The sequence below is a fragment of the Aulonocara stuartgranti genome, assembly GCF_965226115.1.
Source record: "Aulonocara stuartgranti genome assembly, chromosome: 3".
Taxonomy (NCBI): domain Eukaryota; kingdom Metazoa; phylum Chordata; class Actinopteri; order Cichliformes; family Cichlidae; genus Aulonocara; species Aulonocara stuartgranti.
In genome coordinates, this window is record NC_138941.1 from 64,905,103 (window position 1) to 65,193,460 (window position 288,358).

At 42.3% G+C, this 288,358-nt stretch overlaps 15 protein-coding genes and 3 long non-coding RNA genes across 28 annotated transcripts; 7 read left to right on the top strand and 11 right to left on the bottom strand.

Annotated features, from left to right (window-relative positions):
- The first annotated feature begins 671 nt into the window (after positions 1–671).
- Positions 672–158,805, top strand: LOC309694541 (uncharacterized protein). 6 transcript variants are annotated; one of them, XM_082514717.1, is made up of 4 exons: positions 672–877; positions 152,003–152,740; positions 152,924–153,087; positions 158,067–158,805. In XM_082514717.1, the coding sequence occupies exons 2-4, from the start codon at positions 152,030–152,032 to the stop codon at positions 158,152–158,154; spliced, it is 963 nt and encodes a 320-aa protein (XP_082370843.1). In that variant the 5' UTR covers positions 672–877; positions 152,003–152,029; the 3' UTR covers positions 158,155–158,805. The 6 variants fall into 6 exon arrangements, with proteins under 6 accessions (XP_082370843.1, XP_082370845.1, XP_082370846.1 ...); XM_082514719.1 differs by lacking the exon at positions 672–877 and adding an exon at positions 6,180–6,417; XM_082514720.1 differs by lacking the exon at positions 672–877 and adding an exon at positions 144,874–145,070.
- LOC309694845 (interferon-induced protein 44-like) lies at positions 1,446–5,542 on the top strand. Of its 2 annotated transcripts, none has more exons than XM_082515087.1 (8): positions 1,446–1,541; positions 1,617–1,658; positions 1,756–1,789; positions 1,922–2,117; positions 2,737–2,892; positions 3,025–3,196; positions 4,086–4,186; positions 4,282–5,542. In XM_082515087.1, the coding sequence occupies exons 2-8, from the start codon at positions 1,619–1,621 to the stop codon at positions 4,456–4,458; spliced, it is 876 nt and encodes a 291-aa protein (XP_082371213.1). In that variant the 5' UTR covers positions 1,446–1,541; positions 1,617–1,618; the 3' UTR covers positions 4,459–5,542. The 2 variants fall into 2 exon arrangements, with proteins under 2 accessions (XP_082371213.1, XP_082371214.1); XM_082515088.1 differs by having other exon boundaries at positions 1,925–2,117.
- Positions 21,329–31,603, bottom strand: LOC309693617 (polyunsaturated fatty acid lipoxygenase ALOX15B-like). The gene is made up of 15 exons (XM_082513017.1): positions 31,485–31,603; positions 31,153–31,315; positions 30,101–30,299; positions 29,877–29,955; positions 29,238–29,354; positions 29,045–29,148; positions 28,278–28,444; positions 27,965–28,105; positions 25,487–25,690; positions 25,204–25,290; positions 24,950–25,119; positions 24,355–24,476; positions 24,126–24,226; positions 22,603–22,773; positions 21,329–22,332 (listed from the first exon to the last, which is right to left on the bottom strand). The coding sequence occupies exons 2-15, from the start codon at positions 31,288–31,290 to the stop codon at positions 22,153–22,155; spliced, it is 1,980 nt and encodes a 659-aa protein (XP_082369143.1). The 5' UTR covers positions 31,291–31,315; positions 31,485–31,603; the 3' UTR covers positions 21,329–22,152.
- On the top strand, positions 82,260–84,468 carry LOC309694943 (uncharacterized protein; the record flags this gene model as incomplete). The annotated part of the gene is made up of 8 exons (XM_082515228.1): positions 82,260–83,068; positions 83,141–83,176; positions 83,254–83,433; positions 83,563–83,676; positions 83,837–83,899; positions 83,983–84,057; positions 84,142–84,249; positions 84,365–84,468. Exons 1-8 carry the CDS (start codon positions 82,903–82,905, stop codon positions 84,466–84,468), a joined length of 846 nt encoding a protein of 281 aa, XP_082371354.1. The 5' UTR covers positions 82,260–82,902.
- LOC309694348 (protein translocase subunit SecA-like) lies at positions 113,988–115,983 on the bottom strand. Its single transcript, XM_082514373.1, has 2 exons — positions 115,933–115,983; positions 113,988–115,668 (listed from the first exon to the last, which is right to left on the bottom strand). Exon 2 carries the CDS (start codon positions 115,131–115,133, stop codon positions 114,090–114,092), a length of 1,044 nt encoding a protein of 347 aa, XP_082370499.1. The 5' UTR covers positions 115,134–115,668; positions 115,933–115,983; the 3' UTR covers positions 113,988–114,089.
- LOC309698777 (uncharacterized protein) lies at positions 119,366–154,640 on the top strand (the record flags this gene model as incomplete). The annotated part of the gene is made up of 2 exons (XM_082521452.1): positions 119,366–119,376; positions 153,867–154,640. Exon 2 carries the CDS (start codon positions 154,038–154,040, stop codon positions 154,638–154,640), a length of 603 nt encoding a protein of 200 aa, XP_082377578.1. The 5' UTR covers positions 119,366–119,376; positions 153,867–154,037.
- On the bottom strand, positions 136,208–140,058 carry LOC309693458 (GTPase IMAP family member 8-like). Of its 2 annotated transcripts, XR_014272652.1 has the most exons (3): positions 139,997–140,058; positions 138,814–138,942; positions 138,484–138,584 (listed from the first exon to the last, which is right to left on the bottom strand). XR_014272652.1 is itself a non-coding variant. In XM_082512668.1 (2 exons), the coding sequence occupies exons 1-2, from the start codon at positions 140,019–140,021 to the stop codon at positions 136,354–136,356; spliced, it is 2,256 nt and encodes a 751-aa protein (XP_082368794.1). In that variant the 5' UTR covers positions 140,022–140,040; the 3' UTR covers positions 136,208–136,353. The 2 variants fall into 2 exon arrangements, 1 of the variants encoding a protein (XP_082368794.1); XM_082512668.1 differs by lacking the exon at positions 138,814–138,942 and having other exon boundaries at positions 136,208–138,584; positions 139,997–140,040.
- Positions 158,806–163,225: 4,420 nt separating the features above from the next.
- On the top strand, positions 163,226–164,979 carry LOC309696584. Its single transcript, XR_014273549.1, has 3 exons — positions 163,226–164,005; positions 164,091–164,197; positions 164,278–164,979. It is a non-coding gene; the product is annotated as an uncharacterized lncRNA (long non-coding RNA).
- Positions 164,980–174,593: 9,614 nt separating this feature from the next.
- Positions 174,594–185,335, bottom strand: LOC309693735 (sialoadhesin-like). 2 transcript variants are annotated; one of them, XM_082513231.1, is made up of 13 exons: positions 185,248–185,335; positions 184,328–184,402; positions 183,895–183,970; positions 182,749–182,856; positions 182,578–182,610; positions 181,540–181,821; positions 180,969–181,235; positions 179,872–180,177; positions 179,517–179,777; positions 178,770–179,018; positions 178,504–178,566; positions 177,367–177,418; positions 174,594–177,194 (listed from the first exon to the last, which is right to left on the bottom strand). In XM_082513231.1, the coding sequence occupies exons 3-13, from the start codon at positions 183,953–183,955 to the stop codon at positions 177,146–177,148; spliced, it is 1,731 nt and encodes a 576-aa protein (XP_082369357.1). In that variant the 5' UTR covers positions 183,956–183,970; positions 184,328–184,402; positions 185,248–185,335; the 3' UTR covers positions 174,594–177,145. The 2 variants fall into 2 exon arrangements, with proteins under 2 accessions (XP_082369357.1, XP_082369358.1); XM_082513232.1 differs by lacking the exon at positions 182,749–182,856.
- Positions 185,336–191,836: 6,501 nt separating this feature from the next.
- Positions 191,837–198,300, bottom strand: LOC309694904 (high affinity immunoglobulin gamma Fc receptor I-like). Of its 2 annotated transcripts, none has more exons than XM_082515151.1 (6): positions 198,080–198,300; positions 196,277–196,312; positions 195,798–196,061; positions 195,473–195,718; positions 195,225–195,314; positions 191,837–195,144 (listed from the first exon to the last, which is right to left on the bottom strand). In XM_082515151.1, exons 1-6 carry the CDS (start codon positions 198,108–198,110, stop codon positions 195,041–195,043), a joined length of 771 nt encoding a protein of 256 aa, XP_082371277.1. In that variant the 5' UTR covers positions 198,111–198,300; the 3' UTR covers positions 191,837–195,040. The 2 variants fall into 2 exon arrangements, with proteins under 2 accessions (XP_082371277.1, XP_082371276.1); XM_082515150.1 differs by having other exon boundaries at positions 195,225–195,404.
- A 7,256-nt stretch (positions 198,301–205,556) lies between these two features.
- LOC309703899 lies at positions 205,557–207,375 on the bottom strand. Its single transcript, XR_014276072.1, has 4 exons — positions 207,180–207,375; positions 206,925–207,015; positions 206,610–206,818; positions 205,557–206,522 (listed from the first exon to the last, which is right to left on the bottom strand). It is a non-coding gene; the product is annotated as an uncharacterized lncRNA (long non-coding RNA).
- An 11,566-nt stretch (positions 207,376–218,941) lies between these two features.
- LOC309703767 (nuclear factor 7, brain-like) lies at positions 218,942–220,860 on the bottom strand. The gene has a single exon (XM_082528660.1). It carries the CDS (start codon positions 220,690–220,692, stop codon positions 219,301–219,303), a length of 1,392 nt encoding a protein of 463 aa, XP_082384786.1. The 5' UTR covers positions 220,693–220,860; the 3' UTR covers positions 218,942–219,300.
- A 4,980-nt stretch (positions 220,861–225,840) lies between these two features.
- Positions 225,841–230,962, bottom strand: LOC309695293 (coxsackievirus and adenovirus receptor-like). Its single transcript, XM_082515820.1, has 3 exons — positions 229,792–230,962; positions 226,691–227,044; positions 225,841–226,454 (listed from the first exon to the last, which is right to left on the bottom strand). The coding sequence occupies exons 1-3, from the start codon at positions 229,856–229,858 to the stop codon at positions 226,210–226,212; spliced, it is 666 nt and encodes a 221-aa protein (XP_082371946.1). The 5' UTR covers positions 229,859–230,962; the 3' UTR covers positions 225,841–226,209.
- Positions 230,963–232,680: 1,718 nt separating this feature from the next.
- LOC309693464 (desmocollin 2-like protein) lies at positions 232,681–250,967 on the bottom strand. 2 transcript variants are annotated; one of them, XM_082512684.1, is made up of 16 exons: positions 250,823–250,967; positions 249,217–249,307; positions 248,902–249,110; positions 248,701–248,808; positions 248,393–248,545; positions 247,985–248,129; positions 247,742–247,896; positions 247,476–247,610; positions 247,136–247,321; positions 246,801–246,991; positions 244,623–244,706; positions 244,464–244,531; positions 244,181–244,296; positions 243,370–243,857; positions 235,531–235,552; positions 232,681–233,632 (listed from the first exon to the last, which is right to left on the bottom strand). In XM_082512684.1, the coding sequence occupies exons 1-16, from the start codon at positions 250,859–250,861 to the stop codon at positions 233,621–233,623; spliced, it is 2,202 nt and encodes a 733-aa protein (XP_082368810.1). In that variant the 5' UTR covers positions 250,862–250,967; the 3' UTR covers positions 232,681–233,620. The 2 variants fall into 2 exon arrangements, with proteins under 2 accessions (XP_082368810.1, XP_082368811.1); XM_082512685.1 differs by lacking the exons at positions 235,531–235,552; positions 243,370–243,857 and having other exon boundaries at positions 250,823–250,962.
- A 14,779-nt stretch (positions 250,968–265,746) lies between these two features.
- On the bottom strand, positions 265,747–269,960 carry LOC309693804 (E3 ubiquitin-protein ligase TRIM21-like). Its single transcript, XM_082513364.1, has 2 exons — positions 269,876–269,960; positions 265,747–268,022 (listed from the first exon to the last, which is right to left on the bottom strand). Exon 2 carries the CDS (start codon positions 268,013–268,015, stop codon positions 266,369–266,371), a length of 1,647 nt encoding a protein of 548 aa, XP_082369490.1. The 5' UTR covers positions 268,016–268,022; positions 269,876–269,960; the 3' UTR covers positions 265,747–266,368.
- Positions 269,961–272,018: 2,058 nt separating this feature from the next.
- On the top strand, positions 272,019–277,405 carry LOC309703181 (uncharacterized protein; the record flags this gene model as incomplete). The annotated part of the gene is made up of 3 exons (XM_082527889.1): positions 272,019–273,389; positions 273,507–273,626; positions 277,331–277,405. 3 exons carry the CDS (start codon positions 272,019–272,021, stop codon positions 277,403–277,405), a joined length of 1,566 nt encoding a protein of 521 aa, XP_082384015.1.
- LOC309693670 (uncharacterized protein) lies at positions 277,269–281,911 on the top strand. The gene is made up of 2 exons (XM_082513122.1): positions 277,269–277,490; positions 278,892–281,911. The coding sequence occupies exons 1-2, from the start codon at positions 277,416–277,418 to the stop codon at positions 280,665–280,667; spliced, it is 1,851 nt and encodes a 616-aa protein (XP_082369248.1). The 5' UTR covers positions 277,269–277,415; the 3' UTR covers positions 280,668–281,911.
- A 46-nt stretch (positions 281,912–281,957) lies between these two features.
- Positions 281,958–286,926, bottom strand: LOC309696299. Its single transcript, XR_014273413.1, has 3 exons — positions 286,700–286,926; positions 284,002–285,011; positions 281,958–283,325 (listed from the first exon to the last, which is right to left on the bottom strand). It is a non-coding gene; the product is annotated as an uncharacterized lncRNA (long non-coding RNA).
- Positions 286,927–288,358: the final 1,432 nt, after the last annotated feature.

Sequence of the window (288,358 nt, forward strand, 5' to 3'; positions counted from 1 at the left end):
AGAAAAAATTCAGATAAAACATTACGTGGCTCTGGTTCTACAGGGATTTAAAAATAGTTACGCAAAACGGAGCGTGCCCGCTCCGACCAGCTTTAACCCTTTAAGACCTACCATAGAACCAAGTCCGCCAGAGCTTATATTATATTTTTACATGTTGTAGTGCCATTTTTGGGAGAATTTCAAGTTGCTATACATCAATACAACCATTATAGCCCAGATTTTCATAATATGTATGCATTAAGTGCATAGTACTTACATAAATTGCAAAAAAGTGCAATAAACTACAAAAAAATTGAATATCGTTTTTGTTTTTTTAACATATATTTCTAGTTAGAGAAATTTAAGAGGCTTATCCCTCAAAACTGTAAATACAAAAAAGTTACACAAACTAGTTTCCCACCACAGGAAATTTATTTTGAGTGTCTTCATAGTTTTATTTTTGAAATACACCAATTTCTATACACTGCAGGAAAAACGAAAATAAATATTATAGTGCAAATTTGCAAAAAAGCAGCATCTGCATCAAAATAAACTATTTCCAGCAGTGCAATATGAGTCCTAAACATCCCAGAAACGACACAGAAAGTTATAAAGTCAAACATAACTTTTAAAAACACCAGTATAGGCTCATGAGGCCTTGATGGTAAAAAACTACATTTCCACGAAAATGACGTCACTTCCGGTTTCGGGCAGGTCATGGCGGACATGCGATAGTTCACGCTGATGGACGTAGGAAGTGTTACAAACAGCTGATCGGATCGGCAAAGCGTGTTTCTGGAATATTATGTTTTTGTTGCTGCAATTGCTTTTTATGCAGTTTTTGCAAAGCTATATGTGGAAGGAAACTGTGACCTAGGACAAGCTGATGGTATAAGATGTAAGTACAACTCCTCTGGTTTCATATGCAAAAAAAATTATTGCGCTAGCTTACGTGGTTGCAGAGCTACCGGGATTTAAAAATAATTACGCAAAACAGAGCGTGCCCGTTCCGACCGACTTTAAAGGGTTAAAGGGTTAAATCCAAACCCTGAATAAGCCTAGTCGCCCATGACAAGTTCACATAATAACAAAGTAATTATGCTTTGTTATCCTTGTGTGAAGCATTTTGTGATCTTTTATCTAGAAAGGTGCTATATAAAAAATTTTTTTACTTACTTATAAGTTTTAAAAAACTAATAATTTGCAGAACCCCTTGTGGGAATACATGACTTTATATGATAGAAGTATATCAAACTCAACCAAATGAAAAGCCACAGTTAAAATTTTATCATTTTCCAGAAATCATAAAGACACAGTGACACAGCACACTGTTAGGATGTAAGATTAAATATTTTCAGTAAACGTGACAGTGGAAACATCAATATGTTGCTGTTTTCATGTTATCTATAAACAAGATGAAAATGAAAGTAAACTGTGACAAAGGGGAAGTTCTAGAAGTCACATGTTCTGCTAAATTGAAAGAAAAAAACAGATTTGGAAGACTTTAAAACTGTAGATAGGTTCACATTCTGGCATTGGGTGGCAGGCTTTGTCAAGCAAAGGTAGGTTCATTTTAATCCAAAGCAAGAATGAAATCGTTTCTGTAAACTTTGAATTAAATAGAATAAATATTTCAGTTATGGGTTCTTCGTCTTCAAAAACAGTTGCTCCATCTCTATGTAAGTTTATTCAAAAGCTATAATGATACGAGTTGTCATCCAAAAAAAAAAGTACTATACATAAATATTATTTTCTCTTTAAACTGTTTCATGTCAGTTCTTGAAAACCCGTGGAGGCAAATTAACAATGGGTGAGTGAAGCTCACAGAAAAAAATACATTTGAATTATTTCCTCTGTTTAGTCAGTAAACTACCCAGTTGTTCCATGTCTATTCATTTTTTCCATGTAAGGTGTGAGATAATGTAATATTTCCTTTCCTAAGCAGAGAGAACCCAACTGATCAGCATTTTGTGGAGAACTACAAACCTGAGGTTGAAGAACAAAATCTTAGGATCCTTCTTCATGGTCCAGTTGGAGCTGGAAAATCTAGTTTCATCAATTCTGTAAACAGTGTCTTACAAAAGAGAGTATGTTGCGAGGCTTTGGTGACTAACGCTTGTGACTGTTCCACCAAAAAGGTATGGACAGAGTACAACTATGCCAGTAACAGTTAATATGTGACTCACTAAATAACTTGTAGGCAGAGCAGTGATCTGGCTTTATCCATGAATGTGCAAGTTGGTGAAGGCTTTTTACTGTCATGTATGCCAAGTTAACATGTGGTGAGAACTGGAATCGGATAGTCTTATGTTCCACCAAATGAATGCACCATGTTCCTATCCTATCAGTAGCATCAATGAGCTAACCCTGTAATACTTGGTGCTAATGAGCACTAGCTATTACTAGATGCAATAGCTATCATTGTCTGATTTTGTTAGCCCCTCCTGCCTCACAAGCTCGTGTTACAAATGCCGCTTTCTAGTAGTAGTGGCACTTTAGTTTCTCTATCAGATTCACCCCTTGCTCACCACCTCTGGTTTCAAAGGCCAAAATAATAACTTAAAAATTTTCACCTTGAAGTTTCGGTATGAAATTCCACTAACCCAGCGGTGATGCTGTGGCGGCAACAAATTATGAAAATAACAAGAGCTCAATAGATTCTAAAATTCTTCTGAATTTATAATCATTATAGGACCTGTTTCTGAGAGTGTTTGAATGTTAAAATAAATAAATGTATTCTCCATATGTGATCCACAGTATACAACCTACAGGATCAAAAAGGGAAATGCCTTTTACCCTTTTGTCCTAAATGACATGATGGGGTTGAAAAAGACAACCAGCAGAAGAAACAGAAGGATTCATGTGAAAGATGTCAAACAGGCGCTGAAGGGCCACATAAAAGATGGTTACGTGGTAGAGTTACTGCATTTTTAAAATTCTGACATTCAGTTAAAAGAATGAGATTTTTACATTATTATTATTTTTTTTTTTTTGGTAATTCATCATTTTACATTATTTGTTTTATATTTACACTTTATCTTTTAGTTCAACCCTGAAAACAAACTGTCAAAAGGCGATAGATACTACAACAGAACTCCAACTGAGAATGACAAAGTGCACGTTTTGGTTTGTGTTGTTGATACCAACACTGCATCTCTGATGAATGATGCCACTGTGGAAGCAATACAGGACGTCAGAGATGAAGCCACTGAGCTGGGTGAGCAAAAATCACTCCTTCTTTTTACAATGGGAACTAACTGCCTTAAAAAATCTAATGTAAGCCATCAGTACTTGTTATTGTTATTGCTATTTCAGTGTAAACACCCATCAATAAAGAATAACACTTATTCACATTGTTAAGCTATAAGTCAGCCCTTAATTCCTTATTAATGAAGCATTACTCTTAGTATATAATTTATAAATACAGATAGAAATGTATTAATTAGTAAGCTCACACGTAAAATATATAATTCAAAGTCAAAATATGTGATTTTTTTTAGTTAAATACCTCCTCAAAAAAGAGGATTATTTTTGTCTTATATAGCATTTATAAGTGAAAATTAAAGTAAATGAAGAATTGAACAAATAAGAGCTATCTTCACAAGAGCAAAATAGCACAAAGCACAAAGACATAAATAATATACAAACAGTATACAAACATAACCCACCTGAGATTTGCAGAATGTAGGTAGGATCAGAGTCTAAACCAGAGTTTGTAAAATGGGTTTAAGAGAGAGCTACACTGAGCAATTGGAGCCACAGCGCATCAGTTTCTTTGCTAAAACACCCACAGATTCCCCGTGTATATCCTGTACATTATCTCAGCTGTCAATACTATTCCACCAACATCAGACTCGTATGTGCCACGCAGCAGCTCCAAGTACCTGGTCTTTGGATTCACAGTTATAATCACAGTTCACAAATCACAGTCACAGTTGTAACCACAGTCACAGTTGTAACCACAGTCATTTGGAAGTTACCAAATTTTTCATGATTCTTCCAGATAGAAATTGGACCACCGTCTTTTATGTACAACTAGAAGTGTTAGGAAACACTTATCTCACATCACAATCCATTCACTCAATATTTGTATTTTATTTTGTCAGAGATTCCACAAGTGGCAATTTTCACCAAAATTGACGAGGCTTTTCCTGAGATAAAACGTGATGTGAAAAATGTCTACAGGAGCGAATGTCTGCAGAAAAGGGTACTATATTTTAATAGAACTGTATACAGGAATGCATTATAACTGTCAAAATAATTCTCATATTTTTTATATTTCTTGTTTGTTTTTTAATTTAGATTGAGGAGTTCAGCAAACGTGTGGGCATCCCTATTAACTTTATTTTTCCAGTGAAGAACTACCACTCAGAAACAGAACTGAATCCTGACATGGATGCTATAATAATGAACGCCATGAGACACATCATTGACATTGCAAATGACTCCCTCAACAGAAAGTTAAGATCCCAGACCTAGACATCCACTGTACTGAAAGTGTGGTTTTCGTTAAAACCATCACAATAATTGTATGTGTTACATTGTGTGTGAGTGGGAAGCATGGTTCCATCAAAATTCTGAAATCAAGAAATTTAAGGTCTATATTTCCCTGAAAAAAGATGTGTTTTAAGACTAGTAGAAAAATATGAATCCTCTAAATTTGTTTTGTAAATGTTTATTATTAAAATTTAGTTTCCTGTATTACCAGATGCTCTGCCAAAGGCCAAAGGGAGACTGAGCCTTTAAATACACACATGAGGCAATTAGGCAGATATGAAACCCCTGGGTGAACAAAAATTCATCTGACTATAATAAAGGAAACAAAACAGAAGGAAGAAAAGGAACAAAAATGCCAACAACAAAACCTGTAAATGTAATAAACTACATAAAAACGATAAATTTGTGAAGTAAATAACTGAGATCTCCATAACTACAATATTTGTCTTTGTCTAAGTCTGGAAAACACACAAAGCTTCCAAAAAGCTTGAGCTTGTCAAATAAAGGACACCTGGATTGGCTGGAGGACTGTTTACTTAGCCTGATAGGCCGAAGGACACTGTCTCAGCTAAACTATGGACACGCACACACACACACACTTACACTGATAAGCACTCACTCATCCCCCCGCCCTTTCCAACGCCTTCGATGCTTGTGCCCTACCGGGGAAGATAGCAGTCAACTGGACCAGCGCAGATATACTGCAGGACCGGATGCGCTGTCTACACCGGCTCTCTCTTACCCTTTACCCGCCCCTGTTGCTTGTCTTGTGTTTCTATGGTGTATTGATAGTCATGTGCTTTTGTGCTGAGGTGTTTTTTCTGTTATCAAACTGTTCTCCCACTAGGAGCTCAGTCTGAGTGGAGTTTTTTTTCTCCTCCTCTTACCTCATGTAGTGTATTTTCGTTGTTTTTTCCTATCAGCCTACCTTTCTGACATGTCTGCCCAATGTGATGTTTGTGTAAAGTTGGTCAGAAGGTTCCTTTGTAAGTGCGCATGCGCCATTAGCGTGCTGCCTGCTGTAACCCTAATTTCCCTCGGGATGAGTAAAGTATTCTGATTCTGATTCTGATTCTGATAAATTTAATTAGTTAAATAAAGTTAAATGAAGAGAGATCATTAGAAAGAATGAACATGATTTGTTGATGTACAGAATTTTTATAGACGTATTTGGCAGACTCCCATGGCCCGTCTCGGCAGTGATAGAGATTAGAGCAGGACCTGCAAAGAAAAGGAGAGTGATCCTACTGTGGTAGAAGTCCTGACCTACAGGGAATGGGACATAAGTACATTAGCAATAATGCACACACAGGAAAGCTGGGAAAGGTCTGGTTAGCAAGGGCTAGATCAGCAGAATAGAGAATGAGCCTGCTTACTGTTGTCACATAAGATGTGACAACAGCTGGAACGGAAATAGAGGAGAGTCAGTGATAGAGCTGAGAGTTAGCAAATAAGCCAGGAGAGAAGACGTTAATGCTTGAGGCTGCTGATGGCTGACAGAACAAAGAGAGAGAAGAGTGCTAGGTTCAGGGGCGTTGATGGGCAACACAGAGCAGAGGCCTGTGAAAAGGCAGAATGTTACAAGGGACAGGAAAGAGAAGACCCTGACTTTAAGCTCTGGCTGCTGTAGGCTGGAAGGAAGTGGAGAGACAGAATGAGGCTGAGAGTTGGCAGAGCAGGAATAAGGAGGAAGACTTTTAAACCACCACCAAATATATGCCAACTTGTCAGGAGTTAAATTAAAACGATTCTGTTTCAGTTCTGGTCATGTCAAATGACCAGTCGATAAACTCTCAGGTTAGTAATAAATGTATTACATGTATAATAAAAAGCGTCATGTAAACAAATGATGAACCACACGGCAGTGACATTGATGGTTTAACAGAGTGTATATCAGAGTATATAAAGTTCTGCACTGACAACTCTATTTCCACCAAACAGGTAAATGGACCGGTTCTTATATAGTGCTTTTCTACTCTACTTGAGCATTCAAAGCGCTTTATACAACTTTATACAACTAATTCATTCATCCAATCACACCCAGCACTTTTTCTAATGTGTTAGTGCCTATTTAACATTCATACACATTTACACTCGGATGGATGCATCAGAGAGCAACATGGGGTTAGTATCTTAACCAAAGACTGATGCACTGTGGCTTCATATCATGAAGGTTATTTTCAGCACGTTTAATGAATGAACCCATGGTGCTTTTCATGAGTACTAAAATTGAAGAGACTTGCAGTTTCTATACACCTAAAATTACCCAGTAAACTTTGCCTTCTCATACTGTGGGGATCTCAGCAAGTGTACAGGACTCACTCAACACTTAAATCTGTGCCCTGTTCCAACTCAAGATGCTGTAGGTCCGCAGAGTAACACTCTGGGTCCGCTGGCACAGTGTAGCTCTATTAACCTGTGCTCGATTTCTCTGTGGCTTTCTTGTTTGACCCAAAAACAAAATTGTAGAAGTGAAACTTAAAGTATTCGAGAGCTAAATTTTAAAAAGCATAAAATACATTATAGAAGCATACAAATACAAGCAAATACATTCATCTATAAAATATAAAATTCTGTTTCAATTTAGTGATGATCATTTCCAAACCAATACATTGGATTTCAAATTATGCAAATCCAAATTAATTTTTTAAAAACATTTATTCAAGTTGAGCAATTCAGACTCAATCTGAGCAATGCGAATTCAAATATAACTTATTTAAATTCATTTTCTGATCTGAAGTACTGACATCTGCTGGTGATTTGAGGCCTCCTGCGATAATCCATCACTATCGATAGGTAACATTATTTTACCTTGTTGTCACTTGGATCTGGAGTTTTATTGTAAACAAACACGGAAACTCAATTAAAACAGAATAGGAATAGAATTTAAACAAAGGAAAATAACAAAATACATAATAGTTTGCTCATTCAAACTGATCCAATTCCTTTTCTGCAACAAACATCAAATATTGGTTAATATGTTGATCTTTCAATATGACAAGTAAAAGTTTTTGTTGTACTGACCTTTCATTTGCACTTAACCTTCCTCTCGTGTTAGGGTCGGCACCGACCCATTTTAAATTTCAAATACATAAAAAATCACATACATTTGTTTATTGCAGTGGTTCTTAACCTTGTTGGAGGTACCGAACCCCACCAGTTTCATATGTGCATTCACTGAACCCCTCTTTAGTTAAAAATAAAATGTGATTTTTTTCAAATTCAAGACATAGATATGTTTTTTACTGGTGCACAAAATGAGCCGTGCATGTCACAGCGGAGGCTCTGCCGAACCCCTGAGACCAACTCACCAAACCCCTAAGGTTCGATCGAACCCAGGTTAAGAACCACTGGTTTATTATATCAAGGCTTTTTGACTTTGTTAGGAACCTCTATTTCTACCAAATAAAAAATATATATATATTTTCACTAAATTATAAAATGCCCTAGTTGAAATTATGACCTTTGTGTTGTTAGGGTCGGTTTCGACCCAGGTATAATATTATGAGTATAAAGCAATAATTAAAGCCAAAACTGAAATCATAAGTGCACTGTCAGCTAAAACACTTACAGCAAGCTCCTCTCCTAATCATATGAGCTTCAGGGGATTCTTATTTTGCATGGTTTTTGCAGTATACCTGCACAAAAACCAAACAAAATAAACACGGGCATATCAAGACGTGAGGGGAATTCACTATTTGAGTGGCCATTTGACTTCCAGATTGCACATTTACAATTTGCAGCATACAAAAACTGAGAAGAAGATTCACAGTGAGCTAAGTTCAGGATCATATTTTGGTGAAAATGAAGGAGAGGACACAGAGCAGCATAGCGATTCAGATGGCCAGGTTTCTAAGGAGGTGTAATGATAGCTGCTATTGTTGAAGCTACCCAAAGGGGGCGCTCTGGAATCAATAAGATATACAGAATAGAAGAAGTGATCGTTGTAGAAAAAACAATAGACAGCTAGCTGAAGCTAGCACCAGGAGCAATTCTTGATGTTTTATTCATAGAGGAATAAGAACATTACATGGTACCAGGAGTCGGGGTAAGAATAAGAAGCAACGCAACAAGATGGATGCAATAAAACCGCCAAGTCCGTTGAAACTGACTGGAAACGTGGATGCAAGTTGGTGGACTTTCAAACAGCAGTTCAAACTGTATATTGCAGCTGTTGGAGTGGATCGTCGGGCAGATGAAAGGAAAATAGCCATGCTGCTCACCATCGCCGGTGTTCCAGATCTACTGGCATTTAGATCAACTGGCGTTAGTCGAACAGATGTGTGGCAGACTTGCGTTTCAGGAGCTACTACTGACAAACCAGCAAAAAAAACTCGCAAATGTGTCATCTGTTTATCTCAAACACACTCCGTCAGTCTTGATGCTGTTGAACAACAAAATGTTTAAAAATGTGGCGAGTAGGTCTTTGTCATTACAGAGCAAACTATTCTTATCTCAGCAATGATCAATAGTGATTTATTTAATTTTATCTTAGACATGTTTATCTAAAAACATTGGTTGTGTTGATTGTGTTGCAGATTTGTGGAAATAACTTGCATCTTCCTGTAGCTGACCGCAGTTCAGCTGAGAGGAAGTGAGCTGGAACAAATGCTGTTTGACTGATTACATCTCTCTGCTTTAACCACTGATGTGCTGTCATGGCTGAAAGACTTCATGCAAGTTGACCATCACTGACTTCCTGAAGACACTACCCCCAAAAACTGCGAGCCACCAGTCAAAAAACGCACTCTTACCATCATAGATACCCATAATGCACTCAACGTATTTTTAAATTTGTCTGTGTTTTCTGACTTTGTCACGATTTCCCTATGTAGCATGTCTCTGCCTGTGAGTAAAAAAAAAACAAAAAACAAAGGGTGGAAAAATGTCTCATGTCAACCAATCAAAAAATGACATGGCACACCACATTTTGTTGTTTAGGAAGAGGGGGGAAGTTTTAACAGTGATGGCAGCGAGAGAGCAAAAGAGAGAGAGAACATTTTGAGATGTGCGAGATTTGTGACATTTAGTGTGTTTGAAGTATAAAGTTAGTGTAGGATGGTAAGAACTCGAGGTTATGTGTTCAATGCCTAATGTTTTCAGGGCTTGGGCAAATACTCTAGACTTAAAGTTAGTGCCTTGGTCTGTTTGCACAACCTTAGGCAGACCAAAGGTTGAAAAGAATCTCAACAGCACTTTGACAACAATCTGAGCTGTTATCCTCCGTAGTGGGATTGCCTCAGGAAACCTAGTTGAAACACACATGACCGTCAACAGAAACTGGTTTCCAGTTTTAGATTTAGGTAGAGGACCCACACAGTCAACAATCACTTTTTGAAATGGCTCCTCTACTACTGGGATAGGACAGAGAGGAGCTGGTGGGATTATTTGGTTTGGCTTGCCAGTCATTTGGCACACATGGCAAGTACGGCAGTATTGAACAACATCAGATTTCAGTCCTGGCCAGAAGAAATGTTTCAGAATTCTGCTGTATGTCTTGTTAACCCCCAAATGTCCTGACCATGGATGGTCATGTGCTAAGGACAATACCTGGGTACGATAGGCAGTAGGTACAACCACCTGATAAACTGCAGACCAATCTGCGTCTTCCGAGACCTCACTTGTCCATCTGCACATCAGAAGACCTTCATCTGGGAAGTAAGCCAGCTTTTTCTTCTTGGCATCCTGTTGATTGAGGGTAGAAGAATGACACTTGGACAGGGTTACATCATTTTTCTGTGCAGTAATGAACTCCTCACGGGAGACTGGCAAATCCAGGATTGGTTGTGTTTTGTCAGCAGGTGGAACTGTGGCCTGAACCTTAGATCCAGAGGTAAATTTGATCACATAACCAAAGGGATCTGACCTCATAAAGGAATCGGCCAAGTCAGGACCAAACTTTTTTGTCAGGGCCCTCGTAACTACACAAGCTGGAAAAATGGCAGGCTGGTCTTGGGCTGAGTCAGAGTCCAGGCTCAGCTCGGGTTGGTCTAACACTTCAGGAACGGGGATGACCTTGCCTCCAGCAAGGTCATTACCTAGGATGAAGTCAATCCCCGGGATAGGCAATGCAGAACGAATAGCCACTTTAACTATCCCACTGACTAAGGAAGACTGAATGTGAATAGTGTGCAAAGGGGCAGACACAAATCCGAGTTCTACTCCCTGGACAATGACACTAGACTGGCAAAATGACTCCTCTGAAAACGGTAAGACATTTTCCTCTAATGATGGACTGAGAGGCCCCTGTATCTCTCAGTATTTTTACTGGTTGATGATCTTTTGCATTCCCAGTCAGTGAAACCACTCCCTCTAGAATGAATGGTTTGAAACAGGGATCAGGGTGGTTATTGTTCGGTTGAAGTGCCCTCCTGTTCTCTGTAGCTTTAATCAGTCCCACCTCTTTTGGTTGCGAGGATAGTTGCTGTTTACACTTTAATGCCTGACAATCTGCAATAAGATGACCCTTTTTATGGCAATAAAAGCATTCACGCTCACCATGGGGAGGTGAAGGTAACCTCACTGGCCTCGCAGCAGAGCAACTATACTCAAGCCGTGCTGAGCGCAAGGCTGTGGGCCTATCTGGATGGGAAATAGGAGTAAAAACATTCTTATGTGTCAACACAAACTCATCAGCCAACACAGCTGCTTTTGACATTGACGTCACCTTCTGTTCATTTAAGAACATTATGACTCTCTCAGGTAATGAATTTTTAAAATCCTCCAGTAGCATTAACTCGCGCAGAGACTCATAATCATCCACAACTCCGTTAGCAGCATACCACTTATCAAAAAGAGCCCCTTTTTCATGTGCAAACTCCACATACGTTTGACTGCTGGACTTCTTGTGGTTCCTAAATTTCTGCCTGTAGGCCTCAGGTACCAGTTCATAGGCACGTACAATTGTTTCCTTCAATACTTCATATTTCATGCTCTGCTCTAACAGAAGTGAAGCTACTACCTCCTGAGCTTTGCCCACTAATTTACACTGAAGTAAAATGGGCGACATATCTCTTGGCCAGTTCAGAGCAGTAGCTACTTTTTCAAAAGCGTTGAAATATGAATCTACCTCAGTCTCACGAAAGGTAGGTACTAGAGCAATATTTTTGCTAACATCAAAATTTTTGGGGAGACTTTTGGGGTTTCTTTGGTGGCATCTGTTTTCTGCCCTGATGACAGCTTCAGTGCTTCTACTTCAAGCTGCTTTAACCTGATTTCCTTTTCAGCTTCCATCTCAAGCCTACGGACCTCCAGCCGGAGATCATAACCTGCTTTACGCACCTTATCCTTCTCTTGTGCCTCCAACTGTAAACGTAGTAAGCGAACCTTAAGCTTTGCATCACTGCTAGATATTTGGGATTCTGGAGTGAAAAGCTTAAAGCGAGGTAGAGTTTGGGGAGCCACATCCAAGTTAACTTGGGCACCCAGAGGTGTAGCAAGCAGAGCTTGCTCTTCAGTTCTCTCTGGAGAAGCTGGATTAGCAGAGGCTCCAGGGGAAGCTAAAGGGTCCTGAGAAGGTACCTCAGTTGTAACAGGGCTAATTAAAATACCCAACTCGATTAACCCCTCCAACAAAGCCTGCTTAATATCCTTCTTCACTCCATATTTTGGTACGGAAAGTTTATACTGGGCAGCAATACTTAACAAGTCGTCTTTGCGACACAAGTCAATTTTTTCAACGCTAGGTTGAGTAACAAAATCAAGCAGGTCAAAACTCATATTCGACAGCAACCATGAAACGTAGACACCCTAAAAAAAAAAAAAAAAAAAATCACGGCACACTTTCATTAATATAGGTTGTCCACAGCATAAAACGATCCCAGACGAGCCCCCACTTGTGTTACGTCCCCCCCCACCATGGTAGAGGCAAAGGTAGGTAGGAGACAGCAACACTGGACAACCACAATCAATGAAGGAGGAAGACCACAGAACAGTTAAGTATCAGGCAGGATTTATTGGTTGCTTGCCTGGATAGTCAAACTTAACAGAAAAGAGGTGGGGGAGGAGGACTGAGCAGTTGATCCAAATCAAAGAAATTAATAAAACAAAAAGAGGTCGATAGCTTCCAGGGCCTAACTGAAAGAAAACATGCAAAACAAAAGGCCTACCTAGCTACTCGACAAAAGGTCAGTGAAAACATACAAGAGTGGCATCAACCGCATAACCTAGTGTGACTAACAGTAAAACCTACAACTAGTGATGTGACGTTCTGTATCGAGGCTTCGAAGCGTGTGTCGAGTAATGGAGGGGGCGTTTCCGCGATGCGCGTATCGAGGCTTGCTTCATTTATGGGAGGAGCTGAAAATGATGACGTCCGAAGCCTCGCTGCCCGGCTGTACCACGTGACTGGTTCATGAAGTGGTTTGAACTTTGCCGCGAGATATGACAGCGATATAAACCCCTCAGACTTCATTCAAAATGTGGGTGTTTGATGGAGAGTTGGGGTTAGTGAGAGTTTGGAGACAGTTTGGAGGTTTATGAGAGTGAGGAGAGAAAGTCAGGAGAGAATGGAGCCAGCTAAGAAGAGGAGGATGTCCTCCCCTGTGTGGGAACATTTTGATCTTATTCCTCCCAACAAGGTATGTAAATTTCAACAGAAGATGTATTTTCATAATACTGATGGTGCAATACAATTCATGTTAAGCTGTCTGTACTTTTGTACAAGGTGAAGTGTTTGCTATGTGCCAGGGAGCTGGGATATAACAACAACACCTCATCCATGCTTAGGCACTACAGAGCTTTGCATGAGAATAGGGGGAACACCGATTGTGGAGCAAGACCAGGTGAGCCATCAAATGCAATGATAATATAGCATGCAGTAATGTTATTAAATGATATAACAATATTATACAACTGTAATAAGTTACGTGTGTGATATTTATATTTGTGCTTTGTCTTTATTGTCTTTCCTCAGGAGAACAATCTCAAATAGATGAAGACCTGGTTAGCATGGTGATTGAGGACTCCCAGCCATTTAGCATTGTGGAGGACAAAGGATTTAAGATTTGTTAAATCATTAAATCCTAGCTATGTTCTCCCCACTAAAAAGGTCATAAAAGCAGTGAAAATTTAGTTTTTACAGAATAAAATGTGAACAGGCAGGACTGAGGCTCAAAGCCTCAGTGTGTAGCTGTCCATACCTCAACGTTACAAAAGCACAACCACTGTCCACACCCCAGCCACACCTCACCTCACAGTAAATGATCGTTTCCATTTTAAGTATTTCCAAATGATCATTTTCCATACTGCCAGTGTAAATATACACAGTATACTGCCACCACTACAATATACATGTTTTACACACTCCTTTTGTTGTTGACATTTACAGGCTGTGTGCAAAAGGCCACACTCTTCAAATTCATGCCAACTAATATTTTTACGTCCAGTAGGTGTCCTACTAGAGCAAATGAAGCTTCAAGAAGCTTTGCGCTGGGATGAACCAATTGGATGAAAAGCTTCAGTGCTTCATGAAGCTTCATCTGCCCATCACTACCTACAACCAGTGTAGAGGGTACCCCAGCTTACCTGTCCAGCCTGCCACCACACACAATATAAATAAGTCTGTTCAAAAATGTTTGTCAAAGCAGAAGCCAGTAGCCACCAGCTGGCCAGGGAGCTGCTCATTTGTAGTAATCCTCGGCGTGTGATTGGCCAACTGGGCCCAGACCAGCCAATAGACACATGCCAATAAACTTCAAACTGGCCAATAGGTGGAGGCTTGACACCTGAATGTAATTTCTTTTCTACTTGAAAACACTTGAAATGTTTCATTTTGCACAAGTATGCACACCTTAATTCAGCCAACTTTTTTTTGTCACTGATGTGCATTAGTGGATACTATGCCTCACCTTATCTGCAGTAATGGCTGACACATTTATCTCTTGTGGACGCTAAGCTGTATAGGGATTGTGTACCAGTTCTATGCATTGCAATGCTGGAGTGAAACTATTGCTTAATTGCCATCCAGGGTGGGGTAGTGTTGCGGGAGTTGACAGGGTGCCATGTGAGGAGTATATGTGGTGTGTGTGAGCATGCGCGTAAAGAGACGCTGTGAGCGAAAAATGTTGAAGGTAGAGACGGCGACTGGGGGCAGTGTTCTAACGGGCTACAGCCGATGCAGTGTGTAACGAACCGCTGCTCTGTCCCATAAATTATCGTTATGGGGGTTGTTGGAGCTTTGTGCGCAGTAGCATTAATGACAGATGCGCTCAGAGGCGTGCCCCGTAACCTGTATAGAGCAGGCTGTCGTGCACAGGAATACGCTGTATAAAGTCCATGTAAGTTGCAATAATACTTTGATAATATGTGTTAAGTTTGTTCCTAATGTAAGGTATGTTACTGCGTTTGGATTGTGAGCTATCTGAAAACTTTCTTGTTCTGTAATTACGTTGCATACATCCATGTGCTATTTTTCAGCGACGAGTGTCACTCAAGCAAGCAGCCCCCCATGAGAAACAGGCCGAACGTTTAAGTGTTCACATGAGTTTGCACCCTAGTCAAGCAGACTGAGGTATGTGATGCGATGTGATCTGTTGTTATATTTTATTCAACTGAACTGTGAAACACTTTGATGCCATTTAAAGCAACCCTTTTTTGTTTTATTTAATCAGTGACTGTAAATCTCAGAATTTACTTGTTTTGAATTTACCTGATTTAATTTAAGCTTATTTTTTTGTTATTGCTTATTGTTATGGTTCAAAAGGACTGTATGGGTATCAATTTTTTCTTATTTTATAGTTTTCACGGTGGTCAACGATGTCCAGAGAATGAGCCATGTTTGGTGAGGAAATAAATGGCTGCACCCGTTAGAGACTCTTCTGTCGTTCTTGATGCCAAGGGTTGCTACACATTGTGTACTGAAATGTGCAGTACCATTAGTAAAGCCTCATCTCTTCAGTATTCCTGGGTGTCTTGGCTGATTTCTGCCTGCCTCACTACTCCACAAAAGTGAAAGGAGTTAACCCCGAAGGAGGACAAAACTTCGGCCCTGGAAGAAACATCTCCCCTTGCGTCTCCCGACCACGGTCAGGGGAAAGACGGCGAGGAATGGTTAACACAGGGCTCAGTGCTGGTTCTAATAGTCTTAGCTGCTTCAAGCTTTATTTGTGAAGAGCACAGCAGCTTACAAAACACGTAGCTAGCTTTTACAGCTGCGATGTAACATTTTCATAAGCTAAGATGACCTTAAAATAACGGGGCTACGTGCGGTGATGCTAGCCTTAGCCATGCTAGCACGTTACCTTCAAAAGGTAGTCAGACTAAGTAAACAGGCACACAGTCAGAGGTTCAGCTCTCCGTTTAACTGCAGGGTTCCTTCATTCATCACATATCCGGGTCGAGCTGAGTGTGAATCATGAGGCTGAACGGCCTTTGTACGAGCACACATGCAAGCTATGAGCACAAAAGGAAGCAGAGAAAAATCTAGGCAGACAGCCTGTGTGGCTAATTTGCATTGCAGCAGGATTTTTAAAATGAAGCTGCTAATCAGCTGCTAATCCAAATGTTAATCCCTGAGCGAACAGGAAAGGGAAATGGATTTTGAAATGAAGAGTGGGATCACCATTTTAAAAAGCATTTTAAAAATCAGTTTATTAATGTGCAGTGTTGGGTAAGTTACTTTAAATTAGTAACTTAGTTACATTACTAGTTACTTCTATCAAAAGTAACTCAGTTACTTCAAGTTACTCGTTACTTTCACAGTAGCTAGTTACTAGGGAAAGTAACTTTGGTTTTACTCATAATTCTCTTGTTAACGTGTTGCTTCCGTAACTGGATACCAGCCAGATTGCCAGTCTTCTAGCTTGCTTACTTGCCACAAGTGCACTGTGCCACCTACCAAGAGAAAGGAAAAAATAATGTGCACATTTCCACGAGAGAAATCCCACGCCTGGACCGTCGTTGACTGCCGCATGATTCTAGCCTGCTTTTTACATCCAACACAAAAACTGCAGTCATGGTGCTTTCGATTGTACTCAGAACTCGGAAATTCTGCCTTCTGAATAGGAAGATGTAGGTAACACCAGACTGCAGATGAGCTGCATACAGAGCTGGACTGGGACAAAAAAAAATCGTCCCGGGGAATTTGACTAGAGACCGGCCCACCATTATAGGAAAAAATCATAAAGCCTTTGAATGAAAATAAACACTGTTGTAACAGTGATGTACACTGTTTTGATGGTATATATGCATTAATCTGTCAATCGTTTGTTGTGATATTCAGATAATTATTTTTTTAAAAGCGAGACATTTTAAATGAGAATAAGAAAGAAAAGTATTTCCTTGTGCCCCCTCTCCCTGTTAATGCCCTACCTGGCCCCCTGGCAACACTTTGATAGACCCGCCCCTGCACAGTTACCAGCTGTCAGCTACCTAGAAAAGGATCCTGGTGTTATTTGTCTCTCAGAAACAGTTCATAACTTCCCTTCAACTCATTCATGTCACCTAAAAGGTAAACCTGTTTCTCCATCACAGCTCTGATGATCCAGTAAGGACATCTCCTGGTTTCATCTTCATGTTTCCCTCTCACCAGATAACCAAACCATATCATGACCAGCAGCTTTACAGCTGTGGCTCCAGCAAACATCAGCTGATAGTAGAAAGTAATATTAGATAAATTCTAACAACAGCTGATCAAGCTTAAACGTGCTGCTGTTGTTTAGCGCGACATCCGCTGGTTTACTTTCTGGCGCAAAGTGGGCGATAAATAAACAAGAGAGAAAAGCCGATCAGCTGATCATTGATCAGTTTCATGATTGAAGTAGAAACAGGAGAGGGAGGGGGGGAGAATGAGAGAAGAAGAGGCAGCTGTGCAGCGCAAACACAGAATAACTTCAGCTTTGTGTCTTTTTCATTGTAGCTGAAGTCCGGGACAAACTGTTCCTTTTCACCTCAATAAGAAACCCATAATATTTTCTCTGAATACGAGAGGATTCCGTTTTTTTACGGGACGATTGGCAACTCTAATAATTAACCTATGAACAAAATAAAGTTCAACATCAGTAACATAGCACCACCCAGCTGTATAGAAACCCCGTCATGCTAGCTAGCACGCAGTACGAAAAAGTCAGCATAACGAAAATAAACTCCACCTAAACTTGGTTTATATCTGACCCAGATGGACTGCAGGTCATAACTTCTTACCTGAAGTTCAGTTCACCTGATACTTGGACCGGCGGCCGCTTCGGGTCTCTCCTCTTGCCTCCCTTTTCCTTCATCCACCTGCTGGCTTCCACCACTTGCTAATGTTACTGAATCTGTGGAAGCTCCGCGATAGCCACCACACGAAGTAACGAATAACGAGCCTATCTAAATCCCAGTAACGAGTAACGTGTTCCTGGTTTTGGCATAATAACTAGTTACCGTGCTCGTTACCACAATAATAACGTAGTTACTGTAACGCGTTACTTAATAACGCGTTAGTCCCAACACTGTTAATGTGGAATTCAAAAATGAATATACAAATGCAGAATTTATTCTACAATGCGATATTTAAGCACATAATTCTTTATTTCGATGCACGTGGCTCTTGTGGTCCTCCATATATGTTCTCATGACTCAGTGGTAACTGATGGATGCACAATAGAGCAGCTCTGGTATCTATATCAACAAATTATTTAAATAGCAAGAGCATGTTGTGTTTTTTAGGCTCAAAGGCTTAATTTTCGTTATAGGCTCAGTTTGTTTGGAGTGAGGTCTAAGTTTAAGTATTCTTTTTATAATGCGCTGCTTGAAAGTTTGATTAGATTTGTGTTGGGAGCCTGGTTTGGCTTCCTTACACTAAAGTCAAAATCCATCAGGCTTATACAACTGTTGACGATCCAGCCCATATCCTTTTTCCAGAGTACAAGTTGTTACCCTGTGGGAGACATTATAGTGCAAGAGAGGATTTTCATCATTGTGCTGAATACAGGTGCTGGCAGCAAACTTCAGTGTGAACATGTCAAAGCTTTTTATAGAGTGCATTTTAAATGTATTGCAGGCCCTCTGTGCAAATTAGAAATACTAAAAACATCCCAAATGTTCAGGACCAGGATATATCGCCATGGAAACTGATGTTTGCAATGAAAAACGAGTACGTATGAGCTGTCGGTGTTAATGTCTCCATGTGTGTCAGTGCTGTAATCTGATGGATTCTCTTTCTCCTTTGAATGGCTGTGTTGCTCCAGGAGGAACTAAAGTGGAGAAATCCTTTGGCTCCAGGTTTATCCATGTGGCATTAGAGTTACATGGAAAATTTACATGTAATTAAATGAGTCAACCTTTTAGGTAGAAAATGTTTTTCAGGGTAGCTGCGCACACTCTCACAAATGTTTCTATGAATTACTAAATCACCCAGAATATCCTCAAAGGAGGATCGATCACACTCAGAGCAAACCTTCCCATTCCTCTCTCTCCACTTCTATCCTCCTCTTACATCTATGACAAAGCATGCATGGACTGTATGGGGAACCATACCTTAACTGTTGTGCTCACCTTTTTTTTTTAAACATATGATGTCTGTGTGCATTACTTACATAATATCAGTATGCCATGGATTTTATGACTCCTCTGTTGTTCTTTTCTCAAAGAAAAGACAGAAAACTTCACAATATGTGAAGTTACAGCACAGCTGTAAATGTGTACTTCTTTTTTCAGTCAGGGTGCTTTCAGAGCATCTACACTAGCTCATATTCTCAAGTACAATCAGTAAGTGTACTTTAACATTTGAGACTCCGATCGAGTCGTACTTAGATCATGTGAACTATTAATGGACCTTTTCTTGTATTATGCATAGAACTTATGCAGAGCAGTTGTAATTTATTTGAACAAATCTAGGGAGAAGCAACTCCTTTTTAGCTTCTGTGATGCATATACTTCGTACACCTTAAACTAGATGTTAGTGTTGTCAAAGTTAACATGTCTCATGTTACCATCTTCTATTTCTAAAACTCAGCTTTGGCCCTGTAGACTCTCAGATGGCAACACCAATGATCTAGATATTCACAAATTTCATCAGGCCTTCTTTAACGTCTTAAGTATTGTTGTTTTTATGTTTTTATGTTTTACATAAAAAACCTTCAAATTTATATATTTAAAATGAAAGCAAAGTGAATTTTTCTTTTCTGATGTTGCTGCAGCAATCTCAAATCCTAATTATTCTGGGATATTTATTGTCAAACTGCGATTTTCCAAATGTGCGTGGAGTAAAATGATCCTTTTCTTATGTAAATGTTGTGACCATGAATCATTCAGGATTAACAACACAAACTGTTTCACTAGCAGAAACAGTCTGTCTTATAGTTCTCACACATTACCATTTGTTTTACAAATACATTCTTCTTCATGTCTGTTTACGTGGTTTTAATGAAACTGAATTTCAATAGTACAAGTAGCGTCTAATTTTTCTTTGCTCTCCAGTACAAATGCAAGAATTTGCAGGCTTTATTGAAACTGTCACAATTTAACACTCAATGCCAAAAGCCAGGATATTCCAAGTTTCTAAGAACACTGCTTCATATATTATCAGCTCCTAAAATCCCCTTTTTAAAGTAATGTAGAACATGATCTCTCTCACTCTCTGTGTCTCTAAAAAAAACCCAACAAACTGGCAATCCCCATAAACAAGGGGAGTAGTTCATGGCTCTTTATCTGCAGCAACACCATGCAAAACATGTATGTTAGACTCTTTTACCAGACCGTGTTGTTAGCCCCAACCTCCATCCCGCAAGCTGTCAAATGTGAGTCCCTTGTGTTTTTACCACCAGACTAAGTTTGTAGTCCTATCTACTAATATTATTTTATTATAGCACAAGGTTCAGTTAGGTTACTACTTTGACTTTCTTACTTTGAGCACATGTCTGAGCCCATACTTTATCAAACTTTTACTCAAGTATTTTTGACACTAGCAGCTATACTTCTACTTAAGTAAAACATGCCTGCAGTTTTGCCACCTCAGTTGCCACTCTTCTGGAGTTTGTAGAACTTTTTACATGGACACTTTGCGGGTTTACGTGTTATCCCTGATCACAGTACTAAAGAAGTTAACTTTCTTGACATAGAAGTAACCAAAAAAGGCAAATCTTCTCTTTACTACAAAGCTGCTGATTGGAAAACATTGTGTCATGCTGGAAGTTTTCATCCTATCCACCTCTAGAAAAAAGTTCACCTGTAAGCCAACACATTAGACTTAAACAAATTTGTGAAATCCCTGAACAATATTCAATTCAATTCAATTCAATTCAATTCAATTCAATTCAGTCATTATGCAAATGTACTGTTTATAAGGTTGAGGAAACCTGCAGTCAGCTGAGACTGAAGAAGTCACCTGGATTAGTGACGAAACATTTCTCCCACTGAAAATGAGAAGAACAGAATCAACTTTTGGGAATTTACTTACCTGTATGATTGAGCATGCGTCAAGATACCATGGCCAATGTTTGCCAATGTTCAGATATTGTTACAATGGTCACTGTGTAGTTGTAGTACAACTGAGGAACAAAATTAATGGACATGAGATTCAGTCTTATTGTGCTTCAGTTGTCATGTAACGATACTCACTAAGGTCATTTATGCACTTTCTGAGAATGAGATGCTGGTTATGATGGGGAGAGACTGATGAGTTTGTTTCTTTGTTGAGGAAGGAGGATAAATCCTGCAATCAAAGCTGGAAAAAAGCTCATGATATGTGCCTCTTAATTTTATTACACAGATGCTGGATTTAGGATCGTACCTCTCCCTGAGAGGTGAAACCTGCCAGACCGGGGGGGACACAGACAGAGATGAAACTAGCACCTTTTATTGCTCGATAATCAACTATTAGAAAAAAAGAAGAACTGTCAGAAAGTGATTTATGAAGTCACACAGAATGAAAACAGTGCTTTAACCTTTGAGTTTAATGTTAAAATCATGTGATCATAATGTGGCAGTTACATAGTATTTTGTCCTCATCACATAATTTCAGAGATTATTAAATGAAACAATATATTTGAGGGGTATGCTATTGTCTCCATTTCGTTTTGTGAATCTTGTTTAAAAGTATGTCAATATTTGGTATGGATTCATTCCGCATCAAGGTAGATGAATTCATTTATCAGTGTAAACTAAACATGCAGCACAATGCCAAAAAAGTGGAAAATAATTCTAGTGGAAAGAAAAAAAATACAAATAAAAATTAGAAATCCAGAAGATCCAATACTAAAATAGCAGAAAAACACCCCCTTTTTATCCCAATAATGTGGAAGCTTCATAACAATTTGTATAGTTTCCCTGTTAGTTAATCTGAAGTTAAATATTACATAAAACAAAAGCTAAATATATAGAATCAGTTTCTCCCACTGAAAACAATACATCCAGATAAACAGAATGAACTTTTTGGGTTTTCCTTATCTGGATGATTGAGCATGCATCAAGACATATAGAATCAGTTACACACTTATCCCTCTGGCCCATTTCCTAAATATTAAACACACCCACAGCAATAGTATTTTTTTTTAAAAAGAATTAATTCATGTGTCAAAACAAAAGAAAAGAAAACATGACTGCAAAGACCCTGTTCATAAAAAACATCTTAGTCACATCTATTTTTAATTTCCCTGTTCATTGATAAGCTAAGAAATAGTTTTTCTTTTTCTTTCACTGTACCCTACTTTTCTTTTTTATTAATATGAAGCTGAAGGAGGGTAAGACGCCCTCTAATATTCAGATGGACACGCTGTTTTCAATGAACTTTGGATCCAGGTATGTGTACGGCAGGTCCAGTCTCTTGTTTCGGTGTTCAATGTCTGCACTCAGTTTTACCAGGTCATCTTGAAATTGTTTTATCTTCTTGAGAGGAACCTCCTCAGTGAAGTGATCTTCAGGGTAGTTGCCAAGAAAGACCTGATGAGATTGATAAGAGAAACATTTAGTTATTTTAATAGACTATAATAAACTAATTTACTACGTAGGAAATTTGTCTTGGACAAACAGTGCTCTACATAGCTGTTAATAGTGATCAAACATAGACTTTTAACATAAAATAGCATAATTTGACCACAGGGTGATCATTATAGGAGATAATTTATGCTGTACTGTCTAATCTATGTTTCACAAAATGGACATAGCTTATATTGTATGTTCTCAGTTTTGAAGTCTTATCAGAGCACTTACGCAGTCAGCTGATGACTTGCTCAGTAGCCACATCGTACCCATGCCATGAACTGTCGTGTTAACATCGGGGAATGCGTCCAGCATTGTGTTCCTGTTGGCGTTCCCCCTTGTGGTTGGTGGGGGACCCTGCATGGTGGTAGGATAGTTGGGCATCCAGGCACCAAAGTCAAACTGCATTGACAAAATATTGGATAGGTCATTCACAGACATTAATATGAGGAGTATTACAGTATGAGTTTAGTAACCTTGATTTTAACACAGCACATTTTTCTGTGTTTTTGATCTAGGGATGATAAAATCAGCCAGTCTTTCGTTTAGAGAGAAACATTTCAAATACTATGCTATAAAACATACAGACATTATACAGCGCCTCTGCGCTTAATGAACTAACTTCATAATCCACTGACTTCTCATTTTATGTTACCATTTCAATGTCAGTATCAGCTTTATTGAAACAGCATGTTACCAGCACATTACCAGCACATTTTTATAGTTTTGAACCTGTCTTGACCAGCAGCTTTGACAACCTGAATGCAAACACATATACTATGTTATTTTTTTAAACAAAATATGTATAGTTTGTAAGGGGGGAATTTTAGAAAACATAAAAAGATGAAGCACAAATAAAGCACAAAAGCCTCCTGCAGAGCCCCAAGCCACACCGGATCACAAACCCAAGGGAGCCACAACCACGCCAGAAGATCTGGCCATGTGCCCCAGAACCACCAAGTACAATACCCAGGAGGCAAAGGAGGAGCTACCTTCTATGACCCTGTCCTACAGAGACCAAGCTTCAGCAAGCCCCAGACTACACACACACACACACCCATCCATGTCAAATTACCCATAAACTTGATGTGCTTAACATAAACGATAACAATGTCAAAGCTTTTGCACATCTCAGAGTATACACATATCTAACGTATCTGAAGTTCTTTAGTTTGTTAATGTTTATTTCCATTTTATTTCTTTTCATGTCAGTTTATAAGGCCACTCTTAAACAGAGAGATGTTTAACAAAATACTCAAATGTAATAAAATGTCATTTTCCAAATATATGTTATGTTGTGCAGTAATCCAAAGAAAAAAACCACACTGGATTTTTGCCAAAGGAATCAGAGTGATACTATCTTTATGTAAAGGATGAGCAGGAATAAAACTTGAATGGAAGGACTTTGGAAAAATAGGCTAATATAAAAACTGACCTTCATTTGATCAGAAAGACAGACAGACACTTTGACAAGGGAGAGACTAAAGCTATAAAAACATACAAGAGGAAATCATGGAGCAAAACATAAATCATTGTCAGACAAAAGGAATTCATTAAAAAAAATCCTGAATAGTGAGATCATGGTCATAGACATTCAACATAACAACATAACAATCATTTGCTAATGGGCTTGTATAAACTACCTGACAAGCATCAAAGTTTAGTGGAATTTATCTGTCCAGGATTCAGCCAGGGAATTGTAGAATGTGATCAAACACCACCACTGATAATCATAGTAAATTAGAAGACTTCACCTGTCCAGTGTTGACAGCTGAGTGCTGGGCTGAGCAAGTGAAGATCACCATGGTGACAAACTTGACCATCTCTTCCACAGTGTTGAATTTCTGTGGAATTCCTGTTGATCATAGTGAAAAAACTCTATTACATCAACGTACACCCAGGGGAATACATTTCAGTTGCATTCTGATAAGATGCAGCATCTATATTATCATTATGAAGTGTGATACTTTATTGGAAGGTCACCTGTCTCTTCTTTGGAAAGGAATCCATGTTCATAAATATCATGAACCCATTTATTCACTTCAGAGTCTTTCTGGACCTCAGCATCAGACTTGTAGTAGTGGCCCAGCACTCCCAAGACAAACCTTTGATAAATGATAACATGCAGTCAGTCACGCTCATGGCTGCATTCTAGTTATGATTAGTTCTTTATTTTGTAGTTCTTTTTTTTAATGACTTTTTCTATACTTGACAGACATAGTGGAAAACAGGAAAAGGTAAGATTTAACAAAAAATATTCTCTCATTATTGAGGTTTACAGTTTGTGTGTAAACAATCAAACAACAGGGGCACCTCAGATCTACTGGATAATCAATAACCCATTGTAAAATTGTTTTTTTTCCACTATTACCTGTAGCAACAGCATAAAATTAACTTTGGAGTGACATAAGAGAATCAAATTCAGCAAATAATGTGATGGGTTTTCTAGAGTTGACCAAAATTGCAAAGACTTATTTATCAGTGTGTGTGTGTGTGTGTGTGTGTGTGTAGCATGGTGCAGGATTAAAGTTATTTTACAGTTTTTCATATGTTTTTTCAGACAGAGTGGTAATAGAACCTATATATGATTCTCCAAAGCCTGAGTCCATCATCCCTGTAGTAGAAGTTTGGCACATATTTCAGGCCACGCATTGAAATATCATCTGGGATGCAGAGTGAGCTGTAGGTCAGTGAGGCCAGCGATCTCTGCAGGATTGTGAAGGCACCCTCTCCACCTGAAGCTGCAAACTACACAACAGTCAAATCTCAGTGAGAAATAAATACTTTATGTCGCACTGAAAAACATGTTTAAGTTTGTTTGTTTTATCATACCTTAGTGAAAATTCCATCCTTATTTATAAGATGTGTCCGAGCTAAGGAGTTGATGTGAAGAGTGTAACGAGTGTGAGGCTTGAGAAGCTGACAAAAAGAGGGAAAGTCACGAGTAAAACCTTTTTTTCTTCCCTCATGTTTTATATTCACATGTTCTGATTTTGTGCAAACATTCTTTAAAGAGAAATAAGTTAAAACGATGATGTCAAGGTCACAAGTAAGGATACTTTCTACTTTCTTACCCCAAAGGAAATTGACATATGTCTGAAACATAAAGATTTACCTTGTAGAGAGGATGCACCATGGGCAGGTTGCGCAGTAGGGAGAGTGTAAAAACCTCAGCCAGCAGGTGAGTGCGGAGCAGGTGAACATTAAGTTCATACAGGTTAAAATCTGCACTTCTCACAAAGATCTTAGCCAACAACCAGTCGTACTGAGAATCAGTACGAAGAAAGATGGGGTTGTCGTCTGCTGGTTTCTGCTTCAGCTGCAGGAGAAGAAACAAATATGTATTCATGCATTTGATTTAGTACCAGTATTGATCAATAACCATCAAGCCTCCTTTGTAAATAGTGCTTATTTATTGTAGGCTTGTAACTGATGCATGTTTGTCTCTTGTCATGAGAGTATCAACAACAGTGACAAATAATGAGACATTACACCTTTACATCCAAAGCTGTATCTGATATGAACAGGGGAAAGTCGCCAAGAGAATAAGCCGGTTAATAAGTAGTGTTGAAGTGCATGACATGAGTGCTAGCATGGTGAGTAAAATGTTGTCTGGAAGAAAGAAAAGAAAAACATGCCTACAGTGCATTTTCTTTCTTTGAGGAAGCAAGTGGAATGTCCTTTTATAGTGGGAACAGAGGACCCTGTCACAGTTCCTCAGTCCCCTGAGCTGCTTGTTACAGGCTTTGTTTTATCTCTGTCTCTCTCTCTCCTTTCTCCATGCTTGTGTGTCTGTTTGTGGGTGGAACTCAACGAGAGCTCCTCCCTCTGGCTTCACGCACCTGTAGAAATCAACCCCCTGTCACAGATGATCTCATCAGGAAGTCACTACTTAAGGTGGTGGCTGAGAGTCAATACATGCTACCTATCACTAAGTGCATATACCACTCTAGTGTTTATGCTGTAAATAAAGGCACTAAACTTGAACGCTCTGAATCCTGACTTTGAGTCCACTCCACCCAGTTTTCTTGACAGACCCGGTAAGTTATCTGGCTGTTTCCAAATATCAAGAACTAACCATGGCGAAATGTGTGGCACAGACCTAACTTTACAATTCTAACTGCCGAATCATACTTTCCTTGCACAGTAACATTATTTTTATCAGGTCATATATGGGTGAAATTCTCATTTGTTGTTAGATTGCCAAATGTCTTCCCCAGCTAACTTGTGTATACTGTGAAATGGTACTGGTTTCTAATCCATCAGTAAATTATATAATGGGACAATGCAAATATGTATAACTAACATTTCCTTTCTCCAGTAACAACCATGATCTAGGCAGTTAACCAGATAACTGTAATTTAGTAACACAGCATGTTCCTGACCAGAGATGGGGAAAAACTGTAATCCAATTACTTTTTTCAAGTAACGCGTAATGTAAGGGATTAGAATTGCAAAAAAGTAATTTGATTACTGTTACTTTCCCGTAAGCATGCTGCGTTACTGCATTACTGCATTACTAAACCATGATATTGTTTGTGAGAGTGTCTCGCGACAATGACGTATAAGCGTGTGACGTCCGTGGCAGCAATGGACATGTGCAAATCAACAATGGATAATATGGAGTGCAGGAGAGACTACGACCATGCAGCGTTTAAAGCGTGGAAGTGCTCACTTCAAGTTTCAAGTTTCAAAAAGTGACACAAACATTAGCATCTGCTGTACATTCTGTGTGGGAAGAAAACTTCTTTCTACAGCGAAAAATTAAACTTCAAATCTGAGCGAGCAGCAAGCACGCTGCCACGGGAATGTGAAATTCACAGACAAACCCCCGGATCCCCCCGCTGACATAACCGCTGTGGCACCGGGCAAACCTCCACCCGCCCCACTCCTGCTAAACAGGTGAAAACAGATTTAAGAGTGACAGGAGTTAGCTTTGATTTTATTTATTTATTGCTGTGTTTTACTTGCATCTATTTGAAAGAGTGAGTGTAAACACAAAACATTATTTTATTTTTTATGCTGGAAATAGGTTTAAATTAAATTAAACTTTTCCATTTGAGTGCATTTTATATGATGGATTTTGCAGGAGAAATAGAATTGGGCTGAAAGGTCTATTGCTTTATTACGTATTCAGGTTGTGCATCATGTTTAAAAGCAACAAAGTAATAAGTAACTAATTACTTTTGAAAATAAGTAATCAGTAATGTAACAGGATTACTTTTTTGGAGACGTAATCAGTAATAAGTAACTAATTACTTTTTCCAAGTAACTTGAACAACACGGTTCATGACAATGACAACTTCATCACGACTAAGTGAAGCTTGTGTTCATTTCACTGGTACTAGGATATGCAGTACATGCCCTGCATTTTTAGCTGATAAACATACATGACACAGAGAACATACAACAGAACAACATTATGGAGGAGGGCAGCCTGTGGTTAATTTTGCTTCGAATAGAAAACTCAAGCTAGGTGTAAACACAAGCAATTAAAGTACCACAAGCATCATTGTGCTTATATTCAGAAGGGAGATGTTTTGTATCTTAATGTGAAGGAAAGTTCTGTAGATCAACTTGTAGCTAAACTCACCTGAATAGCAATCGGTTTCAATTTACCATCAGTTTCCCAGAATAGGATGAGGGGGGCCATCAAGTACTGTTTTTTCTCGTTGATGGTGTTTGTTTGGATTCCATCCAAAAGTTTGTAGTCACACAGGAAGATGTTGCCCTTCTGTTTGAAATTTTATAAACAAAATAAATTGTTTGGCCTCACACATGCATACTTTATGTGAAAATTTTAACATTAACATGTTAATACAATCACATGGCCATCCATGCAGGTAAGACAAACCAGATACATGATACACTTAGTCTGCTTTATTTCAGGAGAATCACACAGTTACCTCCATTTCATCTGTCAATTTATTCTGACCATCAGGGAAGACCATTTCATCAGTAACAGGAAAGTTCTTGGGCAGTTCTACACAACGTTGGATCATCATGGGGTTAATGCCATTCAGAAATTGGTAGCCAAAGAAAAGATCTTCCGCCCAGTGTCGAATGACATAATCTGTAAAAATAACATATTATTTTACTGTGGGGCCACACAAAAAGGAAAATATGCGTACTGAAAACTGGTACACATTTTTTACATTTGCAGAAAATCTACTTATGATTATTTATTTCATTTCTTTTTTGTTTCTTTAGGTGAAATAATGGAAACTTTCCATATAAGTCGGAAACCACTCTTTAGTGATTTTCAGCTGCTTCCCTCTGGTCGTTGGTATAAAGTGCCTGCAGTGAAGCCCAAGAGACGTAGATTTTCTTTTGTACCTGCTGCTATTATGATGGCTGCCATCAGTACTGCACATTGCACTTTGTTGATGATAAAGTTTGGGCTGTTCTCTCTGGCTTTTTGTTTGTTTGTTTGTTTGTTTGTTTTGTTTCTGTGTATGGACATACTGCAAATCATTTTCCCATTGGGGACAATAAAGTTACCGCTGACCAATAAACAATTCAACACTAAGTAAAATCTTGGAAAAAATTTGTAGTAAATTCTGTGATCTACTGATAGACTGGAAAGTTGAAGGCAATGTCATATCGGGATTTGAAAGCTTTTGGACATGCACTAAAAAAGAATTCTGAACTTACAACAATGAGATTTCTTTACCTGATGTCTTAGTGTGATGGGCGTAAAAAAGACGACGGATATCACCCATAGAAGTAAATCTTTTCTTACACTCAAGTAGTTCTGCAAGTTCCAGCTCTACTGGTCTAGAAAACACAGGCACAGTAACTTTTTTCAGATGCATGCTTAATCTTGTCAATAAATGTGTACACAGATGAATGAAAAATATCTTTACCCTGTCGTGTAATTGTAGGCCAACTCTGTTTTCTTGGTTACAGAGAAGCAGACATCATAGGGCAGTGAAGTGTCTGTCCTAATGCAATGGGGAATTTCGTCTTTATATATATCCCAGCTAAGACAGAAAATAACAGGGGTAAGGGACTTAGTGAGTATAGATTACTAATGCATCTGCAACCTGAGTAGAGAATAGAAACATAAATATAATTAAAATTATAGAGGTGCTCAGATCAACATTCAGAAAATTCCCATGACTCTCAGGTGATCTGCATATTTGCTTGGAGGTAGAAAGCAAGCAAAGGTTTGTTAAAATAGTGATAATTAGAGTATATCTTTTTGAATCTGAAAACAAAGACACCAAGGTTCTTGAAGAATAAATGTCACATCGTTTTGATATTTGTGAAAATTCATCTCAAGTATTTAGAAATCACTCCACAGGCTGTGAGAGAATAGGGAAAGGGTTCTCTTTTCAAGTTGAAGTACAACCTATTCAGAAGCTAATAATAAAATAACGGTCCAAAAAATTGCATAGCGCATATTTAACAGGTTACTAAATCCTGGCATTTGTGGGAGAGTATTTTGGGTTTCCTTATTCTTTGAGTAAAGAAATGTTATAACAAAACCTTGAACTTCTTACCGATACACACTCTGTTCCCACTCCAGGTCCTGCTGCCGACTGTACCCACCAGGAAGAGGGTTACCATCATCGATTTTTGCTTAAAAGATGAAAGAAAAATGGCATGTTCAAACTCATTTCAAATACTGTATTGGTTGGAATTTGCTCAATCCTAATTATAGTTTTGTATTATTATTTTATATCTTGAAATACATACATGATGTCAGACAAACATGTCTACAAACCTGTCCCCTCTCTAAAGTAGTGCACCTTGCTGTCAGTGATCCAGTGATAAATTGGAAAGCTGTAGGTTTTATCCATAGGGGAAATGACTTCCACCTTGGCAGGATACCATGAGAGTTGGACAAACAAATCCTTTTTCATTAGCTCTATGAGCACCAGATCTCCAAGGAGGGTTGGGCAGGAGACAGTTAACCATGTTTTCTGGAATATTAATGATAGAATGTCTCTGAAAAATCTACAGGAGATCAAGATCATCATAAAAAACTAAACAAAACAAAACAATCCTAGGCTGCATCCTCCAATCCAGTCTCCTGGCAGTTTGTGAAAAAGTCACAATTTACTTTAATCTATTGATTTGTGTTGCTGAGCATACATTTTATTTGTGTTTATTGTATTTTTTGCATGTCTATGACTAAGACTTTAAATCAGCTAGCTCTCATGAGTATTGATTCATGTCTATTTATAAAAAGCAAGAAAAGCAGCCCTTCAAAATTCAAAAAAAATTGGTTTTTCATGCCAGAGACCCAAGTTTGACGCATGAGTTTTCATATATTATTATTATTATTATTATTATTATTATTATTGTTATTATTGTTATTATTATTTTTTTGATTATATTAAAATATATATTAATGATCATAGTTTGTTTTAAAATACAATGGTTGCCATGTCTTTCAAAATTTTCCATTCATGGGACCTTTTTGCTTTTTCTACACCAAATACTTATGGCAGATACAAATTATACTTGCTACTGAAAAACATTACTTAAAAATGCTTGCTCCTGATAGCATTTTGTTTATACAGTTTGTCTTTTTAAACTCTTTCTTTGCATGAGAATGGTAAAACTGTAAGTATTGAAATTATAAAATGTCATAATGTCTGTCATAAAATTCTGAATTCATGTCATCAATTAAACAGTACACGTGTAAAAAAACACAAATACAACCATTCAAAAATGCCATATAAAATATAATGGGGTCACTAGCTCATATTAGTCACAAAAATAACTTTGTTATTTGGGGGTTAAACATGGAAAAAGATATTTCAGGCTTACTTGTCCTCTCTGGAAGTTTGATTTGAAGTTTACGAATTCACTCTTCCCTGCTGTGCCGACAAGCCTAATCAAGACTTTATTGTGAGTACCAGCACCTGCTAGATCTCCAGTGAACAAGACCACTTCGTAATCGCCCATTTTCACTCTTGAAAGTACACAATTCCTGATGAGAAGAGAATTTTAATAACTATTCACAGTACTGATTAAATAAAAATGATAATGGCAGAAAATATACTGTAAGAAATAATTATTAAATTATTAATTGCACTTGTTTTGAATGATTGAAAATTAACCCTTACCTTCTAAGCTCCTTTTTCGAAATAAGATCTTACCTTTGCTAGTGAGACCAAGATGGTGCTTTGAAGCTCTGCTCCGTGGGTATGAAAAATCAACACTTGATGTATCTCTTTATATACAGTTTTTGTGGGGGGTGTCATGTCCGTGTCGTGTGTGTGTGCATGTTTGAAAGAGCATTGGAACACAGCCAGGAAAACAAAGTGAAAGAGACATTCGAGCGTTACCGAAACTTCACATAATTCTAAAGAAACACTATACTTTAATCCAGGAGCTCTAAAATGGATGAGAATATCTGGCACAAAAAAACTGTGAGTTCTCAGGAACTGACTTAGTATTTGTTGTACCAGTCCCAAAACTGATAAACAAACTGTCAGTTATGTGGTGTTTTTTTTCTCACGTAAGATGATTTCAGGTCATGCACGTTAGGATGCACCAGTTCCAGATGTGAAGGCATTAAGCCACAAAGTTGGGTAGTTACAGTTTTTCAGTTTAACATGTAACATTTTAGGTTAAAAAAAATATAGAAATTGGATTCAAATCCAGGACCTCTTATAGCTTCTATTAAAATGTAGATTTTAAAGAGGACATGAGGCTTAGGGTCCAAACTTTTTTACACTGAGCATTTCAAACCACACCAAAGAAACATATGACCTCTTGTCATAGATAGATCATCTGAGATGCTCTTTTAGCAAATGTTTGGTCCATTTTCAGTGTCATCTTCCTGCCATGGCATTTGTCTCTCCCAACTTTTCCAGTTTACATTTTTTTTTCACTTATTTTTATAAAACTTTCAGTCACAACATGTTATATCATCTTTAGATAGGAACAAACTTAACAACTTGCTAGTAACTTTTAATTCAATGAAACCTCACAAATAATCTTAGATGGATATCATACATGTTGATGCTAATCTGTATTATAATACCTGGGAAAATGGCCACACTGATCGTTTTAATAGCACTGAAACGAATGTGCATGCATTTTACCTGTCAGCGGCACCTCAGTCTTCGTAAGTTTTAGAAAATAGATAATGATGTCACTTCCCTTTTGTCTCGTTTTGTCTTTGTGTCTTGTGTCAGCATCTCCTGTGGAAGTCAGTTTTGCCTCCATGTTTATTGACCTCTGTGTTTCCCCAGTAATGTTTGTCGTTTCCAAGTTTCCTAGTTCCTTCCTTGTCTGAGTTTTTGTGTTTTGTATAAGTGAGTTTCTAAGCATCAGCAATAAAGCTGCCTCCTTTAGTTCATCCCTTGTCTCAGAGTCTCGTATCGGGTTCTACTCTGTCTGACAAACATCTGTACCTCAAAAAAACTCGCAAACTCTTCAATTTAATGCAGCTTTCCCACATTAGTAAGTATAACACGGTAAATTAAGGTGTGGTATGTAACCATGGTCAGATATCGTAAGGTTAGTACTATGCTAACTACCCAGATGCTTACTCTGGATGGCATCTCGTTTAAATTACTGTAAATCTCTTCTCTATGGTCTACCTCATAAATCTCTCCATAAATTGCAATTAGTTCAAAATACAGCTGCTCGTATTATATCAAGAATTAGATCCACTGAACATATAACACCTGTTCTTAAACAGCTCCATTGGCTTCCAGTTCACCTCTGTGTTAATTTCAAGATCCTGCTTCTTACGCATTTACAGGATAGCTCTAAATGCGTCAGGTTTCCGAGGAAAGATGGCGCCGGTGTGTATGGCAGGCCGTCCTGGTCCTCGTCTGCGCCTTGGCGTAGTACTCTTATTGTTTTTGGTTTTATGCTCACTAGGTGGCTGTGCACTAATAACCTATGACAGACATATGCTTTTGAATCTCCGATTCTCTTACTCCCACCGTCCGGATCCATGTTGGACCCTGCATGACGCCACCCCTCTATGGCCAGACTCCTTCACCAGTATGTCCTGCCTGCCTCTCTCCAACTTGCACAGGAAACGTTACAGGAAACGGGGTAAAAGGAGTGGTTTTCGCGTCCGTTTTAAGGCTTACCTCAAAGCCAAGGTTACGGATTATCCATTTGCAAGCCGAGATATTCTACGCTTCATCCACTCCTTCAGAGGCCGCCCTGATGCTAAACTCCTGAGTCATCGGTGGATCTGCCCCGCTGGTTTTCAAACCTACCCTGCCCTTCCAGTGGCTTGCCTCCCTGTTCGGTCCTGGATAACGTCCTCCGGTCGTGGCGTCCATCACAACAACCTCAGCGTCCTGCGACGTGCCACCACTGGTGACCTAGCTCCTCGGACACGGATGGCTTTATTTAATGTCAGGTCGCTGACGAACAAGGCTTTTCTTTTAAATGACTTTTTCCTCGCCGCGGGACTGGACGTTTTACTCCTGACGGAGACGTGGACTTCTCCCGGTGAGTTCATCCCCTTCTCTGAGCTTCTCCCTCCAGACTGTGTCTTTTTTAGCTCGCCAAGGCTCACTGGCAGAGGTGGTGGCTTAGCTTCGGTTTTTAAAAACAAACAAAGTTCGGCTGCTACCCTCCCCAACCTACCCTAGCTTTGAAGCACAGCTATTGGAGATGACTGGCTCTTTGACTACTCTGTGTGTTGTGGTCTATCGTCCGCCTAAATACAACAAGACTTTCATCTCTGAATTCGCTGACTTTTTAGGATCTGTTCTTTTAAATATGGCTGTGTTCTTATTACTGGCAATTTTAATATACATGTCTGCTGTAAGAACGACCCATTGGCTAAAGATTTTCTTGCATTAACTGGGTTAATGAACCAACCCATGCTAAAGGCCATACCCTTGACCTGGTCTTTTCATATGGCTTGGACATTTGCATCAAGGATCTAAACAATGCCCGGTCATCTTTGACTTAGGTAATACTGAATTGCACTTTGAGGCCCTCCTTCGCCCTATGCGTACAGTTAATGCTGAAACTGTGTCAAATTTTTCTGCTTCTTTTTTGAATTCTGCATCCACTACATTTGATTGTTTTACCTCTCATATGGTTGAGGACTTTGCCAACACCTTGTTAACCATATGCTCCTCTATCCTTGACCAGTGTTGGGTAAGTTACTTTAAAATAGTAACTTAGTTACATTACTAGTTACTTCTCTCAAAAGTAACTCAGTTACTTCAAGTTACTTGTTACTTTCAAAGTAACTAGTTACTAGGGAAAGTAACTTTGGTTTTACTCAGAATTCTCTTGTTAATGTGTTGCTTCCATAACTTTGCCAGTCTTCTAGCTTGCTTACTTGCCACAAGTGCACTGTGCCACCTACCAATAGAAAGGAAAAGATAATGTGCACATTTCCACGAGAGAAATCCCACGCCTGAACCGTCACTGACTGCTGCCATGATTCTAGCCTACGTCACAACGTCATGTGCGCCTTTTACATCCAACACAAAAACTGCAGTCGTGGTGCTTTCGATTGTACTCAGAACTCGGAAATTCTGCCTTCTGAATAGGAAGATGTAGGTAACACCAGACTGCAGATGAGCTGCATACATGGCTGGACTGGGACAGAAAATCGTCCCGGGCATTTTGACTAGAGACCGGCCCACCATTATAGGAAAAATCATAAACCCTTTGAATGAAAATAAACACTGTTGTGACAGTGATGTACACTGTTTTGATGGTATATATGCATCAATCTATCAATCGTTTGTTGTAAGATTCAGATAATTATTTTTTAAAAGCTAGACATTTTAAATGAGAATAAGAAAGAAAAGTATTTCTTTGTGCCCCCCTCTCCCTGTTAAAAACTATTCATATGGCTGTCATTGAAAACAATGTTCCACATGTGATTATTGCTGATTTATAAGATAAAAACTGATAATGGTCAGATAGAAGCTCAATAAACCTCTCATTCAACCTCTGATAATAAAATATGGGAGATTAAAAAAAATAAGAAATGGTGTGAAAATGATTTACATCCACCCCTTTAAAACAAACTCACAAAGCTCCTTGTTAAGAAAATATGCGAGAAAGATCAAAATAAAATTATAGTAAATGTCCAGCGAATAAAAACTTTAGAAAAGCTGTCAGTGTTAGCAGGATGTTTTCTGTCAATGATCACATTGTTTAAGTGGATAATTTGAAGTTTCTCTTGGAATTAGGTGTGAGGAAGGTCTAAAGCTTTAGTGGAGCAGGTGCGGTCAGCTGTGGTCCTCCATGGTGGAGCTCAGTGTTCACACTGACAGAGCTCACTGTGTTCTCTGTGAGTGGGAGTTTCCAGGTTAATGAGTGACAGCTTCATGTTTGTGTTTGTTTCTTTGGTAAAAACCACAGGTTCAGGTGTTAATTTCACAGGAAACAACATGAGTGAAGGTCACCTCCCTCTGGGAGGAGCTTCTCTGGGACTTGGTGTCTGTGCATGTCTGAACATGAATGTGTTCACAGCCTGTTTTCCTTTGGAGGACTCTGTGAGTCTAACATCATCAGGTTAACCTGTCACCATCTTCTCAGTGACAGGCTACAGAGATTTCAGCAGGATATGATGGAACAAACTCAAAGCAAAGGAGAGCAGCTCCCTGCAGAGCAGAAACCGCTCTAACAGTGGTTGATTTATTGTTTGATCTGCAACCAGTATATTGATAATTCTATCAATATATCAATATATCAATTAGAGATGGCACGATACCACTTTTTTATGTCCGATACCGATATCATAAATTTGGATATCGGCCGATACCGATATGAATCCGATATAGTGTGTTTTTTAATCAATAAAACTGTTTTTTAATATCTTGCTGCATTTTCTATAAGTTCATACTCAAGTTTAAATAAACAACAACACTAAAGCTATTCTGTTATACCTGTACGTAAAAAATACACTACACCCAAAATATTTCATAGTTCAGCAACACTGATCAATCTAATAAACTTAAACCTACTCCATCCTCCCTATTCTGGTATTTTAAAGAGTACTTAGCAGAAATATTAAGCAACCTAACTAATAGTGTTGTAAACTCCCAGCAAAAAAATAAAGGCAACCACCCACCCTCCACCTCATTATGCTTAATCGATGTAATCAACTTTAATTTGATGCAGGGTGAAAATTAAATAGATTCAACATCTTTCTTCAACAGAATTGCAGAATTCACAAATGGTACTTTCCCAAAGGAAAAAGTAGTATAGCTTACTAGGGAGTATTAGACTTAACAGTTACTATATACAGGAATGACTTCTATACATTTTACATCAGATTAAACTTTGGGTGTAAGATTCAGATAATTATTTGTTAAAAGCTCGACATTTTAAATGAGAATAAGAAAGAAAAGTATGTCTTTGTGCCCCCCTTTTCCCTGTTCATGCCCTATCGGCCCCCCTGGCTAAACTTTGCTAGATCCGCCCCTGCACAGTTACCAGCCGTCAGCTACGTAGAAAAGGATCCTGGTGTAGAAAGTAATATTAAATAAATTCTAACAACAGCTTATCAAGGTTAAACGTGCTGCTGTTGTTTAGCCGCTGGTTTCCTCTTTCTGATGCAAAGTGGGCCAAAAACAAAGAAGAGAAACAGACTTGCGACAGAAAAGCCGATCAGCTGATCATTAAGCAGCTTCACGATTAAAGTAGCAGGAAGAAGAGGCAGTCGCTCCATATATCGGTTGTTAAGCTTAACGTGGGAATGCTCTACAAACATTCAGAGATGAATTTACACACTTGCTTTTAGGGATGGGTATTGATAAGATTTTAACGATTCCGATTCCATTTTCGATTCTGTTTAACGATTCGATTCCTTATCGATTCTCTTATCGATTCTTTTTTTTTAAAAAAGGAGAACACTAAAGTCGATTAGCTTAGAACTGTGTTTTATATCTTCTCTTTGAACAAGATAGAAATTTAGGAGTAACATGGCCTTACAAACCCAGCAGTGAGATCTTAAGAGATCCAGCCTCTTCAATGGGGTGTCACAGGGTCCCCAGGAAAAAAAATGTATATGTAAAATAATAAAATAAATATTCTTCTGTAGCAATAACAAATCCATCCATCCATCTTCTTCCGCTTTATCCTGGGCCGGGTCGCGGGGGCAGCAGCCTAAGCAAAGAGGCCCAGACCTCCCTCTCCCCAGCCACCTCCTCCAGCTTATCCGGGGGAACACCAAGGCGTTCCCAGGCCAGCCGAGAGATATAATCTCTCCAGCGTGTCCTGGGTCTGCCCCGGGGCCTCCTCCCGGTGGGACATGCATGGAACACCTCACCCAGGAGGCGCCCAGGGGGCATCCTTGTCAGATGCCCGAACCACCTCAGCTGGCTCCTTTCGATGTGGAGCAGCAGCTGCTCTACTCTGAGCCCCTCCCGGATGGCCGAACCTCTCACCCTATCTCTAAGGGAGAGGCCAGCCACCCTTCGGAGGAAGCTCATTTCTGCCGCTTGTATCCGCGATCTCGTTCTTTCGGTCACTACCCACAGCTCGTGGCCATAGGTGAGGGTAGGGACGTAGATCGACCGGTGAGAGAGCTTCGCTTTTACACTCAGCTCCCTCTTCACCACGACGGATCGGTGCAGCGTCCGCATTACTGCAACTGAAGCTCCAATCCGTCTGTCGATCTCCGGCTCCCTTCTCCCATCACTCGCGAACAAGACCCCGAGATACTTGAACTCCTCCACTTGGGGCAGGAACTCATCCCCGACCCAGAGTGGTCACTTCACCCTTTTCCGGCTGAGAACCATGGCCTCAGATTTGGAGGTGCTGATCCTCATTCCCGCTGCTTCACACTCGGCTGCGAACCGTTCCAGTGCGAGCTGGAGGCCCTCACCCGATGAAGCCAACAGAACCACATCATCCGCAAAAAGCAGAGATGAGATTCTGAGGCCACCAAAGCAAAAGCCCTCCGCCACTTGGCTGCGCCTAGAAATCCTGTCCATAAAAATTATGAACAGAACCAGTGACAAAGGGCAGCCCTGGCGGAGACCATCACCCACCGGGAACGAGTCCGACTTATTGCCGGCAATGCTAACCAAGCTCTTGCAATGGTTGTATAGGGATCGAATGGCCCGTAGCAATGGGCCAGACACCCCATACTCCCGCAACACCTCCCACAGGACACCCCGAGGGACATGGTCGAATGCCTTCTCCAAGTCCACAAAACACATGTAGACTGGTTGGGCAAACTCCCATGCACCCTCAAGTATCCTGGAGAGGATAAAGAGCTGGTCCAGTGTTCCGCGACCAGGACGAAAACCGCATTGTTCCTCCTGTATCCGAGGTTCGACTAGCGGACGAACTCTCCTTTCCAGCACCCTGGCATAGACTTTCCCAGGGAGGCTGAGGAGTGTGATCCCCCTGTAGTTGGAACACACCCTCCGGTCCCCCTTCTTAAAGATAGGGACCACCACCCCGGTCTGCCAGTCCACAGGTACTGCCCCTGATCTCCACGCAACATTGCAGAGGCGTGTCAACCAGGACAGCCCTACAACGTCCAGGGCCTTCAGGAACTCGGGGCGGACCTCATCAACACCAGGGGATCTGCCACCAAGGAGTTGTTTAACTGCCTCAGTGACCTCGCCCCCGGAAATTGGCGGGTCATTCCCCTCATCCCCAGACTCTGCTTCCTCCTCGGAAGACGTGTCAGTAGGATTAAGGAGGTCCTCGAAGTATTCCTTCCACCGCCTGACAATTTTCTCAGTCGACGTCAGTAGCGCTCTGCCAGCACTATACACAGTGCAGGTAGAGCACCGCTTTCCCCTCCTGAGACGCCTGACGGTTTGCCAGAATCTCTTCGAGGCAGTCCGAAAGTCTTTTTCCATGGCCTCTCCGAACTCCTCCCACACCCGAGTTTTTGCTTCAGCCACTGCCCGAGCCGCATTCCGCTTGGCCTGTCGATACCTGTCGGCTGCCTCCGGAGTCCCACAGGCTAACCAAGCCCGATAGGACTCCTTCTTCAGCCTGGTGGCTCCCTTCACCTCTGGTGTCCACCATTTGGTTCGGGGATTACCACCGCGGAAGGCACCAACCACCTTGCGGCCGCAGCTCAATGCAGCAGCTTCGGCAATGGAGACGCTGAACATGGTCTATTCGGACTCAATGTCCCCAGTCTCCCTCGGAATGCTGTTGAAGCTCTGCCGGAGGTGTGCGTTGAAGATCTCACGGACTGGGGCCTCTGCTAGACGTTCCCAGCACACCCTCACTACGCGTTTAGGTGCACCTAAACAGCTCAGCCCCTCTCTTTACCCGAGTGTCCAGAACATATGGTCGCAGGTCTGGTGATACGATTACAAAATCGATCATCGACCTACGGCCTAGAGCGTCCTGGTGCCACGTGCACTTATGGACACTCTTATGTTCGAACAAGGTGTTCGTTATGGCCAAACTGTGATTTGCACAGATGACAGTCAGGACCCGTTTCCCGACCCTAAGGAGCAGGGAACAAACCCTCTCATCCACCGGGAAAAACCCCAACGTACCGGCAGCAAGCCGAGGGGATATTAGAATATCCACCCCAGCCCGCCGCCTCTCACCAGGGGCAACTCCAGACTGAGTCCAGCCCCTCTCCAGGAGACTGGTTCCAGAGCCCAAGCCGTGCATAGAGGTGAGCCCGACTATATATAGCTGGTACCTCTCAACCTCACGCACTAACTCAGGCTCCTTCCCCACCAGAGAGGTGACATTCCATGTCCCTATTGCCAGTCTTGGCAAATATGACCCCAAGCAGTTCCTATGGAATCTTCTATGAAGCGTTAATTCTTAGCAACTCTGACTGTCCTAACTTACACTTCTGATGGATCAAGAATTACTTTTTACACAGTAACATACATGATTTATAGTCAGTGCTGCACATAAGTGGTCCGCAAATGTGTATTCGCTGTCAAAATAAAAGTATTCCCGGAAATTTAGAGAATACACGCTTCTTTTGCGGTGGAGGAACACCTAAGTAATTGCTTACGGAGCTTGCTTCTTCGACATCTTTAAGAGTTCTGAACAAATATCTGTCCTCTTCCAGAACATCTAATGTATGCAAACAAGCGTTCCAACTTCTTATCTGGTATGCATCTTTTATGTTGACAGCAAATGCGCACCTGAGGACTATTTATGTGCAGCCCTGTTTATAGTTTGCTATGCATTTCAAACATTGTCCTTTCTGATTTTTTTTTTAAATATTTAAAGTAACATGGCTGCTATGAGGCCAGCTAGGATCCCCCCCCCCCCCCCCACTGAACAAGGCCAGTCAGATACAGAGGAGTCCTCGGATGAGCCCTCTGAAGAGGAAATGGATATTAAGTCTAACAGAATGAGCCCCTCTTACTGCTCTAGCCACAATATTCTGAATTACTCAGCCAGGGCTCGCACCTGGGTCTAGTACTGTCTCCCCAATAGATGCATGGAAGATGTTCATGTTAGGATGCCTGGGTCGTTGACCCAGGGTTTTTGAGTTTATTATATTATTTATCATTTCTAGTCTTTGGGTTTTTGTTAGACTCATGTCTTATGGTTTGTCTCTGTGTAATTCTTAGTTGCTGTCTCCCCTGTCCGCTATATCCCCGTGTCCAGTCAGTGTCTGTGTCTGCCCTGGTCCCACGTCTCTGTTCCTTCTGTTGTAGTGCCTGCATGTGAGTCTGTGTCTTTGTTCAGTCTGTGTTATGTGTTTCCTGTTTTACTTTGAAGGTCTCTGTCTTATCTCAGTGTGTTCAATTTACGCTTCCTGGTCTCGTCAGTTCTGATTTGCCCCAGCTGTGTTTTCCTCCTGTTGTCCATTTCCTGATTGCTCCCTCTATGTATTTAAGCCCTGTGTTTCAGTTTGTCATTGTTGAGATCTACCGTTTATCTAGCTGTGTGTTCTGTCAGTCTTCCGGTGTAAGTTTATTTTGATATTTCCAGGTATGTTATATTTGAGTTTAACATTAAAGCTGTTTTGAGTTCAAGTTTTGCCTCCGAGTGTCTGCACCTTGGGTCCTATTCCTGTCTGCACGCAGCCGTTCCATAACAGAAGATTGCGACCATACTATGGACCCAGCAGACATTGAACTTCAGGAGCGACGCCGAGCAGCCTTTGCCCAGCTGGAGGAGGAACTCCGCTGGAAGCCATGGCTCACCCCTGACGTTGGGCGCATTTTCCATGGCACTTGGCTGACTCTCGGCGGTCCCTGGAGCTGCCAGAAGTCTCCACCTGTTGCTCCGCTGGCACTCAAGATGCGGCCGCTTCAGTTGGGAGTCCTCCATGTGCCTTCAGGTGCTCACGTTCCAGCCTCAGCGTCACGGTTCTCTGCACCAGAGGCTCAGTTGCTCACGCCGCCAGCTACCTCTGCCCAAAGGAAACGGCGCTCACTTCGCCGTCATATGGACACTTCTGAGCAACCTCCGTGGGCAGCAGTAGTACAGCCGTCTCGTACACCTGTATCTGTTCCTCGGGTGAGGGGGGCCAGGGCCCAGCCAGCTGAGGCTCCGCTAGTCTCTGCGCCCGTACCTACTCCGCGGGTGGGAGCGGCTACTGCCCAGCAGGCCCCCGCACCTGTTTTTGTCCTTGCTGGAGGCTCAGGTGAGCCCGTCCAGCAGTTTTCCTCAGGTTCGGTAGGCTCGGAAAACCTAGCTCAGCCGTCTGCTCATCCACCACCTCATCCACCATTACTTCCATCGTTACAACAGTCAATACATATTAAACTTCTCTCCATAGCTCAAACATTAGCTCGCCTATTGGCTCAGTCACCTGCTCAGTTACCTCCTCAGTCATTTACTCAGCCACCTGTTCCTGCTGGAGGGTCCGAGGGGCCCGTCCAGTCCCCTGTTCCAGCTGGGGGTTCTGGAGAACCGCACCAGCCTTTGTCTTTCTCTGCTGGAGGGTCCGAGGGGCCCGTCCAGCCTTCTGCCTCCGCTGGAGGGTCCGAGGGGCCCTTCCAGCCTTCTGCCTCCGCTGGAGGGTCCGAGGGGCCCGTCCAGCCTTTGTCGTCTACAGCGCCACGACCTGCGGCTCCCACGCCGTCGCCTGCTGCGCCTTCCTCCTCGTCTGGTCCAGCTACGGCTTCAGCTTCACCTGGTTCTGCCTTGGCTCGTCCTGCACGTCCTGTCCGACCTGCTCGTCCTGTCTGTCCTGCTCGTCCTGTTCGGCCGCTTTCCAGGCCGATGACTGGACATCATTGCCGTCATGGACGGCCCCCTGAACTACGTCGCTGCCGGTTCCTCCCGCCTGCGCCTGTCGTGAGCCTGTTTTTGTTCTGTTGCTTTCCGGGCTCCAGTGTTCGCACCTTTGTTTTTGTTTTTTTTTTTTGTTTTTTTGTTTCTGGCTCCTTGTGTTTGGTTTGGTTTGTTTCGAGCCCTCCGTCCTGTTTCCCCTACCATCCACCCTGGTTGGGTTGTTTTGGTTTTTTTTGGGGTTTTTTTGGCGTGTTGGTTTGGGCTGTCTGGGAGCCAGCCCTTTAGAGGGGGATACTGTTAGGACAGTGGTTTCTGGGTTCGATCGAACCCTAGGGGTTCGGTGAGTCGGTCTCAGGGGTTCGGCAGAGCCTCCGCCGTGACATGCATGGCTCCTTTTGTGCACCATTAAAAAACATATCTATGTCTTGAATTTCAAAAAAAAAATCATACTTTATTTTTCACTAAAGAGGGGTTCAGTGAATGCGCATATGAAACTGGTGGGGTTCGGTACCGCCAACAAGGTTAAGAACCACTGTGTTAGGATGTCTGGGTCGTTGACCCAGGGTTTTTGAGTTTATTACATTATTTATAATTTCTAGTCTTTGGGTTTTTGTTAGAGTCATGTCTTATGGTTTGTCTCTGTGTAATCCTTAGTTGCTGTCTCCCCTGTCTGCTATATCCCCGTGTCCAGTCAGTGTCTGTGTCTGCCCTGGTCCCACGTCTCTGTTCCCTCTGTTGTAGTGCTTGCATGTGAGTCTGTGTCTTTGTCCAGTCTGTGTTATGTGTTTCCTGTTTTACTTTGAAGGTCTCTGTCTTATCTCAGTGTGTTCAGTTTACGCTTCCTGGTCTCGTCAGTTCTGATTTGCCCCAGCTGTGTTTCCCTCCTGTTGTCCATTCCCTGATATGTATTTAAGCCCTGTGTTTCAGTTTGTCATTGTCGCGATCTACCGTTTATCTAGCTGTGTGTTCTGTCAGTCTTCCAGTGTAAGTTTATTTTGATATTTCCAGTTATGTTATATTTGAGTTTAACATTAAAGCTGTTTTGAGTTCAAGTTTTGTCTCCGAGTGTCTGCACCTTGGGTCCTATTCCTGTCTGCACGCAGCCGTTCCATAACAGTTCATGTCTGATAATATAATAGAAGAGGTGCTGACATGGAGGCACAAAGAGTAGCCATAGACAGGGGAAAAGAGTGGAAAAATGTAATCAAACATTAGCTCCTGGCCTTCATTTGATTGACCTCTCTTGCAGGAAGTGAGAAGAACTGGGATGTACCAGTCGGTGTGTTTTTTGGGAGTCCTCTGCATAACCCATTGTACAAGGTCACTATGTCAATTCAAAGATTTAAAGATATTCGCTGTTTCTTGCACTTTGATGACAAGAGGACCAGAGCCTACCGACTGAAAACAAACCACATAGCAGCTTTCTGCTACATATGGGGCCTGTTCCTGGTCAACTGCAGGCAGAAATTCATCCCTAGTGATTGTGTTACAGTGGATGAACAACTTGTGACTTTCAGAGGGAAGACCCAGCTTCTGCAGTATATGCAGAGCAAGCATACAAAAGTGATACAAGTGATACAAAAACTGCAATTTCTTAAAATTAATGAAAAAATAAATAAAAATGCAAAGGGCCACATGTCACAAACATGTTTTATGAGGAATACCTCAAATATGAAAATATAACAACTCTTCGTTTTAAAGATTTTGAAGAATAACAACCGAGTTTATAGCAAAATGCATTGTTTCTATTTGGGGTCATTTTTGACCCCACTTGTGGAAGAGTGTAGGTATTGGTAGGTTGTGCATCCAAGGGTTAAGTTGCTTGAAGACATTTCACCTCTCAACCGAGAAGAGTGTCCCCCCAAAAGGGACATGGACCCCCTAATGATCCTCTACCTAATCACAATAGCTAAGGTGTAAAAACAGGTGTAGGTCAACATCAGCCAAGGTTTCAGGTGAGCTCATTGTGAAATCTAGCCCCATAAGACCCTAGTCCTATTATGAGAGGTCAAAACGCTGTGGTCAGCAGCACAGGAGCACCACAGGGAACTGTGCTGTCCCCTTTTCTCTTCACCCTGTACACCTCTGACTTCTGCTACAACTCTGAATTATGCCACATTCAGAAGTTTGCAGATTACACAGCCATCATGGGGTGTATCTGGGATGATCAGGAAGAGGAGTACAGAAGTCTGGTGAGGAACTTTGTCACATGGAGTCACACAAACCACCTGCAACTCAACACCTCAAAGACTAAGGAACTGGTTGTGGACTTCGGGAGGTCCAGAGAAGGTCCACTGCCGGTTCAGATAGAGGGGGAGGAGGTGGAGGTGGTCAACAAGTACCTCGGGCTGTGGGTGGACAATAAACTGGACTGGTCATGCAACACAGAGCACCTGTATAAAAAAGCCCAAAGCCGACTGTACTTCCTCAGGAGGCTGAGGTCTTTTAACATCTGCAGGAGGCTCCTGAGGATGTTTTACCAGTCGGTGGTTGCTGGAGTACTTTTCTATGCTGTGGTGTGCTGGGGGAGCAGCACAGCAAAGAAGGACTCATCCAGGCTGGAGAAACTGATCAGGAAGGCTAGCTCTGTGGTCAGCATGAAGCTGGACACTCTGGTGACAGTGGCAGAGAAAAGGACACTAAAAAAACTGCTGGACATTATGGACAATGCTGGGCATCCTCTGCACACGGCCATTAACAACCAGAAGAGTCTGTTCAGTGACAGGTTGCTTCTCCCCAAGACAAGAACTAACAGACTTAAAAACTCCTTTGTCCCACATGCCATCAGACTGTTTAAATCCTCTCTGGAGGGGAGAGGGAGGGGAAACAGGAGGACAAAGGAGGGGGGAACAACTAAGCTGTAGTGCCTCTTCACCTCACTGTGCAATACCTTTTGTGCAATACTTTTGTTAATAGTCAATGGTGCAATAGACCTGTATTTTTATTTTTATTCCTATTTATTCTATTTATCCCCTTCGTATATTTTATTTATATTTGTCTCTGTATTTACAGGGAGTGCAGAATTATTAGGCAAATGAGTATTTTGTCCACATCATCCTCTTCATGCATGTTGTCTTACTCCAAGCTGTATAGGCTTGAAAGCCTACTACCAATTAAGCATATTAGGTGATGTTCATCTCTGTAATGAGAAGGGGTGTGGTCTAATGACATCAACACCCTACATCAGGTGTGCATAATTATTAGGCAACGTCCTTTCCTTTGGCAAAATGGGTCAAAAGAAGGACTTGACAGGCTCAGAAAAGTCAAAAATAGTGAGATATCTTGCAGAGGGATGCAGCAGTCTCAAAATTGCAAAGCTTCTGAAGCGTGATCATCGAACAATCAAGCGTTTCATTCAAAATAGTCAACAGGGTCGCAAGAAGCGACCTCTCAATTTTAAATACACGTAGACATTGAGGGCTAGCAGGAGGGCCTATGCGCTTACCTGCTGCTCTCTGGCAGGTAGCTCCATGCCCTCCTGGGTTTTAAATGCACCTTAGAACACACATGCATCAACACTACAATGAGCGGGTGGAGGGAGGTTTGGAGTCTTCTCTCACCCCCGTTCTCTGCGGCCTGCTGGAGCGGGGGGGCTAGGAGGAGGAGTTGGCCGTCCGACTGCGGTCTGGAGTGTGGGGCCTCCCTGCTGCTGCGGAGTCGGGGCGGTCTGCCTCTCCCCACCGCAGGGAAAAGGGTAACACCACCTGGGTCTGGGTGCAGTTCCCCCCTCCAGGGGTACCTAGACCCGGTTCGTAGAGTACACCTGGGGAGTGTGATCGTGTGTACAGCGTCTCTTTATGTTTGTCTCCACGTTGGTTGAGTGTGGAGTAAGTGTATATGAGAGTTTTTTTTCTGCACTGTAAAAAACCTGCACCGAAGCTTCTGTTCATCCATCTGAGTCATGCACAATGTTCCTTATATCATTAAAATGTCTAAAACGAGTAAAATCACAGAATAAATGTTGGAAACTTTCCACTGATAAACAAAATGCTAGTGGGTGTGGCCTTCTCTCTCACTTTAATTTCTTCTAAAACGAAGCTCAGTGCGTAACTTTCTTTTTCCCTCTTTTGGAATTTTATTTTTTAATACTTCAGAATAACTGATAATAACCAGTGAAATTCCCTGACTCCCAAACAACTTCACTTTAACTCATTTGTTTGTTTGATTTTTGCTCAGACTTCACAGAGCCATCACACTGAGGACAGAGTACAGCGATAACGTGAGAACAGAAACTTTGCACATTTGACATTCAAATCAGCCACAGCGCAGGGCCTGCTCTAAAAAGACATCTGTGCGCTGAGTCTGCTCTGGTGTCCGGTTTATGTCTGTGAATAGCTGCTGTTATAGCGCTGATATGACTCAGTTTCCTTTAACAGCAACAGCAGATTTCCCCCTGTATTGATTACAGAAGCTTTTACTTCCCTGTTCTAACAGGAATAAAGTTTCAAACTTACAGTATGATAAACTTCCTCCTCTATCTTTGGTTTATGTTTACTCTAATTTGAAGGAAAACATCACGAGGAGAAGGAATGATGTGAAGTTTTCTTACTGTCTCCCTTCATAAAGGATTCTCCAGTGTTCAGTCTGCTATTAGGAGTCATGAGGGAAGCACTCGTGGATGTTTCACCAGTATTTAAAGAATCAAATCAGCTCAACTAATCAACTGAAATGTGTGCTGTATTTCTACCTCATGGTTGCAGTTCAAGGTTCTTTACTTGTCACATGCATAGTTATACAAGTATAACACACAGTGAAATGTAACCTGACACGCTCCTCGACATGTGAAAAAATGGGGGGGGGGGGTAGAGGAAGAACATATATATATATATATATATATATATATATATATATATATATATATATATATATATATATATATAAAACACCCAGCACGCCCCTGCGGGCGGTTTATCCTTCAAGCTCGGGTCCTCTACCAGAGGCCTGGGAGCTTGAGGGTCCTGCGCAGTATCTTAGCTTTTCCCAGGACTGCGCTCTTCTGGACAGAGATCTCCGATGTTATTCCCGGGATCTGCTGGAGCCACTCGCCTAGCTTGGGAGTCACCGCACCTAGTGCTCCGATTACCACGGGGACCACCATTACCTTCACCCTCCACATCCTCTCGAGCTCTTCTCTGAGCCGTCATTGTGGATGTTGGGTATCGAAGAATCCATATATATATATATATATATATACACATATATATATATATACACATATATATATATATTAGGGGTGCAACGATACACAAAATTCACGGTTCGGTTCGGTTCGGTTCGGTATACAGAAAATCGTCCCGGGCATTTTGACTAGAGACCGGCCCACCATTATAGGAAAAATCATAAACCCTTTGAATGAAAATAAACACTGTTGTGACAGTGATGTACACTGTTTTGATGGTATATATGCATCAATCTATCAATCGTTTGTTGTAAGATTCAGATAATTATTTTTTAAAAGCTAGACATTTTAAATGAGAATAAGAAAGAAAAGTATTTCTTTGTGCCCCCCTCTCCCTGTTAAAAACTATTCATATGGCTGTCATTGAAAACAATGTTCCACATGTGATTATTGCTGATTTATAAGATAAAAACTGATAATGGTCAGATAGAAGCTCAATAAACCTCTCATTCAACCTCTGATAATAAAATATGGGAGATTAAAAAAAATAAGAAATGGTGTGAAAATGATTTACATCCACCCCTTTAAAACAAACTCACAAAGCTCCTTGTTAAGAAAATATGCGAGAAAGATCAAAATAAAATTATAGTAAATGTCCAGCGAATAAAAACTTTAGAAAAGCTGTCAGTGTTAGCAGGATGTTTTCTGTCAATGATCACATTGTTTAAGTGGATAATTTGAAGTTTCTCTTGGAATTAGGTGTGAGGAAGGTCTAAAGCTTTAGTGGAGCAGGTGCGGTCAGCTGTGGTCCTCCATGGTGGAGCTCAGTGTTCACACTGACAGAGCTCACTGTGTTCTCTGTGAGTGGGAGTTTCCAGGTTAATGAGTGACAGCTTCATGTTTGTGTTTGTTTCTTTGGTAAAAACCACAGGTTCAGGTGTTAATTTCACAGGAAACAACATGAGTGAAGGTCACCTCCCTCTGGGAGGAGCTTCTCTGGGACTTGGTGTCTGTGCATGTCTGAACATGAATGTGTTCACAGCCTGTTTTCCTTTGGAGGACTCTGTGAGTCTAACATCATCAGGTTAACCTGTCACCATCTTCTCAGTGACAGGCTACAGAGATTTCAGCAGGATATGATGGAACAAACTCAAAGCAAAGGAGAGCAGCTCCCTGCAGAGCAGAAACCGCTCTAACAGTGGTTGATTTATTGTTTGATCTGCAACCAGTATATTGATAATTCTATCAATATATCAATATATCAATTAGAGATGGCACGATACCACTTTTTTATGTCCGATACCGATATCATAAATTTGGATATCGGCCGATACCGATATGAATCCGATATAGTGTGTTTTTTAATCAATAAAACTGTTTTTTAATATCTTGCTGCATTTTCTATAAGTTCATACTCAAGTTTAAATAAACAACAACACTAAAGCTATTCTGTTATACCTGTACGTAAAAAATACACTACACCCAAAATATTTCATAGTTCAGCAACACTGATCAATCTAATAAACTTAAACCTACTCCATCCTCCCTATTCTGGTATTTTAAAGAGTACTTAGCAGAAATATTAAGCAACCTAACTAATAGTGTTGTAAACTCCCAGCAAAAAAATAAAGGCAACCACCCTCCACCTCATTATGCTTAATCGATGTAATCAACTTTAATTTGATGCAGGGTGAAAATTAAATAGATTCAACATCTTTCTTCAACAGAATTGCAGAATTCACAAATGGTACTTTCCCAAAGGAAAAAGTAGTATAGCTTACTAGGGAGTATTAGACTTAACAGTTACTATATACAGGAATGACTTCTATACATTTTACATCAGATTAAACTTTGGGTGTAAGATTCAGATAATTATTTGTTAAAAGCTCGACATTTTAAATGAGAATAAGAAAGAAAAGTATGTCTTTGTGCCCCCCTTTTCCCTGTTCATGCCCTATCGGCCCCCCTGGCTAAACTTTGCTAGATCCGCCCCTGCACAGTTACCAGCCGTCAGCTACGTAGAAAAGGATCCTGGTGTAGAAAGTAATATTAAATAAATTCTAACAACAGCTTATCAAGGTTAAACGTGCTGCTGTTGTTTAGCCGCTGGTTTCCTCTTTCTGATGCAAAGTGGGCCAAAAACAAAGAAGAGAAACAGACTTGCGACAGAAAAGCCGATCAGCTGATCATTAAGCAGCTTCACGATTAAAGTAGCAGGAAGAAGAGGCAGTCGCTCCATATATCGGTTGTTAAGCTTAACGTGGGAATGCTCTACAAACATTCAGAGATGAATTTACACACTTGCTTTTAGGGATGGGTATTGATAAGATTTTAACGATTCCGATTCCATTTTCGATTCTGTTTAACGATTCGATTCCTTATCGATTCTCTTATCGATTCTTTTTTTTTAAAAAAGGAGAACACTAAAGTCGATTAGCTTAGAACTGTGTTTTATATCTTCTCTTTGAACAAGATAGAAATTTAGGAGTAACATGGCCTTACAAACCCAGCAGTGAGATCTTAAGAGATCCAGCCTCTTCAATGGGGTGTCACAGGGTCCCCAGGAAAAAAAATGTATATGTAAAATAATAAAATAAATATTCTTCTGTAGCAATAACAAATCCATCCATCCATCTTCTTCCGCTTTATCCTGGGCCGGGTCGCGGGGGCAGCAGCCTAAGCAAAGAGGCCCAGACCTCCCTCTCCCCAGCCACCTCCTCCAGCTTATCCGGGGGAACACCAAGGCGTTCCCAGGCCAGCCGAGAGATATAATCTCTCCAGCGTGTCCTGGGTCTGCCCCGTGGCCTCCTCCCGGTGGGACACGCCTGGAACACCTCACCCAGGAGGCGCCCAGGGGGCATCCTTGTCAGATGCCCGAACCACCTCAGCTGGCTCCTTTCGATGTGGAGCAGCAGCTGCTCTACTCTGAGCCCCTCCCGGATGGCCGAACCTCTCACCCTATCTCTAAGGGAGAGGCCAGCCACCCTTCGGAGGAAGCTCATTTCTGCCGCTTGTATCCGCGATCTCGTTCTTTCGGTCACTACCCACAGCTCGTGGCCATAGGTGAGGGTAGGGACGTAGATCGACCGGTGAGAGAGCTTCGCTTTTACACTCAGCTCCCTCTTCACCACGACGGATCGGTGCAGCGTCCGCATTACTGCAACTGAAGCTCCAATCCGTCTGTCGATCTCCGGCTCCCTTCTCCCATCACTCGCGAACAAGACCCCGAGATACTTGAACTCCTCCACTTGGGGCAGGAACTCATCCCCGACCCAGAGTGGTCACTTCACCCTTTTCCGGCTGAGAACCATGGCCTCAGATTTGGAGGTGCTGATCCTCATTCCCGCTGCTTCACACTCGGCTGCGAACCGTTCCAGTGCGAGCTGGAGGCCCTCACCCGATGAAGCCAACAGAACCACATCATCCGCAAAAAGCAGAGATGAGATTCTGAGGCCACCAAAGCAAAAGCCCTCCGCCACTTGGCTGCGCCTAGAAATCCTGTCCATAAAAATTATGAACAGAACCAGTGACAAAGGGCAGCCCTGGCGGAGACCATCACCCACCGGGAACGAGTCCGACTTATTGCCGGCAATGCTAACCAAGCTCTTGCAATGGTTGTATAGGGATCGAATGGCCCGTAGCAATGGGCCAGACACCCCATACTCCCGCAACACCTCCCACAGGACACCCCGAGGGACATGGTCGAATGCCTTCTCCAAGTCCACAAAACACATGTAGACTGGTTGGGCAAACTCCCATGCACCCTCAAGTATCCTGGAGAGGATAAAGAGCTGGTCCAGTGTTCCGCGACCAGGACGAAAACCGCATTGTTCCTCCTGTATCCGAGGTTCGACTAGCAGACGAACTCTCCTTTCCAGCACCCTGGCATAGACTTTCCCAGGGAGGCTGAGGAGTGTGATCCCCCTGTAGTTGGAACACACCCTCCGGTCCCCCTTCTTAAAGATAGGGACCACCACCCCGGTCTGCCAGTCCACAGGTACTGCCCCTGATCTCCACGCAACATTGCAGAGGCGTGTCAACCAGGACAGCCCTACAACGTCCAGGGCCTTCAGGAACTCGGGGCGGACCTCATCAACACCAGGGGATCTGCCACCAAGGAGTTGTTTAACTGCCTCAGTGACCTCGCCCCCGGAAATTGGCGGGTCATTCCCCTCATCCCCAGACTCTGCTTCCTCCTCGGAAGACGTGTCAGTAGGATTAAGGAGGTCCTCGAAGTATTCCTTCCACCGCCTGACAATTTTCTCAGTCGACGTCAGTAGCGCTCTGCCAGCACTATACACAGTGCAGGTAGAGCACCGCTTTCCCCTCCTGAGACGCCTGACGGTTTGCCAGAATCTCTTCGAGGCAGTCCGAAAGTCTTTTTCCATGGCCTCTCCGAACTCCTCCCACACCCGAGTTTTTGCTTCAGCCACTGCCCGAGCCGCATTCCGCTTGGCCTGTCGATACCTGTCGGCTGCCTCCGGAGTCCCACAGGCTAACCAAGCCCGATAGGACTCCTTCTTCAGCCTGGTGGCTCCCTTCACCTCTGGTGTCCACCATTTGGTTCGGGGATTACCACCGCGGAAGGCACCAACCACCTTGCGGCCGCAGCTCAATGCAGCAGCTTCGGCAATGGAGACGCTGAACATGGTCTATTCGGACTCAATGTCCCCAGTCTCCCTCGGAATGCTGTTGAAGCTCTGCCGGAGGTGTGCGTTGAAGATCTCACGGACTGGGGCCTCTGCTAGACGTTCCCAGCACACCCTCACTACGCGTTTAGGTGCACCTAAACAGCTCAGCCCCTCTCTTTACCCGAGTGTCCAGAACATATGGTCGCAGGTCTGGTGATACGATTACAAAATCGATCATCGACCTACGGCCTAGAGCGTCCTGGTGCCACGTGCACTTATGGACACTCTTATGTTCGAACAAGGTGTTCGTTATGGCCAAACTGTGATTTGCACAGATGACAGTCAGGACCCGTTTCCCGACCCTAAGGAGCAGGGAACAAACCCTCTCATCCACCGGGAAAAACCCCAACGTACCGGCAGCAAGCCGAGGGGATATTAGAATATCCACCCCAGCCCGCCGCCTCTCACCAGGGGCAACTCCAGACTGAGTCCAGCCCCTCTCCAGGAGACTGGTTCCAGAGCCCAAGCCGTGCATAGAGGTGAGCCCGACTATATATAGCTGGTACCTCTCAACCTCACGCACTAACTCAGGCTCCTTCCCCACCAGAGAGGTGACATTCCATGTCCCTATTGCCAGTCTTGGCAAATATGACCCCAAGCAGTTCCTATGGAATCTTCTATGAAGCGTTAATTCTTAGCAACTCTGACTGTCCTAACTTACACTTCTGATGGATCAAGAATTACTTTTTACACAGTAACATACATGATTTATAGTCAGTGCTGCACATAAGTGGTCCGCAAATGTGTATTCGCTGTCAAAATAAAAGTATTCCCGGAAATTTAGAGAATACACGCTTCTTTTGCGGTGGAGGAACACCTAAGTAATTGCTTACGGAGCTTGCTTCTTCGACATCTTTAAGAGTTCTGAACAAATATCTGTCCTCTTCCAGAACATCTAATGTATGCAAACAAGCGTTCCAACTTCTTATCTGGTATGCATCTTTTATGTTGACAGCAAATGCGCACCTGAGGACTATTTATGTGCAGCCCTGTTTATAGTTTGCTATGCATTTCAAACATTGTCCTTTCTGATTTTTTTTTTAAATATTTAAAGTAACATGGCTGCTATGAGGCCAGCTAGGATCCCCCCCCCCCCCCCACTGAACAAGGCCAGTCAGATACAGAGGAGTCCTCGGATGAGCCCTCTGAAGAGGAAATGGATATTAAGTCTAACAGAATGAGCCCCTCTTACTGCTCTAGCCACAATATTCTGAATTACTCAGCCAGGGCTCGCACCTGGGTCTAGTACTGTCTCCCCAATAGATGCATGGAAGATGTTCATGTTAGGATGCCTGGGTCGTTGACCCAGGGTTTTTGAGTTTATTATATTATTTATCATTTCTAGTCTTTGGGTTTTTGTTAGACTCATGTCTTATGGTTTGTCTCTGTGTAATTCTTAGTTGCTGTCTCCCCTGTCCGCTATATCCCCGTGTCCAGTCAGTGTCTGTGTCTGCCCTGGTCCCACGTCTCTGTTCCTTCTGTTGTAGTGCCTGCATGTGAGTCTGTGTCTTTGTTCAGTCTGTGTTATGTGTTTCCTGTTTTACTTTGAAGGTCTCTGTCTTATCTCAGTGTGTTCAATTTACGCTTCCTGGTCTCGTCAGTTCTGATTTGCCCCAGCTGTGTTTTCCTCCTGTTGTCCATTTCCTGATTGCTCCCTCTATGTATTTAAGCCCTGTGTTTCAGTTTGTCATTGTTGAGATCTACCGTTTATCTAGCTGTGTGTTCTGTCAGTCTTCCGGTGTAAGTTTATTTTGATATTTCCAGGTATGTTATATTTGAGTTTAACATTAAAGCTGTTTTGAGTTCAAGTTTTGCCTCCGAGTGTCTGCACCTTGGGTCCTATTCCTGTCTGCACGCAGCCGTTCCATAACAGAAGATTGCGACCATACTATGGACCCAGCAGACATTGAACTTCAGGAGCGACGCCGAGCAGCCTTTGCCCAGCTGGAGGAGGAACTCCGCTGGAAGCCATGGCTCACCCCTGACGTTGGGCGCATTTTCCATGGCACTTGGCTGACTCTCGGCGGTCCCTGGAGCTGCCAGAAGTCTCCACCTGTTGCTCCGCTGGCACTCAAGATGCGGCCGCTTCAGTTGGGAGTCCTCCATGTGCCTTCAGGTGCTCACGTTCCAGCCTCAGCGTCACGGTTCTCTGCACCAGAGGCTCAGTTGCTCACGCCGCCAGCTACCTCTGCCCAAAGGAAACGGCGCTCACTTCGCCGTCATATGGACACTTCTGAGCAACCTCCGTGGGCAGCAGTAGTACAGCCGTCTCGTACACCTGTATCTGTTCCTCGGGTGAGGGGGGCCAGGGCCCAGCCAGCTGAGGCTCCGCTAGTCTCTGCGCCCGTACCTACTCCGCGGGTGGGAGCGGCTACTGCCCAGCAGGCCCCCGCACCTGTTTTTGTCCTTGCTGGAGGCTCAGGTGAGCCCGTCCAGCAGTTTTCCTCAGGTTCGGTAGGCTCGGAAAACCTAGCTCAGCCGTCTGCTCATCCACCACCTCATCCACCATTACTTCCATCGTTACAACAGTCAATACATATTAAACTTCTCTCCATAGCTCAAACATTAGCTCACCTATTGGCTCAGTCACCTGCTCAGTTACCTCCTCAGTCATTTACTCAGCCACCTGTTCCTGCTGGAGGGTCCGAGGGGCCCGTCCAGTCCCCTGTTCCAGCTGGGGGTTCTGGAGAACCGCACCAGCCTTTGTCTTTCTCTGCTGGAGGGTCCGAGGGGCCCGTCCAGCCTTCTGCCTCCGCTGGAGGGTCCGAGGGGCCCTTCCAGCCTTCTGCCTCCGCTGGAGGGTCCGAGGGGCCCGTCCAGCCTTTGTCGTCTACAGCGCCACGACCTGCGGCTCCCACGCCGTCGCCTGCTGCGCCTTCCTCCTCGTCTGGTCCAGCTACGGCTTCAGCTTCACCTGGTTCTGCCTTGGCTCGTCCTGCACGTCCTGTCCGACCTGCTCGTCCTGTCTGTCCTGCTCGTCCTGTTCGGCCGCTTTCCAGGCCGATGACTGGACATCATTGCCGTCATGGACGGCCCCCTGAACTACGTCGCTGCCGGTTCCTCCCGCCTGCGCCTGTCGTGAGCCTGTTTTTGTTCTGTTGCTTTCCGGGCTCCAGTGTTCGCACCTTTGTTTTTGTTTTTTTTTTTTGTTTTTTTGTTTCTGGCTCCTTGTGTTTGGTTTGGTTTGTTTCGAGCCCTCCGTCCTGTTTCCCCTACCATCCACCCTGGTTGGGTTGTTTTGGTTTTTTTTGGGGTTTTTTTGGCGTGTTGGTTTGGGCTGTCTGGGAGCCAGCCCTTTAGAGGGGGATACTGTTAGGACAGTGGTTTCTGGGTTCGATCGAACCCTAGGGGTTCGGTGAGTCGGTCTCAGGGGTTCGGCAGAGCCTCCGCCGTGACATGCATGGCTCCTTTTGTGCACCATTAAAAAACATATCTATGTCTTGAATTTCAAAAAAAAAATCATACTTTATTTTTCACTAAAGAGGGGTTCAGTGAATGCGCATATGAAACTGGTGGGGTTCGGTACCGCCAACAAGGTTAAGAACCACTGTGTTAGGATGTCTGGGTCGTTGACCCAGGGTTTTTGAGTTTATTACATTATTTATAATTTCTAGTCTTTGGGTTTTTGTTAGAGTCATGTCTTATGGTTTGTCTCTGTGTAATCCTTAGTTGCTGTCTCCCCTGTCTGCTATATCCCCGTGTCCAGTCAGTGTCTGTGTCTGCCCTGGTCCCACGTCTCTGTTCCCTCTGTTGTAGTGCTTGCATGTGAGTCTGTGTCTTTGTCCAGTCTGTGTTATGTGTTTCCTGTTTTACTTTGAAGGTCTCTGTCTTATCTCAGTGTGTTCAGTTTACGCTTCCTGGTCTCGTCAGTTCTGATTTGCCCCAGCTGTGTTTCCCTCCTGTTGTCCATTCCCTGATATGTATTTAAGCCCTGTGTTTCAGTTTGTCATTGTCGCGATCTACCGTTTATCTAGCTGTGTGTTCTGTCAGTCTTCCAGTGTAAGTTTATTTTGATATTTCCAGTTATGTTATACAAACATAGAGAAATGTCTCTTTCCAAAATAAAAGCTATACTATACGCTTCTTCTGGGCTATATTCTCAGCAGCATATTAAACATATCAGGTCTCCATAAGGAGAATCCTGTGCTAACAGCTGTCTAAATGACTCGGCTAAAGTTTGTAGCATGCATGCTTGTTGTTTTTGTCTTTGCACTAGGATGATGTCGGCGTATTAAATGTGCAGTCATATTCGTTGTGTTCCCACTAGTGCTTTCAGGTTAATCTCGTTGAAATGACCTTAACGCCACAACACGGCAAATCTCCGTTAACGAGCTACCGCCGATCGCCCCGTGCATGGGGCTAGACGGCCAACACGTTAACGAGCTAACTGCGCTAACACACTAGCTCCCACCCATGTAATTGAGCATTGCATGGCACATCCAACATACTGTTTTACTCTAGTCCATGACGCGCTTACCTTCAGGGTCATACGTCACATGAAAACCAAAATAATTCCAAACGCCAGATCTGAATGAGGGTGGGGGAGGTCCACTTCTGTCTCGCTAGCTTGCCCTGCGCTCTTCCTTCTGACCATGCTGTCAGAGCGCTCAGTGAATCTGCGTTCGACTACTCCGCCTAGGCTGCACTCTCGAGCCTAGGCGGAGTAGTCGAATGCAGATTCACTGAGCGCTCAACACGGACAGCATCGTCAGAAGGAAAGTTGATAAAATAAATTACAAATTTTGTATTGTTCGATACATATGCGTACCGAACCGAAAGCACTGTATCGAACGGTTCAATATCGATACGAATATCGTTGCACCCCTAATATATATATATATATATATATATATATATATATATATATATATAACAACAACAAAAGAGCCAAACGGGACAGGCAAAAAAAAGAAAAAAAAGAAAAAAAGAACCGTGTGGAAAAACCAAGGCGCAAAATAACTGCCCATGAACTGAGAAAAGTCAAGCGTGCAGCTGCCAAGATGCCACTTGCCACCAGTTTGGCCATATTTCAGAGCTGCAACATCACTGGAGTGCCGAAAAGTACAAGGTAAGAAAGGCTGAACCACCACTGAACAAGACACACAAGCTGAAACGTCAAGACTGGGCCAAGAAATATCTCAAGACTGATTTTTCTAAGGTTTTATGGACTGATGAAATGAGAGTGAGTCTTGACGGGCCAGATGGATGGGCCCGTGGCTGGATTGGTAAAGGGCAGAGAGCTCCAGTCCGACTCAGACGCCAGCAAGGTGGAGGTGGAGTACTGGTTTGGGCTGGTATCATCAAAGATGAGCTTGTGGGGCCTTTTCGGGTTGAGGATGGAGTCAAGCTCAACTCCCAGTCCTACTGCCAGTTTCTGGAAGACACCACCTTCAAGCAGTGGTACAGGAAGAAGTCTGCATCCTTCAAGAAAAACATGATTTTCATGCAGGACAATGCTCCATCACACGCGTCCAAGTACTCCACAGCGTGGCTGGCAAGAAAGGGTATAAAAGAAGAAAAACTAATGACATGGCCACCTTGTTCACCTGATCTGAACCCCATTGAGAACCTGTGGTCAATCATCAAATGTGAGATTTACAAGGAGGGAAAACAGTACACCTCTCTGAACAGTTTCTGGGAGGCTGTGGTTGCTGCTGCACGCAATGTTGATGGTGAACAGATCAAAACACTGACAGAATCCATGGATGGCAGGCTTTTGAGTGTCCTTGCAAAGAAAGGTGGCTATATTGGTCGCTGATTTGTTTTTGTTTTGTTTTTGAATGTCAGAAATGTATATTTGTGAATGTGGAGATGTTATATTGGTTTCACTCGTAAAAATAAATAACTGAAATGGGTATATATTTGTTTTTTGTTAAGTTGCCTAATAATTATGCACAGTAATAGTCACCTGCACACACAGATATCCCCCTAAAATAGCTAAAACTAAAAACAAACTAAAAACTACTTCCAAAAACATTCAGCTTTGATATTAATGAGTTTTTTGGGTTCATTGAGAACATGGTTGTTGTTCAATAATTACATTATTCCTCAAAAATACAACTTGCCTAATAATTCTGCACTCCCTGTATGTGTGTGTGTGTGTGTGTGTGTGTGTGTGTGTGTGTGTGTGTGTGTGTATACATATAATATTCTGTAACTCTGTAACTTCTGTCGGTGCTGTGCTTTTGGAAACCGAATTTCCCAGAGGAACCCACCCGAGGGATTAATAAAGTCTTATCTTATCTTATCTTAAAAGGCCCAGGATGTGTGTAGGCGTTAAGGTGTCTGGGAAAGGATCTCAAAACTGAATTATAGATGGCAGACAGTTGGTGACAGACAGTTTTTCACTATGGCTGAATGTTAAATTACCGTTTGAAGAGTTGAGTGAGAGATCTGATTTTTGTAGTTTTGTCCATTTTGGAAGTTGCCAAAAAAAGTGAATGCCAAAACGGCCTTCTGGGCCTTCTTTTGGGACTTCTGAATTGATTTGAATTCCTTTTAGATTATTGAACGTGTTGCACAACACATACAATTGAATGTGTGTTGGAAATATTTGATTAACCTTGGATAATTTTTATTACTCTTATTGCTAAATTACTTTACTTTGATGGGACCCATGCAAATGGTTTTCTATAACATTATTTTAAATGAAATTCATTATAAAAATCAAATGTTATGACTTTGGTTATTGGTTTATTGGCTGTTGTATAAAATATGACATTAATTATTTGACTTTTCTATTTATGGATTTATTTTTAAATTGTAATGGCAGTAGAACGCTGTTCCAATTTAACTGTGAATGCTAATTTATGTTTTTAACCTTGATTAAGTCAGAGGTTTTTTTCCCGTTATCAAACCCCTGATCAGCGCAGGATGGCGAGCCACCGCTGTATTGCGGTAGGACTGATAAATCTATATGAACTGATAAATGGACTTCAACTTCCTACCTGTTCGGAAACACGGCTTATTGCAGATCAACTAAACTGAACTGACTAGGAGTAGAAAGCTGCAGACTCTCGCTCACGCTTGCCTGGGAAAATTAGACAAGTGGGGACCGTCTCTAGTGGAAAGTTACTGAGACACTGTTATTTAGACTAGAATGAGAGAGCTTCTGTAATAAAACTGTCAGGGGCATACCACCAATTTGAGATCTGCGGCAACGTGTCATGTAGGACGCAGCTCCCTTCTAGAAGTAATAAAGTGTTAAATGGTCTACTGAGAAGTGTTTTGCCTTCCATCGGATGCCTCTGAGGAATCAAAAGAACTTGGTGAAGTGTTGATATTTACAATGTATATATATTTTTCTTTTGTTTATCTGTCTATAAATTTCATCTCACCATAAGATACATAATACAGTGGGGCAACAAAGTATTTAGTCAGCCACCGATTGTGCAAGTTCCCCCCCTGTTTTGAGTTCAAGTTTTGCCTCCGAGTGTCTGCACCTTGGGTCCTATTCCTGTCTGCACGCAGCCGTTCCATAACAGAAGATTGCGACCATACTATGGACCCAGCAGACATTGAACTTCAGGAGCGACGCCGAGCAGCCTTTGCCCAGCTGGAGGAGGAACTCCGCTGGAAGCCATGGCTCACCCCTGACGTTGGGCGCATTTTCCATGGCACTTGGCTGACTCTCGGCGGTCCCTGGAGCTGCCAGAAGTCTCCACCTGTTGCTCCGCTGGCACTCAAGATGCGGCCGCTTCAGTTGGGAGTCCTCCATGTGCCTTCAGGTGCTCACGTTCCAGCCTCAGCGTCACGGTTCTCTGCACCAGAGGCTCAGTTGCTCACGCCGCCAGCTACCTCTGCCCAAAGGAAACGGCGCTCACTTCGCCGTCATATGGACACTTCTGAGCAACCTCCGTGGGCAGCAGTAGTACAGCCGTCTCGTACACCTGTATCTGTTCCTCGGGTGAGGGGGGCCAGGGCCCAGCCAGCTGAGGCTCCGCTAGTCTCTGCGCCCGTACCTACTCCGCGGGTGGGAGCGGCTACTGCCCAGCAGGCCCCCGCACCTGTTTTTGTCCTTGCTGGAGGCTCAGGTGAGCCCGTCCAGCAGTTTTCCTCAGGTTCGGTAGGCTCGGAAAACCTAGCTCAGCCGTCTGCTCATCCACCACCTCATCCACCATTACTTCCATCGTTACAACAGTCAATACATATTAAACTTCTCTCCATAGCTCAAACATTAGCTCGCCTATTGGCTCAGTCACCTGCTCAGTTACCTCCTCAGTCATTTACTCAGCCACCTGTTCCTGCTGGAGGGTCCGAGGGGCCCGTCCAGTCCCCTGTTCCAGCTGGGGGTTCTGGAGAACCGCACCAGCCTTTGTCTTTCTCTGCTGGAGGGTCCGAGGGGCCCGTCCAGCCTTCTGCCTCCGCTGGAGGGTCCGAGGGGCCCTTCCAGCCTTCTGCCTCCGCTGGAGGGTCCGAGGGGCCCGTCCAGCCTTTGTCGTCTACAGCGCCACGACCTGCGGCTCCCACGCCGTCGCCTGCTGCGCCTTCCTCCTCGTCTGGTCCAGCTACGGCTTCAGCTTCACCTGGTTCTGCCTTGGCTCGTCCTGCACGTCCTGTCCGACCTGCTCGTCCTGTCTGTCCTGCTCGTCCTGTTCGGCCGCTTTCCAGGCCGATGACTGGACATCATTGCCGTCATGGACGGCCCCCTGAACTACGTCGCTGCCGGTTCCTCCCGCCTGCGCCTGTCGTGAGCCTGTTTTTGTTCTGTTGCTTTCCGGGCTCCAGTGTTCGCACCTTTGTTTTTTTTTTTTGTTTTTTTGTTTCTGGCTCCTTGTGTTTGGTTTGGTTTGTTTCGAGCCCTCCGTCCAGTTTCCCCTACCATCCACCCTGGTTGGGTTGTTTTGGTTTTTTTTGGGGTTTTTTTGGCGTGTTGGTTTGGGCTGTCTGGGAGCCAGCCCTTTAGAGGGGGATACTGTTAGGACAGTGGTTTCTGGGTTCGATCGAACCCTAGGGGTTCGGTGAGTCGGTCTCAGGGGTTCGGCAGAGCCTCCGCCGTGACATGCATGGCTCCTTTTGTGCACCATTAAAAAACATATCTATGTCTTGAATTTCAAAAAAAAAATCATACTTTATTTTTCACTAAAGAGGGGTTCAGTGAATGCGCATATGAAACTGGTGGGGTTCGGTACCGCCAACAAGGTTAAGAACCACTGTGTTAGGATGTCTGGGTCGTTGACCCAGGGTTTTTGAGTTTATTACATTATTTATAATTTCTAGTCTTTGGGTTTTTGTTAGAGTCATGTCTTATGGTTTGTCTCTGTGTAATCCTTAGTTGCTGTCTCCCCTGTCTGCTATATCCCCGTGTCCAGTCAGTGTCTGTGTCTGCCCTGGTCCCACGTCTCTGTTCCCTCTGTTGTAGTGCTTGCATGTGAGTCTGTGTCTTTGTCCAGTCTGTGTTATGTGTTTCCTGTTTTACTTTGAAGGTCTCTGTCTTATCTCAGTGTGTTCAGTTTACGCTTCCTGGTCTCGTCAGTTCTGATTTGCCCCAGCTGTGTTTCCCTCCTGTTGTCCATTCCCTGATATGTATTTAAGCCCTGTGTTTCAGTTTGTCATTGTCGCGATCTACCGTTTATCTAGCTGTGTGTTCTGTCAGTCTTCCAGTGTAAGTTTATTTTGATATTTCCAGTTATGTTATATTTGAGTTTAACATTAAAGCTGTTTTGAGTTCAAGTTTTGTCTCCGAGTGTCTGCACCTTGGGTCCTATTCCTGTCTGCACGCAGCCGTTCCATAACAGTTCATGTCTGATAATATAATAGAAGAGGTGCTGACATGGAGGCACAAAGAGTAGCCATAGACAGGGGAAAAGAGTGGAAAAATGTAATCAAACATTAGCTCCTGGCCTTCATTTGATTGACCTCTCTTGCAGGAAGTGAGAAGAACTGGGATGTACCAGTCGGTGTGTTTTTTGGGAGTCCTCTGCATAACCCATTGTACAAGGTCACTATGTCAATTCAAAGATTTAAAGATATTCGCTGTTTCTTGCACTTTGATGACAAGAGGACCAGAGCCTACCGACTGAAAACAAACCACATAGCAGCTTTCTGCTACATATGGGGCCTGTTCCTGGTCAACTGCAGGCAGAAATTCATCCCTAGTGATTGTGTTACAGTGGATGAACAACTTGTGACTTTCAGAGGGAAGACCCAGCTTCTGCAGTATATGCAGAGCAAGCATACAAAAGTGATACAAGTGATACAAAAACTGCAATTTCTTAAAATTAATGAAAAAATAAATAAAAATGCAAAGGGCCACATGTCACAAACATGTTTTATGAGGAATACCTCAAATATGAAAATATAACAACTCTTCGTTTTAAAGATTTTGAAGAATAACAACCGAGTTTATAGCAAAATGCATTGTTTCTATTTGGGGTCATTTTTGACCCCACTTGTGGAAGAGTGTAGGTATTGGTAGGTTGTGCATCCAAGGGTTAAGTTGCTTGAAGACATTTCACCTCTCAACCGAGAAGAGTGTCCCCCCAAAAGGGACATGGACCCCCTAATGATCCTCTACCTAATCACAATAGCTAAGGTGTAAAAACAGGTGTAGGTCAACATCAGCCAAGGTTTCAGGTGAGCTCATTGTGAAATCTAGCCCCATAAGACCCTAGTCCTATTATGAGAGGTCAAAACGCTGTGGTCAGCAGCACAGGAGCACCACAGGGAACTGTGCTGTCCCCTCTTCTCTTCACCCTGTACACCTCTGACTTCTGCTACAACTCTGAATTATGCCACATTCAGAAGTTTGCAGATTACACAGCCATCATGGGGTGTATCTGGGATGATCAGGAAGAGGAGTACAGAAGTCTGGTGAGGAACTTTGTCACATGGAGTCACACAAACCACCTGCAACTCAACACCTCAAAGACTAAGGAACTGGTTGTGGACTTCGGGAGGTCCAGAGAAGGTCCACTGCCGGTTCAGATAGAGGGGGAGGAGGTGGAGGTGGTCAACAAGTACCTCGGGCTGTGGGTGGACAATAAACTGGACTGGTCATGCAACACAGAGCACCTGTATAAAAAAGCCCAAAGCCGACTGTACTTCCTCAGGAGGCTGAGGTCTTTTAACATCTGCAGGAGGCTCCTGAGGATGTTTTACCAGTCGGTGGTTGCTGGAGTACTTTTCTATGCTGTGGTGTGCTGGGGGAGCAGCACAGCAAAGAAGGACTCATCCAGGCTGGAGAAACTGATCAGGAAGGCTAGCTCTGTGGTCAGCATGAAGCTGGACACTCTGGTGACAGTGGCAGAGAAAAGGACACTAAAAAAACTGCTGGACATTATGGACAATGCTGGGCATCCTCTGCACACGGCCATTAACAACCAGAAGAGTCTGTTCAGTGACAGGTTGCTTCTCCCCAAGACAAGAACTAACAGACTTAAAAACTCCTTTGTCCCACATGCCATCAGACTGTTTAAATCCTCTCTGGAGGGGAGAGGGAGGGGAAACAGGAGGACAAAGGAGGGGGGAACAACTAAGCTGTAGTGCCTCTTCACCTCACTGTGCAATACCTTTTGTGCAATACTTTTGTTAATAGTCAATGGTGCAATAGACCTGTATTTTTATTTTTATTCCTATTTATTCTATTTATCCCCTTCGTATATTTTATTTATATTTGTCTCTGTATTTACAGGGAGTGCAGAATTATTAGGCAAATGAGTATTTTGTCCACATCATCCTCTTCATGCATGTTGTCTTACTCCAAGCTGTATAGGCTTGAAAGCCTACTACCAATTAAGCATATTAGGTGATGTTCATCTCTGTAATGAGAAGGGGTGTGGTCTAATGACATCAACACCCTACATCAGGTGTGCATAATTATTAGGCAACGTCCTTTCCTTTGGCAAAATGGGTCAAAAGAAGGACTTGACAGGCTCAGAAAAGTCAAAAATAGTGAGATATCTTGCAGAGGGATGCAGCAGTCTCAAAATTGCAAAGCTTCTGAAGCGTGATCATCGAACAATCAAGCGTTTCATTCAAAATAGTCAACAGGGTCGCAAGAAGCGACCTCTCAATTTTAAATACACGTAGACATTGAGGGCTAGCAGGAGGGCCTATGCGCTTACCTGCTGCTCTCTGGCAGGTAGCTCCATGCCCTCCTGGGTTTTAAATGCACCTTAGAACACACATGCATCAACACTACAATGAGCGGGTGGAGGGAGGTTTGGAGTCTTCTCTCACCCCCGTTCTCTGCGGCCTGCTGGAGCGGGGGGGCTAGGAGGAGGAGTTGGCCGTCCGACTGCGGTCTGGAGTGTGGGGCCTCCCTGCTGCTGCGGAGTCGGGGCGGTCTGCCTCTCCCCACCGCAGGGAAAAGGGTAACACCACCTGGGTCTGGGTGCAGTTCCCCCCTCCAGGGGTACCTAGACCCGGTTCGTAGAGTACACCTGGGGAGTGTGATCGTGTGTACAGCGTCTCTTTATGTTTGTCTCCACGTTGGTTGAGTGTGGAGTAAGTGTATATGAGAGTTTTTTTTCTGCACTGTAAAAAACCTGCACCGAAGCTTCTGTTCATCCATCTGAGTCATGCACAATGTTCCTTATATCATTAAAATGTCTAAAACGAGTAAAATCACAGAATAAATGTTGGAAACTTTCCACTGATAAACAAAATGCTAGTGGGTGTGGCCTTCTCTCTCACTTTAATTTCTTCTAAAACGAAGCTCAGTGCGTAACTTTCTTTTTCCCTCTTTTGGAATTTTATTTTTTAATACTTCAGAATAACTGATAATAACCAGTGAAATTCCCTGACTCCCAAACAACTTCACTTTAACTCATTTGTTTGTTTGATTTTTGCTCAGACTTCACAGAGCCATCACACTGAGGACAGAGTACAGCGATAACGTGAGAACAGAAACTTTGCACATTTGACATTCAAATCAGCCACAGCGCAGGGCCTGCTCTAAAAAGACATCTGTGCGCTGAGTCTGCTCTGGTGTCCGGTTTATGTCTGTGAATAGCTGCTGTTATAGCGCTGATATGACTCAGTTTCCTTTAACAGCAACAGCAGATTTCCCCCTGTATTGATTACAGAAGCTTTTACTTCCCTGTTCTAACAGGAATAAAGTTTCAAACTTACAGTATGATAAACTTCCTCCTCTATCTTTGGTTTATGTTTACTCTAATTTGAAGGAAAACATCACGAGGAGAAGGAATGATGTGAAGTTTTCTTACTGTCTCCCTTCATAAAGGATTCTCCAGTGTTCAGTCTGCTATTAGGAGTCATGAGGGAAGCACTCGTGGATGTTTCACCAGTATTTAAAGAATCAAATCAGCTCAACTAATCAACTGAAATGTGTGCTGTATTTCTACCTCATGGTTGCAGTTCAAGGTTCTTTACTTGTCACATGCATAGTTATACAAGTATAACACACAGTGAAATGTAACCTGACACGCTCCTCGACATGTGAAAAAATGGGGGGGGGGGTAGAGGAAGAACATATATATATATATATATATATATATATATATATATATATATATATATATATATATATATATATATATATAAAACACCCAGCACGCCCCTGCGGGCGGTTTATCCTTCAAGCTCGGGTCCTCTACCAGAGGCCTGGGAGCTTGAGGGTCCTGCGCAGTATCTTAGCTTTTCCCAGGACTGCGCTCTTCTGGACAGAGATCTCCGATGTTATTCCCGGGATCTGCTGGAGCCACTCGCCTAGCTTGGGAGTCACCGCACCTAGTGCTCCGATTACCACGGGGACCACCATTACCTTCACCCTCCACATCCTCTCGAGCTCTTCTCTGAGCCGTCATTGTGGATGTTGGGTATCGAAGAATCCATATATATATATATATATATATACACATATATATATATATACACATATATATATATATTAGGGGTGCAACGATACACAAAATTCACGGTTCGGTTCGGTTCGGTTCGGTATACAGAAAATCGTCCCGGGCATTTTGACTAGAGACCGGCCCACCATTATAGGAAAAATCATAAACCCTTTGAATGAAAATAAACACTGTTGTGACAGTGATGTACACTGTTTTGATGGTATATATGCATCAATCTATCAATCGTTTGTTGTAAGATTCAGATAATTATTTTTTAAAAGCTAGACATTTTAAATGAGAATAAGAAAGAAAAGTATTTCTTTGTGCCCCCCTCTCCCTGTTAAAAACTATTCATATGGCTGTCATTGAAAACAATGTTCCACATGTGATTATTGCTGATTTATAAGATAAAAACTGATAATGGTCAGATAGAAGCTCAATAAACCTCTCATTCAACCTCTGATAATAAAATATGGGAGATTAAAAAAAATAAGAAATGGTGTGAAAATGATTTACATCCACCCCTTTAAAACAAACTCACAAAGCTCCTTGTTAAGAAAATATGCGAGAAAGATCAAAATAAAATTATAGTAAATGTCCAGCGAATAAAAACTTTAGAAAAGCTGTCAGTGTTAGCAGGATGTTTTCTGTCAATGATCACATTGTTTAAGTGGATAATTTGAAGTTTCTCTTGGAATTAGGTGTGAGGAAGGTCTAAAGCTTTAGTGGAGCAGGTGCGGTCAGCTGTGGTCCTCCATGGTGGAGCTCAGTGTTCACACTGACAGAGCTCACTGTGTTCTCTGTGAGTGGGAGTTTCCAGGTTAATGAGTGACAGCTTCATGTTTGTGTTTGTTTCTTTGGTAAAAACCACAGGTTCAGGTGTTAATTTCACAGGAAACAACATGAGTGAAGGTCACCTCCCTCTGGGAGGAGCTTCTCTGGGACTTGGTGTCTGTGCATGTCTGAACATGAATGTGTTCACAGCCTGTTTTCCTTTGGAGGACTCTGTGAGTCTAACATCATCAGGTTAACCTGTCACCATCTTCTCAGTGACAGGCTACAGAGATTTCAGCAGGATATGATGGAACAAACTCAAAGCAAAGGAGAGCAGCTCCCTGCAGAGCAGAAACCGCTCTAACAGTGGTTGATTTATTGTTTGATCTGCAACCAGTATATTGATAATTCTATCAATATATCAATATATCAATTAGAGATGGCACGATACCACTTTTTTATGTCCGATACCGATATCATAAATTTGGATATCGGCCGATACCGATATGAATCCGATATAGTGTGTTTTTTAATCAATAAAACTGTTTTTTAATATCTTGCTGCATTTTCTATAAGTTCATACTCAAGTTTAAATAAACAACAACACTAAAGCTATTCTGTTATACCTGTACGTAAAAAATACACTACACCCAAAATATTTCATAGTTCAGCAACACTGATCAATCTAATAAACTTAAACCTACTCCATCCTCCCTATTCTGGTATTTTAAAGAGTACTTAGCAGAAATATTAAGCAACCTAACTAATAGTGTTGTAAACTCCCAGCAAAAAAATAAAGGCAACCACCCACCCTCCACCTCATTATGCTTAATCGATGTAATCAACTTTAATTTGATGCAGGGTGAAAATTAAATAGATTCAACATCTTTCTTCAACAGAATTGCAGAATTCACAAATGGTACTTTCCCAAAGGAAAAAGTAGTATAGCTTACTAGGGAGTATTAGACTTAACAGTTACTATATACAGGAATGACTTCTATACATTTTACATCAGATTAAACTTTGGGTGTAAGATTCAGATAATTATTTGTTAAAAGCTCGACATTTTAAATGAGAATAAGAAAGAAAAGTATGTCTTTGTGCCCCCCTTTTCCCTGTTCATGCCCTATCGGCCCCCCTGGCTAAACTTTGCTAGATCCGCCCCTGCACAGTTACCAGCCGTCAGCTACGTAGAAAAGGATCCTGGTGTAGAAAGTAATATTAAATAAATTCTAACAACAGCTTATCAAGGTTAAACGTGCTGCTGTTGTTTAGCCGCTGGTTTCCTCTTTCTGATGCAAAGTGGGCCAAAAACAAAGAAGAGAAACAGACTTGCGACAGAAAAGCCGATCAGCTGATCATTAAGCAGCTTCACGATTAAAGTAGCAGGAAGAAGAGGCAGTCGCTCCATATATCGGTTGTTAAGCTTAACGTGGGAATGCTCTACAAACATTCAGAGATGAATTTACACACTTGCTTTTAGGGATGGGTATTGATAAGATTTTAACGATTCCGATTCCATTTTCGATTCTGTTTAACGATTCGATTCCTTATCGATTCTCTTATCGATTCTTTTTTTTTAAAAAAGGAGAACACTAAAGTCGATTAGCTTAGAACTGTGTTTTATATCTTCTCTTTGAACAAGATAGAAATTTAGGAGTAACATGGCCTTACAAACCCAGCAGTGAGATCTTAAGAGATCCAGCCTCTTCAATGGGGTGTCACAGGGTCCCCAGGAAAAAAAATGTATATGTAAAATAATAAAATAAATATTCTTCTGTAGCAATAACAAATCCATCCATCCATCTTCTTCCGCTTTATCCTGGGCCGGGTCGCGGGGGCAGCAGCCTAAGCAAAGAGGCCCAGACCTCCCTCTCCCCAGCCACCTCCTCCAGCTTATCCGGGGGAACACCAAGGCGTTCCCAGGCCAGCCGAGAGATATAATCTCTCCAGCGTGTCCTGGGTCTGCCCCGTGGCCTCCTCCCGGTGGGACACGCCTGGAACACCTCACCCAGGAGGCGCCCAGGGGGCATCCTTGTCAGATGCCCGAACCACCTCAGCTGGCTCCTTTCGATGTGGAGCAGCAGCTGCTCTACTCTGAGCCCCTCCCGGATGGCCGAACCTCTCACCCTATCTCTAAGGGAGAGGCCAGCCACCCTTCGGAGGAAGCTCATTTCTGCCGCTTGTATCCGCGATCTCGTTCTTTCGGTCACTACCCACAGCTCGTGGCCATAGGTGAGGGTAGGGACGTAGATCGACCGGTGAGAGAGCTTCGCTTTTACACTCAGCTCCCTCTTCACCACGACGGATCGGTGCAGCGTCCGCATTACTGCAACTGAAGCTCCAATCCGTCTGTCGATCTCCGGCTCCCTTCTCCCATCACTCGCGAACAAGACCCCGAGATACTTGAACTCCTCCACTTGGGGCAGGAACTCATCCCCGACCCAGAGTGGTCACTTCACCCTTTTCCGGCTGAGAACCATGGCCTCAGATTTGGAGGTGCTGATCCTCATTCCCGCTGCTTCACACTCGGCTGCGAACCGTTCCAGTGCGAGCTGGAGGCCCTCACCCGATGAAGCCAACAGAACCACATCATCCGCAAAAAGCAGAGATGAGATTCTGAGGCCACCAAAGCAAAAGCCCTCCGCCACTTGGCTGCGCCTAGAAATCCTGTCCATAAAAATTATGAACAGAACCAGTGACAAAGGGCAGCCCTGGCGGAGACCATCACCCACCGGGAACGAGTCCGACTTATTGCCGGCAATGCTAACCAAGCTCTTGCAATGGTTGTATAGGGATCGAATGGCCCGTAGCAATGGGCCAGACACCCCATACTCCCGCAACACCTCCCACAGGACACCCCGAGGGACATGGTCGAATGCCTTCTCCAAGTCCACAAAACACATGTAGACTGGTTGGGCAAACTCCCATGCACCCTCAAGTATCCTGGAGAGGATAAAGAGCTGGTCCAGTGTTCCGCGACCAGGACGAAAACCGCATTGTTCCTCCTGTATCCGAGGTTCGACTAGCAGACGAACTCTCCTTTCCAGCACCCTGGCATAGACTTTCCCAGGGAGGCTGAGGAGTGTGATCCCCCTGTAGTTGGAACACACCCTCCGGTCCCCCTTCTTAAAGATAGGGACCACCACCCCGGTCTGCCAGTCCACAGGTACTGCCCCTGATCTCCACGCAACATTGCAGAGGCGTGTCAACCAGGACAGCCCTACAACGTCCAGGGCCTTCAGGAACTCGGGGCGGACCTCATCAACACCAGGGGATCTGCCACCAAGGAGTTGTTTAACTGCCTCAGTGACCTCGCCCCCGGAAATTGGCGGGTCATTCCCCTCATCCCCAGACTCTGCTTCCTCCTCGGAAGACGTGTCAGTAGGATTAAGGAGGTCCTCGAAGTATTCCTTCCACCGCCTGACAATTTTCTCAGTCGACGTCAGTAGCGCTCTGCCAGCACTATACACAGTGCAGGTAGAGCACCGCTTTCCCCTCCTGAGACGCCTGACGGTTTGCCAGAATCTCTTCGAGGCAGTCCGAAAGTCTTTTTCCATGGCCTCTCCGAACTCCTCCCACACCCGAGTTTTTGCTTCAGCCACTGCCCGAGCCGCATTCCGCTTGGCCTGTCGATACCTGTCGGCTGCCTCCGGAGTCCCACAGGCTAACCAAGCCCGATAGGACTCCTTCTTCAGCCTGGTGGCTCCCTTCACCTCTGGTGTCCACCATTTGGTTCGGGGATTACCACCGCGGAAGGCACCAACCACCTTGCGGCCGCAGCTCAATGCAGCAGCTTCGGCAATGGAGACGCTGAACATGGTCTATTCGGACTCAATGTCCCCAGTCTCCCTCGGAATGCTGTTGAAGCTCTGCCGGAGGTGTGCGTTGAAGATCTCACGGACTGGGGCCTCTGCTAGACGTTCCCAGCACACCCTCACTACGCGTTTAGGTGCACCTAAACAGCTCAGCCCCTCTCTTTACCCGAGTGTCCAGAACATATGGTCGCAGGTCTGGTGATACGATTACAAAATCGATCATCGACCTACGGCCTAGAGCGTCCTGGTGCCACGTGCACTTATGGACACTCTTATGTTCGAACAAGGTGTTCGTTATGGCCAAACTGTGATTTGCACAGATGACAGTCAGGACCCGTTTCCCGACCCTAAGGAGCAGGGAACAAACCCTCTCATCCACCGGGAAAAACCCCAACGTACCGGCAGCAAGCCGAGGGGATATTAGAATATCCACCCCAGCCCGCCGCCTCTCACCAGGGGCAACTCCAGACTGAGTCCAGCCCCTCTCCAGGAGACTGGTTCCAGAGCCCAAGCCGTGCATAGAGGTGAGCCCGACTATATATAGCTGGTACCTCTCAACCTCACGCACTAACTCAGGCTCCTTCCCCACCAGAGAGGTGACATTCCATGTCCCTATTGCCAGTCTTGGCAAATATGACCCCAAGCAGTTCCTATGGAATCTTCTATGAAGCGTTAATTCTTAGCAACTCTGACTGTCCTAACTTACACTTCTGATGGATCAAGAATTACTTTTTACACAGTAACATACATGATTTATAGTCAGTGCTGCACATAAGTGGTCCGCAAATGTGTATTCGCTGTCAAAATAAAAGTATTCCCGGAAATTTAGAGAATACACGCTTCTTTTGCGGTGGAGGAACACCTAAGTAATTGCTTACGGAGCTTGCTTCTTCGACATCTTTAAGAGTTCTGAACAAATATCTGTCCTCTTCCAGAACATCTAATGTATGCAAACAAGCGTTCCAACTTCTTATCTGGTATGCATCTTTTATGTTGACAGCAAATGCGCACCTGAGGACTATTTATGTGCAGCCCTGTTTATAGTTTGCTATGCATTTCAAACATTGTCCTTTCTGATTTTTTTTTTAAATATTTAAAGTAACATGGCTGCTATGAGGCCAGCTAGGATCCCCCCCCCCCACTGAACAAGGCCAGTCAGATACAGAGGAGTCCTCGGATGAGCCCTCTGAAGAGGAAATGGATATTAAGTCTAACAGAATGAGCCCCTCTTACTGCTCTAGCCACAATATTCTGAATTACTCAGCCAGGGCTCGCACCTGGGTCTAGTACTGTCTCCCCAATAGATGCATGGAAGATGTTCATGTTAGGATGCCTGGGTCGTTGACCCAGGGTTTTTGAGTTTATTATATTATTTATCATTTCTAGTCTTTGGGTTTTTGTTAGACTCATGTCTTATGGTTTGTCTCTGTGTAATTCTTAGTTGCTGTCTCCCCTGTCCGCTATATCCCCGTGTCCAGTCAGTGTCTGTGTCTGCCCTGGTCCCACGTCTCTGTTCCTTCTGTTGTAGTGCCTGCATGTGAGTCTGTGTCTTTGTTCAGTCTGTGTTATGTGTTTCCTGTTTTACTTTGAAGGTCTCTGTCTTATCTCAGTGTGTTCAATTTACGCTTCCTGGTCTCGTCAGTTCTGATTTGCCCCAGCTGTGTTTTCCTCCTGTTGTCCATTTCCTGATTGCTCCCTCTATGTATTTAAGCCCTGTGTTTCAGTTTGTCATTGTTGAGATCTACCGTTTATCTAGCTGTGTGTTCTGTCAGTCTTCCGGTGTAAGTTTATTTTGATATTTCCAGGTATGTTATATTTGAGTTTAACATTAAAGCTGTTTTGAGTTCAAGTTTTGCCTCCGAGTGTCTGCACCTTGGGTCCTATTCCTGTCTGCACGCAGCCGTTCCATAACAGAAGATTGCGACCATACTATGGACCCAGCAGACATTGAACTTCAGGAGCGACGCCGAGCAGCCTTTGCCCAGCTGGAGGAGGAACTCCGCTGGAAGCCATGGCTCACCCCTGACGTTGGGCGCATTTTCCATGGCACTTGGCTGACTCTCGGCGGTCCCTGGAGCTGCCAGAAGTCTCCACCTGTTGCTCCGCTGGCACTCAAGATGCGGCCGCTTCAGTTGGGAGTCCTCCATGTGCCTTCAGGTGCTCACGTTCCAGCCTCAGCGTCACGGTTCTCTGCACCAGAGGCTCAGTTGCTCACGCCGCCAGCTACCTCTGCCCAAAGGAAACGGCGCTCACTTCGCCGTCATATGGACACTTCTGAGCAACCTCCGTGGGCAGCAGTAGTACAGCCGTCTCGTACACCTGTATCTGTTCCTCGGGTGAGGGGGGCCAGGGCCCAGCCAGCTGAGGCTCCGCTAGTCTCTGCGCCCGTACCTACTCCGCGGGTGGGAGCGGCTACTGCCCAGCAGGCCCCCGCACCTGTTTTTGTCCTTGCTGGAGGCTCAGGTGAGCCCGTCCAGCAGTTTTCCTCAGGTTCGGTAGGCTCGGAAAACCTAGCTCAGCCGTCTGCTCATCCACCACCTCATCCACCATTACTTCCATCGTTACAACAGTCAATACATATTAAACTTCTCTCCATAGCTCAAACATTAGCTCACCTATTGGCTCAGTCACCTGCTCAGTTACCTCCTCAGTCATTTACTCAGCCACCTGTTTCTGCTGGAGGGTCCGAGGGGCCCGTCCAGTCCCCTGTTCCAGCTGGGGGTTCTGGAGAACCGCACCAGCCTTTGTCTTTCTCTGCTGGAGGGTCCGAGGGGCCCGTCCAGCCTTCTGCCTCCGCTGGAGGGTCCGAGGGGCCCTTCCAGCCTTCTGCCTCCGCTGGAGGGTCCGAGGGGCCCGTCCAGCCTTTGTCGTCTACAGCGCCACGACCTGCGGCTCCCACGCCGTCGCCTGCTGCGCCTTCCTCCTCGTCTGGTCCAGCTACGGCTTCAGCTTCACCTGGTTCTGCCTTGGCTCGTCCTGCACGTCCTGTCCGACCTGCTCGTCCTGTCTGTCCTGCTCGTCCTGTTCGGCCGCTTTCCAGGCCGATGACTGGACATCATTGCCGTCATGGACGGCCCCCTGAACTACGTCGCTGCCGGTTCCTCCCGCCTGCGCCTGTCGTGAGCCTGTTTTTGTTCTGTTGCTTTCCGGGCTCCAGTGTTCGCACCTTTGTTTTTGTTTTTTTTTTTTGTTTTTTTGTTTCTGGCTCCTTGTGTTTGGTTTGGTTTGTTTCGAGCCCTCCGTCCTGTTTCCCCTACCATCCACCCTGGTTGGGTTGTTTTGGTTTTTTTTGGGTTTTTTTTGGCGTGTTGGTTTGGGCTGTCTGGGAGCCAGCCCTTTAGAGGGGGATACTGTTAGGACAGTGGTTTCTGGGTTCGATCGAACCCTAGGGGTTCGGTGAGTCGGTCTCAGGGGTTCGGCAGAGCCTCCGCCGTGACATGCATGGCTCCTTTTGTGCACCATTAAAAAACATATCTATGTCTTGAATTTCAAAAAAAAAATCATACTTTATTTTTCACTAAAGAGGGGTTCAGTGAATGCGCATATGAAACTGGTGGGGTTCGGTACCGCCAACAAGGTTAAGAACCACTGTGTTAGGATGTCTGGGTCGTTGACCCAGGGTTTTTGAGTTTATTACATTATTTATAATTTCTAGTCTTTGGGTTTTTGTTAGAGTCATGTCTTATGGTTTGTCTCTGTGTAATCCTTAGTTGCTGTCTCCCCTGTCTGCTATATCCCCGTGTCCAGTCAGTGTCTGTGTCTGCCCTGGTCCCACGTCTCTGTTCCCTCTGTTGTAGTGCTTGCATGTGAGTCTGTGTCTTTGTCCAGTCTGTGTTATGTGTTTCCTGTTTTACTTTGAAGGTCTCTGTCTTATCTCAGTGTGTTCAGTTTACGCTTCCTGGTCTCGTCAGTTCTGATTTGCCCCAGCTGTGTTTCCCTCCTGTTGTCCATTCCCTGATATGTATTTAAGCCCTGTGTTTCAGTTTGTCATTGTCGCGATCTACCGTTTATCTAGCTGTGTGTTCTGTCAGTCTTCCAGTGTAAGTTTATTTTGATATTTCCAGTTATGTTATACAAACATAGAGAAATGTCTCTTTCCAAAATAAAAGCTATACTATACGCTTCTTCTGGGCTATATTCTCAGCAGCATATTAAACATATCAGGTCTCCATAAGGAGAATCCTGTGCTAACAGCTGTCTAAATGACTCGGCTAAAGTTTGTAGCATGCATGCTTGTTGTTTTTGTCTTTGCACTAGGATGATGTCGGCGTATTAAATGTGCAGTCATATTCGTTGTGTTCCCACTAGTGCTTTCAGGTTAATCTCGTTGAAATGACCTTAACGCCACAACACGGCAAATCTCCGTTAACGAGCTACCGCCGATCGCCCCGTGCATGGGGCTAGACGGCCAACACGTTAACGAGCTAACTGCGCTAACACACTAGCTCCCACCCATGTAATTGAGCATTGCATGGCACATCCAACATACTGTTTTACTCTAGTCCATGACGCGCTTACCTTCAGGGTCATACGTCACATGAAAACCAAAATAATTCCAAACGCCAGATCTGAATGAGGGTGGGGGAGGTCCACTTCTGTCTCGCTAGCTTGCCCTGCGCTCTTCCTTCTGACCATGCTGTCAGAGCGCTCAGTGAATCTGCGTTCGACTACTCCGCCTAGGCTGCACTCTCGAGCCTAGGCGGAGTAGTCGAATGCAGATTCACTGAGCGCTCAACACGGACAGCATCGTCAGAAGGAAAGTTGATAAAATAAATTACAAATTTTGTATTGTTCGATACATATGCGTACCGAACCGAAAGCACTGTATCGAACGGTTCAATATCGATACGAATATCGTTGCACCCCTAATATATATATATATATATATATATATATATATATATATATATATATATATATATAACAACAACAAAAGAGCCAAACGGGACAGGCAAAAAAAAGAAAAAAAAGAAAAAAAGAACCGTGTGGAAAAACCAAGGCGCAAAATAACTGCCCATGAACTGAGAAAAGTCAAGCGTGCAGCTGCCAAGATGCCACTTGCCACCAGTTTGGCCATATTTCAGAGCTGCAACATCACTGGAGTGCCGAAAAGTACAAGGTAAGAAAGGCTGAACCACCACTGAACAAGACACACAAGCTGAAACGTCAAGACTGGGCCAAGAAATATCTCAAGACTGATTTTTCTAAGGTTTTATGGACTGATGAAATGAGAGTGAGTCTTGACGGGCCAGATGGATGGGCCCGTGGCTGGATTGGTAAAGGGCAGAGAGCTCCAGTCCGACTCAGACGCCAGCAAGGTGGAGGTGGAGTACTGGTTTGGGCTGGTATCATCAAAGATGAGCTTGTGGGGCCTTTTCGGGTTGAGGATGGAGTCAAGCTCAACTCCCAGTCCTACTGCCAGTTTCTGGAAGACACCACCTTCAAGCAGTGGTACAGGAAGAAGTCTGCATCCTTCAAGAAAAACATGATTTTCATGCAGGACAATGCTCCATCACACGCGTCCAAGTACTCCACAGCGTGGCTGGCAAGAAAGGGTATAAAAGAAGAAAAACTAATGACATGGCCACCTTGTTCACCTGATCTGAACCCCATTGAGAACCTGTGGTCAATCATCAAATGTGAGATTTACAAGGAGGGAAAACAGTACACCTCTCTGAACAGTTTCTGGGAGGCTGTGGTTGCTGCTGCACGCAATGTTGATGGTGAACAGATCAAAACACTGACAGAATCCATGGATGGCAGGCTTTTGAGTGTCCTTGCAAAGAAAGGTGGCTATATTGGTCGCTGATTTGTTTTTGTTTTGTTTTTGAATGTCAGAAATGTATATTTGTGAATGTGGAGATGTTATATTGGTTTCACTCGTAAAAATAAATAACTGAAATGGGTATATATTTGTTTTTTGTTAAGTTGCCTAATAATTATGCACAGTAATAGTCACCTGCACACACAGATATCCCCCTAAAATAGCTAAAACTAAAAACAAACTAAAAACTACTTCCAAAAACATTCAGCTTTGATATTAATGAGTTTTTTGGGTTCATTGAGAACATGGTTGTTGTTCAATAATTACATTATTCCTCAAAAATACAACTTGCCTAATAATTCTGCACTCCCTGTATGTGTGTGTGTGTGTGTGTGTGTGTGTGTGTGTGTGTGTATACATATAATATTCTGTAACTCTGTAACTTCTGTCGGTGCTGTGCTTTTGGAAACCGAATTTCCCAGAGGAACCCACCCGAGGGATTAATAAAGTCTTATCTTATCTTATCTTATCTTAAAAGGCCCAGGATGTGTGTAGGCGTTAAGGTGTCTGGGAAAGGATCTCAAAACTGAATTATAGATGGCAGACAGTTGGTGACAGACAGTTTTTCACTATGGCTGAATGTTAAATTACCGTTTGAAGAGTTGAGTGAGAGATCTGATTTTTGTAGTTTTGTCCATTTTGGAAGTTGCCAAAAAAAGTGAATGCCAAAACGGCCTTCTGGGCCTTCTTTTGGGACTTCTGAATTGATTTGAATTCCTTTTAGATTATTGAACGTGTTGCACAACACATACAATTGAATGTGTGTTGGAAATATTTGATTAACCTTGGATAATTTTTATTACTCTTATTGCTAAATTACTTTACTTTGATGGGACCCATGCAAATGGTTTTCTATAACATTATTTTAAATGAAATTCATTATAAAAATCAAATGTTATGACTTTGGTTATTGGTTTATTGGCTGTTGTATAAAATATGACATTAATTATTTGACTTTTCTATTTATGGATTTATTTTTAAATTGTAATGGCAGTAGAACGCTGTTCCAATTTAACTGTGAATGCTAATTTATGTTTTTAACCTTGATTAAGTCAGAGGTTTTTTTCCCGTTATCAAACCCCTGATCAGCGCAGGATGGCGAGCCACCGCTGTATTGCGGTAGGACTGATAAATCTATATGAACTGATAAATGGACTTCAACTTCCTACCTGTTCGGAAACACGGCTTATTGCAGATCAACTAAACTGAACTGACTAGGAGTAGAAAGCTGCAGACTCTCGCTCACGCTTGCCTGGGAAAATTAGACAAGTGGGGACCGTCTCTAGTGGAAAGTTACTGAGACACTGTTATTTAGACTAGAATGAGAGAGCTTCTGTAATAAAACTGTCAGGGGCATACCACCAATTTGAGATCTGCGGCAACGTGTCATGTAGGACGCAGCTCCCTTCTAGAAGTAATAAAGTGTTAAATGGTCTACTGAGAAGTGTTTTGCCTTCCATCGGATGCCTCTGAGGAATCAAAAGAACTTGGTGAAGTGTTGATATTTACAATGTATATATATTTTTCTTTTGTTTATCTGTCTATAAATTTCATCTCACCATAAGATACATAATACAGTGGGGCAACAAAGTATTTAGTCAGCCACCGATTGTGCAAGTTCCCCCCCCCCAAAATGATGACAGAGGTCAGTAATTTGCACCAGAGGTACACGTCAACTGTGAGAGACAGAATGTGAAGAAAAAATCCATGAATTCACATGGTAGGATTTGTAAAGAATTTACAAGGATCATAACAGCAGTAAGATAACTGGACCCAGCACCCTTTTCCACAGAGGGGTTTTTCTGCAGAGGATGGACAGTAGAAGAGTCATAAGTATTCATACCGCAGGATGAAGGCCTGAAGTGAGGTGATGGGGATTGATAGAGGCCAATTCAAGTGCTTCTGACCACTTCAACTGCCTGCAAAATAGCGGAGAGACCCTCCTGGATACATCAGAGCCACTGCAAAAAGGTTGAGGTCCCAGGAAACCCCAGCACCCCCAAGACAGCACATTAGGGAAATCTCACACTTGGTTGTTTCAGTGGTGAGGGGGGAGTGCTGATTGAGCCCCCGTAGGGTAAGCTCGCACTTCAACCACCAGCCTCTGATCAACTCTAGGGCAACCAAGTGCGAGGTGTGACGGACCTGTGTGCAACTATGGGAAGGTGGACCCTTTTTGTTACCTTGACTACGACGCTCACTTTTACAGGACCCCAGCTGGTGCCGGAAACAGCTGAACCAGGTGGCAGGCAGAAAAGGTGGACACACGACAACTCTCACCTAAGAGACATGACGCAAGACCACATCCATCCGTGGATGAACAATGCCTGGTACCGTTATATCCACGACAGAACAAAAGCAGAATTGGCAAATACAGACTATTATGTCTGTTCCCATATACAGTGGGGCAAAAAAGTATTTAGTCAGCCACCAATTGTGCAAGTTCCCCCACTTAAAATGAGTTCAGTAATTTGCACCAGAGGTACACGTCAACTGTGAGAGACAGAATGTGAAGAAAAAAGCCATGAATTCACATGGTAGGATTTGTAAAGAATTTATTCATAAATCAGGGTGGCAAATAAGTATTTGGTCAATAACAAAAATACAACTCAATACTTTGTAACATAACCTTTGTTGGCAATAACAGAGGTCAAACGTTTACTATAGGTCTTTACCAGGTTTGCACACACAGTAGCTGGTATTTTGGCCCATTCCTCCATGCAGATCTTCTCGAGAGCAGTGATGTTTTGGGGCTGTCGCCGAGCAACACGGACTTTCAACTCCCGCCACAGATTTTCTATGGGGTTGAGGTCTGGAGACTGGCTAGGCCACTCCAGGACTTTCAAATGCTTCTTACGGAGCCACTCCTTTGTTGCCCGGGCGGTGTGTTTTGGATCATTGTCATGTTGGAAGACCCAGCCGCGTTTCATCTTCAAAGTTCTCACTGATGGAAGGAGGTTTTGGCTCAAAATCTCACGATACATGGCCCCATTCATTCTGTCCTTAACACGGATCAGTCGTCCTGTCCCCTTGGCAGAAAAACAGCCCCATAGCATGATGTTTCCACCCCCATGCTTCACAGTAGGTATGGTGTTCTTGGGATGCAACTCGGTATTCTTCGTCCTCCAAACACGACGAGTTGAGTTTATACCAAAAAGTTATACTTTGGTTCCATCTGACCACATGACATTCTCCCAATCCTCTGCTGTATCATCCATGTGCTCTCTGGCAAACTTCAGACGGGCCTGGACATGCACTGGCTTCAGCAGCGGAACACGTCTGGCACTGCGGGATTTGATTCCCTGCCGTTTTAGTGTGTTACTGATGGTGACCTTTGTTACTTTGGTCCCAGCTCTCTGCAGGTCATTCACCAGGTCCCCCCGTGTGGTTCTGGGATCTTTGCTCACCGTTCTCATGATCATTTTGACCCCACGGGATGCGATCTTGCGTGGAGCCCCAGATCGTGGGAGATTATCAGTGGTCTTGTATGTCTTCCATTTTCTGATGATTGCTCCCACAGTTGATTTTTTCACACCAAGCTGCTTGCCTATTGTAGATTCACTCTTCCCAGTCTGGTGCAGGTCTACAATCCTGTTCCTGGTGTCCTTCGAGAGCTCTTTGGTCTTGGCCATGGCGGAGTTTGGAGTCTGACTGTTTGAGGCTGTGGACAGGTGTCTTTTATACAGATGAGTTCAAACAGGTGCTATTCATACAGGTAACAAGTGGGGGACAGAAAAGCGTCTTACAGAAGACGTTACAGGTCTGTGGGAGCCAGAGATTTTCCATGTTTGAGGTGACCAAATACTTATTTGCCACCCTGATTTACGGATAAATTCTTTACAAATCCTACCATGTGAATTCATGGATTTTTTTTTCACATTCTGTCTCTCACAGTTGAAGTGTACCTCTGGTGCAAATTACTGACCTCTGTCATCATTTTAAGTGGGGGAACTTGCACAATCGGTGGCTGACTAAATACTTTTTTGCCCCACTGTACATGTATATTTGCGCTCTACTTCTGTTGTTTGTATTTTATCCGCACACTCAGGCTCCGTAGTTGAAGCACTTCTGACTAGCTTATTATCAAGCTGCAGTCAGGCACCCTGATCCTTTACTGCGTTACATTGTGCCATGTGTTTATGAAGTGGCTGTTTGGTTTCTCCAATTTAGAGGTCTGAGCATTCCTCGTTACATTGTACAGTATACACAAGGATTTTAAGTTTGTTGAGTTCTGTCTTCGGGAAGAACCAGTTTTTGTCTGAGTGTGTTCCTGGGTCTAAAGTACACTGGGATGTTCTCCCATCGGGCTTAAGTCTGGGACTCTCCGCCATTTGAACCTAGAACCGAAGAAGCTTCTTGGATGAGAGTGACACATCTTTAAGCAACGTAAAGATGTCCAGATGCTTTTCTTTCCGAGCTCCTTAGATTACGATGACCTGGATGACTGAAAACCTTCACAGACAAACAAACATCAACAACCAGGAAGCAGCTTTACCTCTGATCACACACAAGAGAGATAATCCCATACAGCTTATGACAAAATTTGATCCGAAGTGATTGATGGCCCTAATCACGACCTTTTGACCTCCCGCCCCTCCCCCCCCGGAAGCGTGTAATGAGCGTGACGAATCGCATCCGGAGAAGGGGGGTGGGAAACCCCCCGCGTGACGAATCGCATCCTGAGAAAGGGGGGTGAACCCCGGAAGCGCGCCATCTGTTGCTAACTGTGTCGAATTGCATCCTGAGAAGGGGGGGGGGGGAACCTCCGGAAGCGCGTCATCTGTTGTTGGGAAAAAAAAAAAGTTTTTAGAGGGAGGGGGGAAACCTCCGGAAGCGCGTCATCTGTTGTTGGGAAAAAAAGTTTTTAGAGGGAGGGAGTGCAGCGGGGGAGGAGAATAAAAAAGCAGAGAGGTGGAGTCCGTCACAATTTCTAAGGCACAGACGCAAGATGGATTTCCTTCTGCAGCCCCGCAGCGTTCCTGTGTCCGATGAGATCTGCTCTCCCAAAGAAGAAGGCTTTGAATATGACATATTCAAATACAGCATATTTACTATGGAAGGCCTCGATCCGGACCTTATGACCCTACCGGAAATACTCCGGAAGTGTCTAGTCATTTTCAGACCTGTTGCGTCATGTTCCCTAAGCACAGCGGTGATGCAGCAGATGATTCTGTGATGTATAGAGAGACAGAGCGGATGTAATTTTACTTTCTTAAGCTGCACCGGCGTTTGTAATGGAAATAAAGAGTGACTTCCTGTAGAGATTTCAATAGTATTTTATTTTCCTATAATACAGACGCTGTAAAAAAACCTTTAAGATACACCATAGCTTGTGATGAAAAGAAGAACTTTCTATCCGCTTGTAACCTACAGGCTGCCTATGTGTAAAAACGGATAACTATCCCTTAGTGAATACTACTTTTCCTTTTGAGAGACTGAAAAACAAACCAGCGACAGGCGATCTTGTTTCACTCACACACACACACACACACACACACACACACACACACACACACACACACACACACACACCGCGGGACCAAGGAGGAGTTTTTTTTCTTCAATACTTTAACAATAAGTTTTCTCAATAGATAGAAAATGATGACGCTGAGGAGTCAACATCCGATATTATCATTGCTTGTAACCCGGTAAATAATTTCGTACATCTCCCCATAAAACAAGTCTTAGCGGGGAAAAAAGCTCATATTCGAATAAGTTTATTAAAGCACCCCCCCCCCCCCCCCTCTGTGGGAAAGAGTCAACCATGAGGCGAGTTTTGTCAACAGCAATTGTCCATTTGGTAAAACAAATATCCGTCTCAAAGTCGTATTTTACCGTTGCAGAATGCGGAAAACAGACGGCGTTCGCAAGAAGGCACACACACACACACACACACACACACCGCGGGTACTTTTACAATGGGTTTTCTCAATAGATAGAAAATGTTGATCCGCTGAGGAGTCAACAGCCGATATTATCATTTCTTGTAACCCGGTTTCTTACATCTCCCCATAAAACAAGTCTTAGCGGGGAAAAAAAGCTCATATTCGAATAAGTTTATTAAAGCACCCCCCTCTGTGGGAAAGAGTCAACCATGAGGCGAGTTTTGTCAACAGCAAGAACAAGGTCAGACAGCAATTGTCCATTTGGTAAAACAAATACCCGTCTCAAAGTCATATTTTAGAGGGGAAAGAGTCAACCATGAGGCGAGTTTTGTCAACAGCAATTGTCCATTTGGTAAAACAAATACCCGTCTCAAAGTCATATTTTACCGTTGCAGAATGTGGAAAACAGACGGCGTTCGCAAGAAGGCAATCAAAAAAAAAAACAACCCTCTCTAACTATCGGTATTGTCAAGAGAAAGATGCGAAAAACAGATGCTTCGCTAGACTAGGATAAAATGAGAGAAGAAACGGGAGGGGAGTCGCTATCTGCTCAGCCCTACTGTGACAGTTCTACCAATCGCGAGGAAGAATCCGTGAATATTATGTCAGCATTCCGTTCAAACAACGCCGCCGATCAGAGCGCCAGGGCCATCTCGCCAGAACTGTTCATACCTCACCCCGGTAAGTTTTTTTCTTTACGACTTTAAATTATATATCAACAGAGATGTCAATAAGTTGATTACTTTCTTTTAGATTTCTACATCAATGATTTCACGCAAGTGGACTACGGTACGATTAAATAAGTATATACCATTTTTTAAATAAGTTTAGATAGACTTGATTTAACCAAGCTCTGATACTTACAGAAGCAATCGATATTGCAGTGAGTAACAGCAAAAATCCGGCCGTTTTCCGCGGCGAATTAGAAGCCATATCCCCCGCAGAACCTCCGCTGCCGCCGCGTCGAAGAGAAGAACGAGAAGACGGCGCTATTTTCGTCTCCGCATACCGGGAGAACCGCGGAGAAAAAAGTTTTAAAATCGAAGGTAAACAATATGATGCATTATCCGCCATTTTGTTGAATAACAGGATGTGACGGAGTAATCCGAGTGTGCTATACCGCCCCTCCCGACCCGGAGCTGATTTTTAAAAAGTTTTGCTTTATTTCTCGACAGAGGTAATCGAGAATATACAGACCCCACCGCAGCGAAAAGAAGAAGAAGACGACGAAGTTATTTTCGTCAACGCATACCGGGAGAACTGCAGGAAAATACCTTTTAAACCAAAAGGTAAACAATATGATGCAATATCCGTCATTTCGATAAATATCAGGATGTGACGGAGTAATCCGAGTGTGCTATACCGCCCCTCCCGACTTGGAGTGGTATAAAGCGTGCTAGAAAGTTTTTATTTATTAAATCTTTCTCTTTTTGTTTTATTTCTCGGCAGCCGAGATTGCGGATATACCTATACGAACCCCCGCCGCTACAGACAATCGCGCGGAGGAGCGAGGTAAATAAAAAGTTTTTTCATTCTCGAAAAATAGGAAGGAGGAGATTGTTTTCTTAAATCTCTTCTGTTTTATTTCTCGGCAGCCGAGATTGCGGATATACCAAACCAATCCCACGCTACAGACAATCGGGCGGAAGACAATCAGGCGGAGGAGCGAGGTAAATAAAAAGTTTTTTCATTCTCAAAAAATAGGAAGGAGGAGATTGTTTTCTTAAATCTCTTCTGTTTTATTTCCCCGACAGAGACCGATACAGAAAATCAGGCAGAAGAAAATCAGGCGGAGGAGGAGGAGGAACCGTCCAGAGCTCCTCCTCTCAGGAGACTGAGAGCTCCTCTCAGGAGACTGAGAGGTAATTGACGGGGGGGGGGGGGGGGGGGGATGAATCGATCCTATTAAACTTCTCTGCTCTATAAAAATAAAAAATGTAAGGTTTAAAAATACATTCTGTCCGTCTTTTCTTACAGCTCGACGGATGCTTCATAAGAAGAGAATCCTTGAAAACCTCGCTTTCATGTACGCCATAACAGTTCGCACATATGCATCGATATACAGACACAAGGACCTGTAAAGTAAAAGCATGTAAAAGTCTGTGAATTAAGAAATAAAGAAAATCATGTCGGAAGAACACAGCATTCCTGAGGCTTTGTTGGAAGCCGTGGCAGAATTAAACAGAAACGTTGAACATTTAGCCCCACCGTTAGAAAACAATATAGCCCCACCACCAAACGACCCACTACAACCTTTAGAAAACGCATTGCAGGTCCTCCTTCAAAACATTGAAAACGAACGGCTTGCCGGTCTACTGAACTTTGACCCTCTGCAGCCGATAGAAAATGCTCTTCAGCTCTACGACCAGCAGCAGGGGGAGCAGCAGGTGCAGCAGCATCATCATCAGCAGCCCAGGGAGGAGGAGGAGGAGGACCGGCCTGCGGAGCATCAACAAGGAGGAGGAGGATCTCGGGTACAGAACGATGCGGTGACTCGCCGCGAACATTTTAATAATTTCGAAATAAGGCGAGTATTTAACATTCCCTCTCCGGATGAAGCGAGCGACCTCGCTCAATTTTACCTCGACGTCAGGGATAATTTTGTAGATCTAGCGGATAGGGTCAGACCGGAAGTTAGTCGTAACGACCGGGTTCAACTGGAGATCATCAGCGAGCACGCGCGAAATCACTCTGTTTTTAACGTCGACGACGAAAGCGCTGAAAACATTGTACCGGTTTTTGAGGACCTGCTAGCCAGGCTGATACAATCAAACGGAGCGATCGTCGCAGGCTCTCCCCTAGAAATTGTTGTGCAAGTAATTAGAAATCCTAGAGGCGGTGGCAGTAATGACCCGCGTAAAAAGATTCACAAAATGTTAGATGATGAAATTCTAGTCAAAAAGCGTCGCTGTCTGTACGTGGTAAAAAACAAAAACGATAATCTGTGTTTTGCCATCAACCTGATTCACCTCACTCAACCTCATTTCACAGATAAACAGGCCCTGGAACGCGGCAGAGAGCTGCAGCGTTTAGCGGGGTTGAGCGATCGCACTCAGGTAACTCTCACCGACATAGGTAAATTCGAACAAATACTAAAACGTAAAATCGTCGTGTTTTACCGCCCGGCCGAGGACAGAACTCTTTCATTAATCGAAACAGACTACCCGAACACGCGTCACCCGCTGTACTTATTCTTATTCCACCATCACTATTACGGAATAAAAAATCTAAAAACATTTTTAGGAATCCAGTACATTTGCAACGAATGTCACCGCGGGTATTATAAAAGAGAGGAACACTTTTGTCAAAACCGCTGCAACCTCTGTTTTGACCCCGCATGCCCCTCTCACTTTCTGGACTCTGTAATCTGTACGGATTGTAACAGATCATGTCGCACACGTGCGTGTTATTTAAAACACAAACAACCTAGAATTCACTCCGGTTCAGACCTCAGCGTTTGTCAACAATTGTATAAATGTCCGGACTGCAAGCGCCTCTCCCGTCGCGGAATGCACAGGTGCACAGCCGCCAGATGTAAAATCTGTCGCGCGGAGCTTCCTCCCGACAACGATCAACACCTGTGTTACATCCAACCTTTGAAACATGAAAACTCTGATAACGCTTCCATAATCTTTTATGACTTTGAAACCTTCCCAGACAGGGAGGGGGCGCACGTCCCTTACCTAGTGTGCACAAAATCTCTAGAAGGAGAAGAGTGGCACGCTTACGGTGTAGACTGTGTTGAAAAGTTTCTCCAAAGATACAGAAGGAAAAGATATAGAGAGACCACGTTCGTTGCGCACAACGCGAAAGGGTTTGACAGCTATTTAATTCTAAGTCACCTGGTGGGGGGTGGGATGACGCCCTCTCTCATCATGCAAGGCAGTAAAATTATATGTTTCACAGAATCCGATTTCCTTCTCAAATTCATAGACTCGCTTTCTTTTCTCACCATGCGTCTCAGCGCTATGCCCAAAGCTTTAGGCTTCGAGGACAAATCCAAGGGATTTTTTCCTCACAAATTCAGCTCGCGGGACCGCTTAAAATACTCGGGTCCGTACCCTCCTCCTTCAGATTACGGGGTGGAGCGCATGTCACCCCCCGAACGGGCAGAGTTTTTGCGTTGGCACTGCGAGGCCTCCCGGGGAGTGTTTAACTTTGAAAAAGAGTCCCTGTATTACTGCCGAAACGACGTTAATATCCTGAGAGAGGCGTGCGTAAAGTTCAGAGACGGTTTTATAGGCGAAACTAAAGTAGACCCTTTCAGCTGCGTCACTATAGCTTCAGCCTGCATGAAAGTGTTTCTCACCAATTTCCTACCCGAAAACAGTCTGGCCATTCCCTCGCCTGACAACTACGGGCGCAGGTTCAAGGCCTATTCGCACGCGTCCATTCAGTGGCTGGAGTGGGTAGCTCACTCTCAGAAAATTCCCGTTCAACACGCTCTCACAACCGGCGGGGAGAAAAAAATAGGCCCGTACTTTGTCGACGGATACGCGCTGATTAACGGGGAAAAGTGGGTGTGGGAATTTCTGGGATGCTTTTATCACGGCTGTCCAAAATGCTACAGGCCTGAGGAAATCTGCCCTTTGACCTGCGCTCCTTACGGGGACCTGCACGCCTCTGCCGAGGCGAGGCTCCGGGAGCTGAGAAACGTTTACAGAGTCCGCACGGTCACTCTGTGGGAGCACGAATGGAACAAGATGAAAAAATCGAACGAGGAGGTTATAAATTTTATGCGGAGCTACGAAGTCCCGGAACCTCTGTCTCCTCGCTCGGGGCTTTACGGAGGCCGCACTTCGGCCTTGAGGCTGCGTTACAGCGCCTCGCCAGGAGAAAATGTGTATTACGTAGACGTCACATCCCTGTACCCTTACGTCAACGCCAAGCGCGCTTACCCTCTGCATCACCCCCAAATCATCAGAGAGAATTTTGCAGACCCTCGCAGTTATTTCGGGCTGATCAGAGCCACCGTTTACCCGCCGCGCGGGCTCTATTTCCCCGTTCTACCGTACAAAACCCCCGGAGGTAAATTAATATTCTCCCTCTGTCGCACCTGCGCCGAGACCAATCAACAAAGCGGTCCGTGCCTTCACGACGACGAGGCCAGAGCTCTCACCGGGGTCTGGGTCACCGTCGAGTTTAACAAAGCCTTAGAATTAGGTTACAGAGTGGTTAAAATCACAGAGGTCTGGCACTTTGATAGTAGCAGCAGCGATATTTTCGCCGGCTATATTAACACTTTTCTCAAAGGCAAACAGGAAGCCTCCGGTTATCCTCCGGAAGCTCGCGACGAGGATGAGAGGAACAAATACGTGGAAGAGTACCACAGGCATCAGGGCATACGTTTAGAGCCGTCAAAAATAGAGGTGAATCAGGCCAAAAGACAAGTTTCGAAATTGTGTCTCAACAGTTTCTGGGGAAAGTTTGCTCAGAGAGCCAACATGACTCAGACCGCTCTGGTCAGAAAGCCGAGTCAGTTTTTTAACTACGTCTTTTCAGGACAGTACGTCTTTAAACACGTCTCTTTTTTAAAGACCAAAAAACAGGAAGTGGCTTTAATTCAGTGGAGCTATAACGAGCGGTGCGTGATACCTCCCGGCGCGACCAATAACGTTTTCATCGCCGCTTTCACCACAGCCTACGCCCGTCTAAAACTCTACGAGTATTTAGAAAAATTGCAGCGCAGCGTTCTGTACACCGACACCGACTCTCTGATCTACGTAGTGAAAGAGGGGGAGGAACCTTTAGAGCTGGGCAACTATCTAGGGGATCTCACGGACGAATTAGACGGGGACACCATCCAGGAATTTGTCTCCGCGGGTCCAAAGAGTTACGCCTACCGGACCAGAAACAAAAAGAAACTGGTGGTAAAAATGAAAGGAATAACGCAGACGAGAGAATGTTGCGAACGTGTCAATTTCGACAGTATGAGCGGGTTGGTGGAAAGTTACCTTTCTGGTATGAAAGAGGCGGAGCTCGAGACCCCTCAGAACGGTATTCAGAGGGATAAGAGAGGCTTTGTGCTCAAAAACAGAACATTTCAGAAAAAGTTTCGCGTGGTTTACGACAAGAGACGTCTCTTTCCAGACGGTACAACTCTGCCTTTCGGGTACTAGTGTTTTTGTTTTAGTTTTCTTCTAAAAAAATGGAGGAAACTGATTTTGATCACAGACTGAAAGTGCCTTTTTCCTGTCTAGTTGTGGGTCCTAGCGGGTGTGGGAAAACTCATTTTGTAAAGTGTGTTTTGGAAAACTGTGAACGCGTCATGGATACTGTGCCCGCGAATATTGTGTGGATTTATACTTCTTTTCAACCCATGTATGAGGAGCTTTCAAAGACCAATAAAAACATTAAATTTGTCGAGGGGCTGCCTGATTCTTTTGAAGATTTCCGAGACGTTCTGGTGGTGCTGGATGACGTCATCTTTCAGGCCTCAGATCACCAGGAAGTGGTTAAAATTTTCACTCAATACCGCCACCATAAAAACGTCTCGGTCATGATGCTGACCCAGAACGTTTTCCATCAGGGTAAATACAGCCGCACCATCAGCTTAAACTCCAATTATATGGTGTTGTTTAAAAACCCCAGAGATAAGCTGCAGATTGAGATTTTGGCCCGTCAGATTTTCCCTTCGCAAAAAACATTCTTCTCCGACAGTTTCAAAGACGCCACCGAGGAGCCCCACGGGTATTTAATCCTTGATCTCACTCCCTCGTGCCCAGAACGCTACAGAGTACGCGCCGGTCTGCTTCCGGGGCAGTACCCCGTCATTTACCTGCCTAAACCCAAGTAGCCATGTCTCAGCGTATAAAAAGAAACGCAGTCTGTACCACGCGTCGCCGCAGAAACGCAGAGACATTCTCGCTCACAGCTCCCCGGATTTCCTCCAGGCGCTGTGCGAGATAGCTTTAAATCTTTTAAGGGGAAACATACCTCTTTCCGCTCCTCAATACCAAAAACTGAAACGCCAGAAAAAGATCATCAGGCTGCTGGCCGACAAGAAAACGAGTTTAAACCGTAAGCGTCAAGTTTTAAAGAAACAAACGGGCGGGTTTCTTTTCCCTCTGTTGTCCGCAGCCGTACCCATTCTGGGGAACCTGCTGGGAGGAATATTTCAAAAACGCTGAGATGTTTAAAAAAATGATTCTCGTTCCCTCTCACGAGTTGAAAAAACTGACCCGACCCACCGAGCCTACCGTCAGAGAAACTGCCAAAGACGATTTGGACGAAAAGATGAAAGCCATACTGGAGGATCCGCGGCTAAATTCGTATGAAAAAATCAAAAGATACGAGTCTCTGCTGCGGAGATATCTCACACTCTCTAAACAGGACCGGGACGAGGAGAGTAGGGTGACTTTCCACCTCCCGCCAGAGGAGGCGCAGCAGCAGGTGCAGCAGCAGGTGCATCAGCAGGTGCATCAGCAGGTGCAGCGGCCCAGAGAGGAGGATGATGAAATGATGGAAGAAGTATTAAAATCCTTACCCCCTCGAGATCGCAAAAACGCCCGCTACATTATGCAGAAATTAGCTGAGGGTGGAGGAGGATGGACAAAGAGGGGTGAATTTGTTTACAAGGGGGATGCGGTGCGGGGTTCGCACATGATCGATCTATTTAAAAACCTCTCCCTCTCTTTTAAAAGTAAAAACCAAACGCGACCGAAAGGATGGAACGCATTTTTAACTACTTTGGTCGAAACAAACATACCCTCATCCTCAATACATAACCGTAGAGCTCGCGATCAGTATGCGCGTCTTAAATCTGTGGAGGAGGAGGAGGGAGGACAGACACCTGCGCGAAGGGGGAGAAAACCTTCTCGGGTCAAAATAACGCTTTCCCCGACCTGGACCTCTATGTAAAATCAAATGTTTTTTTGTTTACAAATGAAATAAAAAACGCTGCAACAAACTTTTTTTTGTTTACGTTTCTTTATTCGATACACACATCTTTAAACTTTTGTAAGGAGCACGCCCCGTGATGACCTCTGCGAGAGCGAGCGGGGCAGCGTCCTTTCAGAAAGTCAGACACCATATCATCATTTTTAAACACATCGTTATAGTACAGAGAAAGTATTTTACCGACGGATAACCCCTGAGCCTTGTGACATAGATAAAAAGTGCAATGTTGCCCGCAAACGACAGACATAGGGTGCTGAAGTTGACGATCGTGATAGAGTATTTTGTCAGAGCGGCCTTCCAGAAACTCTGAGATGACCGAGGGATAGTGAGCAAAGTCGGGAGGGAATCCGTAAGAGTCAAAAAAAGTGGAGGAGCCGTCCTTTTCCAGAGTCAGAGCCAGCCAGTGTTCTCCCCTCAAGTGCGAGGGGTGAGTGTTTACTATAAAGTAGGCGGGGGGTTTAAAGTCGCGCCTCAAAAAGGCCAGCTGGTCCGAGGCCCAAACCCCGCAGAAAACGTCTCCCAAGGCGCGATGTAGAATGTGCTCCAGCTGAAGGTTATCCATGTATATATATATATATTTTTTTTTTTTTTTTTTTAGTAATAATCCACCAGCACCTGTCTTTTAGAGTCAATCTCCAAAATTGAGTCGTAGCAGGCGTACACTATGAGAGTTGTGGTCTGAGGCAGAGGAACTCTGAATCTCATCTCCAGCCTCAAATTCCCGTTGGAGACGGGAGACAGGGCGTCAGCATCCTCGCTGGGTTCCAGATTAAAGGCAAACAGGGCGTAACCTTCATTAAATTCCCGGCGGTCGATGCTCAGAGGTAAATCTTTGAGGTGTCTCCCCGTGGCGGAAAACATGTGATAAAACTCCCTGACCGAATTTCCGCGGTCAAACTGTGGCTGGAAAGCTTTGGCGGGCACCTGCCTGCCGTCCTGACACAACGCCAGATACTCCACATCGTTGTGTCTAAAGTTGAAAGGCGACAGATCCCTCCTCCCGGTGAAGGCGTCGTGATGAACCATGCCCAGGACCACGTATTTTGGCATGGCTCCCAGAAAGAGATTCTCTTGGTTGCAGATCCTGGAATTTTCAGGGATGGAGTAGGTTTTCACAGAAACGCGCGAAAGAGGATAGAGGGCGTTTCCTTTCATCAGGGCCGCGGCGTGCCCCAGCCTGACGGCCGGCGAGACCGTGACCTTTTTAACAAACAGAGAGGCCGAAGTTATTTTCAGGGCAAACTGCGAATCCCGAGTTCCCATCAGACTGAAGGCATCGCTGTTGCGTATCAATTTAATTCTCAAATCCACAGAGTTCAGCAGGAGCCTCTCGCAGAAGAAAATATCAGCGTGGAGGGGACCCAGCAGGTCCACTTCTCACGACTCGGCCGTGAAAACGGCTCTCTGTTTTATCCTTTTGTTCGGCCCGTTGCTTATAACTATAGAATCCATGTCTCCGGCCGTGTCTTTGTAAAACAGACCGGCGCTGAATTGACTCTTTAGAGTGTCTTCTGAAAAGTTGAGCAGCGTCTCGATCATGGCCCTGTAAGGATGGGTGGCGCTGGACTGCGAAATCAATCAATCCCCCAGAATAACGTCGCACTGACTGAAAATTGTGTTGAGAGGATAATTGATGAGGGCTACCCCTGCATCGGGTGGGATGTTGCTCCCGTCCTTTTCCGTAATTTTCACTCTCAGATGGAGCATGGTGTCGTTCAGATCGAGATACTTTTCCCCGTCTCCGGGGATGAAAAATTCAATGGGTGAGTTGTCGTTCAAAGCAGAGAGGGGCTGACATTCTTGATATTTTTTATCCTCTATGGATAGCTGGGTCATGGGAGCCGAAAATAGATCCAGTTCGGCAAGGGTGCATTCGGCAGATTTCTTGTGTAAGAGAGACATTTTTTATTTATTTATTTATTTTCTTCTAAAATATGTCCGAGCTCCTCTGGGGCTTCCTTCTCTTCCCACTGCCAGCCTTAACTGATTTACTTTTTACTCCGACGCTTTTATTTTTAATCCGCTCGCCCAGAGGGCGTTTCCTCTTCCTGCGGGAGAGGACCATCATACCCCCCGCCCCCTCCTGGCGAGGCTCTGTCAGCTTACCCATCACTCTTTTCACAGCGTCTGTAGCGATATTGGTTGCGGCCGTTTTCAGGTGAGGTTTAGCTACGGCGAACCCGGATTTGAAGAGAGGAGACACGAAACGAAACAGTCTGGAGAAGATGGATCCTATCCCTCTGCAGTACATCACGGGCGCTCCGTGATGTACCCGGAAGGGAACCTCCCACCTGCCCCTCATAATACCTCACAAAACGGTGGGGGTCCTGCGGGAGACGCGCCGCCATTCTCAAGCCGGTTTAAAGTGCAGCTTGACTATCGTTTTCCCGTAAACAAAATCCACGAATCTGTCGCGGTCCGTTTTAATTTCTACGCGTATGGTTTTAATGTATTTTTTAGATACGCGCAAGTAATGGACCGTATTATGTCTGATGCTGATCACGTCTCCGTAATCGCCTTTCACGTTAAGGACGCTGAGCAACGGTGAGTAACTGTCACCGACCGGCTGGTACTGAACGATGTCGGTGTAGAGAAACAGGTTATATACGCCCGCGTTCATATCGCACGGATACGGAGTAGAGCGCTTCGACAGAGTCCACCACTCGTTCGTTTTCAATCCCAGCATGTAAGCCAGAGGAGGGAAGACCTTTATTTTATGGCTCCCGACTCCTTTGACATCCAGACGTTTGGTGATGTTGTTGAATGAAGCCTCGAAGGACGGGTCGTACTTTTGGATCGCCGGCACCAGGTGATCCAATAGATCTTTAACGCGTCCGTAATGACCTCCCCTGCCGAATTTTAAAATCACCAGGGGCTGATCTTCCTCCGTCGTCCGCATCAGCTCCAAGTAGGAGGCGTCCGGCGGTAGATTGTACCATGTGCGCAGATAAATGAATTCGCATAAGCCCACGCTCCATTCTCCGGTCAGCTCGAGGGGTTTGGCCAGATCCACCGTGTAGCAGCCGCTGGTGTTATCTTTAAATAAGCCCTTGCTGGCGTTGGAAGGCAGGGTCACGTAAAACCCTTCGGACTCCATGATGAATTTTAAAAAATGAGCCGAATGATGCGAGGGGTCTCTTTTTTTATACGCCTACCACTTCCGAGGCTTTCACCCAGCTGTTGAATTTATCCGGCCAGTTTTTCCACTTGACAAAAACCTGTTTTTCCCCTCTGACTGTGCGCCGCTTTAAAATCTTCTCCACATGAAACGCTTTGTCCTCGGTCAGTTTCACTTTCTGCAGCTCGGGCTCATAAAACGACCCTTCGATAGGCTCCCCGTCATAATCTTGTAGCTTATACACGGGTGGCGATCGGTGAAGGACCCGGATCACAGTAAAGATTTCGTCCGTGAAACTCTGTTCGTATTTTTTATCAAATACTCCTCTCAATTTGGATATTCTCACCAGATCAGCCCTCTTAAATTTCAACTTTATTTTAGGACGGGCGGGTGTCTTTCCATACAAGTTGCGAAACACCTGATCCGCGTTCTCGGGGCGCACCTCGGCAGGTGCCATTTTAATGCTGCTGTGATAACTGCGGTTATATCCTTCTAACAGGTCGGGCAACACCTCCAGATAGCGTCTGATATTGTGCGCGGTGAAATATCTCCACATCCTCGTTTTCAGGGTGCGGTTAAATCTCTCCACCACCGAGGCCTTTAGATCGCTGGCGGTAGCAAAATGGGAGATGCTGTGATTTTTCATCAGAGCTTGAAAACTCTTGTTGAAAAATTCTTTTCCCGCATCGGTCTGTAAATTTTCCGGTATTTCACTCTCTCTCAACACAGATTCGAAAGCTTCAGTCACTTCCGAACCCGTCTTCCTTTTCAGGGGGCGGGCGTAAGCCTTTTTTGAAAATACGTCTATGACGGTTAATAAATAATTGAATCCGTCGTTGTATTCAGACAGGTGTCTCATGTCGCACAGGTCGGCCTGAAGCTGCTTCAGGGGTTTGGTCACAAACACTCTATTTCTCTTAAATCTTACTCGCGCCGGCTTGTGTAGGGTATAGGCGTCCTGCTCGGATAAAAAATTCTGCACCTTGCGGATATCAACTTTTTTACCAGTTTCATCTTCTAAAGCACGACGGAGTCTATTTACTCCTCCGAAACTACCTGGGTGATGCAGGTCGTAATACACTTTTTTCATCTCACTTTTCTCGGCCATCTCGTCTTCTGATAAAAAGCTCGTCTGCGTTATAACGTCGCAGGAGTCGGCTTTTATTATTTTATTCAAAAACCAAAGATGAATGTTTTTTATTTATTTATTTTTTTTTTCGAAACCAGAGGGCTTAATGTGCAGAAAACAGGAATACATTATTCAAAAACCAGAGATGAATGCTTTTTAAATATTTTTTATTCAAAACCAGAGGGTTTAACATGCAAAAAACAGGAATACATTTTTATTCAAAAACCCTGAGATAAAACACACTTATAGAATACAAACAGGAGTACAAGTAAGTTACAAAAAAAACAAAAAAAACAGGAATACATTTTTATTCAAAACCCTGAGATAAAACACACTTATAGAATACAAAAACTCTCTTTTATTCAAAACCAGAAGGTTTAACATGCAAAAAACAGGAATACACTTTTATTCAAAACCCTGAGATAAAACACAGTTATAGAATACAAAAACTCTTTTTTTATTCAAAACCAGAAGGTTTAACATGCGAAAAAAAAAACAGGAATACACTTTTATTCAAAACCCTGAGATAAAACACAGTTATAGAGTCAAACGGTTACAAAAAAAACTCTCTTTTTTTCTTTTTTTTTAAAAACATGAGGTAAACATGTTAAAAGGTTACAAACAAACAGGATACTGTCATAAGCGTCTGTGATGGCGTCAAAGACTTTCCTCACCGATTTCAGCTCATGAAGCAGAGTCTCCGCAACCATCCCAACTTTAACGTCCTCAGTCTTGATGTTGCGGGCAATCAGCAGACGTTGAATGGAAGGGACAAAGCGAGGAGTGAGCAGTTTCTTTCTGATGTTATAATAGTTGTCGGAATAAAAATCATCCTCCAGAATTTGCAGGCACTCGTGTTGTCTCTGGCTGGGATGGTCTATCTTACAGCCATTACATTCGTCGGTGCGATGCTTGTTTATCACCAAGTTGACCAGATGATACACAGCCGTTTTCACAGTGTCGATGAATAAAGAAGACGCCCAGCCGTCCATCTCGTCGGTATGCTGCTGCCGCTGCCGCCTCTGGCGCTTCAGAGGCCCGTAGTAGCCGGGAGTGTCGGGTACCAGCTCGCCCTCGTCAGAAAAACAATCGGTGGAGCTGGTCTCCTCATCGCGAAGCAGGGGTGCAGAGTCCATCTCTCTCTCTGAGCTAAAAAAGGCTTTTTGATCGGACTTTTAAAACAGAAGGAAGGGGGGCGTGGTCCGGGAGGGGCGGGGGTTTTCAGAAGCTGAGACATTTCCTTACTCCTACAGCATCCCTCCAGCAGCGGCAAGTTTGAAAAAGAATTGTAATATCCTTCCTCACTTGCAGCATTCTTACGACCCACTCTTTGGCTGGTATAACCATCATGCTGCGAAATAATCCGCAGTCGGGGTTGAATTTCTCCATGACAAAAATGTCAGGCGCATCAGATTCATCAGTTGAGCGCAGGCTGGCTCTCATTCTCCATCTCCCCGTGGCTGTGGTTCCTGAAGACCAGACGGTTGACAAGATTGTTTTAGTCTTGATCAGTTGCTCATCATTGAAGCGTATGCCTCCGTTCCGCGGCGGGGGAGGGGGAATAGCTTCTATTTCTTCTTCCGTAGCTTTTTCTGGAGCCGGGGGAATGTTTTCTTTATTCTCAGCGGCTGCTTTCTCCTCTTTTATTTCTGGAGCTGGGGGAATGTTTTCTTTATTCTCAGGAGCTGCTTTCTCCTCTTTTATTTCTGGAGCTGGGGGCTCATCATCTTCTTCTTCTTCTTCTTCTTCTTCTGTAACTGTGTAGAGAGGATGATCATCATCATCATCATCAGCTGATTCAACAGCTGATTCATCAGGGGAGGAAACATCCTCTACAGAGGGGTTTTTTTCTTTATCCTCATCATTCTCAACAGCAGGGTCAGTATCCTCTTTTTCATCAGAGGAGACAGAAGGAGGGGAAGGAGGATCTTTTTCATCATTCTCATCATCATCAGCATCATGCTCTTCTTCATCACCGAAGCCGAAAGGAGAAGGAGGAGGAGGGGGAGGAGAATCTACCTCTCTCCGGGGTCTTTTAGCGGCAACATCTTCCTCTTCAGGAATGGGAAAATCCTCATTTGCCTCTCCGATAGCCATCGCAACCAGCAGCTTCAGCACGGCCCAGTCACTGGGAGTCAGCTTCACAATGCTGCTCGATTCCGTCAAGCTTTCTCCTTCGTTCAACTGATAAAACCAGAGCTCCCCTGATTCATATTTGAATATGTAGCCCCACTTTCCACAACCCTCAGCAGGCAGAGGCCATTCTCCTCGCAAGTTTCTCGGTACTGGAATTTGGCTGCGGAACATGAAGACGCTCTTACTTCTTCCTTCTTTCCGCGGAGTGGCGGTTGCTTCGGATCTGGTACTGTAGACAGAGACCGGCGTATCGCTGATAATCGACGAGGCCCACTCGCTGCTGCTGCCGCCCATGCTCGAGGGTTCTGCGGGAGAGCAGATTTCTTCACCGTCCAAGTAAACAGGACCGCTGCTGGGCTGCAGAAGGAAAGAATCCATCTTGTGTGTCTGTGACTTAGAAATTGTGACGGACTCCTCCTCTCTGCTTTTTATTCTCCTCCCTCGCTGCAGTCCCTCCCACTAAAAACTTTTTTTCCCAACAACAGATGGCGCTCTTCCGGAGGTTCCCCCCTCCTTTCTCAGGATGCAATTCGACACGGTTAGCAACAGATGGCGCGCTTCCGGGGTTCACCCCCCCTTTCTCAGGATGCGATTCGTCACGCGGGGGGTTTCCCACCCCCCTTCTCCGGATGCGATTCGTCACGCTCATTACACGGGGGGAGGGGCGGGAGGTCAAAAGGTCGTGATTAGGGCCATCAATCACTTCGGATCAAATTTTGTCATAAGCTGTATGGGATTATCTCTCTCACACACACACTCAACTCTACTCATTCACCTGGAGGAACAACTCTCAGTTTGACAACACTGATGAGGTCACTATCCAGTTTTGCTCTCCTTCTGTCACGGATAATGGGGAAATACGGACTCAGTCGCGGAGCTCTGGATGCGAAGCAAACAGTGCGTTTATTTACAGTGCTCAAATACAGTCTCAAAACACAAAGCGAAGTGCAAAAATTCAACGGTGATCATCTCCAAATTCCCAGTGGTGTGCAAGTGAGTCTCCCAAGTGATTATCCGAGTGTGTTTCTCCTCCGAGAGCTTAATCCAGTGGGCTCCTTCTCTCCAACCTTCTGCTCCGTATCACTTCCTCCTACAAACGAGTGACAACAACAGGTGAGAAGGGTAGCCGACTAAAGCTATGTTACAAGTAACAAACACTCTTTACTACCGAGCTTCCAGTACAATCCAGCGTCGACTGCCATCCGGACACACAGTTAAATACCTCAGCCCACAATGAAGGATGATCAGTGACAGCTGGGTGGCAAATTAGGTGCAGGTGTGTCAGCCACTGGGTGGAGGAGGAGAGAGAGAAGCACACACATACACACACAGGCAGGTCGCCCCGGGAAGGACCGTCCGACCATGACAGTACCCCCCAACGGGCTGGTCCGGACCCGCCTAATTTGAGAAACATGAAACACGTTGTGTATCTTCATGTTGCGCGGGAGGGCCAGTCGGACAGTCACTGGATTCAGGATGGCTTGCACAGAAAAGGGTCCAAGGAACCGGGGAGCCAGCTTCTTGGACTCAGTCCGCAGAGTGATGTTCCTAGAGGAAAGCCATACCTGCTGGCCCACCCGATAGGCCGGTGTAGGGACGCGGCGGCGGTCAGCCAGTCTCTTGTTTTGAGCGCTCGTACGCAGTAGGGCCGCTCGAGTTGCCCGCCAGATCCGTCGACAGCGCCTCATGTGATGTTGCACGGAAGGCACGGCCACCTCTCCCTCCGTGATGGAGAGGAGTGGGGGTTGATACCCCAGGGATGCTTCGAAGGGAGAGATGCCCGTAGCGGCTGATGTGCTAGAGTTATGGGCGTATTCGGCCCACGCCAACTGCTCACTCCACGACGACTGGTTGGAGGAAACGACGCAGCGCAGCATGGCCTCCAGCTCCTGGTTCGCTCGCTCAGTCTGCCCATTAGTCTGCGGGTGGAAACCAGAAGACAGGCTGACCTGGACCCCCAGCTCGGTACAAAACATCTTCCATACCCGAGAGGTGAACTGGGGCCCATGGTCAGAAACAATGTCCAGAGGAATGCCGTGAAGGCTGAAAACATGCTGGGTCAAGAGCTGGGCAGTCTCTAGAGCGGTGGGAAGTTTGGTAAGGGCAACAAAATGGGCAGCCTTAGAAAAACGGTCAACGATGGTGAGTATAACAGTTTTACCAGAGGACGGAGGGAGGCCACTGATGAAGTCCAGAGCGACGTGCGACCACGGCCGGCTGGGGACAGGCAGTGGTCTGAGGAGTCCCGATGGAGGGGAGTTGGACGTCTTATTTCGGGCGCACACAGGACATGCGGCCACATACTCCCGGACGTCCTGAGAGAGAGAGGGCCACCAAAACAGTCTTCGTAAAAAGGTGACAGTTCGGTTCCTGCCCGGATGGCAGGTAAACCGTGCGGTGTGTGCCCAGTGGATGACCTTACCCCTGACCGCTGAGGGAACGTACAGTCTACCTGCTGGACCAGTGCCGGGGTCGGGATCTTGTCGCTGAGCTTCTCGGACCACCCTTTCTATCTCCCAGGTGAGGGTCCCCACAATGCATGAGGCTGGCAGAATGGGCCTCTCCTTCTCCTCAGGGTCCGTGTCTGGCGCGAACTGGCGCGACAAGGCGTCTGGTTTCGTATTCCGGGACCCGGGCCTGTAGGTAATGGTTAGGTTAAACCGTGCAAAAAACAATGCCCACCTGGCCTGTCGGGCGTTCAGGCGCTTAGCCGCTTGGAGGTAGGCGAGGTTCTTGTGGTCCGTCCACACGATAACAGGATGTCCGCTCCCATCCAACCAGTGCCGCCACTCCTCCAGCGCCAACTTGATGGCAAGAAGCTCCCGGTCGCCCACGTCATAATTTCTTTCAGCCTGAGTGAGCCAACGGGAGAAAAAGGCACAGGGGTGTAATTTACCTGCCTTGCGCTGAGAGAGAACCGCCCCAACCCCCGAATCAGAAGCGTCCACTTCCACCACGAACGGCAGGGCGAGGTCAGCCTGGGCCAGGATGGGGGCCGAGGCAAACAGGCTCTTGAGACGGTCGAATGCTTGCTGAGCTGCTGGAGACCACAGGTACGGCTGTTTGGGCGATGTGAGTTGAGTAAGAGGCAATGCCACCTTACTGAAGTCCCAGATGAAACGTCTGTAGAAGTTGCTGAATCCCAGAAAACTTTGCAACTTCTTCCGGGTGCCGGGCACAGGCCACTCCAACACAGCTTTGACGTTAGCCGGGTCCGCTCGCAACCGGCCCTGTTCAATGATGAAACCCAGAAAAGAGACAGTTGAGGCATGAAACTCACATTTTTCCGCTTTACAAAACGGCCGATTCTCCAGCAGGCGGTGCAACACCAGTCTCACATGCTTAACATGCTCAGCTCTGGACCAGGAGAAAATCAAAATGTCGTCAAGGTAAACGAACACGAAGTGGTTCAAAAAATCTCGTAGGACGTCATTTACCAGGGCTTGGAAAACGGCAGAGGCGTTAGTGAGTCCGAACGGCATTACCAGGTACTCGAAGTGGCCCAGATGGGTGTTGAAGGCCGTCTTCCACTCGTCCCCCTCGCGGATGCGGACCAGGTGATAAGCATTGCGGAGATCAAGTTTGGTGAAATGGGTGGCTCCTTGAAGGAGTTCAAAAGCTGAGGCGAGCAGAGGTAGAGGATATTTGTTTTTGATAGTGATCTTGTTCAGTCCCCGATAGTCAATGCAGGGGCGTGGGGATGCATCTTTCTTTTCAACAAAAAAGAAGCCTGCACCCAAGGGAGAGGTGGAGGGACGGATGATGCATAGGTTGGTACAATTTGAATGTGTGAATCGTAATGTTGACTTTGTCCTGTAGGCCTACCTGTTGCCTCGAACAGCCTTCACAGAACACAATAACATCACCTTCATTAGCACATAGACGACTCAGGATCTGATGGCGAAAAATTATTTTTGACACGTTTTACTGGCCAGCTGTTCCACACAGATCTCACGTTCATATGGTGGAATAGTTTGTAATAATGCAGCTCCATCTGCATCTCCATTCTCAGGATTTCGTTGATTTTCCTTCAGCCTCGGCTCACTGAACCGAGTTGTGATGCTGGTTTTGTAGTTGTGTGTAAAATTACATTTGCACATTTACCACTTTGCAACTCTGGTCTTTAAAGGGTTCATTGATTCACATCATATATATATATCTATATATAGATATAGATATAGATATATATAGATATATGATGTAGCCAGAACAGAGGGGATCAAACTACCAGAAGGCAACATTGCAGACATAGAGGACAGGTACAAGTACCTGGGGATCCCGCAGGCGAATGGGAACCATGAAGAGGCCGCTAGGAAAGCTGCAACCACCAAGTACCTGCAGAGGGTCAGGCAAGTCCTGAGGAGTCAGCTGAACGGTAAGAACAAGATCCGGGCCATCAACACCTACGCCCTGCCCGTGATCAGGTACCCTGCTGGGGTAATAGGCTGGCCAAAGGAGGAGATAGAAGCCACTGACATCAAGACAAGAAAGCTCCTTACCATGCATGGAGGGTTTCACCCCAAGTCCAGCACCCTGAGGCTGTACGCTAAGCGGAAGGAAGGGGGCCGGGGACTGGTGAGTGTCAGCACCACAGTCCAGGATGAGACAACGAACATCCACGAATACATTACGAAGATGGCCCCAACTGACCGAGTACTCAGTGAATACCTCAGGCAGCAGAAACTCAAGAAAGTGGAGGAAGGCGGGGAACCATCATGGAAGGACAGGCCCCTGCACGGTATGTACCACCGGCAGATAGAGGAGGTGGCTGATATCCAGAAATCCTACCAGTGGCTGGACAAAGCTGGACTGAAAGACAGCACGGAAGCACTAATCATGGCAGCACAGGAGCAAGCTCTGAGGACAAGATCCATAGAGGCTGGGGTCTATCACACCAGGCAAGACCCCAGGTGCAGGCTGTGTAAAGATGCCCCAGAGACAATCCAGCACATAACAGCAGGGTGCAAGATACTAGCAGGCAAGGCATACATGGAACGCCATAACCAAGTGGCCGGCATAGTATACAGCAGTGGTTCCCAAACTTTTTTTGCTGGGCCCCCCTTTGCTTTACAAGAAAAATGTTGCCCCCCCCCCCCCCCCCCCCCCCCGCATGCACGCGCGCATGCACACATCCTCCAAAAACACACACCCATATTTTGCTCCATTGCGGTTTATTTCACACCTCAAACATTTAGTAAACAATTAAGCAAATACAAGTAATCTGCAATAAATTACAGGTAGTAATAAAATAAACAACTAACTCTTTTATGCTACGTCCACGCCTACACGGGGATTTTTGAAAACTTGAAGGCCCTGAGTACTTTCTCCCACACTGAAAACACTGGAATGATAAAATTATTTGAACATTACCTAATAAGACTGATTCAGGACAGACGATTAGTTATTTTAAACTTTTCTAGCAGTCCTTCACAAACAGGGAACAGTCTGTCTATTCTCTCCATCTGTCGGCTGCTGCTGGCTCTTCCTCCTCCTCTTCCTCACACACTGCTTCTCCTGGTGGATTATCAGTAGTGATGTTCGATTCGTGAACGAATCGTTCAATACTCGAGAATCACTTTACTGACTCGTGAATCATGATTCACAAGCCCAACTGACTCACTGACTCATCCCTGTTGCTGTTAGCAAACTAATTCCATTAGTAGAAATATATCTAGCTTATAATTAAAATTGTGGGAGGGGGGAAACAACAGCCAGTTTCTTAACAAAAGCATTTCTGCTCTGAACTGGAAGAAAAAACCCTGAGTAGAAGTAGAGCTGGGCGATAGAACGATAACGATATGTATCGCGATATAACTTTTACTCGATAGAGAACTTAAGCTATCGCGATAGACCTCGCCGCTCTTGTCCTCTTTAAAAAAAAAAAAAAAAAAAAGGTCAGCCAATCCAAATTAAGTAGCGCAGAGCCGAACCAATCACAGCCGCAGCGTCACGTCGCGTGACTTGTTACGTACAGCACAAGTGCCAAGCCGCACGTGTGTTTGTTTGGGAAGCAGCCAGCGGGTAATGGAGCCAGCGCGTAATGGAGGAAATGAGTGTGCCGACTAGAAAAATCAACCGAGCGTGACCGAAGAGAAAACAGATGATGGTTCCAATGCCGGAGAGATTGTCGAACGGAAGAGCCATAGAAGTTCCGTAGTGTGAAGGTATTTCAGCTATTTCAAGTCTGACAAAAAACAGAGTAGCGTGCACTGTAAATTGTGCCGAAAGCAAGTCTGGAAATACAATAAACTGGTGCATGCGTCACACTGTGCGCCACGTTATTGTTTCGGTGAAATGAATTTCTACAATACTGTTACTGTTAATTCTACTCTCTGCAATGTTTAAATGCTTACATATACACACAGTTACTGTCCGTCCACACATACGACTCTGTTCTGCTTCTATGCCCCAGCTTTGTTTACTTCTAGACTTCTGATTGGCCAACATTTCTGCACGGTTAGGAATCTAGCGCCACCTGCTGCTTTGGCATGTTCATAGCAGCGTTTTCCTTCATTTCTGCCTTTATGTGTGGACAGGATTATTTTTTAAAACGAAAACGGAAAATCTCCGTTTTCAAAAATACCCGTGTACGTGTGGACGTAGTCTCAGTCTCTGACTGGAAGCGCTAATTCGTCATTCGGCTTTTGTCAGACTAAAGTAACTGTTAAAACTGTTTGAAAAGCTAAGCTATACAACAAGGAGAGATTGAGAATTTCCTTTTAGTTCTCAGTTTATTTGATATTGACAAAAGTTAGTCAGTTTTGTCTGTTCTTCTGTAAAACAAACTAAGATTTATTTTTAGAATTAATATTTTGTTTCTAAGTGGAATTGACAATTTAGTCTGTTTCGTTTGTTCTATTTTGAAACTTAAACGCTTTAGCGGCTGCCTTTTGTGTAGTTTGCAATATTTGCCTTTATTTATCTGAAAAAGTCTCATGTTCCTTAAGTACATCTACCCTGTTGAACTTATTATGGGAAATAAATATTTAAATAAAAACAAGCTGCTGATTATTTCACATTTTACTTGTGAGCAACGGCACATTTAAATCTTACAAATATAGTTATTTGGCTTATATCGTGATATATATCGTTATCGCCTGAAATGAAAAAAACATATCGTGATATGAAAAAATCTCATATCGCCCAGCTCTAAGTAGAAGCTCACATCTAGAAAATAGCTCCTCGGTTCACAGTAGCATCGCTCTGCTAACATGCTAACAGCGCATTTGAGCTACTCACCCCCTCCCTTCCTGTGCTGAATCATAGAGCAAACGAATCACTCACTCACCCCCCGCTCACAGCTCAGTGGACATTTAGATGAGAAAATATATATTTGACACATTTAAGGAAAATACTAATAAAATACAAATAAACAAAATAAATGTTTATTAAGTAATTTTGATAGAAAATTGCTTAATTTTAGAAATGTTTTTGCACTTTTTTGCTCTATAAAATAGTTGTTTTTTTAGAATCATTCATCTTAGCAGTGGGATTTACATGAAAAGAGAAACAAATTAAGTTTGAGTGAAAATGTACATATTTTGCACTCTCTGGTCAACTGACTCAGTGAATCAAATGACTCAAAAAATCCGATTCACTTTGGTGAGTGACTCATTAAAACTCGATTCAGTAAAAAGAATCAAATTTACCATTACTAATTATCAGGGGTGCAAAGCCTCACAGATGATGTGCAGCAGTGGGTCCCTCAGTATGTCCTCACTCTGGACACTTGCAGTTGTCACACATGGAAATCAAATGTGTGATAAGCTGCAGGATTCAAACACAAGTGTAACATGTTCATACTTTTATTCCACAATCAGAGAGAAAGAAAAAGAGAGAGAGTGCAGGACAGACAGGTGACAGTCTCGGGTGTATACACTGCTACAAACAGGAGGATTTAGTGTTTGTGTTATTACGAGTGCTAAACAAGAAGAGTTCCCAGATGGTACAGTGGACACATGTGTGACTCCTGTGATTAAAGCATCTTTCTTTCGGCTTAACGAGTGAACCGTCAGCTCGTTCAAACACACGTTAAAGTCCGTTTGGCTCGACACCACCGAACAGAGGCAGCAATATAACATAGCTAACATTAACAGTGCAGTGAATCCTGCTTGTGCCGTGATATTCAGGACTGCAAACCGAGCAGCATCACTGACTTTCAGCTTGTTGTGTTTGTAGATATATGACTGACTTTAATTATCCACAAAATTATCACATTCTCTGTAAGATTAAGGTCAGCTATTGAACAGCGTATATTTTAAAATAAAGGCTTTAAAACCAAGCTGACACTTAAAGTACAAACATCACTAATGTCCCATAATTTTGCCAACATGTGGCCAACAGTAATGTTTTAATGTTCTTCATTATTAAACATTCGCACATAAATAAGTGACATAATATTCAGTACTTACTTTTGAAAGTTCACTCTTTGGCAGCTCCGCTTCCACCGGTTTTTTTTTCGGCAAAATTATCCACACCCACCACCGCGCTATGAAGTCTGGGATATGGCCTGTATTTGTATAGTGCTTTACTCAGTCCCTAAGGACCCCAAAGCGCTTTACACGTTCAGTCATCCACCCATTCACACACACATTCACACACTGGTGATGGCAAGCTACATTGTAGCCACAGCTGCCCTGGGGCGCACTGACAGAGGCGAGGCTGCCGGACACTGGCGCCACCGGGCCCTCTGACCACCACCAGTAGGCAAACATGGGGTTAGTATCTTGCCCAAGGATATTCGGCATGCAGCCAGGAGGCAGCCTGGGATATGTTGGGCCACGAAGTCTACACCTCCACATCCTTAAAATTCAGGGGAATGAAGGACGCATTTGAGGGCCGCATTTCGAGCAGCCTTTGAATTGGGACACTTCGTCACGTTGCTGTGATGTAATTGGCCTTAAAATGCGGCCTTTGAGGCTGCAGACCCTGAATTGGGATACAGCCGTTGAGGAGATAATTCAGCCATTTGAATTAGCTGTGCTGGATCAAGAACGCAATGTAGCTTGCCATCACCAGTGTGTGAATGTGTGTGTGAATGGGTGGATGACTGGTTGTGTAAAGCGCTTTGGGGTCCTTAGGGACTAGTAAAGCGCTATATAAATACAGGCCATTTACCATAACACTTCTAAAACCTGCACGACATCCTTGGGGCCTGGAGATCCCCTGGGCCAGCTTAAAATTTACATTTTACATCTTCGGATTATAAGAGGAAACCCACGCAGGCATGCCTCTGCTGCTCTTCATGCACATTTTTCCACGGACTTAAATTACATCACAGCCTGCAACGTTTCAGGTGACAAAAAAAGGCGTAACACATGTAACAAGCATTTTGTACCTAATAAAGTGGCCATAAAGTAGAAACTATAATGTTCTGTTTATGATTTTGACCTTGTGTCAGTCTGAGTGAGTCCAGTTTATCACCAGCTGCTGTTTTTTCCCACTTTTTTCCTCAGTAACATTGTTCATCTTACAAAACAAACGTTGCGTTTTTAATCTTCTTTTAAATCTTAGAAACTTTGCAGAAGAAACAAATGTTTTAGTTTGACCTCTAGGTGGCAGTGTTGTATTAGTGTTACCATAGCCACCTACAGAGGTGTGACCTAGATCAGTCATCAGCGATCCAGTCACAGTGTGCGACAAAAACACTATTAAAATATGTTTCATTTGGATTTCACACTTTTTTCTTTTTTTTTCTTTTTTGTCCCGTTTGGATCTTTAGGCATCAGAATTGTTGTCTTAAGGCCAAGAAAGATGCCAAGCGGATTTATTTTACCAAGTGGATCATCATGGCCTTGCCATATTGGTCCATTTGATTGACCTTTATTATAATTATGAATTTATTTTATTTTCAGTTGCTACAAACAGGACAGACATGACTGGGGGATAGGACAGTGGGAAAGAATGAAAGAAAGAGAGGGAGAGAAAGAAAACCAAAGGGGAGAAGAGAGGGTGAGAAGGGGGGAAGAGAGAAAAAAACCCAAAAAAAACCAAACAAAGCACCTGGGTCACCTGTATGGAGAAAAAAAACAGAAGAGAAAGCAAACAGCAAAGAGCAACATAATAAAAAAAACAGCACCATCACAATAAACTAGCTAGTAGTAGATATCAGTAGATACTAAATAATAAACGATATTGTGCAGCACGCAAGATAGACAGCGCACAATGCTCTTTGAGGCAGCAGCCAAGAAAGCTGTAGTCCGCGTCTGTGAATACCCATGTGTACACCTGTGTGCATACCTGTGTGGATCAGCATGCTTGCATTCCAAAGGTTTCTCCATGTAACGATCTGCTAGGGAGTGTGGGGAGCCACAGCCCCGTCCTCCAGGGTATGAAGCAGGTATGGAGGAGATCAAAACTCCAGACATCTTTAGGCCCCCAGAACACAAGAGACCAAGGAAGACCAATGGATTTCACACTTAAGTTTTCCATCCATCCATTTGTTTATCCTTTTCAGGGTCGCAGGGGGTTGGAGCCTGTCCCATCTGTCTTAGAGCTTAAATGGCCACTTTGTGTTTTCTTTGCTAAATACTTCAATCCTCTACACATGCAGGCAGAAACAGGTCTACATGAAATATGGGCTAAGATATATCTGTAAGACAAATGGGAGATAATCATCATCATGGTATTTAAGATGGCATCCTGCTGCCTGACGAGTAAATTTACTGTAAAAATTATTTTCCCCTATTGTCCATGAGACTAACTAATGTGTAAAACATCAGTTTCTTTGTATATAAGTTTCAGATTATTATTTATTTGTACCACTTTGTTATTTTCCATTTTAAAGGATTCAATAACTGTCAGATAACCCAGGAAATTACATGAACGTGTCAGTGTGCAGCAGTTATTAGTTTCATTGGGGTGACCGTGGCTCAGGGGGTGAGGAATCGCATCTGTAACTGGAAGGTCGCCGGTTCAATCCCTGCGCTCTCTGTCCTGGTCGCTGTGTCCTTGGGCAAGACACTTTACCCTACCACCTACTGGTGTTGGCCAGAGGGGCCGATGGTGCGATATGGCAGCCTCGCTTCTGTCAGTCTGCCCCAGGGCAGCTGTGGCTACAACTGTAGCTGCCTCCACCAGTGTGTGAGAGTGAATGAATAGTGGTATTGTAAAGCGCTTTGGGTGCCTTGAAAAGCGCTATATAAATCCAATCCATTATAATTGTTGTGAGTTGTAAAAATTTAAAGCAGAAAAAATAAAACATTTGCAGAGGTTGCCCCAGAGACAGAGAAGTGACCCTAAGCTGCAAACTGAGATTGTTCCAGTCAAGATTTATCTTCTTTCATGGGGCAGTGGTGACAGAAGTTAAGGGCTACTTTGACACTGTCATGAGAACTGTGTTGCCACCACATTTGCAGAGGTTGCCCCAGAGACTCATGCCTACACATTTTTCATGATCATGGGGGAATCCACAACCAGCTAAATAATAAAACAGCTTAGGAGCTCTTATATATGGTACACAGAAGGCGCAGAGGTCAGAGAGGGCCTTGAAAAGAAAACATCTGTAATCGGATGGGAGACCTACAAAGACTTGGGGTGGTGACCACTGAGCATCCGTTCTGAGCTGCACAGAGTTCCTGCTCCATCAGTGTGATGGTGGTTATCACATCATGTCAAATAACAAAACCTGCTTTATTACCGTGAACACGTGAAGTTGGACCTGTTCCTTTTTTGTGTTTCCCACATGTTAATGTTAGTGAGATGGAAGATGTGCTGGCTTTAGTTTGGATATTACACACTTTTCTTCTTAAATTTAATTCAAAGTATCAGATTTGTTCCTGTTATAGAGTGAGAGACATGGTACATCCTGGACCTTCACAGGGCTGACACAGAGAGACAAACAACTGCACCAGAGGTAGGCAACTCCAGGCCTGAAGGGCCGACGTCCTGCTGGTTTTACATATCACCCTGGGTCAACACACCTGAATCAAACGATTAGTTCATTAAGCCTCTGAAGAACTACAAGACATGTTGAGGAGGTCATTTAGCCATTTAAATTAGCTGTGTTGAATCAAGGACACATCTAAAACCTTGGGGCCTGGAGATCCCCTGGGCCAGCTTATTGTCTTTACATTTTACATCTTTAGATTATAAGAGGAAACCCACACATGCACGCATTTTGCTGCTCTACATGCACATCTTCCCAGGAACTTCAATTACATCACAGCTTCCAAAGTTTCAGGTGACAAAAAAGGCGTCAAACATGTATCAAGCATCTTGTACCTAATAAAGTGGCCACAGAGTAGAAACTATAAAATTCTGTTTATATTTTTGACCTTGTGTCAGTCTGAGTGAGTCCAGTTTATCACCAGCTGCTGTTTTTTTCCTACTTTTTTTCCTCAGTAACATTGTTTATCTTTCAAAACAAACGTTACTTCTTTAATCTTCTTTTGAATCTTACAAACTTTGCAGAAGAAGAAACAAAAATGTTTCAGTTTGACCTCTAGGTGGCAGTGTTGTCTTAGTGTTACCATAGCCACCTACAGAGGACTGCAGGAACAGTGTCAATATGTTGGAGCTGTAAAATAAATATGTGTGTGACTGAAAACTGACCTTGATCAGCTGCCAGTGATCCAGTCAAAGTGTGGGACACAAACACTATTAAAATATGTTTCATTTGGATTTCAGACTTAAGTTTTCCCAAATGTTAAAAATAGAAGAAATAAAAGACATATTACCTGAAATATATACAATTTTTGACATTGTCAGAAACACCTGTCAGTTTGCACGTAAGATTTTAGTCACACTGACAATAATTTAACCCTCTTATATGGTCACTTTGTGTTTTCTTTGCTAAATACGTCAATCCTCTACACATGCAGGCATAAACATCCATTAAAGATCCAGACCTACATGAAATATAGGCTAAGATATATCTGCAAGACAAATGGGAGATAATCATCATCACATGGTTGTCAGTGACCCATCATGACTCATGCTTTCGGGCGGATTGAGATATTTGAGATGTACCACCCACTTCTGTCTTCATTCAGTTCGGAGTTCATTAGCATTTCATTCACTTTAGCAGAATCTCTTTCAACCCAAATACTTTTCTCTTTTAAAATTACTCAGACTGCAGCAGTTTATTTGATCGTGTCAACAAAGAGACTCTAAATGTAAGAAGAAAAAAACGACACAATGAAGTGACCATTTTCACATTTACTTTTTATTCTTTTAGTTCAGCTTTCCAAAAACAGTATTAATGCCTGAACATTCATGCAACGTAATCAAAGTAAGCATCCCTTTAAATTTAAGAATGCAATAACATGTTTATTTGCTTTTTACACACACAAGAAACTGTAAAACCCAAAGTGCAAAACAGATAAGAGGGATCAAAGTTCAACACCCACTCACATCCTGGGCCATCTGACCTCAGGAAATCAAATGATATGGTGGGGTTAGGTTTCACAATGAGCTCATGGGGTGGCTGTAGCTCAGGTAGCAGAGCGGGTCAGCCACTAATCAGAAGGTCGGTGGTTCGATCCCAGGCTGCCTCCTAGCTGCATGCCAAATGTCCTTGGGCAAGATACTAACCCAGGGGTCAGCAACCTTTCACATCCAAAGAGCCATTTGGACCCGGTTTATGCGAAAACAATGGGAGCCGCAAATACTTTCTGACATCTAAAATGAAGATAACACTGTATATATATATATATATATTTTTTTACCTTTATGCTTTGTGTGAACAACTAAGGCGTGTTGCTTATGAAATCCTTGAAGTGCTACAGAGAAAATTACAATTTATTTATGTAATTAACACATTTTTAACTCTTAAAGAAATACAACAAAAGGAAAGACACCCAGCTGAACTAAAATGATCCATGTAGCAAACAAAAACTGTTGTGAGCCGCCACCCTTATATCGCCTTTGGGCTGTTGGAGCCTCACTTTTAAAAAATAATTGGAAAAAAGCACTAAAAGATGCTAAAAGATGAAAAATAGATATTTGCAAAATTCTGCCTAAATATGTATTTTACCTGGTTAATGTGTGTGGCGGGGCTGCAGGGGAGGCGGACGCACCTGAGCGGCACCTGCAATCACGCCTCGCCGCCTTTGCGTCTGCGCTATCTACGCTGTTGTGTTGGTGTGTGTCGGGGTGTGGGCTGAAAAGCTACAGCCGGCTGTGTGCGTACAGCAACAGTGTGTGAAAAGTGGCCAATAAAGAGATGCTGAAAAGCGTGTTCATGAAAACATCGTCGGGTCTGTCGTGATATGTTTACAATAAGACTTATGGTCCCGAACCTCTGCGCACAGCGTCTGCAAATAGGGGCTGTACGAAGTCACTTTCATCTTTACGCAGGACTGTAAGCTGTCATCTGTGAGGCGTGAGCGGTGTTTGTTTTTAACATAGTTCACGGTGGAGAACAGCTGCTGACATAATGTGGATCCAAGATCCATAATTGGCCTACCTGGGGTAGAAAGTCTCGATAAATGCACAGCGTTTCGGCGGGTACACCGGCTTCCGCCAGTGTGACGCTTATTTTGAGTGATGAAAAAATAATAGAATATAATTATATTTTTTTATTTCAATATCACAATAATCTTCCAATTTAGAACTACAAGTTAATAAAGAACTAACATAAATAAAATACACTTCAGCTAAATACTTCTAATTTATTTTCCCAAACCACGCAGAGCCGCACTATAAGGACTAAAGAGCCGCAGGTTGCCGACCCCTGCACTAACCCCATGTTTGCCTACTGGTGGTGGTCAGAGGGCCCGATGGCGCCAGTGTCCGGCAGCCTCGCCTCTGTCAGTGCGCCCCAGGGTGGCTGTGGCTACACTGTAGCTTGCCATCACCAGTGTGTGAATGTGTGGATGATTGTGATATGTGATGATTGTGTATAGTGTAAAGCGTTTTGGGGTCCTTAGGACCAAGTAAAGCGCTATACAAATACATTTACAAGACCATTTACTTCTACTTCCAAAACTCTTCTATAAAACTGCAAGTCTGGCCATAGCAACAGGTGTGTGATGGTTCTTTGGCTGTCATCCACCAGTCACAAATGATTCAATTTTGACAATGTGTTATTGCAGTTAACTTATTCATCAACTCAGAAACACATTTCACGTTAAAACATTGTAATAATAAAATGTCAGAATTGCAGAGGCATGGTACACATCTTTTGCATTAAAACTCATTAAAACACACACAAAAAAAACATTGCTAAGGTAAAATATTCTAAAAATCTCGTGAATTTAACTTGAGGACAAGGAAACATAGAATTTTGAAATTAATGCCATAGCTGTATGTATTAGGAGGTTCAGGGGTAGGCCAACATTATTTTTGTCCCAGTCTTAAAAATCTGACAAATATTCTCTTTCTTCGCTTATGTCCCCCCCCCACCCCCCAAAAAAAGAGCTAACTTGTCTGCATTATTTTTCTACCAATCTTTGAGAAAAAGCCTCCCAGAGAAAACAGTGTGTCTAAGGTATAGACATGAGTCAGGCCCAGACTCTTAAGACACTCAAGTTCATTTAGAATATCAAAAGAAGGATGGCTGATGAGTTGTTGGCACATCAGAGGATCTCTAGAGCGGATAACACACACTGATTGCCTTGAATGGAAAATAAAAGGCAAAAAATGCACCAGTGGAACCATGAAGTAGACTAGACTCTCTTCCACTTTTACATTTCCACCTGTATCTCTGGCTTTGTCCACTTTCTTTATGGCCTCTGTAATGTTTACCTTGAATGACACCAACACTGTGTATCTGGCTATTAAGTGTTTGTCATGCCTGGTGAGTGAATCACTGTTGTCTTTGTTGGTGTACTGTGTTAAGAACCTGTGAGTAACTTCGAGTTGGTCACAGTGAAGCTGAACAGACTTGAGTGCATTTTGCAAATCTTCTAGAGCTCGATTGATACAGTCTGGACTCTGACTCCTGTTTTGCTGCTTCAAAGATGTAAAAGCACGGTTGTAATATGCAATAGCTCCCCAACAGTGATCCTTCTGAATGGCTTTAGTGTACATGTTGATGCTCTCTGCAAACTTCCCCTTTTCACGCAGGTCATTACCAAAGCTAATGTAGTGGTAGAGGTTTGATGATGGTGATTCTCTCCGTCTGAGTTTCTGCCTCGCTGTGTCCAGGTCTGTTTTCAGTCTACTTTTCAACTCTTCAGTAGAATCTTTTGCACTGAAGCTTGTGAGTAGCCACACACCCCAAAACTCATTCAGAGCAGACAAATCTGAAGCTCCTGGTTTGTTGTTGCTGCTTGTATACAGATCATCCAGTACATCCAGATAATCATTGAAGAGTTCTTCCTTCTTCTTCATGTCTGGGACCTGAGACTCCAAGTAGCTTGATAGCTCATCAGCCACTGTGCTGTCTCTGACCTGTTTAATTATCTTTATTTCCTGCTGTGGTGTTCCAGTCAAAATATCCTTCAGTGTTGAAGTCATTTCTGCAGATCCTTCATTATGGTTGCTTTGTTGATATGACCTTAACTGCATCACAAACATTAGTTGTTTAAGTGGAGTCACATCTGTTAGATTTCTGAATAAAGAAAGAAGTTTCATTCTTAAAACCATTAATTGGAGCAACTCTGTCAGATGACTCAAACAGACAATGAGCTGAGCAGATCCTGGAGATCCTTGTCTGGCAGTTCGGCCGAATGCCTGCGCCTCTACACGAGCATTCTTGGGCAGGAAGGTCTGCACAACAAACAAACCTCCAGCTTCCTTTACTGTGTCAGAAACCTGAAGGTCTGTTCCACGGCCAGCGAGGTTTGTTGCTATGATGACTTCTCCTGCTTCAAGCTCCTTGGAAATGATCACACTGTTGTCCATGTTGTTGTTTATATAAAGAGTTTTATTTGTGACTCTGTCTCCTAGACTGCTATGGATCATCTTTGCTCGTTTGATGGTTTCACAGATGATGAGCACAGCTCTAGGATCCCTGTATGATGTAGGGCTGGTTTGTACAATGACAACATCACAGAGTTTTTCAATCCATTCTTTTTCATCTTCTACAACAACACCTTCAACCTCAAACAGCTTTCTACGTTTGAATGAAGGTATCTGACAGGTTTTGATACCGTCATAGATTTTTTGCAAAGTCTCAGTCTCTTTTTCTTGACCAAGAGTTCCAGACATCCCGTAGATCTGACTTCCAAACTGGTTTTTATACTTTTGAAGCAATCCCACATTAGACATGTAGTTTGTGATGGCTGTCATGTCACTAATCTTTGACTCGTGTTTCATTTCAATAAACTGTTGCAGTCCATCTGACCACTTCATGTAGTTTTCAACAACCCCTGTGCAGCTGTAGTCCACAGGCACGATTCCATGTTTCTCCATCACATATTCATGGTCCTCTGTCATGACTTGAGCTTCAAATGCATTTTCAATCCAGACCTTTAGTTTAGATTTGACCAGCTCTGAAAAGAAGCCTGGGATGTAGCAGCTGCTTTTAGCTTGGTTCAGTTCACATGGTGTAAAATGAATTCTACAGCTCTCACCACACTGTCGTGATCAGAGTACATGTACTGACAGAAGCCACCATCAAGTAAAAGCAGTGACACTCTTCTGCTTTCCACATTTTCACTCTGCAGCTCTTTCTTGAGTTCCTCTATTTCATTGTTATGTATGAGGTGGAGAGCAAACTGGCAAGATGGGAATTTCCTTTCCACCGTTTTAAAGAACTCAGACAGCTCGTTAGCAGTAACACTTTCATTTAAGAGGCTCGGGTTCTTTCTCAGGTCCTTGACTGATCCTTTTGACAGTATACCTGTGTCCTCTGCTATGTGACGAATGATGGACTCATCACCATCTTTGCTCATCATGTTTTCCAGCACTTGATAAAAAGGAAATTTTGGCCCTACTGTTGTATATGTGCCAGTTTTCTTGTACTGATTAACAGTGGCCCATATACATGCCAAGAGTGGGTTGAGATGCTGTAAAGCAGGCATGTTACTGCTTAAATAGACTACATGATGACCCTTGTCCAGCATCAGGGAATCCACTTCATCCACTACTGCACACTGGAATTTCCTCTGCCCTAATATGTCCAACCTCTGAAAGTGGTGCCGAAGCCAGTCACCAGCAAAGTTTTCTGCAGTGCCATAAACAACTTGACACTCATAGCACTTTTTTAGTTCTACATCAGGCCTGTTGCAGTTATAATCAGCAGTGATATTTAACTCTTTATAAAATCCTTTCCATTCTTCAAAATCTCTCTCTGCAAGAACTGATGAACTTGACATGATGTCGACTTTTTCTCCTCTCAGAGCTCGAAAAGCTGCAAACATGGCCACTATGCAAGACTTCCCCTCTCCTGTGCCAACCTGAATCAATCGCCCTGTTTCTGAAAGAGCCATCAGGCACCAGCTCACCATCTGTGTCAGTCGTGGCCGAAATGGCTTTCTCGTATTTTTAGTTTTTGTTATACTCACTGCCAAACAGAGAATCTTTAAGATGTTTTTCAAATGACTATTTGGTGAGCTGTCATTACAAAAATTAAGCATGAGTTTAGGTCCTGAAACAACAGCTGATTTTTTTTTTCATTGGCAAAAGCAGATTTTTTAAGATTGATTTCAGTTCACTCTTCTTTAAGCTGTCATTTTTAATATCACAGTCTTGATGAACTGTTGATACAATATCTCTGACATCATCTAAAATCTTTACATCAACCTGGTTCAACTTTTCTTGGCGGATTTCATCAATGATTTCCTCCAAGGTCTTCTCTCTGTCATTCGCTAAATATTCCTTCAAGGTTTCATCTGTTACAGTTTTGTCTCTGAGTAGTTCCAGAAGTGTTTTTCCATCTTCATCCTTCCAGTCAGAAGTAATAAAGTAAATCTCTATGCAGTGCAATATTTTTATCATCCATGTGAGGAAATGGGAGTTGTTATTTGTTGTTGACTCAAATCGCTTCAAAAGAGCATCAAACAAGTCAGCGACCTCCTTTGGGCTCCATTTGATATTTGTAACCAGTCCTTTCAGCTTCTGGAGGAGAATTTCTTCATCAGCATCCATTTTTAAAGGTGTTTGAAAAAGACACTGGTCAAAACAGAGGTAAAATATGTTGAGATTGTTACTTTGAAAATAAAAATACATTGTTTACAAATTTCCAAGCAACCTGCATCTATTCTCTCCTCTGTATTACACTGAGAATCACGATCCAACACACACACACAAAGTCAGTGTAAAAAAATCAAACATGTACAGATAATATGTTGTGGTGACCCTTTATGACAAGGAAGGAGCAAAAAATACGTTCTTTTATTTATATTTAATGCAGTTTTATTTAAATCTAATACTGACCTGTTGAGATGATGAGAAAAATTGCAGATGATGTATGTTTGTCAAGGTGCCTCAGGGGATCTGCTGTCTCTGTTTTGGTTCTGTGTTTTTATTTCGCGTCTTTAGTTTCTCTTTCACAAACCCTGCCCTGGCACTCTCACAAGGGAATTTCCTGCCAAGCCTACCCTTATGATTTGCATTTATTGTAATTTAAGACACTTTCTTTGAATAAGTTATAAAGTGTCCTTCTAAAGAGGAAAACAGTGACTGTTCCAACAAGGAATAATTTGATTAATAGTTTTATAATCATTTTAATCAGTTGTCAAGTCAGCCTAAAACTTTCCACTTCCCCTTTACTGGATTCACTGCTCAGAAGGGCAGGACTTGAAAGTCAAAAGCAAAAAATGTGGGTGTGTCCTGTTTGGCTGAAGTCATGGCATGTCTAGGCAAACTTCTTTGTCATGGAAAGAATTGATAGGCATCATTGGTTTTAATCTAGTTTTTCTTTCGTTTCTCTGACAGTCATACAGTTTCTTGGTAACAAAGTATCTGTCACTGTTTGCAAGGCAAGCCGTGTGGGAATTATTAAAGGACCCAAGATGCAGGCACTGCTGATGTGAGTGAGTTTTATTGAGGAGGATGACATACAACAAAACACGATGGTGGCGAGAACAGAACTGACAAAACTCGAAACTCATGTCTAAAGAAACAAAACAGGAGCTCCAAAGGCACACACGGTGCAATCCTCAATAGGCTTCTTAGCCTCCAGGGGTCCAGAATCAGCTGAGGACTGAGACGTAGCCTCTGGGGAGGCCCTGGGGGGAGTTATAGTCTCAAAGGTAGCCAGTTCATGAGAAACACCAAAGGTTAATGTGAAATTTTTTCCCTGTATGGAATGACTTTGCGAGAATGGTGGCAAAATGGGTGGCTGAGCTAGCGGGAACACAGGAGACTGAGCTAGCAGGGCCACTGGAGACTAGGGATATCCAGATCCGATCACGTGATCGGAAATCTGCCCAATCACGTGGTTTCAGACTCGATCGGAATCTGACGTTACCTCCCGATCAGGACTTGGCTATATATATATAGCGGGTGGTGGTTTATCCTTCAAGCTCGGGTCCTCTACCAGAGGCCTGGGAGCTTGAGGGTCCTGCGCAGTATCTTAGCTGTTCCCAGGACTGCGCTCTTCTGGACAGAGATCTCCGATGTTGTTCCCGGGATCTGCTGGAGCCACTCGCCTAGCTTGAGAGTCACTGCACCTAGTGCTCCGATTACCACGAGGACCACCGTCACCTTCACCCTTGGTATTTCTCCAGCTTCTCGTGTTCCTTCTTTCTGATGTTGCTGTCATTCGGAACCGCTACATTGATCACTACGGCCGTCTTCTCATGTTTGTCTACCACCACCATGTCCGGTTGGTTAGCCACCACCATTTTGTCCGTCTGTATCTGGAAGGCCCACAGGATCTTAGCTCGGTCATTCTCCACCACCCTTGGGGGCGTCTCCCATTTTAACCTTGGAACTTCCAGGCCATATTCGGCACAGATGTTTCTGTATACTATGCCGGCCTATGTTTATACTATGTTTAAAAAAAACATGTTGAAGATCTTCCATTAAGTACAGTTTGCTTGATGAGAGCTGTCTGGTTCCAGCTTGGCCTCATGGTGGCAGTGTTGTTTCCCAGTTTCACTTCATAGCTGCTCCCAGCCTGCAGAGGACTGTGATAAAAACTGTGTCAAAGTGCTGGAGTGTTAATGAGCATGTGCTTGAAGCAAGCTCTTCCTACTTTGCTCTGATTTATTTTCTGACATGTAGAAACTGGGCTTATGATGTTTGTGGTTTTGTAACAGTCAAAATAATTGCACTAATCACTCAACTTATTATGGCTGCAGTTCACTATTAATTACAAAGCATTAAAAAATAATAAGTGGTGTGAACAAGTGTTCGTCTAGCTTGTCTCTTCACAAAGATCCAATGAGAGGCTCATCAGAGGTTTCAGTTTTAGTCACATCATTTCTTTAAACAGGAGTTTGCTCTGAATCCCGACTCTGTTGTTGTTAACATTTTCTGTACATAAAAACAGCAACAGCAGCAACAAGAAGTAGACAGAAAATTGACAGAGCAACTTTCCATCCAATAGATCCATCTTCTTCATTTCTTCTTGATTGACCTGCAGGTGAGAAAAGGTGTGAGCTACTTTCTTCAAAATCTCATCAGAGACTATCAAACAGCTTCACCTCTGATCGCACACAGACTGAACTCTACTCACTCACCTGGAGGATCAACACTCAGGTCCATGATACAGATAGGCTTGTTCTTAATGACAGTCTTCTTGTGACTGTGTCCTCTCTGGATGACACGACACTCATATGTTCCACTGTCAGCAGTCATCACATTCTTCAGAATCAAAGACACGTCTCCATCCTTCATCTGTCTGTCCTGCAGATCCACCCGGTTCTTAAAAGACGGATGCTGGTCTTCAAGTACAGACCCGTCATCTCCGTACAAAAGGACATACTCATCCAGGTCAACTCTTCTCCACTCCACAAATATGTTGTTGTTGTTTGCAGCTCGACATGTCAGAATGACGTCCTGTCCAGACTCAGCTGTGATGTTTTTCTGTTCTGAAAGAGGAAACAACACAGATCAGAGAGGTTAAAGGTCGAAGTACAACTGAACCTCACTGTTCATCATTGCTCTATTTAAAAAGTTAAGAATTTCTGTCTCATAAAATGTTTCAGCATTTTCAATCACGATGACTACAGTAACTTTTTACAATGGGTCTGTGAAGGTTCTCAGTCATCCAGGTCATCATAGTCAAAGGAGCTTGCAAAGAAAAGCGTCTGGACTTCTTTAAGTTACTTGAAGACGTTTCACCTCTCATCCGAGAAGCTTCTTCAGTTCTAAGGTCAAATGGTGGAGAGTCGCAGATATAAACCTAGTGGGAGTGACCCCCCACAGAGGGACAAAAGGACCCCCTGATGATCCTCTGATCGCCTGAGCCAAGGTGTGAAACTGGGTGTGGGTCCCAATCAGCCAGAGTTTCGGGTGAGTTCATTGTGAAACCTGGCCCCACCTTATCATGCGAATTCCTGAGATCAGATGGCCCAGGATGTGAGTGGGCGTTAAGGCGTCTGGGAAGGGATCTCAAAACTGGATTATAGATGGCAGAGAGTTGGTGTCGTAAACCCCCGCCTCTGTTCAAAGATGGTCGCTCACAGTGGACATAGATGGCTTCTTTCACTCCTCTTTCAAACCATCTGTCCTCTCTGTCCAAAATGTGAACATTGGCATCCTCGAAAGAGTGTCCTTTGTCCTTAAGATGCAGATGGACAGCTGAGTCTTGTCCTGTGGAGGTGGCTCTTCTGTGTTGTGCCATGCGCTTGTGAAGTGGCTGTTTGGTCTCTCCAATGTAGAGGTCTGGGCATTCCTCGCTACACTGTGCAGCATACACCGCATTGTTAAGTCTGTGTTTTGGCGTTTTGTCTTTCGGGTGAACCAGTTTTTGCTCAGACTCTCCACCATTTGACCTTAGAACTGAAGAAGCTTCTCGGATGAGAGGTGAAACGTCTTCAAGTAACTTAAAGAAGTCCAGACGCTTTTCTTTGCAAGCTCCTTTGACATGTTTACAATGCATACTATAGTGATTTTAATAAAGAACTAAAAGGATTAAACTCTGGTCTCTCTTGATCTGATCGGTGGTATCAGAAGGAAGATGTTGGCTTGTGATTTATTTCACAGAAACACATTATTTTAACTTCATTAAAAATATTTTTAATCAATATAATGTGCTTTGTTATCTGAAGTGTAATGTTGACACTGGAAATATCAGATTAAAGATCTAGCTAAACAAAGTGAGCTAAACAAATGTACAGAGGTCAACCATCTGATGTAAAAACCAGTTAATCTGGAACACCAACATTGACAGCTCAGGTAAAAAGTGACCTTGCAGCCTAGACAAGCTGCAGGGCTGGAGTCACTTTGGTGTTTGGTGCACGCGCTGCAGGTGTTTTTGAGGTGAATCGGTGGTAAAAATTTCAAATGGGCCCACTGTGAAATGTCTAATCCTCTGTTAATAAACCCAAATGTTTTTTTTTACTTATTGCCATGTGTTGAGATTATCCATGTTAATTATCCATATTGTGCACACAATTTCCATTATTATTGTTATTATTATTATTATTATTTACTTATTTATTTTTTAAAAACACAGACAACTGTTGAAAGTCTCCCTGGGGTGTAGCTTAAATTGGATGCTTTAATGTTTGGGGGGGGGGGGGGGGGGTATCCTTCTTGTCTGACTAAAACATGTTTGTCCTATTGCAGCCAACTCAGTTGACACCAATCTGAAATCAGCTGATGAGAAGTGGTGACAAATTTTACACACTTTAACTGAAATAGTCAAACATTCACTAGATTAAAAACAAAACATTTAAACATGAAACATAATGTAATAAATTCAGATTTCACCTCCAGAAGCAGCTGAACAGAAGACCAGGAGAGACAGGAAAATCCAGTAAAGTAGCAAAAATGTTGTAGCATTCATCTATGCTGTGAGTTCCACTGATCCGACTGAATGCTGAAATAATTCCCAAGTAGAAAAAAAGTTTCCACTCTGAACCAAACTCCCGAGGACATTAGTTCAGCCTAAGTTTCAAATGCCTTTGAAAACTCTCACCATCTGCTCTTGCTGTATTTGCACTGTGTGCTGTGTTTCATGGACAACACAAACACACTTTACACTCCTGAAAAGGGGGGAGGTCTGCTCATGGCCTACACAAACAAGCCTGAGGGTGGATGGTTGCAGGTGGAGCAGTGTAGACAATATTATTTTTTATTCTCATATTTACCAAAGAAAAAATAAACAGCAAACCCTGTACTGATCAATCAGACACACACACACACACACACACACACACACACACACACACACACACACACACACACACACACACACACAGCGAACTTTATATTATTAAAAGGTTTTAAATAATTAAAATCACAGAAAATATGAAAATATCTGGGATTTATGGGATTTCCCTGAATTCAGTTAAACTCGTTTAGTTTGTTTGTTCTCAGTTCTCGGGATAAATTTAATCCTCAGCCACACAGTCTCATTACTTTTCTGTCTTAGTTGTTAGTTTATACTACATATACTATTCTGGCAGCAACATACTTTATTGTTGTGCGCTGCACTGATCTGAAGATGAATCTAAAAAACTCACCTAAGTTACTTTATCACAAATGCAAACTTAGTTGCATTCCAACTTTATCTTTGTTTATATTCCCAAAGCTAATGATCTTTTTCAAACTCACATCAAAACATGCTTCACAGAGTGGTAGCACTTTAGGATAATATACACAAGTTTACCTGTGAGTGCAACAAACAGTTTGAAACTCATCAGCATGTGGTTGCATTCTTCATCACGACTTATCTGGTCAGGTATGATGGTATTTGTGTTTTAAAATGAGAACCATCTCTTTCTACACACCCACACTCGAGGGAGCATTGATGCATCATGGTGAACTTTAGCTCAAATATTCTAAAAGCAGAAGTAAAAGTAAAAGGACTTGTCAGAATCCACCCTACAGCCCATTTACTCTGTCACGCTGCACTATAGACTGTCTGCTATGGCGACAGGCTTCACAGCTGCTGGTGCACATCCCAAAGATGTGCAAACAAATCCTACCTTGTCTGAAAGGCATGTGCACCTGCTTTTGTGCAAATAACGTGAGACTTTCCAGGACATATGGATTGTTAGAGAAAATGTAAACGTGAGAGGGAGAGAATTAAAAAGGGAGAGCTGCCAGCTTTGTTTCTTGGCTAGACATTCGTCACTTTGACTATTTGATGCAGTTCTTACATCAGAAACATCATTCTCAGCACTCCCAAAGGAGTTTTTAAAAGAGTTAAAGCATTTCTCATAACATAGACAAAATACACCAGAAAATCAAAACTCTAAACTTTTTTTTTCAAACATGTCAAACATGAGAAGCAGGTGAGTCACTTTACCTCTGAAAAACCTTCTGCCACTGTTTTCAAACACCAAATGTTTTTATACTTAAAAGGTTACCTCAGACACAAAATGAAATGTGAAAGACATGAACGAGTCCAGGCTCAAACGTCTTGGTGGCTCAGCCCCCAATCACAATTTCATACACACAGTTCCGTACAATTAATATTAACAGAAGATGTTTGCAAATGTAGTCGGCTCTTTTCCCATTTTTGGACTGAGCACACATTACAGTCTAAAGCAGCTTAATGACTTGGACGAGCTAATGCAGTGTCTGAAAATCATTCAGAATGAAAAATCACAGATTTCAATATTGATCAAAGCGTTTTAGGGTCGACCCTTTAGATATCAAACCTGGGGCAAAGGCTGTTGATCAGAATTTTCCAAAGTAAGTTAAAGAAGTGTTTGAAGTAAAGCAGATAAGAAAAGGAACATGTACACAGATTTGTCCTTTTTTCCTGACTCTTATTCACAAAGAGGCAGTACAAACAGTGCCACTGCCACTCCTAACACCTGGACCACAAGCAAACTGATGAGAACGGTGCTTTTACATTAAAGATTTTTTTTAAAATTCAAACATACCCTCCCTTTTAATGTGCAGAATCAGCACAGGGCATCGTGTACCCAAATCCCATCTGCTACACTGGATTGATCATTTTTTATCGACTCTTACCTGTTTCTTTTTTTGCCTCTCTTTTTCTTTGCTGTTTTGATCCTCCTCTCCCGGTCGCCAAGAGTTCGATCAAAAAGTGAAACAGAACCTAATAAAAGGAAGAAAATGATTCAGATCCATTTATTTCTGTATTCAAACTGAATATAGGCTGCAGGTTCCTCCCTTTGACTTGCTGTCACAAATGGAGCAGTACTGTAAGCTCCAAACAACAGGAACATAGTTGTGAACTGGAGCAGAGCTGACCTGGAATCAGAATATGTGCTTTTGTACCAGGACGGGCACTTTGATACCACCAACCAGCATCCACGTTTTAAGAAGCGGGAACCAAGAAGGATGAAGACATGTCTTTGATTCTGAAGGATGTGAGGACTGCAGATGCTGGAACATATGAGTGCCGTGTCTTTACTCTGTGAAACAGGTGTAACCCATGTGAAATACACGGCTACTAAACCCCTTTTCGTCATTTTACGCTATTGTTATTGTCACACGGGGCGCTATGAGGCTGTCTTGTGTTTGTGATGACCTTGTGTCTTGTGCCCAGGAAGCGTTGTCTTTCCCTTCCTGTGAGATCTTCCCTCTAATGGCTGTTAAATGTGTTGGAGTGCAAAAGGAAAATATCTTGGCCCTGAGCACAAAAGAAATAACATCTATCGAGTTATTTGTGTTGGAAAATCCAGACTGGTTTTTGAACTGCTATAAAGGATTCTAGGGAACCACTGATCATGAGCCCGGCCCAAATTATGGATGATTGTGAAATGGTGAGGCCAACTATGCGATCAGATTTTTGGAATTCTCTGAAGAAGTGTTTCAAGCCATACCTTGGATATTAGATAAGCCCTGTGCACTATCAGTCCTACCAGGTAATATAACATAGGGTCTGTTTGGGTTTCAACAAATTTTAAAGGATAATTCAGACTTCAGGAAACTTTAATTTGCTTATATTGGTACTCAGTCAATATAAGCTAATTGTTCACTTCCAATCCAACTCACAGTGTTAGTCCCAAATCAAAACCTCCTTCTGAACCTAGCTTAATGTCTGGGGGCTCTTTTTGAATTGATATTGTACTGGTCCTGAGTAGAGGCGCTACACACTCAAGACGTTTAATCTGTTGATTCCAGTTTGCAAACACACTTTCTCCATTTTTTTTTTGTTTCCGGACAAGAATTTCCTCCTTTATTCTGGTTTCTGTTACGGCTGACGCTGGCCAACCGGAGGCATGGGAGGAAAAGAAGGACCCAGGCACGGAGCTCTGAATATAAGCAATGCGTTTATTTACAGTGAATGGAAGACATAACAATAAATCCTCAGTGCGTTCCCGACTCCCGTGACATGTCCTTTTCCCAGTGTTAGTGTTCCTTGTCTCCGCTCCTCAGTGTCTGAGCACCCCGTGCTCGCTGCCCTCTCGTATCCACACTTCTCCTGGGGAAAATAACAAAGATGCCGTCGTAGACTGAAGACTGAACTTACTAACTAGCCAAGAGACCAACGTGAAGCCACGCAATGACCCAGTGTCGGAGAGAGCTCCACCACACTCTTAAGTAGCTCCTCACGGGGCTTCATCAGCGTGTGATGGTCTTCAGGTGTGGCCAACCACCTACCAGGCCTGAAGGTGCCTGTAAACAGGTGCTCCCAGACACACACACCCACACATATACCTGCAACCAGGGAGAACGAGGGACAGCAACACCAAAACACATATAATATAATACAAGTCCATAACTGCTCAGGGACCCTGGGTCGCTCAGATCCAGGGTCCCTGACAGACAAGAGTTTGATCCCTTATTGTAGTTTCTCTGAACACCATATTTCACATGAGCTCTCATAGATGTTCTGATTCGTGTTAATGTACAGAAAATGAGTTTTTCTACTTTTAAAGAGTCAAACTTCATGTTCCTGGGTTGAAAAGCTTGGCTGGAGATGTTCACACCAGCGTCAGTTTGAGTCTTAAAAATGTGTGTCACAAACTGTCTCAAAGTAGGTGACAAGCAGGGAGTTCACACACAAAGTTTACTTAAATATAAAATAATGTATTACGTGCACATGGAGGACCATGGGGGAATCCACAGCCAGTGAAACAATTAAACAGCATATGAGTGATCATATACTGTACATAGAACAAGCAGAGGTCATACTAGCAGAGGTCAGAGAGGGCCCTGACATAAAGAAAATATCTGTAATTGGGTGGGATGGTGGTGGAGTTGTTTGGGATGGTTCAAATGCCAGCTGGGGTCTTTTTGTGTGTGCTTCCTCAGGTGCTCATCTTCGTCCCACAGTTCACACATATGCATGTTAGGTTAACTCAGAGGTGTCGAACTCCAGGGATCAAGGGTCAGTGCCCTGCAGGTTTTGGATATCACCCTGGGTCACCTGAATCAAATGATATGTTCATTACCAGGCCTCTGGAGAACTTCAAGACATGTTGAGGAGGTGATTTAGCCATTTAAATCAGCTGTGATGGATCAAAGACACATCTAAAACCGGAGACCGGCTCTCGAGTCCTGGAGGTTGACACCTCTAGGTTAACTGGTGATTCTAAATTACATGTGTATGTGGTAGAAGTGTGTAGTCACAAGGACTTTGACTATGTCAATTTACTCTGAGCTCAGAGTGGCATTTTAGGTGCTCACATTAGGTTCCACTGCTGTCAGCTAAGAATCCAAGACTACAATGAGCTCATGAGCTCCCAAAAAAGGACCACAGTAAATTAATAGTATTTTATCTTGTCTAAATAATTCTCAGTTCATGCTACAATAAAATAAAACAAAATGAGATTAAACACTTTGCTCTTTCTTTAATATTTAAAAAAGATGTGTGAAGGTCTTCTTTTAGTGACAGCTTGCTTGATAAGAGTGTAATGTTCAGGTTTCACCACGTGGTGGCAGTGTTGTCTCTCTGTTTTCATGGCTGCACCCAGCCTGCAGAACACAGCGATAACAAAAATAGCTAAATAGATAGAAATACACACACACACACACAAGGGAAAAAATACCACTAGTTAGTGCATAGGTGTCAAACTCTGGCCCGCGGGCCAAATTTGGCCCGCAGCCTAATTACATTTGGACCGCAAAGCCATACCAAATTACTATTAGAGCTGGCCTACTGGTAGTATGCTAATATATATATATATATATATATATATATATATATATATAGTTTAGTATTAAGCTTTGCTTGTTCCATATTCAGTTTTTCAGCAAAACTTGTTTGAGTCCATAAGAAAAGATTCATTCTTATATCTGGAGGAAGATTTTTTTTTTCAATAAAATGATCTGGCGACCTGTAGCCCTGACCCCCATCGTGAGCAAATGCTTCGAGAAGCTGGTCAGGGACTTCATCTGCTCTGCACTACCCGACTCACTGGACCCTCTACAGTTTGCATACCGCCACAACAGGTCCACTGATGATGCCATAGCCCTGACACTACACACTGCCCTGTCACACCTGGAGAAGAGAGACACGTATGTGAGAATGCTGTTTGTAGATTACAGCTCAGCATTCAATACCATCGTTCCCTCGAAGCTGGACAGGAAACTGCAGGATCTAGGACTGAGCAGCTCCCTCTGCAGCTGGATCCTTAGCTTCCTGTCTGACAGACGCCAAGTGGTCAGACTGGGCAGCATCACCTCATCCCCCATCACACTGAACACTGGTGCTCTCCTGTACTGAGCCCTCTCCTATACTCACTCTACACCTACGACTGCACAGCCACTAACAACTCCAACATCATTGTGAAGTTTGCGGACGACACTACAGCGGTGGGTCTTATCACCAACGGTGATGAGACGGCTTACAGGGAGGAGGTCAGCGCCCTGACCCACTGGTGTCAAGACAACCATCTCACCCTCAACGTCGCAAAGACAAAGGAGTTGATAGTGGACTTCCAGAGGTGCAGAGAAGTACACACCCCCATCACCATCAACGGCGCTGCTGTGGAGAGAGTGAGCAGCTTCCGGTTCCTTGGCGTACACCTGGCTGAGGATCTTACGTGGTCAGTACACACAAACAAAACAGTGAAGAAGGCGCAGCAGCGCCTCTTCTTTCTCAGGAAACTGAAAAGATTCGGCATGAGCCCCCGCATCCTCAGGACCTTCTATCACTGTGCCATTGAGAGCATCCTCACTGGATGCATCACCACCTGGTATGGCAACAGCACCGCCTACAACTGCAAAGCTCTCCAGCGAGTAGTGTGGTGCTCTGAACGGATAATTGGAGGTGAGCTTCCCTCCCTCCAAGACATCTACAGGAAGCGCTGCCTGAGGAAAGCGGGGAGGATCATCAAGGACTCCAGTCACCCCAGCCATAAACTGTTCAGACTGCTTCCATCAGGAAGGAGGTTCTGCAGCATCCGGTCCCGTACCAGCAGACTGAGAGACAGCTTCTTCCATCAGGCCATCAGACTGCTGAACACGTCATAGACACCTCAGTTTCACTACTGGAACTTTAACATTATGCACTCCATACTGTACAGTAATGCCACTGTTTTGCACATGTCTCACTCTGTATATTTTATTTTATTTATTTTATATATTCTATTTATTGTTTACTCTATTTAATTTGTAAAATATGTGTACACACACACACACACACACACGTAGAAAAATATTTAGTATACACATCCAGAAATGCATATACTATTATATATTGTACATATATTTATTAGTTTCAGATGTAGCCATTCTTGTATTTTGCTTGTTTACATTATTGTATTTTGCACAACTCTGTTGCTTGTGAAGCTCGCACACAAGAATTTCACTCACATGTGCTGTACCAATGTACCTGCACATGTGATGTGACAATAAAAGTGATTTGATTTGATTTGAAAAATTAATGTTAGCCCGCGACTTTGTTCCAGTTTTGAATTTTGGCCCACTGTGTATTTGAGTTTGACACCCCTGAGTTAGTGTAACCCAAAGATAACAAAATACTGAAGTTTCCAGATGACACCCTTATCGTAACTCATAAAATGATTTTGTTGAATATTTGCGATGTTGAGGAGGTAATTTATCCATTTAAATCAGCTGTGATGGATCAAGGACACGTCTAAAATCTGAAGGACATCGGGCCTTAAGGACTTGGATGCCCCAGCTTTAGAGAGTAATATGTGCAATTTTCACTGTTTTTTGTTAACATTCAACAAATCACAATGTGATCGATTATATTTTTATACAAATGTCTCTATTTATCTTACAACTCAATTCAGCATGAAAGCTGCAGGAAAATGTAATTTCATGTTTTTGATTCAAACGTACAACTGTTCACTTCTACAGCAGCCGATTAGGGTGAGGAACAGTTTTTATTTCTTACCTTTCAGTCATTTATAATAATTTAGATGATTCTTTGACAGTTTAAGCAGTGATGTCATTTAGAATTTTTATAAACAAAACAATCAATGAAAACTCAGTCGGCAAATGAAAACGATCAGCAGTTTCAGCCTGATGTGGGACCACCTCCTTCGAGTCCAGCAGTAACACGACACACACACACCCTTAAAAATGTCATCATTAAAGTTTTCTACAGAAGTTAAGGATACTTTGTCATTGCATGGCAACTTATCACTCTGGAATTTTGTAATATTCACCAAATGTGTTTCCTAAATCAGCAAAATGCAGGTAAACTCTGGTTGAGCTGTTTGGTGGAATCAGAAGAAAGATAGTTGCTTGTGATTTATGTCACAGAAACACATTTATTATAACTTTATTAAAACATTTGTAATTATTATTTAAATTGATATCTGAAGATTATGTCAACACCTCTGCATTCACATGAACTGGAAATGGCAGATTAAAGATTGCAAGTAAACAAATGTGAATAAGTCACCCATTTGATGTAAAAGCAGGTTAATCTGAAACACAATTAAGTGGACTTAGCCTACACAACAGGGAAATGATGCAAGGCTTTGGGAGCGCTCACTACAAATGAAGAGTGTTTGAAGTAACTCTGGGATAAAAATTTAAAATAGGCCAACTGCAAGATCTCATATTCCCTGTTAATTTACAAATTTGTTTGTTTATTTATTTATTTCCTGACTTGCCATGTGTTTGGATGATTAAAATATGCTAAAATATAGTGTGCACATTTTTTTCTTTTTCTTAACTCATTCACTGCCATTGACGTCTATAGACGTGAATTGAAAAACTTACGTTGACTGCCATTGACGTCTATAGACGTCAATTACGTTTTTCAATGGGAGGGGCTAGAATACAACCTCGGGCAGCTTGTCAGTGAATATCAGACTTGTAAGGGACGTAAGGGATTGCGGAGTGAGACAAAAATGTGGTGCAAGTCTTGTTGTGTGCCCTTGCATCCCGGAAAGTGTTATAATGATTACCACACAAAAGTGAATTATTCATTGTGAATAAATGTTTCACTATGTACATTTTATTTTTTCATATATTTGTAAATAAATTGTTTTGATAAAACATAACCTTTCTCAGTGTTATTTCTGTTTTATAGAAGTGAAAAACTATTTTATATGTTAGAGGTGTCACAAAGCAAGAAATATTAGTGTCAAAGGCACTTTTCTGCTTGAAATGCTTGGGCATTGCTTGCTTGGGCAGGGATAGCTCAGTAGGTAAAGTGGTCGCCCCATGATCGGAAGGTCGGCGGTTCGAATCCACTTAACGGCTACCCTGAGGTACCACTGAGCAAGGTACCGTCCCTACACACTGCTCCCCGGGCGCCTGCTTAGTGGGCTGCCCACTGCTTCACTGAGTGAATGGGTCAAATGCAGAGAAAAACAAGTAATTTCCCCATGGGGATCAATAAAGTATCCATTATTATTATTATTATGTATTTTTCACAAAAAGCTCGTTTTCTCCCTTTTTTTGGTCAAAACAGGCATTTTTGGTGGAACCCACCTCTCTTCTACAGCTGATTACTAAAGAATGGAAAATGGTAGAAACAAGCTTTTTTTTTGGATGAAAGAAGAGAGTCGGTTCTTCATTTTGGTAGGTTCAGCGTTTATATGATCATAACACACAGTTTTCTGTGGCTCTTCAAAAATGAGTAAAAATGCTCAAAAACCCTGGCAGTGGGGAGTTACCTGATTTGAAAATGGCTGGCAGTGAATGAGTTAATTCTTTCTTTTTTAAAAACACAGACAATAGTTAAAAGACACTGGCACGATGCCACTTTTATATGGAGCACTTAAACTTACATTTTTATGTTTTTTTTTTATCTTTTTGTCTGACTAAAACATGTTTGTCACTAAATTGTGAGAGCTAAGAAAACAGACATCAGTTGACACCAATTGGAAATCAGCTGATGACAAGTGGTTAACAGAGCATCAGGAGAGACAGGAAAATCCATCAAAGTGGCAAAAATGTGGCAGCATTCATTTATGCCCTGAGTTCCACCAATATCAGACTGAATGCTGGAATAATTCTCAAGTAGAGAAAAAGTTTCCACTCTGCACCAAACTTTAGGTCTGCCCAAGTTTCAAATGTGGTTGGAACCTCTCACTGTCTCCTACTGCCGTTTACACTGGGTGCTGTGTTTCATGGACAACATGAGCACAGTGTATACTTGAGAGCATCCTCACCTGCTGCATCACTGTGTGGTATGACTCCTGCACTGAGTCCTGCCCGAAAAAGTTATAACAGGTAATGTGAGCAGCAGAGAGGATTGTAGGTACTTCTCTTCTCTCCCTTCTGGACATCTACTGCACCCAGGCTAGAACCAGCAGACTGACTAGTGATGGGATTTCCGGCTCTTTTTAGAGATCTGGCTCTTTCGGCTCCGAAACGGCTCTTCAGGTTGTTTTGTTGCTTTAAATAATTTATTATTAACAATAATATAAAATTATGCACAAAAGGAATTACTAAAGTAAAAAAAATGTGGTTTTATTTATATATGTTTATATATAGATATATGCGGTGGCCCCTAGAGACAAAACACGTACTAACTCCAAAACACATTTCTAGCATGAACTGAACTTCCAAAGCAGAGCTACCTAGATCACTTAAATTACACAACTGAAAGCATGTGTGTATTGTTTATTGTTTACCACACACCAAATCTGGTCGTTGGTACTTGCTGGCTTGTGTAGCCACTAGGTAACAAAAGCTCAACACTGTGCCCTAGCATCCTGGAGCACTTCTGTTGTCTTTTGTATGTGTTTTGAGTTTTTACGTGCTTCGGAGTTTGTACGTGTTTTTACGTGTTTTGGAGTTTTTACGTGATTTGAAGTTTGTATGTGCTTTGTCTGTAGGGGCCACCGTAAATATACTTTTATTTATTCACTCCACATAAAATGTAATAAATAAATCATATAATACAAAAATCAACATTCACATTTCAACTTTTAACTATTTTAATTTTCAGGTTTTTCCTTTCACAAATTTAAAGTGAAACAACACAAAACACTGCAAACCACAACACAATTAAATAGAAATTATAATATGAAAACAAAAAGAAGATGCACATTCTCTGTCATATGGGCCTGCATGAATAAACTTTCTGAATCCTTTATCATCTGCAACTGAAAATAGTTGTGGATGATTACTATACCTTTCTAATGTGATATTATTGTCCCTGGCTCTCTTTCTCCCTCCCGCTCTGTTCCTGTGCTACTGAGTGTAACTACCGCCCCTCCCCCCTCTGCCCAGCATAAAGCACAAGGCTGGCATGCTGAGTGAAGCAGAAAAAAAGTGCGAGAGAGAGAGAGAGGCTGAGAGAAAGAAAAAAAAAAAAACACGTGACGGCTCGCGATAAGGAGTCGGCTCACGTCGTTCACGTCAAAGAACCGGCTCTAAGAGCCATTTTGTTCGCGAACGACCCATCACTAAGACTGACAGACAGCTTTGTCTATCAGATCGTCAGGATGCTGAATTCACTCCCTGCTCTCACACGAACTTCACACCTGCATCCATCTCTTCCTCCCTCTGAACCCGCCAGCTACCAAAAACATACAAAAAACATTATGGAAAGTGGATGCTCAGACTGGCTGAAGTTTTCTTACTGTATATCTTGGGCTGCATAAATGTGGATGGGGAAGTGAAGAATCTGATTGATTGATTGATTGATTGAGCTTATAAATTGCCACTAGCAATGTTACAGTTACATGTTACATGCAGTGAAATATGACCATACAGGCCAGAGAGACGTATGATGGTAAGAAAAATAATGAAAGTGCACAATACATGAGGGAAAAGGAGGGTAAAAAAGAACTCTGCTCAGACTAAGCACCTGATAGGAGATACTTGTATAGGAATTTCTTTTACTTATGTATTAATCACATTATTTTATTGTATAATGCCTTGGTGCCACTGGATTTTAAGAAATCTCACACTCAGACATTAAGACAAATGGTGGGGGTGTAGCAGTTGGGTGGAAGCAGACAGCTCCACAGGAAGAATCTTTTGTCTCTTTGAGGTTCAAGGTTCAGGTTCAAGGTTCTTTATTTGTCACATGCATAGTTATACAAGTATAACACACAGTGAAATGTAGCCTGACACGCTCCTCAACATGTGCAAACATTTGGGGGGGGGGGGGGGTGTAGAGGAAGAACATTATATATATATATATATATATATATATATATATATATATATATATGTAGTATATACACTGGGTGAATGTGCAGTAGTAGCAGCAAGCAGGTGAATTCTGTACATTAATATGAATAGACATCTGACTATTTTACAGGATAGACAATATAAACATATTTAAAATTAAAGGAATTGAAATGTACATTGTGCCTTGGTTTAGTGTCTGGAAGAGAGTCCTGTCTCAGTCAATTATAGATGATGTGAGAGGGCGGGTGTGTGTGTTTAGGGCACGGATGGCTTGGGGATAGAAGCTCCTCTTGAGTCTCTCTGTCCTTGCCCGGAAGATGTGGAACCTTCTACCAGATTGCAGAAGTTGGAACAGTTTGTTGCCAGGATGGGACGGGTCCTTCAGTATCTGCGCTGCTCTAGTCCGGCATCTCCTGGTGTAGGTGTCCTGAAGCGGGGGGAGAGCAATCCTGCAGCAGCGTTCTGCTGTACGGATCACTCTCTGGAGAGCTTTTTGGTCCTTCACACAGCTGTTCCCAAACCACGATGTCATGTTCTGTGTGAGGATGCTCTCCACAGCGCCTGTATAGAAAATCCTGAGGATCTTTGGAGAGACCCTGAACTTCCTCAGTTGTCGTAGGTAATACAGGCGCTGCCTAGCCTTTTTGGTCTGGACCTGAATGTGGGCAGCCCATGTCAGGTCTGAGGAGATGTGGACACCAAGATACTTGAAGGACTGCACCCTCTCCACTGGAGCTCCATTGATGATAATGGGCTTGTAGTCTCTGTGCTGACCCCTTCTGAAGTCCACCACCAGCTCCTTGGTCTTGCAGACGTTCAGCTGGAGGTGGTTCTCCTGGCACCACGATGCCAGATTCTTCACTTCATCCATGTAGGCCGCCTCATCGTTGTTGGAGATGGCACCCAACACCACTGTGTCGTCAGCAAACTTCACAATGGTGTTGGAGCCATGGGTGGCCACACAGTCTGAAGTGTAGAGGGAGTAAAGCAGTGGCGAGAGGACACATCCCTGAGGTGCTCCTGTGTTGATGGTGATGCTGTTGGAGAAGCACCTGCCCACCCTCACCACCTGAGTTCTGCCAGTGAGGAAGTCCAACACCCATGCACACAGACGGCTGTTAAGTCCCAGGTCCCTCAGCTTTGTGAACAGTCTGCAGGGCACTATTGTGTTAAACGCTGAACTGTAATCAACAAACAGCATTCGCACATAGTTACCCTGTTTCTTGTCCACGTGGCTGAGAGTGGTGTGTAGGACGTGGGCGATGGCATCCTCTGTGGATCTGTTGGATCTGTAGGCGAACTGCAGCGGATCTGTGGTGTCTGGGATGGAGGAGGAGATGATGTTCTTCAGCAGCCTCTCAAACACCTTCATTACTACCGAGGTCAGTGCAACTGAGGACTCTGGGAGGTAGCAAGGGAGTGTGAGCCTTAAGGTGTGAAACAGCTGAGTACTGCCTTTTATTCCTGAAGAAGGTATTTAACTGAGAGCCATGCTAGGCTCAGGAGACTCTGCTGACTGTCTGCCCCGTGATCATGCAGGCTCTCCACAAGCTTGGTTGTCTGTTCTTTGTGTGTTTGGATTAACTACCGCTCACTTCTTGTCTGCGGCTTTATTTAAATGGAAAACTTCCACAACGTACGTTTGAGAACCGAAAAAGCCAGGTAGATGCAGCAGACACCACAAACACACAACGTTTTAGTGTGTCAGCGTCCCTTCGATACCACATCCTTTGTTTTACTTCTTTGCTGAAGTTTCTGTAGAGGAACTGGAAACCACAGGAACATTTTCACATCCAGTTTAGAGTTTTACGTTAGTATTTGGAGTGGTAGCAGCATGCAACTCTGTAATTTGACATTGACAAATATGACATTTGACATATATCTTTGCCTTACCCCTCAAAACCTGTAGGAATTTCACACTGAAATTTACTGCATTAGCTGTTGCACATCCATATGTGCCCCTCCAAGGCTGTGCGTATGTTCCCCAACCAAAAATTGTATTTTAATAGGGACATAAAAATGAAAATCAGGAAGAGGTGGGAGACCTTCAAGTGAGGAGACCAAGTGGAGTATAAGAGAGCTGGGTATGAGCTGCAAAAGTCCATCAGAGCAGCAAAAAGGGCCCACTCGCAAAAACCTGAAGGCTACTATGTCAACCACAACACGCATAGCATGTGGCAGGTGATTAAATCTACTCAAACTACAAGAGAACCACAACTACCACAGACAACCGAGATGCCACCCTCCCAGACAGCCTTAACACCTTCTAGTCCAGGTTTGACAGACTGAACACAGAAACACCCTCAAAGGCCCGGAGAGACCCCACGGACACTGCCTTCCAGGTGACACTCACACAAGTCCCTAAAGCTCTGAACAAGGTAAACCACCACAGAGTTCTCCCAGAGTTCTGAAGGCCTGTGGGGAATAACTAACCTGTCAGTATCTCAGGCAATGACTTCAGGCCAGCAGCGCTCACACCTACTGCCATGAAGTGCCTGATAAAACTGGTTCTCACGCACATCTACGACATGGTCCCAGACATTTTCGATCCCGTCCAGTTTGTCTACCAATCCGCTCAATCAGTGGATGACATGGTAACAATAGCCCTATACCACACTCTGCAACATCTGGAGTGTAGCGGAACATCTGCCAGGATGTTTTTTCTGGACTAGAGTTCAGCTTTTAATACCATCCGTCCAAAGCTGACAGGCCCACTCTCATCATCAAAGGAACTGAGGTGGAGATCAGTGAGTTTTATAGAACTGGCACTTTGATTCTAAACAGGTATACAGTAAGAAGGTTATTAAGGCAGCACAGTGGTAACATTGATGACGACAATATAACATTGGTAACTGATTCCTTGCACAGCCTCAGTCCACTTTGCTCCAATTCAGAGAGTAGGTGTCGTTTGAGGTGTCGTAGCTCATTTGATGGCTCATATTTCAGGGAGAACCCACTTCTGTGTGGACAAGAGCAAACCTTCATATTAGTGGGTTTGTTGGTGTGAGGAACTCAGATGATCATGTCCCAACAGGTTTATTTTGCTCATAATGAAAGGTGAGGAATCTCAGAATAATTATGCATAGTTATTTGTATAAAATATTGAATTTTTCATAGCTGTTCTGCTTTTTTTTAATGTAAACTCTTCATGTTTTACAAAAAAACTGTACGTGATGGAGGGGAATGGACATCATTTTTGGTTTCAGTCCGCTAAAAAACATTACTTTGACCAAAAATATATGGGACAGCTTCTGTGTCTGGACCTGGACCGTGGAGTGCCTGGTAGTGACCTCTGTTATGGAGTCTTTACCTTATAATATAAAGCACCTTAAGGCAACTGGTAGTTGGTTTATCACTGTAGAAATAAAACTGAATTGAAGTGATCGATAATCTATAAAAAAAAAAAAGACCTGTGTTTAGTATTAAACTGCAGGAAGAGAGTAAAGATCAGTGGAGGTCCTGGGTCGGTTGCAGAAAACAGGTTCAGATCATAAACTGCGGCTTAAAAAGTTTTTTGATCACATTTTTTTAATCAAACAGGAAGAAAAGATATTCGCTGTTTGTTTTGAATTTACAGATGATATTTTGTAGATTAGCAGAAAAAAATCATATCCAGTGAAACATATTTTTAAAGTTTTTATTTTTCAGATATATTTATTACAGTGCTTTTACACCATTTCATTTGACATTTTTTTTTTATTTATTAACAGATCAGAAGAAAGGTAAAGCCCAGAGGAAACATGAATCAAATATCTCTGCTGTTCTTTAATGTCAGACTTTAATAAAAAAAAAAAAAAAAAAAACTGACGGTAAATGTTTTTCTCTGAATTGTTTGATTGATTTTGCTCATTTTATCTCCTCTTTTTCTCATATTAACAAAGACTACGTATTCTAAAGTATTCTGATTCTGATTAACAACACAAGAAAATAATTTCCATCAGTAATGTTTGATTCATGATACATTATTAAAAAATATGTTTGTTCTACTGACTTGGACAGCTTTAAAACAGAGTTTAGATCATCTTAAATGCTGATTGTTTTACAGTTTAATAATGTCTTCATAATGACATAATCAATTATTAATTTCCTTTTTTCTGTAAAATTAATAAATATATTTGATCAAAATACATTTAATAATCAATAAATGCACAGTCAAATAAGATAATTATTCTAAAATTTGATTTCCACTCTGTATATTCATGTTTATGTTAATGAGCTGCTGCCAAATAACACTGCATATCACTGCAGGACACAAGCCTTCTTTTTTATTTTAGCTGCAGAAATATGATGAACTCCAGCTCCCACTCCAGCTCCCACTCCAGCTCCCACTGAAGACCCTACTAAACCTCCCGTCACAGCTCCCACCGAAGCACCTACAATTCCAACTGTAGCTCCTACTGCAGCTCCCACTGGACCTCCTACAAGTCCAACTGTAGCTCCAGCAGCAGCAGCTGTGAAAACAGCTGGAATACCAATTCCAGCACCAACTCCAACACCCAGTCCAAGAGCAGATCCTATAAGAACTGCAACCTTGCTGTCTTGATAAAACTTATTTTTCCGTTCTGCTTTGTATGTTGCTTCTTCTGGTGTCATATTTTCTTTGTTTATTAGTCGTTCCACCTCTTTCTTTATAGCCTCCTCTGCCTTATCAAACATTCGATTGCTGTAGTAGCTTCCTCCATTTTCCTTCACCATGGTGTTGATCTTCTCCAGCAGCTCTCTGACCTGAGCAGGATCTCTGATTCTGTTGTTAAAAACATGATATCCTCCTCCACACTGATTGATGAACTCACTGAGAGCTGGAGTTTCAATGATGCGTTCCTTTATGGAGACCTTCAGATCATTTACATGGGTGAACAACACCATGGTGTAACAAGCGGCTTTGTCTCCAAACACATCCTGAAGGATTCTCACTGTTTCTTGTTCTTTATCTTCAAACTCTTCTGGATTGACCACAATCAGGAACACATGAGGACCAGGAGCAGCCAATGAGATGCATCTATTGATCTCTTTCTTGAACTGGTCTAAGGTGAACATGGTGTGAAACAGACCTGGAGTATCAACCACAGCCAGTTTTTGAGAGTCGAACAGAGCTGTTTCCTTCTGACACTCTAATGTCACTGGGGAAGTAGATGATATTGATCTAAATACATTTCCCTCTAAGATGGTGTTTCCTGCTGCACTCTTCCCAGCTCTGGTTTTTCCCACAAGAACTATCCTGAGGTCTGGTTCCACTTTTTTAAATGCTCTCTCTGCCTTTTCAAACATCTCATTGGTGTAGCAACTTCCTCCATTATTCTGAACCATGGTGTTGATCTTCTTCAGGAGCTCACTCACCTGAGCAGGGTCTTCACTTCTGTTGTTAAAAACATGATATCTTCCTTGACACTGACGGATGAACTCACTTAGAGCTGGATTTTTTATGAATGTTTCTATTGTGACTCTATCATACTCCAGATTGTCTCCACAGGTGAACAGGGCCATAGTGTACCGTGCTGCATCTCCTCCAAACGCATTCTGAATCTGCCTGACTGTCTTTTGTTCTTCTTCTGTGAATCTGTTTGCCTGAATCACAACCAGGAACACATGAGGACCAGGAGCAGCAAAGGGGATGGATCTACTGATCTCTTTCTTGACCTCCTCTTCAGTCTTACTGGTATCAAACAGACCTGGAGTATCAACTACAGCCAGGATTTGACCATCAAACTGACCTGTGTTCATCTGACACTTTGCTGTTGCTGTGGAAGCATTTGGTGTAGACATAAATACTCTTTGTCCTAAGATGGTGTTTCCTGATGCACTTTTCCCAACACCAGTTTTCCCGACAAGCACAATCCTGAAGTCAGCCTGTCTGAACATCTCACTGGTGTAGTATCTTCCTTCATTTCTGTGAACCATGTTGTTGATCTCCTTCAGTAACTCTCTGACCTGAGAGGGATCCTCCATTCTGTTGTTAAACACATGATATTTTCCTCCACACTGACTGATGAAGTTACCCAGAGGTGGATTATTACTAATAAATTCATCAATGGTAACACTGTCTGCCTCTGGATGATCTCCACAGGTGAACAAGACCATAATATAACGTGCTGCTTTTTCTCCAAACATGTGCTGAATTTTTCTCACTATTTCTTTATCTTCTTCTGTGAAGCTGCCAGTTTGAAACACAACCAGGAACACATGGGGACCAGGAGCAGCAAAGCAGATGCATCTATGGATTTCCCTCCTCACATCCACGTCAGTCAGTCTGTTCTTAAACAGATCTGGAGTAACAACTACAGTCAGGATCTGACCCCCGAACTCTTGTGTTTTCTTCTGAAACTCTAAAGATGACCTTGACTCAAAACCATTTCTATTATTTCCTAAAATGGCATCTCCAATTTTGTTCTTTCCAACTCCAGTTTTTCCAAGAAGCACAATCCTGTACTCTGGTTTATCTGGTTCTTCTTGTTGTTCTGGCTCCTCTAGCTCTGCAGAAAAATATTATGAACATTTTACTGTTGTTGGTGTAAAAGGCACATTTTACTATTTTCTTTCTCCAAAATTAACATTTTTACAGATGAAAATCTGAAAACAAATATTTGTCAGCTTCCCTCAGTTGTTTTGCAGCCCAGACTAGGGCTTAAGTCACTGAATAAACAAATAAATAAATAAACAAATAAATAAATAAATAAATAAATAAAGAGAAAACTCTTTTACCCTGTGGTGGACAGAGAAACTGCTGGTTTCTGTATTTCTACACTTCTTCTTTTAGGCCAGGGGTGTCGGACTCCAGGCCTCGAGGGCGGCTGTCCTGCAGGTTTTAGATCTCACCCTGGGTCAACACACCTGAATAAAATGATTAGCTCATTACCAGGCCTCTGCAGAACTTCAACACATGTTGAGGAGGTCATTTAGCCATTTAAATCAGCTGTGTTGGAACAAGGACACATCTAAAACCTGCAGGACACCGGCCCTCGAAGCCTGGAGTTTGACACATGTGTTTTAGGCATTAGATGTTAAAATAAACTCTAAATCATTTCATTTTGGGAGGTTTAATAGAATCAGCTACATCTTTGGAAATAAGCCTAATTGGAATGGCTCTCTCCTAATCAGACACTTCTTTCTGAGAAACATTCCCAATGATCTTGGTACGAAGTGTTCAGATAAGAGGTACCCAGTGGTAATTGGAGCACTAGGTGTGGTGACTCCCAAGCTAGGAGAGTGGCTCCAGCAGATCCCAGGAACAACATCTGAGATCTCTGTCCAGAAGAGCTCAGTCCCGGGAACAGCTAAGATACTATGCAGGACTCTCAAGCTCCCAGGCCTCTGGTAGAGGACCCGAGCTTGAAGGACAGACCACCCGCAGGGGCACGAGGGGAATTTTATGGAATATGTATTTATTTAATTATTACAGAGAAACTAATATGAACTCCTTTTCCATGTAGTAGTGTATCAAATTAAATTTGGATAACATACATGCTTGCTATTACCTGCTTGAACTGTGAACATGAAACCTGTACAGAAGTTCTTCTCACCAATATTGTTTTCAGTTTTACTATTCAAAGTGCTAAAACTTTCTTTTCTCTAGTTTTAGTTTTTTGCTTTCAAATAGTCATTGTGAAAGAAAATAATTAATATTTTAGCCAAATTCTCTTAATGCATGCTCAATCAACCAGGTAAGGAAATCCCCAAAAGTTCATTTTGTTCATCTGGACAAAAACACTACGTCCAGATCAACAAAATCAACTTTCTGGGATTTTGACATGAAGTTGACATAGAGTTATGTTCTCCTGAACATTAAGATTGCGTTGGTGTATTTTTTTTTTATCCAACTAGACATTGGAAATATCATTTTTTGTGTCATATTTAAATGTACATTGAAAAAGTGAGTTGTCCTTACCCAGTAGAAGCTCTTGGTCAGACATGTCTGTATAGCAGTTTGTGTGTCACTGCCCGTCTTGCTGTCGAATAACTTCTTCTTTATCTCACGACTCTATAAGAGACTCTTTCTAGCCGCTTCTGCAGCTGTGGACTGTTGGAATGTTGCAACTTCCTCAGCATCACAGACCGCTCAGTCAAGTGCACTTCAGACATCGTTCTTACGATCACCAGCAGCTGACGGCTGACTTGAGGCAGATCAAGCCATTGAGTGACGATAAAAATCAAGGGATAAACCTTTTTTTGACAGCATGCCGCATGCTTCAGTTACATTATTAGTATGTTTGTTTGTGTTGATTAGAAAATGTATTTTAGTGCCAGACACTAAAAATTTTGAAATATCATGATATTGAAAAAGGTCCAAGGCTATTTTTTAGGTAAAGGTTGACAAGACTAGTTTTATCTTCATATTGTTCCATTTAAACCATAAAAGTAGACTTATAAAATGTTTAGAATACACTTTTCTTTCATGACAAACCATGTTCATTAAATTAAATTAATTATGTTATGCATTTAAAACTCTTATATGCAGATATTTAAAAAAAAATGACACAAAATACAGTCGTGGCCAAAAGTTTTGAGAATGACACAAATATTCGTTTTGACAAAGTTTGCTGCTAGACTGCTTTCAGATCTTTGACCCAGTTGTTTCTGTGATGTACTGAAATATAATGAAAAGCACTTCATACGTTCAAAGGCTTTTATCGACAATTACATGACATTTATGCAGTCAGTATTTGCAGTGTTGGCCCTTCTTTTTCAGCACCTCTGCAATTTGACTGGGCATGACTGGGCAATCAACTTCTGGGCCAAATCCTGACTGATAGCAACCCATTCTGTCATAATCAGTTCTTTGTCAGAATTAGTGGGGGGGGGGGGGGGGGGGGGGGGGTTAGAGAGTGTGCCTAACTTAGGCATTAAGCTGTTTGGTCTTTGTTCCACACAACATATCACCAATTCCACGAAATCTAAATAAGCTGTATGTAAGAAGCAACACATGAAATACCGCAGGACCCACCATACAAGCTGGTTTACGGTTATTTAAATTTAAAAAAAAAAACATGTCTATGCAGATGCCCGAAGATTAACAACACAACCGCTATAACAGTTTAGCTTTTGTGCAACCAGATTTTCATATACTTACATTTGAAAGTGTTTTCCTCTCCCACTTTGACCACCATCGTTATCAGAAACAAATCTCCTCTATGACCCGCAATGAATCCTGGGATATAGTGGGACACGAAGGATACATCGGACCCATCCTTACAATTCGGGGCAAAGTAGGACGCATTTGTTGCCACATTTTGAGTAATCTTTGAATTCGGACAGCCTTTGTCGCGTCACTGTGACGTCATTACCTCCAAATATGGCATTTTAAGCATCCTTCCTCTGAATTCGGACACAGCTAATACCTGCAGCTCAGAATCTAGCGCAAAAAGATGTAAACACAGAGTACAGCCTGTCCATGTACGGACCGGGTGAGAAAGCCGAGAAAGAGAAAGCTAATTCTGATTGGTCGGGTCTGCTCTGTGTTTACGTCTTTGTGTGGAATCCGTGTACCTGCTCTCATTTGCTGTTTGATTGTTGTTGAAATGGTTTTGTGAGCTTTAATCTGAGAATCTGCCGTTTCTGGCAAAACACAGTTATATTTATAAATCAATTCAGGATTTAATGAATCGATTTCGCTTTATTCAAGCTACTCACCTCCCTTTTCCACCTGCATTTCAAATTGACCATGGCCAATCAGAGAGGTCCCGCCCCTGACTATCTCTAATTTGTTTAGTCCACCATAGAGGCATAATGTGTGTCTGTTGTTGACTACATGGAGAGTTGCATTTGTGTCCAAATTTGTCGCACTCTAGAGCCCTGCCATGGACCCAAAATTTCAACGTTTTGGTCCCCTAGCCACTTAGTTATCACTTTTGCCTGATGGCACGGTGCTCCAGCGTGCTGGAAAATGCATTGTTCTTCACCAAACTGTTGTTGGATTGTTGGAAAAAGTTGCTGTTGGAGAATGTTTTGGTACCATTCTTTATTCATGGCTGTGTTTTGGGCACAATTGTGAGTGAGCCCACTCCCTTGGATGAGAAGCAGCCCCACACATGAATGGTCTCAGGATGCTTTACTATTGGCATGACACATAGCGCTCACCTTTTTTTGTCCGGACAAGCCTTTTTCCAGATGCCCCAAGCAATCGGAAAGAGGATTCATCAGAGAATATGACTTTGCCCCAGTCCTCAGCAGTCCATTCACCATACTTTCTGCAGAAGATCAATCTGTCCCTGATGGGTTTTTTTTTTTCTTGGAGAGAAGTGGCTTATTTGCTGCCCTTCTTGATACCAGGCAGTCTTCCAAAAGTCTTCTCCTCACTGTGTGTGCAGATGCGCTCACACCTGCCTGCTGCCATTTCTGAGCAAGCGCTGCACTGGTGGCACTCCAATCCCGCAGCTGAATCCTCTTTAGGAGACGATCCTGGCGCTTGCTGGACTTTCTTAGACGCCCTGAAGCCTTTTTAACATGAATTGAAACTATTTCCTTAGTAGCCACAATATACTTGCCTGTGTAGCCATTTTATGCAACACAATGATGGCTGCACACGTTTCTCAAGGCATCCTATGGACTGCTGCATCGCATATTTTGTGATAAAGTGGATGCCATGAAACTGTACCACAAGACTACATGTGAAAAATATTTTACTATGACTTTACCAGCCTCTATCCCACAGTGCAGTCTAAAAAAGCTTATCCTGTAGGACACCCACAAATCATTTACAACAACTTTGACAGGCTAGAAAATTATTTTGGCTTTGTTAAATGCTCAGTACTCCTAATTAGAGGTCTGTTTCACCCAGTACTTCCCCACAGGTGCCACAGCAAACTGATCTTCCCCCTATGTAGCATGTGTGCTGAAGAGCAGAACCAACACACTGCACACTGACAGTGGGAGGATGTTGTCGGGAACCTGGGCAAACAGACCTCTAGATGTGCTATGCCAGACCTTCCCAAAGTGTGGGGCAGAGCAATTGCGGGGGGGGGGTATGAAAAGGAAAAGACAAAACAAAAAAAAGCTTGGACACTGCTAGCACAGGGCGCCTCCACAAACGCAAATCAGGAGATGAAGCATCGCTGAATATGTTTCCAAATCAACTTCATTCTAAGTCAAAGACTAGAAAATATGTTGACGCATATCTTCCCTTTGGCTTCACCTGCACAAGTGCCAAGGTAGGTCTCCCCTGCAGGATTGGTTTTCCCTTCGTCGGGAGCAGCGCTGGGCTCTTCAAATCACGGACAAACAGTATCGTACATTCTTGAGTTTTAGTTCACAAACACTTGTTGTAATAACTAACTACTCCTGACATTTTGGAGATGTTAGCTCTTTATACAGTAAAGTTACAGTGGGATACAAATAATATCAGGCTGATCCTGCCACCATTTATTCCTCCGGTTCAAATCACAGACAAACAGCATCCAACAGTTGTTTATGTTGTTGAACCTACCCATATGGAAAAGAAATAGTAAAAACTTATATGTGATTACTCATGAAAGTGGCCACTTTCTCATTACTTTCATACAAGTTTCACACAAGACAGATACAAACTTTATAAGATTTATATATATCTTTTCCATATGGGTATTTTGCAGAGGGATTGAAAAATGTATTGATAGCAATGTTGAAAATTATTACACAGGGAAAAAACAACTACATGTAAAATAATTACATCGTGACGCCTCTACCTTTGTAAATGGAGAGACAGTAGCTGCATGTGTGTATGTAAGTAGGGATGGGTATTGTTTAGGTTTTATCCGATACCGGTGCCAAATCGGTACTTTTGAAACGGTGCCGGTGCTCAAACGGTGCTCAAACCGGTGCTTAAAGAATGGAGAACACAAAATTGGTCCAAAAACCTCTCATGTTCAGCTGTTTTTTGTAAAAATATAACAATGTTAGCCTTTTCTGCAGCTATGGGGCATATATGGTATCACTCTTGGCTGGAAGCAGTGCTTAAACAATGGAAAAAACACAAACTTTGCCCAAAAACCTCTCATGTTTAGCTGTTTCCACTTTTTCTTTGGTCATTTTAGCCTTTTTGGCCAGGGTGAAGGGAGTATCTGCCATCAAACAAGAAGGCAGCCGCATGTAACTACTAAGGTGTTTGCTAGTTCACCTTACATGCATTAATGTAATAACGTGGTTAGCCTACTCAACGTAAATTACTCATGAACAACATTAAGCTACTCACGCAGAGAAGAAGCTGCTGCTGCATCATCATCCTCATCATTTCTGCTACACTGGCAGGGCTAGGGGCCAGGACTCTCCTCTTCGGGTTTTTGGGGGATGTTGCCAACTCCAGGTCCGATAACAGGCACCACACCCGCAGTAGATGCGCTCGGTGTGAGGTCTTGCAGCAAACTATCAAATACGGCGCATTTTTCGGCGCGGAGGGGGGGCGCGAACATTTTTCTTGTAAAACAAAAGCAGGCCCAGCAAAAAAAGTTTGGGAACCACCGTGCTATGCTATCCTGCAATAGGTGTAGGCTGCTGGGGGGATTCCCATGATGCATTGTGTTTCTTCTTCAGTCACCTTTCTCACTCACTATGTGTTAATAGATTTCTCTGCACTGAATCATGCCTGTTATTTATCTCTGGCTGTATTCCACAGCAGCACAGCAAAGGACCACTGGGTCAGACCTGCTTGCTATGTGGGCAGTTATCTATGACACAAAGTTCACAAACTGCTGTGTTTACTATTTACTACAGCTGAGCACTTGATCATCCAAAGTTAAAACTTATTGCTACTGTTACATGTCCTCCTGAGGACCAAGGAAAAAATGTCTTTCACTTTAACACTTGTCTACTACAGAGGACACAATGAATAGGCTGGGTTTCAGGAGGACATAATCATGACTACGATGACCTGGATGACTGAGAACCTTCACAGACATAATCATGAAAAATGACAGTTATTCTGATTTTCCAGCTTTGCTTTGAAAATCATCACAGGCTCCTTATTCCTGGTATCACTCAGGTATTTCCAGGTAAAGGTGGAGCCTGACAATATTATGGGTATAGGAGGAAGTAAAGTTGAGTGCAGGTGGATGTTTTAGTGAAAACGAAGTCTGAGACACAGTGAGTAATAGAATTTTTTCTCTTAGTTTAAAATGTCATTTCAAATGTTTATGTACTGCTCTGTGCATGTAATCACTAGATCAACAATAAGCTCACATCTTGTTTGAATCCGAGTTGTATTTGCTGTTAAACATTTCTGATCTTTGGAGATTTTTAAAACCCATCTGAGGGATTAAGGAAGCATAGTCTTAAACAGAAGCCTCAGGTACACCATCAGCCTCTTCATGTGTCTAACTGCTTTTCGCCACTCAATGACATGCCTGCAGGGGATCAAACCCCAGTAATCGGTGATTCTGTTCTGAGACATGTGAAGCTAGAGACACCAGCAACCATAGCCAATTGTGGTCCACGGGCCAGAGCAGGCAAAACTGAGGAAATTTAAAACTGCTGGCTAAACACAAATGGAAATTCCATAAAACTGTAATTCACATTGGCAGTAATGACACCTGGTTACATCAATCGGAGGTCATTAAAATCAATATTGAATTGATGTGTAAATTTGTCAAAACAAACTGTGTAGTTTTCTCTGGTGTCCTCCCCAATCGGACCAGGAGTGACATCTTTATGACATGTTTAGCCGCATGTTCTCCTTAAATTGCTAACTGTCTGAGTGGTGTCCAAAAAATGATGTGAGCTTTAGAGACAATTGGGGAACTTTAAAACAGAGTTAAAAGGGAGTTTTTCCTTTGCACTGTTGCCAAAATGCTTGCTCATAGGGGGTCATATGATTGTTGGGGTTTTCTCAGTTGTTTTATTGTAGAGTCTAGTTTACAATATAAATTCCCTTAAGGGAGATGTTGTGATTTGGCGCTGTATAAATTAATTAGAACTGAATTTAAGTGAACTGAAATTTAAATTGAATTTGTAAGTAATTATGCTTTCTCCTGACTTTAACTCAGTAAGGGTCCACTGCAGTCTTCCCATATGGAAAAGATATATATAAATCTTATAAAGTTTGTATCTCTCTTGTGTGAAACTTGTATGAAAAGCACACAAGATACAAGAAAACAGATATAAGATCCCTTGAAAAATTATACAATGAAACTTGTATGTTTTGGATACTTACTAAAACAATATTTGAAAGTAATGAGAAAGTGGCCACTTTCATGAGTAAATCATGTAAGTTTTTACTATTTCTTTTCCATATGGGTTTGGTTGGCTGTCTATAACAAATTCTGTATTAGTCACATTTCCTGCACAAAACCACTTTGGTCACCTGTGTTAAACTAAAAATAACACGTACGTGCAAAGGTAGGGAGGAGCAGTAAGAAACAAAGTCAACTAACATTTATTTCACCTGAATGTGACCTCACTCACCCCATCCTGAAAGGTTGATATCAACCTGAGTGTTGATACGGTTATCTATGACACAAAGTTCACAAACTGCTGTGTTTATTATTTAATACAGCTGAGCACTTTATCATCCAAAATAAAAACTTATTGCTGCTGTTACATATCCTCCTGCGGACTGTGGGAAAAAAATCTTTTACTTTAACACTTGTGTTTATTAACCCTTCTAACAAAATCCACAAACATTTTCCTTGCATTATCATGTTGTTTATTACAAATGTTATTTATCGCATTTGATAGATTGGGTGTTTTTGGCAACTTTTTGTTAATAACAGTGTTAATTTTTGACAATGAAAGAGTTTTGTCCATAACATTTTGAAATTACCATTTTTTTTCTCTCAGAAACTCATGTATCACATATGATACAAATGGCATTAAAGGGTTAAGGATGTGCCTACTCACACGCTAGCTCCTGCGGCCATTGGTATAAAGAACATTTAGCAAGTGCAAAAGCACACATCCTTGAGGAGAGCCAGTGAAGTAGGAATAATACTGTCATTCACTCTCACCCTCTGAAACCTGTCTGTTAAAAAAAAATCTAAAATCCTACAGTATTTAAAAGTAGAATGGGAGGCAGACCCTTCAGTTTTCAGGCCCTTCTTCTGTGGAACCAGCTTCCAGTTTGGATTCGGGAGACAGACACTATCTCTACTTGTAAGTTTAGGTTTAAATCTTTCCTTTTTGCTAAAGCATAGAGTTAGGGCTGGATTAGGTGCAAAACTCTTTCAGTCAGTCAGTCAGTCAGTCAGTCTCATGTTGTGTTCATCCTGCCTTCCTAATAAAAACGATCTTCATCCTTCGCCAACCCCTGAGTTGTGCATTTGGGTACTCTCTTTTCCGCATTCACCCAGCGACCCCCGACAAAATGACAACTCATGTGCCAACACGCAATGATACCAGCCGAATCTGAACTGTATGTGTTGTGATATTTTGATACCACGGTTAGCATTTACAGGATATTGTTTTATACAGGAAAACTGTTACTCAATAAGGCCCATCTACTAGTTGTTTTTCTCTTTCTCTGTGACCCAAGAATTAATGTGTAAGACTCACAGGCTGGTACCCCAAGGTCGAAAAAACCACAGAGACGAGACCACTTCCTTACTCCCATCCTCCCTTCTTTATCTCTTAGAAAAAGGCTCGTTAAAGGCCAGGTGGTTTGTTTCAGAATTCACTAATGAAAGAACTCTGTATTCTATGTCTAGGAGTGTATTTTGCTGGGATGATCATAAATTGTAGCTGAACTGATAAACTACACACAGGATACTTCTTTGCTCACAAGGCAGGAAGACGTTTCCTTATTTGGTCTGTACCGGTTTGAACTGAGAACTTGCTGACACACGAACCTTTTTTTTCTCTATATAAGCTGTTGTATACTTAATAAACCTTTGAGTCGATTGGGAAGGCAACCTAAAGCAGTCTCTGTTTTCTTGTTCTCCCAAGCTGCTCCCGAGCTCGTACTAACACGCTGAATGGCATACCTGAGTGTTACTTTAAATAATTAGGAATCTTAGAAGGAAAGGACAGAACTCTGCTTATCGCTCGTGCCTTGGAGGGAAAACCGGGATGGACATTTTTTTCCTTCAGTATGAGTTGCAGCAGGCACCACTCTCCGTTTTGAGGGAGAGCTGAGGTGGAAGCCTAATGTCTCACATATGAAAACTCTCTCTCTCTCTCTCTGTTTTTCACTCGCCCGCTTTCTGTCGTGGGTGTCACTCCTAAAAACTTCCCCTTTTCCCTAAACAACCAAATGTCACATGTTGCCTTATCATTTTTTTTTTTTTTGATTGGCTGACATGGTAAACTCTAACACCAATAGGGAAGGGGTGTATTTTCTTTTTCTTTTTTCACTTGCAAAGGGAGAGTGTTTGCTAGCGCTGTCTGTAGAAAACGCTGTTTTTACCGTCCTTCCCACAGTAAACTATGGAAGCCCGTTTCCGCCACTAAAAAAAAAAAAAAGCTAGTTCCTATAAATTTCGAGTTATTTTCTCGAAATTTCGAGAAATATAACTCGAAATTTCGAGTTACTTTTCTCAAAATTTCGAGTTAGCTCTGCCAATCAAAAATATACGTGAATGCGGTCGCTTTCTTGTTACCCGGAAGCATATGGCTCAGGACCGCGCACTCAAAAACGGATCCCAACAAATTAAAGTATGTTTGCTGATAGTAACACCATGTGATTCAGCTAATAACACAGGGATTTCATCATTTGTGAAGCCAGGCTGAAAACACTCAGCAATCTGTGCATTCACGACTGGATGTAATACCGGTAGCTTAGCTGTAGCATTTGTAGCTGAGGGCTTCAGCTTCCGGGTAACATGGAAATGACGTCATTCAGGTAGATTACTGATTGGCAGCGCTAACTCGAAATTTCGAGTTGCTTTTCTCAAAATTTTGAGTTAATATGTCGAAATTTCGAGATAATAACTCGAAATTTCGAGAAAATAACTCGAAATTTTGAGTTATGGATCCTTTTTTTTTTTTTAGTGGCGGAAACGGGCTTCCATAGTAAACACCACTGTTTTGTTCAGAAAAAAACATCGCGTGTATTTTTTTATCATAACTCTTGTTTTACGTGGCCCATCGACACAATTGAAAAACTGGTATATAGTTTGAAGTCCGCACTTTTGACCCAAGTTGAAATGGAGACTCTGACGTGCTGCATCTTGTAGCTGTGTCGTAGTAAATTGGTCATGTGATTTTGACGCGCCGGCACGTCCCGCGACCCCAGAAGGTTTATTAATGGCAGGACTTCTTTAATCAGTTTTGTAGGAATGGGGTCTAAAAGACATGTTGATGGTTTGGAGGAATTACTGAAGTTAAATCAGAAAGATCAATTGGAGAAAAAGAGTCTACATGAATTTCAACGGTACTAAAAGTAGCTGTAGATAATGTTAAATCTGTGAGATGATTATGGGTAGTGATGTGCGGATCGATACTGAAATAGCAATTCCTCCGATACCAATCATTCATGTTCTAGAATCGATTCTCATATTAAAATATCGATATTTTAGTAATGTAGGGTAAATTTGTAGTTTATCATTAACAAGAACACAGTGGAAAGAAACTGTACCATTTAGATTGTCTACATTGGGAGGAACTACTTCCTCTTCCGCCTTTAATAGTCATGTGCGAAATACGGCTGTATAAATGTGTTGCAGCCCCTTGGCGTGCACACTCACAACAATGGCTGGGTGTAAATGGAGTAATGTGCGGACGTATTTTACCTCCACAAACAGCCAAGATGCGGTTTGTGATACATGTGGCAAGAAACTGAGGTGTTCTGGCAACACCATTTACCTCGTCAAACACCTCAGAGTAAATCATATCACAAAATAGGATGAGCGTATGTTGAGGCGAACTGAAGACGAGGAGAGGGACAGGTGCTGCTAGGGCGAGACAAACGTCTCTCGAGGAGTCCTTTAGTACTGCAGGCAGGCAACATGCTCAAATGGCACACAACTTCAGTTTTCTGTATGATAATTCTGCATTATTAAGTGATAAGAACAAGTAATCTGAAGTCCTGTAATCATTATGAATCTATAATTTGAGGTACAATAAAAGATACAGTTAAAAAAAAGTTTTTGTACAAAGTATCGGTATCGGATCAGTATCGCCGATACCACCCTGAATTTTACTTGGTATCGGATCGGAAAGCAAATCAGTGGTATCGCACATCACTGATTATGGGTAATTTATTTTCAGTATTGATTAAAATTTTATTTGTGAAGAAGTTCAAGAAATCATTACTAGTTAACACTAAAGGAATGGTTGGCTCAACGGTGCTCTGACTTTTTTTCGGGCTGGCTACAGTGCTGAAGAGGAATCTAGGATTGTTCTTATTCTCTTCAATCAGTGTTGATGATGTGGGTGGCTGTAGCTCAGGTGGCAGAGCAGATAAGCCACTAACCAGGAGATCAGGGATACTTGAGGGTGCATGGGAGTTTGCACAACCAGTCTACATGTGTTTTGTGGACTTGGAGAAGGCATTTGACCGTGTCCCTTGGGGCATCCTGTGGGAGGTGTTGCGGGAGTATGGGGTGTCTGGCCCATTGCTATGGGCCATTCAATCCCCATACAACTGTTTCAAGAGCTTGGTCTGCATAGCCGGTAATAAGTCGGAGTCGTTCCTGGTTGGTGATGGGCTCCGTCAGTGCTGCCCTTTGTCACCCATTCTGTTCATAATTTTTATGGACAGAACTTCTAGGCCAACCAAGTGGCGGAAGGCACTTAGGTGGTCTCAGGATATCATCTCTGCTTTTCACGGATGATGTGGTTCTATTGCCTTCATCGGGTGATGGCCTCCAGCTCGCACAGGAACGGTTCGCAGCCGAGTGTGAAATAGCTTGAATACGGACCAGCACCTCCAAATCTGAGGCCATGGATCTCAGCTGGAAAAAGGTCAAGTGCCCACTCTGGGTCAGGGATGAATTCCTGTCCCAAGTGGAGGAGTTTAAGTACAGTGGGATGCAAACGTTTGGGCAACCTTGTTAACAGTCATTATTTTTCTATATAAATCGTGTGTGTGTTGTTACAATAAAAAGATGTCAGTTAAATATATCATATAGGACAGCGGTCCCCAACCGGTACCGGTCCGTGAGTTGTTTGGTACCGGCCCGCGAGAGTTGGGGCTCAGGTGTGAAATGTGTGGTTTTCAGGGTTTTTATCGGTTTTCAGGGTTATTTTGTTATCGTTTTTATCGTTAACTCGTTTTTCCTGGGTCTTTTCACGTGTGTTATGAATAAATATTCTTTTTTTCGGTACCAGTACTAGTTTTATTTTGTTGTATTTATCCGCAACACCTTAAAGGCCGGTCCGTGAAAATAATGTCGGGCATAAACCGTCCGTGGCGCAAAAAAGGTTGGAGACCGCTGATATAGGAGACACACACAGTGATATTTGAGAAGTGAAATGAAGTTTATTGGATTTACAGAAAGTGTCCAATAATTGTTTGGTTAATTGGTGAAGCTGATTGTAAAAACAAAGCTCTCTCTTTAATTTACCGGTCGATCTACGTCCCTACCCTCACCTATGGTCACGAACTGTGGGAAGTGACTGAAAAGAACGAGATCATGGATACAAGAAATGAGCTTCCTCCGAAGGGTGGCTGGCCTCTCCCTTAGAGATAGGGTGAGAGGTTCAGCAATCCGTGAGGGGCTCAGAGTAGAGCTGTTGCTCCTCCACATCAAAAGGAGCCAGTTGAGGTGCTTTTGGCATCTGACAAGGATGCCTCCTGGGCACCTCTTGGGTGAGGTAGCCTATTGGCCTGAGTGCCAGGTCTGTCCAGCATCTTCCATCATCATCCACCACCTGATCTAACTCACACAGGTGGTGATCGGTTGACAATGTAATTATGTTTTAAAATTAAAAAATTGACATGAGATTTTCATAAATTTTGGAAATTCTACAATTCTGTTATTAATTTAAAAATGTTGTTGTCACAAAATATTTGAATTTTATTTCTGATTGTACTTATGTTTTCCTCTTATAGAGCTGCTGACGTAGGTGTGACACCAAGATGGATGATGCAGACAAGATCGTGAATAAAATCTTCTCATGGATGGATCTACAAAAGGACAGTGTAGACAAGTTGAACGAGCTAGCCAGTGAGTTGGAGGAACAGCAGAAGACTATTAATGTCACTAAAGTTGTCGGGAGCTCAGTGTCTGTGGGTGGTGCAGCTGCCATGACAGTAGCAGGTGTAGTAAGTGTTTTAACAGGAGGACTGTCGATACCTTTGTTAGCTGGAACAGGAGCAGTGGCATCAGGTCTCGGTTTGGCTACTAGTGTGGGTTCTGATGTTGTTGGTGCTGTCTTATCAAGTAGGACTATGGAAGAGGCCCAAAATATTTCAAAAAGCCTTGATGATCTTACAGCAGAAATCACAGCACTCATGGAGTCCCTCTTAACAAAAGCAACAGGCAGACAGCAACGGGGTAAAAATGTTTCTCCAGAAGAATATGTGAAGGAGGCGATCTTGAGAGCAATGGCCAAATGCAAGGGTTTGATATTAAAGGAGAAGGACAGTTTAATCAAGCTGTTATCTCAGCTGCCTCTTGAGAAGATCTTTAAGAACGATGCAGAATCAGACCTCCTCAAAAAGTCAACAACGGAGGTGCCACTGCTTTCAGACTTTGTTAAAGGGTTGGTCTCAGAAAAACTCATGAAAAATAAGGTCAGCAAAGCCAATTCCCTGGGTTTAAAGGCATCGACTACAGCAGTTGGAAAAGTGAGTATCAGACAGCCATTACAATGGGCGGGGTTAAGAAATACTCTAGACCAGAGTATGTTTGTGTTTCTAGAACCACTAATCAGAGCACTAAACATACTCAGATGTGAACTAACATTTCAATATAAAATAATCTCAGTGCAGTAAATCCTGGAGCTCTTATTCTTAAATGCTCACTTTCAGATTGGCAGAGGGGCAGTAGGGCTTCTGTTTTCGGTTCCTGAGCTCATCGAAAACTGTAAAAATCTGAACAACCATGAGACAGACGCCAGTCGGTACCTGAGAGTGAAGGCTGGAGCAATACAAGAAGCTTACGAAGCCATGAAATCAGAGCTGGATGAAATTGAGTGAGTAAAATGAGAAAAATTAATTATTTCATAGAGGGTGAAGGGCTGTTCTGGAAATATTGTTAGAGGCAAATCAAGGTGCAAGATGCGATCTGAACGGCCCAGCACCGTAAATACACTGAAATAAAAACCATGCTAGTGCATCAGTAAATGTCAAATGAATTAATTTTTTTTATACAGCACTATATCACAACAACAGTTACCTCAAGGCCGTTTTTACCCCTACCCTCACTGAGCTGTGAGATGACATGAAAAAATTGTGTTTCAACTCAAGAAGCTAACATGCAGCTATATTTCTCTTAAAAACCCAGTTCTTGTACAGCTGTTTATTAATGGTAATTTTAGAAAACAACAAGATAACATTTAAGTAAAACCCACTACAAATTGATGTTAATTCCACATAGTTATTAATTTTGGTGCTAGTTAAGCAGTATACAGGACACAATGTCATCAAACTGTTAAACTCAGCTAAGTCCAACATTCCGGTAAAGATTTGGACCAGCTTAGCATTGCTTTAGTTCAAGGAAAGTTCATCAGGACTTGACTAACAACATACATTACATTGCAGCATCATAACTTTGTAAACATTTTATTCATACTTAGGGACTTTCAATTCAATTACATTTTATTTATACAGTGCCAAATCACAACAACAGTCACCTCAAGGCACTTGTTGAAAGGTAGACCCTACAATAATTTATAAAGTTTAAAAATCAGTGACAGCACTTTCAGAAAGACATCTATACATTTTGAGAGAAGCCAATTGAGTCTAATAACAGATTGTGGTGGGGCGTGGTCTGCGGGGCCGTGCGGACGCACCTGCACGGCATCCGCAATCACGCCCGCCGTGTTAAAACACGGGGACTCAGGGGTTGGTGGTGGTGTGGTGTGACGTGAATCAAATAAAGTTGGCTCTGAACGTCGCTCCGTGGTCCCGCCGTGCCTTATTCATGCCACATTGGTGCCGAAACCCAGGAGGCGGCATGGCGGGTACCTACCAGAGCCAGGAAAGGAAAGAGCTGGCCGAGAGGGTGGCCGAAATAGCGGCCACCCAGCGGAAGCAGGCGGCGGAGGTGCGTCGCCAACAGGAAGAGCTGCGGAAGGAGAGCGAACGCCACCTGGGGAAGATGGCAGAGCTGGCAGCGCTGCTCTGGGCCTGGGCGCCACCCCCACAAGTGTGTCCCGAGGACAGTGAAGCGGTGGAGGAGCCGTGTGGGTCACCTCGGCAGCCGGAGGTGGTGGACGAGCCACGCGGGGGTCCGAGCCTGCCGGAGGAGGAGGAGCAGCCGGGTGAAGGGCTGCTCCTGCCGGGAGCGGTGGAGGAGCCGCTCCAATCGGAGGCCGAGGACGAGGCGGGCGAGGGTCTACACCTGCCGGAGGCAGAGGAGTCGCTCCACCCAGAGGTGGGCGAGGGGCTGTGCCTGCTGGGGGCGGAGGCGCAGTGCGCGGAGCCGCTCCAAACGGGAGTGGCGGAGGCGGTGGCGGAGCAGCTGTGCGGGGAGACGGAGGTCCCAGCCGGAGTTGGAAGCAGAGGAGCGGGACAGCCCCGCTAGGCCAGGGATCGGCGGGCTGGCTAGTCCAGCCTCGCTGCCACCAGTCGATTCTGCGCGCCTGACGTCTGCCCAGCCGCTTGTGTGCAGGAGCTCACGGCCATGCCTGTGGGGCCGTGTCCGCTTGCTACGCGGCCGACCTCCGGACCAGCTTCGCCGTTGCCGCTGGATGCGCGGGCGGCCACCAGAACGGACGCTTCCCCGTCGCTTGGTCAGGGGCTGGGGCGCCGATGTGTAGGGGCCGAGTCTCGCCCCAGTTCGCGGGGGGGGAGTAGGTTCGGCCAGATTGCTCCCCGGCCTCAATCGGGCGATGGGGGTATGTGGTGGGGCGTGGTCTGCGGGGCCGTGCGGACGCACCTGCACGGCATCCGCAATCACGCCCGCCGTGTTAAAACACGGGGACTCAGGGGTTGGTGGTGGTGTGGTGTGACGTGAATCAAATAAAGCTGGCTCTGAACGTCGCTCCGTGGTCCCGCCGTGCCTTATTCATGCCACACAGATAAAATGCTGTGTTGAGGCTGTCATTTTTACCATCTACATGGATCTTAAAATCACTCACAATAATGATTTTATAAGCAACGTGAGCTCTGTGTGAACAAGAGTACACTCTGGAAAGTAGACTTTGATGGTGTGACTGTACAGTTACTATACAGTATGGCAGCACTTCATAATGCAGCTTACCTGTTAAAATGTAATGTCCCAGTATTTACCATGTTTTCTTGTGACTTTAGGGTGTAATTATTTTTGTATTTGAAAATACTGACTGCTTCCAAATGGTGCTTAAAATATAAGCACAGTAGAAAAAGAGAGTAACAATTGTCAGTTTTACAGGTAAGAAGAAACATATTAATATCTCAATTTAATCTTTTCAAAGTTTTCAGTAGGGATGGAATTGATAAAAACGTAGTGATTCTGAATACATTATCAATATCACTTAACAATTTGATCCCTTGTTTTTATTCTCATTGGGTTCACACTAAGCAGCACATCGAAGACATTACATTCATGCAAATTGCATGCTGAGTGGTCAAATGTGTGTGCATGTTGGACATAGTTCTCCATGTAGGACAGTGATCGTTGTTGTCACTCAAAAAAAGTAATCACACATAGTATTACACATATTACACAGAACACTTTAAAAAAGTATTGCTGTACGTTACTTAATTACTCCCAGGAGAAGGTAATTTATTATAATACTCATTATGTTACTTTTGGGTTTTTCCCTAAAATGACCTGAAACACATTGTTGCATAGCTACCATTTACTAATATAAATCTATTGCATTTTCATCTTTTTGTGCAATATAAAATATAGTATGTCTATATCCAAGCTGTAGACTGTGACACTATTTTTCTTCACCTGTGCGTGAACTGAAATCAGCTCATTGTAGCTCAAGTGCAACTGGAACTGATAAGGAAAATCTACAGACATGCTGACAAACAATTCCAAGGAACTGAACAACTGGAAATCATTTCTCGATTCTCATCTATAGTTCTGAATCTCTTTGGGGTATTTAAGGGAAATCTTTCACTTTTAACATTTTAGATGCACAGGATTATTAAGGGTGTGGTCTTATTATGCTGTATCCTAACTTCCCCTTTATTTACTACTATTTAATACTATTTGTTAGTATTCAAACTGTGAAAAGTGAAATTGAGTATCAACTAGAGCTGGGTGATATAAGATTTTTTCATATCACGATATTTTTTTTCATTTCAGGCGATAACGATATCTATCACGATATAAGCCAAATAACTATATTTGTAAGATTTAAATGTGACGTTGCTCACAAGTAAAATGTGAAATAATCAGCAGCTTGTTTTTATTTAAATATTTATTTCCCATAATAAGTTCAACAGGGTAGATGTACTTAAGGAACATGAGACTTTTTCAGATAAATGAAGGCAAATATTGCAAACTACACAAAAGGCAGCCGCTAAAGCGTTTAAGTTTAAAAATAGAACAAACGAAACACTACTAACTACTAAATCTTAGTTTGTTTTACAGAAGAACAGACAAAACTGACTAACTTTTGTCAATATCAAATAAACTGAGAACTAAAAGGAAATTCTCAATCTCTCCTTGTTGTATAGCTTAGCTTTTCAAACAGTTTTAACAGTTACTTTAGTCTGACAAAAGCCGAATGACGAATTAGCGCTTCCAGTCAGAGACTGAGGCTACGTCCACACGTACACGGGTATTTTTGAAAACTGAGATTTTCCGTTTTCGTTTTAAAAAATAATCCCGTCCACACATAAAGGCAGAAATGAAGGAAAACGCTGCTATGAACATGCCAAAGCAGCAGGTGGCGCTAGATTCCTAACCGTGCAGAAATGTTGGCCAATCAAAAGTCTAGAAACCTCGGTGGGAAAAAGTAAACAAAGCTGGGGCATAGAAGCAGAACCGAGTCGTATGTGTGGAGGGACAGTAACTCTCTGTATATGTAAGCATTTAAACACTGCAGAGTAGAATTAACAGTAACAGTATTGTGGAAATTCATTTCACCGAAACAATAACGTGGCGCACAGTGTGACGCATGCACCAGTTTATTGTATTTCCAGACTTGCTTTCGGCACAATTTACAGTGCACGCTACTCTATTTTTTGTCAGACTTGAAATAGCCGAAATACCTTCACACTACGGAACTTCTATGGCTCTTCCGTTCGACAATCTCTCCGACATTGGAACCATCATCTGTTTTTTCTTCAATAACCTTCGGTCACGCTCAGTTGATTTTTCTAGTCGGCACACTCATTTCCTCCATTACCTGCTGGCTCCATTACCCGCTGGCTGCTTCCCAAACAAACACACGTGCGGCTTGGCACTTGTGCTGTACGTAACAAGTCACGCGACGTGACGCTGCGGCTGTGATTGGTTCGGCTCTGCGCTACTTAATTTGGATTGGCTGACCTTTTTTTATTCTTTTTTTTTTTTTTTAAGAGGACAAGAGCGGCGAGGTCTATCGCGATAGTTTAATTTCTCTCTCGAGTAAAAGTTATAACGCGATACATATCGTTATCGTTCTATCGCCCAGCTCTAGTATCAACACAATAAGATGTGACAAGTTATCAACAAACAAAACATATCAATTAAATTCTTAATAAAACTGGTGTCAATACAAATATACATGAAAAGCAAATCTAAATGTTAAGACCACTACAAGGACCTGTAATGAGTATTACTAACATTTTCTTAATGTTTGAAGCTAATTTTAATCTTAGACAAAGGCAAAGCTCACTTCTTTCTTTTTCTTTATCGTGAGCCCTACCTTTACTCGCAGTCACTGACAACATATTTATCTAGTTTTGTTCTGATTCTGATATGTATATCAATTTCCTCCAAAGGACAGGATCACAGAGATAAGGTATTAGCAGTTAATGTCAAACATTGCCTCACAGTCAATTTCATCCCTTTATGTTTTTCTTTCAGGGCAACGTGTGCGAGGTTAGCTGACACGAAGTGGAAGAAGTACAGAAAGAGAAGCTGTTTGTGTTCATGTGCTTCTTCATCACCATGATATAACCAACGAGGGATCACTGAATCATTTCTCATGTATGAAAATATGAATGAAAATATGAATAATATTAAGCATCTGTGAGCAAGTGTTCTATAGCCAGTGTGGGGACCAATATATATATTAAACATCTGTCTTTCTTTCATTTTGACCCCAATATAAATTAAATCTTTAAAGAAAGTGCTGTGAATGATGAGTTGCCAAGTTAGTTAGAAATATATTGTACTATAAGCTCAAGTTATTCACATCCAGATATTTACATATCAATACCTATGATCCATGACTTGCTCCTACATAATTTTTAATGTGTAATCAAAATAGATATCTAATTTTCCTAGCTGATGGCACAATTAGACATTATCAGTATATTTAAATGGACTGATTCTTATACAGTGCTTCTCTACTCGCTCTCTCCATATTCTTAAGTGACTAATAGACATTCATACAGGTAGCCAGTGTTACGGATTCAAATATTGGGGATGGATACGAGAGGAAAAACCACAATAACAACACTGGTCCAGCCGGGTTGAGTCAAACAATGATTTTAATGATCACACGCGTGGGAGATGGACACCGTACGCAGACAGCATCAGATCTCAAAATGGTGGAGCATTGATCAAACTCTTATAGCCTCTAGTTGCCCCCACCTTATCATAAAAGCCTAAACATTCACATGCTTTCTCTCACACAGCGCCTAAGCTACGACCTTGGCTCCCTGTTTATCTGCTCCTGCTGAGATGGGGCAGAAAACTCTAGCATGTTCTCTTCTAATCAGACAAATAAGGCGATGACTCTCTGCGAACAGTATTATTATTATATTATTATTATTATTATTATTATAACTCAGCAGTATAATGCATCATAAAACAATATCATTCATTCACAATGAATCAGCAGTCTAATATAATGCAAATCAGTTTAACTAATGCAATAGTTATCACCTTCTTCTAATTCAGGAGAATAATGCAAACTAAAACTACATAATAATTCACAGTCTTTAATTAATAATAATAATGGATTGGATTTATATAGCGCTTTTCTAGGCACCCAAAGCACTTTACACTATTCATTCACTCTCACATTCACACACTGGTGGAGGCAGCTACAGTTGTAGCCACAGCTGCCCTGGGGCAGACTGACAGAAGTGAGGCTGCCATATCACGCCATCGGCCCCTCTGGCCAACACCAGTAGGCGGTAAGGTAAAGTGTCTTGCCCAAGGACACAACGACCAGGACAGAGAACCCAGGGATCGAACCGGCGACCTTCTGGTTACAGATGCGATTCCCAACCCCCTGAGCCACGGTCGCCCTATAGTTAATTATAATTATAATTAGGGATAAAATGGCATAAAATAATATTATAATCCCACACCAGCCAGAATGAAGCTTCAACCTTTAGCTAGCACTATCATGATCCAGTATACATTACTCTAAAGCTGTTAATGTTGCCGACAAATTATGCTTATTTTCACAAAATAATGCTGGCATGGGGAACTTTTTTAGTGTACATGATTTTTGCAGATACAGCAACAACTTATAATTGTTTAAGTAACAATTTAAATATATGTATAAGTGCTTAAAGTACAAAGTAAACTTGTGATCAAAAAAGCCTGCAGTCTGCACTTGTTTTTGCTTCTTAAAGTACATTTAAAAAAAGAAAAGAAAATGAATATATACAAAATGCACATATCCAAATATCTGGGTCCCGTCCCAAAATAAAGGTGTATTTTTGTTCTTTAAATTCTTTGCCTGGAGTAAGTATTTTGGATCGATATATTCCACTCAAATTATGACCTCATGTGATGCCTGAATTCACAATCTACTTTTGTAATTATATTTCAAGTATTTAAAAATAACAGGAAAATTCAATAAAATTTCATAGAAAAAAAATCTGTTTTACAGTGTATCCAGAACCTGACCAAACAGGATACCACAATCTCAATATCAATATAATACTATAATAATAATATAATAATCAATATATATATACTTATATCATATATATAATATATCATATATTATACAATGAAGGCTTCCCTTCATTGGCTTCCTGTTAAATCCAGAATTTAATTCAAAATCCTGCTCCTCACATACAAGGTCTTAAATAATCAGGCCCCATCTTATCTTAATGACCTTGTAGTACCATATCACCCTATTAGAGCGCTTCGCTCTCGCTCTGCAGGCCTACTTGTTGTTCCTAGAGTATTTAAAAGTAGAATGGGAGGGAGAGCCTTCAGTTTTCAGGCCCCTCTTCTGTGGAACCAGCTTCCAGTTTGGATTCGGGAGATAGACACTATCTCTACTTTTAAGATAAGGCTTAAAACTTTCCTTTTTGCTAAAGCATATAGTTAGGGCTGGACCAGGTGACCCTGAATCCTCCCTTAGTTATGCTGCAATAGACATAGGCTGCCGGGGGATTCCCATGATGCATTGAGTTTTTCCTTTCCAGTCCCCTTTCTCACTCACTATGTATTAATAGACCTCTCTGCATTGAATCATATCTGTTATTAATCTCTGTCTCTCTTCCACAGCATGTCTTTATCCTGTCTTCCTTAACCGGTCGCAGCAGATGGCCGCCCCTCCCTGAGCCTGGTTCTGCCGGAGGTTTCTTCCTGTTAAAAGGGAGTTTTTCCTTCCCACTGTTGCCAAAGTGCTTGCTCATAGGGGGTCATAAATTGTTGGGTTTTTCTCTGTATCTATGAAGCGCCTTGAGGCGACTTTTGTTGTGATTCGGCGCTATATAAATAAAATTGAATTGATTTGATTTGAAAGATTGGATATTCCACCTGCTAAGAATGTTTTAATGCAGTACAGTTGTTATTATCATCGGTTGTCACCTCCTGCTTATGACAGTTAAAATAAATAACATTCATATAAGAAATAAAATTGTCTCGTGTAAACTGTATGTGGTGTTAAATAGGCCTATACTACTGTACTTTAATGTCAGTCATAAGGGTGTTACTTCAAGAGCCATATATTTTATGAGGTGGCACTCATTGTGAAAAGTTTGAGAACCACTGCCATAGATGAAGTAAGCTGCTCTTACACAAACAAACATGAAACACATTAGATGCTCAGTTTCACTCACATGTAGCGTCACAAATCCCAAACAAAAACAAGAGGACTTCAAGAGAATCCATCCATGACAAATGGAGAGTTCGTGGCATGACTGTAGTCTGAACTGAACAGAGAGTTTTCATCAACAGCTTTGTCTGTGGGTGGAGGAAAGAGGAGGAGGAATTCTGCTGTCGTAGAGGAAGAAGCTTTGACTGCAGTTGTATGATATTAATCTAAGTGGACATGTGTTATAAAGAGTATGGGTTGAGACTATGTAAGGACAAGGAAGACATTGTGGACAAAACAGGACCCCCCCCCCCCCAATAATCTTTAGTTACAATATTATAGTTAGTTAAATGGTCTGATTGTTCAAATCTGTATTTTCTTTGATTGTGGTAAAATAATGTGTGCCCCAGTCTCCAAAAATGACATAGTGCAGGAAGCGTAGTTATTCCTCCGTTACACCACAAGAGGGAGTATCCCCTAAAATGAGCAGCTCTAGTGGGAGTAAATAAGCCCAGCCACTACCCATAAGGCAGTGCGCCTGTAAGAGTTGTGTGAGACTGCAAAAGTGTGTAACGTTTGCTATGTCCATGTATATATTTGCAGGTAAGCAGATACAAGATGGTAAATAACTTAAAATGTATCTACAGATGAGTCCACGGGATTGCAGAGAATGTGGGAAAGTTGGCCGTTAATCCCTACTATGTGTCATTAGTGTGTAAGTTATTGGTAGCGATGTGAATTAGCCGTGATGCTAACGATTAGCAGCTAGATCTGATTCATTAGTTTGTGTGGAAACCTCGTGGCACTTTTGTGGATTTATACCTGTACCGGGCTGTAATCACAGCAGATATAGACTGGTGGATCACGCTATCTTTTGTTTATGTTTATTTCATTGTTACACTGTAAGAAATATTATTTTCTATATGATTTGAGTTTAAAGACTACCCATAAGGCAGTGCGCCTATAAGAGTTGTGTGAGACTGCAAAAGTGTGTAAAGTTGTGCTATGTCAATGTATATATTTGCAGATGCAGTAAAGGCGAACTCACAAAGCCACACTGGTTTCAATTCATTTTAATCCAAGTGTGCAACAACTAGCACTACACAACAGGGAGACTCTGTTACTTTAACTCTGTTTTTGAGTTGGTAGTGGTCAGAGGGCCCGGTGGCGCCAGTGTCCAGCAGCCTCGCCTCTGTCAGTGCGCCTCAGGGCAGCTGTGGCTACAATGTAGCTGCCATCACCAGTGTGTGAATGTGTGTGTGTGAATGGGTGGATGACTGAATGTAGTGTAAAGCGCTTTGGGGTACAAATACAGGCCATTTATCATTTACTATTTAAAGAAGAGACTGATTATAAAAAATATAGCTGATGAATTTTGTTGATGTCTTGAAGACTTCAGAGTCATTTAGCCTCAACTCTGAAACATCTCTAAGAAAGGATTGTGGGAAACACTGAAGAGACATGACCGAGGAAGCTGGTTCTGTTTTGTATCCAGAGTGCAGGAAGTGCTGCAATCTGCTGCACAGCTTCCAACCACAAAACCATCATGTCGACTCAGTATTTCTCTGCTGTCTGACAGGGACAGGCCTAAACGGTGATTTAGAGTCAAATGCATTTAATTTCCCTTCTTATTTACACAATGAATTTTTGCAGTTATGTTTTACTAAATACTAACAGAGCAGATTGCAGATTTGTAGCCTGAGCTGAAAATCTTCTTCAGTCACCTGGAAAATCAGACCCAAAAACCTGACTTTAAGAGAATTTATCCCTGGAGAGAAGACTGTCTGCAGTCTGAACCAAACAGAGAAGTTTTTGCGAACATCCCTGAGAACATGGGAGGGAAGGAGGGTGTGAGTAAATCTTGTGATTTAAAGCACTTCTGCTAAGCAAGAGAGGAGAAAGAGAAAGCAACTGTGATATCACAACTTTTGCACATCTTCCAGGGCCCTGTTTCAGGAAGCCGGTTTAGTGGAAAAACTGAGTAAGTATACCCTGAGTTAACGAAAACTCTGGGTTTCCGGTTTCACAAAGCGAGTTCAGCTGAAGCCTGAGTGAGTCACTATGACGACACACTCCGTGAAGCTAACCTGCCCCCTAGCAGGTTTACTACAACTAACCCTGACTGTCTCCGCCCCTTTGTCGGAAACCTGACAGTAGGAAGTGTCGGACATGGCGTGCCCCTTCCTTGAAGAGCCAGTAGATGTTGAAGCCCAAATTCTCTGCAGAGCTCACCGCCGGGAGAGAGTGATCAGAGCGCGTTTGGACATCTTATCATTTCCTGATGATTTTCTGTGTGAACGTTACCGTTGTTCAGCACAATCTATAATTTATTTGGATAACATCCTCAGGCCATATATTACGCATGTGACACATCGCGGACATTCTCTCAGTTCTGTACATATTATTTGTATTGCACTTCGGTTTTTTGCAAACGGGAGCTTTCTGTATAATATTGTTGACGCTGAGCACGTTTCCAAGGCTACCGTCTGTCGGGCAGTCAGGAATGTTACAGTTGCACTGAAACGTCTCCTGTACTCGTTTGTGGTGTTCCCCGGTCATAGACCCACAAGATTCATCAAAGAGGGATGCCACAAAATTGCAGGTATCAGGATGACCAAAACTTAATTTATGATGTGGTGATACTTGAACTACTACTTAAATTTTACATTTATTTTCAGGGTTCCCAGGCGTGATTGGCTGTACAGATGGCACTCACATTCCAATCATTGCTCCTTCAGTAAATGAAGGAGACTATGTGAACAGGAAGTCTTTCCACAGCATTAATGTACAGGTACATAGTTCCCTGTAGCATTTCAAACTAACAAATTATTTCATTATAGTAATGGATGCTAATTTGTGTTCTCTGCACTGTGAAGATCATATGTGATGCTGCCAACATTATCACAAATGTGGAAGTGGCCAGGCTCTATCCATGACTCACAAATATTCCGTGAATGTACACTGAGCACAAAATTTGGACATGGTGAGTTGAGAATACTTTAAAATATATAAAGACCAATTGCTTCAGGGACATTTGAACTGAAGTGTATCCTTCTGTCTTAGGAGAGTTCACTGGCTACTTGCTTGGTGATAGGGGGTATCCATGTTTACCCTATTTGCTTACCCCTTACCCTGACCCTGAACCGGGCCCACAGCAGCGATATAATCTGGCTAATTCCAGGACAAGAGCCAGAATTGAAATGACTATCGGAATGCTTAAGGCCCGGTTCCAGTGCCTGCAAAGACTCAGGGTCACCCCAGAAAGGGCATGTGACATTATTGTGGCATGTGTGATTCTTCACAACATTGCCACAATTAGAGGAGAACACTGTCCTTCTGAACCAAACATCAGCAGTGATCCAAACCATGAACATCCTGACCCTCCCACAGACATACAAGATGGAAGCGCAGTCAGAGACACCATATGTCACAATCATTTCCTTTGACCCATCACCTCAACATGTTGAAAGAAGAATAAACAGATTTTCTGTTCAACTGGCTTTATTGGTCGCCTGTATTTCCTGTACACAAAGTATTAAAAGATGTAAACCTCATAAAGTGTCTCTGTTGCTTCCTCCTCTGTAACAGCTGTCAATGTTTCTTCATTATTTTCCTGTAGTAAAGAAATAACATTGCTGTTCTACTGTAAACTCATATAATCTGTGGAGTATTACTCACAACTGCATGTTGGTCTGGCTCAACAGGAGGCTGCACCAGATGCAGTACACCATCAACTGATAGAATATGAGGTTTATACAGGTCACTTATAACTTACAAGGGACCAAATGGCAATTAACAAACATACCAATCACCTTACACTTCATTGTCATTATGCTTTCAAAGACAACCAAGACTGAGGGAAGGCAAAATCAGTAGGAAAATAACTTCACTACAAAATAATCCATTATGGTAAAGAGTTTATCAAATGAATGAGCAGCACTGCGAAGGTGACTGTGAAGAAAGGATGTATGCACATCATGTATTATTTTGAATTTACCCCCTATGTAGGCACTTGTGTCTTGTGGGGTTATTGACTCAGAGGATGTCCCCGCAGAGATGCCTTTGGCCACAGGGCGCCCACTGTTTTGCCTGAGGGCCAACTGCTCAGCCTCTGTGAGTGGTGGTGGTGGAGGACCCCCACCTGTTTTTCGGGCCTCCGCTTTTTTTCTGTTGGCTATAACGGGCCACATTTGAGCATACAGAGTAAGCAAATATGTACTTGTAATGTGCTCAGATAATTTCAATAAGTGCTTACAGAAAGAAAATTAATGTAGCCTCTAACTGCAATTGATTTACATGGGACAAACAAACCAAGCACTATGGCTCATAATACAATTACACCTCACCTGTTTGGACTATATTTTTATATTTCATTTTTACTTGCTGCCAGGAACGTTTGGGGCCTGTTGGGTTGCACCTGCGCTCACATCACATCACAACATAAAATGTATAAAATAACAAATAAAATAACATATGATAAAATAACATATGATAAAATAACGTGTTAAATGGGTGGAAATCCCTCGATCAATGTTTAAATTAATACTCACGCATTGACTCTGTCGGCTATGTTTTGCCATGCATGCTCCCTTTCTTTCGCAGCTGTGGCTAACTTTACTTTTTCCCGCGGAATTTGCATGTTATCGGCATATGCTGCCATCAGAATTTCGGCGTCAAGCGCTGTAAAATACATTGACCGCGCCTTCTTTCCCTCCGTCTCCATGGTGACTCGCTTAATCTGTGCTCCGCTTATCAGGGCTATCCTCGTCCGCGCGCTTCACTTGGGGTTAAAGCAACTCCGCGTTGACTGAACTAATTGTTATCAGCCTTTCTGAAACCGAATATTCCGAGTTGGACAGTTCGGGGTTACTCAACCGTGAGTGTCGTTTTTCACTCTGAGTTTTCCAAACCGGCTTCCTGAAACAGGGCCCTGATCCATGAAATGGAAATATAAATACGTGATTAAGTAAATACTGGAATACAGCTTTGCTGTTGTGCAGAACAAAAGTCATGAAGTCCAAACTAAACTTTCTTGATGTGACTGGTTGTTGTTGTTGTGACCATGAATAAAAAAAAAAAAAAATCCCACATTGAAAGTTTATTTATATACAAGCAAGCACCTGCAAGCAGTGGGGAGGACAAACTCCCTTCATAAATCTATGGCGGAACCAGGCCCAGGGAGGAGAAGCAATCTTGCACGAATATTTGAGGTGCTGTAAAGAAACAAACACAAACAGTGGAAGAGAAAATAGAGACTATCTAGCATAGTTGAGATATGTAAACATCTGCAGAATGAAAAAGTGAAAATGGTGAGTGGAAAATAAATGCTCAGTGCATATAGGGGAAGTCAGCAGCAGCTTGGTGGATGGGCCTGAAAGCTAAAGCTGAAGGTGAATAGAATTAATGATAAATAAAATGATCAGTAGCTAAAACTCTAGTGTGAATCGTAAGGTTGACTTTGTCCTGTAGGCCTACCTGTTGCCTCGAACAGCCTTCACAGAACACAATAACATCATCTTCATTAGCACATAGACGACTCAGGATCTGATGGTGAAAAATAATTTTTGACATGTTTTACTGGCCAGGTAACATGTTGTTACCTTCCTTCACATCCATAGAATTAGTTTTGGGTTAAACTGAAGTGTCAGCCCTGCAGATCAAAGTATCAGATTATTTCCTGTCACAGAGTGAGAGACATGGTACATCCTGGACCTTCACAAGGCTGACACAGAGAGACAAACAACTAGACCAGGAAACAACTAGAACAACTCCAGGCCTCGGCAGGCTGAATCCAATTATTAGTTCATTGGCAGGCCTCTGAAGAACTGCAAGACATGTTGAGGAGGTCATTTAGCCATTTAAATTAGCTGTGTTGAATCAAGGACACATCTAAAACCTTGGGGCCTGGAGATCCCCTGGGCCAGCTTATTGTCTTTACATTTTACATCTTTAGATTATAAGAGGAAACCCACACACGCACGCATTTTGCTGCTCTACATGCACATTTTTCCACAAACTTCAAATACATCACAGCTTCCAAAGTTTCAGGTGACAAAAAGGCATCAAACATGTAACAAGCATCTTATACCTAATAAAGTGGCCACAGAGTAGAAACTATAAAATTCTGTTTATATTTTTGCACTTGTGTCAGTCTGAGTGAGTTCAGTTTATCACCAGCTGCTGTTTTTTTCCCTACTTTTCTTCCTCAGTAACATTGTTTATCTTTCAAAACAAACTTTTCTTTTTTAATCTTCTTTTGAATCTTAAAAATTTTGCAGAAAAGGAAAGAAAAATGTTTCAGTTTGACCTCTAGGTGGCAGTGTTGTCTTAGTGCTACCATAGCCACCTACAGAGGACTGCAGGAACAGTGTCAATATGTTGGAGCTGTAAAATAAATATGTGTGTGACTGAAAACTGACCTTGATCAGCCGCCAGTGATCCAGCCAAAGTGTGGGACACAAACACTATTAAAATATGTTTCATTTGGATTTCAGACTTAAATTTTCCCAAATGTTAAAAATAGAAGAAATAAAAGACATATTACGTGAAATATATACAATTTTTGACATTGTAAGAAACACCTGTCAGTTTGCACATAAGATTTTAGTCATACTGACAATAATTTAACCCTCTTATATGGTCACTTTGTGTTTTCTTTGCTAAATACTTCAATCCTCTACACATGCAGGCAGAAACATCCATTAAAGATCCAGACCTACATGAAATATAGGCTAAGATATATCTGCAAGACAAATGGGAGATAATCATCATCACGTGGTATTTGATATGTTCCTGTGAGTTGGTAATCTATCTATCCATCCATCCATACATAACAAAGCACACACACATAATCTGGGCTTTCACTCCCTCGCATTGGACCTGTTACAGGAATAAGGTTTGACAGAGAGCTTCCTCTGTGACAGGATAATATGTTGAAGTTTCTTCTTGTTTCTGCTTTATGTTCACAGAGTAGGTGAATTTATCACTCAGTGTAATGCAGACAGCAGCGTGTTCAAGGTTCTTTATTTGTCACATGCATAGTTATACAAGTATAACACACAGTGAAATGTAACCTGACACGCTCCTGGACATGTGCAAAAATGGGGGGGGGGGGGGGGTAGAGGAAGAACATTATATATATATATATATATATATATATATATATATATATATATATATATATACGTTGGGTGAGTGTGCAGTAGTAGCAGCAAGCAGGTGAATTCTGTGCATTAATATGAATAGACATCTGACTATTTTACAGGACAGACAAAATAAACATATATAAAATTAAAGGAATTTGGAATGTACATTGTGCCTTGGTTTAGGGTGTCTGGAAGAGTCCTGTCTCAGTCAATTATAGTGTGGACACACTGAGAGGCCCACTCCTGTTTTTCTCTGTTACTGACTCACAGGAACATCCCAGATGTCTCAATCCACCCGAAAGCATGAGTCACGATCAGTCACTGAGAACCACGTGACGATGATCTTTCCATCCATCTGACAAACATGTCTCAGAATATGTTTTCAAAGCTGAATCCAGGTCTCCTTGACTTCTGTCACCACACACAGACATGGCATGTATAGTTTCAACACTCCCTCAAACCCCCATCTTCTTTTATTTGAGCCACACTGGTTCATCTAAAGCTGATCTCAATAGCTACAAAACAAATTTGACCCAGAAGAGACTGTGTGCTTTTGATCGGTAGGCCCACCAAACTCCTTCACAGGAAGCTGATTTCAGCTCTCTGACAAACAACGTCTTGATCCTTGATCCGATGAATCTCACGCAGTAGATAATGCAGGGTTCTGGAGCTGAGGTGGGTGAGAGGACTCGCCCAGCCTGACTGCCTTGTTGCACAGGAGTCTTTGCTGCTTGGCCTGATACGAAGAAACCTGAGTAGCCCTGCAGGCCAATTCTGAGTCACACCTCTTATGGCAGCTCCCCTCTCGATCGTGACGATGATGATGATGATGATGATGAACACCTCTGGGCATCCAAGTTTATACTTTACCCCATTCACATCCCATTCTCTTGCTCTCCCTCTAATATCAAGTCAACCAATTAGGTTTTGACATAAGATTCACTGATCTTCAGCCCCACCTTATTATCCTCTCCATCTCTGACCTTTCACCCACTTTTAACTAAGACAAAGGTCATTTCATGCCTTTATTCGGTTCATTAGCATTTCATTCACTTTAGCAGAATCCCTTTAAAACCAATTTTTCCCTTTTAAAACTACTCAGACTTCAGCAGTTTATTTGATCACGTCAACAAAGAGACTCTAAATGTAAGAAGAAACAGCACGATAAGTGACACTTTTCACATTTACTTTTTATTCTTTCAATTCAGCTTTCCAAAAAGTATTAATGCCTGAACATTCACACAATGTAATCAAATAAAGTTTCACTTTACATTTCAGACTGCAATAACCTGAGAGAGAGAGAGATAAGATAAAACTTTATCAATTCCTCGGGTGGGTTCCTCTGAGAAATTCGGTTCACAAACACATTTTTTATTTGCTTTTTACACACACAAGAAACTGTAAAACCCAGAGCGCAAAAACAGAGGTTCAGGAAAATCTGTGTCCACAATCAGCGAAGAAGTGTAAAAACTGTTGAAAGGGAGAAAAGAGGAAAAACTTTGTTTAAAAAAAAACCCCGGAAAAGATCGTAAGAAAAAAAAAAGAAAAAAAGTTGGAAAAAGTCTAAAATCCCTGTTCACAAAAGGTGAAGAAGCGTAAAAACTGTTCAAAAAGTGAAAAAACAGTGTTTAAAAAAAAACAGCAAAAAAGTGTGAAATGCTTCTCCAAAAATAGAAAAAAGGTTAGAAAAGTGTAAAAACTGTAAAAAAACAGACAAAAAAACAACAGCAAAAACAAAAACGTGTAAAGCGATTGCCCAAAAAGAGACAGAATATTGGAAAATGTCCAAAACGAAATCAAAGGTTGAGAAAACTGTAAGAACCGTATCCAGAAAAGTTGAAAAAGTGAAAAAACTAGGTTGAGAACCCCCCCACCCCCCAAAAAAGACCGAAATCTGTGTGGCAAAACGGGAAGAAAGCTGCCAAAGTCGTGTCTCCGTCTTTGGTGTGGATACGATTTTTAATTAGGGCCTCCAAGCTAAGACTGAAAACCAAAAATCATATAAACTACAGTGAAATGAGCAAAAGTCGAAGTGGAACCCATCTGAAAAGAATTGTGTTTAAGGGTTCAGCAGGACTAGAGAACAATACCTGAACAAGTCTGCTGAAGCCCTTAAACACAGCCTCTCAGTGGGTAAAGAGTTTTCAACTTACCGTCAGAGGCTGAAGAAAAACTTGGGCACATAAGAGCCGATGTGTCCACACCGAAGCTGAGAGACAGGCTGCTGAAGTGTTTTCAGCTTCGTGTGAGGCAAAACAGACAAGCCGCTATTCCCGAAGCTGAGCGGTCCCGAGAAATTTCCGTTTATTAATGTTGCATGTGTGAGCAGCATGTATGAGACACCTCTTTGCTCTCCGCTCGAATGGCTACACTCCGAATTACGTCACTGTTCGGGGGCGTGCTCTGCGCATGCGTCCTGGCTTGCACTGCTGAAGGCGAGCTCAGCGGTTCTTCACACACACGTGACAAAAAAGTCCCAGCTGAGTCTGGAAACAACGTCGCTCTGACATGTCGAGCTCCAAACAACAAGTTCATAGTTGTGAACTGGAGCAGAGCTGATCTGGGAGAAGAATATGTGCTCTTGTACCGGGACGAGCACTTTGATACCACCAAGCAGCATCCATCTTTTAAGAAGTGGGTGGCTCTGCAGGACAGACACATGAAGGATGGAGACGTGTCTTTGATTCTGGAGAATGCGACGACTGCGGATGCTGGAACGTACGAGTGTCGCGTCTTCATGGAAGAAACAGGCTCGTGGGAATCTATCTGCACCTCACACCTGTTTCTGCTAGAAGATCAACCAGGAGGACTGAGAGGGGACGGAGTCAGAAGAGGACGTGCTGGACTGATAGCGAGCGCGTCACTTTGTGTTGTGCTTGTTGTTGTTGCTGTTGTTGCTTTTCTGACCTACAGAACACATGGACAGAGTCAGGATTCAGAGCGTCCTCCTGCTGAACTGCAGACTGTCTGAAATGTCTCAGAGCGTTTTGCAGATGAACTTTGAGTCTCCTGCTGCTGAGCAGAGACAGACAGCATTCAGCAACACTCCACACAGACCACTGATTTCACTCTGACACTACAGGAAGGACTTCATCATCCTGCGGGCTGACGAGTACATTTACTGTAAATATTTTTCCCCTATTGTCTATGAGACTGACCAATAGGAGCAGAAAGTACTCAACTGAGCCAAACTTTAAGCAGCTGTTACTGAACCCAGCCTCAGTGAGAATGAACTGTTCTGTCCAACACAAGCTTCATGTTGGAAACATCAGCAGGTCTCTTCTCTGACTCAGTCCAGCTGATTATTTGTCTTTGCAGGCTGATAATCCCGATGTTTCTACACTAATGTGTAAAACATCAGTTTCTCGGTTTCAGATTATTATTTATTTGTACCACTTTGTTATTTTCCATTTTAAAGGATTCAATAACTGTCAGATAACCCAGGAAATTACACGAACGTGTCAGTGTGCAGCAGTTATTAGTTTTATTGTGTTCTCTGTTGTGAGTTGTAAAGATTTAAAGCAGAATATATTGTTGTAAATGATTATTTGTGGATTATCAAATTTTCCTTCACAATAAAGTCAAATGTAACTAAAGTATTAGACAAACTGCAGCAACTCCTTTAGGAATACTTTCACATCCTGATGTAAAAGTTGTGTTTTTAAATCAAATATGAATGGTTGAGACACTTATGATGCACATTTGCTGATGAATGCAGCTTGAAGCTTTGATGAGACTGTTTCATTACTTGTTTAGGATTTTATTCATGTTTTTCATTCAAAATGTAAAAGAATAAAGAGAATAAATGTGACAATCATCACTTGACTGGTTTGCTTCTGCTTCATGTGTTATTTTTTGTTGTCTTTGTTAGCACCCTTCATGCTTGGGGTCGATTCTGTAGGAGTCAATTTGACAATTGTTTTCTGATTGTACAGAAAAACTGCATTTAAACCAAGTGCTCCTTGAGATATCTTTGTCTAATAATTACGTTTATCTGATGTTCCGAACAATGTAAATGTATAAAAAAAAAATTTTTTTTTAAAAGAACTCTGGAAATGGGGAATACTTTTCAAAACCACTGTACTCCACCGACTGTAGTGGATCGTCACGCAGGCACAGGTACCCACTAATCATGACTCATGCTTTCAGGTGGATTGAGAGATTTGGGATGTTCCTGGGGGTTGGTAATATATATTAAAAAGGAAAACCCACCCAGTCTCCCACGTTGGACCTGTTACTGTAATCAGAGACAACATGAAGCTCTGATCGAAGAGTGTAGCTGCTACAGCTCTGCCACCACAGTCTGAAGCAGGAATAAGGTTTGACAGAGAGCTTCCTCTGTGACAGGATAGAAGTTTCTTCTTGTTTCTGCTTTATGTTCACAGAGTAGGTGAATTTATCACTCAGTGTAATGCAGTGTGCCTGTGGACACACTGAGAGGCCCACTCCTGTTTTTCTCTGTTACTGACTCACAGGAACATCCCAGATGGCTAAATCCACCCGAAAGCATGAGTCACGATCAGTCACTGAGAACCACGTGACGATGATCTTTCCATCCATCTGACAAACATGTCTCAGAATATGTTTTCAAAGCTGAATCCAGGTCTCCTTGACTTCTGTCACCACACACAGACATGGCATGTAGTTTCAACACTCCCTCAAACCCCCATCTTCTTTTATTTGAGCCACACTGGTTCATCTAAAGCTGATCTCAATAGCTACAAAACAAATTTGACCCAGAAGAGACTTTGTGTGCTTTTGATCGGTAGGCCCACCAAACTCCTTCACAGGAAGCTGATTTCAGCTCTCTGACAAACAACGTCTTGATCCCTGATCCGATGAATCTCACGCAGTAGATAATGCAGGGTTCTGGAGCTGAGGTGGGTGAGAGGACTCGCCCAGCCTATGTCCTAGTGCAGTCAGAGGGGGAAATCCAGGGCCAAAGGTCAGGCATATCAAGCACATAATAATAATTTTGTGGTCATCTTAGATGAGTAGTTTTATGGACAAAAACCACCAGTTCATTTAGTGTTCCCTTAGTGCTAATGCATAAGAGAAGTTGGTGTACTATAACTGAAGTAATCTTGTTAAGATAAGATAAGATAACCTTTATTAGTCCCACACGTGGGAAATTTGTTTTGTCACAGCAGAAAGTGGACAGTGCAAAGTTATATAGCAAAAATTTGAATACAATAAGAATAATATACTGTACACAACTGTACAGAATAGAATAGAATAAAATAGTAGAATAAAATATACATTAGGATAAAAATAGAATACAAATGTTATATACAACTGAGTAAAAATACAACTTACAAAAATACTCAGAAAAGAGTATTGCACTTAGTCTTATTGCACATGTGTGGGTTTGTGTGTGATCAGCTGCAAAAATCTTTGTTGTGGAGTCTGACAGCAGTGGGGAGGAAAGACCTGCGAAATCGCTCCATCCCACATTTAAGTCCTTAAAGTCATATTCTTCTATTGTCTTGACTGCATTTGAAGCTGTTTTTATTTTTGTATGATACCTGATTTATATGGAATATGGCTGAAGTAAACTAAAGTCTAAAATACTTAGTCATTTGTTTAATAGTAATTTAACATTATATAATTCACATATAAAACTATGAATTGTAATTTTAAATGGTTTAATAGCAGGTAGAATAGCATATGTAGGCAAGTATATTTCTCCTTTTTTATCAAGAAGCAAAGACAAAAAGGAAAAAAAAAGAAACAGGGCAGGGTTCGGTGGTTGAAACACCCGTCCCCACCAATGCCAAAACCAAATCTACGCCCTTGCGTTGACAGATCGTTTTTATAATTATAATTAGCTAAGCAAGCTGGGCCAAGTGATGGTTTTTTAACTGGTGGTTTAATTTCTTCCAGCTTGAAGGCCAGTGATATGTAGCCCAATTTGATAGATGGGTTGGTAATATTTAAGACTGGAGTATTAAGCAATGGTTTGACTTTTTTAAACAGTGTTGTAGGAATGGAGTCTCAGATACACATTGATGTTTTGAAGGAATTATTAAAGTTAACTTGATAGATAATTTGGGGGGAAAGATTTAAAATAAATATCAATGGCAGCTGTAGATAGTGATGTCTTTTAGGTGGTTATATAAAATAATCTAATGGTTACAATTCTGTTTGTGAAGACATTCATAAAGTCATTACTAGTTAATGTTAAAGTTATGCTTGGTCAACAAACTTCTCATGTTTTGTCAGCCTGGCTACAGTACTGAAAAGAAACTTAGGGTTTAAAGTATAAGAAATCTGCTATTTGTAAGGTAATAGTAACAATGTTAAAACAGCCAGCTGATTCACAGATATGAATTGTTTGGAATTCTGAGCAGTAACATATATTTACAGACACAGTTAAAAAAGGGTCATGTAAACTACTTAAATGTATATCTTTCAAATTACAAAAGAACTACGTAAAACCAGTAAAAGATGTAAACAGCACACTCTCTCTATCTGTTTGTGGCTGTATAAACATCCTCTTATTCATGCCATACTTTGCTAATGCAATATTACTGAGAGAAAGGGAAAAAAAGGACAGATCACATAACTTTAACTTCCATAACTAAGGGATAAACAGGAGAACTTACGAGTGTCTTCAATGATGGCAGCATTACTTTGGTGTGTGATGCTACCTGAATCGCTTCTTCCTCTGCAGTGGTAGATACCTCCTTGTGACACATTAATAGCTTTCTTCCCTTCATATTCTGTCATAGGCTCATCTTTAGAGCCATATGTGGCAGCTCTGTACCACAAAATGGTCCAGTTGTCAGAGCCGTCCACAAAGCAGCTCAGTGTCACGTTGCCCCCTAGTGGTATCTCATACCTCGTTGGTCTCAGTGTGGCAGTGGGTGTGTCAAAAGGGTACTTAACTTTTCCAGTAGTATTTAGAGAAAAGCAGAAAGAGAGAGATTTATTTTAAAAGCTGTTGTTTCAGTTATTTTATTTTCACCACAAAAACAAAACAGTGTGAAAAAGCAGCATAAAACACAATGTTCAACTTATTCTGCTAAAATAATAACTTGAATTGAAATTGTCCAAATTCGGATGTTAGATGTATGTATGTATAACTCTGAGTTTATTAGCTTTGCCTAATACCACATATAACAGCTGCTGTTTTATCGTGAGTCCAGCTGAGTCTAGGACCTCAATAAACTGAATATGAACTGTTTACATGAAAATATCTATTTAGGAGATAAAAAATAATCTTTGGTCTTCATAACGTGAGAATAAATGCAAGACAGCTAGCTGGGTCACATTAGCAGACAATCAAAATCATTAAACGATGGAAAAAAAGAAAATTAAAAAAAAAGATTGCTATACACACACACACACACACATACTGGTATGGGTTGTATGCTTTGCCCTTTTCTCAAACCTTAATCACTTAATTTGAAATACATCTGTGTGTCGTCGGCATAACAATGATGTGCAATGTTATACTCCTCAAAGATTGCGCCTAAGGGGAGCATATACAGTGAGAAGAGCAGGGGGCCAAGGACAGATCCTTGAGGCACGCTGCAGGGTTAGGGTTAGGTGCAGCAGAGGAGAAATAAGGGCCAAAATTGATCGAGAAGGACCTATTAGAAAGGTATGACTTAAACTAATCTAGGGTGGCACCTCCAATGCCAACTGTGTGTTCAAGCCTCACTAATAGGATGTTATGATCTACCATATCAAAGGCCGAGGATAGATCTAGTAGGACCAAGAATGAAGAGTGTCCAGAGTCAGTATTCAGAAGGAGTGGCATTCACATCCAAATACGGCCGGAGTTGTGAAAGAACGATCCTCTCCAGTATTTTGGACAGGAATGGAAGCTTAGAGATTGGCCTATAGTTCCCAAGATTGTTATAACATCTACAGGTGATTTTTCATTCAGATTGTGTAATAGAATTTTTCACAATCTATTCAGAGATTATTTGGAGTTAAAAAGCTGAAGTCACTTAAGATCATCTATTTCAGTTTTTTCTTACTTCATGGGCCATCACACTGAGTGATGTCTGAATGACATCTTTCATAAGTCATTTTTGGAGGTCCAATTTTGGCCCATGGAAGGGTTGTTTTGTAACACCAGGCAATGTCTTTTTTTCGACATCTGCTGAACATCTAGTGTTGTTATTGCTAGGATCTTTACGTTTACGAGCTATTATTGTTCAAATGTAGTGGTTGTGGACGTCTTTTCAACACATTTTAATAAATGACAATTTCAACCTGGTTACAAACAAATAACTTGATTAATTAACATAAACAAACCAGTCAAAGAAAAACAAGAAAATGTTAAATAACCAAAACAATTACCCACATGTACTTATTAAATATATAGGCTAACACGTAATTAATCATGTTTGTTTATACATAACCCACATTCATATGCATCATGTTGATAACACCACATTAATGTTTATATTTGTAAATTAATAAAAATACATTTATTAATCATGTAAATTCCCTGCACCTGTAATAGACATCCATAACATCCAAAAGATTACTCAGTTAAAATCCAAATGTTGAACATCATATTGACCTTCAAGTTGGGTCACGGTTGGGCTTGGTTGTGTATAGATGTACTGAATTAGTCTTCGACCGACGGACCCAATAAAGACATGTTCTGCAAGTCTAGAGCTGGAATTCCTTTTTTGTGCCATATTTGTAGATAATAGTGTATAGAGTATGAGTATGAGTATGTATTTAATGTGCTATCTTCAAACAAACTAACTGTGGAAAATCTGAAGCGTCACTGATATTTGTGTAGCAGAGGAGCAACAGTGGGTTCACAAAAGGATTCTTTTTTGCTTCGCAGCTACGGCTCTCCTCACTGACCTGTAAAACATCCACATAAAGACATAGAAAGTTTTATGATGCCATGATGAGCCAAAACCTGAAATCCTTTAATCAAAAATACTTATATATATATATATATATATAATATGTGTGTGTGTGTGTGTGTGTGTGTGTGTGTGTGTGTGTGTGTGTGTCTGTGTCTGTACTGTACCATTTCCAGTGTCTTCCATTTTTGTTTGCTGATTCATAGACAGCGGCACTACCTAAAAAAATAAATAAATCCAGCAACAATTATTTTAAAGTCATTAGACTGAATAAACAACAACAACAACAACAACAACAACAACTTTTATTGTATAAATAAATCCAGAACTATGCAATTTTTCATAATTCAAAATATTTTCATACTGTGAGTCTTTTTAAATTAAAATATTCTTCATTTGGCTGCCGGCTGCCAACACATTATCACATAGTCACCACAACACATTATCTGACTCCATCTCAGCCTCCCTGTCATTCTCCACAGTCACACCAACCCTCTACATGCTCGACTAGTTATGGATAGATGACACCTTATGCACCTTATGTCACCTGTGTCAATACTGTGTTGGCGTGTTACTCGATATGTGCTGAATTGTAAAAAACAAAACAACCCCCCCCCAAAACATTTCAGGCTACTGGGATCCCAGATGATACCAGACTGGAGAAAATCATGTTTTCTCTCAACTTGGATTGTTTAATGGAGGATAAAAAGCTAGCACCTCTCCTCTTGGTGATTTGGAAATTGCAGTCAATTTGGCTCGGTCATATGATTTTTTTTTTTTTAAAGCTATACACACACTGATGAATCTTCTTCTATGGTCGTCTGCTTTACCTCCTCTAGGGCAGCTCCATCTTCAACTTCCTTTGTCCACTATGCCCACTGTCCTCTGCACATATCCAAACCATCTCAGTCTCACCTTCAATCTTGTCAACCTGAGCTGTCCCTCTGATGTACTCATTTCTACTCTTGTCTATCCTGGTCACTCCCAATGAAAATCTTAATATCACAAATCACCCCTGACACATTGTCAAACATGTCCTGCTCCACCCTCACAAACTTCTCTGTCACTTCTGACTTCCTCCAGCAGAACCACAGTTGCTCTCTTGACACCATATCATGTCACAGTGTGTGAATGTGTGTGTGAATGGGTGAATGACTGAATGTAGTATGAAGCACTTTGGGGTCCTTAGGGACTAGAAAAGCGCTATACAAATGCAGGCCATTTACCATTTACATAAAAATTTGACTTGTAACGCAGCCTCAATCAAAATTAAAATTTTAATAATAACAAATTTAAGTACTGACCAGGATGAAGGGGGCTGTTTTCACTACTTTCACTCTGGCTGAAGATTTCAGGTGGTACAGTAGCTAGTGTGATACCAAACATTTAAACAGTATTAAATGACACTATATGAGACATTTTTCAAAATACAATTTTAAAACCATTCTCCCAAAAAAGAACAAGATTATTTCGATGCTCATATATGTGCTAATACAACAAATGACAAGTGAGTTCCTTCTCAAAGATTACAATTATTTAAAAAGAAGTCACATTTTCAAATGCTACTCACATTTAACCGTCATGTAACGCGATGGTGACTCTTTTCCTGAGTACTGACACTTGTAGAAACCTTCATCAGACTTTGACACTGCCAAGAAGTTCAGCTCCTCTCGGGAATCATTTTGGACAAGTTTGTCATTGTGATAAAAAGCCACATTGGGAAAGATTTTTTTTCTTCTCAAGTTGCAACTAAGACTAACAAAAGTTCCCTCATTCACAGGATCAACAGGGACCACCATGAGAGGACCAGAATAAAAGTCTGCAAAACATACAGAAGATATTGTTTCAAATGGATCAGCTGGTGCTGGATTTTAGAAAATAAAAAAGAGGGAAAAAAACATGTGCAATAATAATTACTGATTGATCAAATGTGTTATAGCTTATAACTAAAGATCTGATATGTGACTTATAAAAAAAACAACAAAATCGTCCTTTCTTTTAGCTCATAGAGCCCTTTCAACTGTCAAGTGTGTCTCAGTGAGATGCTATTCAGCCTCAGCTGAATGGGGAGTATCATCACATCATAATCATATATATATATATGTACTTGAAAAATGTTGGTAAATTAATTTATAAAACATGGAATGAAATAAAACTAATAACGAAGAGTATTATGCTGCTGAGTTGAGATTCCAAAAATAAAATAATCTTTACATTTCTGCCTCTTTTTCCATGAAAGAATTGCTTAACATACATAGTGATAGAAATATTCATGAAACGTTATAACACAAAAGGGGAAAAAAACCATTCTACAAACCCTGTAAAGTGATGTTGACTGCATTGCTGAACTCTTTTAACATAGACTCACACCAGTACACTCCGTCATCTGAATATGTTGTGTCGATTGTGCATACAGATTCTCCTGACAGCCAAAAGTTGCTACAATATGGCCGGCCATTCTCTGGGAACTTCCTCACTCTCCATGAAGAAGAGTTTCCCTTACAAGTCAGTTTGACAAAGTCAGAGCCAAAATTTTGCACTACAGGGCCGACTGTGAGAGACGCTGCTGATGAAGCATCTGAAAAACAACATGGATCAATAAGTGAAAGCACAGGAAGAACACATAAAAACTAAGCATCATTACAAGTATTGAGAGACAGAAAGAAACTGACCAGCAGACCAGACAAACTTTGGATCGCTGTAGTAGGTGTAGTAGTAGTTGCTTCCTCTTTCCGCTCTGCACACATATGCTGCTGTGCTTGTCTGCCCAGTAATGATGTACAAACTCTGAGCAGTCTTGCTGCCATCAGGTAGCAGCTCATACGTGTAGGGCTCCTCTGTTATTTTATAATAAGGAACAGCTTTATACCAGGAGAAGCTCCATCCTTCAGAAGGATATTCAACCTCACAGTTCAGAGTTACTGAGGCTCCAGGACTGAGCCATGAGGGAGACAGAGTGAGGACAGGATGCAGTTTAACTGTTGAAACAATATTTTTAGATTAGGCTTTTTTATTTATGTATTTTTTTTTTAAATAATATTGCTATATGATGGGTCCACAAATCAGGCCAGGTTCACTCTGCCCTTTTGAACAAAAACATTTAAATAACTGGATGAAAACATGTAAATAAATATCACCAAATCTTGACAGTGGAATTACAAACTGTACCACTGTCATACATAATACTAATTTTATTGTTGTCATTTGAACCACACCATGTCACAATACGCTGTGTGTGGCACACATAAAGTAACACATTGGAGAACACAATAACAGACACTGAGATACAACTGGAAAAACACGACATTTAGATGTGACAGACTGAGAGGGAGTAAAAAAAGGGAAATATGCACAAAGATGCTGAAGACAGAACAGATCAGACAAGGACAGACTAGGCATGAAAAAGGGAACCAACATAAAACAAGAAATCCAGTGCTATAGCTACCAAATTCAGAGAAAACACACACATTCTAGAACTAGAACATAAATAATTTCTTAACTCCAAGGCAAAGAATCATATGTTCAGAACAAACTCAAAATACTGGGTCATTATTTAATTAATCAGTCAAGTGACTGGACTTCTTTAAGTCCATTCAAGAAACTTAAAGAAGTCGAGTTGCTTTTCTTTCCAAGCTCCTTAGGTTACCATGGCCTGGATGAATGAGAATCTGCACAGACAAGTTATCGTATGTCTTTTTTTGTTTGTTTTTTTGTTTTTTTTACTAATTTGAATGAAGCAGTTTATATGGATGAAAGATGCCCAACTTACATGATACAGTTACTGGAATGACATTACTCCACTGTGTGAAGGAAAGATCCGTTTTGCCTCTGCATTGATAATCTCCATTGTCATCCCAACCAACATTGTAGAATGTTCTTTCATTGGTTGTATAATATGTGGTAAACCTTTTTGGTCTCCAATCATAGCTCCAGTAAGTTCCTTCACCTCCCTGGATGTCACATCTGACAGTGAATGTTTCACCCATGTATATCTTAGTCCAGTTGGGCTTCAGGGTCAAAATGGCCGTAATAGGAACTGTTCACATAAAATATGAAATTAAAAGAAACACAGAAGCATCATGTAATTCAGTCCAATTAAATTTATTTACATAGCACCAAATGATGCCAACAATTGCCTCAAGGCTCTTTATATTGTGATGTAAATACCCTGATATATATATATATATACATATATATATATATATATATATATATATATATATATATATACACACACACACACAAAGTCTCTCTATCTGTCTGGCTGAGAGGAAGACAAAATGAAGGACAGATCACATAACTTTAACTTCCATAACTAAGGGATAAATAGGAGAACTTACGAGTGTCTTCAATGATGGCAGCATTACTTTGGTGTGTGATGCTACCTGAATCGCTTCTTCCTCTGCAGTGGTAGATACCTCCTTGTGACACATTAATAGCTTTCTTCCCTTCATATTCTGTCATAGGCTCATCTTTAGAGCCATATGTGGCAGCTCTGTACCACAAAATGGTCCAGTTGTCAGAGCCGTCCACAAAGCAGCTCAGTGTCACGTTGCCCCCTAGTGGTATCTCATACCTCATTGGTCTCAGTGTGGCAGTGGGTGTGTCAAAAGGGTACTTAACTTTTCCAGTAGTATTTAGAGAAAAGCAGAAAGAGAGAGATTTATTTTAAAAGCTGTTGTTTCAGTTATTTTATTTTCACCACAAAAACAAAACAGTGTGAAAAAGCAGCATAAAACACAATGTTCAACTTATTCTGCTAAAATAATAACTTGAATTGAAATTGTCCAAATTCGGATGTTAGGGGTATGTATGTATAACTCTGAGTTTGTTAGCTTTGCCTAGCACCACATATAACAGTGGCTGTTTTATCATGAGTCTAGGACCTCAATAAACTGAATATGAACTGTTTACATTAAAATATCCATTTAGGAGATAAAAAACAAAACAAAAAAAAACTTTGGTCTTTATAACATAAGAATAAATGCAAGACAGCTAGCTGGGTCACTATTTATGCATGTGTTGTTGTCTTACCTTTTTTAAGACAACTTAAATTTAAAGTCTTTATTTTGTACTAGGTTTCTTTCATCTTTTTCTTTCTTTTCATATTTCCTCTGCCCAATAGTAGTTTTTATCTGACAGGAAGAGGTCTTTCCAGCGGCTTTTGGTGTCTTTGTGATAATAGGACACTTTAGCCAGTGTTAAAAATACTCTTCATGCAACCGCAATTTGAGACAAGCAACTCATCTTACAGTGAAGGTACATAGAATTAACTGTTACATATGTACAATATAAATACAGAGAAAATGTAACTTTAATTGTAACTTAGAGTGCAGATAGTTTATATATTATAAAAGAGAAAGAAAACAACTTCTTACCTTGAGCATCGTCAGAGAAAAGTGCTGCAAGCTCTGTAGCAAAGATTAAATCAGGACATTATCAAATTAGCAGACTATCAAAATCATTAAACGATGGAAAAAAGGAAACTTTACAAAAGATTGCCTGCCACACACACACACATACACGTACATACATACGCACATACATACTGGTATGGGTGGTATGCTTTGCCCTTTTCTCAAACCCTGCTAATCGTTGGTCTAGATGGAGTAGTCTTTCCACAGGTCCTGGACTCCTGAACGTATGGCTGCGCTGTTCTAAAAAGTATGGGGAAAAAAGTCACTTCAGACCTCTTACACTGTGTGTGGAAGTCAATAAAATCTAAAACACACCAACTGGACATTTTGAATTTGGGCAAATATGTGGTTCACAAGGTCAAAATAAACAGTTTATAAGGACTTTAAAGGGACAATGAGGCCATTTATTAAATCCCACCTCATTAACATAAATACACCTTTGACATAACTGTGTTACTGGAACAGCAGTATTTGATTAACAAAAATCTGGTTTTGCTAAACATAACCCTAAAATATGTAAATCAAAATATATTCAAAAATTTTATGAAAATAAAGAAAAAAAAATTACTCTTGTTTTACAAAAGCTTTTTTCTTGTTTGAAGAACAGCTGGAGGGCTGTAGTCACAGTGGGTTCTTGTTCCCCTCTCCACACAGCATCTTTGGATTTCAGAGTGGTCATCGGGTTCTTGGTCAGCGTTCTCACTAAAGCTAGTCTATGTCAACTGCTCAGTTTGGGCAGCTGAATAGTTCTCACAAGGGTCCTATTTGTGCCGAACCTCTTCCATTTGAAAATTATGGAGCTCACTACACTCTTGGGAACCGTCAGTAGAGCAGAACATTTTCTGCAGCCTTGCACAGAGCTTTGCATTGTAAAACCTCATCTCTGACCTCTGCATAGAGTTCCTTTGACTTTATGGCCTTATTTTTGCTCTGATGTGGATAATCAGGTGTGAAGCCTTCTATAAAGAGGTGTATGCTTTTCCACATCATGTCTAATCAGTTTTGGTCCACAGGTGTACTCCAGTCAAGCTTTGGAAGCATCTTATAGCAATGATCAATTCATTTATTTCATTTTGATTACAGTTTGTCATCATGAGATACTGAGAGTAGATTATTAAGAAAAAATGAGACTGAATAACTCTGGAAAAAAAAGTAAACAAGGATATAGACAAAGTCATGTAACTCAATGGAAAGTTAAATCATAATCCAACCCTCCTGATTCGCTTTTCCTCTTTTCTCTGTAAGAACACATTCAAAACGACTGGTGCATGTGTTTACCTGAAAGTGTAATGAGAGCAGACAGGAAGAGCAGCGGGTGGAGCATCTTGTAGGGAGCCATCTAGCGGATAGGGAACTATAAGACAACAAAGATCGAAACCACTAAACAGAAAGTCAAAGCCACATTCTGAACAGTGCACATTATTAAAAAAAATCATAACATGCGAACAGACTCAGTGTTTGAACAAAGAAAGTGTAGTGATTGTAATTCATCTCTAAAATCTGATTCCTCACACTTATATTTCACACATTTCTCTAGACTGGAAGAGAACTCAGTTTGCTATTTTTGTTTTTATTTAATAATCAAATCCAAAAGTTTAAAGTGTTCCTCGGCCAGCATATTTACTATAAATAGTCTGTCACACAGTCACTAGATTTTTTTCAATAAATACCAGGCATGTTTCATTTCTGGGATGTAGAGTTTGGAGTTTACCTCAAACATAACCAGCTGTGTGTCTGTGATAAACACACTTGTGTTGTGGGTAAAGAAGTCACTTCTTGATTCTGCCTAAAACAACATGGATAAAAAACAAATTGCATTTTTAAATGAGTCACTTAGTGCAAATCTCCTGGAGTTTCAGTCTTTGCAGAGCAAACAATCATTTTTAATGCCATCCTTCCTTACAAACAAAACTGGGATTAAGCAATTATGAAAAATTATAATTTGCTTATAATTAAGTAAAACTAACATAAAGATGTAAGCAGCCCGAGGCTCCTTTTGCAGGAACATTATAAAATGACATTTTGAATATGTTACATTTGAATGTTGTACATTTAATAACATTATATTTTACATTCACCCAACTTTACATCATTATCATCACATGGTTAACTACGTTAACATTATGGCAACAATGCATAAAAGAACCATTATTATCTGCTCTACTAGTGTTTGAACTAAAATGCTAAACTGGCTGTATGTTCTTGTAAGATCTACATATACCTTGACTGACTCTGTTAAAAGTCACAGATTAATTTCAGGCAATCATTAAAATATACTTTTACACAGAGGGATGGAGTTCAGTAAAGTATTTTCATTATTTAAAAGTGTTTTTAAAAAGTCACTTCCTGTTATTTCTCCGGATGACACCACAGAGCTGCATTTGGATCTCTGTGTTTTTATTGTTTTTCTTGTGCAGCTTGTTTACAGTCCTGATGTGTTTCAAGTAGAACTTTGCAATGTGGATGTAAGTAAGTAGGTAAAGTTTATTCAAATAACGCTTTTCACATATTTCACATATAAAAGTGTCAAATTAAAAGACAATATTGAAAAGAGATTCATGTTAAAACTGAATTAGAATAAATAAAGTACAGGTGCCGGCGTGCTGAGGAGTACATTGCGGCTCATCTTACCTTGGCTCTGATGAAGGCTGCTGTTCAGAAGGCGATCCTGGTGCAGCTGGACAGATTTGTCTCTGAGGACAGCTCTGTTTATGTGAGTCCTCACCTTTGTTCACGCCCAGGATAGGATGGGTGGAGGTGTAGTTCACAGTTGAGCTGCCTGATGGGAACCTCCCACTGATGATTCATTATGTAAAAACGAGGCCTTGACGGCTCCAATCAGAGAGCATAATTAATTGCACCTCTGCCTGAAATGGTAGCAACAGAGTTAGCTGGGAAACGTCTATAACTCACAGTACTGTGAGCCTTGCCAGTGTTTCCTGCAAATATTGCACCTTCATTTTTCTGCTTTAGTGCCTCAGTTTCCATTTTTACCGATCAGCTGGTGACTGACTGAAGCATATACAACTGATGGCTGTAGATAAACGCCTCTAAATTGATGGCTGTGACTGGTTTATGTGTGACATTAATTACACATCGCACATCGCCAGACTTCATAGCAATCAACAGATCCTGAAAAACTTAAAAAGGTAATAATATGGGCGGGCGGGCAGGCTTTGGGACATGAGAGGCCTTTAAAATTACTTTTAGGTAATTGTAAGAATGTGGCTTAAGTGTCACAAAGCCATTAAGATTTTGTAATATGTAAAGTCAAAATAAAAAAAATAAAAATCTGCTTTATATGTTACGTCTGATGTCGGTGTCATCACAGTTAAAGTGGGATTTGGCAGATTTCCAACCCTTACCCGTATTATGAAAAGTTTAACCTGCCAAGTACTGTGACGACCTGAGCGGCAGCATTCTGTCGCTCTGAAGATGCTTCAGTGATAAGTCAGCGACGATTCCTGGAGCAGGGGTGCATTCCTTTTACTCGTGCTAAAGTGAGCAGTAGCGCTGTGTGCATAAACCCTGCTTTTCACCTGCTGTATGTGTAATATATATGTGTGGTATTTATTAAACTTAAAGCAAAGGCTTTAAGTTTAATAAAGCCAGGCTGACAAACCATCTGTCAGCCTGGTTGTGGCACAACAGACACTGTGCTACAAATGCCAGTTTGTGCCTCTTTATGAGGTTCATGAGTCCTACAGCTTTGGTGTCACTATTGCAAATAAAGTTAAACGTAGTTAAATGACCCACACTAGTGTGATTTACTAAGAACTGCAGTATGTAAAGCCAACTCCCCCCCCCCCAAACTCTAATGCTGCACTTGATGTGGGTGTGATCATGGGTTAAAGTGGTATGAAATTGGTTGCACGGCCAGTCATGGCTGCTTAGGAACCCTTAACCAGCATAAAGCATAAACAGCATTTTTGTAACTTTTAAAGTGCTCTTGAGTGATATTTCTAGGCTTTCTAAAGGTTTTTCAGTTTTTTCTTTGGACATTAGCAGGTTTTTCACTTTGTTCCAGTCCCATCCATGTATCCAGCTATTTTCAGAAGACTGTTTCATACAGTTTGGCAGGAAGGTGCACAAGTTGATTCCCAAAGAGCTGAAGACTATCACAGCATAGTGTGCAGGATTTCCTTAAGAACTTTGAGAAAAATTCACCAGTGGAGGAGAAAAGAAGTGTCAGGCTTGAAAAACAAATTTAATAAATACAAGTGTAGGCTGGTTCTCAGGAGGATATATAATATAATCTACAACAGAAAAGGAAGAAAAAGAAATTAAGAATATGATCAAGTAGAAGGATGATATGGAAAATTAATAAAATAAATCTGCCGATATCCAAAGAAACACTTTGAAAGACCTCCAGAAACCCGGTGGAACTACTTATCAACACTACTTGAAAACATAGAGAAGAATGTCTGGCTTCTTGGTAGGAAAAGATGAAGCAGTGACAAGTGAGGGGTGGATCAAGAACACTGAACACTACTGTGCATTTCTTTGCTGTACATTCTTCCTGGGTGAAACATTTGACTTCAGTGCTATGTACCAAAACAAAGTGCAACACGAACTATGTCATGCCAAGCTTGTACACTTTGTCAAGACCTGAGTGGCAGCATTCAGTCACTCAGAGATAAGTCAGTGGGGGGACAACTCATTCCTGGCATTCAGTTTGCCATCATTTGCTCTATTTTCCTGAAGAGAACAACAGGATGCAAAAGTCTAAAGCTCATGTTTGTGTCTTTCAAATTTTTTCCAAGCAGCCAGATGTTCTAGTAGATTTGCTTAAGTGGTCTTCAGTAATAGTTCTTACCTTGACTTACAGTCCTGACAGTGGTGCTATTTAAAAAAAACCCAGTGTTTGTTGCCACATGAAGAATGCATTGGGGTTTCATTGATACTGAAGTTGCATTAAACTAAGTCACGGGGTGCAGCACTGTATCCTGGGAATAGATGAACTACATGTGGTCATTGTGAACTTACAGAGTTTGTCATGATTAGGCTGTGTGCAGGCAGGATGAGGACCCAAACGCAAGCTCGCGGAGGCAAGAATGATCTCAAAACACAGTTTTATTGCTGAGGGAAGTTAAGGCGATACAAAATAATATGAAACTAAAGTGGGAAGTCATAAAGGAACTGACTCATAGTGATGTGTCCTGTGTGTCGAAGCTTCGAATCATGCGTCGGGTAATCTCGGGGGCATTTTTCTAAAGCGCGTATCAACGCTTGCTTTGATTACGTATGCAGTGACGTTCGAGGCCTCGTGGGCAGTCCGTACCACATGACTGATTCGGGAACTGGTTCACCGGTTCGCGCCAGATTCCAAATAAAATGGGCAGCAAAACACAGCTGATTCCCCATCACATCGTGTTGTGGAATTGGATTACATACGTGTTACATAGTTACTTGAGCATTTCCTCCCTCGATGGAACCAGCAAGGAAAAGAAAATTTTCCCCTGTCTGGCAACATTTTGATGTCATCTCTCCTAATAAGGTATACACACTAGTGATGGGCAGATGAAGCTTCATGAAGCACTGAAGCTTTTCATCCAATTGGTTCACTCCAGTGCAAAGCTTCTTGAAGCTTCATTTGCTCTAGTAGGACACCTACTGGACGTAAAAATATTAGTTGGCATGAATTTGAAGAGTGTGGCATTTTGCACACAGCCCGTAAATGTCAACAACAAAAGGAGTGTGTAAAACATCTATATTGTAGTGATGCAGTATACTGTGTATATTTATACTGGCAGTATGGAAAATGATTATTTGGAAATGCTTAAAATGGAAATGATCATTTACTGTGAGGTGAGGTGTGGTTGGGGTGTGGACAGTGGTTGTGCTTTTGTAACGTTGAGGTATGGACAGCTACACACTGAGGCTTTGAGCCTCAGTCCTGCCTGTTCACATTTTATTCTGTAAAAACTAAATTTTCACTGCTTTTATGACCTTTTAGTGGGGAGAACATAGCTAGGATTTAATGATTTAACACATCTTTTGAATCCTTTGTCCTCCACAATGCTAACTGGCTGGGAGTCCTCAATCACCATGCTGACCAGGTCTTCATCTATTTGAGATTGTTCTCCTGAGGAAAGACAATAAAGACAAAGCACAAATATAAATATCACACACGTAACTTATTGCATTGTATAATATTGTTATATCATTTAGTAACATTACTGCATGCTATATTATCATGGCATTTGATGGCTCACCTGGTCTTGCTCCACAATCGGTGTTCCCCTTATTCTCATGCAAAGCTCTGTAGTGCCTAAGCATGGATGAGGTGTTGTTGTTATATCCCAGCTCCCTGGCACATAGCAAACACCTCACCTTGTACAAAAGTACAGACAGCTTAACATAGGTTTTATTGCACCATCAGTATTATGAAAATACATCTTCTGTAGAAATTTACATACCTTGTTGGGAGGAATAAAATCAAAATGTTCCCACACAGGGGAGGACATCCTCCTCTTCTTAGCTGGCTCCATTCTCTCCTGACTTTCTCTCCTCACTCTCATAAACCTCCAAACTGTCTTCAAACTCTCACTAACCGCAACTCTCCATCAAACACCCACATTTTGAATGAAGTCTGAGGGGTTTATATCGCTGTCATATCTCGCAAAGTTCGAACCGCTTCCTGCACCAGTCACGTGGTACAGCCGGGCAGCGAGGCTTCGGACGTCATCATTTTCAGCTCCTCCCATAAATGAAGCAAGCCTCGATACGCGCTTTGCGGAAACGTCCCTCCATTACTCGACACACGCTTCGAAGCCTCGATACAGAACGTCACATCACTAATACACACTGTAATAAAGAAATGATAAGCACCATAATATAAATAAACCACACCACAGATCCTATAATCAGATTTCTGTCTTTTGGTTTATTAAAAGGTGAAGTGTTTGCTGTGCTCTAAAGAACTTGGATACAGCAACAACACCTCATCTATGCTGAGGCATTGCAGAGCCCTGCATGAGAACAAGGAGACTAACCAAGGTGGACCAAGCTCAGGTGAGTTTTTTTAGGTTTTAAGGATACAGTCATTTGATACATTTATATTCCCCATGTCATTCACTTATATTTGGGTTGTATTTACTGATATATGTAATTTCTTAATGTTTTTTTGTTGTATTAGGGGAGAGGAATGATGTGGATGAGGCCTTGGTCAACATGGTGATAGAGGATTCCCAGCCCTTCACTATTGTGGAGGACAGTGGGTTTAGGAAGCTTGTTAAAGCTTTGAACCCTAACTATGTTCTCCCCACAAGGCAGGTGTGTATCTTAAAATATGAAACATGTTTCCATTTTGCCTTTATTTCCATATTAAGTACTGTACCTTCTTTTGTTTAGGCTTTAAAAGCTATGGTGGACCAAAGATACAAAGAGTCCAAACAAAAAGAAAAAACTGACTGTGGCCAAGGCGTCTTCAGTTAGTTTGACATCTGATATGTGGACCTCCATTAACACAGAGGCTTACCTAGCCGTCACCTGCCATTTCATTGACTCTAACACTGCATTGCATTCTGTAGTGTTAGGTGTTCAGCACTTCCCTCAAGCACATACTGCTGTCAATTTGTCACGAGTAACAGAAGCGCTCATGTCAGAGTGGGGCATTACAGACAAAGTTACATGATGGAGCAGCAAACATGGGTGCTTGTGCTAAGGAGCTTCGTTTGCGTCACAGTAATTGTGTGGCACATACGTTAAACCTAATGGTCAAAAAAGCTCTTGATCAACACACGACGCTGTCTGACATCCGGACTACCTGTAGGAGGATAGTGGGATATTTCAAGAGCAGTATAACTGCTAATGTTTGTTCCATTATTTCATTGCTGCTTTAAGGTGCTGCTGCAGTAACACAGCTTGAATTAATCAGTTTGTGTTGGCTGTTTTTCTAGGAGAGGCTGACAGAGGTGCAGGAAGAAATGGGCCGGCCTGCACTGAAGTTAATTCAAGAGTTGGATACACGTTGGAACAGCACATTCCAAATGCTTCAACGTGTTCATGAACTCAGGGAACCTATTGGAGCATCGTTAGCTGGCCTGCACACTGATATTTACCCACTATCCTCTGAACAGTATGAGCTTATGGCAGAATGTCTTAAAATACTCTCCCCATTTAATGATGCCACCACTGAGCTGTCAGAGGAAAAGCGAGTGTCTGGATCCAAAGTAATTCCACTTCTAACAATGTTACACCATGCACTAAATGAAGAGGAAATGGGAGTTGTCCTAACTCCAGAGAGCTCCACCATGGTTGAGTGTCTAAGGAGACAATTAAAGGAGAAGCTCTACACATTGCAGTCAATGAGCATCATGTCACTGGCAACATTGCTGGATCCAAGGTTAAAAAACAAATAGGCTTCTTTAGCCCAAATAAAGCAATGGATGCTGAGAAGAGACTTGTTTTTGAATGTGCTGCTATTTTGCGGCACGTGGCCTTCTCATCAGCAGCCTCATCAGCAGCAGCCTCATCATCAAAAGCTTCTCAGCCTGTGACTCAAGGTATATGAGCACATTTCGATTACTATATTGTATTTAGTTACTTACATTCTGTTTGTTTTAGGTAGCAAACTGTGGCATCGTTTGGACACCACTGTTCTGGAGACAAAGACCCCAAATGCTACTGCTGATGCAACAGCTGAAGTACAGAAATACCTCCATGAACCAAATATCGGCAGACTGGAGAATCCGCTGGAGTACTGGGCTGGACACAAATTTCTTTATCCAAACTTGTATAAACTTGCTGTGGTTTTTCTTGCAACCCCTGCTTCATCTGTGCCCTGTGAGAGGATATTTTCAAAAGCAGGAGAAATCCTCTCAAAAAAGAGGAACCGTCTTAAGCCCAGCACTGTGGAAAAGCTGCTATTTTTGAATAAAAACAAATGAAAACTTTTCCCTAGTGTCATGAGCACTGTTATAAAGTCACAAGCACATTCACATCACAACTCCCTCCCTTTTTGTTTCCATGTACATTCCTGTGTTAAGCTGCCAAGTTAATATACACAAACATTAATTAAATTAATATAATATAAAATTAGTATAATATTAAATATAACTAATATTTAGAGTTCAGTTATTGGTGTCATGAACAAAAGTAATTTCTTTATTCATTCAACTTGAAGCGCCACACACTAGTTTGTGTCATTATTGAGATGTACATAAGCATGATTACGCAGTTACATAATCATCCCAAAAACTGTGTACTGATAATTTCCACTTTCTCTTTTGTATCAGACATACTGAGACAATATTCGGGATAAATAACCATAAAAAACAATTTATTTATTCAGTTTAGAGGTTTACACATCACATCATTATAATCATTGAGCCCGTTTCACTTGAATTGTCCACTTGATGGCGCAGTAGAGCAAATGAATCATCACAATGCTTCGAACCATGAGTCGACCAGTTGGATGGGAAGCTTCAGTTGATCACGAGGCTTCATCTCACCATCACTACTGACTCACGAGGAAACACACGGAGGGGCACACAGTCATGACGGAGAACGCAACCCTGAACTGAGGTAGACGCGGACATAAATACTCAGAGGGTTAACGAGGGAAGTGGGAGCACACGGGGAACACAGCTGACACAGATAATCGTAACAAGACAGGGCAGGAGTGAACACAACATGACGCATACTGACGAGAGACTGTCAAAGTAAAACAGGAAGTACACAGAGGTTCAGACAGGAGGCGAGAGAGCACGGGGAGAGCACAGACACAAGGGCTGGGGAAAACATGGAATAAAACACAAGGAGAGGAAACGAGGGCTCACAGATAATAATAGTAATCAAATAAGGAACATCTTAACAGAACAACCTAGGAACCAAGGCATGAATAAAGAACAAAATACAAAACACACGACAACTAAGAATACTGGGCCAACATGGCCCAGGACCAGGACATTGTTTCTCATTATTACGTGTACATTTTTCACCTCAATACACAGATTCAGATTTCACTCGTTATCTAAGTAGGCAATATCACCAGTGAGTTAAACTGTCCAAATGCACAGCAGACATAAACATATTTGTAGGTTGGTTAAAAAATAATAATTTGGACCTCTGTGTAATTTTTGCCTTTCACAATTAATTGGATATTTTTTTCAATAATTCTTTCAATAACAGAGAATAGGCTCCTGTAAGAAACTATGTGCTCAGTATTGCTTCTTTTCCACTAATCGGGTGCCTACCTTGTTTTTTTTTAAAGTAATATTAGAGAAAGAAGTGGGAGTAATGTTAGTAGATATGTTTCTACAGCAAGAAGACATTAAACACTTGTAGACTAAACACCTCTTTTTCAATGCACCATGTTTTTGACTTTGTCTGTTGAAGGTCCATCGCATTTTGTTAAGCAGGTAAAGTTTTCAAACTTTAGGATTTATTACAGCTAATTTATGCTCAACGTGACAGATTTGGTGGTGAGTCAGTGGAGGGACAAACAGATCTCTAAAAGGTAGATAACCTGACTGCCATTAGGTATTAGGAAGAAATTATTGCCAGACAACAAAAACAAACCAAAACACATTGTGGGTGAGTGGCTGAAGTCAGTTGGGAGACCGCACACGAAATTAAATACATGAAAACATGTCAGTACCTGTAAGATGCCTTCATTGGCAGTTCTTTATGTTCACTATTTGATAGCAAACCTTTCTGTTTTAATATAAGAGAATTTCAACAGTACTTATTAGTTACTTTGATTAAGTTTTGTCTTAGTATTTTCTTGTGTTGCACATTTTTGACACATTTTTTTTTCTACTTGACTGTGGTTCAGCACAGAGGAAGTGAGCTGGAGGTGGTTTGATTACTGGTGAGTGACTGCATCAGTAATCAGTCTGCTTTAACCACAGACTTGCTGTTAGAAAAACTGAGACACTGCGACAAAGACCAAAACTGTGACAGGATCTTGCCATCAGTGTGGGAGAAACACATTTCTAAAGTCTTTGTTTTAGCCAGAAAACAGGAAACGCTTCATGCAGGTTGACCTGCAGCAGCCTTCCTGCCAGCACTACACAGAAAAAAAAAGAAACTATGGGCTCAAAATGGGTCATAAATATTTTGTACTTGTAAATCAAATGCATATTTTTGTTTTGTAACCTCCTAAAACAAAATATGTGAAAATTCAATGTTTGTGTGTCTACAGATGAGAATTTGTGTGTTTGTAAAAAATATTTACACGAGTTACACATTTTTTGCTTAAGGTCTGGTTACAGATACAAAGCAAAAACCTGCATGTAAAACATCTGCGCTCAGGTTTCCTGGCTGCGTGTGGCTTTCAACTTACACGTACAAATTTTGACTTGATTTTTCTTCCTTTTAGCTGATTGGTCAATGTCATGTCAATCAGAAATTTAACAATCCAGTCCGAGAACAGATGGGTTTGGCTGTTGGAGGGGTGCGTTAGGTAGAGTTTTACACTCAGGTTTTTACAAAATATTTATGACCACACTTTGAGCTCATGCAAAACAGACCGTGAGCCACCACAAAGTCACGAAACTATGCAAATTTGTGTAAAATATGATGGACGCAATCTCAAAGAAAATTATACTCATCTTATACTCAGACTGCAAAACTCTGGGGTTGACATTTTTGCCAGAGTTAGGGTACAAAGTGTGCCAAGAAAATATGGCCCACACCTCTACACCATGACCATCATCAACCTGAACTGCTGATAAAAGGAAGGATCCATGATTTTATAACATTGTTGTAGTGTAAACGTTGTCATAGATGCTATCCTGCATACTTTGATTGTAACAAGTGCTTATCTGAGTTATTATGAACCTACTGTGCCATCAAAGCAATCAGATCACTCACGTCAGACCTATGACATCAATAAGGCATTTTCTCCCACAGAACACTGTTTTCTACTTCTGCTTTGTATTTTGATTTACTAAAATATAAATGTTTTAGGGTCCCAGGGGAGTCTAGGTCACAGCTTTGGAAGGTGCTTCAGGTCGAGAGGAGGTTAGGTGTAAGTGGTGGAGCTACAGAAAAAGCTGAGAGCAAACACACCACAAATGGCTAAAATAGAGACACAGTCAAAGTTTCAGTTACACAGAGAAGTGTCAAACGAGAGTCTGCAGGCTGTGATGTACATGAGTCTGTGGAAAACAACACAGGTTGTGTGCATTTACTACCACAGTATAAAGATACGGGCGTCATGTTAACTGCTGACATGTACTTGTGTTGTTGTTGATCAAGCCTGCCTGGTGCTAACATAAAACCTATAATATAAAAATGTGCCACAGCAACATTAGATGTCAACAAGCTCTTTCTGTCATACTGACATGTAAAAAAAAGCTGACAGAACAATCAAAATGTACTCATAAAGTTCACACAAACAAAGACTCGCATTGTGATGTCACATAAAATTCACACAGTCACATAAAATTCACTCAAAACCACAATTTGATGGAGCTCAGAACTGATGCTCAGAGGTCACCGCCGCAATATCATCATAGTCCTCAGACATTCTCTGCTCAGCATTGGCTGCTGTTGCCAAGATGACGGTGGGGTCATTTCCTGTAACATGAGGTCATCAGATATTTTTGTGGCAAAACCAATTGAGTTTGATAAATAATCAAGGATACTCAGAGTCTTACCTTTGGCTCTGTGTTGATATAAAGACACCAAGAGGAGAGTGGAGATGAAGTATGGACAGAACACCACCAGGTGACAGACCAGCCTGATCACTAGAGGGAGGGTGGTGGAGGAAGGGGGCAAAGCAGAGGTAGGGTACATATTTGTAGAGGTGGTGGGCAAGGTTGTGGTTGTAGGTCTCCCTGCAGAGAGTTCTGGTCAGTGAATATATGGACAAAATAAGAGGTGAAATCAGAGTGAAGCTCCTCACCTGTGACAGTGATCCAGCTGGATGGAGACTCTCCATGACCGCTGATGTCACACTTGTAGAGGCCTTCATCAGACCTGGAAACATGCTGGATGGTCATGTGACCTGTAGGCTGCTTCCTGATGAGGGAGCCATCTTTATAGAAAGCAGCTGGGAGGTTGGAGGGAGTGGTCTTTGTTTTACAGAGCAGAGTGACGTCATCTCCCTCCATCACAGGGAGGACAGGACTCTGCAGGATCACTGATCCACCTCAACACAGAGACAAACTACAGCATTTCATCCATTTACACACAGCTTCATCAACACTAACTCCACACACTCAGCTTACCAGTGACTGTCAGGTCAACCATGTTACTGATGGGACCCTCTCTGGACTCACACCAGTAAACTCCACTGTGTGATGTGTAAATGTAACTGATGTTACATGAAGAACCAGCTGCTTCTCCCCACCCATCTCCACACTGAGTCCTCTGTTGTTTGCTTGTGTTTCTCCTCAGAGTCCATCCAGCAGAGCTGTCGTCCTCCTCACAGCTCAGAGACACAAAGTCTCTAATAAAAAACTGAGAACTGCTGGGACTCACAGTCAGACGAGCTGTGAAGAGAATATTTAGTAATTTATATCACATAAAATAAATGATGTGACTCTACTTCCTTTATACCTATGAGGGTTAAGTATTTAGCAGGCTGAAGTGATCTGTTTCTGCATGATTGTCATGTCATGCTACAAGAAAGCTCAAAAAAGGACGAGGCACTTAGTGAGGTTCAGTTCATGTCAGGTTTAAACTGTGACAGAAGAAGGTTACTGACCTTGGTTTGTTGTGCAGCTCAGCAGTGAGATCAGAACTAAAGAGAAATGACACTTAGTTTAATTTGAGTTTGACATTTAACTAAACAGGAGTAAAAACAAATCCACCAGACTGTGAAGAACACAGTCTGAGTTGATACTGATAAGCGTAGAAAGGATGAAACAGTTTTCTCTTTCGTGTCCTACACAGAGGCATGTGTGCTGGACTATAGTGCTGATAATCTGTTAATATCAGCAGGGACACGGTGTAAAGCAGTACATTTACTCGAGTGGTTAATGGAAATTCTACATACTTTATACTATGTTTAAGCATTTCTTTGTTTTGCACCTTTCAACTTCAGCTCAGCTGTATCTTGGATTAAAACATTGCACTGCACACCAGATATTTTAAAGATTTAAGTACCATATGTTGTTATATTATTATAGATAAACTTACCGAGTAGTACATATTAAGTCGGTTTTTCATTAAAACAGTTGGTTGGACACATATGCTGGACTCACAACAAGGGAAACAAACTCAAAACAGCTTTAATGCTGAAATTGTTCAAAATACAAAAAAACAAAACAAGGCAGTGCTGGAGCCAGGAGTACAAAACTAGGAATCTAGGGAAAGACACAAAAAACAGGAGCACACTGCATTGCAGGCACGATGGCAGACAAGGGGAGAGTATAAAGGTGGGAATAAATCAGGAATAACAAGAACAGGGTGAATTAACTAGAGACTTAAGAGACAAAAGTCAACCAAAATGAAATAAAATACAACAGCAAGTAACAGATGATAAGGCAAGGCAAGGCAAATTTATTTGTATAGCACAATTCAACAACAAGGTGATTCAAAGTGCTTTACAGAGACATTAGAAACAAAAACAAATAAAAAGCATGATTTAAAATTGATTAAAACAAGCAAACAAACAAACTAACTAAACACACACATTCACACCTGTTCGCGCGATCTGAACCCTTATCGTAAGGGGAGCTACCAGTCCTTCTGTGGACGAGCTACTTTCTATTTTAAATTCCCTGAATTTAAAATACTCTCTAGATAAGCTCACATATGTGAATTTAACATAGAGAGAGAAGACAAACATGGAGGCAAGACTGAATGAACAGAATAAGAACACAAAAGGCTCGTCATAAAATGTCAAGGAACTAGAAGCATAACAAGAAATTAAGAAGCATCAGAAAAGCAAAACTAAAATCATGAACAAAGACTATGGAGCACAAACATAACATCTATCTTAAAACCAAAAATAAAGCCACAAACCCACGACACACAGAATAAATGAGCATCAGGACAGAAGAACTGAAATAACAGCAAAAGGAACTAGTATCAGGTAAACTGATATAAAGACCAATGAACCATAAGAAATAATAACAAGCTAAATGTCAACAGTGCAAAATACAGAACCAAGATACAAATACACAAAAAACTGAGAATTTCAAACAGAGGAATTTTACTTTTTGGATAGAGAAATCTTTGTACCTTTATACCTTCTGATATTTATGAAAGTAGCTTCTTTTAGAATTTTTTTAAAATTGCTGTTGAACAAAAACCACATTAAGCTACACTAAATGTCATGCATCTGTATGACGGATGTACACAAAACTGTAAATCAGTGTATCCATGTCAATTTTCTGCACTGTATTAATTTATTATGAAATATTCTGATTCCCTGTTGACCCTCTTCCTTTTTTTGGTGTCCTTGATAAAAACTCATCTACTGCCGTCCTATTCTAATCCAACCTGAATGCATGTTCCTGAAGAAATGACAGATATTCATAGATAATCATTTCAGTGTACTTACTGAGCAGCCACAGCAGAGATGTGTTCTTCATCCTACTCTCTGTGATATCAGGTCAACACTTTAACCAGTTCACGGTCAGTTAAAGTCAAACCGTAATCCTCTGCTCTGTGACAGGATGTAAGTGTTGTGGTTTTTAGCGGAAGCAAAGTTTCTTTGTCTGACTGCAACAAATACAAGAGAAAAAAAGCTTTAAAATGGTCAAACTGACTGTTAAGTGACTGTAGACATGGGCACCAACAAATTTAGTTGACATTAAGGGGAACAGATCCCTTCACTGACTTTAAAAAACAAACAAACAAACATTGTGAGTGGCTGAAGTCAGTCAGGAAACCACACACACACAAATCCCCACCAAAAACATGTAAATAACAAAAAAAAAGATATTTATAGATCGCCCACATGGTGCCTTTACTGACAGGATTATGTCTTTGTCATTACAGGGCAAACTATTCTTATCTCAATAATGATCATCATCAATGATTTATTTAATTTTTATCTTAGACATTGGTTGTGTTGATCATGTTGTTGATTCGTGGAAACAACTTGCATCTTCCTGTAGCTGACCACAGTTCAGCTGAGAGGAAGTGAGCTGGAGGTGGTACGAATGCTGTTTGACTGATTGCATCTCTCTGCTTTAACCACTGATGTGCTGTCATGGCTGAAAGGCTTCAGGCAGGTTGACCACCACTGACTTCCTGAAAACACTACCCCCAAAAAACTGTGAAAAAACTCACTCTTACCATCACAGATGTCCATAATGCACTGAGCGGAATCAACACTCGCAAAGGTGCTGGCCCTGACAACATTCCTGAATGTGTGCTTCGAGCACTTGCTGAGCAGGGGGTCTATACAGACATCTTTAACCTCTTGCTTGCCCAGGCAGTATTACCAGTATGCTTCAAGACCACCTCCATTGTGCCAGGGAAAACGTTAAATGGATCAAAGGCATCATATTATTTTCCATTTTTTAATATTTCCATTTCTGTGTGTTCAGTGTAAACTTAAACAGTGAAAGAATGGATTACAGAACATTAAAACACTCACCATGTGCTGTGAAAAACATGCACATTTAAGTTCCAGAACATAATCATAATACACAAAATGATCAATGAAATGATGACCAGAGTCCCTGTTTTTATTTTAGGCACTAATTTTTAAGTCAGAGTCCATGTGTATTGTAAAAGACACTATGAGCATAACTGCAACAATGTCCCCTCTAACCTCTAAGTGTGCGCAATTGCGCAGTGCTGGTCTCTGCGAACAGAAAATCTGCGCTGCACACCAAAAAAATCTAACCTGCATTGAAATTAAAATGAATACGTAACAATTCTTTCTGTGCTGTTATGTAGTATGAGTCAGTAAATGACCGGTGACTGGCTGGCTGCTCCAGCCAATAATGCGGTTTACATTCGTATATACGCAGCTAAATAAAGTTGTTGACAGCGTCCTTATGTGCCGCTTCCGTTGTTTTAGCTACCAAAAGTGGCCAATGTGGAGTGACTCTTATCTGTCAGCTGTCGAAGTAAGTAAAAAAACAAACAAACAAAAACAAATAGGACTGAAAGAAGACAGGCTATATTGAACTCAGCAAAAGAGCAATTACCCAACTTTTTGGATATTATATCTCATTACTATTTAACAACAATAAGTTATTTAATTTTAAATATCCACATGGTTAGTAGCGGCAGCTTTATTGCTGGAATTTGTCCACTGTTATACATCAATCTAAAAAGTTACACCTGGCAGATGTTGATGGCCCCAGTGCGAGACTACGATGGGACCCCAGGCCCCAGAGAACTGCTACACATCCAACTGAGCTCCCACTACACAACAAAGAGAACCATGAAATGAAATGTAAGTGTCCTGAGGTCAGTACACACCAGCTGCTGGAAAGATAGCTTCTTTTTTATTTAATTCTTTTTTATTTTTTAATGCTTGTACTGCACCCAGGCCCCACCCTCCAGCATAAGCAGCTCCAGTTAACAATATCACAGTTGTAAAGTGGGGCTGAGACCATGGACAACAATATTTCCTGACAACCAACATTCATCTATTAGGGTTGTCAGGACATAGTGAATGGTAGATGGACTGATTCTTATATAGCACTTTTCTACTCTCCCAGAGTACTCAAAACACTGTATACAACATGCCTCATTCACCCCACTCACACTCCGATGAACTCATCGGAGATGCAACTTGGGGTTCGTATCTTGCCCAAGGATATGGGGCATGCAGACCGGGGAAGCCAAGGATCAAACCACCAACCTTCCAATCAGTAGCTGATCTGCTCTACCACCTGAGCCAAAACCACCCCAGACTCAAGCACACATATGTGTGTGTTTGAGTGTGTGTTTGAGTCAAACACACATATGTGTGTGTTTGAGCCAAACAACCTTGGTGAATGTTTTACTGCCATTAATAAGTGTCATTAAAAAGAATGCAGGCGTGAGGCTTCACCTACCAGAACTTGTCTGTGTCATGGATTCAGTTGTGACAGTCACAGTGTAAAAGCAGCAAGCTGTTGCCAGACTCTGATGTTTTAACTTTCACTACACTTGCATGTTTGTAAAATCCTGTAATAGGAAATAAACTAACTGAATGTTTTTTTTTTTTTTTTTATCTCTATAGTCCAATGATTCCGACTCTTTAGATTTGTTTTGAAGCTTATAATGTTGTCAGCCTAAAATAAATTATTGGACTGATAAAGTATTGTGTCGGTTGTTTGCAAAACTGGCAATATTTAAATACCCAGTAAGATAAATCAGTTACAAAACACATATTCATGGAAAAATAAATGTTTCCAAAATGCCTGAAAGTATAATAGAAAATAGAAATAGAAAATATCCATCCATTCATCCATCTTCATCCGCTAAATCCGAGGCCGGGTCGCGGGGGCAGCAGCCTAAGCAAAGAGGCCCAGACCTCCCTCTCCCCAGCCACCTCCTCCAGCTTATCCGGGGGAACACCAAGGCGTTCCCAGGCCAGCCGAGAGATATAATCTCTCCAGCGTGTCCTGGCCTCCTCCCAGTGGGACATGCCTGGAACACCTCACCCAGGAGGCGCCCAGGGGGCATCCTGGTCAGATGCCCGAACCACCTCAGCTGGCTCCTTTCAATGTGGAGCAGCAGCTGCTCTACTCTGAGCCCCTCCCGGATGGCCGAACTTCTCACCCTATCTCTAAGGGAGAGGCCAGCCACCCTTCGGAGGAAGCTCATTTCTGCCGCTTGTATCCGCGATCTCATTCTTTCGGTCACTACCCACAGCTCGTGGCCATAGGTGACGGTTGGGACGTAGATCGACCGGTAAATTGAGAGCTTCGCTTTTACACTCAGCTCCCTCTTCACCACGACGGACCGGTGCAGCGTCCGCATTACTGCAGCTGCAGCCCCAATCCGTCTGTTGATCTCCGGCTCCCTTCTCCCATCAGTTGCGAACAAGACCCCGAGATACTTGAACTCCTCCACTTGGGGCAGGAACTCATCCCCGACCCGGAGTGGGCACTCCACTCTTTTCCGGCTGAGAACCATGGCCTCAGATTTGGAGGTGCTGATCCTCATTCCCGCTGCTTCATACTCGGCTGCGAACCGTTCCAGTGCGAGCTGGAGGCCCTCACCGGATGAAGCCAACAGAACCACATCATCCACAAAAATCAGAGATGAGATTCTGAGGCCACCAAAAGCACCAAAAGCGCCTAGAAATCCTGTCCATAAAAATTATGAACAGAACCGGAGACAAAGGGCAGCCCTGGCGGAGCCCATCACCCACCGGGAACGAGTCCGACTTATTGCCGGCAATGTGAAGCTCTTGCAACGGTTGTATAGGGATCGAATGGCCCGTAGCAATGGGCCAGACACCCCATACTCCCGCAACACCTCCCACAGGACACCCGAGGGACACGGTCGAATGCCTTCTCCAAGTCCACAAAACACATGTAGACTGGTTAGGCAAACTCCCATGCACCCTCAAGTATCCTCGAGAGGATAAAGAGCTGGTCCAGTGTTACACGACCAGGACGAAAACCGCATTGTTCCTCCTGTATCCGAGGTTCGACTAGCGGACGAACTCTCCTTTCCAGCACCCTGGCATAGACTTTCCCAGGGAGGCTGAGGAGTGTTATCCCCCGTAGTTGGAACACACCCTCCGGTCCCCCTTCTTAAAGATGGGGACTGCCCCTGATCTCCACGCAACATTGCAGAGGCGTGTCAACCAGGACAGCCCTACAACGTCCAGAGCCTTCAGGAACTCGGGGCGGACCTCATCAACACCAGGGGCTCTGCCACCAAGGAGTTGTTTAACTGCCTCAGTGACCTCGCCCCCGGAAATTGGCGGGTCATTCCCCTCATCCCCAGACTCTGCTTCCTCCTCGGAAGACGTGTCAGTGGGATTAAGGAGGTCCTCGAAGTATTCCTTCCACCGCCTGACAATTTTCTCAGTCGACGTCAGCAGCGCTCCGCCAGCACTATACACAGTGCAGGCAGAGCACCGCTTTCCCCTCCTGAGACACCTGACGGTTTGCCAGAATCTCTTCGAGGCAGTCCGAAAGTCTTTTTCCATGGCCTCTCAGAACTCCTCCCACACCCGAGTTTTTGCTAGACGTTCCCAGCACACCCTCACTACGCGTTTAGGTGTTCCAGGTCTGTCCAGCGTCCTCCCCCGCCACCTGATCCAACTCACCACCAGGTGGTGATCAGTTGACAGCTCAGCCCCTCTCTTTACCCGAGTGTCCAGAACATATGGTCGCAGGTCTGGTGATACGATTACAAAATCGATCATCGACCTACGGCCTAGAGCGTCCTGGTGCCACGTGCACTTATGGACACTCTTATGTTCGAACAGGGTGTTCGTTATGGCCAAACTGTGGTTAGCACAGAAGTCCAATAACAAAGCACCGCTCGGGTTCAGATCAGGGAGGCCTTTCCTCCCAATCACGCCCCTCCAGGTCTCGCTGTCGTTACCCACTTGAGCATTGAAGTCTCCCAGCAGGACAACAACAGAAAATAATGAATACATAAATAAATAAATAAAATATAGTTTTGAGGAAGTTCATTACAACTGATTCATGTCATTATATCTCAGCTACACTTCCTCTGATCCTCATCACGACTCTCTGTCCACACAAACAAAGAAATGAGTTGGCGTTGACACTTCTGTTTGATGCACTTCTGTAGCTCATCAATGATTCATGTTGTGAAATTGCAGCAAAATCTAGAAAAGTGGAATTTCGGAGATTATTAACAGGTTTATCTACTTAATGTCAGCAGGTCATTTCTTCTTTCATTTCTGTTCTGCAACGTCTTTCTGTTCATGCCTGTAAAAACTACAAACTCTGTTAGATACATGCTTTGGTTAAGTCGATGTCAAAGGTCTGACCAAGTCTAACAAACGGCTGCTATTATATGAGTACGGAGAGATTCAGAACTTTATTTTTATTGGTCACTAGGACCTGAACAATTCTTTAATCTGCACCTCTTTCATGAGCCTCATTGTACTCGTACTAATTTAGACAGACAAGCTGCAAAGATCCTAACTTTTCATCTTACATGTAAATAATGTATAATGTCTTCACTTTTTTCCCACCCATTATCGTCTAAAATGAATGGTCCGGAAAGAAGAAAATATCCAGTTAGCGTGAAAATGCTAGACCACAGAGGAGAATTGCCAGAATGCAAAAGGGACTCAAATAACCAGAAGACCACAAGAGTTTTACTCCTGTAAGCTAAGAACAGAAGATGGGAAACACATGTCCTGGTCTAATGAGTCTCTGATGATGATTTCTGCTGTGACCTTCATTGAACGTGAGTTCAAGACACTGTACTCAAGTTCACTGTACTCAAATTTCCTCCACACTCTCCAGGTCTTAATGTGTATGTGTGCTTCACCCTTTCAATGTTAGAACCTGAGTAAGTGCAATAATTACACTGCATTACAAATTAATATGCAAATTGTATTTAAGTGTCATAAAGATTAAATATGTTGTTTTTCAATTAAAGTCATGGATGGCATTGAGTGTCAGGGCTCTTTAGATCACTAAAATCAATCTCGGACACCTGTGATAATTGGTTCACTATGGTTAGATATTTGAAGCTGCTGTGCCTCTGGAGCCCTGCGAACATCAAGGTGTAGGATCCTCCAGAGACTTGCAGTTATGCATAAAACTTCTATTCGGCCACCTCTAACCAATGCTCACAAGCAGAATGGCTGCAGTGGGCCCAGAACTACATGAAGACTAATTTTCAAACAGTCTTGTTAACTGATGAGTGCCGTGCAACCCTGGATTATCCAGGTAGATGAAGTGGTGGATGGTTGGTGGACGGCCACCATGTCCCAATAAGGCTGTGACATCAGCAAGGAGGTGGTGGAGTCATGTTTTAGTCTGGAATCATGGGAACCATACTTTCTGCAACAAAATCACAATGCACCATCTCATGTTGCAAGGAATACCTCTGCATCACTGGCAGCTATTGTTATTAAAGGAGAGAAACTCATGGTATGACCCCCATCCTCCTCTTACTTCAATCCTATTAAGAACCTTTGGAGCAACCTCAAGCAAAAGATCTATGTGGGAGGCAGTTCACATCCAAACAGCAGCTCTGGGAGGCTATTCTGACATCCTGCAAACACATTTAAGCAGAAACTGTCCAAAAACATCCAAGTTCCATTGATGCAAGAATGAAATGTTTCTTTGTTGTGAGTAAAAATTTGGAACAGTGGATTTTAAGTTTTTTATTTTTATTTTTTTAAACATACTGTTTTCATTGGGAGGTTTGTTCAGTAATATTTGAATTATACTCTAATACTCAATGACTCGACAGTTATGCTGACTGTAATTTGCAACAAATATTTAGGGAAATCAGAGAAAAATACAATTTGCATAATAATTTGGAACGCGGTGTAGATCTAGGGACAAACTGTCATGGCTAGATGACTGAGTCATGTGGGTGTCATGACTGTTCCCATCTGCAGTAGTCGGCATCAACAATGGTCCAAGGAAGGAACAGTGGTGAAACAGCGACTAATGCACGCAGTGAGTTAAAGTTGGTCTGTGTGGTTCTATCAAACAGAAAAGTGATTGTGTGTCAAACTGCCAAAAAGATGCTGGTGATGCTGGTTCTGAAAGAAAGGTGTCAGAATACATGGTGCATTGCAGTTTGTGTGAGGAGGATAACAAATTTGAGATGTTGACTTGGCCTTTAAATTCCTCAGATCTCAGCACACCTTCAGAAGTCCAGTGGAGTCTATACCTCAGTGGGTCAGGGCTGTTTGTCAGTAATAACACCAGTGCACCAATTAGATCTGCAGAGGGCTGAAGTAATTATAAGCCAAGGAGTTGAGATGTTGGAACACTGCACATAGTGTATTATGTGTATGTGGGCTCCACCCTGTGAAACACTAGAGTGCACAATAAACCTGAGCACAATAAACAACCATTTTGGATCTGACCTTTATATACAGTACAACCAGAAAAATCACAAGGACATTTGTTTTGTTTTTTTAATTACAAATTAAAAGATATTGGACAAAAACTTAAACAAATAAACAGTAAAGACTGTAAGTACAAGTTGTATGGGTGCATGTATGCTTATTGTATGTTTGCTGATTATGCTGTTTTATAACCACGTTCCTTTAAATGTTAAAAAACCACTGCAACAGTAACAGAAAAATTAAACACAACTCCTTAATGTTAATGTCAAATAACAACTTAACAATGCAAAATACATATAGGGTATACACTGTCTTTTGAATGGGTTTTTTCCTGTGCAGCCAGTTGTATCTAGTTTCAGGCAGTAACACGTTAGTGCTCCAGTTCTGCCCTCGTGCAGATTGTAACACGACTACTGTTGGAAATGTTTCAACAACCTGACTTACAGTGAGCTCAAACTGCACCCGTCTCACAGTCTGCGAGTTGAAGTAAAACATGGTTACACACAATTTCTGTGCCATTAGGAAATTCTGCAGAAGTAAATCAACACTGCCTAAAATAGATTATTATGAAGGTGTAATTTTACATTACATATTTTGAAATATTAGGTAATTGTTATTTTGTTTCATTATGTATTAGTTTTAATTAAAACTTACCCTCCAAAAATAAAGATATAATTTTTTAGACATTGATTACAGAGGTACAAAGCTCCAAAATATTGCATCTACATAGTTTTTAGTGCAAACCACTTTTACTTAACCCCCCCCCCCCCCCCCCCCAAAAAAAAAAACACAACAACATCAACAACAACAAAATAAAGCAACAAAGAACAATAGCAGATACACACGTGCACCACTTGATTGTTATTTTTTTACATTGTTACCCCAGTAACAAGCCAAGCGTTCAGACCGTGACCTCTGAGTCAGCTACAGAGCCACGTCCCCTAAATGCTGCCCATCCTCTTCTGTTCCCATTTGGAAGACACAGGTAGTTTGTTATTATTACCTGTTATTACTCCCAAGCCTGGATAATAGGAGGAAGCATACAACACTTTCAAAGCTGCTGAGGACATGACTGAAGGTCAAGACTCACAATATGCAGTTGCCTTACATGTCTTTTCGGCATTGTACTGCGGACAAGGTGAACTTCCATCTTCCTTTCTCGTCCAGTCTTGTCCCGAGCAGACACAGAAAATGTCCGTCCTCCTTCTCCCACTGAGACAGACGTTAAAGCTACGACTGCTCCGTTACTTTTTATTGTGAAACTCGGGTCCTTCACAGTTAACTGCACTGATTTTGCATCACAGCCGACGGTTTCAACTGAAAAGCAAGAAAGTGAAAGATAAAAAGAGACATAAAACACAAAACATTCGGCTTACAACACGTTTTCACACTGAAGGAATAAAAAAATTAAGCAGAGCGGCACCTTTTGCTACTTGGTATCCAGGTGGAATTGTTTCAGGTAAAATAACGTAGAGAGATCTCAGCAGAAAGCACGACTCCACACAGGACAGGATCTGGAGGTGAAAGTGAGTTTCAAACTGACTTGTCACGTTTAAATGTTTTAATGCTTCTGGGCATTAAAATGTTGGCTATGGCAATGAGGAATGACTGAAGTAACAGAAATGAAACACATATTAGTGATGCAGGAGTGCCATAAAACCCAACTAGAAGGAGTTACCTGGGTTAGGCAGATGGTGAATATTAAAAATTTCCACATCTTTAGATGAAAAAAATAAGACGGATTTTGTCCTGCATCCAAGTGTGGAGAGTTCAGTTAGTGTTTAACAGACTAATAGATGACAAATGTGTCTCGTCTACTCCAGAGCTTTGTCTCCTGTTTGTTCCTTCACTCCTCTATTAATGCAAAAAGGCAGGTTTTTCTCAGATGGCTCTAACTGTCGCTATTGGGTGAGTCAGCAGACACACCTTTGATGACACACCCAAGTGTGAAGTGAAGTCCCTTTAGGGCAGGGTAGGGAACGTTAATCCTTGAGAGCCGGTGTCCTGCAGGTTTTAGATCTCACCCTGGGTCACCACACCTGAATCAAACGATTAGTTTATTACCAGGCCTCTGGAGAACTTCAAGACATGTTTAGGAGCTAATTTAGCCATTTAAATCAGCTGTGTTTGATCAAGGACACATCTAAAACCTGCAGGACACCGGCTCTCGAGGCCTGGAGTTCCCTACCCCTGCTTTAGGCTGTGCTCTCTGTTGTCTGCTGAGCCCAACGCCCTCAAAGTTGTGTATATTTACATTTTTTTCCCCACCAGCAGGGGGAAACTGTTTTTTACTGCAAGACATTAAACCGCTACCAAATGCTTTACTATTTCCCCTTAAACAGTTTTAGCAGGACTATAAGAGCTACAAATACACATTATTAAAGCATGTAGCTTTTTTTGTACAAATCCATGCATATGAAGTGAAAATGACACTATGGCATTCTTTTTTTTTTCTTTTTTTTTTTCTGCCTGTCCCATTTGGTTCTTTAGCCATCAGAATTGTTGTCTGAAGACCAACAAGGATACCCAATGGATTTACTTTGCCAAATGGATCATCGTGGCATTGCCGTATTGGTCCATTTGATCGATCTTTGTTTTTATTATTTATTATATTTTATTTTCAGATGTCACAGCCGGGACAGACATGAGTGAGGGACAGGAAAGGGAGAGAGAAAGAGGAAGGAAAAGAAAAACAGAAGGGGAGAGGGACAGTGAGAAAGGGGGGGAGAAAATAAAAATCTCCTGGATCACCTGTTGAGAGAAGAATAGAAAACAAGCAAAAAAAACAAAAAACAAAGCAACATACTAAACACAACACCATCGCATTAATCTAGCTAAGTGTAAACAGCAGTAAATACTAAATATTCAATGTTGTTGTGCAGCACGCAGGACAGACAGCGCACAATGTGCTTCAAAGTAGCAGCCAAGAAAGGTGTAATTTAAGTCTACGTGCAGTGAACACCCGTGTGCACACCTGTGTGGATCAGCGTGCTTGTATTCAAATGGTTTCCACATGTAATGGTCTGCAAGAGGATGTAGCGAGCCATAGCCCCGTCCCCCAGGGCATGAAGCAGGCCATGGAGGAGATCCAGGCCCCAGACATCCAGAGGCCTCAGAGTGCGAGAGCCCAAGGAGGACCACCGGAGGGGCATCCGTGCCACCTTCATGGGAAGGGCTGAGGATCCCCAGACGAGGCGTCACCCAGTAGCCACCGAGCAGAAGCTAGAGGGGGCTGCACCGGCGTGCCCGCCGGCTCTGCCGGCAGCCAGCTGTGCCAGAGTGAACCGAGCCGCAGGCCCAGGGGCCAGAGGCCCGAGGGCCCCCCGCACCCTGGAGGAGGCCTGACCGAGCAACAGGCGCCAGGCCCTGACACTATGGCATTCTGCAGGTAAATGCATTAGATGAAATACTGGTGTGTCTGTTTCTTTTGTCAAGACTAGAACTGGAGCTGAACGCTCTAGTGGGAGAGGCTGTGCTTGTCACAGCTAAATGCTCACTATCCCTATAAACTGGTCATAAATGTGAATGTGATGTTATTCCCTCAATAAAAATGTGAAAGTTAACTGTTGTCATACTCAGGCTTCAGAGTGTTTGCATAATTCAAAGTCTAAACAAGCCGTTATTTCAGGTTATTTAGCTGGTCTCACTATTTCTGATTACTTTTCCCTCCACAGTATCCCAGTAATATTAATCATAACAGATGTTTTTAGATTCTATTGTTGCATTTGCTGAGTTGTGCACTGCTAAAAAATCCTAGAGGTTATCTTTCTCTGGAAGACCCATAAGCCATTTTAAGCTCTAAGTTAAATTCATAAAATGTACAACATGACTACAAACTTCAATTCTCTGTTAGTTTGAACCAGGAGCGATTCTAGGATCAGAGCTTTGGGGGTGCTGTTGTTAAAGAGGGTCAAAAATGTTTCAACCCAGTTTGTTTTGCAGATTCTGTATAGCAGCTTTAATATAGGGAGAACACAACTTCCAGATTGTGTGAGTAAAATCAGGTTTTCCTCTTTGTCAGTTTAACAGTTTCTGTTGTGCCTGTCACTGTTCACTGTCTGTTTTCTTACCTGGTTCTTCCTGACCTTGTACTTTCTCCTCACATTCCGCTCTTTCCTCTCTCCCTCTTTGGACTGTCAATCATACACAAATAGATGGTATTCAATTAGATGAAAAATTACATTAATATGAAAAAATACCATTAAGATCAGTGATAAAAAGTCCTCTCTCAGTGTACTTTCAACCAAAAGGCAAATAACCGAACTATATGCACATCTAATAAAAGATATAAATATTGAAACAGTGATCCAACATTATTTTGATTGACGGATCATTTGTTCTTACACTTTTACCTGAATGTGGCTCCCTTTTTTGAAAAATAAAAAAAAACTTCCTTATATCCATTATGAACCTGGCTGTCTCTCTGTACACACACACACACACACACACACACACACACACACACACAACAGGATTTATAAGGTTAATGGGCATCCAGTCAGTTAGCTAGTTAGTACCTTGGCTTTAATATCGGCACATATGACAAAATAAGCAGCTTCTCTCAAGTCAAGTCAAGTTTATTTATAAAGCACATTTAAAAAACAACCGAGGCTACCAAAGTGCTGTACAATAAAATACAAATATAAAATACAATAAAACACAAATACATAAAAACACTGATAAAACAATAGATTAAAACAATAAGTTAAACCTTGCTAAAGGCCAATGAGAAGAGGTGAGTTTTAAGAGCAGTTTTAAAAGTTGCTAGGCTTGTGGAGAATCTGATGTGAGGAGGTAAACTGTTCCACAGTCTGGGTGCAGCCACACCAAAAGCCCTCTCTCCCCTAGTCTTTAGTCTGTTCCTGGTCTTTGAGGTCAGCATCAGGTCTGCTGACCTCAAAGACTCATCCCTCTCATCCCATTTCAAACAGGACAGTGGTAACAACAGCACGCTACGGACAATTTTAAGTTTTTTGATTTTAAATAGGCTCTAAAAATTTTAATGGGAGCAACAGGACAGTCGAATGACGCTGATTTTACTGCAGAGTAGGGTATCCAACATCGCTCTGGCAAAAGGGCACTAGGGCCGGAGTAGGGGCGAGACGAGCTGGGAGGGGCATATCTATACTTTAGTTGTTAAAATATTACATCTCAACCAAGTACTGTATGGTTTTTATATTTTTAGTATTGTGTCACATAAATAGCAAATATTGTATAACAAAAAGTAAGAAATCTTTGGGGGATCTTTGATTCATTTTGAAATGGGATAAAAACGACCCTGGTTTGAACACATCTGTTACAATTTCACGTAAATGCTGGAGAGCTAAGAGAGGCTGTTGTGAAAATCAGTGTTTTAAATGAAGTTCAAAATAAGCTTCAAATGCCCGTATAAAGGGAGTATAAAAGCTATCTAAGCAGCCATTTCAGTGGTTATGGAAAATACATGTTCAAGTTCCTCACCTGCAAGGTTTTCTACCACTGCTGTGAAAGCACAGACTAGTTTGCATTAAGCAGGTTTTGTGTTTTAAATGCTTATTAATGTTGCACTAATACAAATTATAGGGATTATTCTATGAAATCTCCTGTTTTTATTTCATTTCATAACATTTCATCCCAAAGAATACTCTTGCTATCTACACTTTTAATAAATTATATTTACAGTAAATCTGATAACCTATGTTTTCTTTTTCTCCAAAATGAAATATGAATATGAATATAATGTAAAAAAAAATATACAGTGGGGCAAAAAAGTATTTAGTCAGCCACCGATTGTGCAAGTTCCCCCACCTAAAATGATGACAGAGGTCAGTAATTTGCACCAGAGGTACACTTCAACTGTGAGAGACAGAATGTGAAATAAAAAATCCATGAATTCACATGGTAGGATTTGTAAAGAATTTGCATGCATCTTAATTTAGACATAATTTGTCATATATCTTATTTGCTATGACAATGTTTTTCTATTTAATTACTTTAAATCTTTGCACCTCCAAAGTTAAGGTTCGAACACAGAACAGATTATTTCAGTATTGGATGTTATTACCTAAAAACCCAATGGCTGTTTCTGTTCAGTGATAACATTGATAAATGAAACAGCAGGACGACAATCACAGACCAGCTGGAAAAAGCCATTTAAGATTTCAAACAGGCTGCATTTCAGCTGGACGCTGGTATGAATCCTGACTCTGTTGTTGTTTATGTTTTCTGTATATCAAAAATCCAACGACAGCAACAAGAAGAACAGCAGAAAGACTCAGACCGACGATCAGTCTAACAGGTCCAGCCTCCTTCCCTCCAGCCTCCTTCCCTCCATCCTCTGTGTGTCCTCCTGTCTGACCTGCAGGTGAGAAACAGGTGTGAGGTGTCAGCTGTCAGGTAGGTGATGAGTGAAGAACAGAACAGAATCCATTTCCTCTTCAAACTGCTGTCAGACATTATCTACTGCACTCTGATCACATCACTCAGACCAGCTGCTTTCTACAAAGTCTCATCAACAACATCTTTAGAAACAAACATCAACAACCAGGAAGCAGCTTCACCTCTGATCACACACACACTCAACTCTACTCACTCACCTGGAGGATCAACAACACTCAGGTTGATGATGCTGATAGAGGTGTTCTTAATGATGGTGGCTGTGAACTCTTTGGACGACACGACACTCGTATGTTCCAGTGTCATTAATTGTCACATTGTTCATAATAAAAGACATGTCTCCATCCTTCATCTGTCTGTCCTGCAGATCCACGTGGTTCTTAAAAGATGGATGCTGGTCTTCAAGTAAAGACCCTTCATCACGGTACAAAAGAACAAAGAGGTTGAAGGCCAAATTACAAGTGTTCACTTCTACAGCAGCCGATTAAGGTGAGCAACATTTATTACTGTCGTACCTTTCAGTCATTTAAATAATTTAGAGTAAATGTAATTTAGAATTTTTATAAACCAAAGATCAGATCAAAAATCAGTCGGCAAATGAAAACAATCGGTAGTTACAGCCTGATGTGTAGTAAAACTGGGCCACCTCCTTCAAGTTCAGCAGTAACACAACACACGCCTGTAAAAATCTCATCAATAAAAGTTTGCTAGAGGAGTTAAACATTTATGTCTTTAAAATGTTTCAGCATTTTTAATCCAGGTCACTACAGTGACTTTGATTCATGTTTATGATGCAAAATTCCAGTTTCTTAGAGCAGCAGAGTTGCCATGCAATGACAAAATGGCAAATTATCACCATCAGTGTTAATTTAAGCCTGCTGTAACATTCATCAGATAACATGTACGTGTTTCCTAAATCATCAGCATGCAGGTCAACTCGGGTTGAGCTGCTCGGTGATATCAGATGGAAGATAGTTGCTTGTGATGTCACAGAAACACATTGATTATAACTTTCTTAAAACATTTGTTATAATATTTTGCGTTATTATCTGGAGATAATATCGACATCTATGCATTCACATGAACTGGAAATAGCAGATCAAAGATTGCAAAGTAAACAAACGTGAACAAGTAAACTACTGATGTAAAAAAAACAGTTAATCTGGAACACCAACAAAGACAGCTGAGATAAAAAAGTGGACATGCAGCCTGCACAACAGAGAAAGGATGCAGGACTAGATTAGAATAGACTAGAAAGGATGCACTCACTACAGATGAAGAGTTTTTGAAGTAACTCTGGAGTAAAGATTTAGAATTTGCCGACTGTAATATCACATATTCCCTGTATCATACGTAGTATAAATTGGGAGGCATAAGAAAACAGAAATCAGTTAAAAGCAATCTAAAATGAGCTTGTAACGGTGGACCCAAGAAATACCAGCCGGAGCGACTTTGACAATGCAGAACTTTTTATTAAACTCGGGGTTGTACGTGGACACATATACTCCCGCGCTCTCTTTCTCTGCTGTCACCTCCGTCTCCGTCTGTCACTGCCAACATATAAAGAGACACAATCACTGTCAGATCCCAGCACACCTGTTCACCCCGCCCCTGCGCCGCCCCGGGAGCTCACTGCGTCACCCCTCCTCTGCAGCTGGCCAAGGACCACACCCACGCCACACATCCCCACCGCCCGACTGAGGCCGGGGCCCATCCGGCCGAACCTACTCCCCCCCCCGCGAGCGAGAGAGGAAATCGGCCACGACCATCTGCGCGCCCGGCCTATGGATCACCTTGAACTTAAAGGGCTGCATGGCCAGATACCACCGAGTGATCCGGGCGTTGGCATCCTTCATGCGGTGGAGCCACTGCAGCGGGGCGTGGTCTGAGCAGAGGGTGAACGGGCGGCCCAGGAGGTAGTAGCGAAGGGAGTCGACCGCCCACCGGATTGCCAGGCACTCCTTCTCTACGGTGCTGTACCGTGACTCGCGGTCCGTGAGCTTCCGGCTGATGTAAACGACCGGCCGGTCAACTCCCCCCACCTGCTGGGACAAAACGGCCCCCAGCCCTCTGCTCGAGGCGTCAGTCTGCAGACAAAAAGGGAGGGAGAAGTTAGGTGTGAACAGCAGCGGCTCTCCACAGAGAGCCCGCTTCACCTGCACAAACGCCGCCTGGCACCGCTCCGTCCACTGGACCAGATCTGGGGCACCCTTGCGGGTGAGATCAGTCAGGGGGCTGGTCAGGTCCGCGAACCCTGGGACGAACCGCCGGTAATAGCCGGCCAGCCCCAGAAACCGTCTCACCTCTTTTTTCGTCTTGGGACGCGGGCAGGATGCAATCGCCGCCGTCTTCTCCACTTGAGGTCGCACCTGCCCGCTCCCCAAGTGGTACCCCAAATACTGTACCTCCCTCCGTCCAACCGCACACTTCTTCGGGTTGGCCGTGAGCCCCGCCTGCCTCAGGGACTCCAGCACCGCGGCCACACACCGCACATGCCCCGCCCACGTGTCACTGTAAATGATGACGTCGTCTAGGTAGGCGGCAGCATAGGCAGCGTGGGGCCGCAGCACCCGGTCCATGAGGCGCTGAAAAGTGGCAGGGGCGCCGAACAAGCCGAACGGAAGCGTCACGAATTGGTACAACCCATACGGAGTGGAGAAGGCCGTCTTTTCCCGGGACTCTGTAGACAAGGGAATCTGCCAGTAGCCCTTGGTTAAATCCAGAGTCGTAAAAAAGCGAGCGGTGCCCAACCGGTCCAGGAGCTCGTCGACCCGGGGCATGGGATAAGCATCAAAACGTGACACCTCATTCACTCTGCGATAATCGACACAGAACCGTATAGACCCATCCTTCTTTACTACAAGGACGATGGGGCTACACCAAGCACTGTGTGATTCTTCTATTACTCCCAGCCTCAGCATTTCCTTCAATTCCCGGAAAACAATTTGCCTTCTATGTTCCGGCAGCCTGTAGGGCCGTGAACGCACCGTCACGCCAGGCCGCGTCTCAAAATGGTGCTCTATGAGAGAAGTACGGCCGGGCAAGGGGGAGAACACGTCGGCAAAGCGCTGTTGCAATGCAGCAACATCCGCCCTCTGGGCCTGTGTGAGATGGTCACTGCAATGGAGGGAGGCGGGGATGCTAGACTTTGGCGCCTCCGGCCCCAACTCATCTCTCCCTCTTACCAAGCTCACTAGAGAAGCGGTCTCCGCCTCCCTCCAGGCTTTGAGGAGGTTGAGGTGGTAAATCTGCGTGGCCCCGCCCCTGTCCGACCGTACCACTTCATAATCAACGTCCCCCACTCGCTGTGTGACCACGAAGGGTCCTTGCCACTTGGCGAGTAATTTAGAGCTGGAAGAAGGAAGTAACACAAGCACCTTATCTCCCGGTGAAAATTGCCTGAGTCTAGCCCCTCTGTCATACAGGCGTCGCTGCCGCTGCTGGGCCTGGAGCAAATTCTCCCGTGAGAGCCTCCCCAGTGTGTGCAGCTTTGCTCGCAGGTCCAGCACGTACTGAATTTCACTTTTCGCAGGGCTCGGACCTTCCTCCCAGTTTTCCTTAATCAGGTCGAGCACCCCCCGCGGCTTCCTGCCGTATAACAGCTCGAAGGGAGAAAATCCCGTGGAGGCCTGGGGCACCTCCCGCACTGCAAACAACAGAGGGTCTAACCAGCGATCCCAATTGCGTTCATCCTCGCGAATGAACTTACGAATCATGGATTTTAAAGTCTTATTCAGCCTCTCCACCAACCCATCAGTCTGAGGGTGGTAGACGCTGGTCCGAATAGATTTAATACCCAGTAATTCGTACAGTTCCCGCAATGTGCGCGACATGAACGACGTGCCCTGGTCAGTCAGTATTTCTTTTGGAATACCGACTCGGGAGATGACCTGAAACAGTGCCTGCGCCACGCTCTTCGCTGAAATGGTGCGTAGCGGCACTGCTTCCGGGTACCGCGTTGCGTAGTCCACCAGGACCAGCACAAAGCGATAGCCGCGTGCACTCCGGTGCAATGGCCCGATGAGATCCATGCCAATATGCTCAAACGGGATCTCCATCAGCGGTAATGGGCGCAACGGCGTCTTTGGCACGGCCGGCTGGTTAACCAGCTGGCATTCGGGGCACGACGCACACCAGCGGCGCACGTCGGCCCAAATGCCCGGCCAATAGAATCGGGCCATTATGCGCTCCAGAGTTTTCTCGCCACCCAAGTGCCCTGCCATGGGGTTCGAATGAGCCGCCTGGAAAATCATTTCCCGGCGGCTTTGCGGCACCAATAACTGTGTGCGGATTTCATTAGTGTGAGTGTCACGGCTCACTCTATAAAGCCGATCGTTCCGCAATTGGAAATGAGGGTACGTTCGCGCAGCGTCGGGGCGCACCGAGCGACCATCAATATCCATCACTTGGTCATAGGCTGAGCGTAGGGTGTCGTCCCGAGACTGCTCTAGTGGAAAATCTTCTGTGGGGTACACAACGGGAGGCGGCGGGGCTTCCGTGGAAGTCCCCGCCTCCTCCTCCCCCCCAGAGTCAGCGTCGGTCGACCCCGCGTCACCGCCGAGCTCCGCGCAAACGTCACACGAATTTACAGACCGCGATCGCATCCCCGCGTACTGCCCCAGTAAGCCCAGGCAAACGGCCGCTCCCCCCCCGACATCCTGCTGGCCCGGAACTGACGGCGGTAATCCTCTGGGGAGAGCCCCAAACGATCCAGCACCGCCCGGCACACGTCCTCGAACACCCCCCGCGAGCCGGGGGGCAGGCTCAGCGCCGCCGTCTGGGCCTCACCCGACAGAAGCGGCAGCAGCCGGGCGGCCCACTCCTCCTCCGGCCAACGACAGGCCACCGCCGTGGCCTGGAAAGCCTCGATGAAAACCAGCGGGTCCTCCCCATCCCGCATCCGGTGCAACGTCACCGACAGCGGAGGGGCGGGAGCCGGCGCGGCCGCATTCCCCAGCAGCTGCCCCAGAGCCGCGGTCTGCTGCTCCGATTGCAGGCGAAGCAACGCCAACTGTTGGTCCTGCGTGGCCGCCTGACGAGCCGCCATCGCCGCCATGTCCACCATCATCTGGCCCAAGATCTGCAGCGGCTGGGCGGGCGGCGGCGCCGCCGGGGGAGCAGGGGGAGCCGGCAGGGGACCGGACATCACTCCTGGGTTTCGGCACCAGTGTAACGGTGGACCCAAGAAATACCAGCCGGAGCGACTTTGACAATGCAGAACTTTTTATTAAACTCGGGGTTGTACGTGGACACATATACTCCCGCGCTCTCTTTCTCTGCTGTCACCTCCGTCTCCGTCTGTCACTGCCAACATATAAAGAGACACAATCACTGTCAGATCCCAGCACACCTGTTCACCCCGCCCCTGCGCCGCCCCGGGAGCTCACTGCGTCACCCCTCCTCTGCAGCTGGCCAAGGACCACACCCACGCCACAGAGCTGATGGGAAGTGGTTAAAAATGTGGCACACTTAAACTTTAATAGTCAAACATCAACTGAATTACAAACAAAACACCTTAAATTAAAATAGAATGTAAAAAAATTCAGATGTCACCTCCAGAAGCAGCTGAACAGAGGACCAGGAGAAACAGGAAAATCCATGGAAGTGGCAAAAATGTGGCAGCATTCATTTATACATTACATTTAGTTCCACCAATATCAGACTGAATGCTGGAATAAGTTTCCACTCTGAACCAAACTTTACTTCTGTCGTCTGGGGGAAAGGAAAGTACCTGTCCCTTTGCTTGGTTTGATTCATCATTGGTCCCAACCCTTCTGGGTTTTTTTTCTCTTGCAAGTATCTATGTTCCTCTACAACATTGTAGCCACAGCCGCCCTCGGGCGCACTGACAGAGGCGATCAAAAAAAGAAGGGAAAAGAAAAAAGAAGTTAGCAGGATCCACCAACCCCCACTCATCTCCCGTCATATTGCTGCCAACAGTCCAGCTTCCCACCAAAGGAGTAGATTGCAGCTCATCTTACCTTGGCTCTGATGAAGGCTGCTGTTCAGAAGGCGATCCTGGTGCAGCTGGGCAGGAATGTCTGCGAGGACAGCTCTGTTTATGTAAGTCCTCGCCTTTGTTCACGCCCAGGATGGGATGGGTGGAGGCATCTCAGATCACAGATCTCAAATCATCATCAGACGTCAGTGTAATCACAGTTAAAGTGGGATTTGGCAGATTTCCAACCCTTACCCGTATTATGAAAAGTTTAACCTGCCGAGCACTGTGACGACCTGAGCGGCAGCATTCTGTCGCTCTGAAGATGCTTCAGTGATAAGTCAGCGACGATTCCTGGAGCAGGGGTGCATTCCTTTTACTCGTGCTAAAGTGAGCAGTAGCACTGTGTGCATAAACCCTGCTTTTCACCTGCTGTATGTGTAATATATATGTGTGGTATTTATTGAACTTAAAGCGAAGAATATGGAACAAACCATCTGTCAGCCTGGCGGTGGCACAACAGACACTGTGCTACAAATACCAGTTTGTGCCTCTTTATGAGGTTCATGAGTCCTACAGCTTTGGTTTCACTATTGCATCTAAAGTTAAAAGTCGAACTGCAGTGTGAACTAACCAAGAACTGCAATCGTGGCTGCTTAGGAGCTCTTAGCCAGCATAAAGCCAATGTAAAGGGAGAATCTGCCAAATCATAAAATTATTACAAACTGGTAGTTGTCGTTCTGTTAACAGCTGCACTGCAAACAAATCAGTCAAATCAGAGCCTGATGTTCCACTCCTTGTAACTTGTGTAGTTTTGATGCCAAGCAACAACACGTACAGTCATACAGTGCTGTGCAAAACTCTTGAGCCTCCTCTCACTTCATAATTGTCATCTTCCAAACAGCATTTTTGTAATTTTTTAAAATGCTCTTGAGTGATATTTATAGGCTTTCTAAAGGTTTTTCAGTTTTTTCTTTGGACATTAGCAGATTTTTCACTTTTTTCCAGTCCCATCCATGTATCCAGCTATTTTCATAAGATCCAACATAAAACATAAAATCCTTTATGTTCCAGGGATAAAGAGATTAAACGTAGAAGACGATGAAGACAACATTTCCAAATACAAATGTGAAATATATGATTTTATTAGCTGAGCTTTGTACATTTCCAGACTGGTATTTATGAAGGTACAAGTAACTTCAACAAGTAATGGAATCTGAATGTGCAGTATTATAATTACTGTGAAGTGGAGTTGCAGCTGGAATTGGCTGTCAGTGGCAGGGCTGAAGTAGCTACCCTGGACAGTCACCTGCCCCCTACTGTGTACCATTCCCTCACTGCTTTACTCTGTTCAGGACAGGTCATGACAACGATCACCCAAGAAACCCCTCCCTAGTAAACCCTCAGACAGAACCAGCAGGACAACAGCTGCACTTTAACAGATTCAATTCACTGACAGGAAACAAGATTAGAAATAAAATCATCCTTAACTCATCTGCTCCACTGACACTGACACCTTCAACGGCAACACCTTCACTTTACCATTAGTGTAAATGTATGGAATTATTTTATGAGTGAAAGTGTTATTGAAGGTGTGTATGTGTGTGTTAGTGTCAGGATCATAGAACAACAGCTTTCGATTGTTCCAGTCAAGATTCACGCTGATTTTCTGGAACTTCTTCTGAACTGAGAGAGAGGTTTTTGGAGCCAATGGTGAGACTGCGTAGTATTTATCTAATATGTGCCGTATTCCCCATAATCCAGACAGTTTATCTCCCTTCCTCTCATCAGATTCTGCTAACAGACCCAGTACCCACCCTGTACTGTCTCCAATTTCCATATTCCAGCTGTGAGTCCCTGAGGTAAAGCCCACGGAGCCCAGGATAGAGATGTAATAATCAAACCTCTCTGGATTATCAGGAAACTGCTGCCTCTCTTCTCGTCGTCTCACACTGGTCAGATCTTTAGACAGGATGAGTTGTGGATGAGCAGTGTTTGGGTCCAGAATGAGAGGAGTGTAGGAGACCATGTCGTTCATGTTGTTCCAGATGTTGAAGGTCAGGTTACCCAGGTGTTTGGCCTGGTCTATCAGAGCTCCTGAGGGCAGCTGTGGATCATCCAGCAGTGAACAGCGCTGGACTCTTTCCACTGCAGCCTTGTAGTTGTGCAGTAATGAAACATCTTCAGCTCTCAGCTCCTCCTCTGTGGCTCTGACTGTGTCTGAAAGAGCTGCTATCTCTCTGCTCAGAGCCTCCATCTTCTCCTTCATCATCCCACTCTTCTGCTCCATTTCCTCCCTCAGTGCAGCCAGCCTGGCCTCCTCTTCCTCTGCTAGAAACTGGTGAAGCTTCTTAAACTGCTCCTTAATCTGCCTCTCTGTGTGTCGGGCCTGGACCTTAATGTGTTTTGCTGTTTGATCAAACTTCACTTGAACGTCTTCACAAATCTTTAACTTCTTCTTTAAGGCCTCCAGATTTTCCTGTAGTTCCTTCTTGTGTTGTTGTGCAGCCTCATCGATGGGTCTGAATCTGTGGTTGGTGTGTTTGTCTGAAGCACAGCAGACAACGCACACTGGCTGCTGATGGTCCAGACAGAAGAGTTTGAATTTTTCAGAGTGCAGACTGCAGAGAGCCTCTGGAGCTCTCTGATCTCTGTCCTGTAAGAACAACTCACACAGGTTTTTTAAAGCCCGGTTTAAAGGAGGTTCTGGCCTTGAAGACCTTCTCTTACAAATTGGACACTCGTGTGTTGGTCTCTCTTTCCACCATCTCTTCAGACAGTCTTTACAGAAGCTGTGGCTACATGACAGAATAACAGGATCTGTAAAGACCTCCTGACACACTGGACAGCAAAGATCCTCCTCTGATCTGGAAGCCATTCTGTGAGTAAAGCTGAAAACAGCAGATAGGAAGTACAGTCAGTCCTGGCTCCTCTCCCGTCAACAGCTTCAAGCAGCAGTGTTGGAGTTTTCCACTTTTCTGTCCTTTAGCTGGACTCACTCAGAGGAAGCTGATAGTGTTGTCTGAACTCAGTTTGATCATCTGTGTGTCTTTACTAAGACAAATAGCCTGTTTCCTGGTTAGAGTCGGTTAAGGGCTGTGGAGAAAAATGTTGTTTCACTTGTAACTCAGGTGTTTCATTCCAGACTTTAAATGTCATCCTGCAAGTAGCTAAAACTATGTAAACTAGTTTTTTACAGCTTTTGCTTCACCCATAAACAAGGTTCAAGGATTCAACACATTCGCATCACATGTCAACATGAGGTGGAACAAAATTGTGTACACATGGTCCCGGAATGAAAAGAAACAAAAATAATGACGAAAAAGATTTTTTTTAAGTAATAAATATTTTTTTTTTTTTGAACAAACAGAAATGACAAGTAATAAAACAATACAATAAATAATGCTATAAGTAGAGTGTAACAACCTGAGTACCAGTGTGGAGTATGGGTATAGAGTGTAGATATAAATATAGGTGTAAAGAAAGACTTTAGCAGCAAAGGGCACGATGACCTGCATTGATAAAGTGATAATAAGTGTCAATAATGGTTAAGGTGCTACAATATCAGTTCTTGTCCATTTATGCATTGAGAAGTGGTGGGTTTGCATGTGATGCTCCTCAGCCTCCTGCCTGAGGGGAGCGGGATAAAGAGTGTGTGTGCTGGGTGAGTGGGGTCCTTCATGATACAGGCGGCCCTCTTTCTGCATCCGGAGGTGTATATGTCTGTGACGGTTGGGAGGCTGCCTCCGACAACTCTCTGTGCACCCTCTGTAGAGCTTTCCTCTCTGCCACTGTGCAGTTTCCGTGCCACACATTGATGCCAGAGCACAGAACACTCTCCACCGCACTGCTGTAAAAGGAGATGAGGACTGAGCTCTCATTTCCTGCACGCTTCAACCTCCTCAGGAAGTAACTTTACTGATCAGGCTGAAAGTGTTATTTTTCCAGGTGAGGCTGCTATCCAGGTACGTACTCAGGTACTTCTAGCTGGGTACTACTTTGACTACAAATCCTCCGATTGTGTGTGTGTGTCTTCCCCTCCTGAAGTCCACAATCATCTCCTTTGTGTTCTTCTCATTTAAACAGAGATCGTTTTGGTTGCACCAGTCCTCCAAGAGTTCCACTTCCTTCCTGAAGCCAGTCTCATCATTGTTTGTGATGCAACCAACCACAGCTGTGACGTCCACAAACTTTACAATATGACAGCCTGGATGGTTGGGCGAGCAGTCACACGTAAGCAGCGTAAACAGGAGGGGACTTAGCTCACAGCCCTGAGGGGAGCCAGTGCTGAGGACTCTGGAAGATGAGGAGACATTGTGGATCCTCACAGACTGCAGTTTGTAGTCAGGAAGTCCAGGACTCAGTTACAAAGAGAGGAGCTCAGTCCCAGGGTTAGTAATTTGTCAACAAGTTAGTTGTATTTAAAGGGTCCTCAAAGTGGGCGTAGAAGCGGTTGAGAGTCTCAGGCAGAGAAGGGTCCTGGGGCATTGTACATCCCTGGTTTTGTAGTCAGTGTTGCACTTGATACCCCTCCACATACTGTGGGTCCTGGGAAGAAAGATGACCGTGAATCTTCCGTGCGTATATGGCTTTGGCTCTTGTTACACCTGCAGTCAGTTCTCTGCTAACCAGAGTCTCTGTGCATCACCAGACCTGAAGGTGGCGTCCCCGGCTTCAGCAGGGCACGGACTCCTGCATTCAGCCAGGGTTTCTGGTTTGGATAGCACATCACAGACTTGATGGTGGTAACATCCTCCACACACTTACTAATGTAGCCTAGGACAGCAGACTCCTCCAAATCCAGCTTCTCCTTATACACCGCAGCATCCCTGAAGACACCACATAGACAAGTTTTTTATGAGAACGTGCAACTAAGAAGTGGCCCTACAACGGCAACTGCCAGGGCTGGCAGTCATTAATAGGTTATTATGAAAGGGTGAGTTTTGAGTTTAGACTTAAAAGAGAGAGGGAAGTGATATTTTCTTATATCAAGAGGAAGGGAGTTCCAAAGTCCTGCACCCCATGGTGGCTAAATGAGGGGACGGGATGGAAAAAGAAAGAGAGGACGAGGATCTAAAACTCTGAGAAGTAATGGTGATCTGAACCATATCAGCGTGGTATGAAGGGATGATGAATAGCATTAAATGTATACAAGAGTATGTTGAAATTGATGTGATATCTGACTGGAAGTAAATGGAGCTGCTGCAGTACAGGGGTGACGTGGTGAATAGAAGGGGTCCTGGTGATAATACGGGCAGCAGAGTTGTGGGCACGTTGAAGTTCATAGATGGACTTTTGACTAAGACAAAAAAGAAGAGATTTGCAGTAATTGATCCGGAAGGTGAACATGCCAACCATGCGATCGGAAAGTCTTTGAAGAAATGATTCAAGCCATACCTTGGATATCAAATGAGCCCTATCAGTCCTACCCAGGTAGTTGACAATAGTTTGGGTTTACTCTAAAGGACAATTCATACTACAGGATGGGAAAACTTTAATTTGCTTCTATTGGCACTCAGTTAAGGGAGCACCAATTTAAGTATTTTCATTAGCTTCTTATTTTATTGTATTTTTTATTTTCTTTTTAAAAAGCACTATTACTGTGCAAACTTTGTTTACTGCAATTGATTGTGCAATTGTGAGTGTTTAGGAGTTTTACTGAGACAAATTGGTCCTTAATTGTTCACTTAAGCCCCTTGTGTGAAATCAAAACCTTCTGAACCTAGCTTCAGTAAATGTCTGGGGTCTCTATTTGAATTGATATTGTACTGGTCCTGAGTAGAGGCACTACACAGTCAAGACTTTTAATCTGTTGATTCACGTTGCAAACACACTTTCTCCATTTTTTTCTGTTTCCAGACAAGAGTTTGATCCCTTATTGTGGTTTCTCTGAACACTATTTTCCACATGAACTCTTATAGATGTACTGTTTCATGTTAATGTACAGAAAATGACATTTTCCACTTTTAAACAGTGAAACTTCATAGTCCGGGTTGAAAGGCTTGGCTGGAGACCAGAATCAATAGTTTGAGTCTTAAATGTGTGTAACAAGCTGTCTGAAAGTAGGTGACAAGCGGGGAGTTCACACACAAAGTTTACTTAAATATAAAATAATGTATTACGTGCACATGGAGGACCATGGGGGAATCCGCAGCCAGTGAAACAATTAAACAGCATATGAGTGATCATATACTGTACATAGAAAGAGCAGAGGCCATACTAGCAGAGGTCAGAGAGGGCCTTGACATAAAGAAAAGATCTGTAACTGGTGTGACCAGGAGATATTTTATTTTGTATTCTTATGATCACAGTTATAATTAGAAGTATCAATCATTAATCATTTACCATTGTGGAATCTGATGACAGTATAATCTTTGTTTTATATCTATGGTAATCTGAGTAAAGATTAATGTATGCATGTTATCATCATTGTAATCAAGTCTCAAATGGTACCCACAGCATTGTATTCACCGTCCATAACTGGAGGGTCCAGCAGGACCTTGTTCTAATTCATTTGCAGGCCTACATCAGAACATGCACATAGAGAGTTATGTAAACACGCACGTTCACCCTTATTTACACAGGGAGGTCATGTCAGGACATTCTCTAGTTGGACACACAGGCTCACAGAACTGCACAACATGACATGTCACACACTTCTCTTTCTCTAAAGTATCATCTGATGTTTGTATAAGGAGAACTTTGGACTATGGGGAGACTTATCATTTCCAGTAAGGTCTAACTGTGTGATGTCATCATGGGTTTATATAAGGATGGGGAACGGTCCACTCTTTGGAGATCTGTGGCTGTACGCTTGTCTTCCCATGCTTCTGTCTTAGAAGTATGTAATAAAATCACTATTTTTGTCACCTACACGGACTCGGCTGTTTTTCCTTCTTACCCAAACTGAACCAGACGTAACACTGGTTGGGATGCTGGTGGAGTAGTTAGCGATGGTTAAAATGTCAGTTGGGGTCTTTTTGTGTGTGCTTCCTCACGTGTTCATCTTCGGCCCACAGTTCACACGTGTGCATGTTAGGTTAACTGGTGATTCTAAATTACATATGTATGTGGTGGAAGTGTGTAGTCAAAAGGATTTTGACTACAAAGCATAATACATTTACTCTGAGCTCAGAGTGGCCTTTCAGTAGATCACAGCAGGTTCCACTCCTGTCAGCTAACTGGAAGCTGAGGTTACATTTCTCACTGACTCACAAAAAATGCACGGGAGTAGATTAAAGAATGAATAATTCTCAGTTCCTGCTACAATAAAACGCATGAGATCAAACACATTGGTCTTTTTTAATGTTTAAAAAAATGTGTGAATGTCTTCTTTTAATGGCAGTTTGTTTGATAAGAGCTGTCAGGTGTCATGTTCAAGTTTGACCTCGTGGTGGCAGTGTTGCTTCTCTGTTTTAATGGCTGCACCCAGCCAGCAGAAAATCACGATAACAAAATTGTCAAAGTGCTTGAGTGTTTTCACTTGTTTTTCTTCAATGCTTTAATGATCAAATATAGATGTACCACAAAAAAATTAAAATAATTTTTTTTAATAATAATTCAAAAACCTTCAGAGATTAATATGTGCAGCTTTCACTGTTTTCAAACCAGGAATGTGATTCATAAAATCCATAATATTTCTATACAATTTTTTTCTTTTTATGTTAATTCAGCATGAAAGCTGCATGAAAATGTAATTTCATGTTTTGATTAAACAGAAAAAAATCAACTAAATGTGATTCTTTGCTCCAGTTTTGTTAAGTCTGCTAGTAAGATTTTATTTGAATGCATCAATTGACACATATGTGTGTCTGTGTAGCAGACAGCACTTTTATTTTAGATACGACTTTACTGATATGATGCACTTAAAGGGAATGAGGGGTGATTTCTGAGAATAAATCACAAATTTGCAGGAAGCAAATTGCAAAAAAATGTTGAGAGTCAAGAAATAAATGTTAATTTAGACAAAAATAATTTTAGGGATGAGAAACTCATCAAAATAGTCAGTGATATGATCATGATGATATCTCTCTTTATAGCTGATATAAAAACTGTCAGCAATCATCTATTTTAAAGGTTTACAGTAAACATAGATATACTCTTTGCTGTGAAAATAATTAAAACTCAAAAACATTACTGGGGCAAAAATTGTCAGTTCAGCAAATATGAACCATATCTCCTATAGACATACTTATTTTATTAGATCTTAATTTAGACTGTCACATATCTTAGTTACTATGGCAATAGTATTCTTTTTAATTACTTTGGATTTTTGCCATTCTGAATCACAGTGGCAGTTTTTTTTCTTGTTGATTTGTTTGTTTTTTAAACCATCACAGATCACCATAATCATAAGAACTGAAAGACGTTACCAGATCCATTTTCTCCAAAGATTTCAAACAGGCTGCATTTCAACTGGAGGCTGGTATGAATCCTGACTCTGCTGTTGTTTATGTTTTCTGTAGATGAGAAAACCAACAACAGCAGCAACAAGAAGCACAGCAGAAACTGACAGACCAACGACCAGTCCAACAGATCCATCCTCCTTCCCTCCAGCCTCCTTCCCTCCATCCTTCTTCCCTCCATCCTCCTTCCCTCCATCCTCCTTCCCTCCATCCTCTGTGTCTCCTCCTGTCTGACCTGCAGGTGAGAAACAGGTGTGAGGTGTCAGCTGTCAGGTAGGTGATGAGTGAAGAACAGAACAGAATCCATTTCCTCTTCAAACTGCTGTCAGACATTATCTACTGCACTCTGATCACATCACTCAGACCAGCTGCTTTCTACAAAGTCTCATCAACAACATCTTTAGAAACAAACATCAACAACCAGGAAGCAGCTTCACCTCTGATCACACACACTCAACTCTACTCACTCACCTGGAGGATCAACAACTCTCACGTCCATGATACAGATAGGCTTGTTGTTAATGAGTCTCTTCTTGAGGCTGGGTTCTCTCTGGACGACATGACACTCGTATGTTCCAGTGTCATTAATCGTCACATCCTTCACAATCAAAGACACGTCTCCATCCTTCATCCATCTGTCCAGCAGATCCACCCGGTTCTTAAAAGATGGATGCTGCTCTTCAAGTACAGACCCCTCATCTCTGTACAAAAGGACATACTCATCCAAGTCAGCTCTTCTCCACTCCACAACTATGGTGTTGTTGTTTGGAGCTCGACATGGCAGAGTGACGTCCTGTCCAGACTCAGCTTTGATGTTTTTCTGTTCTGAAAGAGGAAACAACACAGAGCAGAGAGGTTAAAGGTCGAAGTACAACTGTTCACCTGAACAAGGTGGAAACAACAAAGAGTGGAGTTGCAGACTATGTTTTTCTCTGTTATCACTAATCATTTATTTTTAATTCTAACTTATTTGGGAGGCTTTCTCTTTAACGCATGAGATAGTTGATGGCACTGAGTGTGCCTATGGTGAGGTAATAAAGAGGAGGTGCCAGGACTCGAGACTGGAAATAAGTAGAAAGAGGAGAAAATGTGAATTGTTCATTGTGACTGTCAGCATCAGGGCAAATGCTACCAATGCATTGCAGTGCAAAGGCACCCCGACCTCCTTGCATCAGCAGATCTGCTGATACTGTAGTCCTGTTGACAGTGAAGTATTCTCTTCTTGTTAAAGGACAACCTGTAGTTACTTTTTTTTTTTAATTATGTGCAAGAATTTTTGTTAGTTAGTTTGGAGAACATTTTTTAAAAAGCCAAAAATGTCACACTTTGACAGCACAGGCTGAGAGTTTTGAAGGATGCTCAATCATCCAGGTAAATAAATCCCAAAAGGTTGATTCTGTTCATCTATAAATGCTACGTCCAGATTAACAGAACAGAACCATCTTCGCATCAATGCCAGCAAGACGAAGGAGCTGGTGATTGACTTCAGCAAGGAGCCACCCGCTATTACACCAGTAAACATCCAGGGTTTGATACGGTAGAGGAGTACAAATAACTGGGTATTCATCTCAATAACAAACTGGACTGGTCTACAAGCACACATACACTTTACAAAAAGGGTCTAAGTCGTCTCCATCTGCTACGGCTGAGATCCTTTGGGGTGAACAGGACTCTCCTAAGGACACTTAGGACACTGTGGTGGTGTCTGCTATTTTCTATGCTGCTGCTGGGGTGGTGGAATGGCAGAGAGGGATGGGAGGAAACTCAAAAAACTGGTCAGGAGGGCCAGCTCTGTGCTGGACTTTCCGCTGAAGTCCATTGAGCAGGTTGGGGAGAGAGGATGTTGTGTAAGCTAACATCCATCATGGACAACACCTCCCACCCCCTGCATGAGACTGTACGAGCTCTGAGCAGCTCGTTCAGCAGGAGACTTTTACACCCACAGTGTAGGAAGGAGCGCTGCTGCAGGTCATTCTTACCAGCACCTGTCAGACTCTATAACACAGTTTAACACTGTTATCTTACTCATCACCTGTTTAATTGACGGATCCCATGTTTTTTATTGCTGCTACTTATTTGCAGCTTGTTTGTACACTGTTTATTTCACCAGGAGCATCCATACACCCCCCACACTTACATGTACAAATCTCTGTACATTTTTATCTGTGCATACGGTTGCTTATGTATATAAGACCACTTTGTGCCTTCCTTCTAAATGTCATATTCATCTTGCTATAAGAGCTGTGCGACGGCCAAATTTCTCATTCGCGGGATATTGTTGATTCTGTTCATCTGGACGTAGCGTTTTGTGGGAGAAATGTTTCGTCACTCATCCAAGTGACTTCTTCAGTCTCAGCTGACTGCAGGTCAGATATTAAAGGTTTATTCTATTCTATGTCCAGCAGGGGGCGTTGCGCTCGTTTGCTATATATTTGTGATGCATGTTTTTCTGTAACCCCCCCCCCCCCCCCCCCCCCAAACACACACACACATAAATTTATGATAATCAATAAAGCAAAGGCCATAACTAATGCAAACTGTATCGTACAACTGAACAGATGGTCTGATAAACAACTGATAGTCCCTGTACTACACTGCCCAATAAAGGAATAATGAAGCTCCTTAAGATTAGGAGAACAGAACCGCCATGTACACAGTTTCTGTTCTCTGCACAGGAAGCATCATAACTAATCAGTCCACTGATTCAATCATTTGTATTCTCTGATCAGCAAATGAATGAATGGACGTCAGTAACCTCCTGGCCTGAATTATGTAGGTAAAATATGTCAAGTGCTCACTACCGCAGGTCATTCTTACCAGCAGCTGTCAGACTCTATAATACAGTTTAACATTCTTTTGGTCATCTTACTCACCAGCTTGTTTGTTTACTGTACATTTTATAAATAGCTCTATAGATTTTATACATTACCCTGTACATTTTATACATATCTCCGAACAATTTTCTAAAATTTTGCTTTACATATTCTGTACACTGTTACCTGTATATACGAACTCCGGTTGCTTATGTTTATAGGACCCCCCCCCCCCCCCCCCCTTTTATATTTTATTTTCCTTTGCTTTAAAGGCTCTGTAACACCGAAATTTCTCATCTGTGGGATTATAAAGTTTTTTTTCTATTCTATTCTATTCTATTCTATTCTATTCTTTTGGGCACAGGCTGAGCAGTAACTGTGATTCCCCTTGGGTACCTCACAGGGTTGATGCAGAGCTTTCTATGACAATATCTACAAAAAATACAATTGTTGTTTTACATGCAACTGCACAGGTTAAATTTATACTGTAGAACATGAAGAAAAAGCTTTGTAGCTGTATACTGACCCCTGAAACTACAACACATCACACTGACGCAGACATCTTTGTCTCTGTGGTAAAAGCTGCACTTGACCAAGCACTTACATCCACACAGATGCCACCAGACCTCATGATGCCTTCACAGACATAAAAAAACTTAATATGAAATATGAAAATAATTATTTGGGAAGTAATGTGTAAACGAGGCAGATACTGTTTATTTTTCTTACTAAGAACATGCTTCGGTTTATAAATCTCACCTGCAGTGACAAATGTGAAGACGCCGACAAACAGCAAAGCCAACGCAGTTACAGCAGGTATTTCCATGTTGTCCAGGTCTGCTGATCCAACACGTTGAGTGTCATAAATGTCTCAGCCTGTTGGTATTTTCTATGATAGAATAACAGAAATTGAGTTTCAAATCTGACTACATGAGATTAAATTTAAGGATTAAATAAAGCTGAACGATTTGTCTATAATATAGTCGCTCAAACTTGACGCTTCTGTATCAGTTCTCTTAAAGAAGTCACATTAGAGTGATGTTTGGTAGCATGGAGGAGGATCAGAACATGTGTCATCTTTAAAGAGCAGGACAGGTGCAGTTCTTGAATGATCTCCACAGAACAACACAAACATAACCTTTGGCTACACTCATCAGCCAAAGGACTTCAGCATGACGTCACTGTATAAAATGTATATAGTACTATGGAGGAGGCAGCATTTAGCTGTAGCCTCCATCAAACCACAGCTGTTCTGGAGAACTTTGTCCACCTTTGATTGTCTTTAAGTTGTGTTGGAGCCACAGACAGCAAATCTTTGTTCTTTATGGAGAACCAGTGAGGCTGTTTGGACTTTCCTATGAAACATCAGTGCAGGAGTCTCTCAGTACATCTGTTTACAGTGAGGACAAAGAAGCAGCAGAAACACACACAGAGAAAACATTCACAACAGTAATCAGAGTACAGGAGAGTAACTCAGTACATTTCCTGTTTGTGATTGATGTGATTTTCTTTTTTAGATTGTGTCAGATAAAATCTGACAGCTTTTGGTACCCTGGGGCGCACTGACAGAGGCGAGGCTGCCGGACACTGGCTCTGACCACCACCAGTAGGCAACGGGTGAAGTGTCTTGCCCAAGAACACAACGACCGAGACTGTCCAAGCCGGGGCTCGAACCTTCCGATTACAAGGCAAACTCCCAACTCTTGAGCCACGATCGCCCCTAATAGGCATTTGTCCCTTCACACAAAATACTACGATCGCCCCAGATGATAAAACGCATTGAATTCATTTCATATGATGTGTTTTCATAGATGAAACCAGCCAACAGTAAATCAAATGCTTCACACTAACTACACATGACATTCATCTGTCACCAGAAAAGTGAAGCTTTAATCCTAGTTCAGATGGATTAACATTAACAATCTGCTAATCCACTGAAGCTCACCGACTTCAGTCAACCTGTCGGATTAGCTAAAACACTGAAAGACATCATTTTAAAGACTTACTGTTGTTTTGAAGGATCTCCGAAAACTATCCACTGACAGGTTAACTAAACTGTATAAGGTTAATTTATCCTGTTGCCTTTTAATCGGTTCAAAGGATTGATTCCAAGTGAAAAGTTAAATAAAATTGAAAGGTTTAAAAACTAAAAACCAAAAAGATGAAATACATCAAGTTAAGAATCCAAAAGTAAAGATACCTCTGTACCAAACAGCCACCAACAAGTGCACCTTTATTTCCTTGTTAACCTGGTTTACAAGACAAAACTTTGACCTGTTTTACGCTACTCAACATTATGTGGATTTCTACATATCTGCATCCTGGACAAACTGGCTCAGCAGTGACTAATAATAATAATAATAATACATTTTATTTACAGGTGCCTTTAAAGACACTGAAGGTCACCTTAAATAAGTAGAACAAAATAGAAACATGTAAAAATAAAAGAACGCAAGTATGAAAGCATAAAAGCTGACCAAGGGGGGAAAAAAAGACTATGATCATGATGAAGGATATGCAATTTTTAAAACATTGGTTTTAAGGCGTGATTTAAAAGTTAAGAGTTTGTAGATGTGGTGGTAGTGGTGGTAGTAGTAACCCCGCCCCTGAGTTTGATGGGTGAGGCTGACAGATAAAATTATTTCATGATGAGAGCCAGGCGCCAGGACTGCCAAAATGAAATAAATATATCATTAAATAATTAATTAAATGTGTCAATAATTAATTAATTACATGTGTCAATAATTAATTAAAATGTGAAATACATAAATAATTAATTAAATGTGTCAATATTTAATTAATTACATGTGTCATAACTATTTATTTAATTAATTAATTCCAATTTTAATTAATTATTGCCACATTTAATTAATTATTTAATGGTGTATTTAATTAATTCATTATGGCAGTCCTGGCGTTCCATACCTTCATCTAACTTTTCATCTTACATGTGTAAGAGTGAATGGTCTGGAAAAAAGAAAATATCCAGTTAGCGTGAACATGCCTTGTTGATGTCAGACGACAGAGGAGAATTGCCAGAATGCAAAAGGGACTCAAATAACCAGAAGACCACACAAGTTTCACTAAGAACAAAAGACGGGAAATACATGTCTTGGTCTAATGAGTCTGTGATAATAATTACTGACCTTCATTGTGACATGAACTAGAGTAAGGAACAGTGGTGAACCAACGACTAATGCACGCAGGGAGTGAAGGGTGGTCTGTGTGGTTCCATCGAACAGAAAATTGACTGTGGCTCAAACAACCCCAAAAAGGTTCTGAAAGAAAGGTGTCAAAATGCATGGTGTATTGCAGTTCATGTGAGGAGGAGGCTAACAAATTTGAGATGTTGACTTGGCCTTTAAATTCCTCAGATCTCAGCACACCTTCAGAAGTCCAGTGGGGTCTATACCTCAGTGGGTCAGGGCTGTTTGTCAGTAATAACATCAGTGCACCAATTAGATCTGCAGAGGACTGAAGTAATTATAAGCCAAGGAGTTGAGATGCTGGAACACTGCACATAGTGTATTATGTGTATGTGGGCTCCACCCTGTGAAACACTAGAGTGCACATAAAACCTGAACACAATAAACAACCATTTTGGATCTGACCTTTATATACAGTACAACCAGAAAAATCACAAGGACATTTGTTTTGTTTTTTTAATTACAAATTAAAAGATATTGGACAAAAACTTAAACAAATAAACAGTAAAGACTAAAAGTACAAGTTGTATGGGTGCATGTCTGCTTATTGTATGTTTGTTGATTATGCTGTTTTATAATCACGTTCCTTTAAATGTTAAAAACAAACCACAAATAACTGCTACAGCAGCAAAAATTAAACACAACCCCTTAATGCTAATGTCAAATAACAACTTAACAATGCAAAATACATATAGGGTATACACTGTCTTTTGACTGGGTTTTTTCCTGTGCAGCCAGTTGTATTTAGTTTCAGGCAGTAACACGTTAGTGCTCCAGTTCTGCCCTCGTGCAGATTGTAACACGACTACTGTTGGAAATGTTTCAACAACCTGACTTACAGTGAGTTCAAACTGCACCCGTCTCACAGTCTCCGAGTTGAAGTAAAACATGGTTACACACAATTTCTGTGCCTTTAGGAAATTCTGCAGAAGTAAATCAACTGTGCTTAAAATAGATTATTATGAAGGTGTAATTTTACATTACATATTTTGAAATATTAGGTAATTGTTATTTTGTTTCATTATGTATTTGTTTTAATTTAAATTTACCCTCCAAAAATAAAGATATAATTTTTTTAGAGAATTGATTGCTGATGTACAAAGCTCCAAAATATTGCATCTTCATAGTTTTTAGTGCAAACCACTTTTGCTTAAAAATAAAAAACACAACAACATCAACAACAACAAAATAAAGCAACAAAGAATAGCAGATACACACCTGCACCACTTGATTGTTCTGTTTTTACATTGTTACCCCAGTAACAAGCCAAGCGTTCAGACCGTGACCTCTGAGTCAGCTACAGAGCCACGTCCCCTGAATGCTGCCCATCCTCTTCTGTTCCCATTTGGAAGACACAGGTAGTTTGTTATTATTACCTGTTATTACTCCCAAGCCTGGATAATAGGAGGAAGCATACAACACTTTCAAAGCTGCTGAGGACATGACTGAAGGTCACATATATATTAGGGGTGCAACGATACACAAAATTCACGGTTCGGTTCGATACTTTGGTGTCACGGTTCGATATTTTTTTGATAAAAAAAAATGTTCATGCCTTTTTAATTTGTCATTTATTAAAATTATAAATATATATTTTAACTCAAAAGTACAGTTTTTATATTTAATGTTGATGAAACAACAAAGTAATAAAAAAATAAATCTATCTCATCGAGAAAACATTCATCTTTGGAAAAGAGAGTTTGTTACAGAGAAATGGCTCTGTAACAAAATAAAAGCTATACTATACGCAGCATTTTAAACATATCAGGTCCCCATAAGGAAAATCATGTGCTAACAGCTGTCTAAATGACTCGGGTAAAGTTTGTAGCATGCGTGTTTGTTGTTTTTGTTTGCTTCCACTTGTCTTTGCACTAGGATGATGTCTCTTCTCAGCTGTTTCTCTTCCCCTCTTTCTTTCTCCCCTTCTTTCCCCCAGTCAAGTCTGTCCCGTATTCAGTAAGTGAAAATAAAATAAACAATAAAAGGTGAATCAAATGGACCATTACGGTAAGGCTGGGATGGTCAGTTTGGTAAAGTAAATCCGTTGGGCATCTTTCTTTGCCTTTAGACAACAATTCTGATGGCAAAAGAGCCAAACGGGACAGGCCCAAAAAAAAAAAAAAAAAAAAAAAAAGGATGATGTCGGAGTAAATGTGCAGTCATATTCGTTGTGTTCCCACTAGTGCTGTCAGCGTTAATCTGAAATGACGTTAACGCCACAACACGGCAAATCTCCGTTAACGAGCTACCGCGGATCGCCCGTGCGTGGGGCTGGACGGCGTCAACACGTTAACGAGCTAACTGCGCTAACACACTAGCTCCCACCCATGTAATTGAGCATTGCGTGGCACATCCAACATACTGTTTTCCTTTAGTCCATGACGCGCTTACCTTCAGGGTCATATGTCACATGAAGACCAAAATAGTTCCAAACACCAGATCTGAATGAGGGTGGGGGGGGTCCATGTTGTAAGGAGAGCTTAACTTCTGTCTGCTAGCTTGCCCTGCACTCAGTGAATCTGCGTTCGACTACTCCGCCTAGGCTGCACTGTCGAGCGCAGATCCACTGAGCGCTCAACACAGACAGCATCGTCAGAAGGAAAGTTGATAAAATAAATTAAAAATTTTGTATTGTTCGATACATATGCGTACCGAACCGAAAGCACTGTATCGAACGGTTCAATATCGATACGAATATCGTTGCACCCCTAATATATATATATATATATATATATTACACATCGAGCAAACAGATGACCAACAAGTTAGAGAAATAATATCTTTTACAGACATTCACAGATATTTATTTTACTGCAGAAAAAGAAACTTCTGCTATTTTATTTTTGAATTTTTTTTGCAAAGGTCTGCCACAAGACATTTTTGTTGGATGTATCAAAAACAAACAAATAATATGTTTGTAATAATAAACAACATTGCATAATGGAGATAGTGGCCATTTGATTCCCAATTATAAAGAACAGAGGTTCCCAAGAGCCACTGCAGGGATGCGTGGTATGAAAAAAAAAAAAAGAATGCTTGGACACTGCTAGCATAACTGACAGGTTATTGATGGGGCGTCTTATAAAGTTTGTATCTGTCTTGTGTGAAACTTGTATGAAAAGCATACAAGAGTGAAAACAGATATAAGATCCCTTAAAAAAATTATATAAATGAAATGCAACTAAACGTAAGTACTCCTGAAATTTTGGAGATAATTTGTAATACTTTTGGAGATATAATAAGCCACATGGAAAAAGATATCTAATGATATATTTAACCCTTTAACACCTACCATAGAACCAAGTCCGCCAGAGCTTACTTTATATTTTTACATGCTGTGGAGCCATTCTTTGGAGCATTTCAAGTTGCTATACATCAATACAACCATTATAGCCCAGATTTTAATAATATGTCTGCATTAAGTGCATAGTACATACATAAATTGCAAAAAAGTGCAATAAACTACAAAAAAATTTAAAATCGTTTTTGTTTTTTTAACATATATTTGTAGTTAGAGAAATTTAAGAGGCTTATCCCTCAAAACTGTAAATACAAAAAAGTTGTACAAACTACAGTGGGGCAAAAAAGTATTTAGTCAGCCACCGATTATGCAAGTTCCCCCACCTAAAATGATGACAGAGGTCAGTAATTTGCACCAGGGGTACACTTCAACTGTGAGAGACAGAATGTGAAAAAAAAATCCATGAATTCACATGGTAGGATTTTTTTTTTATTTTTTTATTTATTTATTTTTTTTATAATAAATAGGACAGGGGGAATGAATGAGAGAAAGAGGGGGAGAGAAAGAAAGAAAACCAAAGGGGAGAAGAGACGGTGAGAAGGGGGGGAAGAGAGAGAGAAAAAAAAAAAGAACTCCTGGGTCACCTGTATGGAGAAAAAAAAAAAAACAAACAAAAAAAACAAACAGAGGAGACAGCAAACAACAAAGAGCAACATAATAATAGAGAAAACAAAGCACCATCACAATAAACTAGCTAGTCATAGATATCAATATTTACTAAATAATAAACGATATTGTGCAGCACGCAAGATAGACAGCGCACAGTGTGCTTTGAGGCAGCAGCCAAGAAAGCTTTAGTCCGCGTCTGTGAATACCCATGTGTGCATACCTGTGTGGATCAGCATGCTTGCATTCCAAAGGTTTCTCCATGTAATGATCTGCTAGGGAGTGTGGGGGGGCCACAGCCCCGTCCTCCAGGGTGTGAAGCGGGTATGGAGGAGATCAAAACTCCAGACATCCAGAGGCCCCCAGAACACAAGAGACCATGGAAGACCAACAAAGGGGCAGCCGCGCCACTGTTCCAGTAAGAGCTGAGGAGAGTCCCAGATGAGGGCTCGCCCAGCAGCCGCGGAGCAGAAGTCAGGGGGAGTTGCAGTGGTAGGATTTGTAAAGAATTTATTCGTAAATCAGGGTGGAAAATAAGTATTTGGTCAATAACAAAAATACAACTCAATACTTTGTAACATAACCTTTGTTGGCAATAACAGAGGTCAAACGTTTACTATAGGTCTTTACCAGGTTTGCACACACAGTAGCTGGTATTTTGGCCCATTCCTCCATGCAGATCTTCTCGAGAGCAGTGATGTTTTGGGGCTGTCGCCGAGCAACACGGACTTTCAACTCCCGCCACAGATTTTCTATGGGGTTGAGGTCTGGAGACTGGCTAGGCCACTCCAGGACTTTCAAATGCTTCTTACGGAGCCACTCCTTTGTTGCCCGGGCGGTGTGTTTTGGATCATTGTCATGTTGGAAGACCCAGCCTCGTTTCATCTTCAAAGTTCTCACTGATGGAAGGAGGTTTTGGCTCAAAATCTCACGATACATGGCCCCATTCATTCTGTCCTTAACACGGATCAGTCGTCCTGTCCCCTTGGCAGAAAAACAGCCCCATAGCATGATGTTTCCACCCCCATGCTTCACAGTAGGTATGGTGTTCTTGGGATGCAACTCAGTATTCTTCGTCCTCCAAACACGACGAGTTAAGTTTATACCAAAAAGTTCTACTTTGGTTTCATCTGACCACATGACATTCTCCCAATCCTCTGCTGTATCATCCATGTGCTCTCTGGCAAACTTCAGACGGGCCTGGACATGCACTGGCTTCAGCAGCGGAACACGTCTGGCACTGTGGGATTTGATTCCCTGCCGTTGTAGTGTGTTACTGATGGTGACCTTTGTTACTTTGGTCCCAGCTCTCTGCAGGTCATTCACCAGGTCCCCCCGTGTGGTTCTGGGATCTTTGCTCACCGTTCTCATGATCATTTTGACCCCACGGCATGAGATCTTGCATGGAGCCCCAGATCGTGGGAGATTATCAGTGGTCTTGTATGTCTTCCATTTTCTGATGATTGCTCCCACAGTTGATTTTTTCACATCAAGCTGCTTGCCTATTGTAGATTCACTCTTCCCAGTCTGGTGCAGGTCTACAATACTTTTCCTGGTGTCCTTCGAAAGCTCTTTGGTCTTGGCCATGGCGGAGTTTGGAGTCTGACTGTTTGAGGCTGTGGACAGGTGTCTTTTATACAGATGATGAGTTCAAACAGGTGCCATTCATACAGGTAACGAGTGGGGGACAGAAAAGCGTCTTACAGAAGACGTTACAGGTCTGTGAGAGCCAGAGATTTTCCTTGTTTGAGGTGACCAAATACTTATTTTCCACCCTAATTTACCAATAAATTCTTTACAAATCCTACCATGTGAATTCATGGATTTGTTTTTCACATTCTGTCTCTCACAGTTGAAGTGTACCTCTGGTGCAAATTACTGACCTCTGTCATCATTTTAAGTGGGGGAACTTGCACAATCGGTGGCTCTTTTGCCCCACTGTAGTTTCCCACCAAAGGAAAATTATTTTAAGTGTCTTCATAGTTTTATTTTTGAGATACACCAATTTTCATATACTGCAGGAAAAACAAAAAAATATATTATAGTGCAAATTTGCAAAATAACAGCATATGCATCAAAATAAAAATATTTCCAGCAGTGCAATATGAGTCCTAAGCATCCCAGAAACGACACAGAAAGTCATAAAGTCAAAGATAACTTTTAAAAACACAAGTATAGTCTCATGAGGCCACGATGGTAAAAAACTACATTTCCGCAAAATGGCGTCACTTCCGGTTTCGGACAGGTCATGCCGGACATGTGATAGTTCACGCTGATGGACGTAGGAAGTGTTATGAACAGCTGATCGGATCGGCAAAGCGTGTTTCTGGAATATTATGTTTTTGTTGCTGCAAGTGCTTTTTATGCAGTTTTTGCAAAGCTATATGTGGAAGGAAACTGTGACCGAGGACAAGCTGATGGCATAAGATGTAAGTACAACTCCTCCGCTTTCATATGCAAAAAAAATTATTGCGCTAGCTTACGTGGTTGCAGCGCTACTGGGATTTAAAAATAGTTACGCAAAATGGAGCGTGTCCGCTCCGACCGGCTTTAAAGGGATAATAGATATACATATGTAACGTGAGGGTTCACTAGATGGTTGGGAATCTCTCTGAATAATTAGGTACAGCAAGACGGAGACGGATAACTTTTTAGCAGCCTCTTTACTTTTTAGCACACTGCAACAATAACCCACACTTCCTGTGTGCCGCCCTCATGAGTACTTCACTGGCCTCTCAGAAGCCAGGAAATCTTATACTCAGATCAAAACAGGGAAAACAACCAGGTAGATATAACACATACTTATTACTGGTTTGAACATGCATGTCTAAACATTCAAACATGTAAACATGTAAATATCAAAACACGTAACCACCAAATACATAACTAGTTTTATAACCTTTGTAAACACCTCTTTGTATATCAAAGTAGATTTAAATTTACTTCTACACTTTACATTTTCCTCCCCCCCTCACATAAGAAACGTCCCCGTTTCCCTACAGAAAAGGAAGAAAAAAAAACCCCAACATGCTGCGAGCAAAGGGGACAACAATAAAACAACAGCAAAACCAAAATCAAGTTCAGTTCAAAACATAGTCCTTGAGGTATCTGGGAGGCACAACTTGACGTCTCACACATCGCCGTGAAACACCAGATACACGATGAGGAGTTGAAGGGACAATGTCTGATTGGTGTATCACCACATGGCCAGAGGGGGAAGTCGTTACAGTCTCAGACCGAGGAGAAGGGGACAAAGGAGAGTGGGAATGGGGTCTTGACTGGTTTAGAGGTGGTGGCTGACAAACCTGAGGGTCTGATGAGGTTGCAGGGCTGCGGCACTGAACATTCCAGCTCCCTTCAGCTGCAGATTTTGAAGCTGTGAAGGGCAACGCACCTGATAATGCAGTCAACTGTGGAATCTGGGGCTGTACAGGTATGTCACCAGCAGGTGAGTTGGTTCCACCTTTAGGAACAGGTGCTTTGTACGGCCTGAGACGATTGTAGTGAACGATTTGAGTCTTGTCTGATTGGTCCAGGAGGTAGCGAATCCTGTACGTGACACCAGGGTTTTCTCCATCTGTTCCAAGGCACTCCAATATCTCAAAGGGGCCCTTCCAATGTGGAGCCAGTTTCTGCTTTGCTGTAGTGGGGTCATTTAACCACACCAAGTCACCCGGAACATAAGGAGTGTGTTTGATGCCCCTATCGTACAATTGTTTCTGCTGGTTGTGGGCACAATCTCTGTTCCATGCAGCAGTGCTGAAGGCAGACTGAAGTCTCTGAGTCAACTGGGTGACGTAGTCAGCAGGAGAAACAGAAGTAGATGATGCTGACATGTTGGTAGGCAACAGCATATTAGCAGGCATCCGTGCCTCATGTCCATGTGTGAGAAAAAATGGCGTAAATCCCGTGGTAGAGTGAGGACTGGTGTTGTAAGCCAAAGCAACTTGATTGAGGCAGTCATCCCATTCGCCAGGCTGCTGAAGGAGTAACTTAGCTAACTGGTCAATAAGTGTTCGATTGAACCTCTCGACCATCCCATCGCATTGAGGGTGATATGGGCTGGTCCGTGTCTTCTGGATGCCTAGCAGCTGACACAGATGTTTCACCAGGTCAGATTCAAACTGACGTCCTTGGTCTGTGTGTAGCATTTCAGGGACGCCGTGCTGACAGATGAAGTTGTCAAACAGGCATTTTGCAACTTTTGTGGCACGTTGGTCTGCGATAGCATAGAGATTGACATATTTCGAGAAATAGTCTTGAACAACGAGCACGTACCTGTTGCCACGACTCGTAATGGGGAGTTCAAGTATGTCAGCTGCCACCTTTTGAAATGGCTCCGCAGCAACAATTGTTTTCATTGGAGCTCTGTGATGAGGTGTGGGATTCCGTCTGGCATCACATGGGGTGCATTGTGTGCACCATATTCTGATGTCACGTGACATGAATGGCCAGTAATATAGCTGCTGAGCACGTTTCAGGACCTTATCTGCTGATAGGTGACCGGACACTGGGTTGCCATGCAGCAGCTGTAGGACAGTGTCTTTTAAAGATTCAGGAACAACCAACTGATGCAACACTGACTTTTGGGACGGGTTGAAAGCTTTACGACAGAGTAAGCCATTGTGAAAGGTAAGTCTAGAGTACTCGTGCCATAGCACTTTTTCCTGAGGTGGGCATTTTTTCATACGCCAGTAGGGTGGTTTCTGACCCTTAGCTTTCCAGCCAATGACTTCTGACAGTACAGGATCTTTTTGTTGTTCACTTTTGAGATCATCTTCAGGCAGCTCAAGCACAAATGTGGATGAAACAGATAGCGCTGCACACTGCAGTCGTGGATCAGGAAGGTCATTGCATGGAATGTGTTTTTGGTCAGTACTGCAGGGACTATGGTTGGGCGGGCCTGCAGGACCCACGCACCTCTCTTCAGGTTTCAAGGTAGCAGAAGCAGTGCAGACTGTGTCCTGCTCTACGGTTTCACCAGTGACAGGGCGACGTGACAGTGCGTCCGCATTGAGGTGGCGGTGGCCATCTTTATGAATCACAGTCCACTCAAAAGGATCAAGTTCAAGAGCCCAGCGAGCACGGCGACCAGTTCTATCACTGTCAATGGGTATTTTCCGAAGACCCAGGAGGGGCTTGTGATCCGTGACAATAACAAATGGCTGCTTATAGAGGTAGTGCCGAAAATGTCTAACTGCCCAAACAATGGCCCAGAGTTCTCGATCATAAGTCGACCACTTTCTTTCTGCCTTTGTAAGCGCATGGCTAGCATAGGCAATGACTTTCTCTTGCTGTCCCTGTTTTTGAGCTAGTACACTGCCAGTAGCTGTGCTAGAAGCATCAGTATACAGAGAAAATGGCAATGTGAAGTCAGGGAATGAAACCACTGGAGGGTTTGAGAGGGCATGTTTCAGATACATGAATGCATCCTGGCACTGAGAAGTCCATTGAAAAGGTGCATGCTTCTCAGTGAGAGCATGTAGGGGGACTCTGTGGTGCGCAAAGTTTTGAATAAACTTGCGATAATATGAACAAAGTCCAAGGAATGATCTTACTTCTGTCGCTGTTTGTGGAATAGGCCAGGCTTGCACACTGTTCACATTTCTGGGGTCAGGCTGGATGCCATGTTTTGATACAATGTGGCCCAAAAATTGTACCTGATCTTTGGCAAAACAGCATTTTGAGGGGTTTAGCTTCAAGCCACTTGCCCGGAATCTGCCGAAAATTTCTTCCAGATGCTGGAGATGTTCTGCGAAAGAGCGGCTGTAAATGAGGACATCATCCTAAGCAGGTTTTCCAGGGAAGGCCACGAAGTACCATCTCCATTAACCGCTGACATGTGGCTGGAGCGTTTGTGAGTCCCATGGGCATAACAGTGAAGTGGTAAAGTCCACTGCCGGTTGTGAAAGCAGTTTTCTCACGATCCTTCTCTTCCAGTTCAACCTGCCAATAGCCATGTTGAAGGTCCATTGTGGAGAACCAGGCAGAACCTGACAGCGCATCCAGTGCATCATCAACCCTTGGAAGAGGATGAGAGTCTTTGATTGTCACTGCATTGAGTTTCCTATAGTCGAGACAGAAACGCCACGTACCATTTTTCTTTCGCACCAGAACCACTGGGGCGGCCCATGGGCTGTAGCTTTCTTCGATGACACCTGCCTTTAAAAGGTTGTCAACTTGAGTCTGTATTTCAGCTCTCTGTTCAGGTGTCACTCTATAGGCTCTTTGTTTAATCGGTGTAGCATCACCTGTGTGAATATGATGCTTAATTATGCCTGTGTGACCTCTGTCCTCTGAGTGCTTACTGAAGATTCCTGAATACTTCTGGAGAAGTGATTTCAGGGACTGAACCTGGGAGTGTGACAAGTTTGTTTCATCTATTTCTACCGGCAGAGTCGAATCATACACAGGTGAAGTAGCACAACATGTCTGCTCCAGTGGAATGATATCAACAGATGAGCCTGAATGAAACTCACCAAGATGCTGTCCAGGGTACAGTTCAATTTCATCACTGGAGGGATTAAGCATTCGAACCACTGTAGTACCATTCTGAACTTCACTGAGAGTGTGAGCCACAACAATGTCACATGTTGGATTAGGGACCAAGAAACCACAGTAGTCTGTTGGAACAGGAGAAGCCGGTGTGGCTGCTGACACACAGGCTGTGATCAGAGTTTCGCTCATAGCTGGAATTTTGGTTGGTGCTAACACGGAAACATTACAGCAGGCAGCCACCTCATGTCCTTTGGGCAACAGGGGAATTTTCATGTCCCACAGTTGCAGCACTTTGTTTTTGAGGTCGAGAAGAGCATGGTGCCTCTGCAGAAAATCCCAACCTAGAATGACTGGCTGGTAAGCACCTCTGAGGACTTCAAAGTCCTGCTGCCATACCTGAGTCCCAAGCCTAATACCAACGGTTAACTTGCCTAAGATTTCCAGACGTTCTCCATTGACCGAACGAGCTGGCACAGAGGATGCTACCATAGGCTGTTTTTTCAAAGCTGGATGAGCGTTTCGAAAATCTTCACTCACAAGGGAGACAAAGGAACCAGAGTCAATTAGAGCACACACTTCAATGCCCTCGACAATAGCCAAGACGTTAGAGGAGACTGAGCCATCAGATTCTGAGGGGAACTGGGGGATGTGGTTTTGGGGCCCTGATACTGTAGCTGATGTTTGCCCCTCAACAGCAGCTAATGAAAGTTTCCCTGTGGGCCGGACGTGAAATGTGCAGGCCTTTCCGGGGACTGGAAACGAACACCGGTCCTACTGTAGGACGCAGCATCTCTAGCTCTACGTGGAGCAGGACTGGGACTGCGTCGGTATCTGTTATTGTCAGGGTAATTGTACCTGGAATACTGGGGGGGCTGTTGGGAAGGGTATGTGCGTTGATCGGGTTTCTCACATTTGTCCCACTCATTGAACCTCTGGGGAACAGGGGAAGAAGGACGTTCACGGTGAGACTCTGGATCACGATGATAACGCCTCTCAGGCGAGCAATAGTCTCTGGAATGTTGTCTGGCATGATAAGGCGACGGGGACGCACTGCTGGTGCTGTACTGAACATTGGAAGAGGAGGATCTATCACGACTGGAGTCCAAACGTTGGGCAAGGTAACTCTGTTTCTCCCGTAACTGCTGTATTTCATGTTTCAGGCCGGTTACAGTAAGCGTGAGCTCCTCAACCGCTTGAAGAAGTTTAGCATCAGTCTAAACATTCAAACATGTAAACATGTAAATATCAAAACACGTAACCACCAAATACATAACTAGTTTTATAACCTTTGTAAACACCTCTTTGTATATCAAAGTAGATTTAAATTTACTTCTACACTTTACACATATATAATTCCATAATTTGTTCCCCCTGTCCAAATCATGAACAAACAGTATCCCATAGTTGTTTATGTTTTTAAACCCATTTTTCAAGAAGATTTTTCTTGTAAAACAAAGTAAATGTGTGTGTGTGTGTGTGTTTTTTTTTTTTAGAAGACCTGGAAACGGAGACATTGGTTACACATTGCTATCCTTACCATGCTGTCCTCTGGGGCCTCCGTGTTAGATTTGAGTGGGATTCCTCCAGTGTCTCCAGAGTCATAAAGCTGCAATTTCTCTCTCTTTTTTAGACAGAAAAATGCAAGGACTAGGACTGCAACAAAAAGCAGGCATATTCAAAATCAGAGCTCACAGAGTGCTTTTATGTGTGGTATACCTACACTATTGTATGCAGCATTGTTCACTTCCTAATATGCAATGAGCAAACTACAAGAGAACCCCCATCTAACCCTTACAACTTAATCACAGTGGGAGACTCACAAAGCAGTAGGAGGAGGACCACAGGACACAGTATAGTCATAATTCCCAGTAGTCCGAAGGACACAGACCTGCAGGAAAAGGTGAATCAGTCATTTTTCCAAGTGTCCAAAAAGCAACCACACCCCATCTTACCCTGAATCTATATGTAACAAGTGTCACCTGGCAGTTTGTTGCTCTCTGCCAGGTGATTGGCTGAAGAGCTGTGAAAAGGTAGTGGGTGTGTGCGGTGAAGTCAGTGCTCTTCTGTGGAAAAAAACCAGAGGCGATTAATTCGCTTGGGTGTGAGTGGGTATACCAAGCCTATTCAAATGGCGGCCCAGAAGCAACCTGCGAGTGGCCCTGCCTGTGGTCCTGGCAGAAACACAGAGAAAACGCAAAAAATTAGTTAATTTAAAAAAAAATTTAAAATTCCTACAGCGTAGTGTAGACTGTGAATGCAACACTCCTAGTAGCCTAGCAATATTTAACCCACAATGCACCGTGATGTAAACATATTAAACAATCATCGTAATATATGATGCGACAACAGCATGTCTTTCTCACTCCAAAAGCGCAAAATTGACAATGAAAACTGTCGGTTTAACCCTGCCTGGACTGACACTTATTCATTTTACCGAGTTGAATAATCTTACAACCGGAGTTGTACTACCATGGTGAGGGTCCTGTACAGCCCAAGAGAGAGCGGCAGCATCTTCCCTTCGTGTTTGCTTCTTGGCAAAGAAGAAAAGGCCTTTCACAGATTCTGAAACAATGAAATACTGCATGCTGGCCGTGGTGGATGCGGTGAAAAGTGATGAAAAAATTAAAGTAAGTGTGACATCTGCTATTAAAAACGTACCCCTGTAGGACAGTTCAAATATTTGTAGAGTTGAAGTTCTGGCATCAGACGAGTTTGAAATGCTGTTAGATGACCTGAAGAAAACTGATGTAATGTCTATAGCAGGGGATCACTGACAGAACTGATAATGCACAGTTGTGTGTATATGTCCGTTTTTTGGATGGGAAATTGCTCGACTTGCTACCGTTAGAGGGACACACAGCTGGCGAAATGATGTTTGAGAAGATTTAAGCTCTTTTTGAGGAAAATGGTCTGGATATGAAGCGTGTCTGTATACTTGTGATGGATGGGGCTCCATCCATGGCAGGAAAAGTGAGTGGTCAGCGAAATATTTATTTTAATTTGAAAGGGAATTATCAAAATGTTTTTTTGTTATTATTATTATTATTTCAAATGTGCAAAAAATAGTTTAGTTATAGCTCCCTTTTTTAAAAATGGACCTTTTGGTGTGCATTTGTGAGAGGTCACCAGATTTACAGGGGAATAGGAATAAAAAAAAATACTTGTTTTTCAATACAGTTGTGTGGGTTTGAAATTGATCATGATCTGCTGCTTACTGGCTTCAAAAAAAAATATCTGGCCCAGATAAATTCCTCGGTTTGAAAAATCTGGCCAAACTAACTTCGTAGTTGAATAGGCATGGGGTATACTGTTGGTAAGAGTCTTTTGCCATTTTGTTTGGATCATTTGTTATTGTAGGGGCCCATTTTTAATGTGTGTCGTTGGACTTTTTTAGTGTTTTAAAAGAAGAATTGAATTTAATAGAAGAAACGGCCCTAGATCGACTGCGTGCAGGGAAACTGATCAATATTGTAGGTATATTGATTGTTTTTTTTTAGCTTTGTGATTTTGAATGGTTTGAAGTCCCGTCTCTCTTGTTTATCGCCCAATTTGCACCAGAACGGGGAAACCGGCAGATGTCACGCTAAACAACAGCAGCAGGTTTAAGCTTGATCAGCTGTTGTTAGAATTCATTTAATATTAATTTCTAGTATCAGCTGATATTTGCTGGAGCCAACAGCTGTAAAAGCTGCTGGTCATGATATCAGTTTGGTGAGAGGGAAACATGAAGATGAAACCAGGAGATGTCCTTACTGAATCATCAGAGCTGAACAGGTAATGAAGAAACAGGTTTACCTTTTAGGTGACATGAATGAGTTGAAAGGAAGTTATGAACTGTTTCTGAGAGACAAATAACATCAGGATCCTTTTCTAAGTAGCTGACAGCTGGTAACTGTGCAGGGGTGGATCTAGCAAAGTTTTGCCAGGGAGCCAGGTAGGGCATTAACAGGGAGAGGGGGGCACAAAGAAATACGTTTCTTTCTTATTTTCATTTAAAATGTCTGGCTGTTATTAAATAATTGTCTGAATCTTACAACCAAAGTTTTTATCTGATGTAACATGTATAGAAATCCTGCATATATACCAACAAGACTGTACATCACTGTCAGAACAGCGTTTGTTTTCATTCACAGGCTCTATTGCTTTTCCTATAATACCTGGTGGGCGGGTCTCTGGTCAAAATTCCCGGGCTGATCTTTTGTCCCAGTCCAGCCCTGACTGCATCCACTTTTTCAACATTGACATTCACAGGGATGGACTGCCACGTGGCACTGCTGCCATTCAGTGATGCTACATTTTGTGCAGTGATCTGAAGCTGGACATCGTTGGTCTTCTCATAATCTAATGGCTGGAAAAAAGAAAGACATTTTAAAGTTTATAAATATAAATCAGTTGTATATAGGCTGACTTTGCATTAGATGTGATCCATGCAAAATGCTTCCACCAACATCACTAAATGATAATAATGAATTGAATAATAAGCCAGTCTCACCTTTGAGATGTACAAAAGCCCTTCGTTTGTTTGGGGGTCAGTAACTATCCTGAAATTTCCATTTTCGTTTCCTTTAGTAATAACAAACTTTGACATCCAGTTTGATGTGTTTATCAAATCTTTATCTTGAACAGGAATTCGAAGTAAAAGTTTTTCACTTTCATCTTCTTGCACAGTAACATTATACTACAAGAAAAAAAGCAGAGGGGGTTAATTGCTGTTTAATTATGTCAGTAAAAAGTATTTTGGTGAAATAAGTAGAAAAAGGACGCCAAAATCAATCGATATGATTTCAGTTATTCAGCCAAATTACAAACTGACACTTCTTTCAAACACTTACAGTTGATTTCATGAAGGTTGGTGGATTGTCATTAATATCACTCAGAGCAATTGTTGCTGTCGATGTGGCAAACAGACCATTTGGTGCACCATTCATATCCTGGATTTTTACAGTCACCACATGGTTGTCTTTTAACTTTAAAAGAAATGTTAGAAAAGTATTATAATAAAAATATGTTGTAAAGCACTTGCATCATCGATTTCAATGATGCAAGTTTTCAATTACATAAAGTTCACAGGTATCAGTGATGCAGAGGCAGTGCTCACCTCTCTGTCTAGGGTGTTGGTTGTTGTTGTGATGACACCTGTTTCTGGATGAATGGTAAACATGTCTGATCCAGATACGAGTGTATATTTAATCTTCACATGGTCTGTGCCAATTTGGTCTCTGTCAGTTGCACTCACCACTCCCACCACAGTCCCTGTATTGTAACCCATAATCATTTAGAGCAACTGCACTGAAAGTCAAATACCACAGAATCAACTATTACTGTATGTTGTCTTTCTCACCTGCACTACAGTGCTCAGGAACTGTAAAGTGTAAAGGACCTACGAACTCTGGAGCATTGTCATTGACATCATCTACAAACACTCTCAGGGGTATTTTCTCATCTAGCTCCGCATTAGTATGCTTGTCAAAAACAATCATCAAAATCTATAGAGGGAAAACAAACAAACGTTTGACTAGTTTGATGCACACAAATATAGAAAGCAGAGTCAGGAACATAACAAGACTCCATATGTGAACTGTGCCAGTTCCAGGTTTGAATGAAAAAATAAATAAACAAACATGCTCAGTAGAGGATTGATTACGCTGCAACTATTTGAATGATTAATAAATCACTCCTTAAAGATGACTGTGGAACATTATTGGAACTCTTTACAAATCTTCTAAACCAGCGTCATCTTCACACTCACATTATATGCTGGGAACTCCTCACGATCCACCGCTTTGAGCAAGAACAGATCCCCCGTGTCTCTGTCTATACTGAACACTCCAGTTGGATACGTATCGACTCCCTCTCCTTCAATAAAGTACCAATAACGTCTGTCTGAGGAATATGGCCCCACCTACAGCAGAAACCAAATAAAATGATACATATTAAGGAAAAGAAAAAAAAAAGGATTCTGTTATTCATAAAGTCTTTACAATCTGATGTGTATTGACAATAAACATTTGTATACCACAGTGATCATAAATGATAAAAATTAAACATTCAATTCACCCTGTCAATTAGTTTTGGATAGCTCCCTTCATAATTCTCCACTATCGTTTGCGACGGGAAAACACGAAAACATCTTCTAGAGCGGTTCAGGGAGCCTTGGCCTCGTCGCTATGACATTCCAACAAGTTTGGACATGTTAGAAAAAAGATGCACTGTTCCTGCTGACCTGTATAAACGACTCACAATATGCAGTTGCCTTACATGTCTTTTCGGCATTGTACTGCGGACAAGGTGAACTTCCATCTTTCTTTCCAGTCCACTATTGTCCCGAGCAGACACAGAAAATGTCCGTCCTCCTTCTCCCACTGAGACAGACGTTAAAGCTACGACTGCTCCGTTACTTTTTATTGTTAAACTCGGGTCCTTCACAGTTAACTGCACTGATTTTGCATCACAGCCGACGGTTTCAACTGAAAAGCGAGAAAGTGAAAGTTAAAAAGAGACATAAAACACAAAACATTCGGCTTACAACACTTTTTCAAACAGAAGGAATAACACAAATACACAGAGCGGCACCTTTTGCTACTTGGTATCCAGGTGGAATTATTTCAGGTACAATTACGTAGAGAGATCTCAGCAGAAAGCACGACTCCACACAGGACAGGATCTGGAGGTGAAAGTGAGTTTCAAACTGACTTGTCATGTTTAAATGTTTTAATACTTCTTGGCATGACAAAAGTGACAGAAAGTAAACATGTATCAATCATGTAGGAGTGCTACATGACCAAACTAGAAGCACTTACCAGCATTAGGTAGGTGGAGGAAATCAAAATGTTCCCCATCTTAGAAAAAAAAAAAGAGACTGACTTTGTCCTGCGTCAAAGTGTTGGGAGTCTGGTTAGTGTAAGTGTGTTAACTCAAGAGCTTTGTCACTTGTCTATTGCTTCACTTCTCTATCAATGTAAAAAGGCAGGCGTTTCTCAGACAGCACACCCCACTATCGCATGAGTGCTGCTGTTTGACTGAGGATAAATAAAGTAGTTGTGGTAAACCAATCACATGACTACTTCAAGATGACAAAGCAAAAAGATGATATATAACAGTTTTTCAGTTGTGTTGATAGGCCACGTAAAACCAGAGTCATGATAAACAATATATACGTGGCATCTTTTCCTAACCTGTAATGTCTAAGGACAGCTCTAGCAAGCATTCTCAGCTTATGAGCATAAAAAAAAGAAACAAAACAAAGAACACCTGTGTTGGTGGAAAAATGTAAAATGTTGACCAATCAAAAAATGTTCTGGCAACATGACATTTGGATGTTTAGAAAGAGGGGGGAATTTAAGGAGTGATGGTGAGAGAGAGACAGAGAGAGAGAGAGAGACAGAGAGAGTTTGTGAGAGATTTAGCGTGTTTGGAGTGTGTATATGCGGTTGTTACAGTAAAAAATGTACCTTTTTCTAATCAGAGTTTGTTTTTTGTCTGACTTTAGATCAGTTGTGCTAATACAGTATGTCAAAATGAAAACATAACTGTAAATTCAGACATGTGAGGTTGTGCTGAAAAGAATGACATAAGTGAAACCTAAAATGGGACTAAACTAAACAAACTATGACGACAATGACAGGCCACTGAGTGTTTGCTTTCAGCAGTTCAGGTTCATGCTCATGTCATGTTTAAAGTACTTCACGTTCAAGGTTTTTCATTCACCTGTTCAGGTTTCATCTTATGTCTCGTGTCATTGTCTCCATAGTTTGTTTAGTTCAGTCCCAGATTAGGTTTCACTTTTGTTTGGTCTCGCTTTGTTTTTCTGTTTTATTTTTTCTTTTTTTTATCAGCCGTAATAAAGGCTCACTCTTTGTTTGATCATCAGTTTATTTCTCCTATGCTTGCTTTTGGGTCCGCTCCACAAACACACCGGCCATGACGGCCGTGACAATTTTGTTTTTTCTGGAACTTTTTGTTATACCACTGTGGTTGTGAATCTTACTTCACAGCACAGGTAGTCTAAATCTCAAAAAGCAACAAGCAAGGTTAGAGAGTGCATTAAAGGTGAAAGTGAGTTTCAAACTGACTTGTCACCTTTAAATGTTTTAATGCTTCCTGGCATGACAAAAGTGACAGAAAGTAAACATGTATCAATCATGTAGGAGTGCTATAAAACCAAACTAGGAGCACTTACCAGCATTAGGTAGGTGGTGGAAATCAAAAGTTTCCCCATTATTGGAAAAAAAGATTGACTTTGTCCTGCGTCTGGGAGTCTGGTTAGTGTAAGTGTGTTAACTCAAGAGCTTTGTCTCTTGTCTATTGCTTTACTTCTCTATCAATGTAAAAACACAGGCGTTTCTCAGACAGCACACCCAAGTGGAATTTTAAACAAGCGAAATAGCTTCGGGCTGTGCTCGCTGGTGTCTGCTGAGAAACCTCCCTGAAAGTTGCAGATATTCAAGTGTTTTTTCCCCACCAGCAGGGGCAACATGTCTATTTTACTGCAAGACATTAAACCGCGACTAAATGCTTTACTATTTCCCCATGTAGCATTATTTATATAAATCTGTGCATATGGAGTATAAACAATATTCTTATAACACTACAGCATGCTGCAGGTACACGTATTTGAAGAAATACTGGTCTGTCTGCTTTTTTTGTTAAGACTTGTCTGCAGTAATGAATTAGTCATTGCTCATCAGGACTAATACAGTTTCCTAATACAACACATCTACCAGGATTCACAGTTGTGGCCAACCAGCAAACCAACAGTAGTATCAACACTAAGATTTTGCTTAAACCACACCAAAAACTAACCTTAGACCGAACCAGTTGTCACAAACAATTTTTCTTGTTGCCACCTGGAAAAAGTAAAAGAAAGTCAATAATGATAACACTATCTATGCACTTCCTAGGAAAATGTTTTAAATAAGTCAGTGTTTTATAGCTTTTCTCATTACCAATAAAGCCAGCATTTACAAAACCCCCCCCCAAAAAACTAATCTGTATGTTGTTAGGTGGGACATAAGCTGTGCTTGTTACTTGTGATACCACATATAACAACCCATTGTATAGGTGGCTGTGAAAAATATGCATATAGGCAAGGTAAGTTTATTTGTATAGCACAATTCAACAACAAGGTGATTCAAAGTGCTTTACAGAGACATTAAAAACAAAAACAAATAAAAAGCATGATTTAAAATTGATTAAAACAAGCAAACAAACAAACAAACTAATTAACAAACAAACAAAACAGTATATAAAATCAAAAATCAGAACAATAGATAAAATCAGTAGTTAAAATGTTAGTTTTGAAATTTAAGCTTAAATGTGTGGAATTGGTGTTTTATTCAAATGCAGCTGAGAACAGGTGAGGGCACAAAACATCAGGCCTGACATTAGAAAGTGATCATGGCTGCCATGACTGGATATAAATGTTGATAATATAGCACCAGGATATCAGACGATGGCAGACCTTCCACATGATCGCATCTCACCAGGTGAACCTATATTCTCTCAGGTTGGAGTAGATTGTTTCGGACCTTTTTAGGTTAAGTGTGGAAGGTGTGAAGTAAAGAGGTATGGAATTATCTTTACATTTGTGGCAGTGAGAGGTGTGCATTTAGAGGTGTTGTCATCTTTGAGCACAGAGTCCTTTATTAATGCTCTCCGACGATTTGTATCAAGGAGGGGTCAGGTATCGGATAATGGTACAAACTCTGTGGGTGGTGAACATGAGTTGAAAGAGGCAGTGGAAGGATGGAATCAGGCTCAGATTCATGAGATGCTGCTGCAAAAAGGCATAAAGTGGATTTTTAATCCTCCTGCTTTTTCCCATCATGGCGGGGTTTGGGAACGTCTCATAAGGTCTGTCAGGAAGGTGTTAAATTCCATTTTGAAAGTGCAGAATTTGGACGAAGAAGGCTTCGTTCTTTGGGGCGATCGTGGCTCAAAGAGTTGGGAGTTCGTCTTGTAATCGGAAGGTTGCCGGTTTGAGCCTGGGCTCGGACAGTCTCGGTCGTTGTGTCCTTGGGTAAGACATTTCACCTACCGCCTACTGGTGATGGCCAGAGGGGCCGATGGCGCGATATGGCAGCCTCGCTTCGGTCAGTCTGCACCAGGGCAGCTGTGGCTACAACTGTAGCTTGCCTCCACCAGTGTGTGAATGTGAGACTGAATGAATAGTGGAATTGTACAGCACTTGAGGGCCCCGAAAAGCGCTATATAAATGCAATTCATTATTATTATTATTTGTGAGGCAGAGGCTATTGTACATGGCTACAGTACATGTCTGACCTGTTCTGGAAGCGCTGAGTGAAGGAGTACCTGCCCCAGCTTCAAGAGTGTCAGAAGTAGCAGAAAATTGAACTAAACTTCATTCCTGGGGATGTGGTTATCGTGGTCGATGATTCTGCGCCTCGTAACTCTTGGGTGATTGGAAGGGTTGTGGAGGCAATTTCTGACGGTAAAGGACTTTTACGTCAGATTCGTATTAAAGCAAAGACTGGTTGTTTGGACAGGGCGATCACTAAAGTGTGTCTTCTACAGGAAGCAGAACAGTCATGAAGATTTTCAAATGTCTATTTGTATTAATGTGTATTTGTTTATTTTGAATTAAAATTGTATCCTTGAATGTTTGATAAAGGATTGATCGTGTTTATCAATATGTCTCCTACATGGTAAGTATGATGTAATTATTGCTCTAAAATAATTAGGGGCTGGTATGTAGGAGCCATATGAGTTGTTCCTTTTTTGGTTAAGTGGGTTGGTTTAAATGCACTGACTGTATTGGTGCATGGGTGTGGGGCATGACTCATGGTTGCGTTAGGTGATAAATGTGGTTGCACTCACTTGTTCACCGCCCCTGTTGTTGATGAGCAGAAAGGTGTGGTGAGGATGAGGGGAAACCTTTTGTTGAGCGCAACTTGATGTTAATTGATGACTTGATGCACTAAGTTATGCCATAGGCCAATGTTGTAGTTTGGCATAGTGATTGATATAATTCTTTGTGAGTTGCAATTATTTTGTTTGTGCAGTCTGTGCATTTGTTTAATGGTTTGATGCCATGTGCTGACTTGTATAGTGGACAGTACCATGTGGAATAAAAGGTACAAAAAGTACAGAAGTGTATTTCATGTGTTTATTGTTGCACTTCATCTGTGTCCTCATGTTTAGCCTGCCGCGGCCGTTGGTTGGAGGAGCTGCAATAAGCATGTTTTCAGTCTCTTGCCACATTAACACAGTAACACCATTTTTTTTTTTAAAAAGCTTGTACTTCATTAAACTCATTAATCAATAACTATGGATTAAACTGTAGAACTGAAAAAATGTAAGAGAAGAACTTCAGATCCTGAGTGTGAGGAAAGAGAAGAATCAGCTTTATTTCAGTTTTGAGAAATAAACCTTATAGTTGAGTTTGTAATGGTTCTTTTCTCTTTGTGATTACAGGAGCTGTCCTCAGATTCACACCTCGGCACCAAACAGTGACAGTAGACAGATCATCCAACATGTTCAAATGTTAATTGCAAAATTAACTGATGAAAACAGTGCAAAGGTTAAATTACCACATGTGCTGCCAGTGAAAGCTGCAGCTGTTTTATTGATAAAGTTAAAGACAAAAAGTCAAAGAGATTAATCACCCCTGTAACTGTGTCACTATATATCTGTCATGAACTAGCTGTGTGCAGGGAGATGAGGACCCAAATGCAAAACTCACAGAGACAAAAGCTGAACTCAAAATCTCTGCTTTATTGCAGGATTCGCAAAGAAACTGAACTAAACTGGGAAAGCTAAACTGAGGACCGAGAAAACACAGAGAAAGGTTCAGGGAAGAGACATTGACGACAAAACCTTGAACTGAGGGAGACGTGGGCTGTGTCCGAATTCAGGGGAAGGATGTTTAAAATGCCATATTTGGATGCAATGACGTCAAAGCGACGCGGCGAAGGCTGTCCGAATTCAAAGAGCACTCAAAATGTTGCGACAAATGCGTCCTACTTTGCCCTGAATTCTAAGGAAAAATCTGGTAGTACAAAAGTTAAATTGTTATAGCGGTTGTGTTGTTAAGCTTTGGGCATCTGCATAGACATGTTTCTTTTATTTAAAATAACCGTAAACCAGCTTGTTTCGCGGGTCCTGCGATTTTTCATGTATTGCCGCTTACATACAAATAATTTAGATTTTGTGGAATTGGTGATATGTTGTGGGGAACAAAGACCAAATGGCTTAATTTATTAAAACTGTCATGGTCCTGGGTCATTTTGACCCAGCGTTTTGTGTTTCCTTGAAGTTCATTTTTGTGCCTTGTGTTTATTCTGATTTTGTATTAGTTTAGGGTTGAACCTAAAGTTTGGTGTATATTCAGCCCTACCTGTGTCTGTCCTCGGTGCTCTGTTCATGTCCCCGTGTTGTGTTATAAATCAGTCTGTGTGTTCCTGCTTTACTTTGAAGGCTCGTGTTCTGGATTTCCTGTTCTATTCTGAAGGTCTGTGTCTGTTGTCATTGTGTTCAGCTTGTGTCCTCCAGTCATCATGTGTATTCAGATCAGCTGCTCTTCCCTCCTGTGTGCGATTACCCAATTACCTTGTGTGTGTATATATAGTGGGTATCGGTCTGTGAGTACGGTCCTATTAACCTTCATGCTGTACAGCAGCGGTCCCCAACCTTTTTTGCGCCACAGACCGGTTTATGTCAGACACGGAGCGGCCTTTAAGGTATCGTGGATGAATACAACCACATAAAATGATCCGACCAAGACAAAAACTGTGGTATTTTGTAAATATAATAATAAACGTGAATGTACTGTGTGATTGTGTAACTTTATTAGCAGCGTCCTCTTGAAAATGCGCCAACATTGAGAGTAGCATCCTCCTCTCTGCCGCTTAATGCTCTCTGGTCGCTATGGTAACGTGTAAATATTTCTTTCAAAATAAGACACACAACTACAACAAGGGAAAGACCCAGGGAAACCGAGTTAACGATAACCCCTGAAAACCATAAATTTCACAGCAGAGCCTGAACTCTCGTGGCCCGGTACCAAACGACTCACGGACTGGTGGTGTTTTTATTTGCCTGCAATCATTTTTGATTTCCTCTGCCTTTAGGATTGCAAGTATCCAGGCTCAGGAGAGGGGGTCAGTGGGAAGCCCTCTGCTGCTACTTGGCCCTGGTTTGCCCTCATCCCTCATGGATGAGGTGATAGGACAGATGCCTTCCACTAAGCCTCCTGTCCCAATTTCCTCTCTCACTGAGGACACCCCAGGGCCAAGCACAGCAGTGGGTGACCAAAAGGACAGCGATGACGAAGCGGCTCAGCCACCTACGACAGGGAGAAAGAGGAAAAGAGTCAGGGATGATGAGCTGCTAGACCTCATCAGAGAGGACAAGAGGCAGCAAAGAGAGGCTGAGGAGAGGAGAGCAGGGGGAGGATGGACATACTGTTTTCACTTCTAGAAAGATTAGTTCCCAAATGAGTTATGTATTGAGAATTTTATTTATTTGAAAATGTTTGTTACATTGTTATATGTGTTGCATTAGTTTAAAGGTTTTATGTTATTAACAAACTGATTCAAACAAACAGTAATTGTCACTGAACTCAATTTGTTTTACAGGCATTTTTAAAATGTTTGAACATAACACTAACTTTGAACAATATTACATGGATATTTATTTGATAGCAATAAAGTAAATAACAATAACAATTAAACAAGAATATTTCAAATACACAGTATGCAAAGATGGAAAAACAATATTTTCAGTTGTGACCTGTTCCTGGACCGTTTCTTTTACAACTGTAATAGATTACAGGAAGTCTCTGGCAGTGTTGCTGAAGATCAGACATGGATGGGGTGCTGCAACTGAGACCTGTGGTTTGTCTTTTCTGGTCAGCAAGTGGAGAATCACACGGGTCTGCAAAGAGAGCTTAAGGATGCTTCCTCCCACTGTCCACTGCATCATCCATCCTAAATGCGTGTAGATTAAAGAAAATAATTTTACCTGGATATGATTGTCTCTGATGAGCCTATGGTACAAAACGTGCGGGCGACGACGGTAAGGTTTTTCTAGCTCCTCAAGAAATAAAATTGTCCACACAACGGAGCAACATTTGTTGCCCCTAATATAAAAATATTCACGCTGTGGCACACAGAGGTGCAGACGTGAGGGGAGAGAGAGCACCGAGGAAGAGCACAGACATAACGGGCAGGGGAAAACATGGAATAAAACACAAGGAGGGGAGACGAGGGCTCACAGATACACAGAGGGGCACACAGGTGGTAAAGTCACAAGGGGAAATCAAATAAGCAACATCTTAACAGAACAACCTAGGAACCATGGCATAAATAAAAACTAAGAATGCTAGAATGCAACATGACCCAGGATCATGACAATATCAGCATTAATTCCATACCTCAGTTTGCTGTTTCAGAAAGCTGCTGATCTCAGATCTACACAGCTTCCCTTTTAAACAATGGATGTACTCAGCTGCATGAAGAGCACAGCTGACTTTCTCTGGCACAATTAAATAAAACCTGATGAAGGTCAAAGGTCGTCATTTGTATGTTGAACTACAAACTTGTGATCTGGAATTCTTTCACAGTTTTTTGCAGATAGTGTATTATTATTTACCAAAAAGTAATCCAGAGTTATTCATACCAGAGTAACCAGAGAGGATCATGTATTTTTAAATATATAACTTTCTACAGGACTGAATATAATATCTTTATGTAAAAGTCCTTCTTCTTTGTTTGTTTTCCTCCAGTTTTATAGAAATGACCCCATCGTAAAACCCACATGGTGTGTCGTAAACTCTGTGTTTGTATGAGCGAGCACGTGAGTGCCGGTGTGTACGCGTACCAGTGTGTGTGTAGGTGTGTGTGTGTGTGTGTGTGTGTGTGTGTGAGAGAGAGAGAAATCCTGTCGGTCATCAAAGTCCATCTCCCCACACCCAAGCGACACCGAATTCCTCTACAAAACATACAAAACATTTTACAAGCACTGAGACCCCCACTCTGCATTAGCATCCCCCGACTGTAGCTTCCTGTCTCCTTTTATGACAGGGTTAGGGTTGACAGGCTGACCCCCAGTGTCCACAAATTCCTCTCCCTCTACACCATTACACACACTCTCAGGCCTACAGCTAAACCAAACTGAAACACACAGACAAATCCTTCCCTATTTCTCTGATCTACTGCTGGACCCCCTCATCTAAGCAAATTTAACGCATTATATTCTAATAATTGGTTTTTGTACTCACAGTAGTTTAGACACAAATGTGAGTTTATTTACAGACAGATTTGGTTTAAAATAAAGGTTATTCATTCTCTTTTGTGTGTTTTCTGGCATTTTGTATTATATCTAAGTCACTTTAATTTTCTAAACGTTTATTCTATAGTGCCTGGGTTGTTCTGTTTAGTTTTGTTTATTGTCTAAGGAGCTTGGAAATAACTTCTGGATGTGATGGCCCAGGATGTGAGTGGGTGTTAAGGCGAAATGGGAATCTGGGAAGGGATCTCAAAACTGGATTATAGATGGCAGACAGTTGGTTTCGTAAACCACCGCCTCTGTTCAAAGATGGTCGCTCACAGTGGACGTAAATGGCCTCTTGTGAGCTCACCTGAGCTTCTTGGATGAGAGGGGAAACGACTTCAAGCAACTCAAAAGAAGTCCAGACGCTTTTCTTTCCAAGCTCCTTAGACTACGATGACCTGGATGACTGAGAACCTTCACAGACAGTTTTGTTTATATTTTTTTCCACTGTGTCTTTGCCCTTTGAGTCTTCCTCTGTGTGTTTGTGTTTATATAGTTGTGAGAGCCCTTGCGCCTTGTTTCCCCTGCTTTGTGTTTCATTCCATGTTTTCCGTCATGTCTGTGCTCTTCCTCGGGTTCCCTCTTGTCTACCTCTCCTCCACTCCTGCATCATGTTTCCTATTTTATTATTGATGTCTTGTGTATCAGTGTTTGTTCTGTTCAATTTTGCTTCCCCTGTTTCGTTATGGTCATTCATGCCAGGTGTTTTTCTCGTGTGTACTCACTTCCTTTTAATCCCTCTGTGTATTTAGGTCAGCTTCTCCCTCAGTCCTTCGTCGCGTCCTCCCTCATAGCTGTTTGACTCTCCCTGTGTTTCCCAATGTGTGTTATCATTAGTATTTCCCAGTTTAGTTTTGTATCGCCTTTTCCATTCAGCAAGTAAAGCTGGTTTTGAGTTTACGTCCTGTTTCTGAGAGTTTGCATTTGGGTCCTTCTCCTGCTTGCACACGGCCGCTTTTGTGACAGTTGCAGCTACAAGAGCACAAAATAATAATTCATTACCAAAAGCTGGAGCATTTTCTACCGCTGTGAAATATTCATGCTTTAAAACACACTGGAGCTAAAACCCTGGTGTAAATAATCACAGACACCATGAACCCTGCAGAGAAAACAGGATTCACACACACCAGAGACAAACAGGATAAAAATCAATCAAACTAAACACAGATCCTGTCACGGCTCGGGTCAGTGGCCATGTGAAGAGTGGAAAGGAGGACTCAAATGCAGCACTTATTCAAACGTGAGGGCGATTTATTAACAATACCAAACATAAAGTGGAGATGGCAAACAGAACTAAGGATGAACTAAACTGGGAGAAACTATACCAAGGAGTAGCAAACCTGAACATGAAGGGAGAACAGCAGGGAATTTCACAGGGTATGAACACAGACGATGCGACGAGGAACAGAGGCAAACACACACCATAAGTACACAGAGAGACACTGGGAAATCACACACAGGTGGGAGACACAGCTGGACCTGATTAACCTGACGAGACAGGGGAACACTAACACCAGGGACCAATAGAGGGAGCACAAACCCAGAACCCAGTACCTAAAATCCCAAAACACAAACCATCCCAAAACAGCCCATGAATAATAATGAGAATAATAACAATAAGGGACACAAACACAAAATCACTGAGTCATGGACGCAGGACCATGACAGTACACCCCCCCCCCCTCAAGGGCTGGCCCCCGACAGCCACAGAAACATACCACCAGACCCGGGCGGGTGGCAGGGGGCCCAGGACGGAGGGACCGGGCCATGACCAAAACGAAGGCCCCAGAGTCCCAAACAAACGTTCACAAAACTCACAGGGGAGCAGAGTCTGAAACACAGTTCAGGCGGCCGGCCTGGGGCCCGACAGCACAGGAGGCCAGGATGGGACAGTTCAGGAGGCCGTCCACGAAGGAGGCCGTGGCAGCGACAACCTCGTTTAGGAGGGCGGCCACGATGGCGATGACGACCAGCCAGCAGCCTAGAATGCGGCCAATGAAGACGAGGTGCCAGACGCGGACCAGATGGTGGTGTGCCAACAGCGGAACCAGGCACAGATGAGGAGAAGCAAGAGGCAGGACCTGCTGAAGCCAAACCAGGCGGGGCTGGAGCTGATGCAGCAGGCGATGATGCGGATGCTGGACCAGACGAGGATGCAGACACGAAGGCTGGGCCAGGCGAGGCTGAAGCTGGACCAGGCGAGGCTGAAGCTGGACCTGGACCAGGCGAGGATGAAGCTGGACCAGGACCAGGCGAGGATGAAGCTGCTGTTGCTGGCGGCTGGACGGGCTCCTCGGGCCCCCCAGCTGGCAAAGCAGGAGGCTGGACGGGCTCCTCGGGCCCCCCAGCTGGCGAAGCAGGAGGCTGGATGGGCTCCTCGGGCCCCCCAGCTGGCGAAGCAGGAGGCTGGACGGGCTCCTCGGGTCCCCCAGCTGGCGAAGCAGGAGGCTGGACAGGCTCCTTGGGCCCCCCAGCGAAAACAGTCTCAGGACCAGTGGGCACCGGGGCCCCCGGCACACGTGAACCAAAACCAGTCGGCACATGGGCCTCTGGCACACATGAAACAAAACCAGTAGGCACATGGGCCTCTGGCACACATGAAACAAAACCAGTAGGCACATGGGCCTCTGGCACACATGAAACAAAACCAGTAGGCACATGGGCATCTGGCACACAGAAAGAGGGCCGCAGCTGCGCAGAGCACTGACCCTGCTCAGGCAGCGACAGCCCGGTGCAGTTCACAGCTGGCATCTTGGCCTCCAGGGGTCCAGAGTAAGCTGAGGGCTGTAACCCAGCCTCTGGGGAAGCCCCGGAGCGAGTAACGGTCACTAATGTTGCCAGTTTTTGAGGAACAGGTCCATTGTGAAACAGTTTGTCTCCCTGCTCAGAAACAGCGGTGGAAAAACAGTGTGAAAATTGTGACTCAGCCATTAACTGAACTATGGGTTGTAGCGATGCTAGCGGTGGTGGTGGCTGAGTGGCTAACTGTAGCAGCGGCAGAACAGATAATTGTGTCCTTAGGGAGGCTAACGGTTGAGCTACAGACTGGGAAGCTTGTGGCTGGACACAGAACTGAGCCGGAGAATGGCGATAAAGTCCTGGCTCAGAAGGAGCGGCAGAGACACAGTCTGTCAGTTTTGCAGAGGGTTTGTAGACGCCCACTTGGGAAGGATCCGTTACCACGAAGGTAGGTAAGCAACCCACACAGTCTCCCATCCCGCTCTGAATAGCCCCAGAAAACAAAGTCCCGGAATCTGGGGAAGCCAAAGCGTCCCGCTCGCTCACCGCATCGGGCTGCTCGAAAGGGAATGCAGACGGGGGGTGAAGTCCAAGATCCAAAAGGAGAAACTCCCGCTCCCACGGACATAGCGAGCCTAGAAGCCATGGGAGACCGGTCACTAGACGCTGTAGCCGCCTCTCTACAGCGCGCTGGGACCTGCTACCCGGGTTTTCCAACCACAGGTCGATAAGCTCCTGTGTGGCATCGATGAGATTCTCCCGTAGCTCCTTAGACGGATTAAGCGCTGCTGGGTCCATCTTGTGGGCGCGTCGTACTGTCACGGCTCGGGTCAGTGGCCGTGTGAAGAGTGGAAAGGAGGACTCAAATGCAGCACTTATTCAGACGTGAGGGCGATTTATTAACAATACCAAACATAAAGTGGAGATGGCAAACAGAACTAAGGATGAACTAAACTGGGAGAAACTATACCAAGGAGTAGCAAACCTGAACATGAAGGGAGAACAGCAGGGAGAGCACACAGGGAATTTCACAGAGTATGAACACAGACGACGCGACGAGGAACAGAGGCAAACACACACCATAAGTACACAGAGAGACACTGGGAAATCACACACAGGTGGGAGACACAGCTGGACCTGATTAACCTGACGAGACAGGGGAACACTAACACCAGGGACCAATAGAGGGAGCACAAACCCAGAACCCAGTACCTAAAATCCCAAAACACAAACCATCCCAAAACAGCCCATGAATAATAAAGAGAATAATAACAATAAGGGACACAAACACAAAGTCACTGAGTCATGGACGCAGGACCATGACAGATCCACTGATGCACTTGTTTTTATACTTTAGCAATATGCTGACAATATATTAAAGTTTAGCTTGCACTTGTAATACTAAATATTTAAAATCTTTAGAATATTCTGTCTGACCGACAACTGCTGCAGGCTTCAGGTGGAGCCCAACCCTCCACCTCTCTCATTTCACGTAAAACAAAACTTACTGCATTATTTTCATTTTCTTCGTGAGATTTTATATATGTTTTTATTTTCAGATTCACTTATACATAAACTATGAAATCCCATGAAGTGCAGAAAGCTACATTAGAATTTGCTTTTTTATTTGTATGCTTTTTTAAATTATCTTGGCACTGAAGCAGCACACAATACAAAGAAGAGACTGCACATTTTACATGAGCACAAGCATCAAATTTGAAATTCAAATCATTTGTATTTTACTAAGATATGTGGGACTGATTTGCCTAACTTCTCCTGACCGGACTCTCCTCTGCTCTCCATTTTGAGTCCCTGACTAGTTGTAGTCATAGTGTTTATTTGACTTCAGTTACTTTAACAGCAAAATCCGAATAAACACTTGAGAGGGATATTATACCCCTTAAGTCAAACCGAGTGATTTATGACCCAAATAAAATGATTTATGACCTATGGAGTAATAAAGGAAGTAATAAAACAAATGGTAGCCATAAAAATATATTTTTTAACAAAATTATTATATTCATAAAAGTATGATCAAAATTGTCACATTTTATAACTCATTAATTTTCAATAATTAGAAAATGATTTGATTATTAAAACATATTGGGTTTATTTTTTCCTATTTTTTAAGCCAAAAAAGTTTACTTTTTATGGCCAAAAAACGCTTTGTATATAGCACTACCCCTGCACTGTTTATATATACACCTGGTGGAACTGTAATAAATACTGACTGTACCTCTGAGTCCTCAAGCGAACCGTGACAATTTCTCCTTCTTTCATGTTTATTCACCTCTTTATTTAATCATCATTTACTATTTATCTGTTACTCTCTTCCACACCATGTTTTTTTAATCTTCCCCACATCACCCCAACCAATCAGGCTGCCCCTCCCTGAACCTGATTCTGCTGGAGGTTTCTTCCTGTCAAAAGGGAGTTTTTCTTTTCCACTGTTACCAAACTGCTTGCTCATAAGGGGTCATAAGGCTGTTGGGATAGTCTCTGTTTTCTTTGTACTGTTGTACTTGAGGCAACTAACAACACACTATATATATTGTGTATATAAATAAAAATGAATTGAATTATGCATATTCCACCTGAGCTACAGCCACTCCTGTAGCTCAGGTGGCAGAGCAGGTCAGCCACTAATCAGAAGGTCGGTGGTTCGATCCCAGGCTGCCTCCAGGCTGCATGCCAAATATCCTTGGGCAAGATACTAACCCCATGTTTGCCTACTGGTGTTGGTCAGAGGGCCCGGTGGCGCCTGTGTCTGGCAGCCTCGCCTCTGTCAGTGCGCCCCAGGGCAGCTGTGGCTACAATGTAGCTTGCATCACCAGTGTGGGAATGTGTGTGTGAATGGGTGAATGACTGAATGTAGTGTGAAGCGCTTTGGAGTCCTTAAGGACTAGAAAAGCGCTATACAAATGCAGGCCATTTACCATTTATAGAGAGACGAGAAGATGATGCTCCAGTTACAGCAGTGCAAGTAAACAAACAATAAATATAAGAAGAGTAAGAAAATAAATATACACTTTAGGACCAGGGGTAAAGGGATCAATAACAATTTAAAATTTACAGTTTGATGATTTAAAGTCTCACACACAACCCATCGAAAGGGGAGGGACCGGCTGCTTCCGAATAGAGCACATTTCATTTATAATTTTGTAAATCCGAGCCCATTATGTATTCATGATTTGAATCCTGGGTTGTGCGAAATCCCAGAAATACACCCTAGACAAAGTGAATCTGTGAACTAAGGTTTAAGTTTATTAGCTTATGTTGTGGTGATCCTCGGGTTGAGGGATGGGTGTTCATACTGGAGTGCAAAATTAGGTCCTCAGTTTAGAAAAAAGAGAAAAGAAGAGGAGGAGAAACAAGCAAAAGATCCAGGTAAGCAGATGTGTGATTGGATAATGGCAGGTCATCCTGAAACCATCAGAATCAGAATACTTTATTAATCACTAAGGAAATTATGTGCATTACAGTTGCTCCAAGAAGAAATTGTAAAAATAGTAACAGTAACAGACTAAACTCCAAGCAATGCATTATGTTACAGATTTTAATATTAATTAGTCGTTGTCAGTTGCTGATTTGTCCTGTTCTCATTGTATGACGAATTATGATGGCTGGTGATTAATAAAGTATTCTCATATGTTACCGCTAGTTTTACAAACACATTCTTCTTTATGTCTGTTTACGTGTTTTTTATGAAACTGATTTTCAATAGTACAAGTACCTTTGCTCTCCAGAATAATGCAATCACCTCTAAACAATGCAAATATTTTATGGCTTTTTATCAGCTGCAACACCATGTAGTACCAGGATGTTAGATTCCCTTTACCAGACAGTGTTGTTAGCCCCCAACCCCCCAGGCTCCAGGTGTCTGAGCTCTAACCCTGGCTGCCAAATGTGCCCCCTAGGCCCTTGTGCCTTTTACCACCAGACTAAGTTTGTAGTCCTATCTACTAATATTATTTTATTATAGCACAAGGTTCAGCTAGGTTACTACTTTACTTTGAGCACATTTTGTAACCTGATACTTTATCAAACTTTTACTCGAGTATTTTTGACACTAGCAGCTGTACTTCTACGTGAGTAAAAATGCACTTTTGCCACCTCACTTGCCACTTTTCTTGAGTTTGTACAATTTTTACATTGACACTTTCAACGTTTTACATGTTATCCTTGATCACAGTTCTAAACAAGCTAACTTTCTTGACATCAAAGTAACCCAAAAAAAGCAAATATATGTCCAGTTCTCTTTACTCCAAACTTGCGGATCGGAAAATGTATGTAATTACTATGCACTTAATGCATACATATTATTAAAATTTGGGCTATAATGGTTGTATTGATGTATAGCAACTTGAAATGCTCCCAGAAATGGCACTACAGCATGTAAAAATATAAAGTAAGCTCTGGCGGACTTGGTTCTATGGTAGGTTTTAAAGGGTTAAGTAATGCAGGACAGGATCACTCTCTGTGTCTCTAAAATCCAACAATCTGGCAATCACCTCTAAATAATGGGAATAGTTTATGGCTGTTTATAACATGCAACACCATGTAACACCTGGATGCTAGACTCTTTTACCTGGCAGTCTTCCTAGCCCCCAACGCCCACCCTTTACTTCCAAACATTGTGTCATGCTGGAAGTTTTTATCCTGCCCACCTCCAAAAGCAGTTTACCTGTAAGCCAAAATATTAGAGTTAAACAAATTTGTGAAATCCCTGAACAATACGGGTTGTGCAGTAGCAGTAGTACTAGAACTAGTACTACAGGGTGGGCCATTTATATGGATAACATAATAACATGGGGATGGTTGGTGATATTAAAGTCCTGTTTGTGGCACATTAGTATATGTGAGGGGGCAAACTCCTCAAGATGGGTGGTGACCATGGTGGCCATTTAGAAGTCGGCCATCTTGGAATCAACTTTTGTTTTTTCAATAGGAAGAGGACCATGTGACACATCAAACTTATTGGCAATGTCATAAGAAAAACAATGGTGTGCTTGTTTCAACATAACTTTATTCTTATATATTCTTAATCATCCATAACAGTCATAAAAACACAAACAAAACCGCAAAACACTGGGTCAAATGACCCAGAACCATGATAGTCTCTCTGTCCCTGTCTGTGGTTCCTCTGTTATCCAGAGCACTGTTACAATCATGTACAAGTACACCAAGTACCTGTTTCTCTGTAGGCGCGTCACACATATATCTGTTCCCAGGATAATAGTGGAAGAATTGCACAGACTCTGTGTCTCACTTCATAAGAGAGGTTTTCTAACAGGGACCTGGGAAAGAGGAAAATGGATGGATGAATATTCTCAGATTTGTTTTAATATTATCCATCAGTTTGCACTGAGCAGATACAAAGTCTTCACACAGATCCAAAATAACCAAACCACTTTTACACATCATAACTGCCCCTCAGCTGAAGTCTGAATGCTTTGTTTTAATAAAAGAATCTAACAAAAGGTTCTTTTTTATTAATTTAAGGTTTCTGAAATGTTATGTTTGATATTTTGTCTTCTTCTTGTCTTTACATCAAATTCCATTAGCAATAAACCAAAGAGTAAATCTGAGTCCACAGTAATCAGAATCTATGTAAAACATGGAAATCGTAAAGTGTTTACACTCAATATGTTCATTTGTTCCTTTATGTAAAAATCACTCAGTTCATCAAATAAAATCAGTCGTTGATTGGTTGATTGACAGGGCAGATAATCAGAGGTGCAGAGTTGTTACCACCATGATTCAGACTGGGACCGAAGTATGGGTGGAGTTTGTGAGTGAAGGAGCAGCCAGTAAAGGAGTAGATCAAAGCTGCAGCATCTACATCATAAAAGGAGACCAGACCCTCCTCATAATCCACAAACACCCCCACCTTCTCAGGACCAGGCTGAAGACAGAGACGGACTGGAGGGGCAGCACACGCTTTGTACTCATTTCCATTTCTCAGCAGGACAGTCCAGAAACCATTCTGAGGACTCAGTATAATATTTGACCTCCTGTCGATCGACTCTCTGGCCACTCCTAAATCCCACTCAGTCTTTCCTTTAACCTCAACCTCAAAGTAAAATCTGCCTGAAGAGAAACTCTGCTCTCCTAAAACACAAACACACTGAGAAAATCTCTCTGAGTTGTCTGGAAGTTTCTTCTTCACATCACTATGATACACTTGTTTTCTATCATCACACAGAATGAGAGCAGGATTTGCTGTATCAGGATCCAGAGTCACATCCACTGCATACTGCTGGACCCTCTTCAGCTCAGCCTTAAACAGCTTCTTCTTCATGGGTTTCCAGAATGTCTCCTCCAGCTGAGCCACAGCTCTCACCACAGTCCCCTCATATGATGGTGGACGGACTCTGACCTCTGTCCGGTCCTTGGTGGGTGGAGCAGCTTTCAGGGAGGAGAAGCTGTGGAGGAGGTGGAGATGGTCTTCAGATTGTGAGAGCTGCTCCACCTCAGAGCTTCTCTTCATCAGCTCAGATATTTCCTGTTCCAGATCTTTGATGAGACCTTCAGCCTGTTTCTCTGTCGTTTCCTGTTTGTCTTCGATCTCCTTCATGAGATCCTTCAGCCGTCTCTCAACAGACTCCTTCAGAGCAGTGAGGACCTGAACACCCACTCTTTTCTGTAAATCTGCACGATCTTTACTCATCTTCACTGACTCTTTGATCTCCTGAATCTTCAGTCGTCTCTTCTGGATCTTCTGCTGAATCTCAGCCTCTGTCTTCTCCAGCTCTGCCTTCTTTCCTTCATATTCTTCTTTCAGAGGAACAAACTCGTGGCTCTTGTGGTCTAAAACAGGGCAGAGCATGCAGACACATGTCTGGTCGGTTTTACAGAAGAGCTCGAGAAGTTTATCATGCTTTGTACACACCCTGCCTTCAAGGTTCTCCACAGCATCAATCAGCTGATGTCGTTTCAGACCTTTGACTCTCAGATGAGGCTCCAGGTGAGTCTGACAGTAGGAGGTCTGACACACCAGGCATGACTTCAGGGCCTTCAGTGTGGTTCCAGTGCAGACATCACAGGGAACTTCTCCTGGTTTGGCAGCTTGTTGCTCTGAGCTGCTGGCGTTCTGCAGAGCTTCACGTCTGCACTGAGCAACCATCTCAGAGAACAAAGTGTTGATGTCTAGTTCAGGTCGTCTCTTGAACACCTTATTACAAATAGGACATATATATCTTCGATTAGTTTTCCAGTGCTGACTGATGCAGTTTTTGCAGAAGTTGTGTCCACATGGTGTGCTGACTGGATCAGTGAACACATTGAGACAGATGGAGCACGTAATCTGATCTTCAGATTGCAGATTACCGGCAGCAGACATGTCTGCACTGTGAAGGAGAAAGAAAACATTTTTTTTTTAAATTCTATTTTGTTTCATTTTTTAAAAAGAAAGTGTCAGTATTTTACTCTTTACATGTGTCCATCAACAATTTTGAGTTATTGCTGCTCTGCTGTGACGGTATGTATACTGTGATGAGCAGATGAAGCACTTTAACCCTCTAAATGAGCAAACCTCCAGGTGAAAAAGTGTGAAAATCACCAGAATGATGCCACTTGTCACAGCCACAACAGATGTCATTGGCAGAGTTTCCACTTTCTGATGGTTCGTGGACCATAAAGTTCTTAGGCAAATTAAAGCAGCAGAAAATGTTATAAAAAGGTACCTGGTGTTGAAAATAAAATATTAGTTAAATTTAGTTAAAATTTAATTTAGTTAAAATTAGAGTAGAATTTGGAAACTCTACTCTACTTTTGATCTACTGGTCTGAGTCAGTGACCCAGTGTTTTGTGTTCTGGTTCAGTTTCCATTATTTGATATTATTCGTGGTTCTGTTTCCTTGCTCTTCCTCATTTAATCTTTTGTGTTTCCTGTTCTCTTAGTTAGTTTATTCATCTTTAGGTTCTTGTTACTGTGCCTCACCTGTGTGTCATGTTTAGTCTTAGTCTATGCTGTTTTGTCTGGATGTCTCTCGCTCTCTCTCTCCCTCCATGTTCCTCTCTCTCTGTGTCGCTCGCTCTCTCGCTCCATGCCTTAGTCATGTCTGTATCTGCCTTAGCTGTTCCCATGTTTGCCTCCTTGTGGTTCATCCATTGCCTCCCCAGTCCGTCATGTGCTTCCCTGTCTGATAAGATAAGATTTGCTGATGGTATTGCACCACCATTTATTTAACTTCCTGTTCCTGTTTTTATTATTCATGATGAAAATGGTGGCATGTGAGACAGCTCTACTGACAAAACTCCCCTCACTCTGTGACAAACAGAGTATTTCCTCTCAATGCTTCATAATAAAGGCCTGCTTTCGCTTTGCTTGTAATGTGAAAGAGCTAACTGAAACAAAAGCACTAATAAAAAGAGGAAATGTGGAGTCAGACAGAAGTCAAAAAGACAGAAGGTGCGTTCCAAAACAACCCCCACATTTTTCCAAAAAAAACCCCCCAAAACACAGCAATCTGCAAAGAACAACACAAATTATTGGCTCAAAAATCCCAACGAGGGAGTGTGAGAGAGAGTGCCGCAGGCCTGCTGACCACAACCGTCGAGTGTGCGCTCAGGTGCAAGTGTTTCTCTGTGAAAACTGCCGTCCCAGTTACTATGTTACTGTGACACGTGCATGTATGCTCGTATTGCTTCTTAGCTCTAGCAGCATTCTCCACAACAGGTTTTGTGGATTTGGCAGTAAATTGTGTGTCATAAACTTTCTAAGTTACATTTGCATGACTCATTGAAATGTCTTCCTGAAAGTAAAACTCTTACAAACACTTATTCCTTAAGGCCAACTGCAAAATGGTTTATATGCCATTCATAAAACATTAGCGTGTTAGAAGACCTCTTCTAACTCCAGAGAAGCCTGATAGACCCGTTTAAGTAAGATCAGCGTTTTCTAATCTTTTGCCATTCTCAGCACACAGCTCTTCTCTTTTCCTAAGTCCTTATCATATCTCCTACCAACTTTTCCTTGACCTCAGTGACGTCTTCATTAAGGTCAAGGAAAGCAGGTTAGGAATATAAGATAGGAGGTACTTTTGGACACCTCGAGGTTCATTCCAAAGTCCTGAGCAGTGCCTCAGTGAGACTCTTTCAAACAGCAGCTCAGTGTTTCTACAGTGGATCTGTGGCTATATGAGCACATTTCTATTGAACCAATGTGACTGTGATGAACAAAGTAATCAGCTGCACTCACCACTGTTGCTGAGAGAAACCTGATGGACAGCTGAATCTTCTTTCAGAGACAAACAGGACTCAACTGCAGCTCTGCTCTCTCACACGTTTACTTTCGCTTCTGGAAAATGATGTTAAATTTCTTGCTCCGCCTCTGGCTGTACATATTTGCATTTCCTGCTTCTCCCATTAGGATCACCTGGTTTGTAGCAGCTAACTGGTGTAGCAGGTGAAAGGAGTGGATCCTGAATTTACACAGTAATGATGGTGTTAGGTGAAACTCAGATGTTTCCTCTGAGCTGAATTGATGCTTTAAATTTAAGATGTTAAAAATTCATTTTTGAAACCTCTGACTATCCCTCCTTTCAGGCTGCTGCAGGTACAGATGACATCAGGTTAAAAAAATATGTTCATTTACATTTCTGTGTTTTTTATTACTTAAAAAATGTAAATATATGTTTATATTTATATACATTCATATTTTTAATTAGTGCTCTTAAATGACTACAACAATAATAATAATAGTTATTTTTGATTTGACTAACCAACTAGCCTGGCTCTGGTCGACTGTGAGGGGAAGTAAGGTGGCCAGCAGGCTGACACGCTCTGGTAGAGCTGCAGTCATGGAGGGGGTCACTGACTTTTTGACGTAGGGTGTATCCTCAGTAAGCAGCCCAGGAAGGTAAGCTCGGGACTGGTGGCGCGTGTAGTTTTTCAGCAGGTATACACTATATACACATCTAAGGGGGTGCCACTCCTCTCAACAGAAAGTCTTTCAGGTTTATGAGCTGCTGCGTGGCAGTTTGAAGCTTCAGTTCCCTTTACAGATTTTCTATAGGGCTGAGATCAGATCTGGAGACTCTTTGCTTTGATCAGTGTATCCTATCAGTGTATACGTATTAGAGTGATTTATTTTACTACTCATTATATTACTTTCATGTTATTCTGTAAAATGTCCTGAAATACACTATAGATTTATACTTTTCACTGGTTAGGGAGAAACAAAATGGACTCGCCCTCTCCCGTGATGCACCACTGTCCAGCCCTCAGAGTCCATCTAGGACTTGAATTTTTAAATATTTCTCTTGTAGTAACCACTAAACTCAACATTGATGTTTTTTGTCTCAGCCATTTAATCTCAAATTTATTCTGAATGTTACAAGGACAGATATGGACAGTTTCAATACGAAGCACAATGCAGTGTACATGAATAACGAGTAGGAATTCCTCCTCCTCTATACTTACACTCAATGAGCTCCTCCCTGACAAATACCAAGTTATCATTTCCATACTGTTTGTGTGTGTGTGTGTGTGTATTCATCACACTTTTTGAGTTTCATCGCTAAATCGGTGTACTTAAGTGCATAAGATGGAAAAGAATTTATTCTGAAAAAAATACAGCCCTATCGACAGCATAGATCGTTTTTTTTAACCTTTCACCAGGTCCCCGGTGACGGTCTAGCCACGTCAGATGCCAGTCATTTGAGGGACTAATATTTTTTGGGAATTTAAATTGTGCTAACTCACTTTGTTCAACACATTCCACAGTAACATTAAAAATAAAACATTAGAACGAATTTTGTTAGACACAAGAACAACCCAAGCATCTTTTTCGGGAGCCGAACTAGGGATTACAAATTTTGCCGTGCCCATGGGGCCAGTGCAAGGTTGTGCAGCAGATCCTGGCATGGAAGCTGAGGGTCCAGCCAGCCCCAGCACCCCCATAGCGCAGACTTTGCTACCTGCACAGAGCGTTTCTGGTGTTGTTGTTGTTGTGAAAAAGAATTGCAAAAATACAGGTGTTTCTCTGCTCCAAGATTCCCTTTCACACTGTAAGCATGTCTGTTGTATCCTGTGCTTCATAAATGTCTGTTTGATTATTAAAACAGTGTTTAAAATGTGACTCATCTGTTATCCAAAAACATTTTCTCTAGATATGCAATGTTACTGTTTTGAAATATATGTATCTTTTCAAGTTTTCAGCTCGATGTCAAACATATGACTGACTCTTGAGCATATTTAACTAGCAAAAATCCACAATGGTATAACCATGTTAAATAAAAGATGCCCAAGTGTGCACCTTAATGCATGTCTTTGAACTGTATGTTAATATGTACATGTAGTGTACCTCTACCTCTGTATGTACTCACTCAAATACTGCCAAGATGGCGGCGCGCACAGACGCAGCGGCCCGGAGCTCCTACACTTTTGCACTTTTGGTGGTACTGTGTATTATTTCACACAGTCTGGGGTTACTTCAATACAACAGAGATGATCTACTACAACTAAGCCGTGGAGATCTTCAACTAACATCCGAGTATCTCATCCCCCCGGAGATCGTTAAGCAACCCCCGGGGCTACCCGCAACAGCAAGCCGCAGGAGGAGACGTTGCGAGCGGAGGCAGAAGAGAGGCAAGCGGGGAGGCCTGTGGGCACGGCTAAAGACTAGTCCGTTTAAACCACCACTCCCGATCATATTCCTCTCCAACGCCCGTTCAATCCGTTACAAACTGGATGAAATACGACTGCAGATCGCCACTCGACGGACTTTTAATAACTGTTCGTGCATGATTTTCACTGAAACCTGGCTGGACAGCGCCATTCCCGATGCGGCTATCGATCTAGCAGGCCGCACCGCCTATCGAGCCGACAGGTCTGCGGACTCGGGTAAGAAGACTGGCGGGGGGCTGTGCATCTATATTAACAACCTTTGGTGCACGAACGTCACGGTAACGGAAAAACTGTGCAGTACAGAGGTAGAACTGTTGGTGTTAAAGTGCCGTCCATTCTATCTCCCTCGGGAATTTTCTGCCGTTTACATCTGCGCTGTTTACATTCCACCAGATGCTAATGCTAAGCTAGCGTTAGCACAATTGAGCAGCAGCATCAATAACAGCCTGGTAGCACACCCGGACAGTGTCTTTATTGCGGCTGGGGATTTTAACCACGCGGACCTGAAATCTGTACTTCACAATTTCCACCGTAATGTGAAGTGTGCTACCAGAGGAGATAGAACGTTGGACCAGGTGTACACCAACATGGCGAATGCGTACAGAGCCCAGGCTTATCCCCACCTGGGTCTGTCAGACCATCTCTCCCTTCTGCTACACCCAATATACACACAAAAGATCAAGAGCACTGGGATTACAACCAAAACCGTGAGAACATGGCCGCAGGATGCTATTCCGATGCTTCAGGACTGTTTCCACTGCACAGACTGGGATGTATTCAAGGTGCAGGACACTGACAATCGTGTCGCATTGGACAGTTACACCTCCACTGTCTTGGACTACATCTGTTTCTGTGTGGACAATGTAACAACTTGGAAACGATTCCGTGTGTTCCCTAATAATCCACCCTGGATGACACACGGAGTTCAACAACTTATTCGAACAAGGAACAACGCTTTCAAATCCGGGGACCAGGAGGCATACAGTGCTGCCAGGGCCAACCTGAGAAGAGGCATCAAGACTGCCAAGCAGCAGCACAGGAGGCGTATCGAGGCCAGGTTTGAGAACAACACAAACCCAAGGCAGGTCTGGGAGGGCATCAGGGCTATCACGGACTACAAAAGAAGAACACCATCACCCTCAGCCGACAGTTCTACTCTGGCTGAGGATCTAAATCTCTTTTATGCCCGTTTTGACAGGGAGAACACCGACCCTGTCCTGTCCCCTCTCCCCTCAACCGACCCTGCTCCGGTCCTGAGCACTCATGAGCTGAGGCGTGTGTTCCGGAGCATTAACACCAGGAAGGCGGCCGGGCCGGATGGAGTGCTGGGCCGGGTGCTAAAAGACTGTGCTGCGGACCTGGCGGACGTCTTCACCTCTATATATAACACCTCGTTGTCCTGTTCACTGGTACCATCCTGTTTCAAAGCAGCAACCATCGTTCCCATCCCAAAACAGTCAAATGTCACATGTCTGAACGATTTCAGACCTGTGGCACTCACCCCCATTCCCGCCAAATGCCTGGAGAGACTGGTCATTAAACACATCAGAGCTGCTTTTCCACCATCCCTGGACTCGCACCAGTTTGCATACAGGGAGAACCGGTCAACCGAGGATGCGATCGCCACAGTGCTGCACACATTACTGAAGCACTTGGAACACAGGAACACCTATGCACGGCTCCTCTTTGTAGACTACAGCTCGGCTTTTAATACCATCCGGCCATACAAACTCCGTCCCAAACTCCACCAACTGGGACTTAACTCCTCTCTGTGCAACTGGATTGTGGACTTCCTCACTAACCGTAGACAGAGTGTCAGAGTGGGTAAGAACACCTCTTCCACCCTTGTGGTCAACACCGGTGCCCCTCAGGGGTGTGTTCTGAGCCCTCTGCTATACACTCTCTTCACCCATGACTGTATTTCCTCCTGCGCGTCCAATCTCATTGTTAAGTTTGCAGATGACACTACAGTGCTCGGATTTATATCCAACAATGATGAGACAAACTATAGGACAGAGGTGCAACAACTAGAGTCATGGTGCCACGACAATAACTTGGTCTTAAACACCAAAAAGACCAAGGAGATCATTGTAGATTTCCGGAAGAGGGGTCATAACAACCATCTGCCTCTCTTTATTGGCAGTGAGGCGGTGGAGAGGGTGAGCAGTTTTAAATTCTTGGGGGTAACTGTGACCGAGGACCTGTCCTGGGGCAACCATATCACCTCAGTTGTACGGAAGGCCCAACAGCGCCTCTACTACCTGAGGAGACTGCGGAGCGCACACATTCCCAGATCTCTGATGTTGAACTTCTACAACTGTGCCATCAGCAGCGTTCTGACGTATGGATTTCTAGTGTGGTTCCCCAGCTGCACCAAGGCCGATCAGCAAGCACTCCAGCGGGTGGTGAAAGAAGCTGGCAGAATTATTGGAACAAGTCTGCCAGAGATCAGTAATATCTTCCCCACTCGCTGTCTGAGGAGGGTGCACAGTATCCTGCGGGACCAACATCACCCTGCGCGCCACCTTTTCCATCTGCTGCCCTCAGGGAGAAGGTACAGGTCTATACAGGCCAGAACATCCAGACTGGCCAACAGCCTGTATCCACAGGCTGTGAGGCTCCTGAACTCTCTGCCCCCCTCTCACGGACAATAACCATATCCAACTTCTTAATAGCAATGAACTGGTCTGCATTGGTGCATCATATCTTTATTCTCTTCCCCCTCCTGCCCCCCCCCCCCCCCCCTCTTTCTTAAATAGATAACTATCATATCTGATATCATATCTCACAGTACAATAATATTGAATGGGTTGCATTGTTGTATTTTGTCATGTTTCTCAGGTCTTTGTCTGAATTTCTACGAACATTATTGCTAAGGATTGTCTTATTGCATTGGAGTCACACTGGGTTAAATATGCACACTTGGGTTTTAAGGGGTATTTATTATTTTCTTCTTTTTTTTTGGGTTGTATGGAAGCCCCAAACGCAATTTCATTGTTCTTGACAATGACAATAAATAAATAAATACTAAATACTAAATACTCACTTTTTATTATTATTTGTAAATATGTGTACAAATGGTTGGGGTTTTTTTGTACTGTTTTTATCAATAAATCTCAGCAACAAAGGAAATACACCCATGTGTGTTGATTTCTCCCTAAGATGGCAAACTGAAACACTCCAAGTTGATGACTTTTGGAGATTTATTTCCCTGGATGATTGAGAATGCATCAAGACGAACACAAAAGGAAGTTCACAGCTTTTAGCAGCTCCCCCACCCCCACACACAAACAAAGAGGCAGTTGGCAGTTAGAAATCAGCAATCATTCACACACCCCCACTCCCCCACTTCTCAGGTAACGACCTAATTTACATATGAATGACTAGCCAATTTAGCTTCCACTTGGCTGAAGCTAAAGCCTAGCTAAAAGCCTGCCAGCCATTTGGCTGGAAGGCGGGTTTTAAAGGTAGAAAGCCAAATGGCTGCTCTCTGGGACTCTAAGTGTTGCAGAGCTTTCTATGACAATATCTACAAAAAATACACTTGTTGTTTGACATGCAACTGCATAGGTTAAATTGATACTGTAAAACATGAAGAAAAAGCTTTGTAGGTGTATACTGACCCATGAAACTACAACACATCACACTGACGCAGACATCTTTGTCTCTGTGGTAAAAGCTGCCCTTGACCAAGCACTTACATCCACACAGATGCCACCAGACCTCATGATGCCTTCACAGACATAAACAAACTTAATATGAAATATGAAAAGAATTATTTGGGAAGTAATGTGTAAACGAGGCCGATACTGTTTATTTTTCTTTATAAGAACATGCTTTGGTTTATAAATCTCACCTGCAGAGACAAATGTGAAGGCGCCGACAAACAGCAAAGTCGAGCAGAGTGACGCAGTTACAGGAGACATTTCCATGTTGTCCAGGTCTGCTGCTGTTATAAATGTGTGAGCCTGTTGGTATTTTCTATGACATACGAGAAATGTGTGGATTTCCATGTCTCTGTATCCTGGACAAACTGGCTCAGCAGTGACTAATAATAATAATAATAAATTGTATTTATAGGTGCCTTTAAAGACACTGAAGGTCACCTTAAATTAGTAGAACAAAATAAAAACATGTAAGAAAAAAAAAAAAAAAAAACAAGTATGTACGGAAGAGGATTAGGGCCACAGGAAAAAAAAAAAAAAGAATTCTGACTTTAATCTCAGAATTCTGACTTTATTCTCAGAATTCTGACTTTTTTCTCAGAATTCTGACTTTAATCTCAGAATTCTGAGAATAAAGTCAGAATTCTGACTTTAATCTCAGAATTCTGACTTTATTCTCAGAATTCTGACTTTTTTCTCAGAATTCTGACTTTAATCTCAGAATTCTGACTTTTTTCTCAGAATTCTGACTTTAATCTCAGAATTCTGAGAATAAAGTCAGAATTCTGACTTTAATCTCAGAATTCTGACTTTATTCTCAGAATTCTGACTTTTTTCTCAGAATTCTGACTTTAATCTCAGAATTCTGACTTTTTTCTCAGAATTCTGACTTTAATCTCAGAATTCTGAGAATAAAGTCAGAATTCTGACTTTAATCTCAGAATTCTGACTTTATTCTCAGAATTCTGACTTTTTTCTCAGAATTCTGACTTTTTTCTCAGAATTCTGACTTTAATCTCAGAATTCTGACTTTATTCTCAGAATTCTGACTTTTTTCTCAGAATTCTGACTTTAATCTCAGAATTCTGAGAATAAAGTCAGAATTCTGACTTTAATCTCAGAATTCTGACTTTATTCTCAGAATTCTGACTTTTTTCTCAGAATTCTGACTTTAATCTCAGAATTCTGACTTTTTTCTCAGAATTCTGACTTTAATCTCAGAATTCTGACTTTTTTCTCAGAATTCTGACTTTAATCTCAGAATTCTGAGAATAAAGTCAGAATTCTGACTTTAATCTCAGAATTCTGACTTTATTCTCAGAATTCTGAGATTAAAGTCAGAATTCTGACTTTAATCTCAGAATTTTGAGGTGGGCACCTGCAGGCTTCCAGCTTCGGTGACAGCGATGTGTCCAGTTTGGCAGGTGGAGAACTAATTCACTAAATATGGTGGATATAAGTGACTTTTTGCGTGGCCGAGGGGTCCCCGAAGATGCTATTTTATTAATGGAAGAGCAGAAGGTGAGTAACAAAAAAGAGAAATAGTTTGGTGTCTCCTATTTTTACAGGAAAACAGTTACGGTACAGTTACGGTTAGCTGTTAGCATGCTTGTTAGCTTATAATGTTATATAGGAATGAACGTGTTTCACAATGTTACAGTATACTAGGTGAATTGACGTTTTAACTGTTGTTGATCGCAGGATCATCCCAGATGGGTTCGTTGCATTTTATTTTATTGTTCTACTATTTCAGAGTTTTTCAAGGCAGTTAAGCGGAGCTGTGTTACAGATGCTAGCCGCCTGCCAATATCACTGATATATTTGATGTGTACAAGTAAGTTACACTTAGTACAGCGGAGGAGAGAAGCTGTAATGAATGTTTATGCGGATATTTCACTCAGAAAAATGGGTGGCGTTCATACACAGCCACCGACACAGCCCCGGTTGTTGTTCTGACGGTGGCCGACTGACGATCCCCTCACAACATGTTAGCTAACACAAACTAATGTAGTGCATGTAACTGTGTATACGTTAGTGGTACAGTGTAGGAAGAAATGAGCAAACTGTTTATAATGTCAGAATGACATCATCTTTCTCCTATATATAAAAGTGCTGGCTGAGGAGCGCTGCCGGGTTGAACTTTGACCTCGGAGTGACGTGACGTTTGTTCGCACAACCAATAGAAGTGCAGAAAGTCGCAAATCAGGCATATTGTTCGCATAAACACAAAAATAAATAACGAAATAATCCCGATATTGTGCCAAAGACTGATTTACAATGTTACTTTGTGTTCTATGTGTAATACCTTTGCTTAAATGACTAAATGGACTGTGTATTTATGACTCTGCGTTATAGTCTTACATACATAAGTAACATTCATATGTACAGATAAAAATGTACAGAGCTATGTACACAAGCGTGTACACAAAAGTCTACTGCTGATCGAGCTGCTCAGTGGTTGTACAGTCTCATGCAGAGAGCGTGGAGGTGTTGTCCATGGTGGATGTTAGCTTAGACAACATCCTCTCCTCCCCAGTCTGCTCAGTGGACTTTAGCAGACCGCTAAAGCTGGCCCTCCCGACCAGTTTGTTAAGTTTCCCCCTGTCCCTCTCTGCCATTCCACCACTCCAGCAGACCACAACATAAAAGACAGCAGACGCCACCACAGTGTCGTAGAACATCCTTAGAAGACGTACTACCTACATCATAACCAGAGGATTTATTATTTACTGAAAGGCTATGCCTTAGTTTGCTTCTTTCATTATTGTGTTTCGCCCTGCATAAAATAGATAGCTTTTCTGATAACTACAGTCAATACTCTCCTACTGGCATTAGCGGTGACCTAAGAGGCTTAACTGTAATATTGCTTTGCAGTGTAAATGTTGCAGAAAATGACTGTCTTTTCTTTCTTCCTGTGTGCAGATTGACTGTGACGTCATAGCGCTGATGGATGACGCAACTTTGGCAAACTACATTCCCTCGTACGGAGACCGAATTGCCGTCTTCAATTTCTGCAAAAGCAAGCAACCACTGTCAAAAAGAAAACTAGGACTTCTGCAAAAACTTCGTGAGAAAATGAAAACCAGAAAAGAAAGTCCAAAGGAGAACACTTCACATACAGATGCAGGAATAAGACAGACAAAGAAGCAAAAAGCAACACGCAATGTTGAGATAGGATGGATACATTGTGATGGAAAAATAGCCAAACAGGTGAGAGCGAAGCAGGGAGGTGGCACTAGAAAAATTCAAATGGCCACTGATGCTGGATTAAAAGATATTCTTCAGGAAGGAAAGAAACTTTTTTTTCCTAATGGCATATCTCCTAAGGGATGTGAAACAGATTTTGAGTTTGAGGTTTGGGACTTTAAACAGAACCACCTTACTGATGATACCTGCCAGTCTATTGGCAATATGTATGAGGCAGCGAGACTGACAATGTTACGCTTCTACATTGCAACAAAACCAAAAGATCCTGAAGAAGATGCCAGCGAGACATCTGAAGTGGTGTTTGTCTCAGAAAGCAGTGGCAGTGATATTAATCCATTGCAAGTGGGGGAAGTCAGGGGTAATTTTGATGAAGTCATCGCTGGTTCAGAAATTTTAGATGATCCAGAAATTACTTTTGGTCCAATTTTTGATGCTGAAGAAGATACAGAAGACACATTAGTCTATGAGGGTTTTCTTGTACCCCTCAGTCCACCTAATTCAGAGAACATAATAACAATCACCATACGTCATACTGACACTTTACATGACATGATTACTGCTTTCTCTGATGAGGAGATTTTGACCAAAACACTGAATGTGAAGCGCATACTTCCAGACAACACAGAAGAACCAGGCACTGGATCAGGAATACTAAGAGATGTACTCACATGCTTCTGGCATGAATTTTATGAGCGATGCACCCTAGGTGCAACCATTAAAGTGCCATTCATTCGCCATGATTTTCCTGCTGAAAAATGGAAGGCAGTTGGGCGAATACTCCTGAAAGGTTACCAAGAATGTCAGTATTTTCCAAATAAACTTGCAATCCCTTTTATGGAACAAGTGCTTTTCAGTGGTGTTTACAGTGATCTTAAAGCACACTTTCTACAGTTTGTCAGCAGCCAAGAATGTGATGTTTTGATGGAAGCAGTAAAAGATTTCTCTGCAGTTGACTTGGATGATCTTGTGGAAATTCTTGACAGTTATGGCTGTAGAAAAAGAATCACTGCTGAGACTCTACCTACAATCCTTGATGAAATAGCACACAAAGAGCTTGTCCAAAAACCAATGTTTGTTATTGACTGCTGGCGGGAGATCATCGACCCCCATATCTCCCTCAGTCCGGAGGGACTGACCAAGTTATTCTCTGAACTGCAACCAACTTCAAAAAAAGTGTGCCAGCTGCTGAAATTTGCTGTGGATTTGACTCCACAACAAAAAGAAGTGAAAAATCATCTCAAAAGATTCATCAGAGAGCTGGATAACATTAAACTTCAGAAATTTATGCGTTTCTGCACCGGATCTGACCTTATAGTAACAAACAGTATTTATGTGGAATTTCAAGATATGACAGAGTTTACAAGAAGACCAGTCGGACGCACGTGTGGGAATGTTCTGCAGCTAGCTAACAGCTATGAAAACTTCCCAGATTTTCGTTCTGAATTTAATGCAGTTCTTGAAAGTAATGTCTGGGTGATGGACATTGTTTAGACTCTCACAGCAATGCGCTACATTTGAACTGCTCATGCACACTAGAGCATAACTGTAAAGAGATGTTAGGAATATGTATTTTTATGTATTTTGAACTTATACAGTATACTTTTTTTAATTAGAGAGAAGTTTCTCATCTCTGTTAGAAGTCTAGTTTTGGCTAATATTTCATTTTCTTTTATCATTTTGAGTTTTACATAATACAGTCACAAAACAAAACGAACAGGTACACTGTTTACTACCATATCCAGAGCTGTCTTCACCAAATCCAAGCTTTCCAGCTGTAAGACAGAAACCTTCAGCAAAAGCATGAAGAAAGATTACTTAAGATCTATAAACTATAATTAAACTGCTCTTAAACGTTCTTTAATGCACCATGTGTGGTGTGAGAGCTCAGCACAGTCAAATACTTTTGTAAGTAATTAGTAGAAAGACTAATTCATTCAGATGGTATTTTCTTATTAGGTCAGGGCTAAAACTGAACATAGTTATAACGCAAAAGTAATGCTGTTATGCAACACTGTATTGTAAAAGGAATAAGTACAATTTTATACTTTAGCATTTGTCATGTCTGAAAACATTTTGCTTTACAGTATATGCAATTTTTAGTTAAGGTAGGTTAAGGTATCAAAGTTTGGCATTTGTTGTTGATTACAAAGGTTCCATATAAAGTTGGTGAAAATATTTTTTTAAATTCCAGTATTTTCTTAATGTCATATTGTTTCTAAGCATACCTGTTATTCATCCATCAAATTGATTCAAGCTGCTTAAAGGATTCAGTCTGTTTTGAAGATGGTTATTGATTACTGAGATCATAAATAAACACTGTACACTTCAGTGCAGTGGTCAAGTACTGTGATTATTCAGGCATCCTTTTGTAATGCCAAATTGTCATGTTCTCAGATATAGTATTAATCTTAACACCTGAAAAAATGTCTTGTTACTGCCAGAAATTATGCATTTTTATTTGTATGCATGTATGTTCTCAGTCATTCACACTTGTTTTTATTTCTATACCATAGATGACACTGAAGGAATATGTGATACCACAATAGCCAGTGTTCATGGTCTTTACAGTAAGTCACTGATGTATACTGATGCATAACAAGACTATATGAGATCTATAAGTTTGTTTTAAAAGTTGAGTCATTCTTGTTACAGGGCAGCTTATACGGTTATGAGTTTTAGCCATGTTATTGGCATTGGAAAGAACAGGTTTCTTGTAAACTTTTTCCAATAAAATGTTACTGTACACCGTACATTTGTATTGTTGTTTTGAATATGTTCATCAAACTCCATATCTATTTGAACATGCCAGAATTCAAGAGACTGCCACACATGAGCTCAGTAACATGGAAGAATACCATTTATTTTTAATTTCAAATATTTCATAAAGATACACAAATATAAATGTAAAACATGTTGCACTTAATGGGACAATAACTTGGTTCCACTTGCAGGAACTGTTTTGTTGCATTGTTGCTGGGATACTACAAATAAAAGTCAAAATATTTTTGGTATGTTTCTTATAATTTTAGGATTCATATCATGAAGGAGCCTTGTATACAACAGCTAACACTGAATCAGTATAGCAATGATTCGTGGTCATTTTACATGAAAAACCAGCTAAAATATCTTACAACTAACAGAAGTGAAATACATTAATAATTAAGTGATGGATCTTCATATGGGTAAATGATTATAATAGCTTTGCTTTAATATAATTGCACTAAAAGCTCCCCAAAAGGCATAACGACTTTAAATATTAACAATGATACGTTTATAGAAACATGCTGTTGTCAAGACCTAGAATTGTTAATGCTACTATGGTTTGCTGAAACATACCACAGATAACCCGGGCACTTAGCATATCATATGCTGGTGCCTGGGTTTCCAGCCATGAATATTAAGAGTAAAGGTTGATACAGAAAACAATAAGCAGGGAGCTGGTCAGTTTATATTTTATATACTATGCACATGTCTGGCAACAAAACACAGAAATTTATATTGCAATTTACTGGTAGGCAGGTTTACACCACTTATGATTCAATCAAAAATATAACATTTGTAAATGCAGTTTAATGTATGGCCTTTTAAAAGGATTGACATGTGTTTCATAACTGATTGATAATATCACAATATTCAGCTTTTTCAAGTAATATATAAACATTTCTGTTTAATGGTAGTGTGAATGTAGAAATACATTTTTCATTTAATGCAGTGCAGAAATACCTGCATAAAAGGTACCTGTAAGACATGGCACCTACTATCAAATCACGTTATCAAGATAAAGAGAAATATTTTGTATTTATTTGTACATTTACACACTGAAGTTCCTTAAATACTTTGCAGTATTTCTTCTCTTAACCTAATGTACAGATCCGCAGCACCAAGTGGATCTCCTGGGGCATCCCATTCATTTTCTACCATAAGCAGACAACACAGTTCAAAGACTGTTTCATCACAGGGGTGTTGACCTTTTGGGCTACACTCTTCCATACACAAAGTGATATCCTCCATAGAAATAGGCTTCAGTCTATCCTCAGCACTGTGCAGCTCTGGAAATGAGTACATTACTACTGGTCGACCCGATGCTGCACTACCACTTGGCCGGATTTTGTGCGAGTTCCATGTGTTCACAACTTCATCAAGTTCATCCTACATGAAAAACAACACAATATAAGTACCGGTATATGAAACAGACCATGTACCAGTAGATTTAGCCAAAGTTGAGGCTTATTAACTCATTAATCAACAGACATAGAAACTGACCTCTAATTAATGTAAAACCAAGCAGCAACAACAAAAGAGCACTTTCACTAAACAGCACATGGACACAGAATGGTGCTGCATGATTCTGCTGTTGAATAGATAGCCCAACACTTTATACTCAGTGTGCAATGATTCTACAATAAATTTTCAATAGAGAATTAACCAAATGATAGGATTGCTTTCTGAAACCGTGCCCAAAGGACCACTAGGTAACAGACTCCATAGTAATTTAAACCATGTGGCAATAAAAAAAAAAAAAATGCTCCATGCACCTGCGCTGAGAAAGGTGCAGTTACTTCCACTGATAACATGAATACAATTCCATCAAAGTATTAAAATGGAATCCCAAAAAGTTGATTCTGTTCATCTGGATGTAGCGTTTTCAGTGTGAGAAATGTTCTGTCAAAAAACATTCCTTACCTGGCTGATTGAGCATGCATCAAGACATATTAAAATGGAAATAAAATTCATATTTAATTTAAAGAAAAAAAATGTTCTAACCATATTTATATTTTCTATTTATGCAGCTAAGACATTACATAGCATGAGCACATGCTTTTACCTGAATAAGATTGAGAAAGCAGAACTGGATAAGACTTTTGTCCAAAAAATCCCCTGTGAAGTGGCCATCATCCTGAAAAGTTTGAAATAAGTTCATCCAAAATTGTGCACTCTGTTTGCGTAGGGTAGCCCACCATCCTTCTATACGTTGGTTGGCCGTACTTCTTCCGTAAAGGAAACTTTTCTCACCTGCAAAACTGTCTGTGTGGTTTCTCCGTAAAAACATCTGCATTTGTTCGACACAACCATTTTCGGTACCTCGGTCAGCACGTAACCTTTCTGGACATCCGCTGATGCATGAAACTGTTTTCAGAAAATAACTTGCAATCAATTTAGGGTCACTGTTTGTAGTATAAGCCTCCATCCATAAAACATAGCGGCTAAAACCATCTATGCAGCCACTGATAGCAATACCATATGGTTTCAACTTGTCATAGCCATCCATGTGCCAGAGAGCATTTGGCCCTCTGCAGCTGTACTGTCGTCTTCTCAACCGTCGAGCTCGTCTCAGTTCCACACCTTGAGGGTCAAGCAATTTGATTATGCATCTTACAGTATCTTGTGACACCACAAATCCATGTTGAATTGCACGTAGATGTAGCCAACGATAACCTTGCATCTGTCCATTTGTCATGATCTCTTGTTGGACAAAGGCTAGCACTTCCTCCAAGTTTGATTGATTCTTCCTTCTAAAATGCCCAAGTCTTTTACAAATTCTCTTTAGAGTTCGAACACTTATAATTGTCTGATGACTATGTGCTAAAATTGAAAGTATTTCTTTGTTACTGAAAGAAAGTCTGAAATACAGTCTTATTAAGTCATCCAAATCTGACATGTCAGCCACTGTTTCTCTCACTTTGAGAGGTGAACTTTTTGCAGAAGTCCTAGTTTTCTTTTTGACAGTGGTTGCTTGCTTTTGCAGAAAATGAAGACGGCAATTCGGTCTCCGTACGAGGGAATGTAGTTTGCCAAAGTTGCGTCATCCATCAGCGCTATGACGTCACAGTCAATCTGCACACAGGAAGAAAGAAAAGACAGTCATTTTCTGCAACATTTACACTGCAAAGCAATATTACAGTTAAGCCTCTTAGGTCACCGCTAATGCCAGTAGGAGAGTATTGACTGTAGTTATCAGAAAAGCTATCTATTTTATGCAGGGCGAAACACAATAATGAAAGAAGCAAACTAAGGCATAGCCTTTCAGTAAATAATAAATCCTCTTCTGTATTTAAAAAAAAGCGGGACTTGATTGGTTATGATGTAGGTAGTACGTCTTCTAAGGATGTTCTACGACACTGTGGTGGCGTCTGCTGTCTTTTATGTTGTGGTCTGCTGGAGTGGTGGAATGGCAGAGAGGGACAGGGGGAAACTTAACAAACTGGTCGGGAGGGCCAGCTTTAGCGGTCTGCTAAAGTCCACTGAGCAGACTGGGGAGGAGAGGATGTTGTCTAAGCTAACATCCACCATGGACAACACCTCCACGCTCTCTGCATGAGACTGTACGACCACTGAGCAGCTCGATCAGCAGTAGACTTTTGTGTACACGCTTGTGTACATAGCTCTGTACATTTTTATCTGTACATATGAATGTTACTTATGTATGTAAGACTATAACGCAGAGTCATAAATACACAGTCCATTTAGTCATTTAAGCAAAGGTATTACACATAGAACACAAAGTAACATTGTAAATCAGTCTTTGGCACAATATCGGGATTATTTCGTTATTTATTTTTGTGTTTATGCGAACAATATGCCTGATTTGCGACTTTCTGCACTTCTATTGGTTGTGCGAACAAACGTCACGTCACTCCGAGGTCAAAGTTCAACCCGGCAGCGCTCCTCAGCCAGCACTTTTATATATAGGAGAAAGATGATGTCATTCTGACATTATAAACAGTTTGCTCATTTCTTCCGACACTGTACCACTAACGTATACACAGTTACATGCACTACATTAGTTTGTGTTAGCTAACATGTTGTGAGGGGATCGTCAGTCGGCCACCGTCAGAACAACAACCGGGGCTGTGTCGGTGGCTGTGTATGAACGCCACCCATTTTTCTGAGTGAAATATCCGCATAAACATTCATTACAGCTTCTCTCCTCCGCTGTACTAAGTGTAACTTACTTGTACACATCAAATATATCAGTGATATTGGCAGGCGGCTAGCATCTGTAACACACTGGTTGCATGCCAAATATCCTTGGGCAAGATACTAACCCCGTGTTTGCCTACTGGTGGTGGTCAGAGGGCCCGGTGGCGCCAGTGTCCGGCAGCCTCGCCTCTGTCAGTGCGCCCCAGGGCAGCTGTGGCTACAATGTAGCTTGCTATCGCCAGTGTGTGAATGTGTGTGTGAATGGGTGGATGACTGAATGTAGTGTAAAGCGCTTTGGGGTCCTATGGACTAGAAAAGCGCTATACAAATGCAGGCCATTTACAGCTCCGCTTAACTGCCTTGAAAAACTCTGAAATAGTAGAACAATAAAATAAAATGCAACGAACCCATCTGGGATGATCCTGCGATCAACAACAGTTAAAACGTCAATTCACCTAGTATACTGTAACATTGTGAAACACGTTCATTCCTATATAACATTATAAGCTAACAAGCATGCTAACAGCTAACCGTAACTGTACCGTAACTGTTTTCCTGTAAAAATAGGAGACACCAAACTATTTCTCTTTTTTGTTACTCACCTTCTGCTCTTCCATTAATAAAATAGCATCTTCGGGGACCCCTCGGCCACGCAAAAAGTCACTTATATCCACCATATTTAGTGAATTAGTTCTCCACCTGCCAAACTGGACACATCGCTGTCACCGAAGCTGGAAGCCTGCAGGTGCCCACCTCAAAATTCTGAGATTAAAGTCAGAATTCTGACTTTAATCTCAGAATTCTGAGAATAAAGTCAGAATTCTGACTTTAATCTCAGAATTCTGAGATTAAAGTCAGAATTCTGACTTTAATCTCAGAATTCTGAGAATAAAGTCAGAATTCTGAGAAAAAAGTCAGAATTCTGAGATTAAAGTCAGAATTCTGAGAAAAAAGTCAGAATTCTGAGATTAAAGTCAGAATTCTGAGAAAAAAGTCAGAATTCTGAGAATAAAGTCAGAATTCTGAGATTAAAGTCAGAATTCTGAGAAAAAAGTCAGAATTCTGAGAAAAAAGTCAGAATTCTGAGATTAAAGTCAGAATTCTTTTTTTTTTTTTCCTGTGGCCCTAATCCTCTTCCGTAAGTATGAAAGTATAAAAGCTAACCAAGGTAAAAAAATAGACTATGACTGAATCATGAAGCGGGGTATGCAATTTTTAAAACATGGGTTTTAAGACGTGATTTAAAAGTGGAGAAAGAGTTTGTAGTCTGGAGATCTGGTGGACGTGGACTGCATTCTAAAAACAATCCGCCAAACAAAACTTGAACCAGCTTTTTTAAAATATGAAGTGCAACAGCATGGTTGGCTCATGTTTCATTGGCTATTTTGGCAAAGAGCCGGGAAACACATGTCACCAAGGTATCTCCCAGGTTTCAACTGAGTTGAAACTCTGATAACAGACAACACACTGTGCAAAAAAACAGAATCCAATCTATATTTGGTGGGTGATGAAGTCTTAAAAGTATATTATATTTCTGAAAACAACTTTATAAACTTTATAATACAATAGTAGTGACACAGCATGATACCCAATGACACAACATAAATAACATGTAAACACTAAAGTACCACAGGTGATTTTTCTCCTTGGAAATTTTATCTAAACATATAAAATAGCTGCTTAATAATTTAGTTGAACAATTACTGAAGTAATTTAACTTTTTACTTGTCAGTAACTGCAAGACTGAAAAAAATATTTTTCTACTTATCTTGTACCTGGAGTCTTTAATTAGCCACGTGAACACAGCTTTTCCCACCATGTAACTGCATCATCAATTTCCATCCACGGTTTTGTTCTGTCATATGATGTGAGAACAAATACTCCAGTGATGATTGTTGGGCTTGTCAGCAGCTGCCAGTATCTCCTCTGTAGCCTGTTGTACTGGAATGCTGTGTTTTTACCTCTAGTTTGTAAAACAAATCTATTGTTTCCACATTTACAGAGAGACATTTTTACAGATGGACATGATAATGATAATGTTGAACTAGTTTCAGGCTTGATGGCAGACTAGGTTCAGATCTTATTTTGAACTAGACTGAGATTTTATGTCAGATAAATTTTGAATGTAAAATTACTTCCAGATTTGATGTTTAGTTGGTTTCAGACTTGTTGTCTATTGTGGAAATCGTGTGCATTAAATAGAGGTAGTCACATTGCTAGTGTTTTCTCAAGTGTTTATTCTTGTGAGAAGAATTGTGAAT

Bases quoted from the DNA above. Each gene is read 5' to 3' on its own strand.
- LOC309694845 (XM_082515087.1), top strand. From the start codon at position 1,619: ATGGGTTCTTCGTCTTCAAAAACAGTTGCTCCATCTCTAT. The intron at 2,118-2,736 runs GTATGGACAGAG...TGTGATCCACAG, and splicing joins GTGACTGTTCCACCAAAAAG to TATACAACCTACAGGATCAA. The intron at 2,893-3,024 runs GTAGAGTTACTG...TTTATCTTTTAG, and splicing joins ACATAAAAGATGGTTACGTG to TTCAACCCTGAAAACAAACT.
- LOC309693617 (XM_082513017.1), bottom strand. From the start codon at position 31,290: ATGGGCGATTACGAAGTGGTCTTGTTCACTGGAGATCTAGCAGGTGCT. The intron at 25,691-27,964 runs GTGAGTTTAGCT...CTTCTCCTGCAG, and splicing joins TGAAACCGATTGCTATTCAG to CTGAAGCAGAAACCAGCAGA. The intron at 25,120-25,203 runs GTATGATAAAAC...ACTGTTGTGTAG, and splicing joins AGGATGGAATTTTCACTAAG to TTTGCAGCTTCAGGTGGAGA.
- LOC309694348 (XM_082514373.1), bottom strand. From the start codon at position 115,133: ATGCTTAATTTTTGTAATGACAGCTCACCAAATAGTCATTTGAAAAAC.
- LOC309693458 (XM_082512668.1), bottom strand. From the start codon at position 140,021: ATGTCTGACCAAGAGCTTCTACTGG. The intron at 138,585-139,996 runs GTAAGGACAACT...ATTTTTCTGCAG, and splicing joins TGACCAAGAGCTTCTACTGG to AGCTAGAGGAGCCAGAACAA.
- LOC309694541 (XM_082514717.1), top strand. From the start codon at position 152,030: ATGGATGATGCAGACAAGATCGTGAATAAAATCTTCTCATGGATGGAT. The intron at 152,741-152,923 runs GTGAGTATCAGA...GCTCACTTTCAG, and splicing joins CGACTACAGCAGTTGGAAAA to ATTGGCAGAGGGGCAGTAGG. The intron at 153,088-158,066 runs GTGAGTAAAATG...TTTTTCTTTCAG, and splicing joins TCAGAGCTGGATGAAATTGA to GGCAACGTGTGCGAGGTTAG.
- LOC309693735 (XM_082513231.1), bottom strand. From the start codon at position 183,955: ATGGCTCCCTACAAGATGCTCCACCCGCTGCTCTTCCTGTCTGCTCTC. The intron at 181,236-181,539 runs GTAAGTTCTCCT...TTATGTGAACAG, and splicing joins TGCCATCATTGAAGACACTC to TTCCTATTACGGCCATTTTG. The intron at 179,778-179,871 runs GTCAGTTTCTTT...GTTGTTTTTCAG, and splicing joins AAAGTTTGTCTGGTCTGCTG to ATGCTTCATCAGCAGCGTCT.
- LOC309694904 (XM_082515150.1), bottom strand. From the start codon at position 198,110: ATGAAGAACACATCTCTGCTGTGGCTGCTCA. The intron at 196,313-198,079 runs GTAAGTACACTG...ATTTCTCTTTAG, and splicing joins ATCTCTGCTGTGGCTGCTCA to TTCTGATCTCACTGCTGAGC. The intron at 195,719-195,797 runs GTAAGCTGAGTG...CTCTGTGTTGAG, and splicing joins GGTTGACCTGACAGTCACTG to GTGGATCAGTGATCCTGCAG.
- LOC309703767 (XM_082528660.1), bottom strand. From the start codon at position 220,692: ATGGCTTCCAGATCAGAGGAGGATCTTTGCTGTCCAGTGTGTCAGGAG.
- LOC309695293 (XM_082515820.1), bottom strand. From the start codon at position 229,858: ATGGAAATACCTGCTGTAACTGCGTTGGCTTTGCTGTTTGTCGGCGTC. The intron at 227,045-229,791 runs GTGAGATTTATA...TTCCTCTTTCAG, and splicing joins CTTCACATTTGTCACTGCAG to AACAGAAAAACATCAAAGCT. The intron at 226,455-226,690 runs GTGAGTGAGTAG...TCTCACCTGCAG, and splicing joins GAGAGTTGTTGATCCTCCAG to GTCAGACAGGAGGAGACACA.
- LOC309693464 (XM_082512684.1), bottom strand. From the start codon at position 250,861: ATGGGGAAACTTTTGATTTCCACCACCTACCTAATGCTG. The intron at 249,111-249,216 runs GTGCCGCTCTGT...CTCGCTTTTCAG, and splicing joins TGGATACCAAGTAGCAAAAG to TTGAAACCGTCGGCTGTGAT. The intron at 244,707-246,800 runs GTATTATAGGAA...TTTTTTCCACAG, and splicing joins ACCAGAGACCCGCCCACCAG to AAGAGCACTGACTTCACCGC.
- LOC309693804 (XM_082513364.1), bottom strand. From the start codon at position 268,015: ATGTCTGCTGCCGGTAATCTGCAATCTGAAGATCAGATTACGTGCTCC.
- LOC309693670 (XM_082513122.1), top strand. From the start codon at position 277,416: ATGGTGGATATAAGTGACTTTTTGCGTGGCCGAGGGGTCCCCGAAGAT. The intron at 277,491-278,891 runs GTGAGTAACAAA...TCCTGTGTGCAG, and splicing joins TATTAATGGAAGAGCAGAAG to ATTGACTGTGACGTCATAGC.